The sequence below is a fragment of the Dendrobates tinctorius genome, unplaced genomic scaffold (assembly GCF_039654945.1).
Source record: "Dendrobates tinctorius isolate UK_male_01 unplaced genomic scaffold, ASM3965494v1 ptg000011l, whole genome shotgun sequence".
Classification (NCBI taxonomy): Eukaryota; Metazoa; Chordata; class Amphibia; order Anura; family Dendrobatidae; genus Dendrobates; species Dendrobates tinctorius.
The window spans coordinates 143,454-431,811 of record NW_027361679.1 but is presented as its reverse complement, the minus strand read 5'-3'; the positions used below and the strand labels follow the sequence as shown (position 1 = coordinate 431,811).

General features: G+C 43.2%; 1 protein-coding gene across 2 annotated transcripts; it reads left to right on the top strand.

Moving 5' to 3' along the window:
- The first annotated feature begins 51,692 nt into the window (after positions 1-51,692).
- NFKB1 (nuclear factor kappa B subunit 1) lies at positions 51,693-267,600 on the top strand. Of its 2 annotated transcripts, XM_073589235.1 has the most exons (24): positions 51,693-51,868; positions 119,595-119,633; positions 131,022-131,100; positions 138,082-138,122; positions 145,582-145,680; positions 159,985-160,133; positions 164,546-164,700; positions 165,979-166,137; positions 175,008-175,112; positions 176,230-176,321; positions 176,503-176,641; positions 176,889-177,032; positions 183,641-183,721; positions 189,235-189,414; positions 190,846-190,987; positions 191,087-191,201; positions 201,457-201,658; positions 202,477-202,646; positions 228,438-228,540; positions 229,032-229,156; positions 230,358-230,424; positions 253,241-253,413; positions 264,527-264,671; positions 265,299-267,600. In XM_073589235.1, exons 2-24 carry the CDS (start codon positions 119,601-119,603, stop codon positions 265,475-265,477), a joined length of 2,877 nt encoding a protein of 958 aa, XP_073445336.1. In that variant the 5' UTR covers positions 51,693-51,868; positions 119,595-119,600; the 3' UTR covers positions 265,478-267,600. The 2 variants fall into 2 exon arrangements, with proteins under 2 accessions (XP_073445336.1, XP_073445344.1); XM_073589243.1 differs by lacking the exons at positions 51,693-51,868; positions 119,595-119,633 and adding an exon at positions 148,378-148,486.
- The last annotated feature ends 20,758 nt before the right edge of the window (positions 267,601-288,358 follow it).

The following is a 288,358-nucleotide window of genomic DNA, read 5'->3' as shown; positions in this document are numbered from 1 at the left end:
TCTAAGGACACCAGGGACAAAATTGTAGACCTGCACAATGCTGGGATGAGCTGCAGGACAATAGGCAAGCAGCTTGGTGAAAAGTCAACAACTGGTGGCACAATTATTAGAAAATGAAAGAAACACAGGATTGCTGTCAATGTTCCTTGGTCTGAGGCTCCATGTAAGATCTCGCCTCGTGGGGTAAGGATGAATTTGATAAAGATCAGGAATCAGCACAAAACTACACAGGAGGACCTGGTCAATGACCTGAAGAGAGCTGGGACCACAGTCTCAAACATTACTATTAGTAACACACTACATCATCATGGATTAAAATCCTGCAGGGCACCCAAGGTCCCCTTGCTCATGCCAGCACATGTCCAGACTCGTTTGAAGTTCGCCAATGACCATCTGAATAATCCAGAGGAGGCATGGGAGAAAGTCATGTGGTCAGATGAGACCAAAATATAACTTTTTAGTATCAACTCCACTCGCCATGTTGGGAGGAAGAAGTACAACCCTAAGAAGTCTGTCCCAACCGTATAGTGGGGTAAACTTTATACTTTGGGGGAATTTTTCTGCAAAGGGAACAGAACAACTGCACCGTATTGAAGGGCGGGTGGATGGAGTCATGTATCGCAATAACCTCCCTCAGTAAGATCATTGAAGATGGGTCTTTTCTGGGTCTTCCAGCATGACAATGACCCAAAACACACAGCCAGGGTAACTAAAGAGTGGCTCCGTAAGAAGCATTTCAAGGTCCCGGAGTGACCTAATCAGTCTCCAGACCAGAACCCAATAGAAAATCTTTGGAGGGAGCGGAAACTCAATGTTGCCCAGTAACAGCGATGAAACCTGAAAGATCTGGAGAAGATCTGTATGGGGGAGTGAGTCAAAATTCCTGCTGCAGTGTGTGTAAACTTGGTCAAGAACTGCAGGAAATGTCTGACCTCTGTAATTGCAAACAAAAGTATCTGTACCAAATATTAATTTTAGATTTTTCTATTGTATCAAATATTTATTTCATACAATAAATTGCTAAATAATTATGGAAAAATCATACAATGTGTTTGTCTGGATTTACACAGTTGACGTGTACCTACAATAAAAAATGCAAACCTCTCCATTCTTTGTAGGTGGGAAAACTTGCAAAATCTGCAGTGTATCAAATACTTATTTTCCCCACTGTGTATGCTGCTGTCTGTCCTTTGTTGTCGAAGGTGACCATAACTTCTGGGTTTAGAGGAAGATCAGTGGCTGTGGGTCTGGAGGTGACTGATGAGGCCAATCCTGGCACTGAATGCTCGCCTACATACGTGACATAAGTACCTAGATGTGGTCAGGAGAGTACTGTATATACCGCTTGTGTCTTGCTCACAGCTCTCTTCCTTTTTGCCTCAAAGATTCTCCTATCTTCAGCTGCACATGCTCCTGAGGTGATCCTGCCTCGCCAAGCTTAATGGTCCAGGGCAAGCTTTTCCCATTCATTGTTGACTCACAGGTTTTTGAAATACACTTTAATGTAGTCTTTATGATGTTTCTTCTGCCCCCTGACTGCTCTCTTTTCCTGGCACAGTTCTCCATACAGCAGTTGCTTAGGCAATCGGCTGTCTGGCATCCTAACCACACTTGGGCTTTCAGCAGGAGACTTGTGAACACTGCAGAGCCTAGATTGTTCCAAGATTGCCATGTTGGGGACATGGTCTTGCCACCTGATGTGGAGAAATCTGTGGAGACAGCTCAGGTAAAAGTGATTGAGCTATTTGGCATGCCGGCTGTAGAAAGTCCAGGACTCACTGGCATAGATAAGTGTGGTAAGGACCACCGATTGATAAACCTTCAGCTTAGTGATAAGTCTGAGTCTCCTTTGTTCCCAGATGTTCTTACAAAGTCTCCAGAAGGCGGTGCTGGTTTTGGCAATTCTGTTGTTGACTTCAGCGTCTATGATCACTACACGGGAGAGTGTGCTGCCCAGGTAGATGAAGTTGTCAACTGCTTTGAAGTTTTGCTCATTCACCGTAATGCATTGCTGCTGGTATGGTTTTTCTGGAGCAGCGTGGTACATAACTTTGGTCTTTTTAGTATTGATAATGAGACCAAAGATGTCGAAAGCTTGTGAAAAATGGTTCATTTCATATTGGATCTGCTGCTCTGTGCTGCCATTGAGTACTCAGTCATCAGCAAACAAGAAGTCACGGATAGCAGTCATGCATCTTCCGGTGTCTGGGGTTGAATAGCTTGCTGTCAGTCCTGTACCTGACATGAATTCCATCTTCGCAGTTGCTAAAGGCACCTCTGATTTAACATGGCAGAAAATAGCATACTGAACAGGGTCAGGGCAAGTACACAGGCTTGTTTTGTGCCATTTGTAACTGAGAAGGCCTCCGATTCATCTCCATCATAGATCATACCATGATGTTGCTGCTGGATAATTGTGATGAACTTGATCAAGCAGATAAACTTTGCTATGATTTACAACAGGCCGTCTCTGCTGAGTGTGTAGAAAGTCTTGGTCAAGATGACAAAGGTTATGAAATGTTGGTTTGTTGCTCCTGGCACTTTTCCTTGAATTGACTTGCTACAAAAACCATATCTACCTTACCATGTTCAGCATGGAAGCCATATTGGCTTTCGGGTAGTAGACCTTGCTCAAGGTGGTGGAGGCGATTGCCTTTTTACTTTTAAAAGTGGATTATGCTGGCATCTTTCATCTGAGCAAAAACTGTCTGTAACCATTGAGTAAGTTGTCACAAGATATAAAGAGGTTCCAGCTGAATTAAAAAATATATATTTTTTATTCAATACTTAAGATAGGAACTTATTAAACAGACAGGGTAATAGGCTTCCGAAAACAGAGACACAGTCAATATATCCAGAAACCTATATTAATCATACAAACATATGTAGACAAAACACCAAAGGCACCATTGTAAAGTGCAAATGCAATAATAATCAAGGAACAATTAACCTGTCTATTGATTGTTTGTGCATTTGTCCTACATAGGTAACAAATCCAAGGTAACAAGCGTCAGACTCCAAAAATTAAAGGATTTATTACTAAACTCTAGGTGCCATCAAGGGAATGCCGAATACTGTGTCTCGCTACCCCAACGCCGTTTCACCTCACCGTTTCCGGGAGCGGACGTTGTTGCGGAACCTGCTCCTTTTTCCACATGAACTGGAATAGTTTACTCATCATATGTATCAGGATAGGGCCTCCTGCTTTGTCTAACTCGGCAGGTATAGCATCCTTTACTGGCACTTGGTCTAAAGAGAGTTGTTTTACTACCTTCCTGAGTTCATCTTCACTGGGAAGAATATTGAGGTCCTTGTTGATTTCTACCTGGAGCAGACAAGCAATGGTCTAATTGTTGTTGACTGTGTTTGACAGTCTGCCATAAAGGTCACTGGCAAATTCCTCTGCGTTTCTGCTTTGCAGCTTGGAGACATTCAGGAATCTGAGGAGACAGTAGTATTCTGCCCTTGGGGTCTCCTCAACTGCAGAATGCGAAGCCTGCACTTAGACACAATGAGGCAGTGGATGGTCCAGCAGGCAGCTTCACTCATGGCTCTCGTTACTCTACAGTCCATCTTATTCCTTTTCATGGCAATGGCATAATCAATAAGATGCCAGTACTCTGAGAGTGGGTGCATCCATGATGCCTTTTTGTGAGTAGGTAGGTGGAACAGAGTGTTGGTGATGACAAGGTCATGTGTGGCACACGTCTTAAAGAGCAGAAGGCCATTGCTGTTACACTTGCTAATCCTGTGTCTCCCAATAACTCCTTCCCAGTTTTGATAGTCTGCTCCCACTCTGGCATGAAAGTCTCCAAGTATAATGAGTTTGTCTGACAGAGGGATTGCTGATAAAAGTGCGTCAAGTTCATCATAGAACATATCCTTAATGTCACTTGGATTAGTTATGGTGGGAGTATAAGCACTAATCAATGTAGCAGGCTTTTTGTTTGTAAGTGGGAGCTGAAGTGTAATCAGGCGATTGTTGATGCCCTCTGGAAGCTGAGTAAGTTTATGTACAAGGTGAGATTTGGTAGCAAATCCCATGCCTGCTTCATGTCGTTCAGTGCTGCCTTGACCACTCCAGAAAAGCGCGTATCCACTATTCCTCTCTGTTAAACGCATTTTGCTGAGAGCTGCTATTTCCACGTTGTAGCGAGCGAGCTCCTTAGCAACCAGTGCCATTCTTCTCTCCGGTCTGCCTGCCTTGATATTGACTAGCAGAGTTCTCACATTCCATGTGCCAACGCTGAGTGCCATAATTTTATTTTTTGTGTGTCGACTACTATGTGAAATACATTCCAGCTGCGGTAGGCTGGCCAGGTCAGACTATGTTCGAGGCACCTTTTCTAGCCCCTTCCTCAACAGACAACCCATTGCCAACATCGTTGGGACAGTGTCAATGTAAAAGACCAGTCTGATATTTTTGTATCTTACATTATTATACTTACAAACATAAATATTTATATGTTCACACATTGTATATAACTTGGAGAACTATAGCACTTAAGAAAGGGTTGAACAAGTACTGGGTACTGGACAACCCCTTTAACCTCTTTCCGACTTCGGGCATAATAGTATGCCGATGTCGGACTCCTTCCCTTTGATGTGGGCTCTGTCAGTGAGCCCACATCTTTCCTGGGACATGTCAGCTGTTTTGAACAGCTGATGTGTGCCCGCAATAGCTGCGGCTGGAATCGCAATCCACCCGAGGCTATTAACCAGTTAAATGCCGCTGTGAAAGGCTGACAGCGGCATTTAACAAGCAGTTCCGGCAATTGCACTGGAAATATGCACACCGGTGACCCGCATCACGTGATTGCGGGTCAACGATGTGTTGGCATGATGACCGGACGTCTCCTGGAGACCTCTATGGTTGTTAGTGCCAGATTGCTGTGAGCGCCACTCAGTGGTCGGCGCTCATAGCAAGTGAGCAATTCTACTACATAGAGGTGATCTGACCATCGCCTCTATGTAGCAGAGTCGATCGGGTTGTGGCAGCTTCTAGTCTCCCATGGAGACTATTGATGCATGCCAAAAGTAAAAAGAAAATGTTTTCAAAATTACAAAAAAAAATTTTAAAGATAAAACTTCAAATCACCCCCCACTTTGACCCCATTCAAAGTAATACAATAAAAATAAAATCAAACATACACATATTTGGTATCGCCGCATTTAGAATTGCCCGATCTATCAATAAAAAAAGGATTAACCTGATTACTAAACGGCGTAGTGAGAAAAAAGTCAAAACGCTAGAATTACGGTTTTTTTGGTCGCCTCAACATTGCATTAAAATGCAATAACGGACGATCAAAAGATTGTATCTGCAGCAAAATGGTATCATTAAAAATGTCAGCTTGGAGCGCAAAAAATATGCCCTCACTCAACCCAAGATCACGAAAAATGGAGACACTACAGGTAGCGGAAAATGGCGCAATTTTTGCAATTTTTTTTTTTTACAAAATTTGAAAAAATTTTTCACCATTTAGATAAAAAAGAACCGAAACATGTTGGGTGACTATGAATTCGTAATGACCTGGAGAATCATAAAGGCAGGTCAGTTTTAGCATTTAGTGAACCTAGTAAAAAAGCCAAACAAAAAACAAGTGTGGGATTGCACTTTTTTTTGCAATTTTACCACACTTGGAATTTTTTTCCCGCTTTTTAGTACACGACATGGTAAAACCAATGATGTCGATCAAAAGTACAACTCGTCCCGCAAAAAACAATCCCTCACATATTGACGGACAAATAAAAAAGTGATGGCTCTGGGAAGGAGGGGAGTGAAAAACGAAAACTCTAAACCGAAAAAAAGCTCCAGGGGTAAGGGGTTAAGGTTTTTATCAAAGAAAGCAGTGGGACAAATAATTTTGGCATTTGTATCAGGGGGTCTATTTACTTATGGGTTTTCTCTGTATGAGTCTGTTCCTTTTCTATGTGTTCACACAGGTTGGAATATTTCTCATATATTTGGGTTCTATCTAATATATTCTATAAAAATAGCATTTTTATTATTGCAAGTTGGTTCCTGTCATGCTGATCACAGAAGTGTTTACCCCTCCTCAACACAGCCAACACCTCTGCAAAGACTGCAATGAATTACACAGTAATGCACTTTATGATCTGATGATCTGAGATAATCAAATACGACACATTACAATCCCCCACATTCCATTTCAAGTTTGTAACCTACACTGCTTGTAATCCATCAGCTGTCATATACACATAATGCATCAACTAGCTGTATTATGAGTGTAGGACTTTACCATTTCATACACTTAAAAGTTATGACAGCAGAGGTGCCACAGGTGAAACACTGAAATAGAATGATGGACATTTTTTTAACCAGCTGTGTGGGAAGAAGAGTACAACGCCATCAAGTAAACTCTTCAAATATGAACACGTGCGTCCAAGTCTCTCCTACATAAAGTACTGGTAAATTGTTAAAAGCATAGACTATTCATTCTAGTAATATAGGGCATTTAAAACAGACATTACATACCATTATATTTATAATTAAAAACTTTATTAAGCAAATTATTTTCCAATTTTACTAATATTAGGCTACAACTTTTCACATTCGCATTGATGGCTCCATTTTATAACTTAAAAGTGTTCTCGTGATAAACTGATCACTAGGTGAATGAATTGAGTCTAAACGAATCTAACTCATTTTGAATTTTTAGGAATTTGCTGAACCCAGCAAATTTGGATTTGCACTAATTGCCTAAAATGATCGCAGTCATTTCACACATTGCAGAAGTTTGCCTTAGGCCGGGATCACACTTGCGAGTGCAGCGCGAGTCTCTCGCCTAAATATCCGGCACTGCCGCCGGCACTCCGGACCGGAGTGTGCGGCTGCATGTCTTTCTATGCAGCTGAACGCACCGGTCCCAACCACCGACGGCAGTGCCGGGTATTGAAGCGAGATACTCACGTGAGTTTCTTGCATTGCACTCGCAAGTGTGACCCCGGCCTTAGCCAGAGAAAGCTCACATGAGCAACTAGGCAAAGTCAATAAGGAGAGACTATCATTGCCTGTATAAAAGCAAATGCAGGGAAAACAGCAGCCATTTTGTGATGAATCTGGATAGTGAGAAGATTTTTCACCTAATAGCAAAAGAAGTAGGAAATGAAAGCCATAAGACACTGAATACACATCACAGACAGTGTGTGCGACAGCACAGCAGTGAAGGACAGTTGCAATCAATTTACCATACTCATAGCCATATACAGTAGCATTTTAAAGTTTAGGAACTCCTGATCAAAATTACTGATATTGTGAACAGTTAAGCAAGATGAAATGATCTCTAAAAGGCCAAACGTTACAGATGACAAATTTCCTTAGCATTTTAGGCAAATATATATATATATATTTTGCGTGGGTTTCCTCCGGGTACTCCGGTTTTCTCCCACACTCCAAAGACATACTGATAGGGAATTTAGATTGTAAGCCCCATCGGGGACAGTGATGAAAATGTGTGCAAACTGTAAAGCGCTGCGGAATATGTTAGCGCTATATAAAAATAAAGATTATTTTTATTATACATATATATACATATATATATACAGTATATATAGTCATCTTTTACATTTTAAAAATTACAAAAAGGAAAATGGTCTGATGCAAAATAGGCACCCTACATAGTTAATACCTAGTAGCACCGCCTTTTGCCAGTATCACAGCTTGTAAACTCTTTCTGTAGCCAGACAAGGGTTTTTCAACTCTTGTTTGAGAGATTTTCATCCATTCTTCCTGGGAAAATTCTTCCAGCTCTGTGAGATTCCTGGGTCATCTTGCATGCACTGCTACTTTGAGGTCTAGCCACAGATTTTCAATGGTATTCACATGAGGGGCTGTGAGGGCCATTGTAAAATTTCAGCTTGCGCCTTTTGAGGCAGTCTATTGTGGATTATGCCATGTGTGTAGGATCATTATCCATTTGTAGAGCCATCCTCTTTTCAACTTAAGCTTTTTTATAGATGTTGTTATGTTTGCATCAATAATTTGTTGAAATTTAATTGAATTTATTCTTTCCTCTACCTATGAAATGTTCCCTGTGCCAATGCAACCCCAAAGCATGATTCATCAACCTCCATACTTAATGGTTGTCGAGACGTTTTTTCCTGAAATTCTGTGCCCTTTTTCCTCCACACATAACTTTGATCATTGTGGCCAAAGAGTTCTATTTTAACCTTATCGGTCCACAGGACTTGTTTACAAAATGCATCAGGCTTTTTAGATGTTATCTTGCATACTTCTGATGCTGAATTTTACGGTGAGGATGCAGGAGAGGTTTTCTTCTGATTACTCTTCCATGAAGGCCACATTTGTGCAGGTGTCTCTGAACAGTAGAACAATGTACCACAACTCCAGAGTCTGCTAAATCTTTCTGAAGGTCTTTTGCAGTCAAGCTGTGTTTCTGATTAGCTTCTCTAGCAATCTAACGAGGAGCTCTCACTGAAATTTTGCTTGGTATACCAGACCTTACCTTGACCTCCAATGTTCCTTTTAACATGTCATTTCTTAATTACATTTCAAACTGAGGAAAAGGCATCTTGAAAACGATTTGTTATCTTCTTATAGCCTTCTCCTGCTTTGTGGGGCTAAACCATTTTCATTTCAGAGTGCTAGGCAGCTGCTTAGAAGTACCCATGACAGTGAACAAGCTATAACCCTAACAGGCTAATTAAGGTCTGAAACCTTGGTCAAAGTTATATGACCACACAAATCTCCAAGAGTCTGCAAACTTTTGCAGAGATGAATTTTCCTTTTTGTAATATTTAAAATGTAAAAAGTGACAATATATTTTCTTTTGCCTAAAATACAAAGGAAATGTGTCATCTTTGACTTTAGACCTTTTAGAGGCTTCAACTTGCTTAACTGTTCACAATAACAGTAATTTTGATCAGGAGTGTCCAAACTTTTACATGCCGCTATATGTTGAGGTTACTTTAATAGTAATAAGTTTGTTTTTGCATTGAAGTACTTAAAATGAGTTGGATACAGTCCTATGAGACCTTAGAGTGTTACACACGTCTTCTCAGGACAAATACAGTATTAGCGATTCGCCATGAATCACATTTTTCACAATATTCAGCAATGCTTGTGAGAACCCAAGAAAAAATCCAGTTATCAAGTTGTGATAACACAAGAAGTGAAGAATTAGGCAGTTCATATTAAAATCAAGGGGAAATTCATACATTTGAATTAACATATTTCAAAAGGGGAAATTTCTCTTTAAAAGTAAAGCTCATTGATTAAATATGATAAAACATGCTTGTGTATTGTGCCACCTGGTGTTCTTCCCCTCTCAGATCATCCACCTAATGAGTCCACACCATTATGTCAATCCCATATCATCTTGTGCAACCTTAGCAGCGTAATTGCTGTCATTGTTCAGCCTAACTAATAACTATACTTCCCCAATATTTTTCCCATCCAGAAAATCTTTTTCTACTAAGAATGTATCACTTGAGAATTATTATAACACACAAAATGAAAGGAAAGTGAAACTGTGTTCTAGAAAAAGCTGACAAGACTACACAAAGTAGTAACACGAAAGAGAATTTTATTTACTTTTGATCTTCTTATTGATCTGCTACAAACAGAAATTATCTAATTGTGAGGCCAAAACAGAAAAACTGTGAACTATAACAATTATATTACACATACTGTACTTGTATTATTTTGTAAGCAGCCCGATATTATGAACAAAAATGAAAGAAAAATTTGAAGGGTTTTTATTGCCAGATACTGGCTGCCTCTGGAATTGCAAAATGGGGACTTTATTATGATAGAGATTTCGCTTAACTAAAAGTCACAGTGACCGATTCATTCCACAGCAACCTCCAATACAGTTTTTGCTAAGACTGAATAGGTTATATTAGAAAAATATTTTACGGTCAATGCCAAAATTAGCTATACCAATTAACTCATTTTCCCTAAATGTATGAACCTATAGGACATATGGACAACATCACGGCCATTCCCTGCTCAGAAAGCCACTGCAAACAGTAGCTCTTGCATATGTACCAAACCATGTCAGTTTGACAATTGTGTGAGAGATATACAGCTATTGGTAGCTTCGTTACATAGTAAGACGAATGTCCAGGGGTTCGGGTTCTGAAATGTGTCCATTAGTTTACCAGAACTGCTTGCTTCAGAGAACGGGTTGTTTGTGTTAGGCTACTTTTCTCAAGGGAGCAAAAGAAAAGGGAAAGAAAAGACATCTTTAACATGAACCTGTTCTGTGAAAATGCTATTAACCTACAGTACAGATATGGGCATAGTCAGGTTAATAGCGTTCTGAATCTGCCTAGCGTCTGTAACTCTGAGCCATGAGCCATCAGTCAATGCTGAGGGTGCAGTTACAGTCGCTACTCACGAGGCACTGAGCGGTGACTGAAGCTGCGCCGGCCCACCCCTATGACTGAAAGACGGAGGCTGGCGGGAAGAATAAAGTCAATTTGCTCTCAGTGGGACAGCTTTAGAATGCTATTAACCTGCAGATTAACCCGTATCTGCAGATTGATAGCGATTTTTTATATGACAGGTTTCCTTTCAAGATTAACTGTTATTTTTTTTTATTACAAGTTACAGCAGTCTTTCTGAATTGCTTTAGATCATATGGGGCCTGAAATCACTTAAAACACCACGCTTCTGTACGGACCACGGGCACAGCTGGGCACGGTTTCTATAAAGTCTATGCAGCTCATACTGAGCACTTGTACGCAGTGCTTAGAGCAATCGGTGAGGGTCTCAGGATTCAGATCTAAAGAACTTGTGAAGGACTACTGTGATTTGAAAGAAGTCATTTTTTTTGCAACTTAAAGGGATTCTCTGAAAAATAAACAATATACATTTAAATATTAAATACCTTTATTTAGCAAAAAGGTACAAGATTTCAGGACTGACTGTGTGAAGCACGAGACAGAGGTCACATCAGAGCAGTGTCCTATCAGACATAGTAAAAGCACATTTCTCTGTTCAGTCAACCTGACAGGACACTGGGTGGAGCCGGACTAACGGAGAAGATAGACGCCTCTTTAGCTGACTGAGAAAGAACATCCATCTCAGTCAGCCTGACAGGACACTGGGGGAAGCCGGACTAACGGAGAAGATAGACGCTTCTTTAGCTGACTGAGAATGAACATCCATCTCAGTCAACCTGACAGTTTTAGTGCATCTGTCTCATAGTGCTTCACACAGTCCCTCCTACTACAGGTCCTTGCAGTTGCCATATTTAAAGTCTTGACAGAGTGCAGAAGATGAAGAATATATTTTTGCTACTAAAGGTAGTTACAAAAATGTTTAATATTTAAATGTATATTATTTATTTTTATTGGCGGTGGTCAGCGCACGGCTCCGCTGCGTTAGGGCGGTAGGACCCACAACGAGGTTTGTCGCGACGTGGCAGTGGGCTTCATACAGTCTGATCAGTATGTTAATCGAAGAACCTCATGTTCAGTTATACAATTTTGCCGAGAGGCATTAGATCATTGTGTGATTTTTGAAGGTGCTGTCCTCTCTCTTTTTTCAGCATATTATTTATTTTATTATATTTCTTGGCGAACCCTTTTAAACTGCTTGGAATCCATCAAACATATGACAGTGAAAACATCTGTGAAATCAGAGAAAGCCCAGGTGTTCATCATTATTCAGGATTGTTATTATAGACTGTAATCTTTATAAAGTGTAATTGAGATCTCTGGAGAACTTGCAGCAGAATGTCTGCTTCCTTCTCGCTTCTCCATCCTCCCTTCTCCATAAAACTTTATGAGCACCAACTGTCATCTTCTATCTCATTAATAAGAGAGTCTGCATTTACTGAACGCAGATTTTACCTGTGAATTGAGAATAAAAGATCAGTCTAGAAGGAGAAAGAAGTGGATTTTTCTGTTAAAGATATACAGTATAACAAAGTTTCTTACCCTTATGTGAACTATTAATTTATAGGGGAAAAAAATGAAATGATGGTTACTCTGTAAAAAAATAATTTCCAAATATTTATGAACCTTTATTGGAAAGCCGAATAATTTTTCTGATATGTAACTTAGAATAACTAAGAAGGAGAAACTGTTATCACTGTATGAATTCTTTGGTAAATCTCCATTATTTAGACTACTTTCTATTTTACTTGCACTTTCATTTATTGTTAATTTCTGCTCTGTTTATGAGCATGCAGTTTCTAATTTTATCATTGTTGATTTTCACTGCTCTGAACTAATCAGCAAAGAATAACAACATTATATCTCTGTGCATAGACATTCTACATCATTTCTATATTCCTCATGGGAAAGTAGCAGCATTTTATCCACTTTGTGAACGAGATTCTGTCAGTTTTGGAGGCTTTAACAATAACTGCTAAACTACACTAGACATTACCATTAGTTCTTAAAGTGGTTTTCTAGCTAAAACAACTGTAGTGAAATCTGTTTAATGTAGTGAGTTTTACATTTATAAAATTTCACATATTTGAAAAATGCCTCAATTTTCAGCTGCATGTTCTGATTCTGGGAGGTCTCGTTACTTTTCTAGGCCATCACAGGGCAGGTTTTCCTGTATTGGTGCACTACCGGGGGCTGTGTGTGTAGGGGGATGACTTGCTGATGATTTTTATAGCTAAGCCAGCCCCCTTCTCGATCTCGGCCATGTATATGTAGGAATGTTGGAGGTTATGTTCTACTCCTTGACACTCCAAATGATTAAATGTGGTTAGGTTTATTTTATATTTATGTATGTTGTCTGAGAGTAAAACCCTCTGAGTCTAGCCTATAGAGGGTTAACTGTAACGGCCAGCCCAGATTGGGTGGGGCTAGAGTTAGTGCCAAGTTCAGTAAGTGTCAAATTCAGATAGAGGAAGTGTGGTGAAGAGGCAGAGTGGTCATAGGCAATAGGCTGCTAGGGACAACGTGAGCCTGTTACACGGGGCAGTGGATTACCATAGAACCCTTCCATGCGAAGCTGTCTGTCAGCCTGGGGACCTCGAAATTGACGTCGGGGCCCTTGGGCGCACTAAGCCTGTGGAGCTGCAGGGAAAGATGGACTCAAACTCTCAGAGGTGGGAGGTTAGGCACTCCGGGTGCACTGCTTGTGGTGGAGAAGAATTCCTAGTGCTAGAGGAGTTAGCAAGAGATATGCTCTACCCATGCCAAGAATTGAGGCTGAAGATAGATAAAAGATATGGAGGGTCTGGAGGTTGGAGATATATTAGAAGCTACTAGGGCACAAAGGAATGTTATTCCATATGACAGCTATACTGACATGGCTTTACTATTATTGGAAAGGGATTATATTACCCTGTACGTTCAATCCAGAATGTCTTCCACGAATTCTTATCAATGTACAAAATGTGGCTTCCGTAATACTGATATTTTTCACCATATGTGGGGGTGTACTAAAATTCAAAAGTTATGACAGGATGTTCACTCTGAATTGCAACATTTAAGTGGGATTGAATTCCCTCTTACTCCACAATGGGCATTTTTTAATATCTTGGAGGAGACTCAAAAAGCATTACCTAGGCACATCAAGGCTATGTTGGTGATTTGGGCCTCAGCGGTAAGGAAAAGTATATTACATCAATGGTTAAACTCAAATGTTCCGTCGAAAGCTTTGATATTAACAAAAATTCATTTTCTGTTTAAAATGGACTGGTTGGAGACTTTGACAAGAAAAGTGAATGGAGAAATTCTTTACTAGATGGTCATTCTTTATTCCTTCTACTTGACACAAAGACTAAGAATAGACTTAAGAAGCAATTCGAAGGCACCAATTGGTACTTACTACAAAGCATTGGAGGACACGCACCAATTTAAGCAAACTCTTCAAATGATATCACTCGCAGGGAGGGGAAGGCTATTGGGAAAGGGTGGGATTACTGTTCAATGTCATGAGCATTCTATAACTGAATATGTCATTTTCTTTCATGTTGAATTTAATAAAAACTGTTTTTAAAAAAAAAAAAAAAAAAAGAATTGAGGCTGAAGTTATGTCCGATACCTGTGGGAAAGACTGAAATCCATTGGGCTTTATCCTATATGCATGACCATAAGTTGCCAAGTAAAAGTTTGACTATTTTTACAAATTCGGTGTCCCCTGGATAGCTTGCTGCGAAGGTTCAGGAAGATTTGAGCCTGGAGCCATTGAAGGCCTATGAGCCATATATAATTGTCATGCACCCCATACACAGCAGCACACTGAAACAGGGACACGTTTTGTCTGTAGGGTGCCAGAGCGAGCGGGAGCATCAGCTTGCCCACGACTGCCTTGCCCAGGCACCTTACATTCTGACACAAAAGGCTGCTCAGTGCACTAACTATTGAAATGAGCAGTCATCCTATATCCTTGCCACACAACACTTGTTGTAATATGTTGACCCCACGAAGGTTTTTTTCCATTGGATACAAACAGGAATCACAAACTACCAGAACCTGGGACCAGCTGAAGATATGGGGGGACATGACATATATCTGTAAATGGCATAACTTGCTAAATTAAAGGGGTTGTCCTCTACTCAGACAACCCCCTCACAATTTCTATATTCCTCCTTATAAAATGATAGCCTACACTCACTGGCAAGTCTCCCAGGGCTCACATGATGTTGTTATGCCACATGAGACCTGCAGCCAATCAACTTTCACTTCCTTCAGACGAAACTGACACCTGTCAGAAGTGGGAACTGCTGCTCTCTGACTTCCTCCAAATCTCAGTTATATCCAAAGAACGTGAGAATGAATCGCGACCACTGATCAGATGCAAGGCCTGCTGATCGGATGCAATCTTTGCTGGAATGGCGCCGACCCCGGAGGTGAGTATAGGCTGTTGTTATTTTGTAAGGGTGAATATAGCAATTAGGCTGTGTGCCCACGTAAGCATTTTTTTCACATTTTTGAAGTGTTTGTCCCGGTCAAAAGGCTTCAAAAACGCATACAAGAAGCATCCCATTCATTTTAAATGAATTCCGCACTTTTTGTGCACATTGATGAGTTTTTTCCGCAAAAAATAAAGCTTTGCGGTAAAAAACGCAGCATGCTCATTAATTTTGTGGAAAAGCCCGCGTTTTTAGCGATTTTCTATGAGTCAGAAGACGCGCGGAAAAAAAATGCATCAAAAATGCACGTTTTTTTGCGCAAAAAAATCGTGGGAAAACGCGCAAACAACGCACGGAAATAAAATGCGCGCTTTCTGGGAAGGAGTCCGGTTTTGAAGCAGAAATTTTCTGCATACATGGGCACATAGCCTTAAGGTTGTGGACAATCCCTTTAAGCATTCAGCCCCAAAAAATGAAGCCGCATTTAGTCTTGTCAAAAATTATGTTGACTGCCTTGGCTTAGCTGTAAGAAAAAAGTTCATCTAGCGTTTTATTGCTAGGATCTAATCTGCTATATGCCTAATTACAACGAGCAACAATGATTTTGCCACTAAGAGAAAAACACATGATTTATACTAAATTGAACGTGCTGATTCCAAATATGAACTCTAAATTTGCCTAATATGTCGAGATTTTAAGTTATACTATGAAAAAAACAGGCAGCATGCCAAAAATTAGAGAGAAAAAAGGGACTTTATTAGCCCATCTGGTGTGGCAACAATTCGGCTGTAAACAGCCTTTCTCAATCTTGGCATAACATAACAAAATTTCCTGACATGTTACAATTCTGACTTCGGATTCGAAATAAGCATTCTCGATTTACAGTAGTATAGGACACAGTTTTTGCCCAGTGGCAGATGAAATGTTTTGTTGTTGTGCTGTGTTATTAGGGCACAGTACTACAATATATTATTATTATTATTATTATTATGCATTTATATAGCGCCATTTATTCCATGGCGCTTTGCATGTGAAAAGGGGAAATATAGACAAGTATAATAAACATGTGTAAGACAAGGGACACACAAGTACATAAGGAGAGGGGACCATGCCTGCGAGGGCTCACAGTCTACAGGGATGGGTGAGGATACAGTAGGAGAGGGTAGAGCAGGTCGTGCGGTGGTTTAGTAGACCGAGGATCATTGCAGGCTGTAGGCTTGTTGGATATATATATATATATACATATATATATTTAATGAGTGATTTTATGTTTTATCTGGTAATGCAAGCCTGAAAAGACTTATATTACGGCAATATTCTGTAAACCTATTAGTCAGACCTAGGGTGGGAGGAAATGGAGTGTGGTTGACTGTCAAGCTGAAGAGATGGTTGTTGTTGTTTTTTTAAGTGCAGCCTATGGTGACCAGCCAAGCGTAAATCACATTTTCTACACCTGGTTGAAACATGAAATTCAGCCCTGATATTTGACAGCACATAAGCCCATGTTGCTTCCCAAAGTCTCCAATACAAATATGGCTCTGACTGATGTTGGAGGAAATAAAAAAAATTGCTGTAATTTAAAGGGAATCTGACACCAGGTTGTTGTTATCTCATCTGAGAGCAGCATGATGTAGGGGCAGAGATTCTTACGACATACTACTTGCTTTACTGCAGTTATTTTTTATAAAGTCACTGTTTTATTTGCTGCAGGCCTACCAGTTCTCTGAATGCTGAGCCCTGTATAACCCTGCCCACAGCTCTGATTGACAGTGTTCTGTGTACACTGTGTATAGGCAGAAAACCGCTAATCAGTGGTGGGGGTGGAGTTATACAGAGGTCATGAACATGGAAGACTACTTCTCTGCAGGTTTACTAGTCCACTAGTGATAAACTCAATCTGATTAAATATTGATTATATCAAAAGTACAGTAAGCAGCCCAGTAAGTGAAATATCAGTAAAATCATGGTCTACAGTATGTCTTTATATTATGCTCTCAGATCAGGTGGCAAACATCTAGAGACATATACCCTTAAAAAGTAATACCATAATGCAACATGATGCAAAAAAAAATAATGACTATTCATCCAAATTATAATAAAGTCATAAGTAACCAAATATCACTTGAAGAAGCATAATCACTATACTGTTCCTGAACAAGCTACAGTACATGAAGGCCAAAATTACCAATAATATAAGATACCACCACACCATGACCACATACTACCACCACATGGTGAGAGAATAATACCACCATACTCAGCATTAGCAAAACCCATTATACTAAAACAACTATTACCAACATACAGTGACATATTGTTAGATGCAAGTTTTACACTACTGCTCTACATACCACATATGTGTATACAGTACAGATCAATCCAGATTCATGGGGGACCCTGTCTCCAGCCATAGTCCTTCAGTTTCCCTTTTCTTCTCTATTTGGCCAATGACTACTTCTATCCTTGTCTCATGATTATCCTCCTCTACAACACTTTATAAACCTCATAGAGCTATAACCATTCTTAACAACCCTAAATAGTAATAATACCCCCTTTATGCCCTACAGTAAGGGTATGTGCACACGCTGCGGATTCTGCTGCATTTCCGCAGCGTTTTTGGCCGCTGCGGACCCGCAGCAGTTTTAGCTGCGGTGTACAGTACCATTCAAATGAATGGTAAAAAAAAAACGCTGTGTAGACGTAGCAGAAAAATCCGCGCGGATTTGCTGCGGTTTTGAAACTGCAGAAAGAAGTGACATGTCAATTCTTTCTGCGGAATCCGAAGCGGGTTCCTATCTCCACCATTGTGGAGATGGTGAATCCACAGGACCAAACCGCAGTCAAAACCGCAGATATCTGCGGTTTTTGCAAAATCCAGCGTCTGCACACACCCTAATAATACCTATTCTGTGCCCCCACATGGTAATAATGCATCCATGATGCCTCCATATAGTAATAATGCCCCTCTGTGCCTGCACATGGTAATAATGCATCCATGATGCCTACATATAGTAATAATGCCCCTCTGTGCCTGCACATGGTAATAATGCATCCATGATGCCTCCATATAGTAATAATGCCCCTCTGTGCCTGCACATGGTAATAATGCATCCATGATGCCTACATATAGTAATAATGCCCCTCTGTGCCTGCACATGGTAATAATGCATCCATGATGCCTACATATAGTAATAACGCCTCTCTGTGTTTCCACATAGTAATAATGTTTCCATGATGCCTCCATATATAGTGAGGGCAGCACGGTGGCTCAGTGGTTAGCCACCGGGTTCGAATCCCACCAAGGACAACATCTGCAAGGAGTTTGTATGTTCTCCCCGTGTTTGCGTGGGTTTCCTCCGGGCACTCCGGTTTCCGGGACAGTGATGAAAATGTGTGCAAACTGTAAAGCGCTGCGGAATATGTTAGCGCTATATAAAAATAAAGATTATTATTATTTATTATATAGTAATAATGCCCCTCTATGCCTCCACATAATAATAATAATAATGCATCCATGATGCCTCCATATAGTAAAAATTCCCCTCTGAGCCTCCACATAGTAATAATGCATCCTTGATGCCTCCATAGAGTAATAATATCCCTCTGTGCCTCCACATAATAATAATGCATCCATGATGCCTCCATATAGTAATAATGCCCCTCTGTGCCTCCACATAGTAATTATAGTAATAATGCCCCTTTGTGCCTCCACATAGTAGTAATGCATCCATGATGCCTCCATATAGTAATAATGCCCCTCTGTGTCTCCACATAGTAATAATGCATCCATGATGCCTCCATATAGTAATAATGCCCCTCTGTGTCTCCACATGGTAATAATGCATCCACTATACCTCCATATAGTAATAATGCCCCTCTGTGCCTCCACATAGTAATAATGCATTCATGATGCCTCCATATAGTAATAATGTCCCTCTGTGCCTCCACATAGTAATAATGCATCCATGATGCCTCCATATAGTAATAATGCCCCTCTGTGTCTCCACATGGTAATAATGCATCCACTATACCTCCATATAGTAATAATGCCCCTCTGTGCCTCCACATAGTAATAATGCATTCATGATGCCTCCATATAGTAATAATGTCCCTCTGTGCCTCCACATAGTAATAATGCATCCATGATGCCTCCATATAGTAATAATGCCCCTCTGTGCCTCCACATAGTAATAATAATGCATCCATGATGCCTCCATATAGTAATAATGCCCCTCTGAGCCTCCACATAGTAATAACGCATCCTTGATGCCTCCATAGAGTAATAATGTCCCTCTGTGCCTCCACATGGTAATTATGCATCCATGATGCCTCCATATAGTAATAATGCCCCTTTGTGCCTCCACATAATAGTAATGCATCCATGATGCCTCCATATAGTAATAATGCCCCTCTGTGTCTCCACATGGTAATAATGCATCCATGATGCCTCCATAAAGTAATAATGCCCCTCTGTGCCTCCACATGGTAATTAAGCATCCATGATGCATCCATATAGTAATAATGCCCCTTTGTGCCTCCACATAATAGTAATGCATCCATGATGCCTCCATAAAGTAATAATGCCCCTATGTGCCTCCACATAGTAATAATGCATCCATGATGCCTCCATAAAGTAATAATGCCCCTCTGTGACTCCACATAGTAATAATGCATCCATGATGCCTCCATAAAGTAATAATGCCCCTCTGTGACTCCACATAGTAATAATGCATCCATGATGCCTCCATATAGTAATAATGCCCCTCTGTGCATCCACATAATAATAATGCATCCACTATGCTTCTATATAGGAATAATGCCCCTCTGTGTCTTCAGATGGTAGTAATGCATCCACTATGCTTCCATATAGTAGTTATGCCCCTCTGTGTCTCCACATGGTAATAATGCATCCACTATGCTTCCATATAGTAATTATGCCCCATAGTAATGTCCATAGCTATGCCTCCACATAGCAATTATACCCCCACTATGAATCCACATAGTAATAATGCCCCTACATAGTAACAGAGCCCCGTTGTGCCTTGACATTGTAATAATGCCCCCACTATGTCTCAGCACAATATTATTATTCCCACTGTTTCTCCATATAGAAATAATGCCATAACTCTACCTCTGCCTTAACAGTGCCCTATTGTTCCTCCACATGAACTGTTCCAATATTTCTGTTTCTCCCTCTCCCATAATGACAACTCTGCTTCACGTCACTTTTCTTATCTATTGCATTATTTCTGTGCTGTTTTGTGTATAAATATGTGATTCTTCAGATCTTGTATTAGTCTATGCCTGATGAAGAGACCTGTGTAGTCTCGAAAGCTTGCAATGTGTTACCATCTTTTCAGTTAGCCATTAAAAGGTATCAACCACTGAGGACTCTCAATTTTAAATATTTTTCAGTGCTTTACAGACATTTTGACGGCTGTCCCAAGTGGGGCTCACAATCTAAGCTCAATATCAATATGTCTTTGAAGTGTGGGAAGAAACCAGAGAACCCCCCCACTCAAACACCGGGAGAACATACAAATTCCTTGGAGATGTTGTCCTTGGTGGGATATGAACCCGGGATACAAGTGCTGCAAAACAACAGTCCTATCCACTGAGCCAGCACGCTGCCCTAGGTACAGTTGAAACCAGGAGTTTACATACACTATATAATAAGACACATATGCATGTTTTTCTCAATATCTGACATGAAATCAGAATAAACCTTTCCTGTTTTAGGTCAGTTAGGATTACTATAATCTATAATAATAAATGCCCTAAGCAACTTCCGAACTTCCGTCCAGTTGTAACCGGTGACGTCACCGCACACCTCTTTCCATGTTAACCCTCAACACACACACTCCACTCACCTTTCACCATCTCCACTCACGTCCACTCACTCTTTCACTCCACATACAACCCTTTCTCTCACTCCGTCTCTCATACTCACGCCATCATCGCCGCTGATCCACGATCCCCGACATCTTCTTCCGCCGGCGCCATCCTGGATCCAGACGTCCTCCACGCCGGCGAGATTTCGCGAGATTTCGCCGATGCCATTTTGGATCCCGACGTCGTCCACGCCGGCGACATGTTCTTGCGGCGACGCCATTTTGGATCGGCGAAATCCCACGATAATCAAGATGGCGTCGCCGCAAGAACATGTCGCCGGCGAGGACGACGTCGGGATCCAAAATGGCGTCGGCGAAAACTCGCGAGATTTCGCCGACGCCATTTTGGATCCCGACGTCGTAAACGCCGGCGACATGTTCTTCCAGCAACGCCATCTTGACTATCGCGGGATTTCACGATACTCAAGATGGCGTCGCCGCAAGAACATGTCGCCGGCGTGGACAACGTCTGGATCCAGGATGGCGCCGGCGGAAGAAGATGTCGGGGATCGTGGAGCAGCGGCGATGACAGCGTGAGTATGAGAGACGGAGTGAGAGAAGGGGTCGTATGTGGAGTGAAAGAGTGAGTGGAGATGGTGAAAGGTGAGAGGAGTGTGTGTGTTGAGGGTTAACATGGCAAGAGGTGTGATGCTATCGCATCCTCCCGATGCGATAGCATCGGGCCATAATCTAGTTATTAATATTTGCCAAATGGCAGAATAATGAGAGAATGTTTAAGGAATTTTTATTACTTACTGCAAAGTCAAAAGTTTACATACAGTAATATTACTATGCTTTTAAACAATTCTGGACTGCCCATATGATGTTGTGTGTTTGGAAGCTTCTGATTCAGTTTTTTTGGCAACATCTGAGATAATTAGAGACACACCCTGCTTCTTTGTGTAGCATCATGGCATGAGAAAGTCTAAAGAAATCAGCCAAGATATCAGTAAGGGAATTGCTGACATCTGGCTCATCCTTGGGTACAATTTCAAGATACCTGAAGGTGCCTCGTTCATCTGTACAAACAATTATACGCAAGTACAAACTAGATGTGAATGTCCAGCCATCATATCGCTCAGTAAGGATAAGGGTTCTGTGTCCCAGAGATGAACATGCTTTGGCCCAACATGTGCGCATCAATCCAAGGACAAAAGCAAAAGACCTTGTGAAGATGATGGCGGAAGCTTGTAAGATTGTGTCAATATCCACAGTGAAACAAGTACGGTATCAACATGGGCTGAAAGGCCACTCTACCAGGAAGAAGCCATTACTCCAAAAGAAATGTAAAAGACCCAGACTAATGTTTGGAAATGCACACAGGAACAAACAAACACCTTCATTTTTGAAGACATGTCCTGTGGTCTGATGAAACTAAAATTCAACTTTGTGGCATAATGACTATTGTTACGTTTGGAGGAAAAAGGGAGAAGCTGAGAAGCCTAAGAACACCATCCCAACTGTGAGTCACGGGGGTGGAAGCATCATGTTGTGGGGTTGTTTTGCTGCAGGAGGGACTGGTGCACTTCACAGAATAGATGGCATCATCAGAATAGAAATTTATGTAGCAATACTGAAGCAACATCTCAAGACATCAGCCAGGAAGTTAAAGCTTGAGCGGAAATGGGTCTTCCAAATGGGCAATGACCCAAAGCATGACATGTGACACATGACATTTACCATGGCTTGTGACACATTTTATACACTGGACTATTGTTTAGGAACAGCAAAAATGATATCTATACCAGACTGTCCAGAGGAATAACTGTTGTGGTAGCATTTGGATTTAGGTCTATAGTTATGCCACTGTCAGGAAAGGAGGTTAAATATGGTGTGAACATCGTATTCAGCTTCCTTCAGACAAAGGAGGCCATAAAGTCATCATTGGAGCCTGAGAAGGTAAGTAAACCAGATATTAACCCCTCTTTTACTTTCAAGCACCACATGTTACCATAAAGTTGATATTATATTAATAATTACATCTAATATGGAAATATTGGAATGAAATCATACAATACTTTACAATAGGACTAGGGTACATTTCAAGCTATGTTAAAAAGGTCCTAGATGACTGTGATCTTATGGATGGGTCAGTGGCAGAGTAGCCCAACATATATTGTAAAAATACTGTAGCATGTATCAGCCTACAGTTTAAAAACAACTGGTGTGGAATGTATGGCTGACTGTCACATGCATGGCCAAACAGTACATTGGTATTATCCTTTGGCAGGAGAAGTGAGTGTGTAGGCAGACTTGTATCAGTCATGCCCTCCCTGTGTCTGAGGCATGTTTGCTCTGAATTCCAAACCATATATGAAGTGCCAGCTAAACTTAAAAGGGGCGATCTCAAGTTTGAAAGGTACTTCCTATTCATGATAGGGGACAACTTTCTGTTCGCTGCTTGGACCCCTTTAACCCCTTCCTGACATCCGACGTGCTATCCCGTCCATGGGACCCGGGCCCCTATGCCCATGGACGGGATAGTACGTCTACCGCGATCAGCGGCGCCCACGTGGTGAGCGCCGCTGATCACGGCCGGGTGTCAGCTGATTATCACAGCTGACACCCGGCACAATGTGTCAGGGGCGGTCACGGACCGCCCCCGACACGTTAACCCCTTGCACACCGCGATCAAACATGATCGCGGTGTACCGGGGGTTAAAGGGAAGCATCGGCAGGGAGGGGGCTCCCTCCGTGCTTCCCTGAGCCCCCCACGGCAGCGCAATGTGCAGCGCTGCTGCCGGGGGCTCCTTTCCTGCAGGCCCCCGAATCCAAGATGGCGACGGGGGCCTTCGGGGGCCTGCAGGAAGCTGGCTTCCTCAGTGCCTGCAAAGCGCAGGCATGAGGAAGCCTTCTGCACTGCCTGTGACAGATCGCTGATCTGTCACAGTGATCTGTGATGTGACACATCAGCGATCTGTCACAGAACAGTGATGTCCCACCTGGGACTATTTAATAAAGTAAAAAAAAAATAAAAATAAAGTGTTAAAATAATTTAAAAAAAATCGCCAAATAAATTACAAAAAAAAAAAAATATTCCCCCAAATAAATCCATTTTTTGAAAATAAAAAAAAACAAAAACTATAAAAGTACACATATTAGGTATCGCCGCGTTTGTAACGACCCGCCCTATAAAACTGTCCCATTAGTTAACCCCTTTAGCGAACCCCTTAAAAAATAAAAAAAAAACGAAGCAAAAAATAATGATTTATTATCATACCGCCAAACAAAAAGTGTAATAACGCGCGATCAAAAAGACGCATATAAATATCCATGGTACCGCTGAAAACATCATCTTGTCCCGCAAAAAACGAGCCGCCACACAGCATCATCAGCGAAAAAATAAAAAAGTTATAGCTCGCAGAATAAAGCGATGCAAAAATAATTATTTTTTATATAAAATAGTTTTCATTGCATAAAACCGACAAAACATAAAAAAAAGACCTAAATGAGGTATCGCTGTAACCGTACTGACCCGAAGAATAAAACCGCTTTATCAATTTTACCGCACGCAGAACGGTGTAAACGCACCCCCCCCAAAAGAAATTCATGAAACACTGATTTTTGTTCATTCTGCGTCCCAAAAATCGGAATAAAAAGCGATCAAAAAATGTCATGTGCCCGAAAATGGTACCAATAAAAACGTCAACTCGTCCCGCAAAAAATAAGACCTCACATGACTCGGTGGATCAAAATACGGAAAAATTATAGCTCTCAATATGTGGTGATGCAAAAACTATTTTTACAATAAAAAGCGTCTTTTAGCGTGCGACAGCCGCCAAACATAAAAACCGCCATAAATAGTAAATCAAACCCCCCGTTATCACCCCCTTAGTTAGGGAAAAATAATAAAATTAAAAAAATGTATTTATTTCCATTTTTCCATTACGGTTAGGGTTAGGGCTAGGGTTAGGGCTAGGGTTAGGGCTAGGGTTAGGGCTGAGATTAGGGTTAGGGGTGTGTTGGGGTTCGGGTTGGAGTTAGAATTGGGGGTTTCCACTGTTTGGGCACATCAGGGGCTCTCCAAATGCAACATGGCGTCTGATTTCAATTCCAGCCAATTCTGAGTTGAAAAAGTCAAATGGTGCTCCTTCCCTTCCAAGCTCTGACATGCTCCCAAACAGTGTTTTACCCCCACATATAGGGTATCAGCCTACTCAGGACAAATTGCAAAACAATTTTTGGGGTCCAATTTCTCCTGTTACCCTTAGGAAAATAAAAAATTGGGGGCAAAAATATCATTTTTGTGGAAAAAAATGATTTTTTTATTTTCACGTCCGAGAGTTATAAAATTATGTGAAGCACTTGGGGGTTCAAAGTGCTCACCACACATCTAGATAAGTTCCGTGGGGGGTCTAGTGTCCAAAATGGGGTCACTTGTGGGGAGTTTCAATAGTTTAGGTACATCAGGGGCTCTCCAAACGCACATGACACCCGCAGACCATTCCATCAAAGTCTGCATTCCAAAACGTCACTACTTCCCTTCCGAGCCCCGATGTGTGTCCATACAGTAGTTTTCTCCCACAAATGGGGCGTCAGCGTACTCAGGACAAATTGGACAACAACTTTTGGGGTTCAATTTCTCCTGTTACCCTTGGGAAAATAAAAAAATCGGGGACTAATTGATTATGTTTGTGGAAAAAATACGATTTTTTTATTTTCATGCCCGGGCATTATAAACTTCTGTGAAGCCCTTGGGTGTTCAAAGTGCTCACCTCACATCTATATAAGTTCCTTAGGGGGTCTAGTTTTCAAAATGGGGTCATTTGTGGGGGGTTTCCACTGTTTAGGTACATTAGGGGCTCTCCAAAGGCAACATGACACCCGCAGACCATTCCATCAAAGTCTGCATTCCAAAACGTCACTACTTCCCTTCCGAGCCCCGACGTGTGTCCATACAGTAGTTTTCTCCCACATATGGGGCATCAGCGTACTCAGGACAAATTGGACAACAACTTTTGGGGTTCAATTTCTCCTGTTACCCTTGGGAAAATAAAAAAATTGGGGACTAATTGATCATGTTTGTGGAAAAAATACGATTTTTTTATTTTCATGCCCGGGCATTATAAACTTCTGTGAAGCCCTTGGGGGTTCAAAGTGCTCACCTCACATCTAGATAAATTCCTTAGGGGGTCTAGTTTTCAAAATGGGGTCATTTGTGGGGGGTTTCCACTGTTTAGGTACATTAGGGGCTCGCCAAAGGCAACATGACACCCCAGACCATTCCATCAAAGTCTGCATTCCAAAACGTCACTACTTCCCTTCCGAGCCCCAACGTGTGCCCATACAGTAGTTTTCTCCCACATATGGGGTATCAGCATACTCAGGACAAATTGGACAACAACTTTTGGGGTCCAATTTCTCCTGGTACCCTTGGGAAAATAAAAAAATGGTGACTAAAAGATCATGTTTGTGGAAAACGTTATAAACTTCTGTGAAGCACTGGGGGGTTCAAAGTTCTCACCACACATCTAGATAAGTTCCTTGGGGGGTCTAGTTTACAAAATGATGTCATTTGTGGGGGGTTTCCACTGTTTAGGTACATCAGGGGTTTTCCAATCGCGACATGGTGTCCGATCTCAATTCCAGCCAAAAACGTCAAATGGCGCTGCTTCCCTTCCAAGCTCTGCCATGCGCCCAAATAGTGGTTTACCCCCACATGTGGGGTATCAGCGTACTCAGGACAAATTGCACAATAACTTTTAGGGTCCTGTTACCCTTGGAAAAATAAGAATTGAGGGTGAAAAGATCATTTTTGTGGAAAAAATATGATTTTTTAATTGTACGGCTTTATGTTATAAACTTCTGTGAAGCCCTTGGGGGTTCAAAGTTCTCACCACACATCTAGATAAGTTCCTTAGGGGGTCTAGTTTCCAAAATGGTGTCATTTGTGGGGGTTTCCACTGTTTTGGTACATCAGGGGTTTTCCAATCGCGACATGATGTCCGATCTCAATTCCAGCCAAAACCGTCAAATGGCGCTGCTTCCCTTCCGAGCTCTGCCATGCGCCCAAATAGTGGTTTACCCCCACATGTGGGGTATCAGTGTACTCAGGACAAATTGCACAATAACTTTTAGGGTCCTGTTACCCTTGGGAAAATAATAATTGGGGTGAAAAGATAATTTTTGTGGAAAAAATATGATTTTTTAATTGTACTGCTGTACGTTATAAACTTCTGTAAAGCCCTTGAGGGTTCAAAGTTCTCACCACATATCTACATAAGTTCCTTGGGGGGTCTAGTTTCCAAAATGGGGTCACTTGTAGGGGGTTTCCACTGTTTAGGTACATCAGGGACTCTCCAAACGTGACATGGCGTCCGATCTGAATTCCAGACAATTTTGCATTGAAAAAGTCAAACGGCGCTCCTTCCATTCTGAGCTCTGCCATGCGCCGAAACAGTCGTTCCCCCCCACATATCAAGTATCAGCGTACTAAGGACAAATTGCACAATAACTTTTGCAGTCCAATTTCTCCTGTTACCCTTGGTAAAATAAAAAAAATTGAACCTGAAGTACTTTTTTTGTGAAAAAAAGTTAGATGTTCATTTTTTTTTAAATATTCAAAAAAATTCCTGTGACGCACCTAAAGGTTTAATAAACTTCTTGAATGTGGTTTTGAGCACCTTAAGGGGTGCAGTTTTTAGAATGGTGTCACTTTTGGGTATTTTCTATCATATAGACCCCTCAAAGTGGCTTCAAATGTGATGTGGTCCGTAAAAATAAAATGGTGTTGTAAAAATGAGAAATCGCTGGTCAACTTTTAACCCTTATAACTTCCTAACAAAAAAAAATTTTGGTTCCAAAATTGTGCTGATGTAAAGTAAACATGTGGGAAATGTTAGTTATCAAGGTTTTTGGGTGCCATATCTCTGTGATTTAAGGGCATAAAAATTCAAAGTTGGAAAATTGCGAAATTTTCAACATTTTCGCCAAATTTCCATTTTTCTCACAAATAAACGCAAGTTATTTGAATGAAATTGTACCACTAACATGAAGTACAATATGTCACGAGAAAACAATGTCAGAATCACCAGGATCCATGGAAGCGTTCCAGAGTTATGACCTCATAAAGGTACAGTGGTCAGAATTGTAAAAATTGGCCCGGTCATGAACGTGCAAACCACCCTTGGGGGTGAAGGGGTTAAGGAGTGAGAGGCACATGATCAATCTCTGTTTAATTTACATGCTGCTCTTTAGAGATCCAGCTCTAAGGATAATGGGGGTCCTAGCGATAGGGTCTCCAGCAATCAGATAGGGAATAACTTCCAACCCTTTAAAGGGAGTCTGTCACATCAAAAACACTATTTAAACTAACTACATTGTCAATTTGGAGACTTAGCATCCCAAAATGTAATACCTTTTTTCGGGTAATAAACTGCTTTGATGTGTATAAAAAGCAGTTAGTTTGATATGCAAATGAGGGTGTTGGGTGCACCCTTGCCAAGACTACAAGCGTTTAATGCATTATTCTGCCCCTCAATTATTATGGCTGACCGCCTCCCCCTACGTAGATTAATGGCGCTCACTCTGGCCAAGTGTGTGAGCACACAATGTTACTGCAGCTCAAGCACAGCACACTCTCACCTTTGCTGCATCCACTCCCTACACTGGAGCACCAGTTAGTGTAATGAGTGGCTACAGCAGAGATGAGTACATTGGTCACTCACTTCCGCAGTATCACTGTGTGCCCAAATGCTGACGCTTTCTTTTCAGGTGGCGCTCACTCCAAGTGAGTGATGTCAATCTACTGTACATAGAGAAAGGAGTGGAGCATGGTAATTGAGGGGAAAACATTGTGGCCATGCCAAAGGTACATCGGTAGCATCATAGCAATAATGATCGGTAAGTAGTCATCTTTTTTCCTTCTATAACTCACCACCATCTCCTTGGTTTTCTTTACATTTAGTTCTAGACAGTTAGTCTGGCCCCAATCCACAAAGTCAGAAACCACCCTTCTACATTCCTTCTCACCTCGGTCCCCCACAATGCCCCCTACAATCACTGAGTCATCTGAGAATTTTTGGAGGTGACAGAAATCGGATTTATACTGAAAGTCAGCTGTATGCAATGTGAAGAGGAAGGGCGACAGCACTGTAACCTGAGGAGCTCCCACACTGCTCCCTACACTGGCAGATACCACCTCCCCCATGCTTACAAACTGCGGCCTGTCCGTCAGGTAGTCGCTTATCCAGTTCACCATCCCCTCATCCACTGCCATATCAGTCAACTTATTTCGTAATAAGAGTGGCTGTAAGGTGTTTAAAGGACTAGAGAAGTCAAAGAACATGGCGCGCACTGCAGTTCCATCATTGTCTAAGAATGAATGTATTGTATGTAGCAGAGACACTACAGCATCATCCACCTCCAATCTCTGCTGGTACGCACACTGCAGGGGGTCAGTGTAGGCCCTCACCCTCGGGCACAAGTAGGTAAGTACTATTCTCTCCAACAACTTCATAGCATGCAATGTTAAGGCCACTGGACGATAGTGTAGGGAAGTTGGAAAGGTGATCTTGGGAACCGGCACCAGGCAGGTGGTCTTCCACAGCACTGGTATTCTCTGAGATTGTAGGCTCCTGTTAAACAGGAGCTAAAAGACATTACACAGTTGGTTTGCACACACTTTTAGGACACGTGGACTGAGGCCATCAGGCCCAGCTGCTTTGCCAATGACTAGTTTACAAAACTGTTTCCTCACATCACTTGGGGAGACAGTGAAAGCAGACAGTTCATCACCCAAAGTCAATGCTGTCGATCGTTCCTCGGCTCTATGCCTCATTCCTGATGACGCAGCACATGTGTTGGTAAATCTGTTGAAAAACTTGTTCATTTCAATAGCCATGGGCAAATCCTCTTCCCGAGGCTCCGGCCTAGCTTTAAACCCAGTTAACTGCTTCATGCTCGACCACACCTCCTTGGAATTGTTGTGTGACAGTTTATTTTCTAATTTAATTCGGAACGCCTCCCGGGCATTCTTAATTTTCCCCTTTAAGTCACTTTGTATCAATTTCAGTTTCTTAGTATCCTTCATTTTAAATGCCATTTTTTTCTCATGTAGTATTTCAATTCTTTTGTAATCCAAGGTTTGTTATTTGCATAACATTGAATCTTTTTAACTGGTACTACAGTATCAGTACAAAAATTTATGTAATCAGTTACTCTCCCAACAATATAATTTACATCATCATGCTCTCCTCTGTCGCATATCACCTCCCAGTCTGTGAGGTCAAATCAGTCTTGCAGAGCTTCCTCAGCTGCAGGAGACCACTTCCTGATTAGTTTTATTGTAGCTGGTTGTTTGCTGACTACAGGTTGATAAGATGGAGACAATAGTATGAGATTGTGGTCAGATTTCCCCAGATTTCATCGTCTGCATTACCCCCAATGCAGACGATGAATAGGCGTCTTTAACATTTGCATAGAGGAGATCCAATATACTGCTGTCCCTTGTTGCACATTTAACATATTGATAGAACTTTGGAAGAGCCTTTGAGATCATGACTCTGCTAAAATCCCCAGAGATTAATGTTAACGAGTTTGGGTGCTTTGTCTGAAGGCGAGCCAGCACCCCCAACAGCACTTCCCTAGCAGCCTCTTGGCTAGCAGATGGAGGTATATACATGACTATTGCAATGCAAATGGAGAATTCTCTAGGTAGGTAGTAAGGCCTAAGGCCAACTGCTACGAGTTCAATGTTTTGACAGCAGTGACATTCCTTAACAGTTATGTGCCGCTGATTACACCATCTATTATTAATGTATAGTATAACCCCCCCACCCTTCTTCTTACCACATTTGGCTTTGTTTCTATCAGCCCGAACCATTTGAAACCCTGGAATTGAGACACTTGAATCAGGAATGTCCCCATGTAACCAGGTTTCTGTAAAGCACATAAGACTGCATTCCTTGAACTCTGTCTGGGTTTTACACAGAGCTAGCAGTTCATCCGTCTTATTTCCAAGTGAGCGCACATTGCCCATGATGATTGATGGTACTGGTGGTTTAAACCTTCTTCTCCTGGACTTCAACTTTTTTCCTGCTCTGCAGCCTCTAAAAGGTCTCCACACTTCACGAGGAACCTGTGGTATGGCCACAGCTGGGGAAGGCTTCAACCTGCTCAGCTCAAGAAGTCGATCTCTTGAATACACAACACGTTTATTGACGGGCTTAGGGACTGCCAGCAGATCAGTGACCCTGTCCTTTGCTCCAGTCCTCACCGTGACTGATTGTGTACAGTGTCCACTTCTGTACACAGATGGCTGCTTCAGTAACCACCAAGGTAGAAGCTGTGTGTATTGCAGAACTATACCTGACAGAGGCTGTATTAGATTCATGTCCAATGGAACTAATAACTGCGCATCACATGTATCCATTTAAGAGTTGAATGTACCTGTGGGTGATGTATGTAGTAGTGGCAGATCCGGGTGCTGATCCAGAGCTGCATGTCCAAGGGCACCTTCCCACAATGTTCCGTCATGCAGGAACAGTGCGAAGAGTGTAAAATGTCTGCAGTGCGATCAACTGGGTGTAAAACATCCATAAAACTAAGGTTAAAGTTAGGGGTCCATCAAAGTTCCTAGGGTCTAAAATATTCTCAGTGCGATCAACGGGGTGTAAAACATCCATCAATCCAAGGTTAAAGTTAGGGGTCCATCAAAGTTCCCAAGGTCCAAAAGTCCAAAGAAAGTCCAAAAGAAAGTCCAACAGAAACAAACAAACCGAGTGGCTGCTGCTGCAATGGGCTGCCAGTAGCACAGCGCCAGTATTATCTCCTCTATCCCTCCATCTTGCAGAAAGCAGACAGGCACGTCCACTCTCTCCGGAGTCTAGAGGAGAAAAAAAATATTCTGGACAAGCTCTTTCCCAGATTTATGCAAATAAATTGACAGTATAAATGAGAAGTTCTGCAACGTTCAAATAAATGCTTTGGCATCGAATCATTAAAACTGGCATACAACACGCTAGTCTTAATGAATGGAGTTCTTGAAGGAACATACACCTAATGATGTCCCTCAAAGCCCTCCTGAAGAATATGATGTACCCACAAACCCCCCCCTGGAACAGAATTATGTCCCAACACAAGCTCCCCTGAATAGTATGATGTCCCCACACATGCCCCTTAGAGAAGCATAGTATAATGTTGCCACAATGTATGGCGAATTAAAATAAATAAAGCTAGTCACCCCATTCCCCTACTGCTCTGGCCTGCATTGTGCAGTGACGCACAGTTGTCACGTTATCACTCCTGCTGCGCATCAGATGCACAAGCTCAATGATCGAAAAGAGAGCTGATACCGATGAAAGTGAGACGCTGGGCAGGGGGCGGCCACCTGGTGCGGGACACTACTTTATCCAGCATTTTGGCTGTCCTGGTTTGTCAGCTGCACTGGTACAGCCAAAGGGCCACGTGCGGCCTGTGGGCTGCACTTTGCACAAGTCTGGAATAATTCAATTAAAGTCACACATCACTTAATAATTTAAGTGCACCTTACAAGTGCCATGCTGCCTCTACCAGGAATGTATTCCAGTCTATGACCGGAGTAAATTTCTTGTGAAATTAACACCACTTTTGGCGTATGTTTTCATGCATCAAAACGTGCAGGCTTAATCACATCCTGTCCCATGTATTTGGTTGAGCTAGTGAGGACACCAAAAGTCACAACATTTTTTGCTCAACTCTGGCAACATTTGAAGGTGTACTGTGCCAGAAAACTGGCAAAAACACCTTCAGAAATTGAGGACTTTTTTTTTCATTCTTCACTATAACTTAAAGGGAACCTGACAGCTAATATATGCTGCCTGAACCACAGGTATCAGACAGTGGATGTGTAGTGACACCAGGCCGGACTGGGGGGGTGGTCCCTCTTTATACCGCGCAAAGAAGTCACAGACACCAGATGGAGGCAGATTTCGGGTACAACAGGTCCAAGTTTATTTTCAGTCGTCCGTCTGACGGCCCAGCAATACACAGCAATTCCTTCACGGCCCTCCATTTCCAGGCCCCGGTACACACACACCGTGCTTTCACTTGAGACGTAGATACACACACCATCCCTTTTTCAGCTTAGTGACGTTCCTGCCAGTTTGGTCACTGTGGCCGCCTTAGGCCTGTACACCCACAGCAATTTTACTGGTCAGCTGTCGTCAAATTTGGTATGCCTTCCCCCGGGACCTCGTCTGTACTGCAGTACTTCGTGTCAGGACCACCCCCCTGACTTCTTTCCTCCTCAGTCCCCTGGTTTAGCTCTCCTCGCAACACCCAATTTGTCACAGACTTCTCTCCTCGCAACACCCAATTTGTCACAGACTTCTCTCCTCGCAACACCCAATTTGTCACAGACTTCTCGTCTCTTGAGCTCCTCCCGGGGACTGGAACTTTCTGGAACCCTCCTGTCAAATTTATAACTTTCCCGATTCCCTGTAACTCCGCCCCCCATGACCAATGGTTTCTAAAGCCCTAAGCTGCTGTCAAATCCTGAACTCACACTCCCCCCTGCCATCTTGTGGTCATCCAGGGTACTGCACTTCGTCTACACTGTTCAGCTGTTTCCCTTCTATCATAACTGACAAGTCCGTCCATCCGTCAGGTCACCTTCTCTACACTCTCCCTTCCTTTGCCTATTGTCGTCCCCGACAATCATAATCCCTGCCTTCATTGTTCTGAAGCTTCCCCTACTATCTGTTGTCGGCCTTTCAAATTGGGCCAGGTACACCCGGATTTTCTCTACAGCATGTACCTTCCCCTACTCTATCCTTCTGTCACCTTCCACTATCCGGTATGCCCTGACCAAGGCCTCACACCTACCAGATCATAGTCAGCACCCGTCTTCTTTCTTCTGGGGTGTCCGTGGTGTCAGGGACCTGATTTTGGACTGCTGTCTGCTTCCATACCTTCCATCTCTTTGCCTTTCTCTCAGTAACAAGTCATGGTTGGCGTCCTGGTCACACAGACCCTCTTATCTCATAGTCCCTTTGGACACACAGACCCCCGTACCCGTACCTGTTGAAATTTTCCTATGCATATTATACATTAAACCAACTTTATAATAGCACAAGTACCCCCTTTTTTTCATTTACTGTTTCTTTTTAGCCAACACACAAAAAAAACATAACAGGTTTACGCCCCCTTCCTTGGACATTGACACTCCCCTTATTTCTGTATCTGCATCCTCGCTATGTCAGGCAAAACATTTTAACTCTCATATAGGAGTAAGAGAAAAAAACAACAACACACAAGAAAATCATTTTCCTTTAACCAGGACGCAAACTGTCCCCCTGATCTGCATAACGATGCAGCGGTTTCCCGACAGTCCAAACCATCTTCTGGTGGCTGGTAGCAAGGGGCCCCACAGCTGTGAAGCTCCCAGGATACAGGGAGTGTCCTTAGAGTCCTCTCTATGGGGGTTCATGTTCCTCGGGTTCAGCGAGCACGGCTACCGTATAGTAGCCTCGGGGACAATACTCTTTATAGTAGGATACCAAGTCCCCCTCTTGTACGGCCCGGCCATGACGTATAGAGGTCACATTAACCCCTTTCCTACAATGGACGTACTATTCCGTCCATGTGACCTGGGACCTAAGTCTCAAGGACGTAATAGTACGTCTAGTGAGATCAGCTGCGCTCACGTGGCGAGTGCCGCTGATTGCGGCCGGGTGTCAGCTGATTATCACAGCTGACACCCAGCACAATGTGTCAGGGGCGGTCACGGACCGCCCCCCGACACGTTAACCCCTTGCACACCGTGGTCAAACACGATCGCGGTGTATCGGGGGTTAAAGGGAAGCATCGGCAGGGAGGGGGCTCCCTCCGTGCTTCCCTGAGCCCCCCTCAGCAGCGCAATGTGCAGCGCTGCTGCGGAGGGCTCCATCCCTGCAGGTCCCCGAATCCAAGATGGCGACGGGGACCTTCGAGGGCCTGCAAGGAGCTGACTTCCTCAGTGCCTGCAAAGCGCAGGCATGAGGAAGTCTGCATCTATGCCTATGACAGATCGCTAATCTGTCACAGTGATCTGTGATGTGACAGGTCAGCGATCTGTCACAGGACAGTGATATCCCCTGGGACAACCTAATAAAGTTAAAAAAAATAAAAAAAAGTGTAAAAATAATTTTAAAAAAATCGCTAAATAAATTAAAAAAAAAAATATTCCCTAATGAATTCATTTTTTGGAAATAAAAATAAAAAAACAATAAAAGTGGACATATTTGGTATCGCCGCGTCCGTAACGACCCGCCCTATAAAACTGTCCCATTAGTTAACCCCTTTAGCAAACCCCTTAAAAAATAAAAATAAAAAACGAAGCAAAAAATAATGATTTATTATCATACTTCCGAAAAAAAGTGCAACAATGCACGATCAAAAAGACGCATATAAATATCCATGGTACCGCTGAAAACGTCATCTTGTCCCGCAAAATGAGCCGCCACACAGCATCATCAGCAAAAAAATAAAAAAGTTATAGCTCGCAGAATAAAGCAATGCAAAAATAATTATTTTTTATATAAAATTGTTTTCATTGCATAAAAGCGCTAAAACATAAAAAAAGACATAAATGAGGTATCGCTGTAACCGTACTGACCCGAAGAATAAAACCGCTTTATCAATTTTACTGCACAAAGAACGGTGTAAGCGCAGCCCCCAAAAGAAATTCATGAAATGCTGGTTTTTGTTCATTCTGCGTCCCAAAAATCGGAATAAAAAGTGATCAAAAGATGTCACGTGCCCGAAAATGATACAAATAAAAACGTCAACTCGTCCCGCAAAAAATAAGACCTCACATGACTCGGTGGGTCAAAATATGGAAAAATTATAGCTCTCAATATGTGGTGATGCAAAAACTATTTTTACAATAAAAAGCGTCTTTTAGCGTGTGACAGCTGCCAAATTTAAAAACCGCCATAAATAGTAAATCAAACCCCCCGTTATCACCCCCTTAGTTAGGGAAAAATAATAAAATTAAAAAAATGTATTTATTTCCATTTTCCCATTAGGGTTAGGGTTAGGGCTAGGGCTAGGGTTAGGGCTAGGGTTAGGGCTAGTGCTAGGGTTAGGCTTAGGGCTAGGGTTAGGGCTAGGGTTAGGGCTGAGATTAGGGTTAGGGGTGTGTTGGGGTTAGGGTTGGAGTTAGAATTGGGGTTTTTCCACTGTTTGGGCACATCAGGTGCTCTCCAAACGCAACATGGCATCTGATCTCAATTCCAGCCAATTCTGCGTTGAAAAAGTCAAATGGTGCTCCTTCCCTTCCAAGCTCTGCCATGCGCCCAAACAGTGTTTTACCTCCACATATGGGGTATCAGCATACTCAGGACAAATTGCAAAACAACTTTTGGGGTCCAATTTCTCCTGTTGCCCTTAGGAAAATAAAAAATTGGGGGCAAAAATATTATTTTTGTGGAAAAAAATATGATTTTTTTATTTTAACGCCCGGGCGTTATAAACTTCTGTGAAGCACTTGGGGGTTCAAAGTGCTCACCACACATCTAGATAAGTTCCGTGGGGGGTCTAGTTTCCAAAATGGGGTCACTTGTGGGGAGTTTGAATAGTTTAGGCACATCAGAGGCTCTCCAAACGCTCATGACACCCGCAGACCATTCCATCAAAGTCTGCATTCCAAAACGTCACAACTTCCCTTCCGAGCCCCGATGTGTGCCCATACAGTAGTTTTCTCCTACATATGAAGTATCAACATACTCAGGACAAATTGGACAACATCTTTTGGGATCCAATTTCTCCTGGTACCCTTGGGAAAATAAAAAAATTGGGGACTAAATGATCATGTTTGTGGAAAAAATACGTTTTTTTTATTTTCACTCCCGGGCATTATAAACTTCTGTGAAGCACTGGGGGGTTCAAAGTGCTCACCACACATCTAGATAAGTTCCTTGGGGGGGTCTAGTTTCCAAAATGGTGTCATTTGTGGGAGGTTTCCGCTGTTTTGGTACATCAGGGGCTTTCCAAACGCGACATGGTGTCCGATCTCAATTCCAGCCAAAAATGTCAAATGGCGCTGCTTCCCTTCCGAGTTCTGCCATGCGCCCAAATGGTCGTTTACAACCAAATATGAGGCATCAGCGTACTCAGGACAAATTACACAATAACTTTTAGGGTCCTGTTACCCTTGGAAAAATAAGAAATGAGAGTGAAAAGATCATTTTTGTGGAAAAAATATGATTTTTTAATTGTACGGCTGTACGTTATAAACTTTTGTGAAGCCCTTGGGGGTTCAATGTTCTCACCACACATCTAGATAAGTTCATTGGGGGGGTCTGGTTTCCAAAATGGGGTCACTTGTGGAGGGAGTTTCCACTGTTTAGGTACATCAGGGGCTCTCCAAACATGACATGGCGTCCGATCTGAATTCCAGCCAATTTTGCATTGAAAAAGTCAAACGGCGCTACTTCCCTTCTGAGCTTTGCCATGCACCGAAACAGTGGTTTCCCCCCAGATATCAGGTATCAGCATACTCAGGACAAATTGCACAATAACTTTTGCAGTCCAATTTCTCCTGTTACCCTTGGTAAAATAAAAAAAATTGAACCTGAAGTATTTTTTTTGTGAAAAAAATTAAATGTTCATTTTTTTTAAATATTTAAAAAATTCCTGTGAAGCACCTGAAGGGTTAATAATCTTCTTGAATGTGGTTTTCAGAACCTTAAGGGGTACAGTTTTTAGAATGGTGTCACTTTTGGGTATTTTCTATCATATAGACCCCTCAAAGTGGCTTCAAATGTGATGTATTCCATAAAAATAAAATGGTGTTGCAAAAATGAGAAATCGCTGGTCAACTTTTAACCCTTATAACTTCCTAACAAAAAAAAATTTTGGTTCCAAAATTGTGCTGATGTAAAGTAAATATGTGGGAAATGTTACTTATTAAGTTTTTTCTGTGCCGTATCTCTGTGATTTAAGAGCATAAAAATTCAAAGTTGGAAAATTGCAAAATTTTCAAAATTTTCGCTAAATTTCTGTTTTTTTCACAAAGAAACACAAGTTATTTGGATGAAATTTTACCAATAACATGAAGTACAATATGTCACGACAAAACAGTGTCAGAATCACCGAGATCCATGGAAGCGTTTCAGAGTTATTGCCTCATACAGGGACAGTGGTCAGAATTGTAAAAATTGGCCCGGAAGTTAACGTGCAAACCACCCTTGGTAGTGAAGGGGTTAATATACACTTTCTGGCCGGTAGTGAGGTCTCGAATGAACCCGTACCCTTTTGGTAAGTTAGTATACATGAGCCGTCCCAAGGATCGTGTAGCCGCCATACCAGCCTCTCCCCTCTCATGGACCAGGTTCCACACTTCCTTGTTATGAATAAGTCACCGGAGGAGGAAAAAGCAAAAATGCAAGCTAAGTCCAGAAAACCGGAGAGGTAGGTAGCTAGCGGATTGCAGACCCCTGATCCTATTCACAACAACTGACAGTAGCCGTGGAGCGTTCCTACGGTGGTCCTAGATGCCTCTTCACAGCCAGAGAACTAAATAAGCCTAAAGAAAGAAAGGGGAAATCTAAACTGCCCCAGAGCAGACCCCAAAGCAATAGACAGCCCCCAACATGTATTGTCGGTGAAAACAGATGAAAACACAGACAGAAAGACAGGCAGAGCAAATGATGGGGCCCAACTAACTAGATAGGAAAGGACAGAAAAGATGCTGGCTGCAATGCGCAAAAACCCTACCAAAAATGTCCCAACACGTCTGATAGGAAAAACGGCCCTGAAGTCACTAGACTTCAAAATCCCTATATCAGCACTCCGATATATTCTGAAGACAGAGCAAAAGAGATTTAACCGATCAGGGACAAAAATGGAAATTCAGCAGAGCTCCAGCCGGGGCTGGCAGAACACAAAACTAAGCAAATCAGACAAAATCTCATGGTACAATAACAGAGCAAAACTTAGCTTTAGAAGACAGAAACTGAACTGGAGGCCAGAGCTCAGAGCAGAGAAATCACCAGCAACCCTACAGCGCGTCGGCTGCCTTATATCCACTCAGAGATTCCGGATGTCCAATCGCAATCCACCTGTTCAGGTGACAGGTTTCTCCCATCCAAATCAGTTTCACCACCTCCTTTCACCAGCAGAGGGAGTTCATCGGACATCAAAGGTGAACGAGAAAATGAGCTCACAACACTTCCTGCTCCCTGGCCTTCTTCTTTTTGATGACCTCCGCGACCCAAACAGAGGGTCCAGCGTGGGCCCCGGAGACCGGTGGGCGGGACATAGCTGGGGTTGAAAGCGGGGCAGAGGCGGCCGTAGATGTCAACGGCCCAGCAGCCGCTGGTGACGGGCTGCGGGTAGGGGCAGCCGTAGTCTCCGATGAATAAGCCGCAGAGCTCCACAAGTAGGCCGCGGCCGACTCCGGTGATGACGCGGAAGTGACCGCAGGACAGGCCGCACCCGGAGTTGCAGACGGGGCCGGAGTAGCAGCCGGTTTCATGGACGAGGCCGCTGCTGGCAGGGGGAACGTAGCAGCGTCGGCCGCGGGCAGGCTCTGCACCGGCGACATCGGGCGTGGCGTCGCTGGGTGAGGTGGCTCAGGGACGGGAGTGGGGGCATCACTCAGCTCGGCGTAGGCCGTAGAGCCCTCCACAGCCAGGCTCTCAGGTACACGGGAGGCCACGCGCTGCGGCCGAGTGGTGGAGGCCGTGTGCGGAGCCGCGTGCGGTGCCGGGGGAACTCTCACCTTCCCCGGCGCCGCGGCCTCCGGCACATCATCCCGCGGCTCCTCCCGAAGCCTCCGTTCTTCACTCCGCTGTCCGGCGGGGCTAGCCTCCAGGTTCAGGGGTTCCGCGGGGAGGCTCTCCGGTGTGGTCTTTGGCGGTCGCTCCCACGGGGCCCGCATTCGCTCCTCTTCTCTGCCAGAGGTCGGGATGGTTGTCCGTGACTCCCAGGTGCAGGTCTCCCAGTGAGACTCGATCTCCCGACGCCATCGCCACTCTAGGCGTCCAAGGCCTTTACAACTACAGCGTCGCATCCCGTCCAGTGGGCAACAGTCAAATGGCGCCAAACAGCCGCAACCTGCCTTTTCTTCCGAGCCACTCCCTCTGTCGGGTGGGGCAAGGGCCGGTTTCTCCACCCAGCTGTCAGGGTCCAGTATGTGGGAGCGGCGGCCTCCTGGCACACTTCTCTTCCCCCCAGGGGTACGTTGGAGGGGGCCCCAGGCCGTCCGGAACAATTGCAAACACCCGGGCCTCTCCCCTCTCCCTGAGCATCACCGCCATCTTGGGCAGGACCTGGTGCCGCCCTGGATCCTCTGTCAGCAGCACAGATCCACAACAGCATCCCCAATTTGTAATCCACAGGTCAGCAATTTGTAATCCACAGATGTTGATATTCCACAACATAACAGTCCAAGTCCTTCTCGGCTCTACAGATGCAGGCCTGCCGCGGAAGGTATCGTATTAGCGGCGGCGATCCTGACGACTACGCCAAATGTAGTGACACCAGGCCGGACTGGGGGGTGGTCCCTCTTTATACCGCGCAAAGACGTCACAGACACCAGATGGAGGCAGATTTCGGGTACAACAGGTCCAAGTTTATTTTCAGCCATCCGTCTGACGGCCCAGCAATACACCGCAATTCCTTCACGGCCCTTCGTTTCCAGGCCCTGGTACACACACACCGTGCTTTCACTTGAGATGTAGATACACACACCGTCCCTTTTTCAGCTTAGTGACGTTCCTGCCAGTTTGGTCACTGTGGCCGCCTTAGGCCTGTACACCAACAGCAATTTTACTGGTCAGCTGTTGTCATCAAATTCGGTATGCTTTCCCCCAGGACCTCGCCTGTACTGCGGTACTTCGTGTCAGGACCACCCCCCTGACTTCTTTCCTCCTCAGTCCCCTGGTTTAGCTCTCCTCACAACACCCAATTTGTCACAGACTTCTCGTCTCTTGAGCTCCTCCCGGGGACTGGAACTTTCTGGAACCCTCCTGTCAAATTTATAACTTTCCCGGTTCCCTGTAACTCCGCACCCCATGACCGACGGTTTCTAAAGCCCTAAGCTGCTATCAAATCCTGAACTCACACTCCCCCCTGCCATCTTGTGGTCATCCAGGGTACTGCACTTCGTCTACACTGTTCAGCTGTTTCCCTTCTATCATAACTGACAAGTCCGTCCATCCGTCAGGTCACTTTCCCTACACTTGCACGATTTCAGCCAGGCATTTTTGAAATATATACTTTAAGCATCCGGGGACCGAGACGCCTGGAGTGAAGAGACACCCCAGGGCAGCAGGTAGGGAGGAGCTATTGGGGTTCGGATCTGCCTTTCCAACTAGTCTCCCGTGTGTTTCAGTCCCAAGGCAGCTCTTAAAGGGAACCTGTCACCCCCCCAGGCGTTTTTAAGTAAAAGAGCCACCTTTTGCAGCACTAATGTTGCATTCTGTCAAGGTGGCTTTTTTATTTAGCGTCCCTTCCACCGCAGATATCAGCATTTTTAAAATTGATCAGACATACCTGAAGTTTGACCGGGGGCAGGTCTTTCCCCCTCAGATACAGACGCCTCACATCCATCAGTCATGTCCTCCTTCAGTCTTTGCCCCGCCTCCTCAGCATTCATTTCAAATTCTGGCACCTGCGCTGTACTATATTTTCTTGGGCATGCGCAGTTAGTGCTGCTCGTGCTCTGACATCACATCCTGTCCTTCCTATCGCGCCTGCGTGGACGCACGGCCAGAGATCCCGCCCCGCAGTCTCTTCTGATTTATTCACACTGCAGGGTGGGATCTCTGGCCGCGCGTCCACGCAGGTGCCACAGGAAGGACATGATGTGATGTCAGAGCACGGGCAGCGCTAACTGCGCATGACCAAGAAAATATAGTACAGTGCAGGCGCCAGAATTTGAAATAAACTAAATAAAAGAGCTACCTGGACAGAATGCAGCATTAGTGCTGCACAAGGTGGCTCTTTTACTTAAAAACGCCTGGGGGGGTGACAGATTCCCTTTAAAGTATATTTCTCTCTGAAACTATGCAGCATTTCAGAGTCAAACAAATCTGGCTGAAATCATGCAGTCATTGCCTGAGACATGCTGCCCATGGATTGGTCAGCATTTATTAGCTGTCAGGTTCACTTTAAACATTGTAGACTGTCAGAAATTTGTATAACTTCTGCTGAACTAATTAGCTCCCAGAGTATTGTCTGGGCAGGATACAATTGTATTCTGAGAGCAGGGCTAGGTACAATATGTAGTGGTTTGGTGCTTCTGAGTGACAGCAAACATTCTATACATTTTTACGCATACAGTGATCAAGATTTATTTACATAAAACCATAAAGATCAAAGAGACAAATTCAAATTGAACAACTTCTAAGTTTTATATCAGGAGTTGCTCAGAAACGTATATGAGAATAATTAGGCTACATTTCCACAATCAGGTAGTAGCAGCGCTTTAGACGCATCGTATTTTCGCTGCGTCCAAAGACAGCGTTCTAATCACGCAGGTAAATCCGTATGTGTTCACTGAACCATGTGGATTTACGGCATCCAATACATTCTATTGTAGAAATTTCTGTTGCGGGGACTTGTGTCCACATGTGTTCAGTGAACCAGGCGGATTTACTGCATTCAATGCATCCTGAAAGGCGTGCCGCGGGTGATCTGGCGATTAGGCTGGCAGGGAGAATAAAGATAATTTTCTCCCCGCTGCATTCAGCTGTGTGCAGGTGACGGGCAGCATCACAATGCTGTTAACCTGCAAATTAACCGTGTTATTTATGGTGACACGTTCCCTTAAATGTTACTTTTTGTAAGTTACAAAGTTCTATAGTCTTATAAGATACTTTCTGTAACAGCTCTTTAAAGGGAATCTGTCACCTTATTTTTGGTCTATAAGCTGCAGCCACCGCCATCAGAGGCTTATCTAAAGCATTCTGTAATGCTGTAGATAAGCCCCCGATGTAACCTGAAAGATAAGAAAAACTAGTTAAATTATACTCACCCCGGGGTCTGGTCCGATAGGTGTCGTAGTCCGCTCCGGCTCCTCCCATCTTCCACCGATGACGTCCTCCTCCTTACTTCTGCCGCGGCTCCTGTGCAGGCGTACTTACTCTGCCCTGTTGAGGGCAGAGCAGAGTACTGCAGTGAGCAGGCGTCGGGAAAGGTCAGAGAGGTCCGGCGCCTGCGCACTGCAGTACTTTACTCTGCCCTCAACAGGGCAGATAAAGAACGCCTGCACAGGAGCCGCGGCAAAAGTAAGAAGGAGGACGTCGCTAGAAGATGGCATGCGCCGGACCGGACCGCGACACCCACTGCACCGGACTGCGCCCCCTGGTGAGTATAATCTAACTCACTTTTCTTATCTTTCAGGTTACATCCGGGGGCTTATCTGCAGCATTACAGAATGCTCTAGATAAGCCCCTGATGCCGGTGGCCGCATCTTATAGACCAAAAATGAGGTGACATATTCCCTTAAGGCTATGTACCCACGTATGCAGAAAATTCCTGACTGAAAACCGGACTCCTTCCCAGAAAACGCAATTTTTGTGCCTTTTTTGTGCGCTTTTTTCCGGAGGGTCCCCAGTCTCATAGAAAATAGTTAGAAATGCAGATTTTTCCACGACATTTTAATGAGCATGCAGCGTCTTTTACCGCGATGCGTTTTTTTCGTGGAAAAAATGCATTAATATGCACAAAAAGTGCAGAATTCATTAAAATGAATGGGATGCTTCATGTAAGCTTTTTTAAAGTGTTTTTGACGGTAAAAACGCTTAAAAACGCGAAAAAAACGCTTACGTGGGTACACAGCCTTAAGGTTTTCAAGATTTCTGCTTGCTGTTATAGGAACCTCCACTGTTTACTTGCAGTGGAGAAATATCTGTCCTGCATCAGTAAGTCCATCACTCGACCAGTCCCAAGCCCAGGGTTGCCACCAGGAATTTCAGGGCCCACTTCTTCACCACATCCTCACCAATCACACATACGGCCATGGTCACGTTGCGTTTTTGCTGCATTTTATTCTGCAGGCAAAATTTGCTGTCTTGACAGTAAAGAAGCAGTTTAAAAAATAAAGTTTTGCTGCGTTTTCGCTGCTCTTTTTAATGCTTTTTCGTTGAACTTTTTTTGCTCAATTTTTATTGTCTCTTTTGTATGCTGATAAAGTTTAGTGCACCCAAAAAAAAACATGATGCAACTTCCTTAGGTTTTTGCATCAAAAACTGATACCTGCATTTTTTGCTGCGGTTTTGCATTACTCATTGCTTTCCATGGGTGAAAATACAATGAAAAACGCTGAAAGAAGTGACATGCTGCACTTTGCAAAAACACAGCAGTTTTCCAATTCAGTCAGGGAAAAACACCAACGTCTGTGCATAAGATTTCTGAAATCTCATAGCTTTTGCTGGTATTATAAAATGCAGCTTAAAATTTCCATTAAAAAATGCAGCAAAAAAAGTGTAGCAAAAGCACGAGTGAACATAGCCTAACAGTTCCCATTGAACACCATACCACATACCTAGCCATCAGCTTTTTTTTTTTCGCCAAAGACTTTTTGGCAGCACCCTACTCTATCCTATTAAACATTTCTTTAAATGCCCAATACTATGTTTAGATATATTTTTTATTTATTTTTCTTTAAGGTTATTATGTCACATACATTATTTTAAATGACCAATAATACTACATACAAAGGACAAATACCATCATACAATGGTGGACCACATATTACCACCTCATCGTGACCGAATAATATCACATACAAGGGAGAAATACCGCCAACCTTGACCAGGACCACATATTACCACCACATAGTGACCAAATAATACCACATACAAGGAACAAATACTTCCACACCATGACCAGACCACATATTACCATAAGTGGCATTATACACAGGAGCTCTGTACATAGGAGCTCTGTGTATAGTGTCAGTGTACAGGTAATACAGTGGCATTATACATAGGAGCTCTGTATATAGTGTCAGTGTACAGGTAATATAGTGATCACCAGTGACATTATGCACAGGAGCTCTTATGTCACACAAAATAATTAATACAGTCATGGCCAAAAGTATTGACACCCCTGCAATTCTGTCAGATAATATTCAGTTTCTTCCTGAAAATGATTGCAAACACAAATTCTTTGGTATTATTATCTTCATTTAATTTGTCTTAAATGAAAAAACACAAAAGAGAATGAAGCAAAAAGCAAAACATTGATCATTTCACACAAAACTCCAAAAATGGGCCGGACAAAAGTATTGGCACCCTCAGCCTAATACTTGGTTGCACAACCTTTAGCCAAAATAACTGCGACCAACCGCTTCCGGTAACCATCAATGAGTTTCTTACAATGCTCTGCTGGAATTTTAGACCATTCTTCTTTGGCAAACTACTCCAGGTCCCTGATATTTGAAGGGTGCCTTCTCCAAACTGCCATTTTTATATCTCTCCACAGGTGTTCTATGGGATTCAGGTCTGGACTCATTGCTGGCCACCTTAGAAGTCTCCAGTGCTTTCTCTCAAACCATTTTCTAGTGCTTTTTGAAGTGTGTTTTGGGTTATTATCCTGCTGGAAGACCCATGACCTCTGAGGTAGACCCAGCTTTCTCACACTGGGCCTTATGCTGCAAAATTTGTTGGTAGTCTTCTGACTTCATAATGCCATGCACACGGTCAAGCAGTCCAGTGCCAGAGGCAGCAAAGCAACCCCAAAACATCAGGGAACCTCCGCCATGTTTGACTGTAGGGACCGTGTACTTTTCTTTGAATGCCTCTTTTTTCTCCTGTAAACTCTATGTTGATGCTTTTGCCCTAAAAGCTCTACTTTTGTCTCATCTGACCAGAGAACATTCTTCCAAAATGTTTTAGGCTTTTTCAGGTAAGTTTTGGCAAACTCCAGCCTGGCTTTTTTATGTCTCGGGGTAAGAAGTGGAGTCTTCCTGGGTCTCCTACCATACAGTCCCTTTTCATTCAGATGCCGACGGATAGTACGGGTTGACACCGTTGTACCCTCGGACTGCAGGGCAGCTTGAACTTGTTTGGATGTTAGTGGAGGTTCTTTATCCAACATCCGCACAATCTTGCGTTGAAATCTCTTGTCAATTTTTCTTTTCCGGCCACATCTAGGGAGGTTAGCCACAGTGCCATGGGCTTTAAACTTCTTGATGACACTGCGCATGGTAGACACAGGAACATTCAGGTCTTTGGAGATGGACTTGTAGCCTTGAGATTGCTCATGCTTCCTCACAATTTGGTTTCTCAAGTCCTCAGACAGTTCTTTGGTCTTCTTTCTTTTCTCCGTGCTCAATGTGGTACACACAAGGACACAGGACAGAGGTTGAGTCAACTTTAATCCATGTCAACTGGCTGCAAATGTGATTTAGTTATTGCCAACACCTGTTAGGTGCCACAGGTAAGTTATAGGTGCTGTTAATTACACAAATTAGAGAAGCATCACATGATTTTTCGAACAGTGCCAATACTTTTGTCCACCCTCTTTGTTATGTTTGGTGTAGAATTATATCCAATTTGGCTTTAGGACAATTCTTTTTGTGTTTTTTCATTTAAGACAAATTAAATGAAGATAATAATACCAAAGAATTTGTGTTTGCAATCATTTTCAGGAAGAAACTGAGTATTATCTGACAGAATTGCAGGGGTGTCAATACTTTTGGCCATGACTGTACATTTCCCACATGTCTACTTTACATCAACACAATTTTTGAAACAAATTTTTTTTTTCGTTAGGAAATTAGAAAAGTTAAAAGTTGACATTCGAGTTCTCATTTTTCTAACAAAATTTACAAAAACATTTTTTAGGGAAGACATCACATTTTCAGTGACTTTGAGGGGCATATATGAAAGAAAATACCCCAAGTTGACATCATTTTAAAAACTGCACCCTTGTAGTTGCTCAAAACCACATTCAAGAAGGTTATTAACCTTTCAGGTCCTACACAGGAATTTTTGCAAAGTGTAAGGAAAAAATTAACATTTAATTTTTTTTTTTCACAAAATGTCTTTATTTTCCCAATGGTAACATAAGAAAATGGACCACAAAAATTGTTGAGTAATCTCTTCTGAGCACGCTGATATCCCATATGTGAGGGAAAATTACTGTTTGGGAGCATGGCAGGGCTCGGAAGGGAAACAGCGCCATTTGACTTTTTGAACGCAAAATTTGCTGGAATCATTGGCGGACACCATGTCCCATTTGGAGAGTCCCTGATGTGCCTAAACAGTTGAAACCCCCCACAAGTGACCCCATTTTGGAAACTAGACCTCTCAAGGAATGTATCTAGATGTGTGGTGAGCACCTTGAACCCCCAGGTGCTTCACAGAAGTTTATAACGTTTTTGATTTTCACAAGGGTAACAGGAGAAATTGCACCATAAAATTTGTTGTGTAATTTCTCCTGAGTATGCCGATACCCCATATGTGGGGGAAAACTACTGTTTGGGCGCACGGCAGGGCTCAGAAAGGAAGGAGTGACGTTTTGGAATGCAGACTTTAATGGAATGGTCTGCGGATGTCATGTTGCGTTTGGAGAGCCCCTGATGTGCCTAAAAAGTGACCTGATTTAGGAACAGAACTGCAGAAACCTTGTATATGTGACCTCATTTTACATACTATTGCCCCCAATGAATTCATTTAAGGGCGCAGTGATCATTTTGACACCACATGTGCCTCACAGACTTTTATACCATTGGGTGGTGAAGAAACTAAAATGTTGTTTTTAATTTTTCTAAGGGCTAATAGGAAAAATTCGACCTCAGTCTGTTGTAAAAATTTCTCCAGAGTGCGCCAGTACTCTACATGTAAGGCCGGGATCACACTATTGTGTGTGATGCGAGAAACTTTCATGAGTCTCTCGCATCAACACCGGCACTGCCGCCGGTACTCAGGACAGGAGCTGCGGCTGCATGTATTTCTATGCAGTCGCAGCTCCAGTTCTGAGAGCACTTGAACACTTGTTACAGCACTTGAGCACTGCAGACAATCAGCGGCTCCAAATGGGCTCTAATGCTCACAGCTCCCTAGGATGTCCGAATTTCATCTGAGGGAATTGAGAACACTGCAACCCTTTAGTAACCACTGATTGGCTGCAGTATTCATGCCTGTGTTGGAGAGCAGTGTCTCTTTTTGTTTTGTTTTAACCGGGGGAATACGGTATTTAAGGAGATGTCTAAGTAGTGGACTGTTATGATTGGGTCACTGAGCAGGAAAGCAAGACCAAGCTAAGCCACAGAAAACCAGAGAGGTTGGTAACTAAGCGGATTGCAGACCCCTGATCCTATCCACACAACTAGCAGTAGCCGTGGAGCATACCTACGATGATTCTAGACACCTCGACACAGCTGGAGAACTAAATAAGCCTAAAGCAAGAAAGAGGAAATCTAAACTTCCCCAGAGCAGACCCCAAAGGAATAGATAGCCCCCAAACATATATTGTCGGTGAGACAAGATCAAAACACAAACGCAGGTAGGAAAATAGGCTGAGCGTTGGGGCCCAAACTAAACAGACAGGACAGGAAAGGAAAGACACTGTCTGCAATCATGCAAAAAACCCTGCAAAAAATGCCCAACATGTCTGATAGAAAAAAATACTGAAGTCACTAGACTTCGCCCACTATATCAGCACTCCGGTATATTCTGAAAGCAGAGCAAAGAGAGGCCAATCTAATAAGGGACAAAAACAAACTGGCACAAACAGTAATATAAGGATGGAAATTCAGCACAGCCCCAGCCGGGGCTGGCTGGCCACACAAAACTGAAATAGACAAAACCAAATCAAATGTGAACAATAGTAAAAGAACACTTAGCTTGAGCATGCAGGGACTGAGCTGGAAACTAAGACCTCAGAAGGCAGGAAAAAATCACCAGCAGGGATAGAGGGAGTCGGCTGTCTTAAATCCAGTCAGAAACTCCCAATGTCCAATCATCCTCCTCATTATTAGGTGCCAGGCCTCTGTTAATTAGATCAGCTCCATTATCTCCTGTAACCACCAGAGGGAGCCCGGAAAGAGAATTCGCGACCCCTCTGTCAATATAACCATCTCCACTACCTTCACTAGTAATTAGTAAGTAAGAGGTAGGCCAGAAAGTGAATTCACAACAGTGGACATCCCCTTTAAGGCCTCTTTCACACTTCAGTTTTTTGCATCAGTCAAGATCCGCCAAAAGGATGGATGGCGGATCCGTTTTAGTACTGATGACAACGGATGGCACCCGTCCGTATTTTTGACGGATCCGACAAATGAAGAATTTTAAAGGAATCGCAGCCTGGAAAAGGAGAGAGAGAGAGAGAATGTTTTTTTTTTTTGTCCGGCACCCAGAAAGAATTTCGGGTTAAATGAGTGTCTGGAGGATGCGCCACCGAAAAAAACGTTGCAAGCTCCGTTTTGAAATCTTTGAGGCTGGTGACGGACAGGAACTTTTGGCGGATCCGCAAAAAAAAACGGATGCAACGGACGGCAATCTGTCACAATCCGCCAATAATGGAAGTCAATTGGGAAAAAAACGGATCCTGAAAAGAAAATTGCGGATCCGTTTTTTTCAAAACCTGGCGGATTGTGACTGATTGTAAAAAACTGAAATGTGAAAGAGGCCTAAACTGTGTTTGCTTTTCTATCTATGACTATATCTATCTATCTATGACTATTCTATCTATGACTAAGGGTATTATCCACATTCAAAACACGTTAGAAGATGTGTTTGTTTATGTACCATGTCTTGTCATGCTTTTATGAAGAAGAAATAAAGCCATATTGGAGTCAGTGTTGGATTACCTACTTACTGTACAATGACCAGTTGAATCTTGTTGTGCTGGATGAGCTGTAGAATATACTATCATTTACTTGTATGTTTAGCTGTTATACATCACAGTTTGTATACATGAGGATGTGGGATCCTATACTCATAGCAGTTTACTATGCATTTTACTCTCTTATACAGAGCCATCATATTCCACAGTGCTATACAGACATTATTATCTCTGTCCCCATTAGGGTTTACAATCTAAAATTCCCAATCAATATGTCTTCAGAAACCTACGCAGGAGGAACATACACACTGTATGCAGATGTTGACTTTGGTGGGATCAAAGCCCAGGACCCTGATTCGGTAAAGAAAGAGAACTAACCACTGAGTTATCGCGTTGCCTATTTAGCATTTTACCAGGGCAGTTATTGCATTAGAAGATTTTTCATTGATATATTGGTCATCTATCCAGATAGGATAGGATAGGTATGAGAACTCATCAAGTCTCCTGTGTGAATGCAGCAGTGAACATGTGCAACAACCGCTCCATTCACCTTCTATGGGAAAAATTCTAAATAGGGTTTAAACATATTTAAAATATTCACCTCTTTCACGTCAGTAGGTGTGTAAAGTGCTCTGTTAAGTTAGAGATGTCATGCCTTATTGGCATGGGATGTTTTGGGTTAAGTTAGACATGGCATAATAGAATATACTGCATTTTTTGAGGGAATTATGTTTTCTTGGTGAGAATCATATACCAAGAACTGTTATTACCTACTTCTGTACTGCCCATAGAATATATAAATGTCCGGGCGGTTGGCATTACACTTTGCAATGCATAGCAGAGCACCTGGATGACATAGGGCAGGAGTTGGGAGCCAGCTGTCAGACACAGCCAGACTCCCCATAGATAAGGCAGAGATGGTTTGCTACTGTCTCTGCCTTCCCAATGGTATACACAGCGCTGAACAAGCCCTCTGTAAACAATAATAGAAAGCTCTGACAACGCTTCCTCATCCGGACGCAAGGGTCCTCGCTGGGCGGAGGGAGAGAGCAGGACCTGCTGGTCTTGGGAAATCCAGTAAGCTCTGCTATGCAGCCTGGAAGCTGAACTTCTCCTGTAACTCAGGCTAATATACCAGTCCCAACTACAGGGGAAATCTGAGGGAAAAAAAGCATTTAAATGCCCCTCTAAAGGTCTTTTATGACTTATAGGGGGTGGTGGGCTCAATATGTGATATAAAAAAAAAAATATTAGGAAAAAAAAAGTTGCTGATCCTAGCCCTGTCCCATAAAAAAAGAAAAAAGTTGCGTCCAGTATATAAAAATAATTTTCATGGAAGTAGGAACAAATTTTAAAATATACTTTAATGGTCCATTGTCATTAAACACTTAAAAAGTGAGAAACAGACACTTTTTTTTCAGTTTGCCACCGATAACAGCCCCCAAAAAAGTATGAAAACAAGATAAAAATGACGCTCAATGTGTCATGGAGAAAAAGATTCATGAATTATTTTAATTAAATAAAAAAGTCAAGTCTTTATATCGCACTCATGAAAACACCAGAAATGTGCCTGGGGTGAATGGCCCGGTACCGGTGACACCCTTCACGGCCTTAGGGTGCTGTCGCATTGCGATTTAGGACACGCACGGTGGCCCCGTCGTGGAATACGTCCGAACCCCTCTCCTCGGAAAACGGGATTTGGGCTTACGTGCCGACGGGGCTATAGACGACAATGGTGCCATCATTTCCGAGTGAGCACACCTTCCCTCAGACGTAGTAGACTGGGTGTCTGCCTCTAGTAAAGGACAGGGCGCACGTTCCCTCCGCCGACACCATTATAGTCTATGACTCCGCCGACACATGCCCAAATCCCATTTTGCGATGGGGTGGTTTGGGCCATATTCCCTGATGGGCCCACCAAACGTGTACCAGACGCAACGTGAACGCACCATTACACGAGGCGTGGTCCTAGAGCTACACAGGCTGGATGGAGGGCAGCTTTATCATTGTATGGCTGACCTAAACCCTCAGGAAAGGATGAGGGCACAGGTCATTGTTATATCTGCTCAGAAGATGCTGATAACTTGTATCAGTGCCGCCATGACAGACATTTAGCCAAACCACACGCTGTAAAATCCCCACGACGTGCTGTCATTCCTCTGAGCGCGACATTTTATTACCAGGCCTCCTCTCACTACACTGACAGACACTAATGGGAATTTCCAGTCAGGAAGTGAGAACAAGAGCGACTTCTTGAGCGCAGAGAAGCTCCACACCTCCAGCCTGGGAGGAGGAGGAACCATAGTGAGGAGCCGAGCTCTGTGACTAACACCCGCCCCGAGCACCGACAAAACAAGGAAACTGAAAGGAGCTCGGCCAGCAGAAGAAGAAGCCTGCGGGCTCCGGGCAGCGGCGAGGAGCTCCATCACTGCTGGACCCTGATGTCACCGCAGCAGACAGGTAACACAGGGGGCACCTGGTGTGGGACTGCAAAGCCCAGCATGTCCACTGCACACTTCTCACACACTGGGCAGATGGAGCAGAAGAGAGACTATGGTGCCACAGGTGAATGCAGCCTATACACAGCCCCTATAGGGTCAGGGCGAGGGTCCCGCACTCCTTGGCACAGCCTGGCGTGGCACATTTTGTGGCCAGTCACAGTGTCACATCCCCATGTGTCTAGAAAGTGTGTGGCTCCTGCCTGAGACGTGTTGTCATCCGTCACCTCCAGCCCATCTGGCCATCGTTCTGTGGATTTCCCACCGGACAGATGTTTCTGACTGACAGATGCTCAAAGCGTTATTCACATCTGCGTTGTGCCAGACCTGTCCACAGCGGAGCCCAATTCGGCCCCTGGGACCCCACTGACCAGTAACGGGGTCCGTTAGCGGCAGGAACAGATGGGGCGGATGGCCTTACGCTGATGTGGACATAGCACGTAGACTTGTTCGCATTAGTAGCCGGATACAAAATGCTAAATATTTATCAAATCGATAGCTTCCCTTTATTATGCCAAATCCCAGAATATGCTGATGGACCCCATTGACTTCCATTGGCATCGTTGTTGCATATTCTAGAAATCCTACATTTGGGTCATGAAAGAAGTGGATGATTTAGCCGCATTTTTCAGGTTGGATTTTTACAGTGAAGTATTTTTCAGCATGAGGTAAAATGTGAGAATGTCTTCACACTTCGCTTTATGGTTTGCGGCAATTCAGTAGCATTTTATCAAAACGCAGCGTGCTTAAAGTGTGAGCTTTCTTCCCATAGGCTGCTTATTAGAACCCCAAAAATGTGTGACCAAAATTACACGAATTAAAAAAAAAACTGTAAAAAAAAATCATAAAATCCCCACATGTCAAACATCTGATTTCCTGCCTGCGTTTTAAGGTTCCGCCGTGTACCTTATTGTTACTGCTGGGAATAGCTTTGTTGTAAAACGTCACTTGGGGTCTTGTAAAAAAAAAAAAAGCCACTGACCAAAAAATGCCCCAACAGTGAAGAAAAAGGCACAAATAAATTGGGGGGAATTTATTAAAGGCTCTTACCTTAGTTTTTTATGTTGAAAAGTCCCCAAATGTGTCGCACATTGCTTAAGCGCAAAGGTTTGCAATTTTTGGGGTTCTTACTCCACTTTGTGGGAATATTGGACATGGTTAGCTGTGAAAAGAGGTCTAAGTCCGCGTTCACACTGTCAGTTTTTTACTTCGTTATTTGTAAGCCAAAACCATGAGTGATAAATGCAGAAGTGGTGACGTGTTTCTAGGGTATGTGTCCACGACCAGGAACTGCTGCAGGTTGGTCTCTCTCACGTTTCTATTCCCTACAGCTGCTGTGACGGACCCATCAAAAAAACATCCGTCGCATCAGTTTTTCACAATCTGCGCAGGATCCGTTTTTTCAACACTTTGACGGATTGCGACTGATTCTAAAAAACTTATGTGTGAAAGAGGCCCAATAGATTTCAGAACTCTCACTCTCTTTGATGGTACTGTAAAGTGTATTTTACCCTTGAAGAATGCATGGAAAAAGTGCAGCGTGTGAATAAGCGCTTAGAGATAAAAACACAGATGACTACATGACAATTTCTTGTTTCAATCAGTTTTGATCGGTTAAGAAACAAAATCAGTCTTCCAATCGATTCTGTCACCAGATTTCACAATATACAGCAAACTGTATATGCAATATTATATAGATCGCTTAAACCTGATAAGACTGGTGTGCTTACTTTGAAAATCCATGTCAGAATAGCTGTATAATCCTATTTGAAAATTAGCCTTCCTTATATTAAAGGGGTCTTCTGGGCATCTATAATTGATGACCTGTCTTTAGGCTAGGTTATCAATACTAGATTGGTGGGGTCCGATACCTGGCACCACCACTGCTCAGTTCTTGTTAGCTCTTGTGGCGGCCAAATATAAACATTGAATTGTTCTGACTAGCGTCCGCTGCCTAGAGCTCACAGGAAAAGGTGATATCCAGTTCTCACCAAAACTAATAGCAGGTGGGGGATACTAGGTGTCGGAAACCCACCAAATGGATATTGATGACCTTTTATTAGGTCATCAGTGTTTCATTTCATATTTCATGAAACCCTTACGTAATGACCATTTGGACTAACATGCTAAATTCAGACCTATCCAGCTATTTTGATATGGATCATCAAAATAAGTACACCTGCCTCATGTTCAAGAGATCAATGTAATAATGTATGCAGTTTGTATTGTAACATCTAGTGACAGATCCTCTTTAAGGCCAAATTTAGACATCTGTGAAATACAGTCCGTGTTCTGACCATGATGTACGGACTGGCCACAGGCCTCCCAACCTGAACGCAATTGCCCCATAGGCATATATGAAGCTGCTGAGTTCATGTCGGGAGACCCGTGGCCAGTCCATACATCACGGTTTGTACAAGGACCTGTTTCACGGATGTCTAAATTTGGCCTAAAGCTTCATTCCGACATCCGTGTGTTCTCATTCAAGAGAAATGGACCAATTTTTTTTTCTCAGCTGTCATCTTAGTTGCTTGAGTTTTTATTTCCTCCTTCGCTTTTTTTTACTGCTTGAACTTTTATGTCCACTAACTTAGAGTATATCAGTTAAAAACAGATGAAACTCTGAAGTACAATGTCCTCAATGTGTTATCCCTTTTAAATGGTTCTTCATAGTCTTTGTAGTGGCTGAGTCTGATCCTCAAAGCGGATGAAAATAGGACTTAGGCCACTTTCAGTATTTTATGCCAGTATTTGGTCAGTATTTTATCTCTATTTGTAAGCCAAAATCAAACCAGGAGAGGAACAATCAGAGGAAAAGTATAATAGAAACACGTCACCACTTCTGCATTTATCACCTACTCCTGGTTTTGGCTTACAGATAAAGATGTAAAATACTGACCAAATACTGAACACGTGAACGAAGCCATAGTTTGAGTCTCATGAACCAGACACAAAGAGCTATTTTGAAAACTGATGTATGGATCAGTAAAACTCTATGGGTCAGTGTACTGTCCAAGAAAAAAACCTGGAGAGCACAAGGAAGAGGCACACACATGGGTGAATATAGCCTTAAGCTGGGGTCAGACTAGGGTATGGCATCCGATGCGAGAGCATCGGATGTGATATGCTAATGACCCTCGGCTCCTGCTCTGCTGCGAGCCGGAGCCGAGTGTCATGTGACTGTGCTCCGAGCATCTCACACAGAGAGGATCAGAGCACAGCTATGGAGGAGGTGGAGAAATTAATTTCTCCATCTCCTCCATTGCCGGGGTCAGCTTATATCGCACAGCACTCGGTTGATATCCGAGTGATGTGAGTTGTCTCACTCGCACCCATAGGCTTATATGGGTGCGAGTGAGCCAAGACTCGGCCGAGTGTGGATTTCACTTGCATGTTGAAAACGGCCAAGAAAAAAACACTGATGGGAGTTGCCTCTTGGATGAATATTGGTCCGAGTGCTATGCGATGTTTTATCACGTAACACTCGTCCGTATTCAGTGCTAGTGTGACCCCGGCCTTAGGTGGAGTCACACTCAGCAGATTTTGTAGAAATTCCAGAAAACTTGGACAATTTCTTTCTCATTTGTCAATCGTATGCAATCCACCCTTTTTGTATGTATTACTGTACCCTTGTGGCTAATTGCATTAAGTGTATATGTTAATATATAAATGTGACAGGATATTTACCTTTCAAATGGTGTATCATGTGTGTGTGGGGCGAAGTAATCAGCGAAAAAGCAGTGCATGTTTACAAATGTGTTGGTAGTATGCTTTGGGGTACTGTGGTGCCACCCTCAGGTAATTTTTCCTTACTGCAGGTTTATGAAAATTAAAGTTTAAACTGTATTTTGTGATCAAATTGTGGATGTGTGGTTTGTTTGGCTATTTTCTTGCTGAAGGGGGCAAGTTTACCTTTCAAATGGTGTATCATTTGTGTGTATGGGTGCAGTATGAATGGGGATACAAAGGAATCAGCGAAAAACAGTGTTAGAAATAATAGAATAGATTCCACTACAGTTAGGATTTGTTCACACAAAATGATTTTAGGGTCTATTTACACACCATGGGCTAATTGGGCCATTTTTCAAGGTTTCACAAAATCTGGCAAAACTGTGATTAGACCACCATGTGTGAGTAAGCATTCTATTCTACAGTGAAACAGAGAAATCTTATGGTCAATGGCCCATTGAGTTAACGAGTATTTTTTGTTGTGATGATGGTAATATTCACTTGCATGGTTTCCGTTATTTTCAGTGGATCCATTTAAAGGGAGATTTCCATCTAACAAATGATTACCTCTCCAGTATGGGGGAGTATGGGGCTTATACCTTAGTTGTACCCACTGCTTCGACCCCACTGATTGACAGAATTGGGGACTTTTGTCCTCTGTTCTTCCCTGGCTACAAAACCACAACTGCAGTAGGTGTTGAATGGGGTGGCACATATGTGACTTTTAAATCTATGGCTCTAAGAAGAATGAGGGCTGAGTACCACTTGGCTATCTTTGCATTTTCAGTTCCAGGTACGGGAACACAAGGAAGGAGTGTCCTGTTCGAGTTCTTGGTTTCAAGAAATGAGTGCATATAGCAGATAAATGGATTTAATGTTTTCTTTTCCAGCTTACTACTGCCTTTAAAGGAATTGCCACATGTGCTTTAAGAGGTAAAATTGCAAAGTGGTTGTAAAAGGATGCAACTGTACAATTTACAACTTGCCAATCTCCTCCTTTGGAAAGCAATGATTTTTAGTTTTGTTTTCTGCTTATCGCCTAGATCACCAGCCATCACTGCAGTCCAACAGTCGTGGCCAAACATGCACAGTGCTTACACGCCTTTTCCGATAAGGCTTTTAGGTGCTTTTATGAAGCTGGTGAGATCAATGGAGAACATTGCCAGTTTTAGTGCCCCTACGCTCCTCCGCTATTGCATCACAGACCACATAGTTTCGAACAGCGCAACAATGCCGCTTGTTTGAATTGTCAATCATGCCAAGTATATCACCTCCCAAGCAAGTAGAAACCCAGGAGGCTGGGAATCGGTGGTCTCCTGTAGAAGATTAGACAATTCTTATTCCCACATCTCTACATACAGTACATGGTGGTGATCAGGGCTTTTTTTTTGTAAAAAAATATTTGCCGGTACGCAATATGTGCCCCCGACCTCCTCTGTGCAGCCCCCGACCTCCTCTGTGCAGCCCCCGTCCTCCTCTGTGCAGTCCCCGATCTCCTCTGTGCAGTCCCCGACCTCCTTTGTGCAGCCCCCGTCCTCCTCTGTGCAGTCCCCGATCTCCTCTGTGCAGTCCCCGATCTCCTCTGTGCAGCCCCCGTCCTCCTCTGTGCAGCCCCCGTCCTCCTCCTTCATACTCACCCTGCTGTGCCGTCGCTGAACATCCCTGAATCCTCCGTTGTCCAGCGCAGACAGCTTCTTCCTGCCTTCAGCGGTCACATGGTACCTCTCATTAAGCTCATGAATATGCTTCCACGCCCATGGGCATCCATATTCATGAGCTTAATGAGCGGTACCATGTGACCACTGAAGGCAGGAAGAAGCTGTCAGCGCTGGGACAAGGAGGATGCAGGGGACGATCAGGGAGGCACGGGAGGGGTGAGTATGACTTCCCAGCCACCGGCTCCTGCCGCCGCTCCCCCTCCCCCGCTGAAGCACGTTCAGATTTCCGGTGCGCCGTACCGTCGCATACCGGCGCCAAAAAAGCACTGGTGGTGATCATTCCTGCTATTAAAGCAGGAGGAGAGCAGTAAGAGACAGTTGTCCTTCAGTTCCATCAGAGTTTTTAAATCATCATTATTAAAAATTCTCATAATTGAAAAATTAGTTTATATGTATATCAAAATCAAATGTAGAAAATCTACAACCAGTCTTACAAAACAAAGGTGGCAAACAACTACTAGAAGAAAAAATATGACTGATGGAATTCAAAAAATGAATGTTGTCAAAAATAGGCTCAGTTCCCAAAACTACTGTCCATTTGCCCTTCATGGATGTCATAGAGCGGGTTAAGCTTTGTTTTTGCTTCAGGAAACACTTTTTTAGATAGAGTTTTTGGAGGCGTTTTCCTTTTGCTGAAGCAGTTTGGAAGAGTTTTGGAATGTTTTTTCTTTACTTGAATGTCCTTTTGTAGCCTTTTGATTTGGTTTTGCCAAGTTTTGAGAGGTTTTCGTCATGATCCTCTACGAAGAAGTGAAATGCACTTGTATTGACTTACAGCAAGGGGCTAATTAGATGAACAGTATTAAGGTATTAACCCACAAGTTGTAGTGCCTGCTGGACGGCACCACAAGTCTCAGAAATCACTTAACAGAACTGCTCTTGGGTTGACCTGCATTGTCCACAGTGAAATTGTGGCAGCGCCTAGTGACAGATGCAGGGACAGTAAGCGGGAGCCGGTCGGAGGTAAGTATCACACATAGCGATATCGCTAGCAATATCGCTATAACGTCACAAAACCGGTGACGTTTTAGCGATATTGCTAGCGATATCGCTATGTGTAAAACCCCCTTTATTCAGTCCGCAAGTATCTTGATGAAACATTTCCTAATAAATGGATTAGCCGAAGAGGCCCACTTGATTGGCCGGCACGTTTACCAGACTTGACCCCAATGGATTTTTTCTTTTGGGGAGTACTCAAGGACAAAGTTTATATTCGAAAACCAATAAGTGTCAGTGATTTGAAAAATTACATAAGAGATGCATTTCAAGATATTAATATCCAAAGAGACTTGAGCAAAAATGTTTGTCGAAGCGTAAGAGGCAGACTTCAAAGCTGTGCAAATTGTGATGGAAAACAGTTTGAGCACCTGCGTTGATAAAATTTAAGGGCTTTAGTATTATTGTTCAGAATAAAATTTAATTGTCAATGCTATGCTTGTGTTAGTAAGTATCATGTTATATATAAATCAAAATAAATGTTATTATTTTCTGTCCACCTACTTTTGGACCACCCTGTGTGTGTGTGTATATATGTATATATTACATAGTCTCCTTTATTATGTATATTGCTGTCCCTTACTATACAGTGCCCTTTCTTGTTATGTACAATACTGTCCCTTACATATTTGATTATATAGAGCCCTGTTTTTTATTACATACCGTCCTGTCTTGTTAGATGTATATTGCAATGATGGCTGATGGAGCATGGGAAAGCTTCTTTGCTAATGGAGGAGCTGATGGACTGGTCGTCTGGTCACCGGCTCCTCCATCAGCATTTTATATCTAAAAAGAGAGGGGACTATGTAATAAAAGAGGGCGCTGTGAATAACAAAATTAACATGAATACACTATGTAAGAGACATCACTGTACATAACAGCAGAGGAAGGTATATAATAAGGGACGGCATGATATATAACTTGAGAGGATGGTACGTAATAAGGGACGGTGTTATACATAATAAAATAGGAAACTATGTAACTAAGGATGGTGTTATACAGAATTAGTGAGTACACTATATAGTAAGGGACTGTGTCATACATAATAAGTATGTACACTATATACTAAGGGACTGTGTTAGACATAATAAATTAAACGAAAAAAGTGGTTTGATACCGTGTTAGCCAGTAGAAAAAAATATATAAAGTGTTCTCAGTGAGAGAAACAAAATAGAAATCTTGTGGGTATGATACCTTTTAATGGCTAGCAAATAATAGTGAATGTTGTTACAAAGCAAGCTTTCGGGACTGCTTATGTCCCTTCATCAGGCTGATATGACAAAATATTTGAAGAAACCTTATTTATATACAGTTTAAAGCACAACATTTCAATAAACAAACAATGAGCTTGGGGAGAGAATCCTTAATTAGGTAAGATTAGATAGGTAGTGTGAAAAGTTAGATCAAAGGGCTACTTGGAGGAGATAGCTCAGATATGGTAAAGGATCATAAAACCTTCTGACAAATTGAGTCCTGTGTGAATAGAATCAAAGATTGTAATGAATTTGTGCTCCCACACTCTCCAATGTGTCTGTGATTTAAAATTGCCTTTTAAAATGACAACTTTCATATTGCCTATGTTGTGTCCTGGGTGACAGAAATGTTTAGCCACAGGTAAATGGGTTTTTTGTCTGTAATTGTATGACGATGAGACCTCATCCTTGCTCTTAGTCTCTGTCCTGTTTCTCCAACATAGAGGCCACCCACAGGACATATATTGCATAGAATTAAATACACCACATTGGAAGAGGAACATGTGAATGTCCCTGGGATCTTATAGTCCTGCTGTGTGTTGGGAATTTGGATTTTGTCTTTGGTCTCTATATGAATGCAGGTTTTGCATCTTCTCCCATTGCAAGGATATGTTCCTCTTGGTGAATCTGAGGGCATTGAACTTCGGATTCACCCTCAGATTCACCAAGAGGAACATATCCTTGCAATGGGAGAAGATGCAAAACCTGCATTCATATAGAGACCAAAGACAAAATCCAAATTCCCAACACACAGCAGGACTATAAGATCCCAGGGACATTCACATGTTCCTCTTCCAATGTGGTGTATTTAATTATATGTCCTGTGGGTGGCCTCTATGTTAGAGAAACAGGACAGAGACTGAAAGCAAGGATGAGGTCTCATCGTCATACAATTACAGACAAAAAAAACCATTTACCTTTGGCTAAACATTTCCGTCACCCAGGACACAACATAGGCAATATGAAAGTTGTCATTTTAAAAGGCAATTTTAAATCACAGACACATTGGAGAGAGTGGGAGCACAAATTAATTACAATCTTTGATTCTATTCACACAGGACTCAATTTGTCAGAAGGTTTTATGATCCATTACCATATCTGAGCTATCTCCTCCAAGTAGCCCTTTGATCTCACAGAACTTTTCACACTACCTATCTAATCTTACCTAATTTAGGATTCTTTCGCCAAGCTCATTGTTTGTTTATTGAAATGTTGTGCTTTAAACTGTATATAAATAAGGTTTCTTCAAATATTTTGTCATATCAGCCTGATGAAGGGACCTAAGCAGTCCCGAAAGCTTGCTTTGTAACAACATTCACTATTATTTGTTAGCCATTAAAAGGTATCATACCCACAAGATTCCTATTTTGTTTCTCTCACTGAGAGCACTTTACATAATAAATGAGTACACTATATACTAAGGGACTGTGTTAGACATAATAAGCGATAATAATGTCTTCCTCCACCTCCGCCTGTTCCTAAGTCCATTATAAGTCCCCCTTCCTCCCATCCCAATCCCCCACACCCATCATTGTCCTCCTCCCCCCGCATCCCATTATTGTCCTCCACCCCACCCCATCATTGCCCATTCCACCACCTCCATCATTTCCTCCTCCCCCACCACCCCCATTATTACCCTTTCCACCACCACCATCATTGTCCTTTCTACCACCATCATTGCATTCTCCTCCACCATCATTGCTTTCTCCCATACCACCCCATCATTGCCAGCTCCATCACGCCCATCATTGTCCTCTCCACCACTTCCAATATTGCCTTCTCCTCCACCACCTCCATCATTGCCTTCTTCCCCACCACTCCCATCATTGTCTTTTCCACTACCACCATTATTGCCTTCTCCCCCACCTCCATCATTGCCTTCTCCCCCATCCCCATCATTGCCCTTTCCACCACCTCCATCATTTCCTCCTCCCCATCATCCCCATCATTGTCCATTCCACCACCCTCATCATTTCCTCCTCCCCACCACCCTCATTATTGCCCTTTCCACCACCACCATCATTTTTCTTTCCACCACCACCATCATTGCATTCTCCCCCACCACCCCAATCGTTGTCCTTTCCACCACCACATCATTGCATTCTCTCCCACCACCACCATCATTGTTCTTTCCACCACCTCCATCATTGCGTTTTCCGCCACCACCCCATCATTGCCCTTTCTACCACCTCCATCATTGCTTTCTCCCTTACCACCCCATCATTGCCCTCTCCATCACTCCTATCATTGCCTTCTCCCCCACCACCATCATTGCCTATTCCACTAAGTCCATCATTTCCTCCCCCACCATCCCCATCCTTGCCATTCCACCATGTCCATCATTTTCTCCTCCCCCACCATCCCCATCATTGCCCTCTCCATCACCCCATCATTACCTTCTCCCCATTACCCCCATCATTGCCCTCTCCTCTACCTATGCACACAGCACCTTTCACCTCTCTGCATATTCCCCCGCAGCGCTACGCATGCACACAGACACCACCACTCATCACTGCAGTGCACACGCACACAACACATACATACAACAAAACACACACACACAGCACCTTTCAACTCTCCGCACGCTCTCCCACAGTTGAAGCATCACTGTTTCGGCAGCTTCCTCTCTCTGGCACAGCCGCGCTGAATGATGATGTCATCCAACCACGCTGTGTCAGAGACATGAAGCGTGGGCAGGAAGTAGGACGGATCCCTGCAGCTCTGCTCCATTACCATTTTCTCTTGTACAAGGAGAGACCTTTCCCCTTAGACCCCTTTCCAGAGCCTCTCACCTAGCCAAATCAATTCTCATACTTTGCACTGACGAGGGCCAATAGCCCGAAACACCGTGTCTGCAAATTGAGATTCTGATTTGACTTTAATCTTAAGTCATATTGCAAGACTCGTTAAAGGGTCGATTATCACTTGTAGGATCGCTACTTCCAACAGGTGGCGCTATAGAGTTCAAGTCCTCTGTCTCTCTCTGAAGAGGCAATTTGCATTTTAAATTTCCCAGAGGAGCATTGCATGGCGAATAAGCCTCCTTACCTTGACAAGCCAGAGCTGGTATGTCACCCTCCACAAGGAGAAACCTTACCCCAGCGGAGCTGCAGGGATCACTCTCGGCCCGCCGCACATGAGGGCAATCTGGCCAAGGGCCAACCTGGAGCCTCGGGGCCGGATAAACAGGCCAGATTGCCCTCATTATTAGCCACCCTGCAAGGGCCCACTTCCGGGCCCCGGTGCAGCCGCACAGGCTGCACATGCGGCTTGTCCGCCCATAGGTGGTGGACACTAAGTGCGCAGTCAGACAGACATATTACTCATGCGAGGATCGCATTACAGTCATCGGACTGGCCGTTGACTGACCTGAGTGTGAAAGCATGTATTTCTATGGAGTGGTCACGCTTAGGTCAGGAGAGCAGACAGCCAGTCCGAGGTGATGCGATCCTTGCACGAGTAATACAGTCGTCTGTCTGGCCCTTAAAATGCAGTCTACTACGTCTTGGTGTCCGCCTGCAGTAGACGTAGAGGCCAGAAAATAATGCACGACAGAGCACACATTTACTCCGTCGACACCATTTTATTCAATGGCCTTTCGGTTCATACGCCTGAATCCTGTTTTGCCGGTGTTTCGGATGTAAGCCCCGACTGGACCATCGAATGTAGGACAAAGCGCAGTGTGAAAGTTCCCTTATTGGTCATTGTAATCCTGCCTTTGATAATAAGGAGTCTGCTGAACAGTTTCCTTAAAAGAACAGGAAGTATAAACCTAAAAAGCCCCAGTCACCAGTGTGCAAATTGCAAGATTACCTTTTTTTTAATAATTAAACAATATGTTTAAACAATAGGTCATTTTCTGGTCCTAACTTCTCTTTAATGTAAGCCATAATGCCATAGTTTGTTGCTGTAATGGCACAAGCATAAGATTATACATGTGTATCCTTGCTCTAATGACTAGGATCAAATATCAACAATCTCAGCTGGTTTACTCTGTAAGTGCCCGGGTCGTTGCTCCCTTTGTCACTCTATTGACACCTCTGAAATTCAATCTCATAGTCATAGAGGAACTAAAAAAGATTTGTTAAAAGAGGAACAATATTGTTTATTAAACTAGAATGAAAAAAAAACCATACGCCACATTACATTTTTCTTTTACAGTTGTGCTCAAAAGTTTACATACCCAGGCAGAATTTTAGCATTCTTGGCCTTTTTTCCAGAGAATATGAATGAAACTTTTTCTCCACTCATAGTAAGTGGTTAGGTGAAGCCATTTATTGTTAAACTACTGTGTTTTCTCTTTTTAAATTATGATGACAACCCAAAACATTCAAATGACCCTGATCAAAAGTTCACATACCCTGGTGATTTTGGCCTGATAACATGCACAGAAGTTGACAAAAATAGGCTTGAATGGCTACTAAAGGTAACATCCTCACTTGTGACCTGTTTGCTTGTAATCAGTGTGTGTGCATAAAAGCTGAGTGAGTTTCTGGGATCCAGACAGACTCTTGCATCTTTCATCCAGCCAGTGACGTTTCTGGATTGTGAATCATGGTGAAAGTGAAAGAATTGTCAACTGATCTACAGGAAAAGGTAGTTGAACTGTATAAAACAGGAAAGGGATACAAAAAGATATCTAAGGAATTGATAATGCCAGTCAGCTGCGTTCAAACTGTGATTAACAAATGGAAAATCAGGGGCTCTCTAAAAACAAAAACACGGTCAGGTAGACCCAACAAAAATTTCATCCACAACTTGTTCGGGATGCAAAGAAAGACACACAAATAACATCAGCTAAAATACTGGACTCTCTGAAAACTAGCGGTGTGACTGTTTCAAGATGCACAATAAGGAGGCACTTGAAGAAAAATGGGTTGCATGGTGAAGTCACCAGAAGACAGCCATTACTGTGCAAACGCCACAAAGTATCTTGCCTTCAATACGCAAAACAGCATAAAGAAGTCTCAAAACTTCTGAAACAAGGTAATTTGGAGTGATGAGACAAAAATTGAACTTTTTGGCCACAACCATAAACGTGTGAGATACAAAGGCACAGAAAACTTGGTCAAAGTTGAAGGAAAGATGAATGCAGCATGTTATCAGCAAATACTGGAGGCAAATTTGCAATCATCAGTCTGTTAGCTGCGCATGGGTCGTACTTGGATGTTTCAGCATGACAGCGATCCAATACACAAAGCCAAGTTGACCTGTCATTGGCTACAGCAGAACAAAGTGAAGGTTCTGGAGTGGCCATCTCAGTCTCCTAACCTCAATATCATTGAGCCACTCTGGGGAGCACAGTTCATGCTGGACAGCCCAGGAATTTACAGGAACTAGAGGTTTTTTGCCAAGAAGAGTGGGCAGCTTTACTATCTAAGAAAATGAAGAACCGCATCCACAACTACCACAAATGACTTCAAGCTGTCACTGATGTTAGAGGGGGCAATAGATTGTATTAAAAAATGGGGTATGTAAACTTTTGATCAGGGTCATTTGAATGTTTTGGGTTGTCATTATGATTTAAAAAGAGAAAACACAGTAGTTTGACAATAAATGGCTTCACCTAACCACTAACCATGAGTGGAGAAAAAGTTTTGGTGTTATCATTCATATTATCTGAAAAAAGGCCAAGAAAGCAAAAATTCTGCCGGGGTATGTAAACTTTTAAGCACAACTATAGGCCATGTTCACTTGTCCATTTGTCATCAGTTAGTAACAGATGGAGTGCTAAACCCCCCCCAAATAAAACAGATACCTTACATTGCAGCAAAGATGTATGCAAAATGTAAACCATAGTTTCTGTTTTTGAATAAATCCGTTTTGATTGATTTGCAACAGATTTTATAATATTTCCGCTCCCATTTAATAAAGTTTGTTTGCAGTTTTTTATAATCACAAAGTATATCTAAAGATAAAATTAAATACTGTATATGTAAACAGATGCTTAGCACTGTCAGTAATTGGTCCCTCTTGAAAACAATGAAAAACAATGTTAGAATTGCATTTTTTTTGTTAATTCTGCCTCTCAAAATATAAAACAGTGTTAATAATGTTGTAGGTACCCCAGTGTGGTGACAATGGATATTAAAACGTCCTACAAAAAAACTAGCACGTTAATGGAAAAATAAGAAAAAAGAATATATGTGAAATGTGAAATATAAACGCCTTTATTTCTATAACTCCTTTCCGACAAGTGATTTACATGTTGGATGACAACATATTGTGCAGGCTCGAGAGCTGAGCTTGCACTGTTACCGGCAGATGCTGGCCATATAATACAGCCACTATTTTGTTGTACTGAAGTTGTGTTAGCAGCCAGAGGCATGCTGAAGGTTCCCATGGCTTCTTGTGAAGCCCAACTGTTTGGGTGGCATAGTGGGAAGTAATTCTGACTATTTACTGCAATACAGGTTCAGGTCCTATCACGCAAGTATATTGGGGCAGGGAGATGCCACCAGACAGCAGCTTCATGGACTAGTTACCTGAGGCACATGGTCTCTGAACATCTTTTAAACATATTAAACCAAAAACAGATCAATTCTGTAATATGAATATTTTGTGGAAAATGTATCCACCATGATTGTAACCATGAAGAGAGATCAAACTAAAAAAGAATAAGGAAACATTAATATTATCAAACATTACATCTATTGAGACCACAGATCACCCAATATTGATGTAACAAGGCTGATCTCTAGCATAGAGTACTGTATATTATGAAGCAAAAAAAGATTTTTTTTATTAACCTTAGAAACTAATATACGGTAAATATATAGAATATTAGGGGCCATATGTTACCATGGTCAAGTCATAATAATAAATGAGATTTTTTTTTTTCTTTCATAGGTACACATAACACATATGGCTAGGCAATAATGAAAAAGAGTTTTAATTATGTAATTATGTAACTCCATAAATCTTAAAGCCCAAATAGTATATAGTTGCTATCAGTGTGTCACTTTAAATCTGTAGCTAGGTGCTTATCTACATGCAGAAATCCTGCTAAGTAAATGCTAAGATTTTTTTGAATGTAACCAGAACAATTAGTATACAGCTCTGGCAAAAATTAGAGACCACTGCAACATTTTCAGTTTGTCTGATTTTTCTCTTTATAGGCATATTTTTGAGTAAAATGTTAATTGCTCTTTTATTCTATAAACTACTGACAACATGTCTTCGTATTTCCAAGCACTAAATTTTGTATTTGTTTTCAGAAAATGAGAAATGTTCAAAATAACAAAAAATGCAGTGCTTGCAAGCCTCAAATAATGCTAAGAAAACAAGTTTATAATCATTTAGAAATAACAATACTAAGGTTTTAACTCAGGAAGAGTTCAGAAATCAATATTTTATGGAATAACCATGATTTTTAATCACAGCTTTCATGCGTCTTGGCATGCTTTCCACCAGTCTTTCACACTGGTTTTAGGTGACCTTATGCCACTCCTGGTACAAAAATTTCAGCCATTCTTCTTTGTTTGATGGCTTGTGACAATCCATCTTCCTCTTGATTACATTCCAGAGGTTTTCAATGGGGTTCAGGTCTGGAGATTGGGATGGCCATGACAGGGATTTGATGTGGTGGTCCTTCATCCACACATTGATTGACCTAGCTGTGTGGCACGGCGCATTGTCCTGCTGTAAAAAAACAGTTCTCAAAGTTGGGGAACATTGCCTGAGCAGAAGGAATCAACTGTTTTTCCAGGATAACCTTGTATGCGGCTTGATTCATACTTCCTTTGCAAAGATTAAACTGCCCAATTCCAACCTTACTGAAGCATCCCCAGATCATCACTGATCCTCCACCAAATTTCACAGTGGTGCAAGACACTGTGGCTTGTACGCCTCTCCAGGTCTCCGTCTAACCATTATACGACCAGGTGTTGGGCAAAGCTGAAAATTAGACTCATCAGAGAAGATTACCTTACTCCAGTCCTCTATCGTCCAATCCTTATGGTCTTTGGCAAACTTCAGCCTGGCTCTCTTTCGCTTCTCATTGATGAAAGGCTTTTTCTAGCTTTACATGACTTGAGACCTGCCTCTAGGAGCCTGTTACGAACTGTTCTTGCCATGTACTTCACCCCAGCTGCCATTTGCCATACCTTTTGTAGGTCACTTGATGTCATCCTGCGGTTGCTGAGTGACATTCGAATAAGATGACAGTCATCCCAGTCAGTGGAGAATCGTTTTAGCCCTCTGCCGGTCTGTAGCTTTGTTGTCCCCAATATCTGCTGCTTGACCTTGTTGTAATGGACTGCCGTCTTAGAAATTTTAAACATGGAGGCAACATGACGCTTACTGTATTTCTCTGCTAGTAAAGCCAGAATTGAGCCCTTCTTTTCCTCACTCAAGACTTTTCAACTCCTTTGGCATGGTAAAAGTTATTTTTTCCTTCCTATTACTTTTGGGATGTTGCTAGCACTTGTTTTGCCATCCAGCTTGTCCTATTGCAAGAGGATTGTGAACACCGCTGCTCTGAGGGAGAATTGATGGAAGAGTCTGATGGTGTGGAAAAGAAGGGAATGAGAGTGATGGAACTGGGGGAATGACCTGGAAAGTGCATTGTGGGGACAGGAGTAAGCCGACTCCACCACCATGTCTGTTTGCAGGTCTCGAGGAATGGGAAAAATGTAAGCCGCCGTTATCACGGCGATCTCCACTCTGTTCCTGTCTGATATGTTACTTTGTGTAGGGGATTATCAGTATGTTTTGGTTGTGCTGGGTTTATGCTGTATCATCTGTGTTCACTTTCCTTGATTAATCTTCTACTTAAGCATGTTAGCTCCTTCACCCAGTGTCAATCGTACACTTGCTGCTGCCTGTGTAAGTCTGACCCCTCTGTGCTCTGCGCCTGACCCAGCCTGACTTGATTCCCTTCCTGGACTTGACTCTTTGCTTGTGGTCCCGACTTCTCTTTTGCCTGCTCCCTGTAAACTACAGTATATTTGCCTTTCTGGTTTTCCTGACCCCAGCTAGTGAATTGGATTTTGTCTCTGACTACCCCTTGTTGTACTGCGCAATTTCCTGGACCTCACCTCAGATTGTTTGACCTCCCTTTACTTATCCAGTAAGTAGTATTATATTAATATCTGTTATTGTAGTTTTTCTCTCCATTTTGGGACTTATTTACTATAGTGACTCACGTCACATTACGATTGACCGTTAATTTTTTTATTTTTTCCACCTATGGATCCATTATGTACTCCCTGTGATCAGGTGGCAAATGTGTCTCAGTTAGTCCAAGATCTGGCCTTGAAGCAACACAAACTGGCATCCTCACATGCTCAGTTACAGGGTTAGATTTCTGGTACTCTTATTGCCCCTCAGAATCTCTCTCCTCAGACCGCTGTTATGACTTCTGAACCATCTGACGTATCTTCAAGCCCCCCTGAACCTGTTATGGCACTCCCTGACAATTTTTTGGGAGAAAAAGATCAGTTCTGATTTTTTAAAGAGAGTTGTAAATCATTGTTTGCCTTGCGCCCCCGATCATCAGGGAATGAGTCACAGTGGGTGGGAATTATAATGTCATCAGACCTGGGGTTTCTCCCTTCCTTTTTTTGCTCATGAACGTCTTTCGGTGGATGCCTTTTTTGACGCTTTAGGACAGATCTATGACGAAACTGATAGGGTCAAGGTGGCAGAGACAAGGATCATGAACCTGACACAGGGGAACCGCACAGCAGAAGACTTTTGTACTGAATTTCGTCAGTGGTTTTCTGAGGTCATGTGGAATGACGTAGCTCTCAAATGTCAGTTCCTCTGGGGTCTTTCGGAGTTTCTTAAGGACGCTCTGGCTCTACAAGCTCCACCTGGTTGTTTGGTGGAGTCCATGACTCAGGCTATCCGCATGGATTGGCAGATGCGGGAGAGATGCGAGGTGCAACAAGAGGTTCATTTGGTCCTACTGGTCCGGTTCGTTCACCTGAGGTGGAACCTGTGGAGGTTGGTGCTGCAAACTCAAGGATTAAGGAGAGGAGATGCCGTTGGGAACTTGGACTTCGTCTCTATTGTGGCCAAGCTGGACATTTAAAGGATTGCTTGGCACGACCTGCAGTAAAAAAGCCGTCGGGAAACGCCTAAGTCTGGGTGATTGTCGAGGAGTCACTCAGACACATACAGGTACCTTTTTACTCCTCCGATAAAGTGTTGTTGAATGCTGAACTTCTTTTTCAAGATCAGTGTCTGTTCACATTTGCCTTTATTGACTGTGGTTCTGCTGCTAATTTCATTGATGCGGTACTTGTTTTGAAGTTAAGATTAGGGACAGTTAAGCTAGAAAGCCCTATTCAAGTTGAGGCCATTGATAGAACACCGTTACTCAGAAATCTGGTTCAGTTAGTTACAGTGGAGTTCACACTCAAGGTGGAGTCTCTTCATATGGAATTAATCTCCAGTTATGTTTTGGACAATTTGCCTGCTGGAATTGTGTTGGGTATTCTTTGGTTGCGTATGCACAGTCCGATTATTGACTGGAATCGGAAACATTTTGTCAAATGGAGTCCTTATTGTATTGAAAAATGTCTGAAACCTGTGCATGTTTTCTCCTTTAGTCTGGAGGGTCTTCCGGAATGCCTGAAAGACTTTGGAGTTTTTTTTCGGAAAAGAGTCTGAGATATTACCTCCTCGCCGCCCCTAAAACTGTGCTAATAATCTCATTCCTAATACCAAATTACCCAAGTCTCGTTTGTACAACTTGTCTGGTCCTGAGCGGTCAGCTATGAAAGTTTATATTAGCAAAAGTTTACGAAAAGGTCATATTCCCCCTTCCTCTTCGCCGGTAACTACCGTATTCTTTTTTGTTAAAAAGAGATGGAGGTCTCCATCCCTGCCTCAATTTTCGAAAATTAAACAAAATAACGGTTAAAAATACTTCTCCACTTCCACTTCCCTGATCTATATAATGACACCAGCAGGTCAAACACATATACATGGTATTTTGCTAGTACATCTACCATAAATTTATTGCGGATTTAGCTACCTATCACCAACAACACATAACTATACCAAAAAAAGGTGAACACAAGGCCAAAGTCACATATAAAGAATACAATTTTATTAAAGCATCTAGTAAAAACCAATCGACAGGTATATATGGGAAAGATGTAGAAAAACGCACACGTAATGGTGGTACATAAGCACATGCAAAGGGACGTGCACATCCAGATTAATATATATTAACAATATATACAATAATCACACAATTGTAATTTAACCCAAGTGGGGAAGAAAAAACCACTATAGTATATAATATATTATCAAAGGGAAAATAATGGACACACAAGTGCACAGCTGGGATATATACCACAATCATTTCCCTTAGCCATTTCCATAAAAATCCCACCCTGCTAGCTGCAAGTGACCTCCATGTTATTAATCACTACCCCAAGGTAACAAATAAATGAGGAGTTAAATTACCAGCCAGTCGCAGCAGCAGCAGGGACAGTGGTTAACCCGGGTGAGCATGTCAGCCCCGACGCGCGTTTCGATCCTCCTTCATCATGCCCCGTGATGAAGGAGGATCGAAACGCGCGTCGGGGCTGACGTGCTCACCCGGGATAACCACTGTCCCTGCTGCTGCTGCGACTGGCTGGTAATTTAACTTCTCATTTATTTGTTACCTTGGGGTAGTGATTAATAACATGGAGGTCACTTGCAGCTAGCAGGGTGGGATTTTTATGGAAATGGCTAAGGGAAATGATTGTGGTATATATCCCAGCTGTGCACTTGTGTGTCCATTATTTTCCCTTTGATAATATATTATATACTATAGTGGTTTTTTCTTCCCCACTTGGGTTAAATCACAATTGTGTGATTATTGTATATATTGTTAATATATATTAATCTGGATGTGCACGTCCCTTTGCATGTGCTTATGTACCACCATTACGTGTGCGTTTTTCTACATCTTTCCCATATATACCTGTCGATTGGTTTTTACTAGATGCTTTAATAAAATTGTATTCTTTATATGTGACTTTGGCCTTGTGTTCACCTTTTTTTGGTATAGTTACCTGATCTATATAATCAGCTTTCCAGGGCCAAATGGTTTTCCAAACTGGATCTCAGAGGGGTATATAATCTGATATGGATTCATGAGGGTGATGAGTGGAAGACAGCATTTTTAATGTCTGAAGGTCTCTTTGAAAATTTTGGCATGCCTATTATTTAATATAGTGACTTGCGTCACAGCCGTCAAATATGGGGGGACCCCACGCCGTTTTTTTAAAATTATTTATTTAAATAATTTAAATAGCATGGGGAGCCCCCTAATCTTAATAACCAGCCTTGCTAATGCTGACAGCTGAGGGTTGCTGCCCCCAGCTGTCTGCTTTGCCTGGCTGGTTATAGAAGATACAAGGGAACCCACGCTGTATTTTTAATTTATTTATAGCGCAGTTGGTGAGTAATAAATACTCCCATCAGCCGCCGCCTGCTCTCACTGGTATTAGCGGCAGCAGGTGTAGGCTGATCACCGGCAGAGCAGGGGAGCATGGTGAGAGCCTTCTTCAGCACCTGGCGCAGGGGAACAGCGCTAACTGTACCGCTGCTTCTCAGGTGCTGGTGAGTGTGGTACTGATGCAGCACACAGTTGCCACACATGTTCTTCAAGTATTACACACATGGACACTGATAACTCCGGTACCGTTTTTTCCAGTACCGGAAATATCAGGACTGGCCTTACACAGCAGGCATGTGCTAGGCATGATTGCACTCAGCTCATGAGTCAGCTCAATACACCCATACTCGATATGAGCTGTAATTGTATGGCACATGTCAGGAAAGTGTTAAATTAGGCCTTGGCCTTAAGGGTCTAACAGTGTGTGTTATTTTTATTAAAATGAACAGATTGTTAGTACACATCTGAATTTTGAATGCTTGACTTGCAAAATCTTCTGGAAATTGATTACTGAAATGGGAGATCACTGCAGTTACATTCTCTGCCTCTACACAATGTATCAAGCTACACCAGTTCTGATGACTGATGAGGATGCCGGGAGCCATTGGTATTACCAGTCTATTTTAATGATGGGTCAGCGATTGTCCAAGACTTGCATATTGATAACTGACCTGTTTTAGGATATATCAGATGGCTTTAGTTCCATACACAGACCTGGTTCAGCACTCTGTGTTGTGGCAGTTCTCCAGAGAGGCAGCTCCAGCGCAGTTCCCATTGAAGTGATCACAAATCACAAGAATTGAGGTTCTGTCTGTGCTATCTGTAGGCTCCATAAAAAGCGAAACTGGAGGACGTAGGACTTTTAGTCTTGTGATTGGTAGGGTGCCAGAAGTAGAGTCTCTAGCCGTTGCGTACGTATTCCCTGTCCTGAGGATGGATTTGTGATTCCAGGATTTTTTTGTTAAATGGGGAGGCAGGCTGAGACTCTGTCAAAGAGTATTAATACTGGTGTTGGTAGCCCACTTTTGAGATCATGGTAATGTGGGGAACCCTTACAAAAAAGATTTATGGGGTTTAACAAAGGTTGGAGTGATGAGGTATATATAGTGATAAATAATAAATTTTTACACAGTGCTTAATTTAAAGACCTGGCCATAATGGTGTTGTTCTACTGTTTAAATAGATACCTTTGGTGAAGAATTTTGCTTTATGGTTTTTGTTTAATGATCTTTGAAGTTTTCCTCTAACGTGATTTCAGTGCACAGGGATGGGACTGGACGTAGGGTCTTCTAAACATGCCCCGGCTGCTTTGCCTGCTTCTGTATTTCAAATGGCAGGTCTCTGATTTTTCAGTTTGAAACAGATGAAGTCATTGAGCCGAGATCTCAATCTGCACAAAAATTTCAAACAGGAGGCAGTCAGAGGGACCGGGGCAGGAGGAAAAGACACTACCTACAGTCCTGCCCTTGTCCACCGAAATCTCATTAGAGGAAAATGTCAAACACTGTTTAAGCAAAAATCATACTTCTTCACCAAAGGTATCAATTTAGTTAGTATAACAACACCATTATATTAACATTATGATCATCTCTTTCTGTTGCTAAATTGTGCCGATAGGTTCTCTTTAAACGTTTTTAACCCCTTTACAACCTATGACATATAGGTACATCATAGGTAGCCTCCCTCTCTTTGGTGCGGGTTTCGGTGCTGAGTCCGCACTTATTCCAGCACATGAAAGCTCATCTTATTAGCTATCATGTGCCCCTAACAGCCGCGGGTGGAATCGCGATCCACCCGCATTTGTTAACATTAAATGCTGCTGTCAATCTCTGACAGCTGCATTTAACTCGCACAAACCGTATGCAAGTGATTAGCTCCGCACATTGGCATCTCTGTCACATGATCGCGGGGCGCTGGTGGGTTGGCATGACAACCCAGGGTCTGCAGAAGACCCCTGTGGTTGTCATTGCCAAACTGCTATGAGCACCGCCCTGTGGCCAGCGATCATAGCAGATGAGCATTTTTGCTGCACACAGCAGCCCTGCTACGTGTAGCATAAGTGATCAGAAGATCACAGCTTCAAGTCTTCTAAGGATACTATTGAAGCAAGTAAAAAACAATATTTTTAAAATTATAAATAAATATAAAAAAAAAATTATTGAAGCAAGTAAAAAACAATATTTTTAAAAATATAAATAAATATAAAAAAACAAATATAAAAGTTCAAATCACCCCCCCTTTGCCCATTCAAAATAAAACAATAAAAAGTACACATATTTGGTATTGCTGCATTCAGAAATGTCTGATCTATCAAAATATTAAAAGAATTAATCTGATCGGTAAATGGCGGAACGAGAAAAAAAAATCAAAACTCCAGAATTACAGCTGTTTGGTCACCACAACATTGCAATAAAATGCAATATCAGGCAATCAAAACATTTTATCTACCCCTAAATGGTATCAATAAAAATGTTATCTCGACACGCAAAAAAAAAAGCCCTTATCCAGCCCCAGATCACGAAAAATGGAGATGGTACGGGTTTTGGAAAATGTTGCCATTTGTTTTTTTATTTGTTTTAGTTTTACAAACTTTGGATTTTTCTATTGTCACTTTAATAAAAAAGGAACCTATACATGTTTGGTATCTACTATCTCGTAATGACTTGGAGAATCATAATGGCAGGTGAGTTTTAGAATTTAGTGAACATGGTAAAAAAAAAACAATTGTGGAATTGTACTTTTTTTGCAATTTCACTGCACTTTTCCCATTTTCCTGTACACTAACTTGGTAAAATCAATGGTGTTGTTCAAAAGTACAACTCATACTGCAAAAAACAAGCTCTCACACGGCCGTATTGTCGTAAAAATATAAAAAGTTATGGCTTTGGAAAGAATGGGAAGAAAAACAAAAACCCTTTAGGTGCTAAAGGGGTTAAACACAAACAGGATCAAAAAACCCATACTACGTAATCAATAGATAATAACTTTGATAAAGTTCCAAAAGCAAAGTATAAACCTATAAATAACTCATCAGTCAAAAATATAGAAAATACCCCAAAAATTTCTTTATCCTCAATAAATATAATTTTATTAATTATAGAGAAGCAAAAACAGAAGGAAATCGATTAAAAACACTGAAAAAACAGACAGTGTGTTTACTCTTTTTGTGTTTTCTATATTTTTTACTTTGATGATCGCTTTAAAGGGAATCTGTCACCCCATTTTTCGACAAAAAACAAAAGTACAAAAAACGAAAAAGTCATCCAGTTTTAAGAAGTTAAAGGGGTGTCTTTTTAAAAATAATGAAATGAAGATGATGCTTGAACAAAAAACAAACTACTGTCATCTACTTGAACTTTCCAATCCTCCATAATGCTGCCCATGTTCCCCTGTGCTCTCATGGATATTTCTTCTAGTTCAAATGTAAAGTGGCCACTGCCCATTTGAAAACGTTTTTGCGTTCCAATGCACAACTTTTATTCTAATCGAAGTTTTCATATGGACTCTGCCCTGTGAATCATGGTTAATTTTTGAAAAGTAACATTATGTTATGGTTTTGTAACGAAGCTTCTGCAATTATCCAATTGCAGTTGTTACTTTAAGCTAGGCAAGAAATGTTACAAAGAGCAAAAATCCAGAATCTTCCACACAAATGAAATGTGAGAAATATGTTGTTCTGTATACTCTTACTGCTTATTACCGCTTATGTTTTGGCTTTCCTGATGAAATGGAACCTGTCAGCAGGATTGTACTGAGTAACCTACAGACAGTGCCAGTTCGGCGCTGTTATACTAATTAACATGACACCTTGGTTGATTAAATCTGTCTTGTGGTTGTTGTTTAATCTTTATTTGCAGTTTTCAGTTAATGAGATTTTCATGCTCCCGGGGGAGGAGGGTCTATATGTAGTGCTCATCTTACATATTCATCTGTATGGCTTATGATCCCTCAGTGACCTGCCCCCTATTTTACATACTGCCCCCTATTTTACATACTGTATTTGTTATGATTTTAAAAAAAAAATTACATTCATCATGTAGCATGATCGAATTTATAATATCCATATTTTAATTTTATTTAGTCATATAAATTTCTTTAGAAAAAAAAATGTCTTCCTCAAAATAGCGCCGCTTGCGCCTGCACAATAGCATAATTCGGAACTCGATAGATACTACTGTGCAGGTGCCTTCGGCACCATATTGGTGGAGACAATTTTTTTTCCTTAGCAAAATGTCTCCGGCAGTGGTGCCTGCACAGTAACATCTATCGCGTTCCAAATTATGCTACTGATCAGGTGGATTTTGACTACCCTCACCTGTGGCACGCACAGAGAGGAAGTAATGATAACCTTAGGAATCCAACAGTCCATTGATGTACGAAGCCAGGTGACTTGATTGTCCCAACCTGTATTCTCTAAATGTCTGAGGGTTCAGTGTAGGTCAATGAAGCAGCTCTGTATTTCTTCAGTTGGAGCCATGATGCCATGATTGATGTAATCTAGAGTCTCTCTAAACACAGGCAGATCCTCCATTTTTATAGTTCACAACTTCTCATTCAGGCATTCCTCCACAGGCTTGGGGGAAGGTGGAAGGAGGTCATCCCTCACAGCTGAAGTGTTCAAATAGCATGCATAGATTGTCCTTCATATTTGCAGCAATGGGTCATCAACATATTAATAAACATTGTTCAATTATCATGTGCATTTGTTTCCAAATGATAGTAGAACATAGTAGAACAATACTAGGACTGCAATACTAGGACAGATACAGTAGGTAATCAGCAGTCATTCAACAAATGGCAGCCATTGAGCTTTAATTCAATTGACAATAAGTCAGCATTCTTTCTCACATTAACATAAGTCATGTCCCTGGGCCTACTGAAATAATGCGTCTGGATAATTAGGAATAAATGCAGCAGTTTTCCATGCGGTGTATAGTACCATGTAAACCTATGGAAAACAAAAGCCGCTGTGCACATGCTGCGGAAAATTCCACGCAGAAACGCAGCGGTTTATTTTCCGCAGCATGTCAATTCTTTGTGCGCAATCCGCAGCGTTTTTACACCTATTCCATTATAGGAATCCGCAGGTGTAAAAACGCAGGCAAAATCCGCACAAAATCTGCACAAAATCCGCAGAAAACCCGCAGGGAATCCGCAGGTAAAACGCAGGTCATTTTACCTGTGGATTCTGCAGAAAAATCCGCAGAGGAATTCGCAGCGTGTGCACATACCCTTAAGGCTCATTCACACTTCAGTTTTTTATCTATGGGTGGTTTTACATTTATACCGATGATAGTTTATGGGGCTATTCACATATCCGTGATTTTTTGTAGACCTAGTGGTCCCTGCAAAACGGCAGACACATATCTAATATCGATTTGAGTATTGGAAACTCAGCAATGCAAGTCAATGGGTTTGTGAAAAAATCTGATAGCTCTCAGATACCATCCAAGGGTTTTCCGTTTTTTCATGGACTGTTTGATAGGAGAAGGTGGAGAAACTTTTTTCTTTCTCTACATGAGAAAAATCTATGAAAATTAGACCAAATTTGGATAAAACTCTGATGACTATATGATGAAATCAATGTCTGAATGAGACGTAACAGACAAAATGTTAGGCCATTTCTCTGGGAACCCTATACATGAGCGAGAACTTAGAGATGCTCTGTAAAAGTTCACTTTTTGGCAAACTTGAACCATTAAAGAGCCAGTCAAATTTTTTTAATTAAATGTATGTATAATGTGCATATATTGTAGTGTGAACGTATTAATGCACTCACCTACCACTGCTCTCTCCAGTATCCAGCGCCGTTCTTCTTCGCTTTTCAGTGACTTCACCGCAATTCCGACTATCCTGGCTCACTCTGTGCTCTATACCAGAGCCGGAAATTACTTTTGAGATAGATGCACACGTTGAGTAAAATTTCTGCACCATTTCTGCATCTCTTGGCAGGAAAAATGCAGCTGAAAAAACACACGTTTTTTTCCCTGCGATTTTGCCTGATTTGATTGAAGTCAGTGGTAAAAAACGCTGAACAAAAACGCACAGAGAATTGACACGCTGCAGATTATTTTCTGCACCAAATCTGCACGTTAAAAATAAGCAACGTGTGCATGACACTTCAGATTTCTCAATCACTTTGCTAGCATCAGGATTGCTTAAGGTTTATCTAGAAAATCTGCAAAGGAAAAGCACACCAAATCTGCAACATTTGCACACACCCTTACAATGGAAGCCTATGGAGCCTTGTTCTGATGCCCAATAGGCTTACATTGTAAAAGTAATTCTGGGAAAGCAGTTATGTCACGGTGTAGTGGAGCACAGTGATGCTCAATATTGGAGATAGTAGGGGTAGATGAGTCTATTAATACACTCACACTAATTTATATGTACATATACACACATTTTATAAAAAAAAAATAAGGACAGAAGTGCTTACTGTCATGTAATACTAGCCCACCTTAAAACTTATCTTATTTGAAACATTGTCTTGCAAATTTTCATTGCAGATTTCCCCATTTCCAAAGCAAAGAGTAAAATTTATAGTAAGTAAACTGAAAAATCTGCTGAATTATCTATAAGTAATTTAATCTGCAAAGTTTCCCTCTAAGGCTAGTTTCACAATAGCGTTCGGAGGTGCAGCGCAGGGCCGCCGCTAAGCTCTGCCCCCGGCCACGCCTCCTCCGGTCAGCTCCTCCTCTGATCGCATGACGCTGCATGCAATCAGCGTACCCTATATTTAGCGTTGGGTACGCTGAGCGTGCGCTGGTCTGATTTTTCCGGCGCTTGCGCCCTTTTGGGGCTGTGCTGAGCGCACAAAAATGCAACACAGTGCGCAGCGCCAAAAGGGCACAAACGCCGGCAAAATCAGACCAGCGTACCCAACGCTAAATATAGGGTACGCTGATCGCATGCAGCATCATGCGATCAGAGGAGGAGCTGACCGGAGGAGGCGCGGCCGGGGGTGGAGCTTAGCGACGGCCCTGCGCTGCGCCTCCGAACGCTAGTGTGAAACTAGCCTTACTGCTATTTGAGCCCATAGTGGCATAGCCTGGTGCAGAGGAGACAGTCTGATTATGTACTCTGTTCCTTACATGATGGCTGGCACAGCCGTGGATGCCGGAGGGCACCAGACAACTTTCAACCTGTTGTCAGTTATAACCAGACTGGATTGTGGAATTGCTCAATAAATAGATAGATAGATAAAAATGGAACAGCACAGCAAAGCGCCCCAGAAATTAATCCATATACTTGCCAGACATCTTAGACGAAAAAATGGGATGCAGCACTCCAAACGTTTCTAAAGTACGGCTGGGTTCACACGTAGCGGAACTCTCGCGGAAATTACCGTGAGAATTCCGGAATTCCATTCCGCGGGAAAATCACATTTTAAATTCCCGCGATTTTCCCGTGGAAAAACTAGCATTTTGCAAGCGTAATTAGCTTGCAGAATTGCTAGCGTTTTCCAAGCGATCTGTAGCAGTGTGACCAACTTTTTACTATTGAGGCCTCCTATGCGGCATCAATAGTAAAAGATAGAATGTAAATAATAATAATAAAAAAAATATTGTTTTTCTTACCTTCCGACGTCCCGCACAGCCTTCCCGCCTCTCTCCACGCTCCCGGTCCCAGTAAGCCTTTGCGACAATTACCGCAATGACGTCCTTTCTCGCGGGATCGCGATGTCTCGCGGTCATTCACGATGACGTTGCGCGAATGACCACGAGACTTCGCGATCCCGTGAGAACGGACGTCATCGCTCGCAAAAGCTTACTGGGATCGGGAGCGTGGAGAGAGACGGGAAGGCTGTGCGGGACGTCGGAAGGTGAGAATAACAATATTTTTTATTTTAAATTCTATTTTTTACAGGGATATGGTACCCAAAGCCCGGAGGACAGTTTCCTCTCCTCCGGACCGTGGGTAATATCCACAAATGTTCTGCTTACTTTTCGCATGGTGTGCACAGCCACATGCGGAAAGTAAGCAGAACAATGCATTCCTATGGGTGCGGGATCGCCGCGATTCCGCGAAATTAATGAGCATGCTGCGTTTTTTACCGCGAAGCAATTCCGCCGTGGTAAAAACCGCAGCATTAGCACAGCATTGCGGAATCCCATAGGAATGCATGGGATGCTTATTTTTTGCGTTTTTGCGGCAAAATTGTGCAGTAAAAACCGCCGCGAAAAAAACGCCACATGTGAACTCAGCCTAAAGGTGGACTTTATTCGGTCCACTTGGCATGGCGATGTTTCGCTTTCCAAAAGTCTTTCTCAAGTAGTGAAAAAACGTGTACATAGGTATATATAGAGACAGATTAACAAGATACAATTACGTTAGTACAATTATCATATATAATACATTATAACAAAATATTTCCATATTTTCATATAATATGCGCCATTAGTACATCAATATAAAAGTGCCTGTGCTATAAAGTGCCATGTGGCAATAAAATATACATTACATAGTGCATATTGCGCATTGAGATCATCAAGTGATATCATGTGTATTGTATTAATAACGGATAACTCACCCAGGTGTGCATTGCTGTAATCAATGAACAGTTTGCTTACCCGCCATTCTCGGCGTCTCTAAGGAATTACTACGCATGTACTGCGCGTCATCTCTCAGTCACTAGCCGCACAGCATTAATATGACGGGATTTTACCCACGCATGCGCACTCGAGAAGGTCGGAAGAGTATCTGCGCCATATTGAATGTGGCACAGTTAGAAAACTTTTACTGCGCCAATGTGGCATCCCGCAGTTACGTCATGCATAGTTACAGCGTTGTCAGTGTAACATCCAGCAGCATTATGGTAATAAAAGTGTAACCATTGATGAAGAGATCATTCCTCATATATTTACTGTAAAGGTGCATCTCACAAAATTAGAATATCAAAAAGTGAATTTATCTCAGTTCTTCAATACAAAAAGTGAAACTCATATATTAGATAGAATCATTACAGACAGAGTGATCTATTTCAAGTGTTTATTTCTGTTAATGTTGATGATTATGGCTTACAGCCAATGAAAACCCAAACGCCATTTTCTCTGTATATTAGATTATAACGCCAGCTTGAAAAATGATTTTAAAATCACAAATGTTGGTCTACTGAAATGTATGTTCAGTAAATGCACTCAATACTTGGTTGGGCTCCTTTTGCGTCAATTTCTGCATCAATGCGGCGTGGCATGGAGGCGATCAGCCTGTGTCACTGCTGAGGTGTTATGGAAGCCCAGGTTGCTTTGATAGCAGCCTTCAGCTCGTCTGCATTGTTGGGTCTGGTGTCTCATCTTCCTTTTTACAATACCCCATACATTCTCTATGGTGTTAAGGTCAGGTGAGTTTGCTGGCGAATCAAGCACAGTGATTCTGTTGCTTTTAAACCAGGTATCGGTACTTTTGTCAGTGTGGACAAGTGCCGAGTTCTGCTGGAGAAGGAAATTTCCATCTCCAAAAATCTTGTCGGTAGAGGGAAGCATGAAGTGCTCTAAAATTTCATGGTAGATGGCTGCGCTGACTTTGGTCTTGATAAAACACAGTGGACCTACGGATGACATGGCTCCCAAAGCCATCACTGATTGTGGAAACTTCACATTAGACCATAAGCAGCTTGGATTGTCTGTCTCCTCCAGACTCTGGGACCTTGATTTCCAATGTCTAGCCCCGAGAAAATATTGAGTGCATTTACTGAACATGCATTTCAGTAGGCCAACATTTAGGATTTTAAAATCATTTTTTCAAGTTGCTGTTATAAAGTATTCTAATTTACTGAGATAATGACTTTTGGGTTTTCATTGGCTGTAAGCCATAATCATGAACATTAACAGAAATAAACACGTGAAATAGATCACTCTGTAATGACTCTGTATAATATATGAGTTTCTCTTTTCGTATTGAAGGACTGAAATAAATTCACTTTTTGTTGATATTCTAATTTTGTGAGATGCTCTTGTACTTTATGTTTTTTCTTGCGCACAGCGCTATTAAGCTATTATTCATTAATGCAGATAGATTATATTACGGCAGTATGGAAATTGGGTACTGGCAATTCACCCTCACCCTGGTGTCCTGAACAGACCTAATACAGGGGCTTACTTTAGAACACAGAAGTAATAAAAATAAATGCTGTTTATTGGCTGACACGCTGCAGTGACAAAAAAGACATTTTTTTTTTTATATATTTTTATAGTCCCTCCACAGAGGAGAGGGGGGGGTAAGTGCAGTAAAAGTTTTCTAACTGTGCCACATTCAGTATGGCACTGATACTCTTCTGACTTCTTGAGTGCACATGTGCGAGTAAAATCCCGTCGCATTGATGCTGCTATTGGCTGTGCGGCTAGTGACTGAGAGTTGACGCGCAGTACATGCGCAGTAACTCCTTAGAGACACCGAGAATGGCGTGTAAGGCCCCTTTCACACATCAGTTTTTTGCCATCATTCACAATCCGTCGTTTTTTGAAAAAAAATGGATCCGGCGACTGATGCCGCTGGATCCGTTTTTTTCTCATGGACTTGCATTAGCGACGGATGGCCTCATGTTTTGTCCATCGTTCGCCGAATCCGTCGAAAAAATTTTGTCCGGTGGTCGGACACGACGCACAAAGCAATGTTTTTTGTGTCCGTCGAAAAATCAGACAGCGACGGATACGTCGCTGTCTGTCGTTTGCTAGCATGAAAGCCTATGGGTGCAGGATCCGTCGTCATCCGTCAAATGACGAAAAGTATAATAGAAACACGTCACCACTTCTGGATTTATCACCCACTCCTGATTTTGGCTTACAAATGTCAAATACTGACAAAATACTGAACGTGTGAGCGTGGCTTTACAATACCAGAAAAGTGGATGGTGCACGCTTTTCCCTTAGACTTACATTAAATGTGGAAAATCTACAGGTAAAAAGCTTACATTCGTTTTTAGTGAGTTTCTGCGGCACTTAAAATTCATGCAATCCGCACATGACTATATCAATAAAGTTTTGTCAAAGCCAAATACCAGGAAGTATCAAAAACAAAGTAGCTTTATTTAAAACATGACACCAAAAAGACAAAGCAGCAGCGTAAAAATGCATGTAAAAAACGCAAGTAACCTAATTTGTTTATTAGGCCGGGGTCACACTGGCGAGGAATACGGACGAGTGAGAGGCGTTAAAAGCACACATTACACACGGACAAATTATTCTCTATGGGTTTGCTCCCAACAGCCGTATATTTCTCGGGCGTATTCTACGGTCCGTGCCAATCGCAGCATGCGTGGGCTTCCCATTGCCCTATAGTGGTGGCGAGTGGGTTAATCTAACAAAGGGTTAATGTCACCATTCGATTGGAAGGTGACATTAACCCTTTGTTAGATTAACCCATTCGCCACCGCTACAGGACAATGGGAAGCCCACGCATTTTTTAACAACGAATTAACCCCTTAAAATAACAACTACAACTCCCAAATTTTGCACACAAACCCTCATCTAATTATTAGTCATGGACATATAAAAAAACATGAAATGAAATGCTTTACTGAATGTAAACCATGTGTCATTTCATGTCGGGTTGGGGAATGATTTCATAGAAGCCGGCAATTTAATCAGCGGCTATTCTGCTATGAAGAACTCTGTGAAATATAAATATATATATATATGTTTGTCACAATGACATGTATGCATATATATATATATATATATATATACATGTATTCTATGTGTCTATATCTATTCTTTCGTTTGTGTTATAAAACCTGTCATAGGGCTCCATTATATGTCCATTTTGCAAGGCTGCGAGAAAATCTCAGCATGCGGATTCAATACGGATGCCATACGGATTACATACGGATGCTCACATGCACAAAATACGCGACCGCACCTTGCTTACGGATGACCTACGGAGCACTATTTAGAGGTCATTCATCTGTATTACGCCTGTAAACTACGGACCGTATTTTGCGCTGGTTAGTGAGACCCCGGCCTTAGGTAGAGAAATGATGCAGAAAATCCTCACCAAATGCAGGAGACTGCCTGGTGTGCTGCACACTGTCCCTCCACGGATGGGCAGCACGGCAGCAAGCAATGGAAGAGCACCAGACAGAATACAACACACAGTCAGATTATGTGGATGGCACCCTGGTCGCATCAATTACCGTGGGTCTGAATAGGAGCGCTGAGTCTTTCTGGTTTGGCGAACCAGCTGTGATTTCTACAAACATTTCCCCCAATCGGAGAAGACTGGCTGGATCTCATGCCAGTTTCACGTTTAGCTTGTTTGCTGTAAAGGAAAACATTTATAAATCAGAGCTTTGACCATGAAATCAGAGAAGACAGAGTGAACATTGACTGCTTTGTAACAAGTAGATATGTAATTTATCTGAAATTCCCCTGGAACTTTTCAGCATGTCATAACATGTCATCATAAGTACTACTTCCTGTTACCGTATTTGTGAGAAGTCCGGTATACTTGATAATTGACTCTTAAAACAAGCTTCTCTACATATGCTGCCTATGTACTGTATGCAACAGATCACTCTCAGGCTGGGATCTCACACATTGCTGTATTATGTCGCAAAGCAAAACTTTTTATTTGAAATTGTTGTGGTATTGTGATTAGGTTATTGGCCACTTTTTACAGGTGAAACATATTTTACATGTGTTATCTGTAAGAATGATACTCTCAATACCTGCAAAAACCACAGCAATTTTCAGTAAAACATTGTGTGCCACAGGATGTCAACCCAGCAGGTTGTGGAGTGTGACAAGCCAGGTCTTGCATGCCAGTATGAGGGACTTAAACGCCTTGGATGCTTCTCTGGAAAATTATACAGCTCTTGCAAAAATTAAGAGACCACTTTCAAATGTTCAGTTTGTCTGATTTTTCTCTTCATTTTTGAGTAAAATATAAATTGTTCTTTTAGTCAATAAACTTCTGACAACAACATGTCTCCGAATTTCCAAGCAATACATTTTGTATTTTTTTTCTGACAAAGAAAAATGGTCAAAATTAAAAACACCCCAGTGCTTTCAAACCTCAAATAATGCAAAGAAAACAAGTTAATAATCATTTAGAAACAACAATACTAATATGTTTTAACTCAGGAAGAGTTCAGAAATCAATATTTTGTGCAATAACCATGATTTTTAATCACAGCTTTCATGCGTCTTGGCATACTTGCCACCAGTCTTTCACACTGCTTCTGGCGCAAGAATGTAAGCAGTTCTTCTTTGTTTGATGGCTTGTGACTATCCATCATACTCTTGATTACATTCCAGATTTTTTCAATGGGGTTCACGTCTGGAGATTGGGCTGCCCATGACACGGTTTTGATGTGATGGTCTCTTAATTTTTGCCAGAGCTGTATATGCTCTGGTCTTTGAAATCCTAATTCCTTAGAAAATATTTATTTCCTGTGGTGAAGATAAAAAATGAAGCAATTTGTCCTCACTATTGGTTAAAGGGAATCTGTCAGTAGGATCAACTCTTCTCCTAAGCCGCCATCTATATGTGTATGTAGGTCATAGGAGGCTGAATAAAATGATACCTTGATATCTGCAATCCAATCTTTTATCCCAGATATCTATGGGCCGGGCACAGTTCTCACTGAGAATCTGCATCCAGAGCTTATGTTAAATCACACAGGTCATACTTTAGCCCGCGGGCCAAATCTGGCCCACAGAGTGTTTATACGGTATTTGGCCCTCGATGCTGGCCCCCAATTAAACTGTATGGAGGACTATATGGGTCCATTTTCCTGTATGAAGGACTACATGGGGACCATTATTCTATATGGAGAACTATGTGGGCCCATTAAACTGTATGGAGGACTATGCGGGCCCACTATACTGTATGGAGGACTATGTGGGGCCCATTATACTGTATGGAGGACTATGTGGGGCCCATTATACTGTATGGAGGACTATATGGGGCCCATTATACTAAATAGAGGACTATGTGGGGCCTATTATACTGTATGGAGTACTATGTGGGGCCCATTATACTGTATGGAGGACTATGTGGGGCCCATTATACTGTATGGAGGACTATATGGGGCCCATTATACTAAATAGAGGACTATGTGGGGCCTATTATACTGTATGGAGTACTATGTGGGGCCCATTATACTGTATATAGGACTCTGTGGTGCCCATTATACTATGTGGAGGCCTGTGTGGGGATCACAGTTGGGGCATCAAACTGTGTTGAGGTCACCATACTTTGTTGGGGGTACAGTAGGGTCATCATACTATGCGTGTGGAGATATTCACTATGGGGGGTATCATACTGTGTTTGGAGGACACTTGTTGGCATCATATGTTATCTATATTAATTCAAGGTTTTTTATCCTTTGTTATTACATATTTAAATTAGGCCATTTGGGCCATATGTTTTTCACAGCTCTGACATACATATTACTGTATATTATTTCAGTATGCCCCATTTATGACTATGTGATAATTTTATTCTAAGATCTTTTACATAAAATGTACTTTGATCGTGGGACAAACCCTTTATGTTTGTTTAAACTTGCTCAATTGTAGACTTTTTTTTTTTTTTAGAAATATCAAGGTTGGCCCACGACTTTGTCCACTTTTTTTTATTCTGACCCTCTGTGTATTTGAGTTTGACATCCTTTTGTTAAATGAAAGGGGATGTTACCAGTGTGAAACATGTAATGACTGACAGTCAGCTCTGCTGATCTACATGTCTCATACTGGTAACTCTCCCTTTTATTTAAAATAAGCTCTGGATCGCAGATATCAAGGTATTATTTTCCATTTCCCTTTTAAAGAGGTACTTCTATGATATTTTTTTCATGTAACTGTGTGTATGTAGTGTACCTTACCTTCAGTATGTTAATGTACTCACCTACCGCAGCATTCTCTGGGATTCAGCACCGTTTCGCTCCTCTTCTGAGGACGTCACCGCTCTTCAGACTATCTGGATCACTCTACACTGTAACAGAGTCTATAGTATACTATATGCTTGAGCCGGAAGTCTCTTTTACAATGTAAGCCTATGGAGCCTTATTCTGACTGCCATAGATTGTAAAAGTCACTTCTGGATGACACAGAGCGTAGTGTGAGTTTGAAGAGCGGTGATGTCACTCAGAAGAGGACCTGAAGACAACTGCCTATCGGAGAGAATGGGGGTAGGTGATTATATTAATACACTGACACTACATTATATACCTACACACACATATACACAGATATAGTGGAAAAAAGTTCATAGGATACTGTACCTATAAAAAAGCAAACTGTATTGCTTACCCTTTCCTGGTTCAGTTCTGGCTCTGACACAGCCTTAGTCTCTGTTGGTGGGCTGCAGCACTGACATCATAGTAACAGCGCTGCAGCCAATCAGTGAGCTCTGCACATTTAGGCTGCAGCATGTAGAAGCTACTGAGCTCACTGAGTACAGCGCTGCCTTTCGACATTAGCGCTTGCAGCCTCTCAACAGGAACTATGGCAGCAAGAAGAGCTGGCGCTAGACACAGGGAGGGTAAGTACTATCTGTTTGGGTGTATACATTCGTTTGGTCACATTGTTTCTGTTAGTGGAAATTCCCTTTTAGGCCTGTTTCATATGTCCTAATATTTCTGGTACCGGAAAAACAGGTACCAGAGATATCAGTGTCCGTGTGTGTACTACGTGCGACACACGTGTGGCAACCGCATGCCACCCGTGTGCCGCATCAGGACCACACGGACTACCGTTGGGGAAGTAGCGCTACTATAAGTCGCTGTCTATAAGGCTGGTGCTGAAGCCGGCTGTCATCCATTCTCCCTTGCTCTGCCGTGATCAGCGCGAGCAGAGGAGAATGAATTAATGAAAAACTGACCTGCTGTGACCTCCGGACCATGAAAGAATGCAAGTGATGAGGTCACTGTGTCAGAGCTTGAACTGCCGTGACCACATCACTTGCATTCTTCCACGGTCTGAAGGTCACAGCAGGTCAGTTTTTCATTCATTCATTCATTCATTCATTCATTCTCCTCTGCTCCCCGGCAAAGCAGGAGAGAATGGATGACAGCCGCGGTCAGCACCTGCCGCTGGGGAACAGCGGCTTACAGTAGCACTACTTCCCCGGCAGCTGTCCGTGCACACGGAGGACAGTGTGCACTATTCTCCATGTGCACGTATGTGGCACGTTTTGCAGCCCATGTGTCATGTGACATGTCTGCGTGTTTTGCACATGGACAAATGGTCCGTGAAAACACGCTGACATGTACATAGACCCATTAATTTGAATGGGTCTACGTGTGTCAGTGTCTCTGGTACATGAGAAACTGTCACCACAAACCGGCCTTAATTATAGTCCGAAATGTATGGGAACCTTTAGTCTGCTCATGGAAATCCTGCAAAGAACAAAAAGGTTAATCTCTTGCTGATCTGCTTCAAGTTCGCTTGATAACAGACCCTGTGATCCAGGTTAACAGTCCTCAAAAGAAGGGAGGCCTGTGCTCTAGCAACTTGTCTGAGGAGAAGATTATGGCTGAGTTCCCCATTTCTTGTGTTTTTTGGTTGTGGCATTTTTTTTATGGTACGGTAAGTTTTCAGAATGAGTTTTTGACCCTGTGTATCTTCGCTGCACAAAAAAACACAGCATCTTACAGTTCCAGCAAAATGGATGTGATTTATAACAACCTCATGCTGTCTGGTTTTTTTATGCAGAGTAAACTGATCTCCGGTGCGTGTTTGAAATCAGCAACAAGTCAATTTCTCTTGTGAATACGTTTTATGTGCGGATTTCCCATAGAATTGCAAAACACACATACAGTATGCTTTTGTAGTGCACATGTAATACGCTAATGACTGCATCAATAAAGTTTCATTCAAGCCAGGAAGCATCAAAAACAAAGCATATTTATTATTTAACCCCTTAGTGACGGGACCAAATGTTTTAAAATCTCACCACTGTCACTTTATGTAGTAATAACTCTGGAACGCTTCAACAAATCCCAGTGATTTTGAGATTGTTTTTTCGTGGCACATTATACTTTATGGTAATGGTAAATTTAGGTTGATATGTTTTGTGTTTATTTACAAAAAAAATCCGAAATTTGAGAAAAATGTTAAATAATTAGCAACTTTCAAACTTTGAATAATTATCCCTTTGAGGCTGTGTGCACACGCTGCGGATTAGGTGCGGATTCATCCGCGCGGATTTTGTAAAATCCGCAGGTGAAACCGCAGGTCAAAAGACCTGCGGTTTTACCTGCGGATTGCTCTGCGGATTGGCCCTGCGGTTTTTCATCTCCTCAATGGAGGAGATGGCAAACCGCAGGGGAATCTGCAGAAAGAATTGACATGTCAATTCTTTCTGCGGATTGAAAACCGCAGATAATCCGCGCGGAAAATTCTGCACCGTCTGCATTGCGGTTTTTGATTCCCATAGGGAATCATGGTACTGTACACCGCAGCAAAATCTGCAGCGTGTGCACACACCCTAATCCAGATAGTCATACCTTAGAAAAATAATAATAACATTTCCCTCATGTGTGCTTTACATCAGCACCATTTGTAAAATGTTATTTTATTTTGTTTGCGTTTTAGGAGGTTTAAATATGTAGCTGTAATTTTTCATTTTTTCAAGGAAATGTACAAAATTTATTTTTTGAGGGACCTACCCAGGTTTGAAGTGACTTTGGGGGTGCTATATATTGGAAAAATACCAAAAGTGATGCCATTTTAAAAACAGCACCCCCTGACATATTGAAAACTGCTGTCAGGTAGTTTATTAACCCTTCAGGTGATTTTCAGAAATTAATGTAAAGTGGCGTGACAGAAAAGAAAAATTTTATTTTTGCCACCTAAATGTCGCTGACTTCTGAACAGGCCGCTATAGCCGGCAGACATCAGGACCCCAGAATCATGGTCTCAGGGTGCCGATGGGGAAAAAGAGGATGCCCCCACACTCTGTTAACCATTTATATGATGTAGACACTATTGACAGCAGCATCTAAGGGGTTAAACAGATATGGACGGCGCCAACACTGATCATGGCTCATAAAGCAAATAGGCAGCTATAGTGTACAGCCGACAGCTGCTGGATTGTCACCTGTATTGGGGATGCTAGTCTCATATCTCAGGTCAGTAAAAAGACATATTGGCGGTCACTAAAGCATTAAATAGCAAAAAAAGACAAAAACACGCAATAAAAATGCACATGTAAAAACGTACTAAAAATTCAGTGAAAAAACACAACAAACCTAATTTACCTAATAGCTGCAAAAATGCTGTAGAAAATCTACAACATCATCACATAATGTGTATTTGGTGAGTTTTTATGTTGCAGATTTTCTGCAACATTTCTGCACCTTTAAGCTAAATTAGGTCGTGTACGTTTTTTCATTTAATTTTTAGAGTTTTTGTATCACGTTTTTGACACTTGGTTTTTGTCTCTTTTTGGTATGTCATATTTTAAATAAAACTTCTTTGCTTTTGATACTTCCTAGTATTTGGCTTTGACAAAACTTTAGAGTGTATTCTCATGTCCAGGTTCCTATTCCAAATATATACTAGGTGTAATAATAATAATTTTGGCAAATACCTCTAAGCAGAAATGTAGTATAGTTCTTCTGATCTGCTATGTTGATTACACTACATGCAGGGCATTGTGATAGCTTAGGTAACCATGGTTACAGCCACACATATAGCTAGTTGGTTAGTTGCTAGTGGTTGTAACCATGGATATCTAAGCTACTGCAATGCCCTGCACATGGGGAATGTGACTTAACGAATCAGAAGAACTATACTGCAATTCTAATTGTTGGTATTTGTTAATATATATATATGGGAGATTTCAACTATCCAGACATTTGTTGGGAATCTCTCTCAGGCAAAACTAACAGGTCAAGGAAATTCTTATCCTCTCTTGCTGACAACTTTATCTTCCAAAAGGTAAGGGAGAAAACAAGGGGAACTGCTACCTTGGATCTAATCCTTATAAACAGGGAGGAAATGGTTGAGGAGGTAAAAGTGGCTGGGACCCTAGGAGGTAGCGACCATGCTATTTTAGAATTTTGGATAACTAGAGGCGGAAGACCTGTGAAGACTCAGACGTCAAGGTTAGATTTCAGAAAGGCAGATTTTAAGGGATTCAGAAAGAGAATTGGAGGGATCCAATGGCTGGATATCCTTAAAGACAAAAATGTCCAGGAAGGATGGGAAATCTTGAAAAATGAAATTCTCAAAGCACAGTTGTTAACAATTCCGAAAAGAGGGAAGAATAGGAAGCATTTAAAGAAACCAGGATGGATGAACACAGAACTTAAGCACATGCTAAAAAGGAAGAAAAAAATGTTTATAAAATGGAAAGAGAGAGGCATATCTAAAGAAGAATATAATGCTGTCTGCAGAACCTGCAGGGCACAAATCAGATTATCCAAAGCTGAAAATGAATTGAGGCTTGCAAGAGATGTCAAAAGCAATAATAAAGGATTTTGGGGATATGTCAAAAGTAAAAGAAAAGTCAAAGATGCTATAGGGTTTTTACAGGATGAAAATGATGAAATGGTAAGACAGGATGTTGAGAAGGCTGAACTTTTAAATTCCTATTTTGCATCTGTTTTCTCTCAGAAAGGAAATGTAACATCAACTGTTATTCACTGTCCTATTAAGGGAATAGAAGAATCCAGGATATCTATAAACAGAAAGATAGTGAGGAAACACTTAGCTAACCTAAATGAATTCAAGTCTCCAGGTCCAGATGAATTACACCCCAGAGTACTGAAGGAGATAGCAGAAGAAATTTTTGAACCCCTCTCCATAATCTTTGAAAATTCTTGGAGAACAGAAGTGCCAGAAGACTGGAGAAGAGCAAATGTTGTTCCTATCTTCAAAAAGGGGAAAAAGGTGGACCCAGGCAACTATAGGCCGGTGAGTCTGACTTCTATACCAGGAAAGATCTTTGAACAAATTATTAAACAACATGTATGTCAATACCTGGATAAGAATGAAGTGATTAAACAGAGTCAGCATGGGTTTGTAACTAATAAGTCATGTCAGACTAACTTAATTTCCTTCTATGACGGAATCACTGATTGGGTGGATCAGGGAAATGCTGTAGATATAGTATATCTTGACTTCAGCAAAGCATTTGACAAAGTCTCTCATACAATCCTTATTGAAAAAATGACTAAGTATGGAATGGACAAGGCAACTGTTAGGTGGATTCATAACTGGCTTAGTGATCGGACCCAAAGAGTGGTCGTAAATGGCTGCACATCCAGTTGGAAGAATGTCTCAAGTGGGGTACCACAGGGCTCTGTCCTGGGCCCTGTATTGTTCAACATCTTTATCAACGATTTAGATGAAGGAATTGAGGGTAAACTGATTAAATTTGCTGATGACACAAAGCTAGGAGGGATAGCTAATACTAGAGAAGAGAGAGAGAGGATTCAAAAAGATTTAAATAAACTGGAGAAGTGGGCAGCAACTAACAGAATGGTTTTTAACAGGGAGAAATGCAAAGTACTACATCTGGGCAATAAAAATGAAAAAAGCATATATAGAATGGGAGGAATAGGGCTAAGTGACAGCACATGTGAAAAAGACTTGGGTATACTAATAGATCACAAACTGAATATGAGTCAACAGTGTGATGCAGCAGCAAAAAAGGCAAATGCAATTCTAGGATGTATTAACAGAAGCATACAGTCTAGATCACGTGAAGTCATTATTTCCCTCTACTCCTCTTTGGTCAGACCTCATCTGGAATATTGTGTCCAGTTTTGGGCACCACATTTTAAAAAAGACATCAACAAACTGGAGCAAGTTCAGAAAAGAGCGACCAGAATGGTGACCGGTCTGCAAACCCTGTCTTATGAGGAAAGGTTGCAGGATTTGGGAATGTTTAGTTTGCAAAAGAGAAGACTGAGAGGAGACTTAATAGCTGTCTACAAATATCTCAAGGGCTGTCACATTGTAGAAGGATCAACTTTATTCTCATTTGCACAAGGAAAGACTAGAAGCAATGGGATGAAACTGAATGGGAGGAGACACAGATTAGATATTAGAAAAAACTTTTTGACAGTTAGAGTGATCAATGAGTGGAACAGGCTGCCACGAGAAGTGGTGAGTTCTCCTTCAATGGAAGTCTTCAAACAGAGGCTGGACAGACATCTGACTTGGATGATTTAGCGAATCCTGCTTTGAGCAGGGGGTTGGACCAGATGGCCCAGGAGGTCCCTTCCAACTCTACGATTCTATGATTCTATGATTCTATTATATTATTATTACACCTACTACATATTGGGATGGGATTTTGGAGATGGGCATACCCCTTTGATTTATAGAGGGCTAAATGTATTTTAGAGCTTTTTTGCTGCTAACAACAGGACACATTCCCATGATGTGTATTTGGTTAGGTTTTGATGTTGCAGATTTTTTTTATTGCATTTTAGTGTGTTTTTTAACCCCTTTCCTACAATGGACGTAATATTCCGTACATGTGTCCTGGGACCTAATTCCCATGGACGGAATATTACGTCTAATGCGATCAACTGCGCTCACGGGGGGAGCGCATCTGATCGCGGCCGGGTGTCAGCTGATTATCACAGCTGACACCCGGCACAATGTGTCGGGGCGGTCACGGACCGCCCCCGACATGTTAACCCCTGGTGCACCGCGATCAAACACAATTGCGGTGTACCGGGGGTTAAAGGAAGCATCTGCAGGGAGGGGGCTCCCTCCGTGCTTCCCTGAGCCCCCAACAGCAGCGCAATGTGCAGCACTGCTGCGAGGGGCTCCTTCCCTGCAGGTCCCCGGATCCAATATGGCGACGGGGACCTTTGTGGGCCTGCAGGGAGCTGGCTTCCTCATGCCTGCAAAGCGCAGGCAAGGAGGAAGCCTGTGTAGTGCCTGTGACAGATTGCTGATGTAATGTAATAAAGTAAAAAAAAAAATGTAAAAATAATTTAAAAAAAATTGCTAAATAAATAATAAAAAAAAAAAGTATTCCCTAATAAATTCATTTTTTGGAAATAAAAAAAAAACTAAACAATAAAAGTACACATATTTGGTATCGCCGCGTCCGTAACGACCCGCCCTATAAAACTGTCCCATTAGTTAACCCCTTTAGCGAACCCCTTAGAAAATAAAAATAAAAAACGAAGCAAAAAATAATGATTTAGCGCCGAACAAAAAGTGCAATAACGCGCCATCAAAAAGACGCATATAAATATCCATGGTACCGCTCAAAACGTCATCAGTGAAAAAATAAAAAAGTTATAGCTCGCAGAATAAAGCAATGCAAAAATAATTATTTTTTATATAAAATTGTTTTCATTGCATAAAAGCGCCAAAACATAAAACGACATAAATGAGGTATCGCTGTAACCGTACTGACCCGAAGAATAATACCGCTTTATCAATTTTACCGCACGTGGAACAGTGTAAACGCACCCCCCAAAAGAAATTCATGAAACGCTGGTTTTTGTTCTTTCTGCGTCCCAAAAATCGGAATAAAAAGCGATCAAAAGATGTCACGTGCCCGAAAATGATACCAATAAAAACGTCAACTCGTCCTGCAAAAAATAAGACCTCACATGACTCAGTGGGTCAAAATATGGAAAAATTGTAGCTCTCAATATGTGGTGATGCAAAAACTATTTTTACAATAAAAAGCGTCTTTTAGCATGTGACAGCTGCCAAATATAAAAACTACCATAAATAGTAAATCAAACCCCCCCCCCCCGTTATCAACCCCTTAGTTAGGGAAAAATAATAAAATTAAAAACATGTACAGTGCCTACAAGTAGTATTCAACCCCCTGCAGATTTAGCAGGTTTGATAAGATGCAAATAAGTTAGAGCCTTCAAACTTCACACAAGAGCAGGATTTATTAACAGATGCATAAATCTTACAAACCAAAAAGTTATGTTGCTCAGTTAAATTTTAATAAATTTTAAACATACAAGTGTGGGTCAATTATTATTCAACCCCTAGGTTTAATATTTTGTGGAATAACCCTTGTTTGCAATTACAGCTAATAATCGTCTTTTATAAGACCTGATCAGGCCGGCACAGGTCTCTGGAGTTATCTTGGCCCACTCCTCCATGCAGATCTTCTCCAAGTTATCTAGGTTCTTTGGGTGTCTCATGTGGACTTTAATCTTGAGCTCCTTCCACAAGTTTTCAATTGGGTTAAGGTCAGGAGACTGACTAGGCCACTCCAACACCTTGATTTTTTGCCTCTTGAACCAGGCCTTGGTTTTCTTGGCTGTGTGCTTTGGGTCGTTGTCTTGTTGAAAGATGAAATGACGACCCATCTTAAGATCCTTGATGGAGGAGCGGAGGTTCTTGGCCAAAATCTCCAGGTAGGCCGTGCTATCCATCTTCCCATGGATGCGGACCAGATGGCCAGGCCCCTTGGCTGAGAAACAGCCCCACAGCCTGATGCTGCCACCACCATGCTTGACTGTAGGGATGGTATTCTTGGGGTCGTATGCAGTGCCATCCAGTCTCCAAACGTCACGTGTGTGGTTGGCACCAAAGATCTCGATCTTGGTCTCATCAGACCAGAGAACCTTGAACCAGTCTGTCTCAGAGTCCTCCAAGTGATCATGAGCAAACTGTAGACGAGCCTTGACATGACGCTTTGAAAGTAAAGGTACCTTACGGGCTCGTCTGGAACGGAGACCATTGCGGTGGAGTACGTTACTTATGGTATTGACTGAAACCAATGTCCCCACTGCCATGAGATCTTCCCGGAGCTCCTTCCTTGTTATCCTTGGGTTAGCCTTGACTCTTCGGACAAGCCTGGCCTCGGCACGGGAGGAAACTTTCAAAGGCTGTCCAGGCCGTGGAAGGCTAACAGTAGTTCCATAAGCCTTCCACTTCCGGATGATGCTCCCAACAGTGGAGACAGGTAGGCCCAACTCCTTGGAAAGGGTTTTGTACCCCTTGCCAGCCTTGTGACCCTCCACGATCTTGTCTCTGATGGCCTTGGAATGCTCCTTTGTCTTTCCCATGTTGACCATGTATGAGTGCTGTTCACAAGTTTGGGGAGGGTCTTAAATAGTCAGAAAAGGCTGGAAAAAGAGATAATTAATCCAAACATGTGAAGCTCATTGTTCTTTGTGCCTGAAATACTTCTTAATACTTTAGGGGAACCAAACAGAATTCTGGTGGTTTGAGGGGTTGAATAATAAATGACCCTCTGAATAAACTTTTCACAATTTAAAAAAGAATTAAACAAAGAAATAACATTCTTTTTTGCTGCAGTGCATTTCACACTTCCAGGCTGATCTACAGTCCAAATGTCACAATGCCAAGTTAATTCCGAATGTGTAAACCTGCTAAATCTGCAGGGGGTTGAATACTACTTGTATGCACTGTATTTATTTCCATTTTCCCATTAGGGTTAGGGCTAGGGCTAGGGCTGAGATTAGGGTTAGGGGTGTGTTGGGGTTAGGGTTGGGGTTATAATTGGGGGGTTTCCACTGTTTGGGCACATCAGGTGCTCTCCAAACGCAACATGGCATCTGATCTCAATTCCAGCCAATTCTGCATTGAAAAAGTCAAATGGTGCTCCTTCCCTTCCAAGCTCTGCCATGCGCCCAAATAGTATTTTACCCCCACTAATGGGGTATCAGCCTACTCAGGACAAATTGCAAAACAACCTTTGGGGTCCATTTTCTCCTGTTACCCTTAGGAAAATAAATAATTGGGGGCAAAAATATCATTTTTGTGGAAAAAAAATGATTTTTTTTATTTTGACGCCCGGGCGTTATAAACTTCTGTGAAGCACTTGGGGATTCAAAGTGCTCACCACACATCTAGATAAGTTCCGTGGGGGTCAAGTTTCCAAAATGGGGTCACTTGTGGGGAGTTTGAATAGTTTAGGCACATCAGAGGCTCTCCAAACGCACATGACACCCGCAGACCATTCCATCAAAGTCTGCATTCCAAAACGTCACTACTTCCCTTCCGAGCCCCGACGTGTGCCCATACAGTAGTTTTCTCCCACATATGGGGTATCAGCTTACTCAGGACAAATTGGACAACAACTTATGGGGTCCAATTTCTCCTGGTACCCTTGGGAAAATAAAAAAATTAAGGACTAAAAGATCATGTTTGTGGAAAAAATACGATTTGTTTTATTTTCACGCCCGTCATTATAAACTTCTGTGAAGCACTGGGGGGTTCAAAGTGCTCACCACACATCTAGATAAGTTCTTTGGGGAGTCTAGTTTCCAAAATGGTGTCATTTGTGGGGGGTTTCCACTGTTTTGGTACATCAGGGGCTTTCCAAACGCGACATGTTGTCCGATCTCAATTCCAGCCAAAAACGTCAAATGGCGCTGCTTCCCTTCCGAGCTCTGCCATGTGCCCAAATAGTCGTTTACACCTACATATGGGGTATCAGCGTACTCAAGACAAATTGCACAATAACTTTTAGGGTCCTGTTACCCTTGGAAAAATAAGAATTGAGGGTGAAAAGATCATTTTTGTGGAAAAAAATATGATTTTTTAATTGTACTGCTGTACGTTATAAGCTTCTGTGAAGCCCTTGGGAGTTCACAGTTCTCACCACACATCTAGATAAGTTCATTGGGGGGGTCTAGTTTCCAAAATGGGGTCACTTGTGGGGGGTTTCCACTGTTTAGGTACATCAGGGGCTCTCCAAACGTGACATGGCGTCCGATCTGAATTCCAGCCAATTTTGCATTGAAAAAGTCAAACGGCGCTCCTTCCCTTCTGAGCTCTGCCATGCACGGAAACCGTGGTTCCCCCCACATATCAGGTATCAGCATACTCAGGACGAATTGACCAATAACTTTTGCATTCCAATTTCTCCTGTTACCCTTGTAAAATAAAAAAAATTGAACCTGAAGTATTTTTTTGTGAAAAAAAGTTAAATGTTCATTTTTTTTAAATATTTAAAAAATTCCTGTGAAGCACCTGAAGGGTTAATAAACTTCTTGAATGTGGTTTTGAGCACCATAAGGCTTAGTGCACACTTACCGGAACTCTCGCGGAAATTACAGCGAGAATTCCGGAATTCCAGTCCGCGGGAAAATCGCATTTTAAATTCCCGCGATTTTCCCGCGGAAAAACTAGCATTTTGCAAGCGTATTTAGCTTGCAAAATGCTAGCGTTTTCCAAGCGATCTGTAACATCGCTTGGAGAACTGATTGACAGGTTGGTCACACTCGTCAAACACAGTGTTTGACGAGTGTGACCAACTTTTTACTACGAATGACCGCGAGACTTCGCGATCCCGCGAGAAGGGACGCCATCGCGGGCATTTTCGCAAAGGACTACTGGGAACGAGAGCGTGAAGAGAAGCGGGAAGGCTGCGCGGGACGTCGGAGGGTGAGAATAACAATATTTTTTATTTTTAAATTCTATTTTTTACAGGGATATGGTACCCAAAGCCTTGAGGACAGTCTCCTCTCCTCCGGACCATGGGTACCATCCGCAAATGTTCTGCTTACTTTCCGCATGGTGTGCACAGCCACATGCGGGAAATAAGCGGAACAATGCATTCCTATGGGTGCGGGATCGCCGCAATTCCGCAAATTAATGAGCATGCTGCGGTTTTTACCGCGAAGCGATTCCGCCGCGGTAAAAACCGCAGCATTAGCACAGCATTGCGGAATCCCATAGGAATGCATGGGATGCTTAGTTTTCTTGGCAAAATCGCGCGGTTAAAACCGCCGTGGAAACACGAAAAAAACGCCACGTGTGAACTCAGCCTAAGTGGTGCAGTGTTTAGAATGGTGTCACTTTTGGGTATTTTCTATCATATAGACCCCTCAAAGTGGCTTCAAATGTGATGCGGTCCGTAAATATAAAATGGTGTTGCAAAAATGAGAAATCGCTGGTCAACTTTTAACCCTTATAACTTCCTAACAAAAAAAAATTTTTTTCCAAAATTGTGCTGATGTAAAGTAAACATGTGGGGAATGTTACTTATTAAGTTTTTTGTGTGCCATATCTCTGTGATTTAAGGGCATAAAAATTCAAAGAAAAACACAATTTGAGCTTGGTTTGAGTTGATATATATGCAGCATATAAATGCATGTTGACATTGGCCATAAAACATAAAACCTGCAAAAGACAAAGTGAGCAAAAACCCTGCTGTAACTAAACAAGTAAAAGCAAAAGTGCATCTAAATAATACAGAGTTTTTAGTAATACTGTTTTTGATCAAAAGTAGCATGAAAGCTGTCCCACCACGACACGGTAACTCTGTTCGGGATAGTCCTACACTGTCTAATATTAAAAGTTGGAAAATTGCGAAATTTTCGCCAAATTTCTGTTTTTTTCACAAATAAACACAAGTTATTTGAATGAAATTTTACCACTAACATGAAGTACAATATGTCACGAGAAAGCAGTGTCAGAATCACCGAGATCCATGGAAGTGTTTCAGAGTTATTACCTCATAAAGGGACAGTGGTCAAAATTGTAAAAATTGGCCCGGGAGTTAACGTGCAAACCACCCTTGGTAGTGAAGGGGTTAAAGCGTTTTTATAGTTCTTTGGTATGTAGTGATGAGCGAATGTGATGGAATAAAGTGTTATCCAAGCATCATTGGGTGCTAATTGAGTGTCTTCGGTGCGCTCGAAAAATATGTTCGAGTCCCCGCCACTGTAAGGCTATGTGCACACGCTGTCGATTCACCTGCGGGTTTTTCCACGCGGATCCACAAAGAGACCTGTGGTTTTCCTGCGGTTTTGCCCTGCGGTTTCATACCTCTACTATGTTAAAGGTGTGAAACCGCTGCGAAATCCGCACAAACAATTGACATGCTGCGGTTTGTAAACCGCAGCAAAACCGCGCGGAAAAAAATGCAGCGTGAGCACAGCGGATTTGAATTGCCATAGGCTAACATGGTACTGTACCATGTCTGCAGAACTGCTGCGCTTCCGCAGGGCCAAAACCGCTGCGGAAACGCAGCATAATCCGCATCGTGTGCACATAGCCTTAGGGTGGTTTCACATTTGTGTTTAAGGCCACAGCGTCGGCCTGTGCATGGCCGCCGCTAAGCTGTGCCTCCGCCAGTAGCTCCGCCTACGGGCGCATGGCGCTGCATGCGTCCTGCGCCCTTATCTTTAGCACTGTGGACGCAGGCCGTGCGCAGGTATGCGTTTGGCGGCGCATGCGTCCTTTTGACGCTGAGCCGAGCGCACCAAATTGCAACCTGTTGTGTTTGACGCTGGTCGGCGCAGCGTCAAAAGGACGCATGCGCCGCCAAACGCATACCTGCGCACGGCCTGCGTCACCAGTGCTAAAGATAGGGGACGCAGGATGCATGCAGCGTCATGCGCCCGTAGGCCGAGCTACTGGCGGAGGCACGGCAGGGGGCGGGGCTTAGTGGCGGCCGTGCGCAGGCTGACGCTGCGGCCTTAAACGCAAATGTGAAACCACCCTTAGACAGCTGCAACACGTGCAGGGATTGCCTCCATTTTGAGAGAGAATTTTTTTTTTCTGAATCAAAAGGACGCATGCGCCGCCAAACGCATACCTGCGCACGGCCTGCGTCAGCAGTGCTAAAGATAGGGGACGCAGGACGCATGCAGCGTCATGCGCCCGTAGGCGGAGCTACTGGCGGAGGCACGGCAGGGTGCGGGGCTTAGCGGAGGCCATGCGCAGGCCGACGCTGCGGCCTTAAACGCAAATGTGAAACCACCCTTAGACAGCTGCAACACGTGCAGGGATTGCCTCCATTTTGAGAGAGAATTTTTTTTTTCTGAATACTTGTATATCGCCAAATAAAATGATTACATGGATATTATAAAGTAGATGCGATCATGCTACAGCATCGCCGATGCCTGCCTGCTGAATGTGAATTCTTTTTAAACATGTTATATTCAGTATGTAAAATAGGGAGAGATCATTGACCTGACATAAGCCATCAGTATGAATATCTAAGCAGAGCCCTGTATGAAGACCCCCCACAGGCCGGCCCGAAGCACGAAAATCTCATTAACTGAAAACTACAAATAAAGATTAAACAACAACCACATTCTAATCAGTATAACGGCGCCAACCTGACACTGTCTGTAGGTTACTGTGCACAATCCTGCTGACAGGTTCCCTTTAACATGTTTTCTATAGCAGTAATACAGTTCCAGTTTCATATATTCAATGTTTACATACTATAGCGTTTCAGAGTGCATCTTTAATTTGTTAGTTATATTACATCCATTAATTACCCATCTTTTTTAAGATCTGTATTAAAAGTTGAAGTTTATTATTATAGAAAACAGGGTAAATTTCCATTGTAAATATTATAAATATGTTAAAATATTTTATTTTCATAAACCATGACTTAGGTCCACAAGATAAGCAATAAAATACTGGACCTGTAGGTGTCTTGGGGCGCATTCAGATGTCTGCATAAATCGCAATGCAACAGACTGGCCGTAGGTCTTCTGACCTGAGCGTGGCAGCATCACATATCTGTAGAAAGCTATCACACTCAGGTCGGGAGTTGTTTGCTGATGACACATATGTATCAGAGAGGCTAGGAGAACTTCTACATACCATATTCTAACTTACATGCTGCACTGCGACACATGCAGTGGCTGTGAGCTGACGTCGGAGATGCAGCCACAGGGGGCGGCGCATGACAATGGCGCACACTTCGATGTCAGCTGCCGGGCTGTACGGTGGATACAAAAGACACGTGGGAGCAGAGGAAAGGTGAGTAGAATGTTTTTGTTTTTAATTATGCATTAGGGGCAGAACGGGGACACATACACTAGGATTGGGGACTATGTAAACCAGGATGTGGACATATATACCAGGAAGTGGGCATATATACCAGGATGGAGACCATTTGGACCATACATACCAACTTTGTGATGTTGTAATTGGCAGTTTTCCGTGGGGGCAATTTTCCATGTGGGCAATTTTCCGTGTGGGCAATTTTCCGTGTGGGCAATTTTCTTGTGGGCTTTTTTCCTGTGGGCAATTTTCTTGTGGGCATTTTTCCTGTGGGGATTTTTCTGGTCACCATGCATTTTGCATTTGTGCCAAGTCCAGTTAGATCCAGAAATATTTGGACAGTGACCAAATCTTCCTGATTTGGGCTCTGCATGTCACTAGATTTGATTTACAATGAAACAACTGAGATGCAATTGAAGTGCAGCCTTTCAGATTTAATTAACTCCTTACCAACATACGATGTACTGGTACGTCATATACTGTCTCCCTAACTTTGCTGTGGACTCACACACTGAGCCCCACATCTTTCCTATCAGAAGATAGCTGAATTATTCAGCCATCATCTTCCTCTAATAGCCGCGGGTGGAGTGGAGATCTTGGTGTCTGTTATTGTCTTCAGTGCTGACTTAATTTCGACAGCGCTGTAGCCAATCAGTGAGCTCAGCGGCGTAGCATGGATAATGCTGTCAACTCGGGCAGAGCCGTTGAGGTCACTGATTGGCCGCAGCGTTGACTAATAAAACCAACTAATGTTTAGACAGTGCAAACTTAAGTTAGACAGTCTTTATAAGCCAAATTATAAAAGTGGTTCATGCTGTTGACATTTTTGGCTCTAGTCTTAATTGGTGTCAAAAAACTTGCATAATGAATTTATGTCAAAATGTCTTATTTTACAATCTGACATCATGTATAATATTTAAGATATTGGTGCCTTATTACTACTGGGCAGCTGTATGCTTCCCGTGTTTGTGTGGGTTTCTTCCGGGTTCTCCGGTTTCCTAACACACTCCAAAGAAATACTGATAGAGAATCTGGATTGTGAGTCCTAATGGGGACAGTGAAGATAATGTCTGAAAAGCGCTGTGGAATTAATGGTGGTATATAAGCAAAGCATCATAAATAATAATAAATACCGTTTACTTTCTCTGCCCAAAATTTGTGTAGCAGCATTAGGTACAGGTTGTCATGTCACCCAGCACTATTGATGGAGGAAACTAAAGATAGATTGTGGAAAGTTGTGCTGATGGTTCTCTTAGCAACACTTTGCTGGTAGGAGGAAGCAACGCAGTGATAATACGTCCACTCTGTCAGGGAAATAAACTTTCCTATTTGTTACAGTGTTTCTTCAGTAATAAAATGTTTGTGTTCACAGAGGTTAGCTGGGTATCAGGGCAGAATATAAGCATTGAAAGGCGAAGTACATAAAAAGTGAGAAACATCATCTACTCGGAATGTAGAGATGGAAATTTGGTGGCCAATGGACACAATACAGAGAACAAACAATATTAGACAAGATAGAAGGAAGCTGCCAAAAGTCACATAAAGATTACTAAGATATCTAACGTGTAAGGACAGCAAGTTGAGGCTTCTTCACCCACAAACGCGCATATTCTAACTTGAAATTGGCCAGGGACATTCTACCTGTTCGTATTTCATGTGATTTACTTTTTCTTTGTCTCAAGCAAGGTAAAGGGGTTCTGTACTAAAGGGCAACTCCGGCTTAAAGAGAATTTGTGACCAGGTTTTTGCTACCTCATCTGAGAGCAGCATAATGTAGGGCCAGAGACTTCGACTAATGTAGCATTTCAGCAGCTTCCTCTTCATCCGGATGTATATGATTTGTCCGAAGGTGGGGAGAGTGAAGCCAGCACTGTTTGGCCGCAAGGATTGCATGACATAATGTCACATGATGCCTGGGAGAGCCAGTGCCAACTCCACCGTTACTGCGCCGTCATCGGAGGGGAGTATGAGTGTTATTATTTTACAAGGGGAAGACATAGGGATTGAGAAAGGGTTGTCCGAGTAGTGGACAACTGCCTTAATTATATTTAATGCTTATTCTGCTCTAATATGTGCAACATTTTATTTGATTTATTTTTACTGTCTGTACATCCAGTTTATCATCTGTGTCACATTTGATATCATATTGTAGCATTTTCTGTTTTTGTACTAATGATGCTTAAATTGTATGAGTACTTCGGAAAAGTAATCTTCCTACACTCTTAATGTAAGTAGGTGTAGACTAAAAATATTAATAGGACTGTATTAAATGTAAATTGTCTTTTTCACAAAGGTAGAGTACCTCTCAGTGCTTATTTAAAAGTCCTTTTACACCAGGTTGAACAATCGTTGTTATGATTGTCTGGTTTTCATAAATTTAGCCTATTGTCAGCATTACATCAGCCTTCTTTGTGAACTGACAAAAGTGTATGGAAACTCCACTCTACTGAGTTTTTACGTTAAAAGGTACTTGTGAGGTCCCCACTGGCTACTGGAGTCGTATGGGAGCAGATTTCTAGGATCTGAGATATGTATTTTATAACACTGCAATATTTGAACGATATACTTTTTTTGTTCCACGTCACATATGCTAATGTGTCAGGACTAGTTTGGAAGGGAGTCTCTTCCCCTGGACTAGTCCTACCTCCCCCGGATCTTCTAGCCATACCACTATATGTAGCAGTGCTTAGAAAGAGTGGAGTTCAGAAAGAAAAAATGAGATAGTTATAATTTCATAGTGCTGTTTTAGACATGAATCTCCACCTAAGATTATTCCAGGAAAAGGCTACATTGCCACCATGATCAAGTGTCAGAAGCTTTTCTGCTATTTGAGAGCCAATTCGCAAACAGGTTGCATGTGGGTTACAATACGACTTATTAAAGCCCAAGGCTGAAATATCACTTGTGACTAAGACCAGGTTCACATAGCGTTAATGCAGTCCGTTCAACGCATGCGTTAAACGGACTGCGTTAACGATACTCTCATATATTCTGATCACGTTATTGATCGCATTAGCGCAGATGCTTCACCTGTGCTAGCAGTGACGGACCCACGAACGCTGCAGACCGAGACCGAGGGTCCGTCACAGAATGACGGCACATCGCTAATGCATGCCGCTTATCACATGCGTTAGCGATGCGCTCGGTAATGGGAGTGTATGGAAACGTTAATGGATGCGTTACATCACGTTAATGCCACGGTGTAACGAAATCCGTTAAAAGGAGCCAACCAAACTCTGTGTGAACCTGGCCTTACTGATAAAAAGTCAGTAATTTTTTTTATGTTGTGGTGCTACACTAAGATACCACGTAAAGTCCTTGACAATGAGATTGTGTTGCGACCCATAATTAAGGATTTTGGTCGCCAATTGCATGTGACTAAAATATTCAATGGTTTATTTGTAACGGTCAGGGGGATATCAATTCTGAACATGGTTTTGATTACCCAACAGTAAGTCTCAAGCAAGTTAGTCCTTGCCACATTCTGCATGTTGTTGTAATTACATATGAATAGGTGAGAGCAAACACGGAGGCCCGCACATTGGAGGTCTTTCTTTTACATTCGCTTTCAGAGTGTTGCCCGCACATTGGAGGTCTTTCTTTTACATTCGCTTTCAGAGTGTTGCCCGCACATTGGAGGTCTTTCTTTTACATTCGCTTTCAGAGTGTTGCCCGTACATTGGAGGTCTTTCTTTTACATTCGCTTTCAGAGTGTTGCCCGTACATTGGAGGTCTTTCTTTTACATTCGCTTTCAGAGTGTTGCCCGTACATTGGAGGTCTTTCTTTTACATTCGCTTTCAGAGTGTTGCCCGTACATTGGAGGTCTTTCTTTTACATTCGCTTTCAGAGTGTTGCCCGTACATTGGAGGTCTTTCTTTTACATTCGCTTTCAGAGTGTTGCCCGTACATTGGAGGTCTTTCTTTTACATTCGCTTTCAGAGTGTTTGAAGTAAATGCACACCTAGTAGTAACGCTTCTGTGGTCCATAGTCTAATAGTGAGAGAAGGGCTTTCTCACAACCATGGTAACACTGAGGCAGAGCGTAATAAGAGAGCGCTGCGCAGTCATTTCCAAACAGCGGTTTTCTGCGGTGTGTTTTATAGGGCTTTCACTTTTATTGAATACAAAAACAAATCTAAACAGAGCGGCAGGCATTTTCCTTCTACGGCGGCATTTGGTATTCTGGAATTTCAGTATTCGGTTTACTTCCTCTTGCTTTGTTTATGTACAAAGTGCAACAAAGGTTAGAGGAGCGATTACTCCGTCTTGCTGTGATTCAGTTTCACAACGTCATGCATTTTATATATCACTGATTTTTATTGTATGCATCTGCTGTTAGCTTTCATTTACGTCTTCGTAGGTAAAGCTGCAGTTCCCACACTATGGTGCTGTTGCTGTGGCTCACTCTAGTGACAGAGGCTGTCGCTGGGCAGCCACCGGACCTCATTCAGATATTAGTGCAGCATCTATTGCTGTACTACACTGTCGATACATTTGTATGTATATTTTAGGGGGCATGTACAAATTTGCCTTAAAAACTGCATTCAGTTTTGCCACCAGTTGTTAGAGTTTTGTGATGCTGTTTTTGACTGTGAGGTGTTACAGGTGAAATATGTAAAATAAGCGTGTTTCACCACTGCAGCCGCACGCTCCGCTCCTGAGTGCCGGCGGCAGTGGGTATTAGTATGCGAGACTCGGCCGTGTTTCTCACATGTGTGATCCCAGCCTAAGAGTAGGAAACATAGATTGCTGGCACCACTGGAATGGCACTTTAAAAAAATCAATGAAGAAAATGAAAATCCAGGTCAAAGAACTGGGAACAGATTTTATTCACACAAATGCTTGGTAGGGGACAAAACAAGACATTGGTAGTACAGCTCACATGGTATGCGACATCTACGCATTCCAGGTGATTTGACACCCTTAATCATGTTAACAGAATAGAGGAATAATTTTTAACCATGAGGTAAGTGCCTCAGTTTTTCTTTACTCTTATTTACATTTGCCTGTTTTGGGTTGAGCACCACATGTATCTATGGTATAACTGACTTAGTGTCACGACTGCGACCGCAGACGCGACCGAGCAGGCGCCACCACGTCGAGCGACCATGCCGACGTGGGGCGAGCGTCCCAGGTGGAGACGGAATATGGACCCACTGGACCACAGGGGGGACCCGGGCCTACCCTGACCAGGGAAGGGTAGCGACCGGGGTCTGTGACAGCTGAGCATGTGGACGAGGTGGCAGAATGACATGACACCTCACAACTTCAGATATAGACATAAAGTTTACTCAACAAAAACAAAGTACAAGCAGGAAACCTAGTTATGCCAGGCTCCCGATTCCGCACATCAGGGAAGGGTACACGTCTCAGGATAACAGACAAAGGCAGAAGGACATCACGGGTTGATGCAGTCCAGGGTTGTCTGGCACCTGCATACTAGGGCGGCCTCTCTCTCAGGGCTCAGACGTAGGCTCAGCAGGAGAACATCAGACACAGACCTCAGGCAGACTTCAAATGATGGCAGGGGTCATCATGGGTTGATGCAGTCCAGGGTCATCTGGCACGGGCATGTCAGGATGGCCTATCTCTCAGGCCTCAGTCATAGCACTGGGTCAGCAGGAGAACATCAGACACACCCAAATAATTGGGTCAACCATGTATCTATATATATTTAGTTAGGTGGGTTTATTAGGTTTCTTCATTTTCTTTATTTTTTCCACCTCCAGTATGTGGTTTTTAGTATTAGATCATGGTTTACTGTAGATACTAATTTGATGTTCACATCTGATAGTGGTCTGTTTTTTGCATTAATAACTTGTTAATTTATTATTTTTTTGTGTAATATAAATATATATTTTTGATTAATTAGTTATCTTTATATAAATGTTATATTTTATTATACATATATTATGTGCTATATATATATATATATATATATATATTTATATATTTTACCATTTGTGCATATTACATATTTATGACCACAATTTATTACCTGTTTGGTGATCCCCTTATATGATATTTAAATTTTTTTAATATTTTTAATTTGGTTATAGTCATTTTTTGTTGTACAGGCACTTTTTTGTGCTTAACTAATTTTTGCCATATACTTCAATAAAGGCATTTTATAGTATTGAGTGTTCCCTGCTCTATTTGTTATTTAGTTTTGTGCTCCAATTTCAAGTGTTCTTTTTGTTTTATGGTAAAACTGAATGGTCTGCCATTCAATTTTTGGATATATCTGTATATTTATATTTTTTAAAACCATATTGTGGTATTTATTACATTTTTTTGTGTTTTAATTTTGATAACCAGTTATGTCCAATTGTTACTAATTTCTGATACCAAGCATATATGTTGTATATTAGAAAGCACTGATGTCTACCTTACAGGTTTAAAGTGTTTAGTGTTTTATTGGATACCTCAGAGGAAATTATATCATGGAGCGGATCATTTCTAAAGTTTTTAAATATTTTTGAGATTGAGTGGTGCTAAAACACTCTTTTATCCTTAAAAAGTAACCATCGTGTTAGTTTTTATTTCACAAATCAATAATACACATGAAAGTCAGCAATTTTGTAATATATCTTATTAGGGAAATCTGCCTATTTTTCCTACTGGAATTGATCTTTCGTTCTCTGTTCACGGGTAAAATCTGTTTTCAGTGAAGACATATTTTCACATTGCAGAGATGGGAGATGCTGGAGGCAGAAATTCTGCTGCAAGTTCATGTGTTAGTAATGAGAAAATCTGTTTCCACTGAAAGCTGAAAGCAGATTATACCTGTTAATTGAGGATTTTGAGAATAAATGGTCAGTGCTTTTGGAGAAAGATGTAGATTTCTCCAATAAGATATATTACAAAGTTTCTTTCACTTGGGCTACTGATTTATGAAAAAACAAAAAACAATACGCCTGTTACTATAGAAAACAATAGTTGATTTATTGGGTTATTATGCTTTGGTATTTGTTGCTTCCCTTTAATAGTTGTAAATACTTATGTCCCCCCCCAAAAAAAAAAAAAATTGAGAAAAGTATTCAAGGTGTGATACCTTTTGTCACGGTCCTGTCAGCGCCGGTGTGCAGCCACCGCTGAGCAGGGACTCACCCACACTGCAGGGGGGCCTGGGGTCAGATACGGCCGGGAAGCTCAGGCAAACAGGACCTGGAGACGCTGAAGTTAGCAAGCAGTGAAGGATCTACGGTCATGTGACTGCAAGGGGCGGGGCTTAGCGTCCTGCTGCCCGAGATCGGCAGGACACAACTACAGGAATGCTCAGGTCAGACAAACGGGGGTCATACACAGAGATAGCAGTACAGTACCAGGGATGAGACAGAACGGATAGTTGGGGCCAGGCAGCGGTCAAAGCCAAACAGACATATAAGGTACCAAGCAGAATCCAACAAACAGTATCCAGAGAACAGACCGAGTCAAAACCAAAGTATCAGGCAAACAAGAACACAGCACAAACACACTCAGGGGTCAACACACTCTGTCAAGGGCGAAAGTATAACTGACGGGGATTGGAGCTTCCTGAGGCTATAAAAAGCTTTCCCAGAACCAAGGAGAGGCCACGATAATAAGCCCCAGGTGTGCAGGTAAGAGCCTGCACTGAGATCATAACATTTAACCCCAGAAGTGCAGGTCCACCAGCACTGGTTCCAGACATTAACCCCAAGCATGCGGGTCCAACCCGCACTGGGATCATGACACCTTTATTGGCTAACCAGAGAAATTATATTTGCAAGCTTTCAAGGCTCAGAAGGCCCCTTCATCAGGCAATTACTGAGAAGAGATGGCAACATTTATATATTTATATAGGAATTATACAAGGACACGAGAGATGCTATAGATAGGCCAAGGAATTCAAATTAAGGTTTTTGTTCTACATGTAGATGAGGTGAAAGTGTTCTATTAGGGGTACTTCACACTAAGCGAGATCACTAGGGAGATCGCTGACACCAGCGAGATCGCTTATGCGTCACCGATTTTGTGACGCAACAGCGATCTCGCTGTGTGTGGCACGCATCAGCGACCCCCCCCCCCCCCCGGGCCGTGCAGGAATGTCCTGGGCCATTTTTTGATCGTTGGTCTCCAGCTGGTCAGCACACGCGTGTGGCAGCGGGAGACCAACGATCAGCGAGCTCCCAGCATATATTTAACGACAGAGTATTCATGCACGTTTGTCATACTGTGTGTTTTTTCTGTGTCTCAGTTCTTTGTATCCTTGTAGCTCTGTGGATCTGTTCAATTACAAGTGGATGATATCCTTGTAGGAATGTTTTCCTAAGTGATAGCAGGTGTGGTTTTCTATCCTCGTTGTCTGAACAGATCCGAATGTACCTTAGAGCTTGACTGTAGATTATTGATTTTTTTGTTTGTCACGGATGAAAGCTATTCCATCTCAGGTATGACGGACGTCCTGTGGGTTTATGGTAAATAGTAGTCGTGTCTAGAAAACGAATTTGGGATTTTGAAAAGTTGAGGGTGAGCTTGATGGTTGGGTAGAACTTGTTGAAGTTTTTGTGGAAGGTAAGCAGTTCTTCGTTTGAGCCTTTCCAGATTATTAGTAGGTCATCATTGTAGCGGAAGTATGCTAGAGGTTTGATAGTGCAGGATGCCAAAAAGTCTTGTTCTAGTTTAGCCATAAACAGATTAGCATACTGTGGTGACATTTTGCTTCCCATGGTTCTGCCCATGGACTGTTGGTGTATATTGTTTCCAAAGGAACATCCTCCAATGTCGTGTACATGATACAATATACAAGGTGCAATGTAGGGACATACATAGGAGAAACTAAATAAAAACTTCAAACAAGGATGAATCTACATAGACATACAATAAAAAATGAGCTGGATACACCGGTAGGATTACACTTCTCTAGACCTGGACACAGTGTGGCAGATCTAAAAGTCCTAATATTGAAAGGTCATTTCAAGAGAAATAAGGGAGTTCAAATGTATACATATGTTTCAATCTCTAACAATTGGACTCAATTTGACACCAGGATTCATGACTCATTACATGGACACAGTTCACACCTCTGTAAGAAGGTCTCCTGATGTCTGACAGAACACTTCCAGCTCACACCTCTTCAATAAGATCTTCAGATGTCTAATAGAACACTTCCACCTCATCTACATCTACATGTATATAAAATCCATAATTTGATTTCCTTGGCCTATCTCTAGCAAGCATCTCTCATGTCCTTGTATAATTCCTATATAAATGTTGCCATCTCTTGTCAGTTGTTGCCTGATGAAGGGGCCTTTTGAGCCTTGAAAGCTTGCAAATATAATGTCTCTGGTTAGCCAATAAAGGTATCAGTCCTTGATTACTTTTCTCAATTTTTTGGGGGGGGACCTTCTGGGGTCATCACAACACAGAACCAGACCGGCAATCAGAGGGCAATAAAACCTTCACACTGCTTATCTATGAACTGCTCCAAAATGTATACTTTTCTCTCTCCCACAATGACTATTCCGCTTCACATCACTTGTCTTATCTATTGAGTTATTTCTGTGCTGTCTTGTGTATAAATATGTTATTCTTCAGATTTTGTATTAGTCTAGCCTGATGAAGAGACCTGCGTAGTCTTGAAAGCTTGCAATTTGTTACCATCTTTTCAGTTAGCCATTAAAAGGTATCAACCACTGAGGACTCTCAATTCTAAATATTCTTCTATCTACTGGCTAACAAGGTACAAAGATATATATCTTTCCTGTATCAAATGTTCCACTAAAATGTTTCTTTGACCCCAATTTTTCAATTTTAAAAAGGGATAATAGGAGAAAACGGGCCATACAATTTGTTAAGCAATTTGTCGTGAGGACGTAATACCCCATATGTGGTTAAAAGATACTTTTGAGGCAGAGTGCAAAGCTCAGAAGGGAAGGAGCACCATATTGGAGTTCAGATTTTACTGGAATGGTTTGAGGGTGCCTTGTCACATTTGCAGAGCCCCTGTGGTGCCAGAACAACAGAACCCTTTCATAACTGACCCCATTTTACAAACTACACTTTTCAGTGAATTAATTTAGAGGTGCAGTGAGCCTAGTGATACTACTGGTGCCTCACAGAATTTTATACCATTCGGCGGTGAAGAAAGACTAATTAAATTTTTACAATTAAATATTGTTTTATCCCCAAGTTTTTAATTTTTTTAAAGGATGACAGGAAAAAATGGATCCATAGTTTTTTTTTTTTACAATTTATCCTGAGTTCGTTAATACCCTACATGTAATTTGGAATTACTTTTCAGGCACAGTGGAATGCTCAGAAGGGAAGGAGCGCCATATTGTAGTCCTGATTTTTCTCTTTTGCAGGTGCCATTACCCACTGGAAGATCACCTAAGGTGCCAGAACAGGCAAACCCCCCATATTTGACCCAATTTTATAAAATGCACCTCTCAATTCATCTAAGGGTGCAGTGATCAAATTGACACAGAATTTTATACCATTGGGCAGTAAAAAAAATAATTACATTTTTACTACAAAAATGTTGTCTAGCCCCAGATTTTACATTTTCACTTGGGGAAATGGTGAAAAATGGCAACAAACTGTATCATACAATTCCTGCTGAATGTTGTAATACCCCATTATGTGGCAGTACAGTACTGCTTAACCACATGGCGATACTCTGGAGGGAAGGAACACTATGACTCTCAGAGAAAAAGTTATCGTAGAATAGTGGCAGAAGAGTAGAATACCCCAATCAAGTCACCCCATTTGGAATTAGCACCCCTCTGGGAATTTATCTACAAGTGTAGTGATGATTCTGACTCCATGAGTGTTTCCAGAAATAAGTAGTAATGGATATTGCTGAGTGAAAATTGCCATTGAAGTGCCCATACATTGAAGTGTTCATACATGGGCCCCGTATGTGAAGAATATTGGAGTTATTAATTCTATGTCAAGCATTTGTATCCTATTTGGTATGGGATTATAAAAAACACTTCAGTGTGCAGTTGTAACAGAACACCAAGCTGTAGCCAAGGGTTGGTCAAGAGTCAAAGGACTGTGAGTGACAGAACTCACACCATGACCAGCTCAGAGCAGAAAAAAGAGGCTTGCTGCCATGTGGAGACCATGCAGTCAAAATTGCTTTGTTATAGGGATTGGTTACTTCAAGCATTTAAACTGTCCCCAGTGCGTTGTTAGTGATGCAGTGTGCAACACTAACACATTTTTTTCATTAAAAACGGCGCTCTAATGATATCTAAAAAGCACTGTATTTAGTTATATGATACATGCTTGTTTAGTCATATGGGGTGTGCTTCATTTTCTGTTCAGTCACGGGCATCACCGCCCACTCAATTTGATCTCCTGGTTGCAATTACGTCACTGGAATACCGCGCTTGCACAGTGTGGTGCTTGGCGTCGCGCTTGCTCAGTGTCAAGCGGGCAGCTGCTTTTGAGCATTGTGTACTGTGGAGCCCCAATCAACACTGTGCAAGGCTCCAAACGCCACACTGTTCAAGCGCCTAGCTCAACGTTACACACTGCACAAGCAGTGCCGCTTGACACCGAGCAAGCATGGCTCCAAGCACCACACTGCGCAAGCGTGGGATTCCAGTGACGTCGGCGCAAACAGTGAAATCAAATTGAGTGGGCAGCGGCGCCCATGACTGAATGGAAAATGAAGCACACCCCTATGACTAAATGAGCAGGTACCATATAACTATATAAAGTGCTTTTTAGACATCATTAAAGTGCTATTTTTAATACATCACTAACAATGCACTGGGGACAGTTTAGATGCTTGAAATGACGTGCCAGGTTCCCTTTAAGTAAGGAAATGTGTATGTTTCCAAGATCTCTGGACTGGACTGAAGGCCTTCCAGGGTCTCGATGTATTTTAGAACCTAGGGGTATGGAGATAAATAGAACAGCTACTAGAAGCCAGGTAATAAATCTGTGTTTGGTCTTAACCTGTAACAGGAGCCCGGCCAGATCCGATGGCGCCAGAACCGCCGCCCTAGGACCGTCCAGAAGGTAGTTATGATCTTTCATAGGTTTTGGAGTTTTGCAGCTGCAGAGGCAAGGGGAGGGGATTTAGGTTCAGCCCAGAGGGTAAGAGGGGAGTGACCCAGAGGGATTAAATGCTTTTGTACACATATTGTGTGGGGGAGAAGTCCAGGAATAGAGGAGACCACAAGTCTCCCATGTGGCAACCCCTCCCCCCAAGACAGGCCTTTCATCTACTGATCTAATGGTAACTGACACATATATTCTGCTTTTGTCCTACCACTATTGTATTGTGTATATAGTGTATTGTCTAGTGTGCCCTTAAAGCGATTAAATATATAATTTAACATTGGGTCGCTCTTTTATCCTGATCCACACATCAGTTTCTTGGTTTAATCTTGCATGCTACCGGGGCTGGCTTCTGGCCCGGTATAATTCCTGTTAACGGACCAGGCTTATATTGTACAAGGAACTGGTGACAGTTCAATCGGGCTGATAGGATTCTGATTCACTGGGGTTAGTAAAAAGGGCCTCTTGGCCTGTCATGGTTGTGGGCGAGTGTGGTGCCACGTCAGTGACTGTGTGGGCCACCTCCTCTCACTTCCTGTGCCTTCCTGGGTCCGTTTGGACAGTGGGTGTCTGTATTAAACTGTGCCAAGCTGACCATACTTGTCACCAGGGGGTGCAGAATATCACGTTGGTACAAGTGGGGAGACCTTACCACGTGATCCTGCTGATGTAATATTGACGTTAGGCGGGGTGTAGAGGTGCAGATCCTTCACTGTTTCTAGAAACAAGCAGCAGTGGATGTTGCTGAGTGAAAATTGCCATTGTAGTACCTATAGTAGTGTCCATACATTATAATGCCCACACATTGTAATGCCCATGCTATGTGTCCAGTTCATTCTTCTGAAGACATGGACCCCGTAAATTACGCAGGCTCTCATAGCAACAGAAATGACAAACATGTGGACGCTAAATGTGGTTTAGACACACTGTCAGGCTCAGAAGTAATGGGGGCATTTGTATTTAGAAGCATAGAATTTGCTCGATTTCTTTTGGGGATGGGGCGAGGATACAAAGTGCTTTTCCAGAGCCTTTGTGCTACCTGTAACGTGGAAGCCCCCTATATTTCCAATGACAGATGATGGACCTGAGTGGGAATTTTTTTGTGAACTGAGTTGAAGCATTTATTGGGAATATTTTACATAACATTTTGGATTACATTTATCCTGTGTGTGAAAAAGAAGGGGTAGGGAGCACCACTAGGAGGCAAAAAAAAATATAATTTAGAAAGTACACAAGGGGTGCTGCACAATGCACAGGCAAGGACAATAATCAAAAAAGGAGAAAAGAGGACCCAGCATATAGAGCGCACACCTAAGCCAATAAGGTATGTGAACATATCAATTTTATTGAAAGACAAAAAACACGCAATAATGACACACAACTGCTCCCTCAAAATGGTTATAAAAGGGCCAGAAGGCACTAGGATTGAGATAATAATCCACTATAGGAATAGGGGGAGTGACACGCCAACACTCACTCCAAACGACCCCATGAGATCTAAGGAGCCCTATAGGTAGCCCTAATAAAGAGGGGGCAGGAGACCATCAAATATAAGGATGGAGAGAAGGTCTAGACTGAAAGAAAATACCAAGGGCTAGAGAATATAAATGCCACAGTGTATAAGAAATGGTAAAAGATGAGATCACCATAGAAAGCAGTCCAACATACAGCGTCGGGGGTCAGGTCATCAGGGAAGAAGTGGTCCCGGGATTGGGGAGGTGTACATTATTTCTCTGGGGACGCCCAGATTTGGGGTTGTTGGGTCATGTCCTATGCATTATCATGTACATTTTGGTAAATATCATGTATTTTTGAACAAGTGATGTCTGTTCATTAGGATGTATTGTCAGACTTGTCTGGGACATCTGGGGGTGTGCCTTGCCTTTGAAATGTTTTTATTGTGTGTTTTTGTCTTTTAATAAGATTGATATGTATTGTTCACATACCTTATTGGCTTGGGTGTGTGCTCTATATGCTGGGTCCTCTTTTCTCCTTTTTTTACATTTATCCTTTGTTCTCCGCTGAGCACTTACATAAGTGTTTCCATAAAAGTCTCCGAGTGATGTGATTCATATTAAATCCCTGAGGGATCCATTCACAATAATGAAGCAGCAGAGTTACTGTGGACTCCTACTGGCCTTTGTGTCCTTTTCGGAGGTGGACAAAACTATGGCCAACTGTGCTTTTATGCACGCTTCAAAAGACGGACACCACTGGATCATAGGCCAGACTGCGTCCTCAGTATATCCAGCTGCTTCATTATGGGACATTTTCAGCTGGGGGTTCCGTCTGAATCACGTATTTCACAGATTTACACGAAACCGCCATGTAAGCTCTCAGCGTAGAGCGCAGGATAAATGTGAGTTGAGCCTTACTGCGATTTTTGCAGGCAGAATGAACAAATCAACAGCAGGTCAAGAATTTGTTTTACCGTAATTATTTTTTTACACCATTCCTCATGATTAGATGACTTTATTATCCGGGTCAGTGCAATTACAGCATTACCAAATTTATGTAATTTTTTGTTTTTGGCTGCTGTCACACACTAAGAAAAAGCTTTTTTTGAGCATCGCCATATTTCAAGAGCTATAATTTTTCCATATTTCTGCCGATAGTCATGTGAGGGCTTGTTTTTTGCGGGACAAGTTGATGTTTTTATTGATACCATTTTTGGGCACCTGACTATTTTTGATTACTTTCTTTTTTTTTATACAGTGTTCACTGAAGAGGTTAACTAGTGGAACAGTTTTATAGGGCAGGTCGTTCTGGACATGTTGATACTGAATATGTGTATTTTTGTTTTTACATTAATTTGTATTTATTGGTAAAATATTTATTGTTTTGTATTTATTTTGTGCTACTTTTTTTTACTTTTTTTTATATAACTACTTTTTTACTTAGTCATTCTGTGGCACTTTTATTAGTCTGATCACTGGTATAATGCTTTGCAATGCACAAGAATTGTAATGCGTTATACCTGTCAGTGCTGCACTGACTGAAGCCTCATAGACCATGCTCTAAATATGATCTAACAGACTTTACATAGCTGGCTGACCCGAAGGTCGTCATGACAACGATCGGGCCCTTGCGATGACGTCGTGGGGGCACTGATCGGATGGGAGACCCCTCCCCTAGCCTCATAAATTTTCGATCTACAATGATTACCGCATTTAGGAGGTTAAACACCAAGGGGCGGTGTGGGCGCAGAACCTGGCAGTAGTACCCCATGTGCAGGGCATTGCAGTAGCTTAGGTATCCATAGTTACACCCACTGATATAGTGACAGTCAGTTAGCTAGTTGCTAGAATAATAACTAAACAACTCAAAATGTACAATAATACATTTCTGACATTGTAAAAAAAAAAAAAATCCGTGACCGATATTGCCAACCTTCTTTTCAATAGCAGTAATAAGCCTTCCATTGAGTCTGTCAGTTTTTTAATCTGTTGACGATAAACCACAGCTTCCCAGACACTTTTCAGGCTGTGTGCACACGATGCAGAATTCCTGCGGATCCGCAGCGGATTTTACCGCGTAGAAACGCTGCATATCCGCATTGTGATGTACAGTAACATGTAAGTCAATAGAAAAAAAACCGCTGTGCAGACGCTGCGGTTTTTTCCGCGTGGTTTTCTTGTGGTTCAAAATATGGACATGTCACTTCTTTTGTGCGGTTTTCCACCTGCTCCATTCTCCAAATCCGCAGGGGGAAATCCGCACGGGAAAACCGCAAGAAAACCGCAGGAAAAAGGGACGAAATCCGTAGGAAAAATGCAAGTCATTAGACCTGCGGATTTCTTCAATTCTGCGTGGAAAAATCCGCATTGCAAAAAAGTACGTGTGCACTTAGCCTCAGAGAAGTGACTATTTTCCTTCACTGTAAATCTCCCAATTAAAGTGAATCTGTCAGCAGGCTTTTGCTATGTAATCTGAAGACAGCATGAGGTAGGGGTTAAACACAGAATTCAGTAGTGCCTCTCTTATGAAGCTATGTCCTGTTGTTTACTTGCAATGATTGTTCTAGCACCAGTAGCTTATTATTGCTAGGACCTCAGTGGGAGCCCAAGACTGATTCTGCCCCCTCCTGTGATGCGCATCTCACTGTCTATGGAGAGACTGGTGGGGGCAGGGTTAGCTTTCTCAGCTCTGCTTCATTGCTAAATCTAAAAACTCTGATTGTGTCAGAACCGCTGTGCCAGGTACGGACTGGGGCTAAAATTCAGCACTAGCATTTGAAATCACTCAGGCCCATGCTGTCACCATCCTCAAGCACCTGATGGGATATATTACTAATATTACCCTGGATGGAGGAAAGCAAGATTTACTACAAGACCAATATTTCTAATGATACCACTGTTACAACTCTTAACAGTATGGGTGTCTTGAGAACACTGGTTCTGCCCTCCGGTTTTTCATCTCTACAATGGAGGAGATGGCAAACCACAGCGGAATCCGCAGAAAGAATTGACATGTCAATTCTTTCTGCGGTTTCGAAACCGCAGGAAAACTGCGCGGAAAAATCTGCACCGTCTGCACAGCGTTTTTTTATTCCCATAGGGAATAATGGTACTGTACACCGCAGCAAAAACTGCTGCGGGTCCGCAGCGGCCAAATCCGCTGCGGAACCACAGCAGAATCCGCAGCGTGTGCACACAGCCTAAAAGTCTAAACCAAATGCATTCTCAAAGCTAATGTAAAGAACAGAACTTTTACAGAACAGAACATGACTTTGTGAAATTGTACTGTTTGATTTACCTTATACTAGTTCCTGAAATGCATTTATTAGATTGTTAATTTGAGGAAGTTGTACCTCCATACAGCGCAGAAAAAGGCAGTATGAAAACAGTCAGTAAGCTGCTGTTCACAGATCTTTTGTTATTACTTTGAATTTATATTCTTGTGTATATAGTTATTATTACAGTAAATATATAATTCTTCTCTATGGCTATTACCTAGGGAGAGTCCTCTGTTTTTTTCATCCTTGAAGCCTAGGTATTTTTAAAAAGGAGATGTCTGAAATAGAGAATCCCTCTAAATTAAATTTCTCAAATAGTTTCCTGTAGTCTTGTTAGATAAAGCAGATGACTGCACCGAAGATCAAAACATTCAGTATCAAAGCAATATGTCAAAATGTTTTTCTCTTCAATGCTCTCTCCCCAGGTGTACCTTGTATGTGGTTAAGAAATACTCATTGTATGTTGCAGAATTTTCATATCCGGTTTTCAGGTGGTTTTCCTGAATTTTCTATGAACTCCGTAATTGTTTTCAGTATCGCATAAAACAGTTGAGATGCTTAATTGTTTATTAAAGGGAATCTATCACCAGGTTTTTGCTATCTAATCTGAGAGCACCGTGATGTAGTGGAAGAGAGCCTGATTATAGTGATGTGTCAGTTACTGGACTGTGTTTTGATATTTCAATACAATCAGTGTTTTATCAGCAAAACATTATCACTACAGGACAACTGGCCTTGTGAGTGCTAGTCCAATCACGCACCCAGCACTGAATACATTATACAATGTACACAGAAAGGTATGGTGTGGCTGGGGTTATACACAGCTCAACAACTGAGCTCTGCTGGAGAAAACTGTGACTTTATCATAAGTGCTTCACCCAGTACACTAAGTGATACATCGCTGTAATCAGGGTCTCTGTCCTTACCTTGTGCTGCTGTCAAATTATATACCAAAAGCCTGCTGATTGTTTCCCTTAAAATGCCTGCAGAAAAAAAACCTGTATTTACACATAAGGTAAAGAAAGTAAGACTTAATATGGAAATTGTACAAACATGTAAACTTGAAATATCAGAAATTTACTACTGTTTGCAATAAGCTTTTTTTTAATGATCTGAAGGATAACATTTACCATTTTGTTTTGCAGGCAGCTATGGCGAAAAACGTGTTTGACATGGCTGACCCGGTAAGTATTACGTCTGCGATCCTGATTTTTGGTGCTGTTTGCCATAAATCACATTGTAAGATATAAAAATCTATGTGTTGGTTGACATCAGAAATATAGTGGCAGCTGGAGCACTAGCATTGTATTCCGCAGTAATTTGCTTGTCCGTGCACTGCCTGTTCATCAGAACAAATTCTAACACCTTCTTCCATGTTTCTTCGACGAGCAATTTACCTCTAGTATAGTTTCCGTTTTTTTTCCTTGGTTGACACCATAGTTAGCATACACCGCTGCAAAATACACATCCAGGATAGCAGGTTTAGAAATAGGCCGGGGTCACACTGGCGAGGAATACGGCCGAGTGAGAGGCGCTAAAAGCATGCATTAGACACGGGCCAATGATTCTCTATGGGGTCACTCGCACCAGCCGTATATTTCTCGGGCGTATTCTACGGTCCGTGCCAATCGCAGCATGCTGCGATTGTCAGCGTACTACGGCCGTAGTACGCCAATGCAAGTCTATGGGTGCGCAAAAAATACGGATTACACACGGACCACACATGTGACTTGCGAGAAATACGCACCCGGTGTCTTTTAGCAAAGCCGGCAATTCAGTGCGCTATACAGTAAACTCACACTGACAGTTTTAATAAAGAAACGAATGAATAGATATATACACATAGAATACACATATAAAAATATATATATACTGTATATATATGCATTCTATGTGTCTATATCTATTGTTTGGTTTCTGTTAGAAACCCTGTCATAGGGCTCCATTATATGTCCATTTTGCAAGCCTGCGAGAAAATCTCGCCATACGGATTACATACGGATGCTTACATGCGCAAAATACGCGACCACACCTTGATTACGGATGACATACGGAGCAATGTTTAGGGGCCATTCATCCGTATTACGCATGTAAAATACTGACCGTATTTTGCGTCGGTTAGTGTGACCCCGGCCATACTGGCCCCGGAAGTTAATCGGAGTGTTCGATTTTCACATTGTTTTCTGGCATTCTTCTAAAACTGATACAGTAGCTTGTTCTTTAGATTTTATGCTGCACCTGGGGTCACACGTCTAATTTCCCAACAGAAATCACTAATAAATTGGCCATTGGTTGTATATAACCATTCCGCGTAGTTTTGAAGTGAAAATGGAAACAAGTGGGCTGACACTGTTATTGAACATCATATTAGCTTCCATTTCCTGCACATGCCTCAAGCAAGTGTGGTTCAGAGAGTCACCGCTAAACACTTTCCATTTGTCGAAGAAGAGTAGCATTGTCCTGAGTTTCTGTGTATGTTTGATGAATAGACTATTATTATTTATTATAGCACCATTTAATCCATGGCACTTTACATGTGATGGAGGGTATACATAATAAAACCAAGTACTGTAATCAGTAAACAATACAAGTAACTTACTGGTACAGAAGGAGAGAGGACCCTGCCCCCGAGGGCTCACAATCTACAAGGGATGGGTGAGGATACAGTAGGGTAGAGCTGGTCATGCAGTGGTTTGGTTGATCAGTGGTTGCTGCAGGTTGTAGGCTTGTCGGAAGAGGTAGGTCTTCAGGCTCTTTTTGAAGGTTTCCATGGTAGGCTAGAGTCTGATATGTTGTGGTAGAGAGTTCCAGAGTAGGGGTGATGCGTGGGAGAAATCTTGTGTGTATTTGTGGGAAGAGGCGATAAGAGGGGAGTACAGAAGGAGATCTTGTGAGGATCGGAGGTTTCGTGCAGGTAAGTACCGGGAGACGAGGTCACAGATGTATGGAGGACACACGTTGTAGATGGCTTTGTATGTCATGGTTAGGGTTTTGAACTGGAGTCTTTGGGTAATGGGGAGTCAGTGCAGGGATTGACAGAGGGGAGAGACCGGGGAGTAGCTGGGTGGACAGGTGGATTAGTAGGACAGCAGAGTGTAGATTAGATTGGAGTAGTCAAGGCGGGAGATGATGAGGGTATGGACTGGGGTTTTTGCAGATTCTTAGTTGAGGAATGTACGGATCCGAGAAATATTTTTGAGTTGAAGTTGTCAGAAAGTGGAAAGGGCTTGGATTTGTGGTTTGCAGGAGAGATCAGTGTCATGGATTACCCTGAGGCAGCGAGCTTGTGGGACTGGAGAGAGAGCAGCCTTTTACTTTAATCGATAGGTCCGTTGGGGGGATCGAGTGAGATTGGGGAAAGATGATGAATTCTGTTTTGTCCATTTTAAGTTTTAGAAATCTAACGAAAAAGAAGGATGAAATAGCAGACAGACATTGTGGAATTCTGATTAGTAGGGAGGTGATATCTGGTCCAGAGAGGTAGATCTGTGTGTCATCAGCATAGAGGTGATACTGAAAACCATGAGATTCTATGAGCTATAAAGTGATGAGTAATTCATTTCAATCAGAGGCGGCCATGGACAGGTCTAATCACATGGGCCTCCATCAACAGCCATTTTGAGAACATGAGCGCTGCGCAGTCTGTGAAAAAGCCTGGATTAATCCCTTACCGCCATTGGACGGGATAGTACATCCAATGGCAGTACCCCCGCTTTGATGTGGGCTCTGGCGAAGAGCCCGCATCAAAGCCGAGACATGTCAGCTGTTTTGAACAGCTGACATGTGCCCACAATAAGCGCGGGTGGAATCAAGATCCACCCACACCTATTAACTAGTTAAATGCTGCTGTGAAAATCTGACAGCGGCATTTAACAAGCGCTCCCGGCCATCCGGACAGAAATGCGTTCACCGCTGACCCCCCGTCACATGATCGGGGTTCATCGGTTAGTCGGCATAACAACCAGAGGTCTCTATGGTTGTTGATGCGGGATTGCTATGAGCGCCATCTTGTGGTCGGCGCTCATAGCAATGCTGTAATTCTGTTACATAGAGGCGATCTGAGCATCGCCTCTATGTAGCAGAGCCGATCAATTTGTGGCAGCTTCTATCCTCCCATGGAGGCTATTGAAGCATGACAAAACTTAAAGAAAAATAGTTTTAAAAATATAAAAAAAATATTAAATGTATAAGTATAAGTTTAAATCACCCCCTTTAGCCCCATTCAAAATAAAACAATAAAAAAAATCAAACATGCACATATTTTGTATCGCTGCATTCAGAATCACCCAGTCTATCAATAAAAAAAAGGATTAACCTGAACTGTGTAGCGAGAAAAAAATCAAAACACCAGAATTACGTTTTTTTGGTCGCCACGACATTGCATTAAAATGCAATAATGGGCGATCAAAAGAACGTTTCTGCACAAAAGTGGTATCATTAAAAACGTCAGCTCGGCGCGCAAAAAACAAGCCATCATCCAACCCGAGAGCACGAAAAATGAAGACGCTACGGGTCTCGGAAAATGGCGCAATTTTTTTTTTAAGCAACTTTGGAATTTTTTTTCAGCACTTAGATAAAAAAGAACCTAGACATATTTGGTGTCTATGAACTTGTAATGAGCTGGAGAATCATAATGGCAGGTCTGTTTTATCATTTAGTGAACCTAGCAAAAAAGACAAGCAAAAAACAAGAGTGGGATTGCACTTTTTTTGCAATTTCACCGCACTTGGAATTTTTATACCGTTTTCGAGTACACGACATGCTAAAACCAATGATGTTGTATGAGCCCATAGTGTACCTAAAACACATACTGTATAATGTCCACGTTTGGCATTTCTGAAGCGATGAGAGCTCTCCTAACTTATGGGTGCATGTCTCCAGAAGCACGGGCTGGGCATAATATACTGGTGACTGCAACGCTCTGGTCACTACAATGGCAGTTTGCATTTTTCACTCGGCAACATTCATTGCTGCTTGTTTCTGGAAAATACCCATGGAGTCAAAATAGTCACTACACCTGTAGATAAATTCCCAAAGGGGTATAAATTCTAAAATGGGGTTACTTGAGGGGAGGGATTCTGCTTTTCTAGCAAGTAGGGGCTCTGCTTATGGAGTCCTCAAACTGTTCTAGGAAAATCTGCGCTCCTGGAAGTAATTTGTGCTCCGTTCCTCCCGAGTCTCCCCGTATGGCTTAGTAGTACTGTACAGTCACATATATACAGTATATATATATATATATATATGTAGAAATTGTGGGATAAATTATGGTGCCATTGTGACCCACTTCTTGTGTGAAAATGTGAAATCTGGGGGTAAAACAAAATTCTGGTGGTAAAAATGTAGTTATCTTTCTTCACTGCCCAATGGTGTAAAATTCTGTGACACACCTGTGGTTTCAATATGATCGCTGCACCCCTACATTGATTTATTGAGAGGTGCAGTTTGTAAATTGGGGTCACTTATGGGGGTTCTGCTGTTCTAGCACCTCATAGGTTTTCCCTGTGGGTCATGGCACTTGCAAACAATAGCAGTAAAATCTGGCGCTCCTTGACTTCTGAGCTTTGCACTGTGCCTGAAAAATATTTCCCGATTACATGTAGGGTATTGCCACACTCATGAAAAAATGGACCTCAGTTGTAAAAAAATTTCCTATTAGCCCTTAGAAAAATTCAAAACTTGGGGCTAAAACAACATTTTAGTGGTAAAATTATAATTTATTCTTTCTTCACTGCTCAATGGTATAAAATTCTGTGAGGACATGTGGTGTCAATATGATCACTGCACCCCTAGATTAATTAATTGGGGAGTGTAGTTTGTAAAATGAGTTCACATATAGGGGGTTTCTGTTGTTCTGGCCAGGGCTGTGGAGTCGGAGTCGGTGCTCATTTTGGTGGAGTCGGAGTCGCTATAAAATGGACCAATTCCGACTCGTAAAATATATAATAAATTGGGTACAGTAGTTCAATAAAGAATGTGCTGAATATTTTGTAGGAATTTGGGAAAGTTATGAAATGTCCTATAAATGGCTGTTCTATTCCTGATCTAAGGCTGCATTCACACATAGCGTTTTTGCTGCATTTTTTGAGGATATGTTTTTCAGCTGCAAAAGCAGTTCAGCTTTTTAAAAAAACGCATCTCCTGAAAGGTTTTTGAGCTCATAGATAATGTTTTCAATAGCAAAAGCAGATTAGAAAAACGCCACACAAACAGACATGCTCCCTCAGCCCAAAAACAGATCCTCACAAAACAATGTGTCTGAATGTCATATCTTGAAACCCATTGACTTTGCTGGGATGCCCAGAGTCACTGCATTTTACTGCAAAAAACGGATCCGCAAAAACGCTGTGTGTGAATCATGGCCGTAACCAGGGGGGGCAGCTGCCCCCTCCAGAAGCAGGGGCACACACTTATCAAAACTCACTTGTATGCTGCAGTGCTCCTGTCCTGCACTGGCTCCAGACTGCAGGGGGCAATCTCCCCTTCTCTGTCCTGTCTTCTTTCGTCTTCACCAGATAGAGGAGGGGGAGGGGTGCCTGCCCTGCACAGGATCCGATTCCTGGGCCCCGAGCTGGAGAAAGTGAGAAAGTTGTGCACACGCTGCAGCTGGAAATAAGTGATAGTCTGCAAGAGGGGCATGCTGGAAATCTGATTGGAAAAGTGAGGAAATTGGTTATTGCCGCCAGAACCCCTAAAATTGATTCCATCTTGAAGAGACGTGCTGGGAAAGGGGCAATTGACGATGAAGCCACTCGGTGGGGCAGCACTTATGTAATGATTGAGCGATTGCTTGAACTAAAACCGTTTCTTAGGTCAGTTTCACACGTTAATGTCTCCGGTACGTGTAGTGACGTGTAGTTTTCTCACGTACCGGAGACACTGACACGCGTAGACACATTCCAATGAATGTGTCTATGCAGATGTCAGCGTGTTTTCACAGACCGCGTGTCTATGTGCAAAACACGCTGACATGTCCGCTTTTGTGCAACAGCATGGATCACACGGATGCTGTCCGTGTGCGATCCGTGTGCGTTTTTAAAAGTCAAAGGGTTAACATTGCAACTAATTTTTCAAATACACGGACACGGACACACGAACAGCACATGGAGAGCACACGAACAGCACACGGATGGTACACACGGACATACGGATAGCACACGGATGTCACACGGATGGCCTACGTATGCACGCGGACACGGATAGCTCCGTTACCGGTTTTTCTGGTACCTGAATTATTTGGACGTGTGAAACTGCCCTTATAGATATGGCGAACCCTCAGGTAACCCTAAATGAAGGTTTATGGACACAAGTGCTGAATTGAAGGAATTGCTTAATCACCCATTTACCGTGACTAAAAAATTACAAGCTGAGGATTTAACACCTGGCATTTTCATAAGGGATTGGAAGAACTTGCTATTTTGCCGGTCCCAAAGAGGAGGTTTAATCACAGAAAGCATTTCTGCTTCAATGAAACGGAGAGAGACAGCTATTGGAAAATAAAATTTTTCTGGCAGCTGTTTATGTGGACCTAAGTCATCGTATACTGCTTGATGATCCAACAGCTTACTAAAGGAAAAGAAGCTATGACTGAGGTAGCAGTTAGGATGAGTGGCCTACAGGAGGACTGCCAGGTGCAAGAGGACTTGGGTCCTGACAGTGCTACTGTTGCCATATCTTCATCCTCATCAGATGAGGAGTTTGACTTGGACAAGTATTTGGATGACATGGAGCAGGCAAAGCGTTGCCGCAAGAAAAAGATTTCACTCCGTCTCCTATAGCAAGCAGATTGACTATATTTTCAGCAAAATGTTTCACTTGCTCTCAAAGAAACAGAAAAATTCAACTGTTCATCAAAACTGACTGTGCATGAGGCAATTCCTTTATACCCGGAAATTGTTAGAGATGTTGCCCATGTGGTTACGGCTTTGCCTCCAACCCAAGTTAGTGTAGAGAGGTTTGTTGTGAGCTCATCTGTTCATTCACCTTTTGTGTCCGAGGATCTCCCTCTTCTGGTGAAGGAAGGTAGTGAGGCTGATTTGGATGAAAGAGACCAAACACCTGATCAGGTGGATTGTGACTGGGTAACGGGAACTTCAGACTGGATATAAGGCAGCCGATGCCCTTCTGAGTGGCTGGTGATTTCTCTGCTGGATTCTTGGAGACCAGTCTGATTCCTGCTTCCCAAAGATAAGTTTTTGCTCTGCTATTGAACTTATTAGTTTTGGTTTTCTGAGTTCAGCCATCCCTGGCTGGGGGTGTGCTGGATTCTTTTTCCTTGATCAGTGTTCTCTTTTGCTCTGCTTTCAGAATATTCTGAGTGCTGATATAGGGTTTGAAGTCTAGTGAATTCAGGGTCCTTTTTGCTTATCAGTTGTGTTGGTAATATTTTTAGCAGGGTTTTCTCAGCTTTTCTGTCCTGTCCTTTTTAGTTAGCTTGGGCCCCATCGTTTGCTCAACCTATCTTTCTATCTGTGTTAGTGTTTTCATCTTGCTTCACCGTCATTATATGTTGGGGGCTGCCTATTGCTTTGGGGTCTGCTCTGGGGCAGTCAGTTTTTCCCTTTTCTCTCTTTAGGCTTATGTAGATCTCCGGCTGTGACGAGGTGTCTAGGATCATCGTAGGAACACTCCACGGCTACTGCTAGTTGTGTGATAGGATTAGGGGTCTGCAATCTGCTAGTTTACAACTTCTCTGATTTTCTGGGCTGAGCTTGTGTTTTGTTTTTTCCTCCTCGGTGACTCAATCATAACAGAGATTGCTCTCTAGCCTTAAAATTATTAGGTCAGATTTGAAGTTATCTATGAAGGAGGATCTGATGGAGGCAATTCATACACTGCACAAATGTTATTTAGTATGTTTTTATTGAAAACTGTTTTTTGGCACTTACATAGTTTATTACATAGTGATATATATATACACATACATACAATATATACCGTATTTTTCCGACCATAAGACGCACTTTTTTCCCCAAAAATTTTTTGGGAATGTGGGGGGTGCGTCTTATGGCCGCAATATACTAACCTCCAATCATGGTTGGAGGCTGGTGCGGGTGCCGCAGGGCTCTGCGGTGCAGTGGTGGCAGCGGGCGGGGCTCTGCGGTGCGGTGGTGGCAGCGGGCTGGGCTCCGGTGCAGGGGCGGCGGCTCTGCCGGCATTTCCTTGCAGCCCGGAGGCCCCCGCACATCCGTTGCTGGCTGCCGCCATGTTGCGGTGGCCTCCGGGAACATGGACGCCGGGAAGATGGCCGCCGGTCTGGGGACAGCTCATGCACGGGTTCAGATCTCGTCCCGAGATCTCGGGAGACAAGATTCAAATCTTGGCAACGAGATCTCGTCCCCCGAGATCTCGGGACGAGATCTGAACCCGTGCATGCGCCGTCCCGGACCGGCGGCCATTTTCCCGGCGTCCATGTTCCCGGAGGCCACCGCAACATGGCGGCAGCCAGCAACGGATGTGCGGGGGCCTCCGGGCTGCGAGGAAATGCCGGCGGAGCCGCCGCCCCTGCACCGGAGCACAGCCCGCCGCCACCCTCACCTCGCAGAGCCCAGCTGCCCCAGCACAGCCCACTTGCCCCAGCCCAGTACAGCCCAGCTGCCCCAGCCCAGCACAGCCCACCTGCCCCAGTCCACTTGCCCCAGCACAGCCCACCTGCCCCAGCACAGCCCACCTGCCCCAGCCCAGCTGCCCCAGCACAGCCCACTTGTCCCAGCACAGCGCACCTGCCCCAGTACAGTTGCCCCAGCACAGCCCACCTACCCCAGCACAGCCCACCTGCCCCAGCCCAGCTGCCCCAGCACAGCCCACTTGCCACAGCACAGCTTACCTGCCCCAGGACAGCTGCCCCAGCACAGCACAGCCCACCTGCCCCAGTACAGCCCACTTGCCCCAGCACAGCCCACCTGCCCCAGGACAGCTGTCCCAGCCCAGCACAGCCCAGCTGCCCCAGCACAGCCCACCTGCCCCAGTACAGCCCAGCTGCCCCAGCACAGCCCACCTGCCCCAGCACAGAGCCACCACCACCGCACCAGCCTGGAGCACTGAATGACCTCTGTGACCACTCCTCCACCTGTGCCGGATCCCTTCCCAGGTAAGCTGAATTCGGGCTGTAAGACGGACCCCCATTTGACACATTATTATTTTTTTCCCTATTTTCCTTCTTAAAATTGGGGTGCGTCTTATGGTCCAGTGCGTCTTATAGTCCGAAAAATACGGGATATATGTAATCGATATTACATAGTGTATTGCATTTTTACAAGTTATTACAGTTTTTTGTGTTCTAAAGTTGTATTCCAATAAATATATATTATATTCTATCTAAATATCTTGATTATTGTATCTTAAAAATGATTTAATGTCTGATGTTCACATTGTACTACAATAAATTTTTCACTTAAATATGAGCAATATATGTGGGAGTCGGAGTCGGTGTAAGGGAAATTGAGGAGTCGGAGTCGCAGGTTTGGCTTACCCACTCCACAGCCCTGGTTCTGGCACTTCAGGGACTCTGCCAATGTGACATGGCATCCTCAAACCATTCCAGCAAAATCTGAACTTCAATATGCCACCTCTTCCCTTCTGAGCTTTGTACTGTGCCTCAAAAGTAGTATTCCCCCACATATGGGGTATTGACGTACTCAGGAGAAATTGCAAAGCAAATTTTATGGTGCAATTTCACCTGTTACCCTTTTGAAAATGCAAAATTTGGGGCTAAAAATAACATTTTTGTGGGGAAAATGTGATTTTCTTATTTTCACGGCTCAATGTTATAAACTTCTGTGAAGTACCTTGGGGTGCTACATACATTCCTTGAGGGGTCTAGTTTCCAAAATGGGGTCACTTGTGGGAGATTTCCACTGTTTAGGCATATCAGGGGGCTCTCCAAACAGGACATGAAGTCCACTAATGATTCCAGGAAATTTTACATTCAAAATGTCAAATTATCCTCCTTGGCTTCCGAGCACTGCCATGCACCCAAACAGTAGTTTTCTCCCTCATATAGTGTATCGGCGTAATCAGGAGAAATTGCAATAAAAATTGTATGGTGCAATTTCTCCTTTTACCCTTACGAAAATGTCAAACTTGGGGCTAAAATAAGTTTTGTGAGGAAAATATGATTTTATTATTTTCGTGGCTCTACTCTATAAATTTCTGTGAAGCATCTGGGGGTTCAAGGTGCTCACTATGCATCTAAATTCATTCCTTAAAGGGTCTAGTTTCCAAAATGAGGTCACTTGGGGGGGTTCCACTGTTTAGGCACATCAGGGGCTCTCTAAATGGGTCATGACGTCCAGGAAATTTTACATTCAAAAAGTCAATTGATGCTCCTTCCCTTCCGAGCTCTGCCATGCGCCCAAACAGTGGTTTTCTCCTTCATACTGGGTATCGGCATGCTCAGGAGATATTACACAAGAAATTTTGCGACATGCTCAGGAGAAATTACACAAGAAATTTTGGGGTCCTTTTTTTCCTGTTACCCTTGTCAAAATAAAAAAAATTGTATCTGAAGTCATTTTTACATGTGAAAAAGAGTTAAATGCTAATTGTTTTTTCCACCTTACATAAATTCCTGTGAAGCACCTAAAGAGTTAATAAACTTCTTCAATGTGGTTTTGAGCACCTTGAAGGGTGCAGTCTTTAGAATGGTGTCACTTTGAGGTATTTTCTGTGATATAGGCTCTTCAAAGTGACTTCAAATGTGATATGGTCCCCCAAAAAAAATGGTTTTGAAAATTTTGTTGGAAAAATGAAAAATCGCTGGTCAACTTTTAACCCTTATAACTTCCTATCAAAAAAAAATTTTGGGTTCCAAATTTGTGCTGATGTAAAAGTAGACATGTGGGAAATGTTATTTATTAACTATTTTGTGTGACATCTCTCTGTGATTTAAGGGTATAAAAATGAAAAGTTTGAAAATTGCGAAATTTTCCAAATTTTTGCCAGATTTCCATTTTTTTCATATAAAAATGCAAATCATATCGAAGAAATTTTACCACTATGATATACAATATGTCGCAAAAAAATAGCCTCAGAATCACTGGGATCCGTTGAAGTGTTCCAGAGTTCTTACCTCATAAAGTGACAGTGGTCAGAATTGTAAAAATTGGCCTGGTGATTAACGTGCAAACCATCTTCGAAGGTAAAGGGGTTAATGTCCCTGTTGTGCAAAATTTAAGCCACTTCTTGATGATCATCTTCACATTGTTCCATGGTATATCAAATTCCTTGAACATGACTGATAACTTTCAGTAGTGCTAAAGTGCCCTTTGCTATGTTGTAAGCCGTTTATGAACCAAGGCTTTTGCTGTGAAATGCAACTGAGAAAATGTTAGGAAAATCCCACTAGAACAGGTAAACTTTATATGGCGTTTGAGCCTATGAGCAAATGCCAAACGTACTGGATCTGTCAGCTCCTGACTCCCCTTGGCGATGAATATCATTCAAACAGAAACAATAACATTGCATTCTAATAATTGGTTAAAGTGCGCAGTTTTACACCTGAGCCTGCAAAATGAGTATAGAACTTGAATAAAATTGGCAACTGCTGTCTACTAAATATTCTTTTTATTTTGCAGATGCTAGATGCCTATTTCACAACATCCTCTGCCTACTTATACGATGAGCAAATCATACATGATACGCCGCACAGGAACGGTAAGCTAAGTCCAGGTGTAAGATGTTCGTTCATAGTATTTGGAAATCCCTATCAGTTGTATATTGCTGCATTGGGATCCCTACTGATCAAAGAGCAAGCTATCGTCCCAAATTCATTAGGATTTGTAAAAATGAAGGCATTGAGTTACAGCTGAGTCCGACCCTGTGTACTCAGTGTATTAAATATTCATTGAATAGCGATTTGCCACTTAAAGAGAATCTGTCACCAGTTTTATGCTACCCCATTTGAGAGCAGCAAGATGTAGGGGCAGAGGCTTTGATTCCAGTGATGTATCTCTTAGTGTACTGGGTGCAGCAGTTTTGATAAAATCACTGTTCCTAATTTTAAGTCTCTAACTTTATAATATATATATATATATATATATATATATATATATATACAGTGGGGCAAAAAAGTATTTAGTCAGTCAGCAATAGTGCAAGTTCCACCACTTAAAAAGATGAGAGGCGTCTGTAATTTACATCATAGGTAGACCTCAACTATGGGAGACAAACTGAGAAAAAAAAATCCAGAAAATCACATTGTCTGTTTTTTTTTCATTTTATTTGCATATTATGGTGGAAAATAAGTATTTGGTCAGAAACAAGCAATCAAGATTTCTGGCTCTCACAGACCTGTAACTTCTTCTTTAAGAGTCTCCTCTTTCCTCCACTCATTACCTGTAGTAATGGCACCTGTTTAAACTTGTTATCAGTATAAAAAGACACCTGTGCACACCCTCAAACAGTCTGACTTCAAACTCCACTATGGTGAAGACCAAAGAGCTGTCAAAGGACACCAGAAACAAAATTGCAGCCCTGCACCAGGCTGGGAAGACTGAATCTGCAATAGCCAACCAGCTTGGAGTGAAGAAATCAACTGTGGGAGCAATAATTAGAAAATGGAAGACATACAAGACCACTGATAATCTCCCTCGATCTGGTGCTCCACGCAAAATCCCACCCCGTGGGGTCAGAATGATCACAAGAATGGTGAGCAAAAATCCCAGAACCACGCGGGGGGACCTAGTGAATGAACTGCAGAGAGCTGGGACCAATGTAACAAGGCCTGCCATAAGTAACACACTACGCCACCATGGACTCAGATCCTGCAGTGCCAGACGTGTCCCACTGCTTAAGCCTGTACATGTCCGGGCCCGTCTGAAGTTTGCTAGAGAGCATTTGGATGATCCAGAGGAGTTTTGGGAGAATGTCCTATGGTCTGATGAAACCAAACTGGAACTGTTTGGTAGAAACACAACTTGTCGTGTTTGGAGGAAAAAGAATACTGAGTTGCATCCATCAAACACCATACCTACTGTAAAGCATGGTGGTGGAAATATCATGCTTTGGGGCTGTTTCTCTGCAAAGGGGCCAGGACGACTGATCCGGGTACATGAAAGAATGAATGGGGCCATGTATCGTGAGATTTTGAGTGCAAACCTCCTTCCATCAGCAAGGGCATTGAATATGAAACGTGGCTGGGTCTTTCAACATGACAATGATCCAAAGCACACCGCCAGGGCAACGAAGGAGTGGCTTCGTAAGAAGCATTTCAAGGTCCTGGAGTGGCCTAGCCAGTCTCCAGATCTCAACCCTATAGAAAACCTTTGGAGGGAGTTGAAAGTCCGTGTTGCCAAGCGAAAAGCCAAAAACATCACTGCTCTAGAGGAGATCTGCATGGAGGAATGGGCCAACATACCAACAACAGTGTGTGGCAACCTTGTGAAGACTTACAGAAAACGTTTGACCTCTGTCATTGCCAACAAAGGATATATCACAAAGTATTGAGATGAAATTTTGTTTCTGACCAAATACTTATTTTACACCATAATATGCAAATAAAATGAAAAAAAAACAGAATGTGATTTTCTGGATTTTTTTTTCTCAGTTTGTCTCCCATAGTTGAGGTCTACCTATGATGTAAATTACAGACGCCTCTCATCTTTTTAAGTGGTGGAACTTGCACTATTGCTGACTGACTAAATACTTTTTTGCCCCACTGTATATATTGGATTTCACATTCACAAAATACATGGCATTTAGTTTACTATTTAAGAAATACAATGAACTTAAATGGGTTGTCCATGCTTATAATATTGACAACCTTTCCCAGGATCAGTGTCAGGTGGGGCTCCCCCATGACTAGGTGATAAGGAGCTATGTTACAGTTCTCAGCGGAGGATGTAGGATTTCGTCTTCATGTTATCACCCGTCTTACCAATCAGAGATGATACGTGTTCTGTGTCAGATTTTGGGAGAGTTCTTTCAGCCAGATGCAAGTTTGTGACCTGTAGATCAATGGCTGATCTTTTTGGGCCGGATAGCAAAATTCCTTCTGTAGTGTTGCTATGTTTGACTCGAAGAGAAAAAGTTGTCAGTGATTATCCAAATTATAGAAAGTGACTTTTGTACGGCTGAATATTTTAGAATTTTTCTGTTTTTAGTTTGTTAAACACCTCGAGATTGTTAAGGATAACCCTAAGGCCTTATTCATACGTGTGTTTTTCACACACAAGTTCTAACTGTGTTTTGTGTGGATGGAAAACGTACCTATTATAGTCTAAGGTGCTGTTCACATGTCCGTGCTTTTTTTGTGGACTGAGTGGTCCGCACGAAAACATGAAGACATATCTGATTTTGATCAGTCATGGATTAGACTCACCACTGCAAGTCTATAGGTCAATGAAGCAGTTAGACACCCCTCGAATGCTGTCCTACTTGCATCCTAGTGCTGTCTGATTTTTGTGTTTTATAGAAGCATGAGACACCTTTCTTTTACGCAGAAAAAAAAGCTGCTGAAACTCTGCAAAAATTGACACACTGATCAAACACTGATAACAACGTTATAAAAAACGTTGTTGAAAATATATCAGTTTTTTGTACTCGAGAGAAATCACTGACATCTGAATAAGCCCTAAGGCTTTGTTCACACATTGAGTTTTTGCTGCGTTTTGTTATTCAAATTTTAAGCTGTGTTTTACAGTATCAGGAAAACCTATGAGATTGCAGAAATCTCATGCACCCACATTGGTTTTTTTTCTGACTGAATTGGAAAACTGCTGCGTTTTTGCAAACTGCAGCATGTCACTTCTTTCAGTGTTTTTTCAGCGTATTTTCACCCATAGAATGAGGAATGAGTAAGTGCAAAAACACCGCAAAATGCGGTAAAAAAATGCAGGTATCAGGTTTTGCTGCGTTTTTAGTGGGAAAAAAAAGCAGTTACAGCAGGATGTGAAGGCCATTTACTTTTGTGATTTTTTCCAAGTTGAAACCATAACTTATTTGTCTCCTCACCTGATAATGGCTATTGGATTAATTCAATTAGTGATGGGTGCAAAGTAAGCAACGGCCGACTAAGGTATGAAATTGAATAATACCTGACCAACTTTAAGGGCTCATACTCACATGCAAGAAACTCGGACAAGTCTCGCACGTCAATACCCAGCACTGCCGCCGGCACTTGGGTCGGAGCGTTCAGCTGCATAGAAATACATGCAGCTGAACGCTCCAATCTGAGTGCCGGCAGCAGTGCCGGGTATTGACGTGCGAGACTCGTCCGAGTTTCTTGCATGTGAGTATGAGCCCATAGGCTGAATAAAGTGTGAAAGTAAACAGTGTCCTGCAAACTTAATGCGCTGCCAATGTCTTAGGTAAACTATTTCCTACCAATTCAACTACCCCTGCTGTTATATTTGTAAGGCCTGTTTCACACTTCCGTTTGTCACCATCAGTCAAAATCCGCCGTTTTGCAAAAAAAACGGATCCGCCATTTTTCTTGGCGGATCTGTTTTTTTTCCCATTGAGTTGCATTACCGGCGGATACTCACTGGAGAGAAAATGGGATGGGTGACATCTCACTTGCGATTTTTTTTCTCATCCAAAATTGGACCGAGAAAAAAATCGCAGCATGCTGCGATTTGCTGCGATTTTCAGATGAGACTTGCCAATGCAAGTCAATGGATGCGATAAAAAAACGGACGAAAAGCAGACCATCTGTTTTTAACGGATACATTACCATTATGTGTCATAGAACACTGTAAATGGTCCTGTAAAAGACTGTAGAAAAATAGTTGCAGAGAAAAAAAAACTGATTGCATACGGATGAAAAACGGATGGAAAACGAATGGAGAGATTAAAAATTGCATACAAATCGCATGACAATTGCATATTTTTGGTCCATTTTTTTCCATCCAGAAAACGGACCTTTTTTGAATCGCAAATGGGTATGAGCCCTAATTGTATATTTTTTCACGAACTCATGTGACTGTTTTGTTGAGAATAGTCACTGTTTTTTCAGACAGAAAAATCTTTTTTCCATTAAATAATTTGATCAAGTTCACCTTTTTTTTTCAAAAAATGTTTTTATGGGTTCACATATGTCTTGCATTGGTGACATATGTTTATGCTTCTGTGGTGAAAACAAAGCTGAACTTTGGGATCCTGAAAAACGCAGCAAAACACACAGTAAAAACGCGCCAAATCTTCTTTTGTAAGCAGCTTTTTTACTGCCAAGAGAGCAGGTATTGCCTGCAGAAAAAAACGCAGAAAAAATGCAACATATGAACATAGCCTAATAGCTATAGTTCCCACTTGTTCATCAGCTTGAACAAGAAGTGCCTTCACCTGAACCTTTTCCATGCTTGTTAGCACTGTCCGGGTTAAAGTTCTCCATCAGTGGTAAGTTCAGTATAACCACTAAAGCCTATCAAAAAGTTTTAATAAAAACAAACTGCCATTGTGTTCCTCTCTTGTCTTCCGTTATATTTTTTACAAAACTGACATCAATCAGCTTACTCATTTTCCTCACTCAGCTAGCTTTTACCAGTTCTTCCATTTTTCCTGAGGTTGATGGGAAACGTAGTTCTTTACCCATGTAGATTTATTTAAAGTACAGAGCTATCAAGTTTACCCTTCACTGAATGTTTATGTCGGTATTTCTGCTGGGGGCCATTTGGATATTTATACCATCATTCAGTCCATGAAGAATTATCAATTCGAAATTTCTATTGCTATATTTGGTCAGACAGTTTATCAGGCAGTGAATGGGCGTTCCCGACGCACAAGACAAGGGCGCGAAAGCGACCATTCACCATCTTATTAAAGCGACATTATGAATAAGACCAAGGCCAGGTCGAAACGTTAATTTATGTTGCTTATTCCTGCACTTTTATGTCTGTGCTTGCATCTGAATTTCTGCACATGAGTAAACTACTTGCACATGTAAAGGAGTATGCAGAGAATTACTACCTACAGTTAGGTCCATATATATTTGGACAGAGACAACATTTTTCTAATTTTGGTTCTAGACATTACCACAATGAATTTTAAACAAAACAATTCAGATGCAGTTGAAGTTCAGACTTTCAGCTTTCATTTGAGAGTATCCACATTAAAATTGGATGAAGGGTTTAGGAGTTTCAACTCCTTAACATGTGCCACCCTGTTTTTGAAGGGACCAAAAGTAATTGGACAGATTAAATAATTGTAAATAAAATGTTCATTTCTAGTACTTGGTTGAAAACCCTTTGTTGGCAATAACTGCCTGAAGTCTTGAACTCATGGACATCACCAGACGCTGTGTTTCCTCCTTTTTGATGCTCTGCCAGGCCTTCACTGTGGTGGTTTTCAGTTGCTGTTTGTTTGTGGGCCTTTCTGTCTGAAGTTTAGTCTTTAACAAGTGAAATGCATGCTCAATTGGGTTGAGATCAGGTGACTGCTTGGCCATTCAAGAATATTCCACTTCTTTACTTTAATAAACTCCTGGGTTGCTTTGGCTTTATGTTTTGGGTCATTGTCCATCTGTAGTATGAAGCGACGACCAATCAGTTTGGCTGGATCTGAGCACAGTATGGCTCTGAATACCTCAGAATTCATTCGGCTGCTTCTGTCCTGTGTCACATCATCAATAAACACTAGTGACCCAGTGCCACTGGCAGCCATGCATGCCCAAGACATCACACTGCCTCTGCCATGTTTTACAGATGATGTGGTATGCTTTGGATCATGAGCTGTACCACGCCTTTGCCATACTTTTCTCTTTCCATCATTCTGGTAGAGGTTGATCTTGGTTTCATCTGTCCAAAGAATGTTCTTCCAGAACTGTGCTGGCTTTTTTAGATGTTTTTTTTTTTTTTAGCAAAGTCCAGTCTAGCCTTTTTTTATTCTTGATGCTTATGAGTGGCTTGCACCGTGCAGTGAACCCTCTGTATTTACTTTCATGCAGTCTTCTCTTTATGGTAGATTTGGATATTGATACGCCTACCTCCTGGAGAGTGTTGTTCACTTGGTTGGCTGTTGTGAAGAGGTTTCTCTTCACCATGGAGATTATTCTGCGATCATCCACCACTGTTGTCTTCCGTGGGCGCCTAGATCTTTTTGCATTGATGAGTTCACCAGTGCTTTCTTTCTTTCTCAGGATGTACCAAACTGTAGATTTTGCCACTCCTAATGTTGTAGCAATTTCTCAGATGGGTTTTTTCTGTGTTTGCAGCTTAAGGATGGCTTGTTTCACCTGCATTGAGAGCTCCTTTGACCGCATGTTTCCTTCACAGCAAAACCTTCCAAATGCAAGCACCACACCTCAAATAAACTCCAGGCCTTTTATCTGCTTAATTGAGAATGACATAACGAAGGGATTGCCCACACCTGTCCATAAAATAGCCTTGGAGTCAATTGTCCAATTACTTTTGGTCCCTTTAAAAACAGGGTGGCACATGTTAAGGAGCTGAAACTCCTAAACCCTTCATCCAATTTTAATGTGGATACCCTCAAATGAAAGCTGAAAGTCTGAACTTCAACTGCATCTGAATTGTTTTGTTTAAAATTCATTGTGGTAATGTCTAGAACCAAAATTAGAAAAATGTTGTCTCTGTCCAAATATATATGGACCTAACTGTATAGCTTACCGGGGTTGCACATCAAACAGACAAACCAAGGTGCTTGTGATTTTTCTAATTGTTTTTCTTTGTTTTCTTTAAGTTGATGGACCTTATCTCGAAATTATAGAGCAACCTAAGCAGGTAAATAAAGAACCATTATTCTCACACTTTATTTTATATATTTTTTACACTTTAGTGCTTTATTTACGGTTCTGTTAGCTACCACTTAACCCCTTCCCAACCAATGACGCCACATAGGCTTCATGAAAACCTGTGCCATTATGACTAGTGACGCCTATGTGGCGTCATGACTTTAAAGCCCCCCTGCGGGTCGGGTGACCAGGGTCACTGAAAGGTCACCCGACCCGCAGATAAAGGGGGCTTTGAACTTCACCCCCGGGGGCATGGCTTCGCCCCCACGTGGCCACGATCGCTCTGATTGGCTGTTAAATGTGAAACAGCCAATCAGAGCAATAGTAATATTTAATCAATGAAAATTGATGAAATATTACAATCCAGCCATGCTGCAGTAGCATCGGACATGGCTGGAGAAAGTTACCTGACCCCCCCACACACCGGCTGGCGGGGGCAATCGGCCCCCCGTCACTGAATGACAGCGGCGATGTGCCGCCATTGTCATCTTCTGCCCCCCCACCTTCCTTCTGCTCCCCCCCCGCAATCCGATGACCCCCCCCAACCACCCCCGGTGTTTACCAAGTGTCGCTGTCGCTCCCGGTGTCCCGCGGTCCCGGATCATGGGCGCCGCCATCTTGGAAAATGGCGGGTGCAGTGCGCCTGCCCGAATCTGTCGGCTTCAGATTCTATTCATTCGTTTTGATCACTCTCACAGTGATGAAAATGAAATAAAAAGTAAATAACCCCCCCCTCTATCACTCCCATAGGTAGGCACATATAATAAAATAAAGAAAATATTTTTATTTTTATTTTTCCATTAGGGTTAGGGCTAGGGTTAAGGCTAGGGTTAGGGTTGCAATTAGGGTTAGGGTTGCAATTAGGGTTAGGGTGGAATTAGGGTTAGGGTTGGAGTTAGGGTGGAATTAGGGTTAGGGTTGGAATTAGGGTTAAGATTAGGGTTAGGCTTGTGGTTAGGGTTATAGTTAGGGTTGGGATTAGGGTTAGGGGTGTGTTGGTGTTAGGGTTGTGGTTAGGGGTGTGTTGGGGTTAGAATTGAGGGGTTTCCACTGTTTAGGCACATCAGGGGGGCTCCAAACGCGACATGGTGCCACCATTAATTCCAGCCAATTTTGCGTTCAAAAAGTCAAACGGTGCTCCCTCCCTTCCAAGCCCCGACGTGTGCCCAAACAGTGGTTTATCCCAACATATGGGGTATCAGCGTACTCAGGACAAATTGCACAACAACTTTGGGAGTCTAGTTTCTCCTGTTACCCTTGGGAAAATAAAAAATTGGGAGCTAAAAAATTATTTTTGCGGAAAAAAAATGATTTTTTTATTTTCACGTCTGCGTTATAAACTTCTGTGAAGCACTTGGGGTTCTAAGTGCTCACCAGACATCAAGATAAGTTCCTTGGAAGGTCTAGTTTCCAAAATGGGGTCACTTGTGGGGGGTTTCTACTGTTTAGGCACATCAGGGGCTCTGCAAACGTAACGACGACCGCAGACCATTCCATCTAAGTCTGCATTTCAAAATGTCACTTCTTCCATTCCGAGCCCTGACGTGTGCCCAAGCAATGGTTCCCCCCACATATGGGGTACCAGTGTACTCAGGATAAATTTGACAACATCTTTTGGGGTCCAATTTCTCCTCTCACCCTTGTGAAAATAAAAAATTGCGAGCTAAAAAATCATTTTTTGAAGAAAAAAAATGATTTTTTATTTTCACAGCTTTGCGTTATAAACTTCTGTGAAGCACTTAGGAGTTCAAAGTGCTCACCACACATCTAGGTAAGTTCCTTGGGGGGTCTAGTTTCCAAAATGGGGTCACTTGTGGGGGGTTTCCACAGTTGAGTCACATCAGGGGCTCTGCAAAGGCAACATGACGCCCGCAGACCATTCAATCAAAGTCAGCATTTCAAAGTGTCACTACTTCGCTTCCGAGCCCCGACGTGTGCCCAAACAGTGGTCCCCCCCACATATGGGGTACCAGCGTACTCAGGACAAACTGGACAACAACTTTAGGGGTCCAATTTATCCTGTTACTCTTGTCAAAATAAAAAAATTGCGGACTAAAAAATAGTTTTTTGAGGAGAATTTTTTTTTTTTATTTTCACGTCTCTGCGTTATAAAATTCTGTGAAGCACCTGGGGGTTCAAAGTGCTCCCTATGCATCTAGATAAGTTCCTTAGGGGGTCTAGTTTCCAAAATGGGGTCATTTGTGGGGGAGATCCAAAGTTTAGGCACACAGGGGCTCTCCAAACATGACATGGTTTCCGCTAACGATTGGAGCTAATTTTCCTTTCAAAAAGTCAAATGGCGCTCCTTCCCTTCTGAGCCCTGCCGTGCGCCCAAACAGTGGTTCCTCCCCACATATGGGATACCATATGGGGTACCACTTTTGTGGTCCAATTTCTCATGTTAGCCATGTAAAAATAAAAAATAACGTGCTAAAAAAAATGATTTTTGAGGAAAAAAAATGATTTTTTTATTTTCACTGCTCTGCGTTATAAACTTTTGTGAAGCACTTGGAGGTTCAAAGTGCTCACTACACATCTAGATAAGTTCCTTAAGGGGTCTAGTTTCCAAAATGGTGTCACTTGTGGGGGGTTTTCACTGTTTAGGCACACAGGGGTCTCCAAACGCGACATGGTATCCGATAACGATTGGAGCTAATTTTCCATTCAAAAAGTTAAATGGCGCTCCTTCCCTTCCGGACCCTGCCATGCGCCCAAACAGTGGTTTATGACCACATATGAGGTATCGGTGTACTCAGGAGAAATTACCCCACAAATTTTAGGATCCATTTTATCCTGTTGCCCATGTGAAAATGAAAAAACTGAGGCTTAAAGAAAATTTTTGTGGAAAAAAAAGTACTTTTTTTTATGGATCAATTTGTGAAGGACTTGGGGGTTCAAAGTGATCACTGTGCATCTAGATAAGTTCCTTGGGGGGGTCTAGTTTCCCAAATGGGGTCACTTGTGGGGGGAGCTCCAATGTTTAGGCACACAGGGACTCTCCAAACGCGACATGGCAAGCCCTAAATATTCCAGCATATTTTCCATTCAAAAAGTCAAATGGTGCTCCTTCCCTTCCGAGCTCTGCCGTGCACCCAAACAGTGGTTTATGACCACATATGAGGTATCGGTGTACTCAGCAGAAATTGCCCAACAAATTTTAGGATTCATTTTATCCTGTTGCCCATGTGAAAATGAAAAAATTGATAAAATAAAATTTTTGTTGGAAAAATTAAAATGTTCATTTTTTTCCTTCCACGTTGCTTTAGTTCCTGTGAAGCACCTGAAGGGTTAATAATCTTCTTGAATGTAGTTTTTAGCACCTTGAGGGGTGCAGTTTTTAGAATGGTGTCACTTTTGAGTATTTTCTGCCATATAGACCACTAAAAGTGACTTCAAATGTGAGGTGGTCCCTAAAAAAAATGGTTTTGTAAAATTTTGTTGTAAAAATGAGAAAACACTGGTCAACTTTTAAGCCTTATAACTTCCTAACAAAAAAAATTTTTGTTTCCAAAATTGTGCTGATGTAAAGTAGACATGTGGGAAATGTTATTTAGTAACTATTTTGTGTCACATAATTCTCTGGTTTAACAGAATAAAAATTCAAAATTTGAAAATTGCAAAATTTTCGCCAAATTTCTGATTTTTCACAAATAAAAGCAAAAATTATCGTCCTAAATTTACCACTAACATGAAGCCCAATATGTCACAAAAAAAACAATCTTAGAATCGCTAGGATGCGTTGAAGCGTTTTAGAGTTATTACCTCATAAAAGGACACTGGTCAGAATTGCAAAAAATGGCCTGTCATTAAGGTCAAAATAGGCTTGGTCATGAAGGTGTTAATAGGTATAATGTATGGTAGTTATCATAGTGTTCGATTGGGTTATCATACTAATATAGCTTCTGAAGTTGTCAGGCCGGATGTGAAAAGTGGATCACAGCTGATTATTTGAGGTAAAACATTACTTAAAAACAGGCAGGGAAAAGAATTAGCTGTGATCCTGTGCTGTAATGTCTGTATACTCTTATGCTTCATCCCCTGCCCAGGAGATGTGGTATGATCAGACCATGTCCCTGCACAGTCAGAAACGCCCATTAGGACACGTTCACACGTTCAGTATTTGTCAGTATTTTAACTCAGTATTTGTAAGCCAAGAGTGGAACAATCAGAGGAAAAGTATAATAGAAACACGTCACCACTTCTGGGTTTATCACCCACTCCTTGTTTTGGCTTATAAATACTGAGGTAAAAAACTCAACAAATACTCAATTTGTGCACGTCACCTTACAGAGTACACAGCAGGGACACATTTATAAGATTATCTGGGCACAGGAACATTTTATTAACACATCCAATTGGGGAAATTATGTCTATTCCAATATCTATTAAGTTAAATGTACTTTGTTGGCGGGAAACCATTTTAAGTCCAAGCGCGTGTTATTAGATAGTTTTTCACTGGGGGCATGTAGTTTTGACTCCTTTATGACTCTGACTAATCATAAGCAGGCAGCAACATACAAGTGCAGAAGGATATTCTTCTAGATCCTAGGTAAAGCGAACACACAAAATCGTGAGACAACTTTGTTGTTAATATCAAGTGAAAAAGTTAATAATAATAATAATAATTTTTATTTATATAGCGCCAACATATTCCGCAGCACTTTACAATTAAGCGGGGACATGTACAGACAATAAATTCAATACAAGTTAAGACAATTCAAACAGTGACATTAGGAGTGAGGTCCCTGCTCGCAAGCTTACAATCTACAAGGAAATGGGGGGACACAGTAGGTGAGAAATGCTTGTTAATTCAGGTCTGGCAATTATAATAGGGATTTTCATATAAAGCTGCATGATCCGGTCATCAGCCCGTGTGTTTAAGTGCAATAGACAAGTATCAAGTGCAGTTATCATGTGCATGAAGGGTGTGGAGACAGATGAATAGTAGGGTGCAGATTCAGAATAATATTTGGAAGGAGGGAACAGGGCAAAGTTAGCTTGCTGAGTAGTTGATGTGGTAGGCTTGTTTGAAGAGATGGGTTTTCAAAGCGCGCTTGAATAGGTCAGGGCTAGGTATCAGTCTGATCGTCTGGGGAAGTGCATTCCAGAGAGCTGGAGCAGCACGAGAGAAGTCTTGGAGACGGAGGTGCGAGGTTCGGATTACGGGGGATGTCAGTCTTAGGTCATTTGTAGAACGGAGGGCACGTGTAGGGCGATAGACAGAGATGAGAGAGGAGATATAAGGCGGTGCAGAACAGTGGAGAGCTTTGTGGGTGAGAGAGATGAGTTTATACTGGACCCTGTAGCGAATATGTAGCCAGTGTAATGACTGGCACAAGATGGAGGCATCGGTGAAGCGGCTGGACAGAAATATGACCCTGGCTGCCGCATTCAAGATGGATTGGAGAGGAGAAAGTTTGGTAAGAGGGAGACCGATCAGAAGAGAGTTGCAGTAGTCCAGACGAGAATGAATAAGAGCGACAGTAAGAGTCTTAGCAGTTTCAAAGGTGAGAAAAGGTTGGATTCTGGAGATGTTTTTAAGATGCAGGTGACAAGAGCGACTGAGTGATCGGATGTACGGAGTAAAGGAAAGTTCAGTGTCGAATATGACCCCAAGACAGCGGGCATGCTGCTTGGGAGTTATGGTTGAACCCTCCAGGGTTATTTCGATGTTAGGTAGAGTGAGGTTAGTAGAGGGGAGAAACACAAGAAGTTCAGTTTTAGAGAGATTTAGTTTCAGATAGAGGGAGGACATGATGCTAGAGACAGCAGACAGACAATCCTTGGTATTTTGAATTAGGGTAGGGGTGATGTCAGGGGAAGAAGTGTATAATTGGGTGTCATCAGCGTAGAGATGATACTGGAACCCAAATCTGCTGATTGTTTGTCCAATAGGGGCAGTGTATAAAGAGAAGAGGAGGGGGCCTAGGACTGAGCCCTGCGGGACCCCGATAGTAAGGGGATGAGAAGAGGAAGAGGAGCCGGAAAAAGATACAGTGAAGGAGCGGTCAGAGAGGTAGGAGGAGAACCAGGAAAGGGCTGTGTCCTTGAGGCCTATAGAGCGGAGCATAGTGAGGAGGAGCTGGTGATCCACAGTGTCAAATGCGGCAGAGAGATCCAGGAGAATCAGCAGGGAGCAATGACCTTTCGATTTAGCTGTTATTAAATCATTAGAGACTTTAGTGAGGGCAGTTTCAGTAGAGTGTAAAGAGCGGAAACCAGATTGTAAGGGGTCGAGAAGAGAGTTATCCGAGAGATAGCGGATTAGACGGGAGTGGACCAGGCATTCCAGGAGTTTAGAGATGAAGGGAAGGTTAGAGACAGGTCTGTAGTTAGCAGTGCAGTTCTGGTCCAGGGATGGCTTTTTAAGTAAAGGGGTTATGATGGCATGTTTAAATGAGGAGGGAAATATACCTGAAGAAAGAGAGAGGTTAAATATTTTAGTCAGGTGAGTGGTGACCACTGGTGAGAGAGACTGCAGGAGCTGTGAAGGAATAGGGTCACTGTTGCAGGTTGTAGGCCGAGCAGAAGCGAGGAGCTTGGAAACTTCTTCTTCTGAAACAGGCTCAAAGATGTCTAGTGAGCTTGAGGTGCGGCAGGGAAGGGGATCCAGGCACTGAGGAGATAGGGCTGAGATATCCTGATGGATGTGGTTGATTTTTTCTAGGAAATAAGTGGCCAGATCCTCACCGCTGAGGTTGGTGATGGGGGCCTGTACTTTAGGTTTCAGGAGGGAGTTTAAGGTTTCAAAAAGTCGTCTTGGGTTGTTGGATAGTGAGGTGATAAGGGTGGTGAAGTAGGATTGTTTGGCCAGATGAAGGGCAGAGTTATAGGTTTTGAGCATGAACTTATAGTGGATGAAGTCTTCTGCTAAGAGAGATTTTCTCCACTGCCGCTCTGCACACCTCGAGCAGCGCTGAAGAAAGCGTGTTTGTGTTGTGTGCCAGGGCTGCCGTTGTCTGTGTCGGGTCTTTCTGCGTATAGAAGGTGCTGCTTCATCTAGGGCATTCTTAAGTTAGTGAATTTTTGGGCATTCTCATTCTGTACATGGTCTAAGTTTCACGCTTGTATCATGATCTCTTGATATCGGTTGATATCTGTTACTAGCACTCCGGCACACTAAGGGCTCATACTCACATGCGAGAAACTCAGACGAGTCTCGCACGTCAATACCCGGCACTGCCACCGGCACTCGGTAGCGGAGCATGAGGCTGCATAGAAATACATACAGCTGAACGCTCCGATCCGAGAGCTGGCGGCAGTGCCGGGTATTGACGTGTGAGACTCGTCCGAGTTTCTCGCATGTGAGTATGAGCCCTAACAGTCTAAAGTGGACCATAGTCACTGGTGTTGGAACATGCATTCGTAAAGCAGTCATTTTACATGTGAAGTGTAATAGGAAAAAAATATTATTTTTTATTGTATTTTCATTTATACTTTCTTTGCAGAGAGGTTTCCGCTTTCGATATGTTTGTGAGGGACCCTCTCATGGTGGACTTCCTGGAGCTTCTAGTGAGAAAAACAAAAAATCCTATCCACAAATTAAGGTTAGTTTTATGTTAATAGACTTGCATTGTTGATATCACGTGAATTGTACATAGTTATCTAGTTCAAGTTAGTAAGGCTGGCCAGACAAAAAAAAGTATACAGCAATTTTAACCTTTTGTTAGGATTTTACTATGTTTATCCAAAAACAAACGCGTTAAAACTTTTGCTAGAATATATACTTTCTGGCAATGTATTTTTTATTTCATCTGGGGCACTTTAGCATTTAAGAATGAGTTTTCCAGTAGTAGACAACCCCTGTTAAGGGAATGTATCATCAAAAAATGATCTATTTCCAAAATAGGGGTTTTAAGTTAAAATCATTAAAAATAAAAATCATTATTTCATATCATTAGCTAAATTTAAAAGACAACACAGAAATATTTGATTTTCAGACTGGTCTCTACAAACTAGACTAGAAGCTCACACTTTCTAATATTTGCAGCAGAGTTTTCAGCAGTCTCATTATCATCACAGACAGGGTTACTATGAAGAGTGACACCTCCATATACAGTAGATAGCTCAGGAACTACCATTCACAAAAAATGATGTTCTAGCTCATCTGCTCCCCTCTACCTTCACAATTACCTTTGCCCTTTATGAGAGCATGCTCAGATTAGAAGTTCAGAAGGTTTTTATACAAAATATTGGATCTTAGTCAATATGTTCTTGTTAATGTCCATGTTCATAACCAATAGTAGAAGTCTAAAGTGGCCAGTCTGAAAATTTCAAGGTATATATACTGTTGTGCTCAAACGTTTACATACCACGGTAGAATTTTTGTTTTCTTGGCCTTTTTTTCAGAGAATATAATATATATTAATGATAACAGCAAAACTTTTTCTCCACTCATGGTTAGTGGTTGGGTGAAGCCATTTCTTGTCAAACTACTGTGTTTTCTCTTTTTAACTCATAATAACAACCCAAAACATCCAAATGACCCTGATCAAAAGTTTACATACCCCATTTCTTAATACTGTGTTTTGCCCACTCTAACATCAATGACAGCTTGAAGTTTTTTGTGGTAGTTGTGGATGAGGTTCTTTATTTTCTTAGATGGTAAAGCTGCCCACTCTTCTTGGCAAAAAGCCGCCAGTTCCTGTAAATTCCTGGGCTGTCTAGCATGAACCGCGCGCTTGAGATCTCCCCAGAATGGCTCAATGATATTGAGGTCAAGCGATTGAGATGGCCACTCCAGAACTTTCTCTTTGTTCTGCTGTAGCCAATGACAGGTTGACTTGGCCTTGTGTTTTGGATCGTTGTCATGTTGGAACTTCCAAGTACATCCCATACACAGCTTCCGGGCTTATGATTGCAAATTTGCCTCCAGTATTTTCTGATAACGTGTTGCACTCATCTTTTCTTCAACCTTGACCAAGTTTCCTGTGCCTTTGTAGCTCACACATCCCCAAAATATCAGTGATCCACCTCCGTGCTTACAGTAGGAATGGTGTTCCTTTCATCATAGGCCTTGTTGGCCTCTCTCCAAATGCAACGTTTATGGTTGTGGCCAAAAAGTTCAATTTTGTTCTCATCACTCCAAATTACCTTGTTCCAGAAGTGAAGTTTTGAGGCTTGTCTCTGTGCTGTTTTGCATATTGTAGGTGAGATACTTTGTGGCATTTGCGCAGTAATGGCTTTCTTCTGGCGATTCGACCACGCAGCCCATTTTTCTTCAAATTCCTCCTTATGGTGTATTTCAGCTGATGTTATTTGTATGTTTTTCTTTGTGTCCTGAATAATTTTCCTGGCAGCTGTGGTCAAAATTTTTGTTGGTCTACCTGATCGTGTTTTTGTTTTTACAGAGACCCTGATTTTCCATTTGTTAATTACAGTTTGAATGCTTCTAACTGGCATTATCAATTACTCAGATATCTTTTTGTATCCCTTTCCTGTTTTATACAGTTCAACTACCTTTTCCTGTAAATCCGTTGACAATTCTTTTGCTTTCCCCGTGACTCACAATCCTGAAAAGTCAGTGGCTAGATGAAAGATGCAAGAGTCTGAGTCTGTCTGGATCCCAGAAACTCACTCAGCTTTTATGCACACACACTGATTACAAGCAAACAGGTCACAGGTGAGGATGTTACATTTAGTAGCCATTCAAACCCATTTGTGTCAACTTCTGTGCATGTCATCAGGCCAAAGTCACCAGGGCATGTAAACTTTTGATCATGGCCATTTGGATGTTTTGGGTTGTCATTATGATTTAAAAAGAGAAAACACAGTAGTTTGACAATAAATGGCTTCACCCAATCACTAACCATGAGTAGAGAAAAAGTTTTGGTGTTATCATTCATATTCTCTGAAAAAGGCCAAGAAAGCGAAAATTCTGCCAGGGTATGTAAACTTTTGAGCACAACTGTGTGTGTGTGTGTGTGTGTGTGTGTGTGTGTGTGTATATATATATATATATTACACCTTGAAATTTCTATATATCTACTATGGATATACAAGCATTGGATGCGTCCGCGTGCGTTGTTTTAACATGTTGCGTTCCCGGACGCATTCGCATACAACGCATGTCCCTGTGTACCCAATGTTAAAGATAGGTATGCAGGACGTGTGCAGAAGTAGGCGGATCGGAAGGGAAGAAGTGCGTAGCCCTACGCAGAGCACACAAACGCAAGTGTGAACTTAGCCTATCTGTTACAAGCTCTCATTGCAAGTCTATGAGAGCCTATTTCTTGCTCTCATAGACTTACATTGCGTAGAAACTTCCGGCTCGCCCAGCAAACACGGTCCGTCAGGTCACAACCTAGAGAAGACGACTGGAGTGGCACCGATTACAGACGAAGACGTTGGCTGGTGAGTGTAATACTAAGGGCAGGGAACTTAGGTTAGTGACACCAGTTCAGTGGTAAAATAAACAAAATGCTGGAGTGCTTTAAGGTGTGGAGAATTTGATAGGTTAATATCTTTGAAAAGAGTTATTTTTGTTGATTATTTATAAAAATTAATAATTAAAGTGATTGAATTGAATACATGACTGAATGGGTCATGAACAAAATGTTATGCATACCGATCTAAAGAGTGGCTAATCATTTATAAACATTTTTTTTATATTTTTTGTCCCTTTAATTCCCCTGATATCATGAGATCAATGGGAGTTCAAATGAAATAGAAAGTCTGTTTTTTCGTTTTAACCTGAGAGTGCTGAGCCAGGACATACATGTGAAAACTACACTACAGGGATGGTTTTTGTAGGGACTAAGTCCCCTATATGACTGCATAAATTGTTTAAATCAAGTTTTGGGGGTGACAGACACCTTGTAATAAATAATCACCACTAATAACCAATACTCAGTCAGTTCATTGACAGTTGATGAAATTCTTTTTCTCCCTTGGTTCCTTGATCACGTGATAAAATTTGAGCTGCTGCAATGTGTAACAGAGCAATCAGTAAAATATAAATACATAGCTTGTATAATATTCAAGTTCCTTCTATTTAGGGAAACTGAAACTTCCTCTTTAATGAACGGCTGAAATGTGGAAGCACAACATGTATATATTTTTATCTTAAACATGTGCCTTTCGAATTGTCATGTTCTAAAACATACAGATGTGGCCAAAAGTTTTGAGACTGACAAGTATTTCATTTTTTCCCCAAGTTTGCTGCTTTAATTTTTTTATTGGCAGTATTCATTAAAGAGTAACCATTGTTTCAATTTTAATTTCATAAATCAATTGCACATGTGAAAATAAGTAACTTTGAAATATATTTTATCAGAGATATCTGCTTTTTTTCCAACATGACTGATTATTTATACTCTGGTGCTTGTAATCATTGTCTTCTTCGGTTAGCCGTGGTTACCTTCAAGGAAACATCTGCAGTCATATTGCTTTACACCAAAAGGGATTTCAAGGCATGGACATTGCTGTTTGTAAGATATATTTTATTCATTTATATAGCGCAATTAATTCCACAGCGCTTTACAGACATTACTGGCACTCTCTCCAATGGGGCTCACAATCTAAATTCCCTATCAGTGTGTCTTTGGAGTGTGGGAGGAAACTGGAGTACCCAGAGGAAACCCACCAAACACAGGGAGAATATACAAACTCCTTGCAGATGTTGTCCTTGGGGGGATTTGAACCCAGAACCCCAGTACTGCAAGGCTGCAGTGCTAACCACTGAGCCACCATGCCGTCCAACATTGCCTTAAATCACCATTTATCAGATCAGCAAGATCCTCAAAGAGATTCAGTTATTGTGAAGAAGGTTTCAAAGCGCCAAAGAAAGTCCAGAAAGAGCTAGGACCGTCTCCTAAACCGGATTTAGCTACAAGATCAGCTTTACACCATCAGTTCAGGAATGGCGTCAGGCAGATGTCAGTTCATTTGTGTGCTTTGTGAGGCGAAGGCTTTAGGATGCAGTCTTGGTGTCAACAGGAGCAGCAATACATCTTCATTCCAAGGACAAAACCGTATAAAGGACAGATTGCTAATCTGCAGGAAGTACAGGGATTAGACTGCAAAGATATTTTGGTAACATCTGAAGGAATGATTATCGAGAGAAGAAAAGTTGACCACTACCATAAGTCTTGTTTCATGCCAGGAAAAAAGAATGACATTTAACCATACTCCAACAGCAACTTCTCTCAGTGATCCAGGAGCGATTTGGTAATGAGCAATGCAATTACCAGCATGATGGAGTACCGTGTCACAACAAACCTGAATATTTAAAGGGAACCTGTTACGTTCTTTTTTGCTATTAAACTGCTCCCTAATGTCTTGTTAATTATGCACTTTGTATCACTAATATGTTTACCTCAAGCAAAACGTCCCAAGATTTATTGCAGAAAGAATTTGAAAAAGGAATTTGACCAACTATGACTGAAAAGCAAGAGATCCTCACCCCTATGACTGAAACAGAAGGTATGTGGGGCAGTCATGGTGTAAAAAGTGATTTTGCGATGAATACTGGGAAGTTTTGCTTGAGATAAACATGTTAATGATGCAGTGTGCAAAAAGGGACGTGACCGGTTCCTTTAAAGAAAGTAAAAGTCTGTCTAGTCTGTCAAAAGTCACAGTCATCTCATCAGTCGATAAAATCTTTGAGAAGTCTGTCTCCAGATATTTCTTGGCCCATTCTTAACGTTTCGAGTTGCATGTCTGAATTAGGGTTGGCCGGGTTCCCTTGGCCATATTTCTGAGTTCTGAATACTTTGAGCTTCTGGGCACTTCAGAGAGGTTGCAGTTCTGGAATATGATAATACTGGAGGATGGGTTCCTCGTTGCTTCACGTTTGATTCCTCACAAAGCAATTATTGTCCATATTTTTTGTTTTCAACACGTTTTCTGCGATCATGTTGCTTATTTGCAACAAACCTTTTGATGGTGCTGTGATCATGCCCAAATATTTTAGCCTTTTCCAGCTGCATTCTGGAAAGACTTTAAACTATTTTTGTTTACCCATATTGCTAGAGGAAAGCAAGCTGCCTAATAATTATTCACACCTTGATAACTGATGTTGATAACCTTAGGCCTCACCCTCCATAGGGCATACTAAACATGAAGCAATCAAACACGAGTTTGCATGCTTAGTCTTTCTGTTTGAATGGTTCAGCATTGGCTGCATACATTTCAGTAGGCCAACATTTCGGATTTTAAAATCATTTTTCCAGCTGGTGTTAGGCTAGTTTCACACTTGCTTTTTTTTGCAGCGCGTTTTTCCCGCAAAAAAACGCATTGAAAAAACGCATACAAAAGCATACAACTGCTGCGTTTTTTTCAAGCATTTTTATGAGCATGCATGAAAAAAACGCAGCGTTTTTATGCGTTTGTATGCGTTTTTAGTGCGTTTTTACCGCGTTTGCGTTTTTTCCAAACAGGTGGCCCCTCACACTAACCCAAACCATGACTTTACTAACCCTAACCCTTAACCAAACCATACCCTGATCCTAACCCTAACCCTGACCCTGACCCTAACCCTAACCCTTAACCAAACCATACCCTGATCCTAACCCTGACCCTAACCCTAACCCTTAACCAAACCATACCCTGATCCTAACCCTGACCCTAACCCTTAACCAAACCATACCCTGATCCTAACCCTAACCCCCCTTAACTAACCCTAACTCTAACCCAAACCCCTAAATTCCATTGTCTAAACTAATGGTAAAAAAAAAAACGCATGTGCAAAAAAACGCATACATAAGCATGCCAATGTGCACATATGCTCACCATAGACTTATAATGGGTGTCTTGCTGTAAAAAAACGCATTGCGCGCGTATGCGTTTTTTTGAGGCAAGTCGGACGCCCAAAAAATGCAACAGGTTGCATTTTGTGCGCCCGAGCGCATACCGCAAAAAACCGCATGCGCGGAAAAACGTGTACAAACGCATGTGTATGCGCACATAAGCGCATCCCATGCAAAGTATAGGAAAAAAAAACGCATGCGCTATTTAGCGCTAAAATACCGCTAAAAAAAACGCAAGTGTGAAACCAGCCTTATAAAGTATTTACTGAGAAAATGACTTTTGGGTTTTCATTGGCTGTAAGCCATAATCATCAACATTAACAGAAATAAACACTTGAAATAGATCACACTGTTTGTAATGATTCTATATTATATATGAGTTTCACTTTTTGTACTGAAGAACTGAAATAATTGAACTTTTTGCTGATATTCTAATTTAGTGAGAAGTACTTGTATCATTGCATCAGAAACCATTTTGAAATATCTAAAAGGAAGATAAAACTTTTTTATTTCGTAGATAAAATGCAATGCCTGATCCTTAGTATAACTGACTTATCCACAGAAAGTGAATGTTGGAATGGAAAAATGGCCTAAGGCTATGTGCACACGTTGCATATTTGCTTGCAGAAAAACGCAGCAGAAAATACACATGTTTTCGAAACTTTTTTTATGCATTTTTGCATGGATTTTTGTAAATACAAGGATCTAAATAAAGATATATTATTAAAAAAAAAGAATTGTGATGTAATTTCCTTGTTCAACCTCTTCTTTTTCTTTCTCCATTTTGGAATTGAAGACCATAATGTCATTACATACTGTACCATGTTCAAATTTATAATATTTACACACACAAATATAAGTGAATATATGTATGCATATATATATATATATATATATATATATATGTAATACCAAGCCTGAGGTTTAGTAATGAATAGGTGTCAGCCAGATACAAACACACACAGTCACCAGCCTGTGTAGGAGCATTAGCATAATTAACCTACATATGCTGTAACAAAACAGCAACTGTCAGAGATCTGCATGAAACGTATTATCTGTTTATTTTTCAAAATTTTTTTTAGAAAATTGTGTGTGCTCCCACATAATTTTTATAACCAGCAGAGGGAAAGCCGATGACTGAGGGTGATGTTAATATTCTGGGAAGGAGCCAATAGCCATAAAGGTTCCCATTCTATTAATATCAGCTCACAGCTGTTTGCTTAGTCTTTACTGGCTAGTTTACAGGGGACATGAGGTCCCCCTATAAAATCGAACCAGCAAAGGCTAGGCAGACAGCTGCAGGTTGATATTTATAGCCTGGGAAGGGGCCATGGTTATTGGCACCCGCCCAGGCTAAAAACATCAGCTCTCAGCCGCCCCAGAAATGGCGAATCTTATAGATGCTGCAATTCTGGCACTTACCCTCACTCTTCCCACTTGCCCTGTAGCGGTGGCAAGTGGGGTTCATATTTGTGGGGTTGATGTCACCTTTGTATTGTCAGGTGACATCAAGTCCACTGGTTAGTAATGGAGAGGTGTCTATAAGACACCTATCCATTACTAACCCCATAGTGATATTTTATAAAAACACACCCAGAATAAAGTCCTTTGTTTGAAATAATCACAAAAACTCCTTTATTGAATCTAAATTTACCATACTTACTGAACGCCTAATCCTTGACGCCCTCGTCTCCTGCAAACAATCAAAAAATAATAAACCAACATATAATACTATCCTGTCCACCGTAGTCCACGTAATCCAGAGTGTCTCATGGTGATCTCACATGTGCAACAGTCATATCGGGAGATGTGACCGCTCTACCCAGCAGCCAGCGATAGACTGACAGGAGGTCATCGCTCCCGCAGTCTATCACTGCACTGCTGTGAGGTTTCACCGGAGCTGATTAGCTGATGAACTCTGGTGAACTCTCTCAGGGCAGCTCAGTGATACAGGAGCAATTACATCCTGTCAGTGTATTGCTAAAGGCCGGGTGAGATTGCTGTGGGACACTCGGTATTAAATGTACTATGGGGGAAAGGTGAGTATATGTTGGTTTATTATTTTTGATTGTTTGCAGGAGACACAGACATCAGGGATTAGGCATTCGGTGTGTATGTATTTTGTATGTGAATATGTATGTAATTATATAAATATTTAAATTTTTTTTAAATTGAACACAGGCGCCGAATGATGAGACTATTCTCCCATCATCGGCTCATGCTGTCTCTGTTAAATGTGACAGCAGACATAGCCGGATGTGAGTAGTAGTCCCATCAGACGACGCCTAAGTACAATCACTATGGGCTGTTTGTTGCATGGGTACGCACACACAGACAGACACACACACATATTCTCCGCGCACACACTCTTTCTCCTTCTGAAATAATTTCCTTCTTCTTAGTAACTTACTGAAAGAACATCTAGCACGCTGAAATTTGAGATTATTATTATATATGAATATATTCAGTTGTGTTCCTCGTATTCTTCTTGTTGGCCTACTGGATACCCTTTGCAGACTGTCATAAAAACTTGTAGGTCAACTGTAAGTCAAGTAACATACTTTTTTGGAAGCAGTTCTATTTAGGTGGTGTATATACAACCGGGTATTATTTGTGTTTAATACTTAAAGGGGTTATCCCATGACAAACATTGATGATATCTAGAATAAGTGATAAATGTATGAGCTCAAATTCCTCACCAATTACTAGACTGGCAATGTTTAGTTTCGTTCACAGCCTTATCAACTATCCTGGGGATCTGTAATAAATATATTTTGTAGGACCACATCCTAGAATATTACTAAAGAGATTTCCAGGTTTGTCACGATCATCTGCAGCCACTCTATGTGACTGCAAACTTGTAAATCATGGCAGTGCGTGCTGTCTCGATTCTCCATCACAGGGAGCGGGAGGTTGAGTGACCACAAGTATGCCTTATGCACACTTCCAGTCACATTCCAACTAGGCGTGTATGGCCTTCTCTTAATATAAGAAAATTGAGCGAGGCCATGCACGTCTAGTTAGAATGTGTCCGGAAGTATGCGTATTGCATACTTGTGGTCACATGATTTCCAGCACCATAGAATCCTGACATTGTGCATTGAGGATTCACAGGTCTGCAGACACAAAGAGTGACTGCAGACTTTCATGTCAAACCTGGACAACCTTAACATAGACTATCACTATTAGATCGGTAGTAGGCATCATTGCAATTTATAGTTCAATGCTGCAATGTACCGGTATACCAGGGCAAACCAGGTTTTTGTACATGTCTGAAAAAGATAAATACATCTAGGACTGAGGCCAGTGTCCACAGTGACTTGTAGGCCTCATTCAAGTGCATGTTTCTATTTGGCTCTGTAAAACTACAGTTTTTCAGGAATTCCGACAGAATCCCAAACATAGTGCTTGGCTGTGAGCGCTGTATTAATGTGAACTTAGCAAACAAAAACCTGCGCACAGTATACATATTATAGAAAGTGGCCCTGACCCAGAAGGACCACCTCTTCGCAAGCACTAGCCATGGAATTACTCACAGAATACCATATACACCAAAAAAATTAGAGTAAAAAAGATCCATGAAAGAAATACTAAAAGTAGAGTACTTTTATTAATCTCATAAATATGAGTCACCAATACATATTATTAAGAACAAGGTCACAATGATGCAAAGTTCCGTTAAAGGAGGGATACAGGTGCAGAAAAAACACATGCAGTAGCACAATACAACCAGGCAAGGATACAATAAAGTGACAGTGCTTCAATTTATAGCAAAATAGATAAAAACGCCTAGTGTGTGGCCATATCAAAGAAAGTACCTAATCCAGCTTAGTAGCACACATGTGAATAGAAAAAAGCCGACCACAACACAGGTCATGATACTTAAATAATCTTACCCATGGTTGTCGTGTGCACCGCATGTGTAGCCCCTACGCGCGTTTCGCGTAGGCTTTGTCGAGAGGCCATCATTGCAATTTATAGTTCAATGCTGCAATGTACCGGTATACCAGGGCAAACCAGGTTTTTGTACATGTCTGAAAAAGATAAATACTCCTAGGACTGAGGCCAGTGTCCACAGTGACTTGTAGGCTTCATTCAAGTGTAGAGAGAGACCCCACCCCTCTCTTGTGTGACGTGCACATAAGAGCTGTCTCAGACCACAAGCCCATACTAGGGAGCGGCCTGTCTGAATCCTGTTCATATTAGACACTGTTCACATGTTCAGGTTTTTAATACATTAGATAGGGACTGCTTCGATAGGGGTTACCTTGACGTGGTGGAGCAGCTTGGTGTACATTTTTTTGCGCAAAAAAACGTATCGACTAAATACCCTGTATTTGTTATCCAGCACTTGCTGATTACTGCCATTTTTTATTGCAGAGTACTTTTGCAAATCTGTCATACTGTGTTTTCTTGTTGTATTTCATTCAAGTGTATGTTTCTATTTGGCTCTGTAAAACTACATTTTTTTAGGAATTCCGACAGAATCCCAAACATAGTGCTTGGCTGTGAGCGCTGTATTAATGTGAACTTTAGCCTAAGACATTCAGGTTTTTTGTTTTGATTTTTGTTTTTCTCAAATTTATTATGCCAAGTGGTTGATTACCAATTTTTCCCTTTTAAAATGAGGATCAGGAAAAGATGGAGCAACAGATTTTGATCCACGAAGAGCCTACAGTGACTGACTTATAATTGTTACTTTTTATGTTAGAAATCTGTTTTTCCTAACATAACAAATAGATTCCTTGTCACACCAGAGCTTATTTATCTCTGAAGTAGTAAGTTTGTTGTACGTTGATTTGGGAAATTCCATGGACCGGTTAGTGTACTTTCCACTGTAGGGAAATAACAATACATTGGCTGCCTTCCAGATGTTCAGATATATTACCAAGCTACGGCATACATCTGTGATTGAGTTTTGTGGATATTTGTTTGATTTCTTTATTTGTGTAAGACATTATATAGTGGATATGCTGTTTATGTCCTGCTTGGAAATCCTGTGTAGTTCTGCAAATCTCATCATTTCAGAAATCACATATGATTAATTTGTTGATTTTGAGGGATGGATTATTGTTTGCTCTAAAAGGGTTACAATAAAATAAAATCCCCTAAAAATCCAACTCTTTCACTGTCACACTCCTCATTAAGTGGAATATGTCAGCTTCTTTTTTTATATGTAATCAGATAGCAGAATGATGTAGGGGCATAGACCACGATTCCAGCAATGTGTGACTTAATAGACTGTATTTTGCTTTTTCAATAAAATCAGTGTTTTATTAGCAGGAGATTATCTCTAGAGGACAAACTTCTTTGAGTTTTCTAGTACATCCACCCACCCACGATTAATTAGCAGCTCTTTGTCAATACACATTGCACATAGAGTCAGGGAAGTGACTAGGATCATACACATCTCAGCCTTTCGAGCTCCGCTAGATCTGCAGTTGAAAAAAAACAGATTCTATGACAACTGCTCCTGCATCCAATAAACTGACTGATATATCGCGGGAACCAGGGTTTCTGTCCCCACATCTTAATGCTATCAGACTGCTAACAGATTCACTTTAAAAGGAACTATGATTTTTACCCATGATGTTACAGCAAGGTTTCAGACATTTTCAAAGGGCACATGTACAAGCAATATCAGATATTAAAGAGTAAAAAAAAAAAAGTACGGTACTTGACAATTCAAACAAGAGACGTGATGGCCTTCTAGTTGTGCCACAAAAGGTGAAAAGTGCTTATATTTTTTGATCTAGTTGGCATCAGTCAGTCACTGGAGTGGGGTTGAAGGAAGTGACCAGGTTCTGTGTAGTGGATGGCAAATCTACCTTCTATCCAATGAAACATTTCCCTGCCTGCTTCTCTAACAGGGGCAATTTGCTGCCCAGGTTGTATGACAGCTGGGTAGGACAATCTGTCTGAGGCCGGGGTCTTACTAGCGTATCACATTTGATGCGAGAGCTTTGAATGCGATAGGCTACTGACAGTGCTCTGTGCTCTGATCCTCTCGCATGATCGAATCACAGCTCAACAGCGGAGGAGATAGAGAAATTACTTTCTCCATCTCCTCTGCTGCTGGCGTCGGCAAGAAACGCACTGCACTCGGGTGATATCCGAGTGCAGTGCGATGTTTCACACGCGCCCATAGACTTAAATGGGTGCTATGGGTGCATGCAATCCAAATTTGACATGCAATCACGGTATGCTGCGATTTTTTTTCGCGATCCAATTGGAGTAGGAAAAAAAACACTATTGAGAACAGAAGCAAAGGATTAAACTGGTACGAATGCAATATGATTTTTAATTATATCAATATGATGCTGAATCCTGAAATACCATTGAACTACAGAGATTTTTAGAAATAAAGATAACTGACAAAATAGTCTAGGGTCAGTCCGATAAGCAGCAGTTCTTTGTAATGTGAAAAGTTTTCTGTACTGATCTGGTTCCTGTGATACACAAGGAAAGGCTGGGGTCACACTTGCGAGTGTGATGCAAGAAACTCGCGTGAGTCTCTCATATCAATACCCAGCACTCGGACCGGAGTGTGCAGCTGCATAGAAATACATACAGTCGCACACTCCGGTACCGAGTGCCGGCAGCAGTGTTTCTCGCAAGTGTGACCCCTGCCAAAGCACCAGTTCCGACCACACAGTTGAACCAGTCAGAGGTCCAGCTTAAAGGGGTTATCTACCCTCCCGGACAATTTGTTTTTCAACTTAAATGCATGTAATTGAGGCTAAAAATCATTATTCCAATTGGATTTAATTAAAACCCAGCTACGACAGTTTTACGGGAAGTTTGTAACTATTTTTCTGAGCTCCTATCAGCTGATTTATGACCAAAAAACACATTGCAGTTTAATATGCAGCGAAATAAAGGGCCTGCAAAAGCCAAACAGTACAACATTTTTTCATAAAATCAAATACATGTTAAGAAAAAAAAAGGGTTGCCTAAAGTGGACCCTTTAAAGTGAACCTGTCTTCAGGATTTTGCTAAGTAAACTACAGACATTGTCAGGTTGGCGCTGTTACAGATTAAAATGATACCTTGGTTGAAGAAATCCATCTTGTGGTTCTTGTTTAATCTGTGATTGCAGTTTTGAGTTAATGAGATGCTCGTTCTGCGGACTGGTCTTTTTTCTCATGCTGTAGCCTGATCGTCATCAATCAGGCTTAAATGACATGTCGCTGAAAGTTAAGTGACCTGCCTCTTATTTTAAATACTGTGCTTGCGCAGTTAATATTGTGGTCTTAAAAAAAAAAAAAAAAAAAAAAAAAGAACTCCAGCAAAATGGCATCAGCACATGTGCAGTAGCAGATTGAGAGTATCACTTGCCAATAGATGCTACTGCGCATGCACCTCCAGCAAAATGGTGGTGGCGCACGCGCAGTAGCATCTATCAGCAAGAGCACAAATAAAAGAGCTGACATAGTCCCACCCTGGAGCACGGACATGTCATTAGCTGAAAAGTTCTAACACTGATTACACAAGAACCACAAGACAGATTTCTTCAACACAGGCTTCATTTTAGTCTGTATAACAGCGTCACCATGACAATGCCTGTAGTTTACTTAGCAAAATCTTGATGACTGATTCGCTTTAAAGCACTGAAATCATGGGTCCAGCCAAGTAAGTAAACCACATTTGTATTAATAAGGGACTCTTTTCCCACAATTACAGTTTGGGTTGAGTTGCTTAGCTGCCCCAAACACATCAGTGCTTTCAGATTCACCCGTGTTTCATTTACTGGAAAGCATCTAGTATAGATGAAGTCAGAATACACTAGAATTGACTGGAGATACATTGCTAGGAGCAACCAAAGCAGAAAGTCAATGCAAAAACATTTAATTGAGGGTACTACTAACATGTTTTACATGACATGTCAACACAAATTAGTGGTTGAATATCCCCTTTAAAAAAGACTCGGCGAGCTCTAGTTACTTGTGATTTTTCAGATGCTGTTTTTGTTGAAAGTTTATGAATATCACTAATACAAGAAAAAAAACCTTTTTTATTGCTTTAATGTTACTTAATGGATCCCTCCTTCTTGTTTTCACATTGTGGCCTATGAATTATGGAATTTCATATTTTTGTTGATAGATAAACAATTACGTTGGCCAAGCCAAAATCATTGTGCAGCTGGTGACCAATGGAAAAGACGTCCGGCTACATGCACACAGCTTAGTGGGAAAGCATTGTGAAGATGGAATCTGCTCTATAAGCGTGGGACCCAAAGACAACGTTGTTGGGTGCGTTTTTCTTTCTTTATTACAGGTGATTCTGGGCATATATGTAAAGTACAAGAAAGCAGGAAATAACGAGTAAACCTATGTGCTTGATTTCTTCAGATATTCCAAACCACAGCATTGTTTCACACTTGCATGACATTCATTTGCGGTTTTGGTGCTTTAACATCGCTCTTCCCACACTAGATGTAATACTGATCTTTACACACTCAGTCTTTCTGAAATCTTACAGCCTCTTTACATGTATCAACTTCTTAAACTACTGATGAATAATAAAAAGGGGTAATTATTAGATATCTCCATCAGAAGAATCATTGTATGCAGAATGCTGCAAACAAATGCCAAGCGCAATTATTTTCACGTCTGCTATTAATTTATGAAATGAAAATTAAAACGGTTACTTTTAACATTTGTATGTACAATTGATTAATCAGTTGTAATCCATAATAGACCAAAGTAATAATAATAGCCTGGAATGGCCAGATAAAAACAAGTTGTACAGGGAAGCTTTAAGATTAATCGTGGGATTTATTATACCAATACTACTGGCAGCACATTGTTAATCATTGGCATATTGACAAATCTATGATTCTGTAAAATGTAGTAATTGGGGTATCTGTACTGCCAAGACATAAATTGCCGATGCTTATTAGATAAGATATATAAAATGTGATAACCCAGTGCAAATTTACAGTGGTGCATTGTTAAACATAATATGTTAGATGCCGTTAATAAAGGAATACATGAGATTATTTCCAACAAAAAGCAGAGCAACTATACACATGAACAAAATGATTGGTACCTTTCTGTTAAACTGATAACTCCCTATGGTCACTGAAATGACAAGAGTAATTATCCATGTACTGAATATCAACTAATTGTTATTTTATTCGCTTCTACAGCTCCATTAATTCCACACACATTTTCTTCACTGTCCCCGCAGGGGCTCAAAAACTAAATTCCCGATCAGTATGGTTTTAGAGTGTGGATGGAATCCCTCGCAAACACAGGGAGGTCATACAAACTCCTTGCAGATGTTGTCATAGGTGACATTTGTACCTAGGACTCCAGTGCTGCAAAGCAACAGTGCAAACCACTGCAACACAGCGTGCGGACTTATGAAAATCAGACATTGCCTTTAAATTGTGCTTCAACGGAAACATTTAAGAAAACAAATAAATGAAAAAAGCTTTCAGAAAAACAATGGTACCCCTAGAAAACATTAAAAATAGTTTCACAATAACCAAGGAAAGTACTATAATTAGCATCACAGGTGTCTACAAACTTGTAATCAGTCTGCCTATTTAAAAGGTGAAAAGTAGTCACTATGCTGTTTGGTATCATGATGAGTACCATACTGAACATGCACCAAAGACGAGAGTTGTCTGAGGAGATTAGGAGGAAAATTCTAGACAAACATGTTAAAAGTGAAGTTTATAAGATAATTTCTAAAAAGCTTAATGTTCCCCTTACTACAGTTGCAGATATTATTCAGAAATGTAAGATCTATGGGACTGTAGCAAACTTCCCTGGACCTAGGCACAAGAGAAAAATTGATGACAAATGGAAGAAATAGATAACGCAAAAGGTAATCAAAGAGCCCAGAACAACTTCCAAAGAGATTTGAGGTGAACCCCAAGGTCAATTTATATCAGGCTGTGTTCACACGTTGCGTTTTTTTTTTGCGTTTTTCCCGCAGATTTACCTAAAAATCCGCTCATAAAACGCCTAAAAGAAGCCTCCCATTCATTTTAATGCATTTTGCACTTTTTGTGCATATTGATGCGTTTTTTACCGTGAAAAAAACGCTGTGCGGTAAAAAACGCAGCATGCTCATTAATTTTGCGGTAAATTCCGCATTTCTGGCTATTGTCTATGTGTCTGGGGACATTGAGAAGACATTTCATCACTTTACCAAATTATTACAAAGACATTGACAGCACATACTTAATTGAACTACTGTACCCAATTTATTTTATATTTTAGGAGTCGGAGTCTGTTTATTTTATACCGACTCCACGACTTCAATTCCACAGCCCTGTTTACAAATGAATGACTGAGGCAAGAGCGCATTTAAGAGATATTACAATAGGACATTTGTGCATAAGGTGCAAAAATTGGTATTGATATTAAGACCAAATCAAAACTTTAAAATCGTGGATTTCTTCTCATGAACATCCTCCAATGAGGTATATGTGATACAATGTGCAACATGTCCTGGAGGTACCTATATTGGGGAATCTAAGCAAAAACTACAAACGAGGATGAAAGTATACAGTTCATACTTACAATTATGGTAAGTATGAACTGGGAAAACATTTCACTGGACCTGGATAATGCATGACGGATTTAAAAGTCTTAATACTGAAAGTTCATTTTAAGGAAGCATCACCCCATCCACCCTATGTACAAATGTCCTATTGTAATCTCTCTTAAATGTTGTCCTCTTGTTTCAGTTATTCATTTGTAAACCAGCCTGAAGAAGGAGCCTCTGCACTCTGAAAGCTTGCAAACATAATTTTTCTGTCTTGCCAATAAAGGTATCACTCCTAGAACACTTTTGTAATTTTGCTCATAAAAGTATTTACATCGATCTTTGAAAAAAACAAAATTACATCTTTATGACACTTAAATCCAATTTGCATAATAATTTGGAACACGGTATGAATCCTGTTGAACATCTGTGGAAGGTGCTGCAACGTGCAATCTGGAGAAGGCACCTTTACACCTGAGACAGCTGGAGCAGTTTGCTCATGAGGAGTAAGACAAAATAGTCATGGACATGTGCAGAAGTGTCATTGAGAGTTACAGTAATTGTTTATTTGCAACCTCAAAAGATTGTGCAACAAAATATTAAAGTGAATCGGTCAGTAGGATCAACCCTCCTAAGCAGTCTATATGGGCTCACAGGTCATAGAAAGCTCAATAAAATGATACCTTGATACCTGCGATCCGATATCTTATTCCAGAGAAATCCACATTTTTCTTAGGTGTAAAAGACCTTTTCTAGACTATGGGCTCGACACAGATTTGAATGAGACTCTGCCTCCAAAGATTATTTTAAGTAGCTGGGGAGTTACCAGTGTGATATAATGGCCGCTCTCTGTTCCCCTGATCTCATTGCAGTGCTGTGTGTGATTATAACTGACAGGCTCCTCTCCGCTTCAGCTTCCATCTCACAGGCAGCCAGTGTTGCAATATTATTCCAATACAGCAGAGCTGTAGAGCTGCAGATGCTAATTTGTTTGTAAGGAGAAAAAGTTTAGTTCTACTGTTCTGTGTTAGTTATATGGTTTGCACTGGTAACAGCACCTTTCATTTAAAATAAGCTCCGGAGGCAGATTCTCATGTAGATCAGAGTCTGGCCCATTTCCCTGAACCGTTAATTTACATATAAGAAAAACGTGGATTTCGCTGGAATGTTTTAATCGGATCTCAGATATTAAAGTTTCATTTCTATCAGCCTCCTATGACCTACATGCCCATATAGATGACTTTTTAGTGAGTTGATCCTACTGACAGATTCCCTTTAAGTTTAAGGGTATCCTCATTTTTGTCCAGGCCAGTTCCATTAGTATGTTTTTTTAGTCTTTTGAAAAAAAACTCAGAAGCAAGGTCTGATTTTCATTAAGTGATATTCAGTAAATTTAAATTGAAAATTACTTTTGTCAGTATCAAGATCTTTCAGTGACCATTGTGGGTTTTTCTTACTCAGAAGGGTACCAGCAATTTTGTCCATGTGTGTACTTGTGGTTGTAGCTACTAAGGTCACCGTTGCGATTTGGGTCCCTTAGCTGGTTGGCCCCAAAGACTCCCAACCAGTTTACACTTGAAGGTGTGCATTTCTGCAGTGTGAAAATTTCCCTTGCTCAGGTAAACTCTTCCTGGAGCTCATTCTTTAGTGAACAGGCAGAGTGAAAGGCATTCTCTGCTCAAACGTAGAAGGGATCTTGTGACAAACTTCGCCATCCCACTCTCTACCCACTCATGTTTTTAATCTGTTCAGTTTTCCGCTACGGACTGGAAGGTAGAGTGAGAAAAAGAGCAGTCTGTGTAAAGAGGCGAGTCATCTGTGAGGAAGGGGCATAAGGAGACCCTTGATAAGCACCATCAAAATTACCAAGGCACAAAACGTCCAATATCTCTGGAACAAGTATAGCAGATTTTAAAAAAGCAAAAAACGGAATAATCGGGAGCAAAGAGAATGAAGAGCATAAACTTACCCATTTTTGACCTGATGATAGGATCTCTATACTACTACTACTAATAATAATAATAATAATAAAAATTCAAAAAAACTAAGTCATGCATTGAAAAGGCAGGTGCGAAACTTTGTTGTAAAGCACGTGAATGTGTAATATTTGTGCCAGTAGCATTGAAAATAATATTTTTTCCCTTGTTGATTGTTTTAACAGGTTTCCTAATTTAGGGATTCTTCATGTAACAAAGAAAAAAGTGATTGAGATACTTGAGATGCGCATGGTGGATGCTTTTAGGAAGGGTTATAATGCTGGTCTTTTAGTGAACTCTGAGTTAAATTATCCGTATTCAGCCGACAGGCCATTGACAGGTCAGTCACATATAACACAGAAAGGTTTATGTTTGTAAAATGCACGGCATCCATATGGAGTTTACATTGCAAATGTGCTCATTTTATATTGCGTCAGTGGTTGGCATAGAACTGTAGAAAGAGTAAGTTACCCTTATTTATCTTTCTAAGAAGTCTATTACGGTATATATTGAGGTTAGTATTGGATTATTAGGCAGCTATGAGTTTGCAAGTGTCACACGGTTTCTTTCAGTGAAGTGAACAAATCAAACATAGGTGAACTCTTAACATCCATCTGCAAGTTGTGTCTTAGATGGGGAATGACCATGAAAACCTAATTCTCTAGTACGGTATATCTTTAGAGTCTGTATTTTCAGCATTTATTTCTGGTTTGAATAAAGTAGAATCCACAAATACATTTATGGCTTAGGAAAGATTTAGATAAACCAGCCACGGTAATTAGACCAGTCAACTATACCCAATATATAGTGGCAGTAATTTAATTGCCAGTTTAGACAGGGCAACTATAGCTCTTTGTGCACAGAATGATCATTAATATAATTGTAGTGTGCACATATAATATTGTCATCAGCAGCACATATCCTGTTTACACAGGACATTGTCCAACTGAAAACAATGATTTTCACGCCGGCAAGCACGATCCAATCATCTGACAAATAAGTGTTTTGCTTGTCCATCCGTTGATTGTCAACATGTTTAAATAAGCCAATAATCATCAAGCCAGCTTTCTCATGAATACTTTCTAATGAATTATCAGCTTGTCTAAATCAGCCTTAAAGGGATTGTCCATGCTTTGGACAAACATCTACTGTCACTTTATGTGACTGCAAACTGCTGAATCATGACAGCGTGCAGGTGCTCACGCTGTCATGATTCCTGGATATTCCCTGTGCTACTTGGCAGTCACAGGACCCCATGTATGTGATTTTCAGACTTGGACACATACCAACTAGACTTGGCTGACTTCTTTCCATTCAAGTCTAGTAGGCATGTGACCACAGATCTGCAAATCACGTACATATAGACACGTGACCGTCCACTTGCACTAGCAATACCAAGGAATTGTGCACTGGATGTTGTCAGAGTGACAGCACACTTTAATCCCAAGCCTGGGCAACCCTCTTAAGGATTTATTTAGTAATAAATGTACATGTGTGTCCCCCGATAACAGATATACCTTTATTGAGAAAACTTCCCTTAACTTTAGTGCAGTTTCCCTTCCTTGGATGAACTGGACTTGTTATTATTGCTTACACACGTTCTGTGCTTTGTACGTAGAACGAGAAAGAGAGCTAATTCGACAAGCAGCCTATCAACAGTCCAGAGACATTGATCTTAGCGTGGTACGACTGATGTTCACTGCTTTCTTGCCAGATAGCAATGGAGGTTTCACTAGGCGACTTGAACCTGTCATGTCGGTTCCCATATTTGACAGTAGTAAGTAATTTTCCTATGTATATCATTATTTTGTTGTCATTATTTTGTTGGTATCCACATGTACAGCACCCCAAAATTAAAAATAAATAATAATATTGCACATTCTTAATATTTATTAATAGGCTTCACTCCATATACCTATAGCAGGTTATTAGCTTGTGTCAAAATTTTACAACATTACTTTTTATTTATATCTGGTTAAAGAGGTTGTATCAAGTTAATCTCGGAGGGTCCTACAACTCCAGCGATCCCAAGAGTGGGGCTCTGCCATGCACAGTTTACATGGAGTGGAGGTCAAACATGTGCACCACTACTACAGTCATGGTGGAACTGAACTGTCAGGGATAGTAGAGCTGTGTACTCCACTATCTCCAGCAGTCCCATAGATGATGGTGAGCATACTTGACCGCTGCTCCATTCCAAACATGGAATGTCAGAGCCCAGGTCTTCAATGGTAACAGTGAAAACAGCACTCCAAATCCTGGCTTTTGATTTATCAGTCAGGGTGAAGGCAAATGGTGGATAATGCCAGAAAAAAACACACGTAAGCAAAAATGTAAGATGAAGGAGGCAGTGTTCCAAGCTCGTTGCAAACACGTATTTTACTCCAACTTGTGACATTTCAGCTATAACATTAGCCTTTTTCAAGCAAACTGAGAAAGGGTAATGTAGCAAAATGTCGCATCTTAGACTAATACGCTTGTTTTCACCGAGCTGGGAGTGTTCCTTTTTTCTTAAAGCCCTGTTTTATGTGATCTGTTGGGGGTTTCAGGAGGGGTTCTCAATTGGTCAACAAGTTATTTCTTATCCTGGGAATAGGGAATAACATTCTTATCTGGGATAAACTCGTGAACCCTTTCTCAACATGCGTCATACAAGTGTGCCAGATGTCAAATGTGCGTGACTGCAGCAGACTCAGGAGCTGAGCCAGAACCATACACAGCAGGTGTTTAAGGGTAATAAATAGTTGGTCATTTAACGATACACAGCAGTACAAAGGTATGGTAAAAGTGATCAAACGGTGGGACAATAACATTATGGAAAAAATTGCTGAAAAGCATTTAAAAAATATATAACCAAAAAGTGAAAATTTCAAACCACTTCCCTTATTAAAAAATAAGAATCTTTGGTAGTCATACCTTATGGACTAGTAATTTTAGAATTTGAAAGATATATGACATAAATAACATATGATAAAATAATAGACTACGATGGCATAAACCAGTTATAAAAACTACTGTCTGCTGAGCCGTGTATCTAATACTATTCTGTGTGATACTGACTGCTTAACTGTGTATCTAATCCTATCCTGTGTGATACTGACTGCTGAGCCGTGTATCTAATCCTCTTCTGTGGGATACTGGGCTCCCCCTGCAGTCTGTGTCAGAGGGTGGTCTGTGTTGGCACGGTAATAAATTGTGTTATTTCCAGCTTTACAGAAGGACGATAACACCATAGAAATGATAAGAATAATAGGCCTCAGTTACCACAACTGTCTACAAAGAAAACTGTTGCTGATAGCAACCAATCACAGCTCATTTTTCATCTTGTAAACAGCTCTGGGACAGCGTGGCGAGTTTTGAGTGGCGACTTTTGTGTTTCGACTTTTATATGGCGAGGTTGGTGTATGTGTGGTGAAATGTATGCTGAGGGTGGTATATGTGTTGAAGCACGTGGTAGTGTGTGGCGTATTTTGTGTGTGTGTTCATATCCCCGTGTGTGGTGAGTATCCCATGTCAGGGCCCCACCTTAGCAACTGTACGGTATATACTCTTTGGCGCCATCGCTCTCATACTTTAAGTCCCCCTTGTTCACATCTGGCAGCTGTCAATTTGCTTCCATCACTTTTCCTTTCACTTTTTCCCCATTTTGTAGTTAGGGGCAAAATTGTTTGGTGAATTGGATCGCGCGGGGTTAAAATTTCGCCTCACAACATAGCCTATGACGCTCTCGGGGTCCAGACGTGTGACTGTGCAAAATTTTGTGGCTGTAGCTACGACGGTGCAGATGCCAATACATACATACACTTTTTCCCCATTATGTAGATAGGGGCAAAAGTCTTAGTTACTCACCGGTTAACGGTATTTTTCGGAGTCCATGACAGCACCACCTTAGAGAGGGGATCCGCCCTTTAGGAACAGGAAACCTACAGATACAAAAAGGGCGGCACCTCTCACACGCATCAGTTGGATTACAGAGCACAGAGGACCACCATGGTTAATAACATAACTTATCCATAATACTATACACAATTTAAATTACCCGTGTACGTATAAGAGGAAGAAGTGCACACCCAAATTAAACTAAAGGGAGGGAATATACGGGTGCTGTCATGGACTCCGAAAAATACCGTTAACCGGTGAGTAACTAAGACTTTATTCGGTCATCCATGACAGCACCACCTGAGAGAATTACAGAGAGTAATAACTACTTTAGGGAGGGACTACAGCCTGCAGCACCCTTATCCCAAAAGAGAGGTCTGTGGAAGCACCCAGGTCTAGCCTATAATGACTATAAAAGGTGTTCGGAGAGGACCAAGTAGCCGCCTTACATATCTGGTCGATGGGGACTTCTGATCTCTCGGCCCACGAGGTCGCCATGGCTCTGGTGGAATGTGCCCTCAGCTTCCCGGGTGGCGACCTGCCTTTTGAGGTGTATGCTAAGGCAATCGCTTCTCTAATCCACCTGGCTAGTGTATTCTTTGATACTCTATAACCTTTCCTAGGGCCTTGGTGGGAAATAAACAGGGCATCATCTTTCTTCCAAGGATCGGTAGCTGCCACATATTCTATAAGGCACCTCCTAACATCCAGGGTATGTAGTTTCTCTTCCTTCTTATTAGCCGGATTAGGGAGGAAGGATGGAAGGACTACTTCCTGAGTCCTATGAAAGTTAGAGACCACTTTAGGTAAATACGCTGGATCAGGTGTGAGTATTACCCTATCATTTTTAATCTGCATATAAGGAGGCCGCCTAGATAATGCCTGGATGTCGTTAACTCTGCGAGCTGATGTTAGAGCTACCAGGAAAGCTACTTTGAGGGACAGGATTTTTATGGAAGCTGATGAAATAGGTTTGAATGGAGCTTCCGTCATGGCCGTGAGGACTAGATTCAAGTCCCATGGCATGAATCTATCCTTCACTACCGGCCTGGATCTTCCTGCTGCTTTAATGAATCTACTGATCCAGTAATTACCTGCGATGTTGCAGCTAAAGAGGGCCCCTAAGGCTTCTACTTGTACTTTAAGGGTACTGGTGGAAAGCCCCATGTCCAGACCTTTCTGAAGAAATTCTAAGATCTGATTTATAGGTGTTGAACCCCCAGCGACTATTCCCGAGCTCTGAAGGAATTTCTTCCAAATTCTAACATAGATTTTGGTAGTAATGGCCTTTCTACTTTTAAGAAGGGTATTAATTAAGTCTGGGGAGAAGCCTTTATCTTTTAAGAGTGCCCGCTCAAACTCCACGCCGTCAGATGTAGGCCAGCCACCTGAGGATGGAAGACTGGGCCCTGGGATAGGAGATCCGGGATGTCCGGAAGAACCCAAGGATCCGACACGGACATGGTCCTGAGGCAAGAAAACCAAGCCCTCCTGGGCCAAAATGGGGCGATGACTATAACCCTTGCTCTGTCTTTCCTGATCTTTCTCAACACCAAGGGTAGTAGCGATAGGGGAGGGAAGGCGTATGCTAGCCTGAAGTCCCACTTTATCAGAAAGGCATCTACCGCCAGTGGGTTCTCTCTGGGATTTAGGGAGCAGAATAGTCTCAATTTTCTGTTTTCTTTGGTGGCGAAGAGGTCTACCTCTGGCTGTCCCCACCTTTGCACAATCAGGTGGAAGATCGAGATGTTTAGGGACCATTCTCCTTGCCTTAGCAGATTGCGGCTTAAGAAATCTGCCATAATGTTTTCTTTCCCTTTTATGTGTAGCGCTGTCAAAGATAGAAAATGCTGCTCTGCTAGTTGGAACAACCGTTCTGCCACAATCATCAGGGGTTTGGAACGAGTCCCGCCATGGTGGTTGATATAAGCCACGGTGACCTGATTGTCGGAGAGCACATGATGGCCCTGCAGATACATAAGTAGCTTCTTAGCTGCCTGTTCTACTGCTGTCAATTCTTTCAAATTAGATGACATATTTATCTGGTGCTGGTCCCATAGGCCCTGGACCACGACCTCACCCATATGAGCCCCCCAGCCGGAAGGGCTAGCATCCGTAATGACTATGCGGGATATGTCGAATTCCCAGGGAACTCCTCTGGATAAATTATCCTTGTCCAGCCACCACTCTAGGGACACCCTTGTGTTTCGGGACAAGGTTAGCTGGCCCTCTAAGTAACCCTCAAGGATTCTTTGATGCCTTAAGACCTCGCCCTGCAGTTTTCTTGTATGAAACTGTGCCCACTGGACTGCCGGGATACAGGACGAGAGGGAACCCAGAAGGGACATGGCTTTCCTGAGGGACATGGTGGGGTTATTGCAAGCGTTCAGGACCTGATAGTGTAAGCGAACAAGCTTCTCTGGAGGCAGACGGCATTCCTGTTTCTCAGAATCTAGAATCAGGCCTAAAAACTGCTGGATTTTCATCGGCTGTAACCGAGATTTTTTGATATTCAGCAGCCATCCTAACCGCTCCAGGGCAGACATTGCCCTCTGTAGCTGTTCCGTACAATGTTTTGCAGTTTTTCCTATAATCAGGAAGTCATCTAAGTAGGGTACTACCAGAATGTCAGATTCACGTAGATGGGCCATAACTTCCGCTACTACTTTGGTAAATACCCGGGGAGCGACTGCCACCCCAAAGGGATTGGAAATGTTCAACTGACCCATTTAACTGAACCGCCACTCTGAGGAAGCGCTGATGAGCTGCATGAATGGGTATATGGTAGTAAGCATCTTTTAAATCCAACACCACCATAAAGCAGTTTTGAAACAACAATTTTATTGTTGAATTAATTGTTTCCATTTTAAACGGGCGTATAACCAAGAATTCATTGAGGGACTTAAGATTAATTATAGTCCTAAAGGAACTGTCTGGCTTGTGGACCAGGAACAGAGGGGAGTAGAAACCTTTCCCCCTTTCTCCTTCCGGAACCACAGTTAGGACCTTCTTAAGGCAAAGATCTTGAACCTCTGCCTCCAGGGCAGCTTGTTCTGATGTGGAGGACCTGATTGGGGTGACCCTAAATCGATCATGGGGAACCCGGGTGAATTCCAGTTGTAGACCCGTAGCTATCACCCCCCGTATCCAATTACTATCCGAAATCATGGACCAGGCTGGGTAGAAGGCAGCTAGTCTCCCCCCTACCGGGGCCTCTAGTCATTGGGGCGGCTTTTTAGTGTCCCGTGCTGGACCTTCCTGGCGCCCCCCTCCTCCGAACATGAAACCTGTACCTCTCCTTCTTTTGTCATCCCATCTGCCCTGATCTCTGTACGACCTTCTACGGAAATATCCTTTCCTGGTAAAGGGGCGTCTATAAGAAGGATTCGGGAGGCTCGGAAACTTCTTTTTATCATCCCCGGCTTTCTCTAACAGTTCATCCAGGGCAGAGCCAAATAGATATTCCCCCTCGCAAGGAATGGAGCAGAGTCGTGACCTGGCCTAGATATCCCCTGGCCAGCATTTTAACCAGAGGGCCCTTCGAGCTGCGTTAGATAACCCTGCGGATCTAGCCGCCATCCTTGCAGAGTCTGCTGAGGCATCAGCCAGGAAAGCAGCGGCACTCTGGATGATTGGTAGGGTTTTCCGAATGGATGCTCTTGAGGCTCCGTCTCGCAGATGGGAATCCAGTTGATCTAGCCAGACCATCATGGATCTGGCTGTACAAGTGGCAGCTATCGCTGGTCTTAGGGCGCCTGCTGACATCTCCCATGTTCCCTTTAGAAAGGAATCCGCTTTTTTATCCAGCGGGTCTTTTAGAGAAGCCATGTCATCGAAAGGGATGGAAGATTTTTTGGAGGCTTTGGCTACTGCCGCGTCCAGCTTAGGGGCCTTATCCCATCTGTTCACCACTGGGTCATCAAATGGGTACCTTCGTTTGAAGGCCGGTGGCAAGGAGCCTCTTTTTTCGGGTTTTTTTCCACTCCCTATCTATTAAGCTCTGGACCTTATCATTTAAAGGGAAGGCCCTGCGCTTCCTGGGATCTAGACCTCCGAACATCACGTCTTGTGCCGAAAGTTCTGGTTTTGAGTCTGTTACTCCCATGGTGGACCTTATTGTTTTAACTAGTTTGTCCATCTGGTCTAACGGGAAACAGAAACGGCTCGAATCTTCATCCGAAGAAGACGAAGTGGAGGCCGGGGAATCCGAGGAGTCATTGTTCCTAGGAGCAACCGAGGACTCCGAACCTGAGAAGCTAACTTCTCTCCCCCTAGAAGAATCCCTTTTTGACAGGGCTTTCATTTCTGTCCTGATTATTTCTCTCAGGCTTGTGGTGAAATCCGGCGTTTCTTCCGCTACCTGTAAGGACGGGGGAGAATGTAAGGGCCTGTCAGTCTATCCCTGGCCCTCGTTCCCTTCCAACCCCTACCGTTTGTCGCACACATGGCTGACATAATCTTTTGGGGTGGCCGTCTGGCAAGGGGCAACTACAGAGGGCATATTCCCTGTGCTTCTGTTTTCCCGTAGCTTTCCTCCCCTGCGAAAAATACATAAGGGAACACTGCATCAGGGTACATTCACGAAGATCTCTTACCCATGCAGATGAGGCAGGTATCGGATCACGGAGGGAGGCAGGAGGGTCCTTTAGCCTGGAGGAACTTCCTCGGCTCTGTTCACTTGATCGTTTTTTCTTCTGCTGGCCACTCGCATGAGGCTTCGCCACGGCCTCCTTCTGTGGCCGCTCCTGTATCTCGTCCTGCTGCTCTATGGGGGCTTCTGTCGTATCCATCGTTGGGCCTTCAGAAGCACCCATGCAGCGTTGCCTCCTGCCTTTTAAGGCCTCCCTCCTGGGTCAGCAGGGTTCTGGCGCAGCACCTCCCCAGCATCCGCGACCCCCCCCGCATGCTCCGCCTCCCCCCCCCGCCACGGGTACAGCGCGTCCCCCCCGGACAGCCGCGCACCCGCGGCGCACAGTGGAAAGCCGGTCAGCACCCGACTTCCGGTTTCGGCGTCCCCGGCCCCGCCCCTTCCGCCGCGTCACTTCCGCCGTGCGTCAGAGACCGCGGTAGCGCGCGGAACGGAGCCGGCAGGGCGCCCCCGGCTCCGGTGTGCCCGCCGCCCCCACATGCGCCCGCCTGCGCCCGCCGACCGGGCGCGACCGCCGACCCGGACGCGGGAGGATGACCGGACCCCGGGGGGAGACTCAAGAGGGGCATACGTACCTGGTGCCCGCACTTTGGAGACGGCTGTCCACCGGGCCCTATGCTCCACCTGCTCCAACCACAGCCGTGGCGACCTACCCGGCCCCACCGTGGTGCTTCCAGGGACCCCGAACTGGACCGAGGTAGGAGATCCCCCCGCTACCTGAGTCGGTCAGCCGGCCTGGGAATCCCTCGTCGACTCCATGACGGACGATCTGTAGGGAGTCCTGTCCTCTAGGAACAGGAAACCAACTGATGCGTGGGAGAGGTGCCGCCCTTTTTGTATCTGTAGGTTTCCTGTTCCTAAAGGGCGGATCCCCTCTCTCAGGTGGTGCTGTCATGGACGACCGAATAAATTGTTTGGTGAAATGGAACACGTGGGGTTAAAAATTTCGCCTCACAACATAGCCTATGACGCTCTCGGGGTCCAGACATGTGACTGTGCAAAATTTTGTGGCTGTAGCTGTGACAGTGCGGATGCCAATCCTGGACAGACATAAATACATACATACATACACACACACCCACATTGAGCTTTATATATTAGAGATATATATACATACACACACACACACACACACACACACACACACACACACACACACACACACACACACACACACACACACACACACACACACACACACAGTACAGACCAAAAGTTTGGACACACCTTCTCATTCAAAGAGTTTTCTTTATTTTCATGACTATGAAAATTGTAGATTCACTCTGAAGGCATCAAAACTATGAATTAACACATGTGGAATTATATAATTAACAAAAAGTGTGAAACAACTGAAAATATGTCTTATATTCTAGGTTCTTCAAAGTAGCCACCTTTTGCTTTGATTACTGCTTTGCACACTCTTGGCATTCTCTTGATGAGTTTCAAGAGGTAGTCACCAGTCACTTCACTGTCCCCTCGTTTGGATATAACTGACATTTGGATGGAGTCACAGCTATAAAGGAGGGGACAGTAAAGTACCTTCTTATTGGCTGCAGGGCATCATTGAAGGTGAGTATAGGTGTTATTATTTTATAAAGGTCCCAGTAGTGTTCTACCCCTTTAAAACTATTGGAGCAAAGGGAGGAAAAGACTAAAGTGAAAAAATGTAAATCAACATAGACAGGAAGGGGCTAATTATTATATTAGTTATCATATCACTTTGGTCTATACATAAAAAAGCTCTGCCAATATATTTTGAAATATTTGACGAAAAAGGCCCTGCTATGTATAAGGGAAAAAGTCAAATACAAAGGATAGGATTCAGTAGTGGTTCACCAAGTATTAATGACAGATAACTGAAAATGATTGTTAGCAGTGGTATCTCTGATCTTCTAGCATTTCACAGAAGGTGTAGTGTGACAATAAGAAGTGTTAGTGCCCTAAACTTTGTCCTACCCCACTATTCCCCCTATGGTTTGGTTGGTTAAAAGTTTCTTTCTTTCCAGCTCAGACTTGCCGCAATACATTGAATGGGTTAAGGACAGACTCTTGCTTTTTCCTGTGTCTCGTCTGCCTTGCTTTAACTGCATTAATAAGTGTCCTTTTCTTGTGTTTGACAGAAGCCCCTAATGCATCTAATTTAAAAATTGTACGGATGGACCGAACCTCTGGCTGTGTAACGGGAGGTGAAGAGATTTATCTGCTGTGTGATAAAGTGCAAAAAGGTAAGCGCATGCGGACATTAACCTCCAGGACTGTCTGTAGATAGCACGTAACAATCCCAAATATGGAGAAGTTATTATGTTGCTTGTCTGGAATATGAGAGTGCTATTATGCAGCTCAACAAATCAGATGTGCATGTAATATTGCAGTGTTACATTCTGTGGCTACAGATAAGCGCTAAAGCGGAGCCATTCTCCTTTCTTATTGAAAGCCATGCCCGGCATGGACGGTATACCTGACTTGGAGACATTTTTCGTGACTCAAGCTTATATTCAGTCTACTCTCTGCTCACGTTAGAGGCTTTGGAAGGTGCATACATAGATCCATATACTAGGAGCGTTGTACTTTTCCCATTTGGAGCGGACATGGCATATTACACCAACCTAGTGCCAAATGTTGCCCAAAGTGTGTCATTCCTTGACCAAAGATTTTCAGTCCATTCCTACAGAGACATATGGTACTCATATTGTGCTAGTGGGTGCAAAATAACATCTAATTATTGACAACCATTATCCTTTGTAGGCTGAGACAATATTTATTTCATTATTTTACTCATTGACTGATTTAACAGAGCGGGCACAGAAATGACTGATGAAGCAAAGGAAGGGGACTGTGGAATTATTTAGCAGCAGGATACTAAGTAGCTGAATACTCTGGCCGCACCCTGCTGCCTGAGCTGGGTTTAAATGACCCAGGTTAATACAGTCATAGAATGTGGCAACCCAAATCACAGGAGCACAGGAGTAAAGACAGAACTGGCTGGCAGATCTCATGAAACTGGATCAGGTGGATGACACATACAGTGCTGATCAAGTGATACAGTGGCTCCTTAAGCTCTTCTTTCACTGGTTTTTGCTGGTCCTTTTTGTCCTAGAAGTGTACGGAGAAGAGACAGCACTTGGGTATCTCTATTGGAGTTATGGAAAGAGGCGCAAACAGCGTCCTATAACGCCTTAATTTGGTGTAAGCAGAGGGAAGATGTGTGTTCTGGGATTGATTTATTGGATGCAGGATCAATAAGAGAGTCTATGAGACTAGGTGCATGTAGGACAGGGAACATGATTGTTTGTACTTTAATTAAATATTATTCCTGTAATTTGTTCAAATTGCCTGCTGCAGATGATATTCAAATACGTTTCTATGAAGAAGATGAAAATGGTCACATCTGGGAAGGATTTGGTGATTTTTCACCCACAGATGTTCACAGACAGGTAAGCATTGAACTGTGCATAGGTACAAAGTGTGTATGGTCGCAGATAAGACGTAATCAATAAGGTAGCTTTTATGGTTGTCTTCTCAACATAATAGATGGTTAGTATAATAAATTATGTGTAATATACAGTACAAGTTGAATTAAACAGTATTGATGTTACATTTTATTTTTTTTTTTAGTTTGCCATCGTATTTAAAACTCCGAAGTACAAGGATGTCAATATTTTAAGGCCTGCCTCTGTATTTGTGCAGCTTCGGAGAAAATCTGATTATGAAACTAGTGAACCCAAACCATTTCTTTACTATCCAGAAATAAAAGGTAAGAAACAGATAATAATTGCATGTAACATCAAACCTTATTTCATTATGATCCAATATCAGTTACTCTTGATACCTTTTCATCTGCATGTCTTACTCGGGTGTAGTCAGTAAAGATATTGATAAATTAGTATGCAGTAGATACACATATGAGGGAAGGCTTTAGTGATTTTTTTTGTGTTCTTACCTTCTCTTATCATTAAATTTTCCATCTTCCACCATTGATTTATTGAACTTGTACTATATAGATAAAGAAGAAGTTCAACGAAAGCGCCTGAAACTCATGCCAAACTTCTCTGATGGCTTTGGTGGAAGCGGGGCAGGACCTGGAAGTGGAGGCGGTGGCGGCAGCATTTATGGAAGTGGAGCTGGAGGTTCGGGCACAGGAGGAGGTACAAAAATCTTAAAGCTTTCCTCCAGTTAGTATAGAAAAGCAAGAGTGCGGGACTTTGCATCAAAGTGGTCTGTGCTTAAAGGGTTATGCACATCTTCCTAGATGGATAATGTCAGATATTGCTTCTAAATGCAAGCAATTATGCAATTTGCAATTTATTAAAATTTGACTTTGTTTTTGAGATATTAACAGTCTAGTTTTGTTTACAGCTCATTGCTTAGGTGATTGACCACTGCTGCTGTTTAGCTTTTTAGCGCTGCGCTGTAGCTGGTGGGGCTTAGAAGGTATTAGTATCCTCTGGTGTTCCTGGTCACCTTAAAAACACTGCTATCAAGTTCAATAGAAAAGAGTTTGTAAGCACTGTGCACGTTCAACCATCTTGCAGCCGTGGTTGGTCTCCAAGGTAACAAACTGTAAACAAAAGAAAAGTGTTTATCTCACAAACTGCTGAAAATTGTAATAATCAGTAAATTGCCAAATTGCTGGCATTTATACAAGTACTATCCAAAAAGATCCATTTACGAAAATTTGAATAAGCCTTTAAACTAGACAGGAGACAGCGTGCTCTCCTTGACTCCTAGACTACTCTCTTCAGTATGGCACTGACTTCTACTCCATGCAAAATAGCCTAATACAATGGTTTAGAAAAAACTATTATAATGTAAAGTCATGCATTAAAATAACTTTCATTTTACACTGTAGTATTCACACTACATTCTCCTCTCCGCTTAGCACCCATCAGAGGTTTTGAGAAGAAGCCTCTTCTAGTCTACTATGCTATTTTGTCTGGCTAATAAGATGGGCACTGCCAGAAAGGAGGCGAAACTGAGCTGATGTATCAAAAATGGACAAAAATCAAACTGTCTTTGTTACTTATAGCAACCAATCACAGCACAGCTTACATTTTATCACAGCAGTTAATGAAATTAAACCTTCACTTTGATTGGTTGCTATGAGCAACAAAGCCGAATTTCCTTTCAGACACTTTTAATAACTGAGGCCCTAAGTTTTAAAATTTTAGATTCCGTTTGTCTCATACAAGTGAATAGCTACATCATATGCATAAATATGTGACTCTTCAGATTTTGTATTAGTCTAGCCTGAAGAAGAGACCTGAGTAGTCTCGAAAGCTTGCAATGTGTTACCATCTTTTCAGTTAGCCATTAAAAGGTATCAACCACTGAGGACTCTCAATTCTGAATATTTTTCTAGCTACATCAGGGGAATGTCTAAATACTGTTTTACTAATTGACTGGTATAAACATCTGTGTACAAAGTAGGGAATATCTGCACACTGACAACTTCTATGATTTTTGCAAATTACTAGCAATGCAAGAAAAGAGAATCATAGATTATACATTGTTGTCAGTTGGTTGTTAAGGATAGAAGTCCGATGACCTATATCTGAGGTCACCCACCTCCTCTACTGATCTGATCTTCAGAAATCCTAAAGTTATATTGTAGTCCTAGGCAAAACCTTTAAAGGAATTCTCCACTATTTGAACATCCCTTTCTCATTTTCTTATATTTGGCTCTGTTAAAATAAAGAAAGCTTGTACTCGCCTCCGGTGGCAGCACCGTTCCAACACTCACATGTGGTTGTTATGTCATGTGAGCCCTGCGCCCAGTCAGCGCTGATGTCACTGTCCCCACCTTCAGATGTGTAATTTGTATAGTTAACAGGAAGTGAGTGGCCAGCCGCAGCTCCCCCTATCTGTTAATTATGTATATGTCTGAAGGCGGGGACAGTGACAACAGCGCTGATTGGGCGCAGAGCTCAAATGACATAACAACCTCACTTGAGCCCAGGAGAGCGACTGCTGACACAGCTCGAACGGCGCCAGCAAGAGAGGTGAGTTTAAGTGTTTTTATTTTTTCGGGGCCAAACAGATTGAGAAGGGGTTATCCTAGTAGTGGACAACCCTTTAAGATTTAACCTTTTTAAAATGTCTTTGTACAAATTCCCAGTATAGTTTTACTTTAAATTGGTTTATTGTTGATAACTGATTTTGACTTTGAGTCCTATAGTAGCCGTTTATAATTTCCCTTTGATTTCTATCCCCCTGATAATTTACAGCTAGAAATGATCCTGCATATTGTCTCGGTTCACTTACTATATTGTAATTGTTTGGAAATGGAGACCTTTTTTACCTACTTAGATCCAAGGCTGGAGAGATCCCAGGATCTATGCGCTCTATTATTATTATAGCGCCATTTATTCCATGGCGCTTTACATGTGAGGAGGGGTATCTATATATATATATAAAGCTGAATGTATGTATGTGTGTATCACCATCCAATCACAAAGCATCTTTCATTTCACCAGAGCTGTTCAAAAGAAGCTGAGCTGTGATTGGTTGCTATGAGGAACAGTTTTCATTGCAACCAATCACTAAGCATCTCTCATTTCACCAGAGCTGGTTAAAAGAAGGTGAGCTGTGATTGGTTGCTATGAGCAAGTTTTCCCACTTGACAACACCTCTATCATCCCTGGGAACATAAGCTCCCAGCCATTGTCTGCCCCCCAAAAAGGAACAGAGAGCACATGACAGAAATTAATCCCCCCTCCCGTGCCCATATCCCCATCACACATCCTCCATCCTATAGGCACATCTTCCCTCTTAAAGGAATCATTAGTATGGAAGTCAGAGCAAATCCATCCAGCGCTTTGGTTTTGACCCCAGGCCTCTCTTAAAGGGATCCCCAGTATGGAAGTTAGGACCGTTCCACTCAGCTCTGTGGTTCTGACCCCAGGGTCTCTTAAAGGGATCATTGGTATGGAAGTTAGGGCAAATCCACTCTGCGCTTTGGTAATGACCCCAGGCTCTCTTAAAGGGATCTCCTGCATGGAAGTTAGGGCAAATCCCTCAGCGCTCTGATTCTCACCCCAGGCTTCTATTAAAGGAATCATTGGTATGGAAGTCAGGGCAAATCCACTCAGCGCTCTGGTTCTGACGCCAGGCCTCTCTTAAAGGGATCCCCAGTATGGAAGTTAGGACCGTTCCAGTCAGCTCTGTGGTTCTGACCCCAGGGTCTCTTAAAGGGATCATTGGTATGGAAGTTAGGGCAAATCCACTCTGCGCTTTGGTACTGACCCCAGGCTCTCTTAAAGGGATTTCCTGCATGGAAGTTAGGGCAAATCCCTCAGCGCTTTGATTCTGACCCCAGGGTTCTATTAAAGGGATCATTGGTATGGAAGTGAGGGCAAATCCACTCTGCGCTTTAGTACTGACCCCAGACCTCTTTTAAAGGGATCTCCGTTATGGAAGATAGGGCAAATCAACTCTGCGCTTTTTTTTTTTTACTGACCCCAGGCCTCTCTTAAAGGGATCTCCATTATGGAAGTTAGGGTAAATCCCTCAGCGCTCTGATTCTCACCCCAGGCTTCTATTAAAGGAATCATTGGTATGGAAGTCAGGGCAAATCCACTCAGCGCTCTGGTTCTGACGCCAGGCTGATGGGATGATGTGGGATATTAGGGGTAGTAGTCCGCTGGCTCTGGCTGACGGGATGATGTGGGATATTAGGGGTAGTAGTCCGGTGGCTCTGGCTGACAGGATGATGTGGGATATTAGGGGTAGTAGTCCGGTGGCTCTGACTGATGGGATGATGTGGGATATTAGGGGTAGTAGTCCGGTGGCTCTGACTCATGGGATGATGTGGGATATTAGGGGTAGTAGTCCGGTGGCTTTGGCTGACGGTATGATGTGGGATATTAGGGGTAGTAGCCCAGCAGCTGTGACGGGATGATGTGGGATTTAGTGGTAGTAGTCCGGTGGCTCTGGCTGACGGGATGATGTGGGATATTAGGGGTAGTAATCTGGTGGCTCTGGCTGACGGAATGATGTGGGATATTAGGGGTAGTAGTCGGTGGCTCTGGCTGATGGGATAATGTGGGATATTAGGGGTAGTAGACCGGTGGCTCTGGCTGACGGGACGATGTGGGATATTATAGTGAATGTGGCTATGCGGAGTGGGCGGAGCTATACACTCAGCTTGATATATATATATATATATAGAGATATATATATATATATATATATATATATATATATATATATATATATATAGATATCATTATAATTTGTTATAACTAACCGTAGTTAGTTACTATGCCCGGGCAGCGCCGGACTCTTCAGCTAATACATAATAAAAACAAGTACATTAATCTTAAGTTATACAAGTCACGACGGGTACAGGAAGAGAGAGGACCCTGACCGCGAGGGCTCACAATCTACTCTATATATTATATGTAGTTTCTAAGGCATGATGGTATGGTATACTATTATCTCATAAATCCAGTGAAACAAGCATACTTTGGGAAGTGAATGACTTACTGTTCAACTTACCTACTTCAGTCTTGTGAAAGCAGCCGCCATTTGTACTGCAGAACCGAACAATTCACATTAGGGTCACGCTCACACGTTCGGTATTTGGTATCAAATCAGTATTTGTAAGCTGAAACCAGGAGTGGTTGAAAAATGCAGAATTGGTGACGTGTTTCTATTATACTTTTCCTCTACTTTGTTCACTCCTGATTTTGGATTACAAATGCTGATGGAAAATACTGACCAAATACAGAATGTGCGAACATGGCCTAAAAGCAAATGCGCACTGATGACTTGCACTTTCCTCTATGTGGAAAGGCAATTTTTTTTTTTGCCCTTACTCCTCTTAAAAACCCTAACAAGAAAAGCATGAGTAAGACCATATATTAATGCAAACGCAAATAACTTTATTAGGAAATAGATAAAAACATTAAAAAATGCATTACAAGACTCCATACAAAGTGAGGAACCAGGAAAAAAGGCAGGGCAGCTGGAGACCCCTGGGAATGCATAATGGGGATGAGCATCTGTAAAAAATGTAATAGAAATAGATTGATGAAATATATATAAAGGAAAGGTGCAGTAATAGTCAATGAACCAGTGACAGGCAAAAATGTCAATATTAAAAGGTACAAGTGTGGTCCTGTCAGTAAAGGCATAGAAAAACATAAAAATGCGGACACTTGAAATACAAAGTAATGACTAGAGCCCTTCATAACATAGAGAGGCACCAAGGGATACAACATGGTCAAGTGCATGGTGCCAACCAAGGTGATAGGGACTCCTGGTGCCCGGCCAACCTGACGCGCGATTCACACAGCGTGCTTCATCAGGGGTCACTCTTGCAGAATAACATTCTCAATTTCAGTTGTCTTATTTAAATTAGTTACTTACATGCAGTCTTAGACTTTTCTTACTCCAAGACCTATATTCACCTTTGGCAGAGTCAGAATAATGGTGGAACTTAAATCTGAGCCTGTATAGTTACAAAGACCAAGTTCAGAGCGCCTTCCAGAAAAAGGGAGAGTAATAAAATATTGATATTTAGTAGGCCCAAATCCTAGATGAGACATTACAGAAATGAAGAAAGTGATCTGCTACAGACCATAGAGAATGGAGCAATCGATCTAACACAAATCAGTAAAGATATAAAGCCACGTAACCCTTCAGTTTCTTTCATGTTCCCACTTGCTCAATATTTTATGAAGAACTGCAATTTGTGTAGGATGAATTGTATGAAAAGTATTTCCTTATGGGAATTTCGCAGATAATCCTAAGCTTACAAAACAATGTGATTGACTTTACTCTGACAACATCAAAATTCTGCGCAGACCTGCTTGTAATAAGATCCTAAAAGCTAAACATTCAGTGTCCAGATTTCTAAAGAAAGCCAGCATTTCTGTGTGTAGAATTGCCTGCCATTATTAGCATCCTTATTATTTTAAAGGGGATTACAACAGCATAGCCATTATCATCCCAAACCACTGGTATTACAGCTCTGTGTTAGTACCAGACAACCCGTGGACAGGCTTGCCACTGTTCATTAAAGTAGGCATCAAGTTTGTTTTAAATCCTGCAAAACCCCTTTTAATATTTTGTGCAGGTAAGACTAGGTTCTTCAATGCGGTAAAGAATTCTGCTTCTTTGTCTTCTGTCTAAAGACCAAAAAAACAGAATTAAGTGCTTTAATAGATCTCTCATGTGATGAAAAACAAAAGGAACGAATGGACACTATAGGCTTCAGTTGGCTCCTTTCGGAATCCATCATGGTTCCCATAATTGTATCTCCTTAATAAGTACTTATACGTTGCCTTCTTCAGGAATAGAAAAAGGCAAACAGTTCACGTCACTTTAATTGGCTTGCAAATTTCGGCACATTTTCTATTTTTTTTGTTTTGCATATGTGCTGTATGTCAGACCATTCCTCTCTTCTGACAAACTACAAGCCTTTTCCATGAGGCGACGCACCTTTTATCAGACAAGAAAGTCTCTAAAGTTTGTAAAAAATTGTGCAAATCACAGAAGACAGTTTATTACACATTTTGGCACATTTAGCTTGATAAGTCTGCTTCTCTGTCCTTCATTACAATTTTCTGAATTGTCTGGGGAAAGTTCTGAGAAAGTTATTCTAAGAAAATGACTGGAAGCCTCCCTTAGGTAACAGATCACACTTTTGATGTACGGGATTTAAGTTTTTTTTGAGATGAGACAAAAGCAAAACTAATGTCTAAACTAATACAAGAAACGTTCTGAACACAGCCTTTTGTGTTACTTGCAGGTTACAGCTACCCCTCATTCAGCTATACGAATAGCTACGGAGGACTGAATTTTCATGGGGGCACAATGAACCGCAATACAGGTAATTTACAGCCTCGGTATCCAAGCCCTTTCATTTACAGCTGTAAGGGTTTAACTTATTGTTAGAAGAGACATGTCCTGTTTAATGATAGGGAATAAATAGCTCAAAGGGAATCTCTCACCAGTTGTTTGCTACCTATTCTGACAGCAGCATGATCTAGAGACAGTGACCTTTATTCCAGCAATGTATCCCTGGGCTGCTTGTTGTAGTTTTGATAAAATCACTGTTTTAGCAGCAGGAAAAACCTGCTGCCATAGAGTCATCCATATTCATGAGCACTATATGATTCTGCCACCAACACTGATTGACAGCTTTCTGCCTATGCACAGTGTACACAGAAAGCTGCCAATCAGTGTTGGGGGTGGGTTTATACAGGGTTCAGCATAAGGGAACTGGCAGAGCTTTAGCTAAAAAAAACAAGGATTTTATGAAAACTGCAGGAAGCAGCACAATACGCAGGGTTGTATTTGGCACTCCAGTTGCCTGAGGCACTTTAAGTGGTACACCCCCTACTGATCAGTCAAACTAAAGGCCCCTTTACATTTAGCGATGCACCAGCGATCCGACCACGATTCGACCCGGTCAGGATCGCTGGTGCATCACTAAATGGTCGCTAGTGAGCTGCCAAACAGGCAGATCTCACTAGCGATGTAGCGACGCAGCAGCGGTCGTTACTTACCTTTCATGCAGCGATGCTGATGTCCTCCCGCCCGCATCCACACGTCGCTCGTTGGCGCCAGCAGGAAGCGCCCGGCGAGAAATGGACCCGGCCAATCTCGCGCGATCAGCGACAGACAGCGGGGGAGCCGGTCGGAGGTAAGTATCACACATAGCGATATCGCTAGCAATATCGCTGCTGCGTCACAAAATCGGTGACGCTTTAGCGATATTGCTAGCGATATCATTATGTGTAAAACCCCCTTAAGGGTATGTGCACTCAGCCTTCTTTTCAGGCAGAGCCACTCTAACCCACCTGAACTGCTAAATATATGCTGAAAACAATGAACTCATACACTGCAAGACGACTCCCTGTTCATATGTCCATTTAGTTTTTTTAATCGTTTCAGGCTTCCTAAGACATGAAGTGACCAGTCGATTATATTGGCGGCTTCTGTTTGTAAGCCATATACTAGTTTTTTAAAAAATAAACAAAAACTATTGGCTAAATGAGGTCTGAAAAAAAACAAAAAAAAGCAAAAAAAAAAGTTAATTCAGAGCAAAATGACAGCTGTGTGTCCTGAAGTGTGTTCTGACTGAAAAACTAGGCATTGGCAGATGTCTAAAAAGTCGTGTGCACTAGGGTGACCGCAAAAAATCGATGTCGGAATTTTGTCCGTCTGGACCCCACAAAACGATTCCCCTTTCCAGATATTGAGATAGCCAAAATTTGAGCTCGATCAAACGACGTTAACCCGTGCCGCTCGTCGCTCAAAGTTTGAAAAAATCCAAATTGAGGTATTTTAAGATTTAGGTATTTTGCATAGTCTGTTAGACTATAAAGAATGTGACAACAACATTGCAGAAATAGCCCTGACCAAATTTTCGAACCATTTGTGGTATTTGAATGCAGAGTTGGTGGGATTATCGTTTTTTGATCCCACCATTACAGACAATGAAAAGTTGTTAATGGCTAATAAATTGCTTAGTAGCACAGATGAACCATCAGAGCATGCTAGGGTTGTAAAGCCAAAAGTTAGGAAAGAAAAATTAAAAGAGGTAGGAAGTAACCGACTTTAACGACCTTCTGACAAAAGATGAAGAACAAAAGCAATATGTCCTGCAAGTTGTAAGCAAATGCCGAGCATTATATTCTGACGTTTCAAAAACTACTTTAACAAAAGCTCTAGAATAGATTAGATAACTATGTAAAATCATCAACTCATGTAGGTTAGCGTGCTCTGATGGTTCATCTGTGCTACTGAGCAATTTATTAGCCATTAACAACTTTTCATTGTCTGTAATGGTGGGATCAAAAAACGATAATCCCACCAACTCTGCATTCAAATACCACAAATGGTTCGAAAATTTGGTCAGGGCTATTTCTGCAATGTTGTTGTCACATTCTTTATAGTCTAACAGACTATGCAAAATACCTAAATCTTAAAATACCTCAATTTGGATTTTTTCAAACTTTGAGCGACGAGCGGCACGGGTTAACGTCGTTTGATCGAGCTCAAATTTTGGCTCTCTCAATATCTGGAAAGGGGAATCGTTTTGTGGGGTCCAGACGGACAAGATTCCAACATTTTTTTCCCCCCCATATGAGATCCGGTCACCCTAGTGTGCACATATGCTGACAGTACCCATACCCTTCAGATATTAGTTAAGACTTCCATATACAGATTAAGTTTGGCCAAACCCACTGACATCAACAGGTTCCGCTGACTGTCCGATGTGTATGGGTGGCTCTGACTAATGATTGTCAGTGGACATGAAAAATCCAGCATGTCCGATTTCGGACTTTAGATCCTTTTCTTCTCTTAAGTGATAAGTTGCTGCCAGAGATGTCCTACAGCACCTCTCATAGAGACCACAGGACCTTGCGGCAGAGTGAGCAATCCTATATATAGGAGAGCCGCCGGCCGAGTGATGGGGCAGCTGTCCATAGTGTATGGGGGGCTTTAGTTAATTTCTTGTTCTGCTGACAGACATTTAGACAGCTGTATATTTAGTCCAGCACACTGACCTTATAACGTTTTCATATCAAGTCTGATAAATTAAAAGATTAAAACATCTGCATGAGTACATCACCAGAACCATCGCAGTACAGTAAATCACCAGAACCTCTATCAATATAGTAAGACATCACCAGAACCACAGTCAGTGCAGTAAAACATCACCAGAACTAGTCAGTGAAGTAGATCACCATAACCACTGTCAAGACAGTATCATATCACTACAACCACCGTCAGTGTAGTAAAATATCACCAGAACCTCTGCATATATATATATATATATATATATATATATATACACACACACACACACACCTTAACAATGGTAAGGAGATGCTTGAAGTTGTTGTTACTAGCCATCATCAGACTGCGGACTATATAGGAATCACAGTACTGCTTGGTCTAGGTAGGAGTTTTATTAAATATTTAAAGGGTATCTTAACTTTTGGAAGATATCTTACATGTGTTAGGTCAATTTATTCCTAGCTCAATTTGGAGAAGAGGTATCATGGGTTGCGTCTTGAGACCGCCGCCGATTGCTCAAAAGACTACTTAGAAATGCACAGCGCAGGAGACAGGACTATGACTTTTGTACTCATTGGATCCACTATGCGCTGTGTGCATGCTCTTCTGTCTCCTGAGCTGCAGTCGGGCCAGGGAGCTAATTGGAGCTCCACTGACCCCGGAAGTGTCGACATGCACAGAGGATCTTGAAGACAAGAATACAAAGAAATGCAGCACCCTCCCTCATATAGGACGGCGCCTGTTTCTTAAAGAGTCTAGAGCAGGGATGGAGATTTTAAAAAATATTTTTTTAAATCTTGACCCAGGCACCACCCCCTGCCGCCCTTGGCACCAGACCTCTAGTGCCTAGTGGCAAATACGGGGCTGCCAATAAATGGTACATTGCTGGAATCAAGGTTTATGTCCCTACATTATTATGCTGTTTTCAGATGGGGTAGCAACAATCTGGTGATAGATTTCCTTTAACATTTGCTGTAACATGTGCTTATATGTAAATGTGTTGTTTCCTGAGAGTAAATTGATCTGAAAATAGCTGTGGAAGGAGATCTCTGGTGTCCAAGTAGCAAATTGCTGCTTTCCAGTGGTGCCGGGCAATTATAGCGGTTCCCAGTAGACTTCTCTTTCATCGAGTAGAACTTCCTTTCAGGATAAAAGTAGAGGATAATAGTGGGAACTGCATCAGCGAATAAAAATTGGCAGAGTAGAGAGCTTTTTCTGAAATAGAAGTGTACGGAAATGTAGAGACTTTCTGCATCTCCTGTGCAATTCATTTCCTAGGAGAGTCAAGAGAACGGGTCCAAAGTCCTCTTCCTTTTAGTGTGCTATACCTACAAGTATCTTAACTAGGCGTTGTAATCACGGCTATTAAAAGCTACCGCTTGGCCTTCGACAGCAGGATTTGGCCATAAAATGTCTAATATCACTTTGTATCTAAGAAGTTACAGCTGTTTCCCAGCTCAAGATCCAAGTATCAAGACAGCCCTCAAGAATTGCATAATTGTACATATACATACAGTAAACCACTACTGTTTTAGATCTTCCCCTTGGCTATCGGTTTCTTGGGCGTAATTGGTTGTGAAAAAATAATCTCAAAACCTTCCAAGTATATCCAGTTTTCCACATAAGCCACTGATTGACCAGTTTAATTTTTTATCATTCTGTTTTTTTAATATTTTAATGTGAGATGTAATAGTAGTGATTTTTACTTGTTATAGAGGCTGTCCAGCTAGATAAGAAGCGGTTTATGTGTTTTATATGTGTTACAAATTTAAGTTGATTACAATTTTCTAATATCCTTCTGTTATTTTGTGCTGCTGTCATTATCATAGAACCCCCTGCTCAAAGCAGCATTCACCAAATCATCCCAGACAGATGTCTGTCCAGCCTCTGTTTGAAGACTTACATTGAAGCAGAACTCACCACCTCTTGTGGCAGCCTGTTCTGCTCATTCATGACCCTCACTGCTAAAAGTTTTTTACAATATCTAATCTGTGTCTCCTCCCATTCGGTTTCATTCCAATGCTGCTCGTGTTTCCATGTGCAAATGAGAATAAAGTTGATCCCTCTACACTGTAACAGCCCTTCAGATATTTGTAGACAGCTATTAAGTCTTCTCGCACTTTTGTTTTTTGTAAGCTAAACATTTCCAAATCTTCTAACTGTTCCTCATAGGACATTGTTTGCAGGCCGGTCCCCATTCTGTTCCTAGGTCACCATTCTGGACCGGGAAGCTGCAGTACTGCATGTGATACAGGATCAAGATTCCTCCCTCTTGCTCTGTCAGTGACACATATGAAGGGGGCTGGCTGTCAGGCTTAGTTTATTAGATAAGACAGTGCCCTCCTCTATCTCTACATCAGTAACTGAGATGGAGGTTGGCTTAGATAGTGAACTAAGCCTGACAACCAGTCCCCGTCATATGTATGAGCCGACAGAGGGAGGTTGCTTTTATGAAAATTGAGCTGCCAGGAACAGCGCCAGCACCAGGATATCAGTGCAGCTTCATAATAGAAGAATATTAGAAAATTGTATCAATTTCAGCTTTAAACCCATTGCAAGCATTTGTATGTAACTGGATAAACCCTTTAAGTGTCTAGAAGTGATGTGAGACTGGTAAATTGTAGGTTATGTGAAAGAATTTTGCTTCAGATTGAAATGTTCCGAGTTAATAACTCTTCTGCTGCGAGCAGTTGAGACTATAACATTGAATACAGAAGTCATTCATGCATGATGTCACTTTTAAGCGTTGCTAGATACTAATCATAAGGAAGTGTTAGGTATTATCTAACATGCAAATGATTTGTGTGCACCTAGCCTCACAGCCCCAGTGTGGAGGCGACCAGGAAGAAGGCGAGTCTGTGCTCTCCCAGCCAAAAGAGAGCGAAACTGGCAGCGAGCGCCTGGAGGCAGCACCGACACAAAGTGACTCACAAGCAGATCCTGCAAGAGAGGAAGTAGAGGCCTCTAAAGTACCTGGTACATGCAAACAAAGAGGTACACATGGCTTTTATCCATTACACTGATTTACTGTTAACTCTTTGTATCCAGGGTGCATGCGTCATATGAGTGACTGCACTGTATGAAGCATCCAATGTAGAGGAGTATGCCATCCCACCAGTGAATGCCATTCTTATAGGTCTCAGGGCTGCAATGTTTCCTCCTGATAATTTGCGTTGCGTCTTATGGGCCGAAAAATACAGTATAAGTGAAGAAGGAGCAGAAATACTATAGTACGGGTTCGTGTCCTCCTGAGCAGATGTCTGGTTCTTTTTCTTCTTTTTTCTTTCAGATTTTCTTTTTTTCCCCATGTTAAAATCATAAATTTGACTTTATTATTGGAAATGCAAATTTAATCAAAAAAAACTTTTAAAATACACATACTTTTGGAATATATCCTAGGTGAACTGTTAACCATGTGGTGTCATTGAACTTTGACACTGCATCATCTGACGTGTTGGCGCTCATTTTTTTGAAATCCAGTGTCCTTTCAAAACTATTTATGTCTGTGATACCTGTATGTACTCTGTGGTATTTCCTGATGAAGGGGGCATGTGACCCCTGAAACGCGTAAAATAAAACCACTGCAATCATACAGCACTCTCCTGGAATTTGTCTAAAGCGGCAGCGCGGAATATAACTACGAACTCCCTTTGGATTTATCATTCTTATAGAGTAAAATAGTTTGGAAATTGCATCAAATGACATATGCTACAATTATTTTTTTTCTGCCATCAGTCACCTTAGCGCTTACTGACTTCTCAAGTCATCTGAGCTTTGCAGGCAGACTATCATGGCAATTCAAAGAGGCGACCCAAGCCCGTCCTCAGGTATATTGCCTTGGAAAGCCCCCTAAAGCGTACAGCTTGCACACATGACAGTTCTGAGTGCCACCCATAAATACCACGGCTGGGTCACAGCCACATGGAGTCCACTGTGCAATTTACAATATAACCTGGACGTTTTCCTCCGAGGGGGTGGTTCTCTTGCTTTTTTATTGAAATTTTCTTTATTAGTATTTTTTTTAACTTGTTAATGTAGAATTGCATTTTCTGGCTCACAATGCCTATGTATGGGGCAATGTCGTTGCTGTTAAAGATTGTATGGATGTATTTTTATAAATAGCGGTATTTGATGTTAGTGCACTTACTCTGGTAGTGTCCTGTGTTAGGGTTAAATATGTTACTTGGATTACTTTAAAGGGGTTTTCCAGCCTCGCTCACTTTTGTATCAGTGTGGTGAGGAGGGGGCATGTGAGCAGTGCCGATGCCATCACATAGCCACCTACCTGCCAAGACTTTTCATTGGGGAAGGAGGGACACTTGCATGACCCCTGACCATCTGGCTCGGGCAGGGATGTGCAGACCAGCGATTTACCTCTGTAGAGGGGACACAGAGGGTGACACTCGCACTGTTCTTTTTCCTCAGGTTGTCAGTTTTTGGAAAAGGCTGTACAACTCGCAAAGCGCCATGCTGCTTCCTTGTTTGACTATGCAGTAACAGGAGATGTGAGAAATCTGCTGTCAGTACAGCGCCATCTAGCGTCAGTTCAAGATGAGAACGGAGACAAGTAAGAGAATGACAGCAACACAGCTTCTTCTAGAAATACCTCTTTGTATTGAAGGCTTTGGCTTTAAAGTGAATTATGTTTTTTCCTTTTTATCCCCAGTATTCTTCATCTGTCTATTATTCATCTTCAGTCTGCAATGGTAAAGATGTTCCTAGAAATAACTTCAGGAATTATATGTGAGGATATTACCAATGTGCGAAATGATCTGTACCAGGTATGTTATTAGTACAGTGCTGCTCTGAAGCTAGCTGTAATGCTGAATTCAGTCAGCTCCGGTGTCACTGAGCGGCAGAAGCATAGCTACCTATGCTCACAGCATCAGAGAGCAGGTTGGACCAGGAGCGTGTTGATGCCTCTGGTCCAAGCTATCAGTCAAGCAGGAGTGCACTGATCCCCAGAAAGCTGGAAGTAGGGAGATTGGGATTGGGACATGGTGCATGCCTTAAAGCCCCTTTCACATTGTGTTCTTGCCCACATTCAGTGGTCCCATCGGGGCCATTGACTATAGTGGTGCTGACCGAGTCAACATGTGCACTGTCATACATCATTTGTGGCATATGTGCCTACTTGAGGCAGACACTCAGACTGCGTTATGTACGTCAGAGCACACGTTGACTTGACTCAGTCAGCACCATTCTATTCAACAAGCAACATGGATTTCACAACAAAATAGCCCAAAAAATCCAGTATTCTCCAACCTCACTGTATTAAAGAGTTATATTATACACATACACAAAAATGTTCAAAAACACACTTGATTCCATTCCACATTGATGGATTCAATTCATTGCTGTTAAAAAACAGACTCAGGCCTATATGGGCACAATTGACAGTGTTCATGTACCCATATACTTCAGTAAAAGAACAAAAACTGTCACAGATTTTCAAATTAACCCCTTCACCCCCATGGGTGGTTTGCACATTCATGACCGGGCCAATTTTTACAATTCTGACTACTGTCCCTTTATGAGGTCATAACTCTGGAACGCTTCTATGGATCCCGGTGATTCGGACATTGTTTTCTCGTGACATATTGTACTTCATGATAGTGGTAAAATTTCATTCAAATAACTTGTGTTTATCTGTGAAAAAAATGGAAATTTGGCGAAAATTTTGAAAATTTCGCAATTTTCCAACTTTGAATTTTTATGCCCTTAAATCACAGAGATACGGCACACAAAAAACTTGATAAGTAACATTTCCCACATGTTTACTTTACATCAGCACAATTTTGGAACCAAAATTTTTTTTGTTAGGAAGTTATAAGGGTTAAAAATTGACCAGCGATTTCTCATTTTTGCAACACCATTTTATTTTTACGGACCACATTACATTTGAAGCCACTTTGAGGGGTCTATATGATAGAAAATACCCAAAAGTGACACCATTCTAAAAACTGCACCCCTTAAGGTGCTCAAAACCACATTCAAGAAGTTTATTAACCCTTTAGGTGCGTCACAGGAGCTTTTGGAATATTTAAAAAAAAAATTAATATCTAACTTTTTTTCACAAAAAAAATACTTCAGGTTCAATTTTTTTTATTTTACCAAGGGTAACAGGACAAATTGGACTGCAAAAGTTATTGTGCAATTTGTCCTGAGTACGCTGATACCTGATATGTTGGGGGAACCACTGTTTCGGCGCATGGCAGAGCTCAGAAGGGAAGGAGCGCCGTTTGACTTTGTCAATGCAAAATTGGCTGGAATTCAGATCGGACGCCATGTCACGTTTGGAGAGCCCCTGATGTACCTAAACAGTGGAAACCCTCCACAAGTGACCCCATTTTGGAAACTAGACCCCCCAAGGAACTTATCTAGATATGTGGTGAGAACTTGGAACCCACAAAGGCTTCACATAAGTTTATAACGTACAGCGGTACAATTAAAAAATCATATTTTTTCCACAAAAATGATCTTTTCACCCCCAATTTTTATTTTCCCAAGGGTAACAGGACCCTAAAAGTTATTGTGCCATTTGTCCTGAGTACGCTGATACCCCACATGTGGGGGTAAACCACTATTTGGGCGCATGGCAGAGCTCGGAAGGGAAGCAGCGCCATTTGACGTTTTTGGCTGGAATTGAGATCTGACACCATGTCGCGTTTGGAAAGCCCCTGATGTACCAAAACAGTGAAAACCCCCCACAAATGACACCATTTTGGAAACTAGACACCCGGGCGTGAAAATAAAAAATTCGTATTTTTTCCACAAACATGATCTTTTAGTCACCAATTTTTTTATTTTCCCAAGGGTACCAGGAGAAATTGGACCCCAAAAGTTGTTGTCCAATTTGTCCTGAGTACGCTGATACCCCATATGTGGGAGAAAACTACTGTATGGGCACATGTCGGGGCTCGGAAGGGAAGTAGTGACGTTTTGGAATGCAGACTTTGATGGAATGGTCTGCGGGTGTCATGTGCGTTTGGAGAGCCCCTAATCTACCTAAACTATTGAAACTCCCCACAAGTGACCCCATTTTGGACACTAGACCCCCCACGGAACTTACCTAGATGTGTGGTGAGCACTTTGAACCCCCAAGTGCTTCACAGAAGTTTATAACGCCCGGGCGTGAAAATAAAAAAAATCATTTTTTTCCACAAAAATGATATTTTTGCCCCCAATTTTTTATTTTCCTAACGGTAACAGGAGAAATTGGACCCCAAGAGATGTTTTGCAATTTGTCCTGAGTAGGCTGATACCCTACATGTGGGGTAAAACACTGTTTGGGCGCATGGCAGAGCTTGGAAGGGAAGGAGCCCCATTTGACTTTTTCAACTCAGAATTGGCTGGAATTGAGATCAGACGCCATGTTGCATTTGGAGAGCACCTGATGTGCCCAAACAGTGGAAACCCCCAATTCTAACTCTAACGCCAACACACCCCTAACCCTAATCTCAGCCCTAACCCTAGCCCTTACTAAGCCCTTACTAAGGGGGTGATAAAGGGGGGTTTGATTTACTATTTATGGCGGTATTTATTTTTGGCGGCTGTCGCACGCTAAAAGACGCTTTTTATTGTAAAAATAGTTTTTGCATCACCACATATTGAAAGCTATAATTTTTCCGTATTTTGACTCACTGAGTCATATGAGTCATATGAGGTCTTATTTTTTGCGGGACGAGTTGACGTTTTTATTGGTACCATTTTCGGGCACGTGACATTTTTTGATCGCTTTTTATTCCGATTTTTGGGACGCAGAATGAACAAAAACCAGCGTTTCATGAATATCTTTTGGGGGGGGTGCGTTTACACCGTTCCGCGTGCGGTAAAATTGATAAAGCGGTTTTATTCTTCGGGTCAGTACGGTTACAGCGATACCTCATTTAGGTCGTTTTTTTATGTTTTGTCGGTTTTATGCAATGAAAACTATTTTATATAAAAAATAATTATTTTTGTATCTCTTTATTCTGCAAGCTATAACTTTTTTATTTTTTCGCTGACGATGCTGTATCGCGGCTCGTTTTTTGCGGGACAAGATGACGTTTTCAGCGGTACCATGGCTATTTATATGCGTCTTTTTGATCGCGCGTTATTGCACTTTTTGTTTGGCGGTATGATAATAAATAATTATTTTTTGCTTCGTTTTTTATTTTTTAAGGGGTTCGCTAAAGGGGTTAACTAATGGGATAGTTTTATAGGGCAGGACGTTACGGATGCGGCGATGCCTAATATGTGTACTTTTATTGGTTTTTTTTATTTAAAAAAATGGATTTATTGGGGGAATATTTTTTTTTTTCTAATTTATTTGACGATTTTTTTAAATTATTTTAACACTTTTTTTTTTTTTTTTGTAACTTTATTACATAGTCCCAGGTGGGACATCATGTTTGATCGCGGTGTGCAAGGGGTTAACGTGTCGGGGGCGGTCCGTGACCGCCCCTGACACACAGTGCCGGGTGTCAGCTGTGATAATCAGCTGACACCCGGCCGCGATCAGCGGCGCTAACACCACGTGGGTGCCACTGATCGCGGTAGACGTACTATCCCGTCCATGGGCATAGGGGCCCGGGTCCCATGGACGGGATAGTACGTCTGATGTCAGGAAGGGGTTAAACTGACAGTGTGTGATAAATATATTATTAGTCCTGCAAATATCAGTATAGACAGCAATGATTTAAACAGACTGAGCTTACTTGAAGCTGAACTGACAATGGTCAGGTATATACAGTGGCTTGCGAATGTATTCACCCACTTTGACTTTTTACCCATTTTGTTACATTGCAACTTGTGTCTGAATATTTTTCTAATCAGATTTGTGGGTGATGCATCAGCACTAAATAGTCTATGTTGGTGAAGTGAGAAAAATGTAGGTATTAATTACATTTATGGGATCAAATAACTAAAAATTGGCATGTGCATATGTATTCACCCCTTTTGCGATGAAGCCACTAAAAATTTCTAGTGCAAGCAATTACCTCTATAAATTACATGCTTAGTGAAAGGAAGTCCAACTGTGTGCAAGCTAAGTGTTACATGGTCTGTCAATACATACACACCTTTTCTGGAAGGCCACAGAGGCTGCAACTAACTGAGAGGCACCACTAACCAAACAACACCATGAAGACCAATGAGATCTCCAAAAAAGTCACGGTTGGGTTATAAAAAAAATTTAAAAAATTATCCCAATCTCTGATGAACCACCGAAGCACCATCAAATCTATTGTCATCAAATGGAAAGAACATGGTACCCAAAAAAAATCTACCAAGAGAGGGCCATCCACAAACTCTCACCCCGGGCAAGGAGTGCATTAATTAGAGAGTCAGCACAGAGACCAAAGGTAACCCTGTAGGAGCTACAGAGTTCCCAAGCAGAGAATGGAATATCTGTCCATACAATCACAATGAGACATACACTTCATAGTTGGGGCTTTTATGGAAGAGTAGGCAGAAAAAGCCTTTAGTTACACACAAAAATTGTAAGGCTTGTATTGAGTTTGCCAAAAGATATGTATGAAGATATGTATGAAGGAAGGTGGTGTGGTGAGAGGAGACCAAAATTAAAATTTTTGGCCAACAAGGTAAACGCTATGTCTGGTGCCAAACAAACACAGCTCATCATCCCAAGAACACCATCCCCACAGTGAAACATGGTGGTGGTGGCATCATCATGTTGTGTAAATATTTTTTGGCAGCAGGAACAGGGAAACTGGTCCGAGTTGTGGGGAAGATGAATGGTGTGAAATACAGGGATATTCTTGAGCAAAACCTGTTTCAGTCTATCAGTGATTTGAGACTGGGACGTAGGTTCACATTCCAACAAGACAATGACCCAAAGCATACTACTAAAGCAATACTTAAGTGATTTAAGGGGAGAAGTGTAAATGTTTTGGAGTGGCCTAGTCAAAGCCCAGACTTTAATCAAATTGAGAATCTGTGGCCAGACTGAAGATTGCTGTTCACCTGAGGAAACCATCTAATTTGAAGGGGTTGGAGCAGTTTTCCCTTGAGGAATGGGCAGAAAATCTCAGTGATAAGATGTGGAAAGGTCATGGAGACTTACACAAAGCGGCTTGCAGGTGTATTTGCCACGAAAGTAGGTTTTACAAAGTGCTGACTTTAGGGGGGGATAGTTATACACACTGAAGTTTTCGGTTCGTTTTTCCAATTTGTCGTTTGCTTCACAATAAAAAGAAAACCAAATGTTCACAGTTGTAGTTATGTTCTTTACATGAAATGATGCAGACCCTCAAAAAACAGTGAATTTTCCAGGTTGTGAGGTAGCAAAACACGAATAATGCCAAGGGGGATGAATACTTTCTCAACCCACTTTATGCCCAACCTGTGCGGGGATAACTACATATACATAGAAAAGGACAGATAAAGAACAATCTCACGCATATGTCCTTTATTGCATGTCAGTCATGTATAAACCAGAATATTTTTTAACAGCAGTGCTTGGAGAAGACCCCATTGGTCCCTAGCAGTACTAAACTGGCCCTGCTCATCCCAAAAGCTCGCTCACAATAAGGGCAGTCCACATCTGATTATGTGGTAATTGGCCTAAACTTTCCCAGTGTGTCTCTGACGCATTTCAACCTATCAGGATTATTATTATCATCAGGATCATCAGGGGAGAAAACTGCACCTCATAGGTATACTAGAGCTCTGATACCAGTATCCTAATGATGGATCTGACAAGTAACCCCTTCCCGACCTGTGACACAGCATATGCATCATTAAAGTCATTGCAAATCCGACCCATGACGCATATGCTGTGTCATGACTTTAAAGCCCCCTGCGGGTCGGGTGACCGGGGTCAATGAAAGGTCACCCGACCTGCAGATACAGGCAGCCTTGTACTTCACCACAGGGGGGTGGCTTCGCCCCCACGTGGCTACGATCGCTCTGATTGGCTGTTAAAAGTGAAACAGCCAATCAGAGCGATAGTAATATTTCATCAATGAAAATTGATGAAATATTACAAACCAGCCATGGCCGATGCTGAAATCGCATCGGCCATGGCTGGAGACACGGATCCGACCCCCCCCCACCGAATGACAGCGCCGATCGGCTGCCGCCACCGACTGACGGCACCGATCGGCAGCCGCTGTCATAATCGGCCCCCCTCCCCTTCCCTCCGCTCCCCTCCAGCCTCCGATCACCCCCCTCCCCACTCGGTACCTTCCGAGTGCCGCTGTCGCTCCCGGTGTCCCGCGGTACCGGCGCCACCATCTTGTAAAATGGTGGGCGCATGCGCAGTGCGCCCGCTCAAATCTGCTGGTTGCAGACTCCATTCATTCATTTTGATCACTGTGAAACTCTCACAGTGATCAAAATAAAATAAAAAGTAAATAAATCCCCCCTTTATCACCCCCATAGGTAGGGACAAATAATAAAATAAAGAAAATATTTTTATTTTTTTTCCATTAGGGTTAGGATTAGAATTACGGTTAGGGTTAGAATTAGGGTTAGGGTGGAATTAGGGTTAGGGTTGGAATTAGGATTAGGGTTAAGGTTGGAATTAGGAAGAGCGTTGGAATGAGGGTTAGGGTTGGAATGAGGGTTAAGATTAGGGTTAGGGGTGTGTTGGGGTTAGGGTTGGGATTAGGGTTAGGGGTGTGTTGTGGTTAGGGTTAGGGTTGGAATTAGGGTTAGGGATGTGTTGGGGTTAGGGTTGAAGTTAGAATTGAGGGGTTTCCACTGTTTAGGCACATCAGGGGGGTCTCCAAACGCGACATGGCGCCACCATTGATTCCAGCCATGTGCCCAAACAGTGGTTAAACCCAACATATGGGGTATCGGCGTACTCAGTAAAAATTACACAACAACTTTTGGGGTCTAATTTCTCCTGTTACCCTTGGGAAAATAAAAAATCGGGGGCTAAAAAAATTATTTTTGCGGAGGAAAAAAATTATTTTTTTATTTTCACGTCTCTGCGTTATAAACTTATGTGAAGCACTTGGGGGTTCAAAGCGCTCACCAGACATCTAGATAAGTTCCTTGGAAGGTCTAGTTTCCAAAATGGGGTCACTTGTGGGGGGTTTCCACTGTTTAGGCACATCAGGGGCTCTGCAAACGTAATGACGACCGCAGACCATTCCATCAAAGTCTGCATTTCAAAACATCACTACTTCCATTCCGTGTCCTGACGTGTGCCCAAACAATAGTTCCCCCCACATATGGGGTACCAGCTTACTCATGACAAACTGGACAACAACTTTTGAGGTCCAATTTCTCCTGTTAACCTTGTGAAAATAAAAAATTGTGAGCTAAAAAATCATTTTTTGAGGAAAAAAAATGATTTTTTATTTTCACAGCTTTGCGTTATAAACTCCTGTGAAGCACTTGGGGGTTCAAGTTAGTCACCACACATCTAGATAAGTTCCTTGGAGGGGGATCTAGTTACCAAAATGGGGTCACTTGTGGTGGGTTTCCATAGTTTAGGTATATCAGGGGCTCTGCAAATGTTTCATGATGCCTGCAGACCATTCCATCAAAGTCAGCATTTCAAAATGTCACTACTTCCCTTCCAAGCCCCGACTTGTGCCCGAACAGTGGGTCCCCCCCACATATGGGGTACCAGCGTACTCTGGACAAACTGTACAACAACTTTTGGGGTCCAATTTCTCCTGTTACCCTTGTGAAAATAAAAAATAATTTTTTGAGAAAAAAAAATATTTTTTATTTTCACGGCTCTGCGTTATAAATGCTCACTATGCATCTTGATAAGTTCCTTGGGGGGTCTAGTTTCCAAAATGGGGTCATTTGTGGGAGAGCTCCAAAGTTTAGGCACACAGGGGCTCTCCAAACACGACATGGTGTCCGCTAACGACTGGAGCTAATTTTCATTTCAAAAAGTCAAATGGTGCTCCTTCCCTTCTGAGCCCTGCCGTGCGCCCAAACAGTGGTTCCCACATATGGGGTACCAGAGTACTCAGGACAAACTGGACAACAACTTTTGTGGTCCAATTTCTCCTGTTAGCCAAAACAAAAAATAGCGTGCTAAAAAATCATTTTTGAGGAAAAAAAATGATTTTTTTATATTCACTGCTCTGCGTTATAAACTTTTGTGAAGCACTTGGGGGTTCAAAGTGCTCACTACACATCTAGGTAAGTTCCTTAAGGGGTCTAGTTTCCAAAATGGTGTCACTTGTGGGGAGTTTTCACTGTTTAGGCACACAGGGGCTCTCCAAACGCGACATGGTGTCCGATAACGATTGGAGCTTATTTTCCATTCAAAAAGTCAAATGGCACTCCTTCCCTTTCGGACCCTGCCGTGCGCCCAAATAGTGGTTTATGACCACATATGAGGTATCAGTGTACTCAGGAGAAATTGCCTAACAAATTTAAGAATCCATTTTATCCTGTTGCCCATGTGAAAATGAAAGAACTGAGGCTAAAAGAAAATTTTTGTGAAAAAAAATTTCTTTTTTTTTTACGGATCAATTTGTGAAGCACCTGGGGGGTTCAAAGTGATCACTATGCATCTAGATAAGTTCTTTGAAGGGTCTAGTTTCCAAAATGGGGTCACTTGTGGGGAAGCTCCAGTGTTTAGGCACACAGCGACTCTCCAAACGTGACATGGCAACCGCTAAATATTCCAGCATATTTTCCATTCAAAAAGTCAAATGGTGCTCCTTCCCTTCTGAGCCCTGCCGTGCTCCCAAACAGTGGTTTATGACCACATATGAGGTATCGGTGTACTTAGGAGAAATTGCCCAACAAATTTTAGGATCCATTTTATCCTGTTGCCCATGTGAAAATGAAAAAACTGATGTTAAAAGAAAATTTTTGTTGGAAAAATTAAAATGTCCATTTTTTCCTTCCCCGTTGCTTTAGTTCCTGTGAAGCACCTGAAGGGTTAATAATCTTCTTGAATATAGTTTTGAGTAGCTTGAGGGGTGCAGTTTTTAGAATGGTGTCACTTTTGGGTAGTTTCTGCCATATAGACCCCTCAAAGTGACTTCAAATGTGAGGTGGTCCCTAAAAAAAATGGTTTTGTAAATTTTGTTGTAAAAATGAGAAATCACTGGTCAACTTTTAACCCTTATAACTTCCTAACAAAAAAAAATTGTTTCCAAAATTGTGCTGATGTAAAGTAGACATGTGGGAAATGTTATTTAGTAACTATTTTGTGTCACATAACTCTCTGGTTTAACAGAATAAAAATTCAAAACTTGAAAATTGTGTCATTTTCAAAATTTTTGCCAAATTTCTGATTTTTTTTTACAAATAAACGCAAAAATTGTCGACCTAAATTTACCACTATCATGAATCCCAATATGTCACCAAAAAACCTTCTTAGAATCGCTAGGATCCGTTGAAGCGTTCCAGAGTTATTACCTCATAAAGGGACAGTGGTCACAATTGCAAAAAATGGCCAGGTCATTAAGGTCAAAATAGGCTGGGTCATGAAGGGGTTAATAAACTGGTATATGGTGGTATACGTTTGCTCTGCCGGCACCATTATAGTCAATGACCCCATCTGTGCATACACCCGAATCCCGTTTTGTGGGGGATTTGGACACAAACCCCGATGGGACCTCTGAACGTGGGCAAGAACATTTTCATGATCTTTATTCTCATTTGTCCATGCAAACACGAGACGCAATGGAATGAACTGAATGGGAGGAGACACACATTAGATATTGGAAAAAACTTTTTGACAGTTAGGATGATCAATGAGTGGAACAAGCTGCCTCAAGAGATGGTGAGTTCTCCTTCAATGGAAGTCTTGAAACAGAGGCTGAACAGAAAAGCTGTCCGAGATGGTTTAGCTAATCCTGCATTGAGCAGGGGGTTGATGATATCTGGATAATGGAAAAGTACCATTTTGGCTAATTGAAAACATGGAGCTTTTACTGTAGTTCTAAATGGACAGTAAGACAAAAGTCCTCTTTCAAGCGTTGCTTATTCCTATATGTCCTAATGTAAAAAACCTAATATATTGGCAATAGTTGGAATTATAATTACTCAAGGCAGCCACCCTTAAAATCAGAAAATTTTTCATACTTTTTTGAAAATTTACAGACTCCTTTACATTTGGCTGTCATTACGCATCAAGCGCACATCGTTCAAGATATCCTGAAAGCTGGAGGAGATCCGTTAATGTTAGACCGCAAGGGAAATTCTGTTCTGCATCTTGCATGTAAAGAAGGAGATGCAGAGACCCTAAGTATTCTCCTCAAACATGCAAAGATAACGGAGATCATCAATCTTGCAAACAATGAGGGTGAGTACTGTTATCCATAAATAAGGAAATGTTACACTAAGCCCCTTGTGGATGATCTAATATGTGTGGGCTGACTTTCTCCTAACTGCAGATGTTGGGAGAATAAAGGACAGGTAAACATGAATTATAACTTATCTAATTCTTTATTCTCACTGTAGATAAGCTAACAATGAAATATTTCCTTCTCCCCTTTTATGAAGCCAAGTTGCGTGTTTATGGAGGAGTCATAAAAATAAACTATCAGCCAAACATGCATTCATCTGGCAATTATTTAGAGAGAATTGGTCACCAGGTTTATGCCATCTGAGAGCAGTATAAGGTAGTGCCAGAGACCCCGATTCCAACGATGTGTCACTTACTTGGCTGCTTGCTGTAGTTTCAATATAATCACTGTTTTATCAGCAGGTGATCACCGGAAGACTAGTAAACCTGCTGCCATGCAGTCCTCCATATTCATAAATTCTATATAACCCCACCCACTGATTGGCGTCTTTATGCCTCTGCACAGTGCACACAGAAAGCTGCCAATCAGTGGTGTGGGTGGGGCTATATAGAGAGCAACATTCAGAGAATTGGTAGATCTACAGTAGATAAAATAGTGATTTTATCAAAACTGCAGCAAGCACCCCAGGAAGTGATACATCACTGAAATGAGAGACTCTATATCATACTGCTCTCAGTGGGGTAGCAAAAACCCCGACAGATTCCCTTTAATAGATTGACGCTAAAATAGTATGCTTTGCATATTTAGAATAACCTTGTGTAAAATCTTTTTCTAAACATTTCTAGAACTATAAGAATTCTGTGTTTGAATGCAGGATTGAATGCAATTCATGAAGCAGTAATCACGAACAGCATGCCCTGCCTTAGACTGCTGATATCAGCAATGGCCGATGTAAATGCACAGGAGCAAAAGTCCGGAAGAAGCCCTCTCCACCTGGCTGTGGAACAAGACAACATTGTCCTGGCGGGCTGTCTTCTCCTTGAGGTGAGTGTTATATACAGTATAATATACAATTGTTAGGTTGGGTGTTAAAGGCACGCAATATTGAAGATTCATGTCATTCTAATGCATTATCAAGCCACACAATGCATGTGAAAGTGGACCTGAGTGTAAAGTTTCTCTATTATTGAAGGATAAAAGTACCATAAATCTGTCAGTCAGCTCTGGTATGCATGAATAAGATATGAAGAAGAAAAAAATGGACTTGTCACCAGTCAGAATTGTTTTTTAGTCTTGTCCAGTCACCAAAAAAGTAGAATCTGTCAAAATAATTTTTTTATGAAAAGGGGTGCGCACAATTAAAATTTTTTCTTAGTGATCTTTTGTAGTTGTTAAAAAAAATAATAAAATGTCCTATTTTTCTTTAAATCCCACCCTCCATAATATCCAATAGCTGTCAAAAATTAATAAAAATGTTATAAAATGAAGCTTGGGAAAAGAAAAAGCCAAAAATTAACTGAATATCCCAATCATTTTTGACCCAGTCCTGGTTTTGACTCACAAATCCTTATGTGAAATACTGACCAAACACTGAACATGGCCTTGACCCCTTAACGACCACCGAAACGTATTAAAACGGCAGCCGCTACGAGGCCTTATTCCTTTATCGCCATTATGGCAATCGGGAATAAGCCTATAGCATACCCACCCCCCACCCCCCCCACCCCGAGCCCGAAAATTTCCGAGGTCTCTGAATAATGGTGATCACACACATTAAAATCATTTCTCTCTCTGATATGATATACACACGTGGTCAAAATTGTTGGTACCCCTCATTTATTGACAGAAAAACACACAATGGTGACAGAAATAACTTGAATCTGACAAAAGTAATAAGAAATCAAAAATCTATGAAAATGAACAAATGAAAGTCAGACATTGCTTTTTGACCATGCTTCCACATGAATTAAAAAAAAAAAAAACAAACTGATGGAATAGGCCTGGACAGAAATGATGGTACCCCTGAAATTAATGTGACAAAAGGAACATGTTAAATCAAGGTGTGTCCACTAATTAGCATCACAGGTGTCTTCAGTCTTGGAATCAGTGAGTGGGCCTGTATAGCAGGCTACAGATACTCACTGTGCTGTTTCTTGACATGATGTGTATCACACTCAACATGGACCAGAGGAAGCAAAGGAAAGAGTTGTCTCAGGAGATTAGAAAGAAAATTATAGACAAACATGTTAAAGGTAAAAGTTATAAGACCATCTCCAAGCAGCTTGATGTTCCTGTGACTACAGTTGCACATATTAAGCAAAAATGTAAGTTCCATGGGACTGTAGCCAACCTCCCTGGACGTGGCCGCAGGAGGAAAATTGATGACAAATCAAAGTGACGGATAATACGAATGGTTAAAAAAGAGCCCAGAAAAACTTCTAAACAGATTAAAGGTGAATTTCAAGCTCAAGGAACATCAGCGTCAGATAGCACCATCCGTCGTTGTATTAGCGAAAGTGGACTTCATGAGAGACGACCAAGGAAGACACCATTGTTGAAAAAAATAATAAAAAGGTCAGACTGGAATTTGTCAGCTGCATGTTGACAAGCCACAAAGCTTCTTGGAGAATATCCTATGTACAGATGAAGCACAAAATGGAACTTTTTGGCAAGGCACATCAGCTCTAAGTTCACAGATGAAAAAATGAAACATATCAAGAAAAGAACACTGTCCCTACTGTGAAACATGGAGGAGGCTATATTATGTTCTGGGGCTGCTTTGCTGCATCTGACACAGGGTTTCTAGAATCTGTGCAGGGTACAATGAAATCTCAAGACTATCAAGGGATCCTAGAGAGAAATCAGGTCATGGGTCTTGCAACAGGATAATGACCCAAAACACACAGCTAAAAACACCCAAGAAAGGCTAAGAGGAAAACAATGGATTATTCTGAAGTGGCCTTTTATGAGCCCTGACCGAAATCCTATTGAGCATCTTTGGAAAGAGCTGAAACACGCCATCTGGAAAAGGCAACCATCAAACACGAGACAACTGGAGCAGCTTGCTCTTCAGGAGTCGGTCAAAATACTTGTCGGGAGGTGCAGAAGTCTCATTGACAGTTACAGGAATAGTTTGATTGCAGTGATTGCCTCAAAAGGTTGTGCAACAAAATAGTAAGTTAAGGGTACCATCATTTCTGTCTAGGCCTATTACATGAGTTTTATTTTTATTTTTTTTAATTCTGTGGAAGCACGATTGAAAAGTAATGTCTGACTTTCAAATTTGTTCATTTTGATGGATTTGATTTATTATTACTTTTGTCAGATTCAAATGATTTCTGTCACCATTGTGGGTTTTTCTGTCATTAAACGAGGGGTACCAACAATTTTGACCATGTGTAACAGGTCAGAGAAGAGAAATGATGTCCCCAAGCCCACCCTCCCCGGTACCTCCGCCGTCCCTCAGTCTCCTGTTGTGAGTTCATTTTCCCCTTCACCATTGAGGTCTGATGAACTCCCTCTTCTGGTGAAGGAAGGTAGTGAGGCTGATTACAAAGCACCTGAGCAGAATGATGATGACTGGGTGACTAGAATTGCTGACTGGATATAAGGCAGCCGACGCCCTTCTGCCTTGCGGGTGATTACTCTGAGGGATTCTTGGAGACCAGTCTGATTCCTGCTCCTCAAAAGCTAAGTTTTCTGCTCTACTTTTGCATTTGTGTTTTGGTTTTGTTTTGCCTTGTTCTGGATTTCTGCCTTTCCCTGCTGGGTGAGCTGAATTCCTTTTTGCTCTGTCTTCAGAAAATACCTGAGCACTGATATAGTCTTTTTGAAGCCTAGCGTCTTCAGGGCTTTTTTCCCTATCAGTCTGTTGGCTCTTGTTTTTGAGAGGGTTTTGGCGGATTGCAGACAGCAGCTTTTCTATTCTGTCCTTTTTAGTTAGCTTGGGCCCCATCATTTGCTCAACCTATCTTTCTATCTGTGTGAGTGTTTTTTCATCTTGCTTCACCGTCATTATATGTTGGGGGCTGCCTATTGCTTTGGGGTCTGCTCTGGGGCAGTTTAGATTTCCCTTTCTGTCTTTAGGCTATGTAGTTCTTCGGCTGTTATCGAGGGGTCTAGGGCACCGTAGGAACCCCCCACGGCTACTGCTAGTTATTGTTGTTAGGTTCAGGGGTCTGCAATCCGATAACTGCCAACTTCTCTGGTTTTCTGGACTTAGCTAGTATTTCTGTTTTTGCCTCCTACGGTGACTTATTTCATAACAGTCTCCTCATCCTGAAAAAAATTAGCGGGCACAAATGTAATTTTTGTTTCTTTCATTCTTTCCCGTTAGGCTTGGTTTTATCAAAATTTTTTTAAAAAAATTACAATAATATGACCACTGTTGAGCGCAAGTGTTCACTACTTGCATTGGGTGCTCAGATATGCACAGTTTATTGCGGTTGCACAAGTGACATGCTTGAGTCTCCGCCCCCCATGTTTCGCCTGTCATACATGGCTAATCCCGCCATGTTTTTTTGGCTAACAGATGTGATATATGCGAGGCGGTGCCTCGAGCATGTGACTCGAGCACCCGCGATGCATGGTGCATACCTGAGCACCCGATGCAAACTCGAGTAGGAAGCACTTGCACTCCACAAAAATGATGACATATTCAATATGATGACCTAATGTTATCAAATTCTGTGTTGTACCTGTGGGTTCAAAATCCTCACTATACTCCTGGATAAAATCCTAGAGGGGTGTAGTTTCCAAAATGAGGTCAGTTGTGGTAGGGGTTCATAAGTGCTCTGCAACTGTGACATGTCGCCTGCAATATATTTCAGACAACGTGTGTTTCAAAATTAAAATATTGCTCCTTCCGTTTTGAGCCCTGCTGTTTGTCCAAACAGAACTTTTTGACTATATATGAGGTGTCGCCACTCTCATAAAGTGGGTAACAAACTGGGGGGTGCACTTTGTGTTATCTCTTGCAAAAGTGATATATTTGGGGCTGAAGCAAGATTTTAGATGTAAAATTTTAATTTTCCATTCCACTTTGCACTAATTCATGTGTATCAACTGAAGGGTTAAAAAATTTTCAGACAACAGTTTTAAAGTATATGAGGTGTGTGGTTTTTAATATGGTATCATTTTTGAGGAGTTTACAATATATAGACCTCTCAAGCTCCTTCCCTTCTGAGTTTTGCACTGAGCCTCAAAAGTAGTTCCCGATTATATGTAGGGCTTTGGCATACAACAAGAAATTGCTCAAACTGAGTGGTCCTTTTTTCATGTTATTCCTTCTAAAAAATTGGGGCTAAAACAACATTTTAGAGGCGAAAATGTAATTATTCTTTCTTCACTATCCAATGGTATAAAATGGATGGATGCAGGGGCCACTATGAAGGACACACAGGTATTTTGGAGCCCCTGCATGCATTGGTGTCTTTTTAACCCCTTCCTGACATCCGACGTACTATCCCGTCCATGGGACCCGGGCCCCTATGCCCATGGACGGGATAGTACGTCTACCGCGATCAGCGGCGCCCACGTGGTGAGCGCCGCTGATCGCGGCCAGGTGTCAGCTGTGATAATCAGCTGACACCTGGCCGCGATCAGCGGCGCTCACCACGTGGGCGCCGCTGATCGCGGTAGACGTACTATCCCGTCCATGGGCATAGGGGCCCGGGTCCCATGGACGGGATAGTACGTCGGATGTCACGGACCGCCCCCGACACGTTAACCCCTTGCACACCGCGATCAAACACGATCGCGGTGTACCGGGGGTTAAAGGGAAGCATCGGCAGGGAGGGGGCTCCCTCCGTGCTTCCCTGAGCCCCCCACGGCAGCGCAATGTGCAGCGCTGCTGTGGGGGCTCCTTTCCTGCAGGCCCCCGAATCCAAGATGGCGACGGGGGCCTTCGGGGGCCTGCAGGAAGCTGGCTTCCTCAGTGCCTGCTTAGCGCAGGCATGAGGAAGCCTTCTGCACTGCCTGTGACAGATCGCTGATCTGTCACAGTGATCTGTGATGTGACAGATCAGCGATCTGTCACAGGACAGTGATGTCCCACCTGGGACTATTTAATAAAGTTAAAAAAAAAAATAAAAAGTGTTAAAATAAATAAAAAAAAAATCGCCAAATAAATTAGAAAAAAAAAAATATAGTAACGCTCGATCAAAAAGACGCATATAAATATCCATGCTACCGCTGAAAACGTCATCTTGTCCCGCAAAAAACGAGCCGCCATACAGCGTCATCAGCGAAAAAATGAAAAAGTTATAGCTCGCAGAATAAAGCGATGCAAAAATAATTATTTTTTATATAAAATAGTTTTCATTGCATAAAACCGACAAAACATAAAAAAACGACCTAAATGAGGTATCGCTGTAACCGTACTGACCCGAAGAATAAAAGTGCTTTATCAATTTTACCGCACGCGGAACGGTGTAAACGCACCCCCCCAAAAGAAATTCATGAAACGCTGGTTTTTGTTCATTCTGCGTCCCAAAAATCGGAATAAAAAGCGATCAAAAAATGTCACGTGCCCGAAAATGGTACCAATAAAAACGTCAACTCGTCCCGCAAAAAATAAGACCTCACATGACTCGGTGGGTCAAAGTACGGAAAAATTATAGCTTTCAATATGTGGTGATGCAAAAACTATTTTTACAATAAAAAGCGTCTTTTAGCGTGCGACAGCTGCCAAATATAAAAATCGCCATAAATAGTAAATCAAACCCCCCGTTATCACCCCCTTAGTTAGGGAAAAATAATAAAATTAAAAAAATATATTTATTTCCATTTTTCCATTAGGGCTAGGGTTAGGGTAGGGCTAGGGTTAGGGTTAGGGCTAGGGCTGAGATTAGGGTTAGGGGTGTGTTGGAGTTCGGGTTGGAGTTAGAATTGGGGGTTTCCACTGTTTGGGCACATCAGGGACTCTCCAAATGCAACATGGCGTCTGATCTCAATTCCAGCCAATTCTGAGTTGAAAAAGTCAAATGGTGCTCCTTCCCTTCCAAGCTCTGCCATGCGCCCAAACAGTGTTTTACCCCCACATGTAGGGTATCAGCCTACTCAGGTCAAATTGCAAAACAATTTTTGGGGTACAATTTCTCCTGTTACCCTTAGGAAAATAAAAAATTGGGGGCAAAAATATCATTTATGTGGAAAAAAATGATTTTATTTTCACGTCCGAGCGTTATAAACTTCTGTGAAGCACTTGGGGGTTCAAAGTGCTCACCACACATCTAGATAAGTTCCTTAGGAGGTCTAGTTTTCAAAATGGGGTCATTTGTGGGGGGTTTCCACTGTTTAGGTACATTAGGGGCTCTCCAAAGGCAACATGACACCCGCAGACCATTCCATCAATGTCTGCATTCCAAAACATCACTACTTCCCTTCCGAGCCCCAACGTGTGCCCATACAGTAGTTTTCTCCCACATATGGGGTATCAGCATACTCAGGACAAATTGGACAACAACTTTTGGGGTCCAATTTCTCCTGGTACCCTTGGGAAAATAAAAAAATGGTGACTAAAAGATCATGTTTGTGGAAAAAACACAAATTTTTTATTTTCACGCCCGGGCGTTATAAACTTCTGTGAAGCACTGGGAGGGTTCAAAGTGCTCACCACACATCTAGATAAGTTCCTTGGGGGGTCTAGTTTACAAAATGGTGTCATTTGTGGGGGGTTTCCACTGTTTAGGTACATCAGGGGTTTTCCAATCGCGACATGGTGTCCGATCTCAATTCCAGCCAAAAACGTCAAATGGCGCTGCTTCCTTTCCGAGCTCTGCCATGCGCCCAAATAGTGGTTTACCCCCACATGTGGGGTATCAGCGTACTCAGGACAAATTGCACAATAACTTTTAGGGTCCTGTTACCCTTGGAAAAATAAGAATTGAGGGTGAAAAGATCATTTTTGTGGAAAAAATATGATTTTTTAATTGTACGGCTTTATGTTATAAACTTCTGTGAAGCCCTTGAGGGTTCAAAGTTCTCACCACACATCTAGATAAGTTCCTTAGGGGGTCTAGTTTCCAAAATGGTGTCATTTGTGGGGGGTTTCCACTGTTTTGGTACATCAGGGGTTTTCCAATCGCGACATGATGTCCGATCTCAGTTCCAGCCAAAAACGTCAAATGGCGCTGCTTCCCTTCCGAGCTCTGCCATGCGCCCAAATAGTGGTTTACCCCCACATGTGGGGTATCAGCGTACTCAGGACAAATTGCACTATAACTTTTAGGGTCCTGTTACCCTTGGGAAAATAAAAATTGGGGTGAAAAGATCATTTTTGTGGAAAAAATATGATTTTTTAATTGTACCGCTGTACGTTAAAAACTTCTGTAAAGCCCTTGTGGGTTCAAAGTTCTCACCACATATCTTGATAAGTTCCTTGGGGGGTCTAGTTTCCAAAATGGGGTCACTTGTAGGGGGTTTCCACTGTTTAGGTACATCAGGGACTCTCCAAATGTGACATGGCGTCCGATCTGAATTCCAGCCAATTTTGCATTGAAAAAGTCAAACGGCGCTCCTTCCATTCTGAGCTCTGCCATGCGCCGTAACAGTCGTTCCCCCCCACATATGAGGTATCAGCGTACTCAGGACAAATTGCACAATAACTTTTGCTGTCCAATTACTCCTGTTACCCTTCGTAAAATTAAAAAAATTGAACCTGAAGTATTTTTTTTGTGAAAAAAGTTAGATGTTCATTTTTTTTTTAAATATTCAAAAAAATTCCTGTGACGCACCTAAAGGGTTAATAAATTTCTTGAATGTGGTTTTGAGCACCTTAAGGGGTGCAGTTTTTAGAATGGTGTCACTTTTGGGTATTTTCTATCATATGTGATGTGGTCCTAAAAATAAAATGGTGTTGTAAAAATGAGAAATCGCTGGTTAACTTTTAACCCTTATAACTTCCTAACAAAAAAAAATTTTGGTTCCAAAATTGTGCTGATGTAAAGTAAACATGTGGGAAATGTTACTTATCAAGTTTTTTGTCTGCCGTATCTCTGTGATTTAAGGGCATAAAAATTCAAAGTTGGAAAATTGCGAAATTTTCAAAATTTTCGCCAAATTTCCGTTTTTCTCACAAATAAACGCAAGTTATTTGAATGAAATTTTACCACTAACATGAAGTACAATATGTCACGAGAAAACAGTGTCAGAATCACCGGGATCCATGGAAGCGTTCCAGAGTTATGACCTCATAAAGGTACAGTGGTCAGAATTGTAAAAATTGGCCCGGTCATGAACGTGCAAACCACCCTTGGGGGTGAAGGGGTTAAAGGTATTAGGGAATGTGCACACGCTTCAGATTGGTCTGCGGATTTTTGCACGCAGATTTTGCAAAATTTGCAGGTAAATCCACAGGTCAAAAGACCTGCGGTTTATCTGCGGATTAGCCTGCGGTTTATCATCTCTACAATGGAGGAGATGGCAAACCGCAGCGGAATCCGCAGAAAATAACGACATGTCAATTCTTTCTGCAGATTGGAAATCGCAGCAAAAACCGCGCGGAATATTCCGCATGTCTGCACTGTGGTTTCCATTTTCCATAGGATATAAAGGTACTGTACAACGCAGCTAATTCTGCTGCGGATCCGCAGGGCCAAAACCGCTGCGGGTCCGGAGCAGAATCTGCAGCGTGTGCACATACCCTTACACTATTCAATTGTCTTCCTATAATTTGTGATCTCTGTTCATTCCTATATGGCTTTTCTGGCACCATACTACTTTGCTATAGTTACATTGGTTACCATTTAATCTTTTGCCTATGTTTGGTGACATGATGTTTACATCTATATGACACCATATCACTGGGTTAGAATCGCAGGTTTACTTTTAATGACATATCATTATGGTGCTTGAATCTCTAGGTTCAAGCAGCATATTGTAATCCGATTTCTTGTATTCATAGTGCTTTTGAAAAAAACACTATATTGTAATCCGAACGCTGCTAACTTATTCTTCTTATTCAGTTGATTTCCGCAATGAATGCGGCCCGAACCGCTACACGCACAGACTCCGTTGAGGTGTCATTTCGAAGCCAGCGTCCATGAGAGGTGTGCTAAGTATTTTTCGTGTCAATCGGATTTGTAGTTTTTGCGCAATTTGCGTTTGAAATTTTTTTTCCCGTCATTGGAATGCACAGTCTCAATGCTTTTCAATGGGAAAATGTTGCCACAGACAAAACATGCCCTGAGGCGATTGAAATGGCAGTTAAGCTCATTGATATGCGCAGGCAGACCCAGTTAGGCTGTGTGCACACGCTGCGGATTCCGCTGCGTTTCCGCAGCGGTTTTGGCCGCTGCGGACACGCAGCAGTTTTAGCTGCGGTGTACAGTACCATTCATTTGAATGGGAAAACAAAAAACGCTGTGCCGACGCTGCGGAAAAAACCGCGCGGATTTGCTGCGGTTTTGAATCCGCAGAAAGAATTGCATGTCAATTCTTTCTGCGGAAACCGCTGCGGGTTCCTATCTCCACCATTGTGGAGATAGTGAATCCGCAGGACCAAACCGCAGGCAAAACCGCAGATAATCCGCAGGTCTTTGGACCTGCGGATTATCTGCGGTTTTTGCAAAATCCGTGCGGATTAATCCGCAGCGGAATCCGCAGCGTGTGAACGTGGCCTTACTATGCCAACGCCTACGAACTTCACATGACCCCAGCAGGACACAGTTTCTAGCAGATAATATCAGCTCTTAAAGCGAAACCCACAGCACAAATGCAAATCTAGCTTCATCACATGACGCATGCCCCTGAGAGAGAATGTGCGCCAAAGTGGATTTAGAAGCCCAGTGGGCAATACTAGCTCTTAAAGGGCTGACGCACCAAAGTGATACTTAAAGGGCCCGGCGCGCCAAAGTGATTCTTAAAGGACCGGCGTATCGAAATGAGTCTTAAAGGGCCGGCGCGCCAAATCGAAAGCCGAGTGACCCCAGGCTCCAAATCGGAGGCTGAGCCACCCCGGCCTCCAAATCGGAGGCTGATCAACGCTGGCCTACAAATCGGAGGCTGAGCCACCCTGGCCTCCAAATCGGACTCAGAGTGGCCCCGCCCACCAAATCGGACCCTGAGGGGCCCCGCCCACCAAATCGGACCCTGAGGGCCCCGCCCACCAAATTGGACCCAGAGTGGCCCCGCCCACCAAATTGGACCCAGAGTGGCCCCGCCCACCAAATTGGACCCTGAGGGGACCCACCCACAAAATCAGACCCTGAGGGATCCCGGCCACCAATTCAAGCCCTGAGGAGCCCAGGCCACCGAATCGGATCCTGAGGGGCCCCACCCACCAAATCAGACCGAGGCAAAAGTGGCCCCTGAGAGGCACCCACAGTTAAAACGGATCCTGAGTTGAAAGTCTTGCAGGGGCAGCAGGCAAGTCTCTCTTAAAGGGGCAGCCCGGGCACCATTTCAAAGCACTATCTGTACTTCCTTCAGGAAATACACATCTAGTTCTACTTCTCCACGTTTTCTGCAATTAATGCTGCCCGAACCGCTCGGCGCGGAGACCCCGTTCAGGCGGTGTTTCTAAGCCCTCGGTGGGGACAGGTATGCTATGTATTTTTGGAGTCGATCCGATTTGTAGTTTTTTAAAAAAAATCACATTTTAAGCAAAAATTTTCCCATAGGAATTAATGGAGACCTTTCCATGACCCCTAACTGACATGGATTGAAGCCACAGCGTAGGTGCAGTGACCTTACAAAGATGGCAGCTATGCAAATGCAGCTTCCACACATGACCCGTATTAGCTAATAGGAGCTGACAGATCGCTGATTCAAGGTCTTAAAGACGCAGCGCCCCAATGGCTTCTGAAAAGCCCCTCCCAGTGATGGCTAACCTTGGCACTCCAGCTTTTGTTAAACTAAAACTCCCAGCATGCCCTTGCAACCTGCAGCAGTTGAGGTGGCATGCTGGGAGTTTTAGTTCTCCAACAGCTGGAGTGCCAAAGTTCGCCATCACTGCAGTCTGACACCAAAGTGGCTTTAGAAGCCCAGTGTGCCAAAGTGGCCCCTGAGGGGTCTGGAGCGCCAAAGTGGCCCCCGAGGCAAAGTGGCAGCATGTGTCAACATGGCTAAAGTGGATACCAAGTGGCCAAAGTGGCTAGCAAGTGGCCAAAGTGGCTACTGAGGTGCCGAATGTGCCAAAGTGGCTACCAAGTGGCCAAAGTGGCTACCGAGGTGCCGAATGTGCCAAAGTGGCTACCAAGTGGCCGAAGTGGCTACCGAGGTGCCGAATGTGCCAAAGTGGCTACCAAGTGGCTACAGAGGTGCCGAATGTGCCAAAGTGGCTACCAAGTTCCTACAGAGGTGCCGAATGTGCCAAAGTGGCTACCAAGTGGCCAAAGTGGCTACCGAGGTGCCGAATGTGCGAAAGTGGCTACCAAGTGGCCAAAGTGGCTACCGAGGTGCCGAATGTGCGAAAATGGCTACCAAGTGGCCAAAGTGGCTACCGAGGTGCCGAATGTGCCAAGGTGGCTACCAAGTGGCCAAAGTGGTACCGAGGTGCCGAATGTGCCAAAGTGGCTACCAAGTGGCTACAGAGGTGCCGAATGTGCCAAAGTGGCTACCAAGTGGCTACCGAGGTGCCGAATGTACTAAAGTGGCTACCAAGTGGCCAAAGTGGCTACCAAGTGGCTACTGAGGTGCCGAATGTACTAAAGTGGCTACCAAGTGGCCAAAGTGGCTACTGAGGTGCCAAATGTACTGAAGTGGCTACCAAGTGGCCAAAGTGGCTACCAAGTGGCAACGGAGGTGCTGAATGTGCCAAAGTGGCTACCAAGTGGCCAAAGTGGCTACCAAGGTGCTGAATATGCCAAAGTGGCTACCAAGTGGCCAAAGTGGTACTGAGGTGCCAAATGTGCCAAAGTGGCTACCAAGTGGCCAAAGTGGCTACCGAGGTGCCGAATGTGCCAAAGTGGCTACCAAGTGGCTACCGAGGTGCCAAATGTGCCAAAGTGGCTACCAAGTGGCACCGAGGTGCCAAATGTGCCAAAGTGGCTACCAAGTGGCCCAAGTGGCTACAGAGGTGCCGAATGTGCCAGAATGGCTACCAAGTGGCCAAAGTGGCTACCAAGGTGCCGAATGTGCGAAAGTGGCTACCAAGTGGCCAAAGTGGCTACTGAGGTGCCAAATGTGCTAAAGTGGCTACCAAGTGGCTAAAGTGGCTACCAAGTGGCCAAAGTGGCTACCGAGGTGCCGAATGTGCCAAAGTGGCTACCAAGTGGCCAAAGTGGCAACGGAGGTGCCGAATGTGCTAAAGTGGCTACCAAGTGGCCAAAGTGGCTACAAAGGTGCTGAATATGCCAAAGTGGCTACCAAGTGGCACCTAGGTGCCAAATGTGCCAAAGTGGCTACCATGTGGCCAAAGTAGCTACCGAGGGGCTGTGTGTACCAAAGTGGCTACCGAGGATTCCTGCATGCCAAAATGGCTACCAAGGGGCCAAAGTGGCTAACAAGGGGCCCCGCACATCAAAGTGGCTACCAAGTGGCCAAAATGCGTTCATTTCATCATTGTGGGTCCCAGTGTCCCCTTGAAGCAAATGGTGATATCACACAAGTCCTTTAGCCTGCACCCAATATTATATGATGGTGACATCACTACATCACCCCCACTGGCTTCATATGCAACCCATCCCAGGTTGTGCCATCGCTATACTGATCGCGGCCGGCGACAGTGATGTCCCACCTGGGACTATTTAATAAAGTTAAAAAAAAAAATAAAAAAGTGTTAAGATAAATTTAAAAAAAATCGCCAATTAAATTAGAAAAAAAAAAAATATAGTAATGCGCGATCAAAAAGACGCATATAAATATCCATGCTACCGCTGAAAACGTCATCTTGTCCCGCAAAAAACGAGCCGCCATACAGCGTCATCAGCGAAAAAATGAAAAAGTTATAGCTCGCAGAATAAAGCGATGCAAAAATAATTATTTTTTATATAAAATAGTTTTCATTGCATAAAACCGACAAAACATAAAAAAACAACCTAAATGAGATATCGCTGTAACCGTACTGACCCGCACGCGGAACGGTGTAAACGCACCCCCCCAAAAAAAATTCATGAAACGCTGGTTTTTGTTCATTCTGCGTCCCAAAAATCGGAATAAAAAGCGATCAAAAAATGTCACGTGCCCGAAAATGGTACCAATAAAAACGTCAACTAGGCCCGCAAAAAATAAGACCTCACATGACTCGGTGGGTCAAAATACGGAAAAATTATAGCTCTCAATATGTGGTGATGCAAAAACTATTTTTACAATAAAAAGCGTCTTTTAGCGTGCGACAGCTGCCAAATATAAAAACCGCCATAAATAGTAAATCAAACCCCCCGTTGTCACCCCCTTAGTTAGGGAAAAATAATAAAATTAAAAAAATATATTTATTTCCATTTTTCCATTAGGGTTAGGGTAGGGCTAGGGTTAGGGCTAGGGCTGAGATTAGGGTTAGGGGTGTGTTGGAGTTCGGGTTGGAGTTAGAATTGGGGGGTTTCCACTGTTTGGGCACATCAGGGGCTCTCCAAATGCAACATGGCGTCTGATCTCAATTCCAGCCAATTCTGCGTTGAAAATGTCAAATGGTGCTCCTTCCATTCCAAGCTCTGCCATGCGCCCAAACAGTGTTTTACCCCCACATGTAGGGTATCAGCCTACTCAGGTCAAATTGCAAAACAATTTTTGGGGTCCAATTTCTCCTGTTACCCTTAGGAAAATAAAAAATTGGGGGCAAAAATATCATTTGTGTGGAAAAAAATGATTTTATTTTCATGTCCGAGCGTTATAAACTTCTGTGAAGCACTTGGGGGTTCAAAGTGCTCACCACACATCTAGATAAGTTCCTTAGGGGGTCTAGTTTTCAAAATGGGGTCATTTGTGGAGAGTTTTCACTGTTTAGGTACATTAGGGGCTCTCCAAAGGCAACATGACACCCGCAGACCATTCCATCAATGTCTGCATTCCAAAACGTCACTACTTCCCTTCCGAGCCCCAACGTGTGCCCATACAGTAGTTTTCTCCCACATATGGGGTATCAGCATACTCAGGACAAATTGGACAACAACTTTTGGGGTCCAATTTCTCCTGGTACCCTTGGGAAGATAAAAAAATGGTGACTAAAAGATCATGTTTGTGGAAAAAATACAAATTTTTTATTTTCACGCCCGGGCGTTATAAACTTCTGTGAAGCACTGTGGGGGTTCAAAGTGCTCACCACACATCTAGATAAGTTCCTTGGGGGGTCTAGTTTACAAAATGGTGTCATTTGTGGGGGGTTTCCACTGTTTAGGTACATCAGGGGTTTTCCAATCGCGACATGGTGTCCGATCTCAATTCCAGCCAAAAACGTCAAATGGCGCTGCTTCCTTTCCGAGCTCTGCCATGCGCCCAAATAGTGGTTTACCCCCACATGTGGGGTGTCAGCATACTCAGGACAAATTGCACAATAACTTTTAGGGTCCTGTTACCCTTGGAAAAATAAGAATTGAGGGTGAAAAGATCATTTTTGTGGAAAAAATATGATTTTTTAATTGTACGGCTTTATGTTATAAACTTCTGTGAAGCCCTTGAGGGTTCAAAGTTCTCACCACACATCTAGATAAGTTCCTTAGGGGGTCTAGTTTCCAAAATGGTGTCATTTGTGGGGGGTTTCCACTGTTTTGGTACATCAGGGGTTTTCCAATCGCGACATGATGTCCGATCTCAGTTCCAGCCAAAAACGTCAAATGGCGCTGCTTCCCTTCCGAGCTCTGCCATGCGCCCAAATAGTGGTTTACCCCCACATGTGGGGTATCAGCGTACTCAGGACAAATTGCACTATAACTTTTAGGGTCCTGTTACCCTTGGGAAAATAAAAATTGGGGTGAAAAGATCATTTTTGTGGAAAAAATATGATTTTTTAATTGTACCGCTGTACGTTATAAACTTCTGTAAAGCCCTTGCGGGTTCAAAGTTCTCACCACATATCTAGATAAGTTCCTTGGGGGGTCTAGTTTCCAAAATGGGGTCACTTGTAGGGGGTTTCCACTGTTTAGGTACATCAGGGACTCTCCAAATGTGACATGGCGTCCGATCTGAATTCCAGCCAATTTTGCATTGAAAAAGTCAAACTGCGCTCCTTCCATTCTGAGCTCTGCCATGCGCCGTAACAGTCGTTCCCCCCCACATATGAGGTATCAGCGTACTCAGGACAAATTGCACAATAACTTTTGCAGTCCAATTTCTCCTGTTACCCTTGGTAAAATTAATAAAATTGAAGTTGGAAAATTGCGAAATTTTCAAAATTTTCGCCAAATTTCCGTTTTTCTCACAAATAAACGCAAGTTATTTGAATGAAATTTTACCACTAACATGAAGTACAATATGTCACGAGAAAACAGTGTCAGAATCACCGGGATCCATGGAAGCGTTCCAGAGTTATGACCTCATAAAGGTACAGTGGTCAGAATTGTAAAAATTGGCCCGGTCATGAACGTGCAAACCACCCTTGGGGGTGAAGGGGTTAAAGGTATTAGGGAATGTGCACACGCTTCAGATTGGTCTGCGGATTTTTGCACGCAGATTTTGCAAAATTTGCAGGTAAATCCACAGGTCAAAAGACCTGCGGTTTATCTGCGGATTAGCCTGCGGTTTATCATCTCTACAATGGAGGAGATGGCAAACCGCAGCGGAATCCGCAGAAAATAACGACATGTCAATTCTTTCTGCAGATTGGAAATCGCAGCAAAAACCGCGCGGAATATTCCGCATGTCTGCACTGTGGTTTCCATTTTCCATAGGATATAAAGGTACTGTACAACGCAGCTAATTCTGCTGCGGATCCGCAGGGCCAAAACCGCTGCGGGTCCGGAGCAGAATCTGCAGCGTGTGCACATACCCTTACACTATTCAATTGTCTTCCTATAATTTGTGATCTCTGTTCATTCCTATATGGCTTTTCTGGCACCATACTACTTTGCTATAGTTACATTGGTTACCATTTAATCTTTTGCCTATGTTTGGTGACATGATGTTTACATCTATATGACACCATATCACTGGGTTAGAATCGCAGGTTTACTTTTAATGACATATCATTATGGTGCTTGAATCTCTAGGTTCAAGCAGCATATTGTAATCCGATTTCTTATATTCATAGTGCTTTTGAAAAAAACACTATATTGTAATCCGAACGCTGCTAACTTATTCTTCTTATTCAGTTGATTTCCGCAATTAATGCGGCCCGAACCGCTAAACGCACAGACTCCGTTGAGGTGTCGTTTCGAAGCCAGCGTCCATGAGAGGTGTGCTAAGTATTTTTCGTGTCAATCGGATTTGTAGTTTTTGCGCAATTTGCGTTTGAAAATTTTTTTCCCGTCATTGGAATGCACAGTCTCAATGCTTTTCAATGGGAAAATGTTGCCACAGACAAAACATGCCCTGAGGCGATTGAAATGGCAGTTAAGCTCATTGATATGCGCAGGCAGACCCAGTTACTATGCCAACGCCTACGAACTTCACATGACCCCAGCAGGACACAGTTTCTAGCAGATAATATCAGCTCTTAAAGCGAAACCCACAGCACAAATGCAAATCTAGCTTCATCACATGACGCATGCCCCTGAGAGAGAATGTGCGCCAAAGTGGATTTAGAAGCCCAGTGGGCAATACTAGCTCTTAAAGGGCTGACGCACCAAAGTGATACTTAAAGGGCCCGGCGCGCCAAAGTGATTCTTAAAGGACCGGCGTATCGAAATGAGTCTTAAAGGGCCGGCGCGCCAAATCGAAAGCCGAGTGACCCCAGGCTCCAAATCGGAGGCTGAGCCACCCCGGCCTCCAAATCGGAGGCTGATCAACCCTGGCCTACAAATCGGAGGCTGAGCCACCCTGGCCTCCAAATCGGACCCAGAGTGGCCCCGCCCACCAAATCGGACCCAGAGTGGCCCCGCCCACCAAATTGGACCCAGAGTGGCCCCGCCCACCAAATTGGACCCAGAGTGGCCCCGCCCACCAAATTGGACCCAGAGTGGCCCCGCCCACCAAATTGGACCCAGAGTGGCCCCGCCCACCAAATTGGACCCAGAGTGGCTCCGCCCACAAAATCAGACCCTGAGGGGCCCCATCCACAAAATCTGACCCTGAGGGGCCCCACCCACAAAATCAGACCCTGAGGGATCCCGGCCACCAATTCAAGCCCTGAGGAGTCCAGGCCACCGAATCGGATCCTGAGGGGCCCCACCCACCAAATCAGACCGAGGCCAAAGTGGCCCCTGAGAGGCACCCACAGTTAAAACGGATCCTGAGTTGAAAGTCTTGCAGGGGCAGCAGGCAAGTCTCTCTTAAAGGGGCAGCCCGGGCACCATTTCAAAGCACTATCTGTACTTCCTTCAGGAAATACACATCTAGTTCTACTTCTCCGCGTTTTCTGCAATTAATGCTGCCCGAACCGCTCAGCGCGGAGACCCCGTTCAGGCGGTGTTTCTAAGCCCTCGGTGGGGACAGGTATGCTATGTATTTTTGGAGTCGATCCGATTTGTAGTTTTTTTTAAAAATCACATTTTAAGCAAAAATTTTCCCATAGGAATTAATGGAGACCTTTCCATGACCCCTAACTGACATGGATTGTAGCCACAGCGTAGGTGCAGTGACCTTACAAAGATGGCAGCTATGCAAATGCAGCTTCCACACATGACCCGTATTAGCTAATAGGAGCTGACAGATCGCTGATTCAAGGTCTTAAAGATGCAGCGCCCCAATGGCTTCTGAAAAGCCCCTCCCAGTGATGGCTAACCTTGGCACTCCAGCTTTTGTTAAACTACAACTCCCAGCATGCCCTTGCAACCTGCAGCAGTTGAGGTGGCATGCTGGGAGTTTTAGTTCTCCAACAGCTGGAGTGCCAAAGTTCGCCATCACTGCAGTCTGACACCAAAGTGGCTTTAGAAGCCCAGTGTGCCAAAGTGGCCCCTGAGGGGTCCAGAGCGCCAAAGTGGCCCCTGAGGCAAAGTGGCAGCATGTATCAACATGGCTAAAGTGGCTACCAAGTGGCCAAAGTGGCTAGCAAGTGGCCAAAGTGGCTACTGAGGTGCCGAATGTGCCAAAGTGGCTACCAAGTGGCCAAAGTGGCTATCGAGGTGCCGAATGTGCCAAAGTGGCTACCAAGTGGCCGAAGTGGCTACCGAGGTGCCGAATGTGCCAAAGTGGCTACCAAGTGGCCAAAGTGGCTACCGAGGTGCCGAATGTGCCAAAGTGGCTACCAAGTGGCTACCGAGGTGCCGAATGTGCCAAATTGGCTACCAAGTGGCTACAGAGGTGCCGAATGTGCCAAAGTGGCTACCAAGTTCCTACAGAGGTGCCGAATGTGCCAAAGTGGCTACCAAGTGGCCAAAGTGGCTACCGAGGTGCCGAATGTGCTAAAGTGGCTACCAAGTGGCCAAAGTGGCTACCGAGGTGCCGAATGTGCGAAAGTGGCTACAAAGTGGCTACCGAGGTGCCGAATGTGCCAAGGTGGCTACCAAGTGGCCAAAGTGGTACCGAGGTGCCAAATGTGCCAAAGTGGCTACCAAGTGGCCAAAGTGGCTACCGAGGTGCCGAATGTGCCAAAGTGGCTACCAAGTGGCTACAGAGGTGCCGAATGTGCCAAAGTGGCTACCAAGTGGCTACCGAGGTGCCGAATGTACTAAAGTGGCTACCAAGTGGCCAAAGTGGCTACCAAGTGGCTACTGAGGTGCCGAATGTACTAAAGTGGCTACCAAGTGGCCAAAGTGGCTACTGAGGTGCCAAATGTACTGAAGTGGCTACCAAGTGGCCAAAGTGGCAACAGAGGTGCTGTATGTGCCAAAGTGGCTACCAAGTGGCCAAAGTGGCTACCAAGGTGCTGAATATGCCAAAGTGGCTACCAAGTGGCCAAAGTGGTACTGAGGTGCCAAATGTGCCAAAGTGGCTACCAAGTGGCCAAAGTGGCTACAGAGGTGCCGAATGTGCCAAAGTGGCTACCAAGTGGCCAAAGTGGCTACCGAGGTGCCGAATGTGCCAAAGTGGCTACCAAGTGGCACCGAGGTGCCAAATGTGCCAAAGTGGCTACCAAGTGGCCAAAGTGGCTACCAAGGTGCCGAATGTGTCAAAGTGGCTACTAAGTGGCCAAAGTGGCTACTGAGGTGCCAAATGTGCCAAAGTAGCTACCAAGTGGCCACCAAGTGGCTAGAGAGGTGCCGAATGTGTCAGAATGGCTACCAAGTGGCCAAAGTGGCTACCAAGGTGCCGAATGTGCGAAAGTGGCTACCAAGTGGCCAAAGTGGCTACCAAGTGGCCAAAGTGGCTACCGAGGTGCCGAATGTGCCAAAGTGGCTACCAAGTGGCCAAAGTGGCTACAAAGTTGCTGACTATGCCAAAGTGGCTACCAAGTGGCACCTAGGTGCCAAATGTGCCAAAGTGGCTACCATGTGGCCAAAGTGGCTACCGAGGGGCTGTGTGTACCAAAGTGGCTACCGAGGATTCCTGCATGCCAAAATGGCTACCAAGGGGCCAAAGTGGCTAACAAGGGGCCCCGCACATCAACGTGGCTACCAAGTGGCCAAAATGCGTTCATTTCATCATTGTGGGTCCCAGTGTCCCCTTGAAGCAAATGGTGGTGATATCACACAAGTCCTTTAGCCTGCACCCAATATTATATGATGGTGACATCACTACATCACCCCCACTGGCTTCATATGCAACCCATCCCAGGTTGTGCCATCGCTATACACAGCATTCATATTCTAACTTTACTTTCTTACAGTCGACACCTGATACACTGCTGTAAAGCTGGCAGCGCTGTTCAAGCACCATGTATTTCCTTCAGGAAATGCTCATCTAGTTAATACATGTCATATTGTCAGTTACTGTGTGATATAAAAGATAAGTAACAGCCCCTTGCCTGTGTGTCCCATGCACACTTGCTTCACATGTATGAATGTTTCATGTTTTCCCTGCCTGTACATTATATTGCCTAATAAAGAATTGATAAATTATATTTTATTACTTTGGATCGTCATTCCCCCCCCCCTTCTCCTCTGGATTATTCAGATGGTCATTATGAACTTCAAATGGGCTTGGGCATGTGCTGGCGTGAGCTGTGGGACCTTGCATGCCCTGTAGGATGTTAATGTATGACACCTAGGATTTCACTGTGATTGAGCGCCTTTGTCGGCTGCCGCAGTGTTTTCTTTGACTGGCCTCCCTGAGGTCAGTGATTGTTTCGTGATGTTGGTCTACTAGGCATTGCTCCCACCTAGCCAGAATCCTACTCCACACTGATGAGGGGCAACACCCTGAAACAGCTGTCTTTGGATAGATACCTGGCCTTGTTATTTCCCTTGTCATATCTGTAAATTCGTAAAGAGCTGGATATTGACTTAAAAGGCCACTTAATATGGTGGTAATGGTGGTTTCCGAAAGGAGCCACCCCTTGACTGGATCCTTCCCTGGAGGAAGATCTGGCTAGTCCCGTGTTTGAGACTCTTAAATGAGGCTCCACGGACTTTATTTGCATATTCGTATCTCCCAGGGAGCAATGCACCTAGGATTTCACTGTGATTGAACGCCTTTGCCGGCTGCTGCAGTGTTTTCTTTGACTGGTCTCCCTGAGGTCAATGATTGTTTTGTGACCGTAGTGTGTTAGTAACGGTTTGAGACTATTCCCAGCTCTCTTCAGGTCATTGACCAGGTCCTCCTGTGTAGTTCAGAGCTGATTCCTGACCTTTCTCAGAATCATTTTTCTCCTACGAGGCGAGATTTTGCATGGAGCCCCAGACCGAGGAAAATTGACATTTCTCTTGCATTTCTTCCATTTTCTGTTAATTGCGCCAACAGTTGTTGACTTCTTACCACGTTGCTTGCCTATTCTTCAGTAGCCCATCTCAACTTTGTTAAAGTCTAAAATTTCGTGCCTGGTGTCCTTATACAGATCTTTGGTGTTGGCCATGGTGGAGAGGTTGGAGTGTGATTGATTGAGAGTGCAACAGGTGTCTTTTATACAGGTAACAAGTTCAAAAAGATGCAATTAATTCATCTAATGAGTGCAGAGTAGGAGAGGTTCTTAACTCCTTTCTGCCAAATGACGTACTATCCCGTCCATGTAACCTGGGACGTAATTCCCATGGATGGGATAGTACGTCATACGCGATCAGCGGCGCTCATGGGGAGAGTGCCGCTGATCGCGGCCGGGTGTCAGCTGATTATCGCAGCTGACACCCGGCAATATGTGCCAGGGGCAGTCACGGACCGCCCCTGGCACATTAACCCCTGGCACACTGTGATCAAACATGATCGCAGTGTACCGGGGGATTAGGGAAGAATTGCGCAGGGAGGGGGCTCCCTGTGTGCTTCCCCTGAGACCTTCAGAGCAGCACGATGTGCTGCGCTGCTCCGAGGGTCTCCTCCCTGCAGGCCCCCGGATCCAATATGGCCGTGGGGGCCTTCGGGGTCCTGCAGGGAGGCGGCTTCCTCAGTGCCTGCAGAGAGCAGGAGCTGAGAAAGCCTGCTGCAGTGCCTGTCAGATCCCACACTGGGACAATATAATAAAAAAAAAAAAAAACAAGTGTAAAAATAGTTATTAAATTCCTAAATAAATAAAAAATTCCCTAATAAATTTTTTTTTGCAAATAAAAAAACAATAAAAATACACATATTTAGTATTGCCTCATCCGTAATGACCCGCCCTATAAAACGGTCCCACTAGTTAACCTCTTTAGTGAACCCCTTAAAAAAAATTTAAAAAAGGCAAAAAACAATGCTTTAGCATCATACTGCAAAACAAAAAGTGCAATAACACGCGATCAAAAATCTATAAATAAACATGGTATCGCCAAAACGTCATCTTGTCCCGCAAAAAACGAGCCACCATACAGCGTCATCAGCGAAAAAAGAAAAAAGTTAAAGCTCGCAGAATGAAGCGATGCAAAAATAATTATTTTTTATATAAAATTATTTTTATTGTATAAAAGCGCCAAAACATAAAAAAATTATATAAATGAGGGATCGCTGTAATCGTACTGACCCGAAGAAGAAAACCGCTTTATCAATCTTACCGGACACGGAACGGTGTTAACGCACCCCTCCCCACAAAAGAAATGCTGGTTTTTGTTCATTCTGCGGCTCAAAAATCGGAATAAAAAGCGATCGAAAAATGTCACGGGGCCGAAAATGGTACCAATAAAAACGTCAACTCGTCAACTCGACTCTGTGGGTCATAATATGGAAAAAATTATAGCTCTCAAATTGTGGTGATGCGAAAACTATTTTTTGCAATAAAAACCATCTTTTAGTGTGTGACAGCTGCCAAACATAAAAACCCGCCATAAATAGTAAATCAAACCCCCCTTTATAACTCCCTTAGTTAGGGAAAAATAATAAAATTAGGAAAAAAGGATTTATTTCTATTTTCCCATTAGGGTTAGGGTTAGGGCTGAGATTAGGGTTAGGGGTGTGTTGGGGTTAGGGTTGGAGTTAGAATTGGGGGGGTTTCCACTGTTTAGGCACATCAGGGGCTCTCCAAATTCAACATGGCGTCTGATCTCAATTCCAGCCAGTTCTGCGTTGAAAAAGTCAAACGGTGCTCCTTCCCTTCCAAGCTCTGCCATGCGCCCAAACAGTGGTTTACTCCCGCATATGGGGAATCAGCCTACTCAGGACAAATTGCACAACAACTTTTGGGGTCCAATTTCTCCTGTTACCCTTGGGAAAATAAAAAATTGAAGGCAAAAATATCATTTTTGTTGAAAAAAAATTATGATTTTTTTATTTTCACGCCCGGGTGTTAAAAACTTCTGTGAAGCACTTAAGGGTTCAAAGTGCTCACCACACATCTAGATAAGTTCCTTTGGGGTCTAATTTCCAAAATGGGGTCACTTGTGGGGGGTTTCCACAGTTTAGACACGTCAGGGGCTCTCCAAAGGCAACATGATACCCGCAGACCATTCCATCAAAGTCTGCATTCCAAAACGTCACTACTTCCCTTCCGAGCCCAGACATGTGCCCATACAGTAGTTTTCTCCCACATATGGGATATCAGCGTACTTAGGACAAATTGGACAACAACTTTTGAGGTCCAATTTCTCCTGTTACCCTTGGGAAAATAAAAAAATTGGGGACTGAAAGATCATGTTTGCGGAAAAAATATGATTTTTTTATTTTCACGCCCGGGTGTTATAAACTTCTGTGAAGCACTTGGGGTTCAAAGTGCTCAGCACACATCTGGATAAGTTCCTTGGGGGTCTAGTTTCCAAAATGTTGTCATTTGTTGGGGGTTTACACTTTTTAAGCACATCAGGAGCTCTCCAAATGCGACATGGCGTCCGATCTCAATTCCAGCCAAAAAAGTCAAATGGCGCTGCTTCCCTTCCCATCTCTGCCATGCGCCCAAATAGTGGTTTACCACCACATATAGGGTATCAGCGTACTCAGGACAAATTGCACAATAACTTTTGGTGTCCTGTTACCAAAAACTGGGAAAATAAAAACTGGTAGTGAAAAAATCATTTTTGTGGAAAAAATATGATTTTTTGAATTTTATGGCTGTACGTTATAAACTAATGTGAAGCCGTTGGGGGTTCAAAGTTCTCACCACGCATCTAGAAACGTTCCTTGGGGGGTCTAGTTTCCAAAATGGTGTCTTTTGTGGGGGTGGTTTCCACTGTTTAGGCACATCAGGGGCTTTCCAAACGCGACATGGCGTCCGATCTCAATTCCAGACAAAAAAGTCAAATGGCGCTGCTTCCCTTCCGAGCTTTTTCATGTGCCCAAATAGTCGTTTACCCCCACATATGGGGTATCAGCATCTTATGGGGGCATAATCTATGGAGCATCTTATGGGGCATAACCTATGGAGCATTTTATAGGGCCATAACCTTTATGGAGCAGCATATGGAGCATATTATTCTATGGAGCATCTTATGGGGCCATTATTAACCTTTGTGCAGCATTATATGGGGTGTATTTTGTATGGAGCTTATGGGGCCATCATGAACTGTATGGAGCATTATATGGGGCTCCTGATTCAATATGGATATTCAAAAACATTTACCCTTCTGATGTCTCAATAAAATTTACTTTTATTGGTATCTATTTTTATTTTTGAAATTTACCAGTAGCTGCTGCATTTACCACCCTAGTTTTATGTCATGGTCACGTGTGTCTGGACGCAGCGAGTACCGCAAGGCGAACCCATATGACACACGTGACCCTGGATACACCGCCTCCAGTTTGGCGAGTTTAAATAGGACGTGCAGCTGGATACACCGCCTCCAACTGGCGAATTTAGATATTACACGTATATATAAAGTAGTCTGGAAACCCCGCCTCCAGTAAGGTGAATTTAAATAATAAAGGGGAACCTGGGTAACATTAACAATGGTGGGCCCTGCAATAGGGAATAGGGAAGTGGAGACCTCCTGTACTCCCCTGAGCCAGTGTCCCTGCACTCCTAACGTTCCCTATGCCGATTCCGCACCGGGCAACGCACAGGAACCTAAACCCTCACTAGGGAATAGGTCGGTGCGGAAACTAATCCCACCACTGCACTAAACACACATGAGGGAAAATGACAATACAGGGAAAACACCACATAGCTTTGCTCTGTTGCGTACGCTCCTAGCAACAGAGCCCACCACCTGTGTGCATCTTCTCCTCCACCCAGATCCATCACCATAACTGGATCCTTCACCATAGTGCAGTCTTGGAGCAGAGTCCACCACCAGTTGCAGCTGTCCAGTAACAGGGTCCCAAAGATGAGTCCAGCTCTCAGCAACCAAGTCCCGCATGCTGAGTGCAACTCTCTCCATAGTCATCACTCCACCACGCCATGCCAGCCCTTCTTGCAGACCACCTAGCTGCCACTCGTCCCCTCTGGCTGGGCTGCGCAAGACTCATGTTCAGCTCCTTCATCACCCAGGCTTCCTTCCCAAATGACGAACTCATAATATCACCAACACTCATCAAACCCACATGAACTCTTTTAAAAAAGCCTCACACCTGATTTATAATTACGTGCACTAAACCAAAGAAACTAAAGTGCACTACCACTCACTACCACCGGGGCAACTTAGAATGAACGACACCACATGTAATAATTCTAATGGCCACCGGGGGGGCAATCATCACTTTGGCACCTAGCCAAAGGAAAAAAAGTTCACTTATCCATTTAATCTGTCAGATCCACGCTGGATCATGACAGTTTATACTTGAGTCAATAAGTTTTCCCAGTTTTTTGTGGCAAAATTAGGGGAGTTGGCTTATACTCAGGTCGGCTTATACACAAGTATATACTGTAATATACGAGCACTAGAAGATACTGGGATAACACCTGAGCATGCTCAAATAAGATGCTATTCAAGCACATTTGCTCATCACTATTTTTTTATTTATTACTTTGTGTGGTATAACTATCTGAATTAAGGGCATGAAAATGCAAAGTTTGAAAATTGCTTAGTTTTCAATTTTTTTCGTGGAATTTTTCAATATTTTCTTAAATATATGCAAATAATATTGACCAAAACGTTACCACTAACATGAAGTACAATGTCATGAAAAAACAAATCTCAGAATCGCTGGAATACGTTGAAGTGTTCCAGAGCTGTAACCTCAGAAAGTGACACTGATCAAATTTAAAAAATGAGGCTCAGTCATTATGGTCAAAATTAGCTCTGTCTCTAAGGGGTTAAAGGGAGCAATGTTGATTATCATGTGTGCATGGCAGTTTGTAGGGTTTTAGTTTCCTCAACCAATATTTGTGCTGATGGATCAGTGCCTTAGAGGAGTAGATGAATTAGCCAGTTATAAACGACTAGAATTAGAAGCCTCGTAATGACTTATAGTATTTTATATTCAATATTTTAACAGGGAGATGCTTGTGTGGATAGTACAACGTATGATGGAAATACCCCTCTCCACATAGCAGCTGGGAAAGGCTCCACCAAACTGACTGCGCTCCTGAAAGCAGCAGGTACGTCCAGTTGGATTATTTTTTTATTTTTTTTTTTTAAGTCCAATTGTTCTATCGTGGTTTTCTGTGTACTGTCAGAGTTCTGTGCCCAACAGGCCGTAGTGCTGAAGCTACAGCAGAACCGTCACTATAGAGAAGCCCCCTTTTTTGGCACAGAATATTGATCTAAAAGTAAATCAACCAAGAGGTGATGTAAAGTTTGACAAAAATGTCTAAATACGTACCAAAGGTATCATCATGAGCCACTTAGATGAATGTATCAAATTATTTTTTTTAGATTTTCTATATTAACAAGGATCAGTCAGGCTATTGCATGTTTTGTGGCTTTTTGTTTTTTTTCCCAAAAACTTTTATAGGACGTCAGAAAATTTCCATATACATGTAATTAAAAAAGTGTATAATTTATGATTTCCAAGCAAAGGGAAAAAAGCTGATAAAGTATAAAGAGAACAAAATGTTCATTATCATGGTGCTTAAATATTACTTTCCAGGTGCTGATTCTTTCATTGAAAATTTTGAACCCCTTTACGTTCCTGGTAACACAGAGGATGACAATGACGTCGATGAAGGAATTGTCCCTGGTACAAAGCCACTAGACATGGCCACTAGTGATGAGGTAAGCAACTAGTGTCTTTACAAGTATTAAATATTCTGTATCCTAGCCGCCATAACTATTTATTTTACTCACAAGTATAGCACCATTCATTTCCACAGCACTTTACCGATAAAACCAAAAACAAAACACAACAAATATCCTGGAATAAAAAAGTAAAAAAAATATATTGCAAAAATATAGATGTCATTAATCCTGTCCCCATTGGGGCTCACAATCTAAAGATATTAGGCTGGAGTCACACTAACCTGCGCAAAATACGGTCAGTATTTTACATGCGTAATACGGATGACAGACCCCTAAATAGAGCTCCGTATGTCATCCGTAATCAAGGTGTGGTCGCGTATTTTGCGCATGTCAGCATCCGTATGTAATCCGTATGGCATCCGTATGGTGAGATTTTCTCGCAGGCTTGCAAAATGGACATATAATGGAGCCCTATGACAGTTTTAATAAAGAAATGAAAGAATAGATATAGACACATAGAATGCATATATATATATATATATATATATATATATATATATGTATTCTATGTGTCTATATCTATTCTTTCTTTCTTTATTAAACCTGTCAGTGTGAGTTTACTGTATAGCGCACTGAATTGCCGGCTTTGCTAAAAGACACCTGGTGCATATTTCTCGCAAGTCACATGTGTGGTCCGTGTGTAATCCGTATTTTTTGCGCACCCATAGACTTGCATTGGCGTATTACGGCCGTAGTACGCTGACAATCGCAGCATGCTGCGATTGGCACGGACCGTAGAATACGGATGAGAAATATACGGCTGTTGGGAGCAAACCCATAGAGAATCATTGGTCCGTGTCTAATGTGTGCTTTTAGCGCCTCTCACTCTCTCGTTTTCCTCGCCAGTGTGACTCCGGCCTTAGACAAATGTCGGTTCACGTTTATCAGAGAGCAGTCCATGACTGTAATGATGTTCAATCACATCACAGGTGACTAGAGCCAAAAACAGCCATGTAGCCATATAAACACAACAAGAAATAACTGGAAGTCGAGACAGATACTAAATCAGCACATAAACCGCACCTGCACAGGGGAGTATAGTAAAGAAGAACTGATAAGAAATCCATCTTCCATCAAACCTAACAGTGACTTTCAGTGCATTAGACACGATTGCCTTCAGTTTGGAGTTCACAAATCTAACTAAAAATTTACATTTTTAATTATATTCATCTCACAGGTGTTTGAAATACTCAGTGGAAAACCATACATGTCACCAGTATCTTCTGAAGACATCTATTTACAAGGTATGTATCCAGGGGTGGATTAAGGGTAGCCAGGGCCCCGGGCTGTTCAGACTCTGTGGGCCCCCCGGTCATGTGACGGGGTCGGGAAGTCACTAGTTGTCATGACGCATACGGTGCGCCAAGGGGCGGGAAGGGGTTAAATACTGAGGTAAAAAAAACTCTGCAAATACGCAACGTGTGCACGAGGCCTCACAAATACTGAGGTAAAAAACACCCCAAATACTCAGCGTGTCCATGAGGCCTTACAAATACTGAGTGAAAAACTCACCAAATACTCGGCGGGTGCACGAGGCCTTATAAATACTGAGGTAAAAACTCACCAAATACTCAGCATGTGCACGAGGCCTTATAAATACTGAGGTAAAAACTCACCAAATACTCAGCGTGTGCACAAGGCCTTACAAATACTGGAAGGCTTCCACCCAACATCTAGTCCTGACTCACCTGTACCTAACATCGAAACCAGCTAATAGTCTGCAATCACCTGCTGACCTGGGCCCATGACTTGTCAACCTGTCAGACAACTTACTTCACATGAGTCACACAGAGGCTTCTGCTTCATGAACTTCCCCAGATAGAAGAAGCAGCCTCCGATGTGCAGCCTGTGGCCTGATACACAGGAAGAGACGCTCCTCATCACAGGCTGTGCCCAACATGTCAGCAGAGGGGTTAACGCTACAGACAAGTTGCCGTCTCCTCACACACTGGACACGACGCTGCATCTGGCGACGAACAAGCGCACATTGCGCAATGTTAGTCATGTCCCAGATGTTCAGCATGGGACCAAGGGGGACCAAAAAAGACCCCAGGATTGGAACAGGAGCATGGGAAAGTGGACGGCGGTCGGAGGTGCAGCGTTTATATGCGGACAGCACACACATGCACAATCCTCAGGTTGTATAACTTTCAACTGGTCAAAACATTTCTCTCAGTAGGCCAAGAAAGAAATGTGGCAGGAATAAAGTACACCTCATAGTAACTTATGTGTGAGGCAGAGGTGACAAGACCCGCCATCTCGTGCCCACCTTACTAGAGGTGCCCACTGCCCACATATAACAAAGTTGATGGAAACAGATGACTTCCACTATGATGATTGGTTACCGGCCGCCCAACCACACCCATTTCACAACTAGTCACACCCATGTCCACGCCCCAACCACGCCCATTTAACACTGCTGATCACACTGACTGGTACTGAGGGCACAGTGGCTGGTACTGTGGGCACACTGACTGGTACTGAGGAAAAGAAAGAACAGAGAGAGAGAGAAATGTTGTGAGTTCATTTTTCCCTTCACTATTGAGGTCTGATGAACTCCCTCCTCTGGTGAAGGAAGGTAGTGAGGCTGATTATCAGACACCTGGGCAGCTAGATGATGACTGGGTGGCTGGAATTGAGGACTGGATATAAGGCTGCCGACGCCCTTCTTCCTGGCTGGTGATTTTCCTGCTGGATTCTTGGAGACCAGTCTGATTCCTGCATCTCAAAGCTAAGTTTTTCTGCTCTGCTTTGTACTCTTCTGTTTTGTTTTTTTGTTTTGCCTTGTTTTTTGGCAGTTCTGCCATCCCCGGCCGGGGGTGAGCTGAATTCCATTTTTGTCTCTGATCTGTTGATCTTTTGCTCTGTCTTCAGAATATACCTGAGTGCTGATATAGTCTTCTGAAGCCTAGCGACTTCAGGGCCTGTTTTTCCTATCAGTCGGTTGGCTCATTTTGATAGGGTTTTTGCGGATGGCAGACAGCAGCTTTCCTATCCTGTCCTATGTAGTTAGCTTGGGTCCCATCATTTGCTCAACCTATCTTTCTATCTGTGTTAGTGTTTTCATCTTGCTTCACCGTCATATGTTGGGGGCTGCCTATTGCTTTGGGGTCTGCTCTGGGGCAGTTTAGTTTTTCCCCTTTCTGTCTTTAGGCTATCTAGTTCTCCGGCTGTGATCGAGGGGTCTAGGGCACCGTAGGAACCCCCCCACGGCTACTGCTAGTTGTTGTGGATAGGTCCAGGGGTCTGCAATCCGATAGCTGCCAACCTCTCTGGTTTTTCTGGACTTAGCTGGTATTTTGTTTTTTCCTCCTTCGGTGACTCATCATAACAGAGAAAAAAGAGAGACAAAGAAAGGAGAGAGAAAGAATAGAGAGAAAGAAAGAAAAACAGAGAGAAAGGAAGAAATAACAGAGAGAAGGAAAGAGGGGAGATAAAAAAAAGAAAGAGGGGAAAGAAAGAACAGAGAGGGAGAGTGAAAGAAAGAGGGGAAAGAAGGAACAAAGAGATAAGGAAAGAAATAGAAAGAAAGAGGTGAAAGAAAGAACAAAGAGAAAGAAAGAAAGGGGAAAGAAAGAAAGAACAGAGAGGGAGAGAGAAAGATAGAGGGGAAAGAAAGAACAGAAAGTGAAAGAAAGAATGAACAGAGAGAGAAAGAAAGACAAGGAAAGAGGGGAAAGAAAGAAAGATCCTATAAAGATACTATACTAGTCCAGCTCACATTGTAGTGTCCACCTGAGCCTCCTGGTGCAGGACATATCATGATCCACTCACATGGCCGACATCCCCGAGTCCAAGGCAATCCCGCTGTCCACGCTGTCGGAGGAGGACATGGTGATGATCTGAAGCATTCCCTGAAGTGCCTCCATGGTTCCGTCACAATCTCCTCTGGTCAGCTTCCAGCACGTCACTTCCGATGGAATGTCACATGCGAGTTTTCAAGTACTCCTCGGGGCTCCGCCATATACTCCTGTGTCCGCGGGAAAAGTAAGCTCCCGGTCGGGGCAGACTCTCAAAATTTGGGATGGTTGGGAGGTATGAATGCTCCCCATCATACACCTTGTACACGCATGGCTCCGCACACCTCATACACACACGGTTCCGCTTTGTATGCCTCGTACACACGGCTTCCCTCCGTACACCTTGCACACACACAGCTCCACTCTGTAAACCTCGTACACATGCGACTCTGCTCCATACACACGAAGCCATGCTCTGTACACACATGGCTCTGCTCCGTAAACCTTGTACAAATGCGGCTTTGCTCCATACACCTTGTACACGCGCGGCTCCACGCCGTACACCTCTTACATGCGCGGCTCCGTACACACACGGCTCAGCTTTGTACACACAGAGCTCCATTCCGTACACACGCGGCTCCGCTCCGTAAGCACACGACTCAGCTCTGTACACTTTGTACACACAGGGCTCCACTCCGTACACCTCGCACACGCGCAGCTCCGCTCCGTACACCTCGCACACGCGCAGCTCCGCTCCGTACACCTCGCACACGCGCAGCTCCGCTCCGTACACCTCGCACACGCGCAGCTCCGCTCCGTACATATCGCACACGCGCAGCTCCGCTCCGTACACCTCGCACACGCGCAGCTCTGCTCCGTACACCTAGCATATTCGCGGCTCTGCTCTGTACACCTCGTACACATGCAGCTTCGCTCCGTACACCTCGCACATTCACGGCTCTGCTCCGTACACCTCGAACACGCTCGGCTCTGCTCTGTACACCTTGCACACATACACAGCTACATCCACCCTGTAAACCCCTTCTGACCCCACACAATTCCCTCATCCAGCACCATGACAAGGAGCACAGCAGAGTCCCGCATACAATACATTGAGGGCTGTGTGCACAGGACCTGTGATGAGGTCACAGGAGGGGAGGAGTCAGGTGTCACATGATCAGGGGCCTCCGACTGAAGCCCGTGATCATGTAACCCTTGACTCCTCCCCTCCTGTGACCTCACTACAGGTCCTGTGTGCAGAGCAGGGATTTATCAGTGAGGGGCTGGCGCTGTGGTGACCGGTGGGTCTGGGAGGGGGAGGAAGGGGTCGGTACATGGGGGGGCATGGCGCTATGGTGGCGGATTATAATGGGGCAATTTTCCTTGGGGGGGCCCCCCACACCACTGGGCCCTGGTCTACCGCCCAGATTGACCTCATTATAATCCGCCACTGTATGTATCTATAAGGGTTCATGTAGTCATCCATGCACATATGTCAGAGCACGGACTGGAAGAGACTCTGCTAACCCAAGTGTAAGGAGAAGACCCGGACCAGGCCTACCTATTCCGTGACGGATCTGGAACTGTCAGGGCTGTCACCCAGGTTTCACAGGGGAAAGCTTAAGGCCCCGGACCGACCTCTTCACCTAGGAGTAGGGGGCGTGGCTAGGTTAAAAGGACCACAGCGAGCAGGAAATCAGTTAGTTGCCATGGGAACGTGCAGCGCGCAGGAGGGCAGCGTCAGGGCTTCTGCGGAAAAGCCAACTGCCAGAGCAGGCCTAAACCAGCAGAAAAGCTACTACCAGAGACTGCCAACAACGACGTACCTGGTCCCCGCTGACATCGCTGACCGTGAGTGACAGGACGCCCAGTCAGGACATAAGCGCATGCACGCACAGACGGGAGAATTGGGACACCCGCTGTGAGGGGTTTCCCTTTGTAAATCACTAGTATCTGCAAGTTTCCCTTTGTACCTGAATCGAGTCGCTCGTTGTCCCTGTATGCTGACAGGGGGATAGACTGCTCTCCCCGGCTCGTCGTTTCCTGACACACCGATCATACACCGATCGTTTCCTTAAGCACATTCATACCCTGGGGATGAATGTGCTTAAGGAGTTCAGAAGTTTGCTTATCAACAAGTCCTCAGACCTGTTTTTCAGATAATGGAGCCCCTGAACACCTCAAAGGAAAATATTTCAACAGTTGATTCGGACGGCTCAGGCGCAAGAAGTCTCCTGCAATGGAAAAGTGCTGGGCAGAGTGGTCATTCTGGCTGTGAACTGTCTTGAAATACCTCCGGGGCAGACCGTGCTCTCCGTCCCTGTCCGGGCCGCACCCCTCTGGAAGGAGTGGAAGTACAACTAGAATCAGCTGCTATAGAGAACCTACCACCCGGACTCCTAATTGCCCGAACATTGGGTACCGTACCAGACGGGAAGGTGTCCGTGAGATGTGTAAATTTGAGAGAGGACACACGGACACTTATCTCCAGGTGTGAAATAGCACAAATAGTCGACATGCCGGAGGAGCTGATACCATCACAGACCGTACAGTCGACTGCAAAAAAAAAGGAGACCCTTGGACTGTAGCAGTAGAATTTCATTCAATGTCGGCACCCCTACGGCAAAGAAAAGAGCAAAGAATCTTAGAACAAATGCGGACTGAACTAACAGAGCTCACACCACAGCAAATACAGCAGGTGGAAGATGTACTCGGACGCTATCAAGACGTATTTGCTCGTCATGAGGACGATTTTGGCTGTACCACTGCAATCTCTCACGAGATCCCAACGGGTAATGCTACGCCCACAAGAGAACATTACCATCAAATTCCTCCACAGCTGTACCAGGAGGTGAAAGGAATGCTCTCACAGATGTTACAGAATGGTATCATCCGGGAAAGTCAAAGCCAATGGGCTGCTCCTATTGTCCAAGTACGAAAAAAAGATGGCACTGAGATTTTTTGTAGACTATCACAAGTTAAATGCCTGCACAGTGCGGGATTCGTACCCGCTACCCCGGATTGAAGAGTCTTTATCCGCCCTGGGACAAGCGAGATACTTCTCTACCGTAGATCTGGCCAGTGGTTATTGGCAAGTTCCGATGTCCAAACACGACCGAGCGAAAATGGCATTCATACTACCTATGGGCCCGTTTGAGTTTAATAGAATGCCGTTCGGGCTGGCCAACGCTCCTAAAACTTTTCAGCGACTGATGGAGAGGCGCTTGGGTGACCTGAATTTCAAAGCCACTTTGATCTATCTAGATGATATAAGTGTCTATGCCGCCACGTTCGAAGAACACCTGCAGTGTTTGGAGCAAGTACTGAGCCGGCTCCAGAGACATGGACTGAAGGTAAAACCGTCTAAGTGCCAATTGTTCCACACCCAAATCGAATACCTAGGACATGTGGTCTCTGCGGAAGGAGTAAGTCCATCCCATGAAAAGATTGCAGCAGTGCAAGATTGGCCCACCCCGAAGACTGTCAAGGATGTCCGTGCTTTTCTGGGAATAACCGGGTACTATCGACGGTTCGTGAAAGACTTCACTCCAATTATGAATCCATTATTAGAGCTGCTGAGAAGTTCCGTCTGCAGACAAAAACCGGGAAATTCAGTGGGGAGAATGGCAGGAGAAAGCATTTCAAGCTTTGAAAGTGGCTTTAACAGAAGCACCCATCCTGGCCTACGCTGATTTCTCTCGGCCCTTCATTCTACATACTGATGGAAGCTTGCATGGTCTAGGAGCTGTGTTGTCGCAGATTCAGGATGGGAAGGAGCGAGTGATTGCTTAAACGAGTCGTTCTCTTCATGAATCCAGACAACTACAGTTTGTTCAAGTTGGAGTTGCTGGCGTTAGTGTGGGCAATGATGGAGAAGTTCGCAGAATACCTGTTGGGGTCTGAAGTTCTGATGCGCACCGACAACAACCCACTGGCCCACCTGGAAAACGCCAAGTTAGGGGCCCTGGAACAACGGTGGGTGGCAAGAATGGCTAAATACTGGTATAAGATTGCCTACAGAAGGGGAGATGAAAACACGCTGATGCGTTGTCCAGTGTGACACATGAGAAGCCTGGTCCTAGCCGAGACAAAGAACTTGAGGCTGAAGAGGTTTCTGGGTTCCAGAGTCCTGCCAGGACGTTGGCAGCCACGCAGGAACCGGTACAAGTGGAGCCCCAGGAAAATGTATTGGGACAGCCTAGGGGACAGCCTTGGTATGAGTGGGTGCAGATTCAACAGGAAGATGGAGAGCTTGCACAAGTTTGACAGTGGGTGGCCTGCAATCATCTGCCTAGCAAGAATGAGAGTGAGGTCCTGTCTTCTGGGGCCCTACAAATTATTCGACAATGGGAGATTACACCTAAAGAATTCCACGGAATTCCAGGAAAATTCAACTACAGCGAGCCCTATCCATCAATTGGCAGGTGGTGGTTCCTGAGGCCCTGCTGCATAAAGTGGCCATGGAGGCACACGAAAAAGGAGCACATTTTGGCCAAGAGAAGACCTATCAATGGCTGCAGAAATTAGTTTATCATCAATACTGAAGACGAAGGTAGAAGTGTGTCAACATTGTAGAAGCTGTGAATTGTCCAATCCCCCGGAAAAGAGGTCCCCAACGCAAACTATTGTGACCTCGGCCCCACTGGAGGTCTTGATGATCGACTATTTGACAATTGGGCCGACCAATCAAGGGTATGAACACTGCTTGGTAATGGTGGATCATTTCACCAAATTTGCCATTGTGACTCCTACCCGAGACCAAACTGCGGAGTCCGCGGCTTATGCCATCCGTAAAAACTTTATCCAGGTGTACGGCTGTCCGAAGAGGATACACTCAGACCAGGGGGCCTGTTTTTTAGGACGAATGATGGATGTACCAAATTGGGAAGTTTCGAACGACGCCCTATCATCCACAGGGTAATGGAGCGTGTGAACGATTCAACTGGACTCTCATTCAGATATTGAGAACGCTGGAGAAAGATCGTAACATATGCTGGCCTGAATTCATAGCAGAACTGGTGTGGGTATACAACAACCGTGTACATCGCACCACAGGGTACACCCCTTACACCCTGCTCTTCGGCAGACCAGGTAAAGAGATCACAGAGCTGGAGCTGGACTCAGATGAGGATTACCCATAGATGGGGGTGTCTGGGTACGAGAACATCACCATCAGCTGCAAACACTACATTGCCTGGTACAGACCCGGTTTCAAGAGTTGGAGCATTCTGAGAAAACTCCTCTATGAGGGACAGCTCTACAGGCTGGAGACCAGGTGTTGGTACGAGAGAAGCGCCCTCGAGATAAACTTGACTATCGATGGGGAAAAAACACTGTACTGGGTAAAGTGGCGAGACAGGTCTGAAGGACCTGTCTACGATGTCCAGTCTGAGGGGGAAGATGCCCCACTTGCACAGTACACCGAAACATGGTCCGCCTATTCATGTTCAGGAATCCTGCTTTAGAAGAAAAACCCAGTGTTGCCGAGAGCCCTCCCTTAGTTCATAACAATTGTGAAGAAGAATGTTCGAGGCTACCGATAGTGAGGCCGGAAGGAGAACTAATATCTGAGACCCCTGGAACTTCTGAAATTCCTGAAATCGCTGCTTCACCAGAACTGGACGCGTCCCAGCCCCCGTCAGTTTTGCCTGATTCAACTACTCAACTGGATTCGACGGAAACTCCTAGTTTACGACGTTCTGAACTTTTGACAGCAGGAAAACCCCCTAACCAGTATGGTCAGGATCATTTTGTTTAGTGACAAATCGTTCAAGGAATGGGAAAATGTCAACGCTTAATGCAGTAATTCTCGCCCGTGGAATGGTGAGCACAAAGAGTGGAGGAATGTAAGGAGAAGACCCGGACCAGGCCTACCTACTCCGTGACGGATCCGGAACTGTCGGGGCTGTCACCCAGGTTTCACGGGGGAAAGCTTAAGGCTCCTGACCAACCTCTGGACCTAGGAGTAGGGGGTGTGGCTAGGTTAAAAGGGCCACAGCACGTGGGAAATCACTTAGTTGCCTCGGGAGCGTGCAGCACGCAGGAGGGCAGTGTCAGGGCTTCTGCGGAAAAGCCATCTGCCAGAGCAGGCCTAAACCAGCAGAGGCTAAAAGCTGCTAACAGAGACTTCCGACAACGACATACAGTGCCTACAAGTAGTATTCAACCCCCTGCAGATTTAGCAGGTTACACATTCGGAATTAACTTGGCATTGTGACATTTGGACTGTAGATCAGCCTGGAAGTGTGAAATGCACTGAAGCAAAAAAAGAATGTTATTTCTTTGTTTAATTTTTTTTTAAATTGTGAAAAGTTTATTCAGAGGGTCATTTATTATTCAACCCCTCAAACCACCAGAATTCTGTTTGGTTCCCCTAAAGTATTAAGAAGTATTTCAGGCACAAAGAACAATGAGCTTCACATGTTTGGATTAATTATCTCTTTTTCCAGCCTTTTCTGACTATTTAAGACCCTCCCCAAACTTGTGAACAGCACTCATACATGGTCAACATGGGAAAGACAAATGAGCATTCCAAGGCCATCAGAGACAAGATCGTGGAGGGTCACAAGGCTGGCAAGAGGTACAAAACCCTTTCCAAGGAGTTGGGCCTACCTGTCTCCACTGTTGGGAGCATCATCCGGAAGTGGAAGGCTTATGGAACTACTGTTAGCCTTCCACGGCCTGGACAGCCTTTGAAAGTTTCCTCCCGTGCCGAGGCCAGGCTTGTCCGAAGAGTCAAGGCTAACCCAAGGACAACAAGGAAGGAGCTCCGGGAAGATCTCATGGCAGTGGGGACATTGGTTTCAGTCAATACCATAAGTAACGTACTCCACCGCAATGGTCTCCGTTCCAGACGAGCCCGTAAGGTACCTTTACTTTCAAAGCGTCATGTCAAGGCTCATCTACAGTTTGCTCATGATCACTTGGAGGACTCTGAGACAGACTGGTTCAAGGTTCTCTGGTCTGATGAAACCAAGATCGAGATCTTTGGTGCCAACCACACACGTGACGTTTGGAGACTGGATGGCACTGCATACGACCCCAAGAATACCATCCCTACAGTCAAGCATGGTGGTGGCAGCATCATGCTGTGGGCCTGTTTCTCAGCCAAGGGGCCTGGCCATCTGATCCGCATCCATGGGAAGATGGATAGCACGGCCTACCTGGAGATTTTGGCCAAGAACCTCCGCTCCTCCATCAAGGATCTTAAGATGGGTCGTCATTTCATCTTCCAACAAGACAACGACCCAAAGCACACAGCCAAGAAAACTAAGGCCTGGTTCAAGAGGCAAAAAATCAAGGTGTTGGAGTGGCCTAGTCAGTCTCCTGACCTTAACCCAATTGAAAACTTGTGGAAGGAGCTCAAGATTAAAGTCCACATGAGACACCCAAAGAACCTAGATAACTTGGAGAAGATCTGCATGGAGGAGTGGGCCAAGATAACTCCAGAGACCTGTGCCGGCCTGATCAGGTCTTATAAAAGACGATTATTAGCTGTAATTGCAAACAAGGGTTATTCCACAAAATATTAAACCTAGGGGTTGAATAATAATTGACCCACACTTGTATGTTTAAAATTTATTAGAATTTAACTGCGCAACATAAGTTTTTGGTTTGTAAGATTTATGCATCTGTTAATAAATCCTGCTCTTGTGTGAAGTTTGAAGGCTCTAACTTATTTGCATCTTATCAAACCTGCTAAATCTGCAGAGGGTTGAATACTACTTGTAGGCACTGTACCTGGTCCCTGCTGACATCACTAACCGTGAGTGACAGGACGCCCAGTCAGGACATAAAAGCGCCCACGCACTGACAGTAGAATAGGGACACCCACTGTGAGGGGTTTCCCATTGTACCCGAATCGAGTCGCTCATTGTTACTGTACGCTGACAGGGGGATAGACTGTGCTCTGCCCGGCTCGTCGTTTCCTGACACACCGATCAGACCACGGGGAATCACCGTCGCCGCCAGGAGCTAAGACGTCATCTTTTCCAGGACTCTTCTGGACCACGACGAATCACCGCCGCCAGGATCCAGGGCGCCATCTTTTCCAGGACCATACTGGACTCCTTATGCGCCACGGCTTTGGCGCCAACGTCCACATCCTGAACTAACCGCATTCTGAAGTCGTTGGACTGATAAGTTTGCTATTCTTGAACTTCCTACCCTATTATTCACAACTGTTTTCCCTGAGTTACGTATCCTGTGCTCCTTTATACTGTTTTCCCTGTTTTCTCCCTGTGAGGAGTATACCTGTTAAATTAAACCCCACGTTAACCCTTGCTCTGCCTCTGACCCGTTACAGCATCTTGGAACCTGCTCACACAAGTGTGACAGCTTCATATATTTCCGTAATGTTGTCTCACTCGTGTCGGGAGAGCGCCGGACAGTCCTTATGTTGCGGTCCGAAATTGGACCAATTTGCACAGACGTCTACATGAGCCATAACGCTGATGTGCCATAGAACACTATAATGCATAGGTCAATGACCACTATTCATTTATAAATCAAGCGAGAGTAATCCCTGGCTTGCAGACTCACTCACTGGATCACTACTGTTGTTACGGTTCTAAGTAGGAACCAGAGAGTGGACCCTCTGGGTCGTGGCTCCAGAGCCCCCGAGGGCGAGCGGCCCAGGTGATGACCACCCCCTATACAGGGAGTGTTAGGGGCAGGCCCAAGGGGGGTGAGACCACGACAGCCGGAACCAAAGGGACGACCCAGGGAGTGTACAGAGGGAAAGGCCAAAGGATACTGACTAGAGTAGACCCGGAGCAGGAGGGAACAGAACGTAGGGAACCAGGACCGATCAGGATGGAGCCAGAGCAGGAACGCTGGAAGAAAGAAGGAAGGAAGGTTAGGGGGGACTGACCTAGGGGTACAGATGGAACCCTAGCTAAGGGGCTACCGATGACAGCAGCAGGGAAGGACCAGGCGAGGGTCAGGCACGGAGGCAGCAGAGGAAACTGAGCGGGGGTCCAGACGGGGCTATGGAGCGGAGAGCAGAGCGCAGACTAGGAGAGAGGGGGGACCTGAGAGTCGGGGCGACGCTGCGCAGGAACGCTAAGAGCCACAGAGAAAGACAAACAGGCGTCTTACCATTCAAGACGCCAGACAGAAATACCCGGTGGGAGCCGCCATGTTGGGGCGGAGCCACCGGGTCACGTGCTCCCAGGATGCCCCGCGGTCAGAAACGAGCGAGTGCGCATGTGCGTGCCTCTGACGCGCCGTGACCCTGCAAAGCCAGACAGGGCACGGCGCGAGGATGAAGGAGAGATGCACCGGGAGGAGGGGGACCCCAGGTGAGCATCGGGGCGCGTAATAACTGTATAACAATACAGCCGGTTTACAATAGTTACAATTAGTAGTTAAGCATGTATGTGGTCCCGCTTTAAATTCCACGAACAGTTTAATGGAATTTCATCCCACCATCAACTTATCACTCAACTACTCCAGCACTGAGTAACTTTTTAGACACCATCATTAAGCTAAAGAACAATGAAATAGAAATATCCCTGTATCAGAAGCCAAATCGACCTTCCAACATACCTTAAATGGGACAGTTTCCATCCAAAACACATAAAGAACTCTATTATCTACAGCCAAGCCATCAGATACAATCGTATATGTTCCAACCCCATGGATAGAGATGAACATCTTGGTCGCCTCAAAAAGACCTTTTTGAATCAGGGCTACCATCCAAGAACAATTCAAAACCAAATTACAAGAGCAACCAGAATGTCAAGGAATCACCTGCTACATTACAAAGCTAAAGAAGAAAATAACTGGGTGCCTCCAGTAGTCACCTACAATTCAAATCTGGAAGTGCTAAGGGAAGCTGCACAGAAATTACAACCTTTACTACAAAAAGATGCCCAATTAAAATCCATTTTTCCTAACCCCCCCCCCCACTACTGTGTTTTAGGCAGCCCCCCAAATCTAAGAAGTATCATTGTCAGAAGCTCCCTGTCCTCTCCAACAGCTGCAGGAACCATTCCTTGCAACCAGAATAAAATGTAGAACCTATCCATTTATAATGACCACGGACAAGATAAAGATCTCCAATTCAAATCAGGACTACAAGATCCCAGGTACTTTCAGCTGCATCACATCTAATGTGATGTACTTAATTATTTGTACTAAATGTCCAACTGGGGGTCTGTATGTGGGGGAGACAGGGCAAAAGATTAGAACAAGGATGAATGCTCATCGCCACACAATAAGAGAAAAAAAGAATGGATCTACCTGTGGCAAAACATTTTTGTACGCCTGATTACAGCACCATGGACATGAAATTACTGGTATTGAAAGGTAACTAGGTAACTTCAAATCTCAGAGAGAGGGAAGAGTCTGGGAGTACAAACTCATGATGACCTTTGAAACACTCAGTGCAGGAATGAATGTGTCGCATGGATTTATGTCTTTTTACATCAATTAAGGAACTTTCTCCTAAGACCTTGTGGGGGCATCACAACACAGAACCAGACCCCAATCAGAGGACAATAAAACTTTCACTCCTTATCTGAACTGGTCCAATATTTATGGCCATAACTGTCTATCACTCCTCCATAATGATAGTTCTGCTTCACGTCACTTGTCTTATCTATTGCATTTTTCCTGTGCTGTGTTGTGCATAAATATGTGATTTTGTATTAGTCAATGCCTTATGAAGAGACCTGAGTAGTCTTGAAAGCTTGCAATTTGTTACCATCTTTTCAGTTAGCCATTAAAAGGTATCAACCACTGAGGACTCTCAATTCTGAATATTTTTCTGCCCTAAAATATAATTTGCTTCCACTGAGGCTTTACCATGATCATTTGTCTGATCTTCTAGACTTACTTATTTCATACATGTTTTTCATTTATATGACACTAGCTGAAGAGCCCGGCGCTGCCAGGGCATAGTAACTAACTACAGTTAGTTATAACAAATTATAATGAATATATATATATATATACACTCACTGGCCACTTTATTAGGTACACCATGCTAGTAAGGGGTTGGACCCCCTTTTGCCTTCAGAACTGCCTCAATTCTTTGTGGCAGAGATTCAACAAGGTGCTGGAAGCATTCCTCAGAGATTTTGGACCATATTGACATGATGGCATCACACAGTTGGCGCAGATTTGTCGTCTGCACATCCCTGATGCGAGTCTCCCGTTCCACCACATCCCAAAGATGCTCTATTGGATTGAGATCTGGTGACTGAGGAGGCCATTTGAGTACAGTAAACTCATTGTCATGTTCAAGAAACCAATCTGAGATGATTCGAGCTTTATGACATGGCGCATTATCCTGCTGAAAGTAGCCATCAGATGTTGGGTACATTGTGGTCATAAAGGGATGGACATGGTCAGCAACAATACTCAGGTAGGCTGTGGCATTGCAACGATGCTCAATTGGTACCAAGGGGCCCAAAGAGTGCCCAGAAAAAATTCCCCACACCATGACACCACCACCACCAGCCTGAACCGTTGATACAAGGCAGGATGGATCCATGCTTTCATGTTGTTTACGCCAAATTCTGACCCTACCATCCGAATGTCGCAGCAGAAATCGAGACTCATCAGACCAGGCAACGTTTTTCCAATCTTCTACTGTCCAATTTCGATGAGCTTGTGCAAATTGTAGCCTCAGTTTCCTGTTCTTAGCTGAGAGGAGTGGTACCCAGTGTGGTCTTCTGCTGCTGTAGCCCATCTGCCTCAAAGTTCGACGCACTGTGCGTTCAGAGATGCTCTTCTGCCTACCTTGGTTGTAACGGGTGGCAATTTGAGTCACTGTTGCCTTTCTATCAGCTCGAACCAGTCTGCCCATTCTCCTCTGACCTCTGGCATCAACATGGCATTTCCGGCCACAGAACTGCCGCTCACTGGATTTTTTTTCTTTTTCGGACCATTCTCTGTAAACCCTAGAGATGGTTGTGCGTGAAAATCCCAGTAGATCAGCAGTTTCTGAAATTCTCAGACCAGCCCTTCTGGCACCAACAATCATGCCACGTTCAAAGGCACTCAAATCACCTTTCTTCCCCATACTGATGCTCGGTTTGAACTGCAGGAGATTGTCTTGACCATGTCTACATGCCTAAATGCACTGAGTTGCCGCCATGTGATTGGCTGATTAGAAATTAAGTCTTAACACACAGTTGGACAGGTGTACCTAATAAAGTGGCCAGTGAGTGTATATATATATATATTATATATATATATATATATATATATATATATATATATATATCGAAACAAAATCACTGACCTCAGGGAGATCAGTCAAAGAAAACACTGCGGCAGCCAGCAAAGGCGCTCAATCACAGTGAAATCCTAGGTGCATTGCTCCCTGGGAAATACGAATATGCAAATAAAGTCCGCGGAGCCTCATTTAAGAGTCTCAAACATGGGACTAGCCAGATCTTCCTCCAGGGAAGGACCCAGCCAAGGGATGGCTCCTTTCGGAAACCACCATTACCACCATATTAAGTGGCCCTTTAAGTCAATATCCAGCTCTTTACGAGTTTACAGATATGACAAGGGAAATACCAAAGCCAGGTGGCCATCCACAGACAGCTGTTTCGGGGTGTTGCCCCTCATCAGTGTGGAGTAGGATTCTAGCTAGGTGGTAGCAATGCCTAGTAGACAACATCACGAAACAATCACTGACCTCAGGGAGACCAGTCAAAGAAAACACTGCGGCAGCCGGCAAAGGCGCTCAATCACAGTGAAATCCTAGGTGCATTGCTCCCTGGGAAATACGAATATGCAAATAAAGTCCGTGGAGCCTCATTTAAGAGTCTCAAACACGGGACTAGCCAGATCTTCCTCCAGGGAAGGACGCAGCCAAGGGATGGCTCCTTTCGGAAACCACCATTACCACCATATTAAGTGGCCCTTTAAGTCAGTATCCAGCTCTTTACGAGTTTACATATATGACAAGGGTTGCCCTGGCTTACGGGATGATGTGGGATATTACGGGTAGTAGTCCGGTGGCTCTGGCTGATGGGATGATGTGGGATATTAGGGGTAGTAGTCCGGTGGTTCTGGCTGATGGGATGGTGTGGGATATTATAGTGAATGTGGCTATGCGGAGTGAGCGGGGCTCTATATATATATATATATATATATATATATATATATATATATATATATATATATATATATATATATATATATATAGAGCCCCGCTCACTCCGCATAGCCACATTCACTATAATATCCCACACCATCCCATCAGCCAGAACCACCGGACTACTACCCCTAATATCCCACATCATCCCATCAGCCAGAGCCACCGGACTACTACCCGTAATATCCCACATCATCCCGTAAGCCAGGGCAACCGGACAACTACCACTAATATCCCACATCATCCCGTCACAGATGCCGGACTACTCCCCCTAATATCCCACATCATCCCATCAGCCAGAGCCACCGGACTACTACCACTAATATCCCACATCATCCCGTCAGCCAGAGCCACCGGACTACTACCACTAATATCCCACATCATCCAGTCAGCCAGAGCCTCCGGACTACTACCCTTAATATCTGTAAAGGTGTGGGAATACGATGGAAACCAGGAAGTGGACCCTCTGGGTCACTGCTCCAGAGCCCCCGAGGGCGAGCGGGCCAGGTGGAACCACCCCCTATACAGGGAGTGTTAGGGGCAGGCCCACGAGGGATGGAACCGAAACAGCCAGAGCCAAAGGGGCGACCAGGGCTAGGTAACAGAGAGACAGAGGTGAGGAATACAGGATGCAGATGCGCAGAGGACTTCAGGAACCACGGAGCAAGGGAGGCAAGCGGGACCGAGGGACCGGAGACTAACGGAGGCTGCAGGAGAGAGAGAGATAAACACAATACGGACGGGGCTATGAAAACACAGGAGTGGCAAGTCAGATAGCTGGGGGTGACGGGCCTGAGAGAGGTACACAGGGACAAGACCGAGACATAGGGCATGGCAGGAGGTGCATAAACACGGAGGCTACCAGGGGCGGCTCAGAGAGACAAAAGAGAAAACACAGAAGATACCGGGGCCTGAGGACAGGGTGAGCGCTAACGCAGAGACAGCGTCACCGCAGGAGATAATCAGGCGTCTTACCTGGCTTAACGCTGTGCAGAAATACCCGGTGGGCGCCGCCATGTTGGGGGCGGAGCCACCGCGTCACAGCTCCCAGAGGTCCGAGCGCCGGGGAAGGTGTAAGGCGCAGGCACGCAAGGCCGACGCCGAGGGCCCCTGTTGTCGGGAGCGGTGACGCATCGTGGAGCAGGAGTGCGCCGGGAGGCACGCAGAAGAGCAGCGGGGCCACGCAGGTAAGTATCAGAAGCAGCAGGGAGCGTGACAATATCCCACATCATCCCGTCAGCCAAAGCTACCGGACTACTACCACTAATATCCCACATCATTCCATCAGCCAGAGCCACTGGACTACTACCCCTAATATCCCACATCATCCCATCAGCCTGGGGTCAGAACCAGAGCTCTGAGTGGAACGGTCCTAACTTCCATACCAGGGATCCCTTTAAGAGAGGCCTGGGGTCAGAACCAGAGCGCTGAGTGGATTTGTCCTGACTTCCATGCCAATGATCCCTTTAATAGAAGCCTGGGGTGAGAATCAGAGCGCTGAGGGATTTACCCTAACTTCCATACCGGAGATCCCTTTAAGAGAGGCCTGGAGTCAGTACCAAAGCACAGAGTGGATTTGCCGTGACTTGCATACCAATGATCCCTTTAATAGAATCCTGGCGTCAGAATCAGAGCGTTGCGGGATTTGCCCTAACTTCCATACAGGAGATCCCTTTAAGAGAGCCTGGGGTGAGAACCAAAGCGCTGGATGCATTTGCCCTGACTTCCATACCGGAGATCCCTTTAAGAAAGGCCTGAGGTCAGTACCAAAGCGCAGAGTGGATTTGCCCTAACTTCCATACCAATGATCCCTTTTAAGAGACCCTGGGGTCAAAACCACAGAGCTGAGTGGAACGGTCCTAACTTCCATACCAGGGATCCCTTTAAGAGGCCTGGGGTCAGAACCAAAGCGCTGGATGGATTTGCCCTGACTTCCATACCAAAGATCCCTTTAAGAAAGGCCTGGGGTCAGTACCAAAGCGCAGAGTGGATTTGCCCTAACTTCCATACCAATGATCCCTTTAACCCCTTCACTACCAAGGGTGGTTTGCACGTTAACTCCCGGGCCAATTTTTACAATTCTGACCACTGTACCTTTATGAGGTCATAACTCTGGAACGCTTTCATGGATCCCGGTGATTCTGACATTGTTTTCTCGTGACATATTGTACTTCATGTTAGTGGTAAAATTGCATTCAAATAACTTGCGTTTATTTGTGAAAAAAATGGAAATTTGGCGAAAACTTTGAAAATTTTGCAATTTTCCAACTTTGAATTTTTATGCCCTTAAATCACAGCGATACGGCACACAAAAAACTTAATACATAACATTTCCCACATGTTTACTTTACATCAGCACAATTTTGGAACCAAAATTTTTTTTTGTTAGGAAGTTATAAGGGTTAAAAATTGACCAGCGATTTCTCATTTTTGCAACACCATTTTATTTTTAGGGACCACTTCACATTTGAAGCCACTTTGAGAGGTCTATATGATAGAAAAAAACCAAAAGTGACACCATTCTAAAAACTGCACCCCTTAAGGTGCTTAAAACCACATTCAAGAAGTTTATTAACCCTTTAGGTGCGTCACAGGAATTTTTTGAATATTAAAAAAAAAATGAACATTTAACTTTTTTTCACAAAAAAAATACTTCAGGTTCAATTTTCTTTATTTTACCAAGGGTAACAGGAGAAATTGGACTGCAAAAGTTATTGTGCAATTTGTCCTGAGTACGCTGATACCTGATTTGTGGGGGGGAACCACTGTTTCGGCGCATGGCAGACCTCAGTAGGGAAGGAGCGCCGTTTGACTTTTTCAATGCAAAATTGGCTGGAATTCAGATCGGACGCCATGTCGCGTTTGGAGAGCCCCTGATGTACCTAAACAGTGGAAAACCCCCAAGTGACCCCATTTTGGAAACTAGACCCCCCAAGGAACTTATCTAGATATGTGGTGAGAACTTTGAACCCACAAGGGCTTCACAGAAGTTTATAACGTACAGCGGTACAATTAAAAAATCATATATTTTCCACAAAAATGATCTTTTCACCCCCAATTTTTATTTTTCCAAGGGTAACAGGACCCTAAAAGTTATTGTGCAATTTGTCCTGAGTACGCTGATACCCCATATGTGGGTGTAAATGACTATTTGGGCGCATAGCAGAGCTCGGAAGGGAAGCAGCGCCATTTGACGTTTTTGGCTGGAATTGAGATCGGACACCATGTCGCGTTAGGAAAACCCCTGATGTACCAAAACAGTGGAAACCCCCCACAAATGACACCATTTTGGAATCTAGACCCCCAAGGAACTTATCTAGATGTGTGGTGAGAACTTTGAACCCCCAAGGGCTTCACAGAAGTTTATAACGTACAGCAGTACAATTAAAAAATCATATTTTTTCCACAAAAATGATCTTTTCACCCTCAATTCTTATTTTTCCAAAAGTAACAGGACCCTAAAAGATATTGTGCAATTTATCCTGAGTACGCTGATACCCCATATGTGAGTGTAAATGACTATTTGGGCGCATAGCAGAGCTCGGAAGGGAAGCAGCGCCATTTGACGTTTTTGGCTGGAATTGAGATCGGACACCATGTCGCGTTAGGAAAGCCCCTGATGTACCAAAACAGTAGAAACCCCCCACAAATGACACCATTTTGGAAACTAGACCCCCCCAAGGAACTTATCTAGATGTGTGGTGAGCACTTTGAACCCCCCAGTGCTTCACTGAAGTTTATAACGTCCGGGCGTGAAAATAAAAAAATCGTATTTTTTCCACAAACATGATATTTTAGTCCCCATTTTTTTATTTTCCCAAGGGTAACAGGAGAAATTGGACCCCAAAAGTTGTTGTCCAATTTGTCCTGAGTACGCTGATACCTCATATGTGGGAGAAAACTACTGTATGGGCACACGTCGGGGCTCGGAAGGGAAGTAGTGACGTTTTGGAATGCAGACTTTGATGGATTGGTCTGCGGGTGTCATGTGCGTTTGGAGAGCCCCTGATGTACCTAAACTATTGAAACTCCCCACAAGTGACCCCATTTTGGAAACTAGACCCCCCACGGAGCTTATCTAGATGTGTGGAGAGCACTTTGAACCCCCAAGTGCTTCACAGAAGTTTATAACGCCTGGGCATGAAAATAAAAAAAACATTTTTTTCCGCAAAATTATATTTTTGCCCCCATTTTTTTATTTTCCTAAGGGTAACAGGAGAAATTGGACCCCAAAAGTTGTTTTCTAATTTGTCCTGAGTAGGCCGATACCCTACATGTGAGGGTAAAACACTGTTTGGGCACATGGCAGAGCTTGGAAGGGAAGGAGCACCATTTGACTTTTTCAACGCAGAATTGGCTGGAATTGAGATCAGACGCCATGTTGCCTTTGGAGAGCACCTGATGTGCCCAAACAGTGGAAACCCCCAATTATAACTCCAACCCTAACCTCAACACACCCCCTAACCCTAATCTGAGCCCTAACCCTAGCCCTAACCCTAGCCCTAACCCTAACCCTACCCTAACCCTAGCGGGAAAATGGAAATAAATACATTTTCTTTTAGTTTTATTATTTTTCCCTAACTAAGGGGGTGATAACGGGGGGTTTGATTTACGATTTATGGCGGTTTTTATGTTTGGCGGCTGTCGCACGCTAAAAGACGCTTTTTATTGTAAAAATAGTTTTTGCATCACCACATATTGTGAGCTATAATTTTTCCGTATTTTGACCCACCGAGTCATGTGAGGTCTTATTTTTTGCGGGACGAGTTGACGTTTTTATTGGTACCATTTTCGGGCACGTGACATTTTTTGATCGCTTTTTATTCCGATTTTTGGGACGCAGAATGAACAAAAACCAGCGTTTCATGAATTTCTTTTGGGGGGTGCGTTTACACCGTTCCGCGTGCGGTAAAATTGATAACGCGTTTTTATTCTTCGGGTCAGTACGGTTACAGCAATACCTCATTTAGGTCTTTTTTTATGTTTTGTCGGTTTTTTGCAATGAAAACAATTTTATATAAAAAATAATTATTTTTGTATCGCTTTATTCTGCGAGCTATAACTTTTTTATTTTTTTGCGGATGATGCTGTATGGCAGCTCGTTTTTTTGCGGGACAAGATGACGTTTTCAGCGGTACCATGCATATTTATATGCGTCTTTTTGATCGCGCGTTATTGCACTTTTTGTTCGGTGGTATGATAATAAATCATTATTTTTTGCTTCGTTTTTTATTTTTATTTTTTAAGGGGTTCGCTACAGGGGTTAACTAATGGGACAGTTTTATAGGGCAGGTCATTACGGACGCGGCGATACCAAATATGTGTACTTTTATTGTTTTTGGTTTTTTTTATTTTGAAAAAATGGATTTATTGGGGAATATTTTTTTTTTTTTTACTAATTTATTTAGCGATTTTTTTTTTAACACTTTTTTTTTTTTTCTTTTTTTACTTTATTACCTTGTCCCAGGTGGGACATCACTGTCCTGTGACAGATCGCTGATCTGTCACATCACAGATCACTGTGACAGATCAGCGATCTGTCACAGGCACTGCTGCAGACTTCCTCATGCCTGCGCTTTGCAGGCAGTGAGGAAGTCAGCTCCCTGTAGGCCCCCGTCGCCATCTTGGATCCGGGGGCCTGTAGGGAAAGAGCCCCCCGCAGCAGCGCTGCACATTGCGCTGCCGTGGGGGGCTCAGGGAAGCACGGAGGGAGCCCCCTCCCTGCCGATGCTTCCCTTTAACCCCCGGTACACCGCGATCGCGTTTGATCGCGGTGTGCAAGGGGTTAACGTGTCGGGGGTTGATAATTAGCTGACACTCGGCCGCGATCAGCGGCGCTCACCACGTGGGCGCCGCTGATCGCGATGACGTAATATTCCGTCCATGGTAATTAGGTCCATGGTCACATGGACGGAATATTACGTCAATTGTAGGTAAGGGGTTAAGAGACCCTGGGGTCAGAACCACAGAGCTGAGTGGAACAGCCCTAACTTCCACACCAGGGATCCCTTTAAGTGAGGCCTGGGGTCAAAACCAAAGCCCTGGATGGATTTGCTCTGACTTCCATACCAATGATCCCTTTAAGAGGGAAGATATACCTTTGGGATGGAGGATGTGTGATGGGGATATGGGCAGGGAGGGGGGATTCATTTCTGTCATGTGATCTCTGCTCCTTTCAGGGGGGCAGACAATGGCTGGGAGCTTATGTTCCCGAAGATGCTAGATTTCTCCCACCATGTCAGTGTCTGCTGAGGTGTTGTCAAGTGGGAAAACTTGCTCATAGCAACCAATCACAGCTCAGCTACTTTTAACTAGCTCTGGTGAAATGAGAGATGCTTAGTGATTGGTTGCAAGGAAAACTGTTGGTCGTAGCAATCAATCACAGCTCAGCTTCTTTTGAACAGCTCTGGTAAATTGAAATATGCTTCGTGATTGGTTGGTGATACACACATACATACATACATTCAGTTATATATATATATATATATATATATATATATATATATATATATATATATATATATATATATATATATACACACACACACGGTATATATATAGATATATGTAAACTTCTGCCAGATTCTTGTTATTATTATCTGTGATGCAATAGGCAGATGCCTTCTTACAATTAGATCATGGCAGAGATTCCTATAGGTGCCTGTTAGACAATACTCGCTGCTAGTATGTCTCAAGTACAAGTTTGGTCTCTTTATTCAGATTACATCCAAAAGCCCATGCCCACCTCGAGCCAGAGAATGCAGACTAAACTACAGTTGAAAGGGAATATTATAAATACATTTTAAGAATACAGAGATTCTGCCAGAGTTGAAGAATATTAGAAATGTATGGCATTTGATGGTGTTGTTCAATGCTTTTTGTTATAAATATTAAGCATTATTTCCCATGCACACAGGACAATTACGAATTGATAGTTCTGTGCACACAGGCAGTCGTTTATCTCATCAGAATAGTTCCTGTTTATAAGTTAGCTTAATCATTTCACCTGACCTTTATTGCTCATTTGTCAGGTGGTTGTCAGCCAGTTTACCCTGTCCGATTGCTGAGAAATGAGCATTCCTGAGGACACTTGTTTAAAATTTGCCAATGTAAATCCAGCATAATACAATATTTTATGACGAGTTTTAAAAACCAGACAACCCCTTTAAGCCAAAATAATCTTAATTAATCTTAATTTTCTAGGAGACATGAACAGCCTCGGTGATGACTCAAAGCAGACACTTTACTCATTGTTACAAAGTGAAGATGCAGACAAGAACTGGTCCACGTTGGCACAACACCTTGGCTTGGGAATTTTAAACAATGCTTTTAGGTTAAGTCCCTTACCTTCTAAAACGTTACTGGACAATTTTGAGGTAAGCATGACTTGTCCGTGTTCAAGGGTAATTAATAGAAGATGACCAATTTTGAAAAACTGTATCTGGATACAGAGTGTCTTTGCATCATGTGTCACCCAATCAAAGTTCACATTTAATTTATCCACCACAATATACAAAGAGTAAACTGACCGGCTTCTATGGCCAGTTATTCATGAGCAAATTGTCATGAGGTCTACTTTGATGTAAAATGAGTGTTGATATATAAAATGAAAAGAGCATTATGTCCTTAAGATAAGGAAGAGTTTGGTCTCTGTAATACAATATTGGGAATGACTGCTCTGAGGTCTTCTGTACATTTTGTACATTGCTCTTTATGTGAGGAAATATAAATGATAGTACTAGTACATTTATACAGCATCAACATGGTCTATGGCACTTTACAATCACATTGATTTTGAAGAGTTCTTTATTGTCCTTTAACGTTTTCTAACAACTTAGGGCCCTGTTCACCAAAGCTTTCACGCCAGAATTCTGTTGTAAAAACTTTGAAAAGTTTCAAAATTTAGGCGCAACCCAGACTTGTGCCTAAATTTTGCAACTTTTGGCATCTTCACGCCAGTTTCTTCTCGTTCTGTCAAAATGGGCTGAGCTAGGGTGGGACAGGGGCACGGAGACCTCCGCTCGTCAAATTAATGATGAACTCGAGTTTGGGTTGGAGTAGAATTTGTGGCGAGGCGCACACAGAGTGTACGCTGCTCGTTCTACGTTCCAGATTTATCAATAGGTGTATGCGTCTTCATGAATCAGGAGCATTTGACTCCATCCTTCTTCAAGGCCAGTCTTGATGAATCAAGCCTTTAGATTCTACTTTTTGGTAATCTTTTAAGTCAAATTTATTGTGCAGATCAATCCCTAGAGCCCCATTATTTAGTCATCTTACAGTTACATAATACAGTTTGCATAGTAACCCAATAAACATCTTAATATGCTCCAAAAATTAAACCATTGACACAAATTGGCATACTATTATTCTGTAAGTGTGCTCTTCTGACCTTAACAGGATGTATTTGTGCATGCAGTGGATGGCAAGAGCACAGACGTTGTGTGCCCAACTCATTCACAGCAGGTGCTGGCTGACAACCTGCTACAACAGATGGGATAAAAGATTGTTAGATCCAGAAATATTTGGACGGCAACACAAGTATTGGCCTTTTAGCTGTTTACCAAAACTTATTCAAGATGCAGTTATCCAAATCAATATGGGCTGAAAGTGCAGACTCTCAGCTTTAATTTGAGGGTGTTCACATTCTATTTGGAGTAAGGATTTAGGAATTTACAACTCTAATATGTAGCTGCCTGTCTTCAAGGGACCAAATGTAATTGGACAGTTTTTAATGGGCTGCGTGTGCTATTCCCCCCGTGAATCCATCAATAGGGTTGATCGAATAGCTTCAGATAAGTGCTTATCCGAATAGTTATAGCGGTTACCGAATAACTGCATGGGTAACCTGGATAACTGGAGCGCTTCCGATAATCAGTGATTTAGTGCCGCAGCTGCGTGAGTCGTCGCTGTGTGACAGTCAAAACACATGCATAGAGAGCCCAACAAACAGGTTCTCCATGCATGTGCTGTGACTCACACAGCCACGACACATGCAGCTGTGGCGTTGAACCACTGATTATCGGCAGCGCTCCAGTTATCCAGGTTATCGATGCAGCTATTCGGTAACTGCTATAACTATAAGCACTTATCCGAAGCTATTCAATCAACCATAATCATCAATTAAGCAGGTAAAAAGTCTGTAACTGAATCCAAAAGTAACATTTGCAAGCTGTTGCTGTGAACCTACAACATGCGGTCATAGGAGCTCTCAGTTGAAGAGACACAGGCCTTAATTAGGCTGAAAAAAAAAAATCTATCAGATAGCAGAAATGTTAGAAGTGGCTAAATAAAAAAGCACGGGTGAGTTTGGGAAGTCAAAAAGGCCAGGACGTCCACAGAAGACCAGAGCGGTGGATGATCACAGCATCCTTTCTATGGTGAAGAAAAACCACTTCGCAACATCACCCCAAGTGAAGAACACTATCCAGGAAGTAGCAGCATCTTAAGTATAACCATAAAGGGAAGACTTCATGATAGCAAATAATAGAATTAGTTTTACCGGTAATTCGGTGTGTAGGAACCTTCCACGACAGCAGCATCGGAGGATGTCTCCCCGCCCTAATGGGGGACAGGAAACACAAAGAGGTTAAATACCCCTCCCCTTCCTATAACCACCAGTGTTTTTTCTGGACACACTAACATGCATAGTTACCACCAAAGTGTAGGAATCATCTCACCATGAATCATTTATTGTGGCTACTGCTCCCAGGTCTATTGTGACCGCTGCTCTGTGGCTATACTTAGCCCACATGCTATAGTTTGGAATGTATTCATCTCTATATGCTCATTTGTGGGATTGATCATATCTACACTATTATTGTGAACCTTTTTTATAGCGGTCTTTATTATATATATGACTTGCAATCTTCTGGTTCCTACTCCTGAAGCAGCCTGGCAGTTCAGCAGCTAGTACCATTACATATTATGATTACTCTGATGGATTTTTCGCATTAGCCTTAGCTTAAGCAAGCATTGTTTTTTGCATTGCATATTTGCTCATTGGGTCTCCAGCATGATTTTTTGTATTGTATTATATTATGCGACATGTCTGCACATTGGCAGGTACCCGGTTCTGGGTCCTTGTTTTTAATTGTGTTTTATTATTCACTTTTCTATTGTGTGTACCAATAAAGCCTTGTTTTCACTACTTTGTTTATTAATTGGTGTAGTGTGCATGTTATGGTAGTGCTTTCTGTTCTCTTTTTAGCATATATTTTTACTACCAATTTGCACCTCCCTCCATTTGCTACATCAATAGTGCGCCCTTTTTCTTATATATACATTGCTTGGTCTGTAGTTGTTTGTGCAGGATGGGTTGAGAGCGGGTTTCTTTAGTAATCGAGTAACGATGGCGTGTTTGAAGGAGGATGGGAAAATGCCCGAGGAGAGGGAGAGATTAAAGATTTCAGTTAGGCGAGTTGTGACGACTGGAGAGAGAGACTGGAGGAGATGTGAGGGAATGGGGTTGGTAGTGCATGTGGTCGGACAAGAGGAAGAGCGGCGTCTGGAGACTTCTTCTGTGATGGGATCAAATGTGGAAAGTGAGCCAGGGGAGATGCAGGAAGGGTTGGGAGTCACTGCACTTGGTGGTTGGGAGCAGATTTCCTGATGGATATTATCTATTTTTTCTGTAAAGTGGGAGGCCAGGTCATCAGCACAAATGTCTGTGATAGGGGCTTGTGCTTTCGGCCTGAGGAGGGAGTGAAAGGTGTCAAAAAGTTTCTTGGGGTTGTGGCTCGTGAGGAGATCAGGGTGGTGATGTAGGTCTGTTTGGCGAGGTGAAGGGCAGCGTTATAGGTTCTTAACATAAATTTGAAGTGGATGAAATCTTCTGGTGTGTGTGTTTTTCTCCATGGGCGTTCAGCACTCCTATAGCATCGCTGGAGAAGTTGAGTATTGGAAGGATTTAGGCAGAATGAGGGTATCACAATATCCTGGCCTCTATGGAAGTCCAAGATTACTTTAGGCATAAAGGAAGGATCTAACTGGAGAATAATGCTATCTGCAGTAACTGTTAAGTAGGGCACCTGTATTGATAGTGCCTGCAGCTCTCCTACACGTCTAGCGAAAATACATCTTGCTACTAGAAAAACAGTTTTAAAGGTAAGGTTTTTCAAACTCATGGATGACAGGGGTTCAAATGGATCTTTGGTTAAACTGTTAAGGCCCAGATTTAAATCCCAAGGGGGAACTCAGCTATGAAGCCTAGGTCGAATCCTGGCTGCTGAAGTCATAAAGCTCTTTATCCAGCGATTGCAAGCTAAGTTCTGATCAAAAAAGGAACTAAGAACTGACACCTTTACACTCAGGGTACTAGGTGTAAGACCTAGATCCAGCCCCTTCTGAAGAAAATTCAGAATTTGCGCTATGTTAGGATGGAAGGGATCAGGAGTATTCAGGGAACACCAGGATGAGAATTTCTTCCAAACTTTGCCATAAATGGCATTGGTCACTGGCTTTCTACTCCTCTGAAGAGTTTGTATTACTTCATCTGAAAGGCCCTTAGCTTTTAAGATTCTGGCTTCAGTAGCCAGGACGCAAGGTTCAATCTGTGAAGGTCCGGGTGTAACGGGACCTTGGAGAAGGAGGTTGACTTTCTGGGATAGAAGTAGCGGACCATCCAGAGCCATATCCATCAAGGTGCTACACCAACTTCTTCCCGGCCACATGGGAGCCATTAGAATCGTAGTGAGTTGAGCTAACCGAATCTTTTGTAGCATCCTCGCTAGAATTGGGATCAGCGGGAAGGCATAGGCCAGGTTGAACCTCCAAGGATGAGAAAAGGCATCTGTTCCCCGTGCTCCGTCTGCGGGACTGAAGGAAAAGAACGTCTTTATCTTCGCATTCCGGCCATTGGCAAATAGATCTACATCCAGAATCCCCCATCTTGATACAAGGGATAGAAAGACTGCTTGGTCCAGGCACCACTCTCCCAGATTGACGTCCTTTCTGCTGAGAAATTTCACCTGGACATTGTTGGACATTTTTAGTTGTACTGCCGTGATGAACAGACGATGTCTTTCTGCCCAGGAAAAAATCCTTGCAGCGGTTCATTTCCAACTGGCGTATTTTGTGCCTCCCTAGTGTGGGAGGTAGGCCACTGTGGTCATATTGTCTGAATAGACACGCACATGATGACCTTGAAGGAGAGCGGATGCGGCTTTCAATGCCACTTCTACTGCCGTCAGATCCCTCAGGTTTGAGGAGCTGGATCTGATGCCTGGGACCCACAACACCTGGAAGTGAGTGTTCTCTACCACAGCACCCCAGCCTCTCTGACTGGCGTCTGAAGTGAGTATCTTCAGGGGCAGCTGATCCCAGCTGACTCCCCGACAGAGGTTTTGGTAGTTTAGCCACCGTGACAGAGAATACTTCACATGACTGGGAAGGGGTACTCTCCTGGTCAGTGTATTTTGATGCCTTTTCCAAGACAAAAGAACATGAGTCTGAAGGACTCGTGTATGGGCTTGAGCCCAGGAGACTGCCTGCATGCATGATGTCAGTGATCTCAGGATAGACATTGAGTTCCTCAGGGTAGGAGCCCTCTGGTCTCTGAACTTGGAGATCCTCTGGAAAAGATTGAGCTGAGGATCTCTGGGCAGGAAAGATGTTCTCTTCCCTGAATCCAAAAGATTTCCCAGGAATTTCTTCCTTGATGAAGGACAAAATTTGAAATCCAGCCCAGGGACTTTAGGATTCTAGGGGTTTTGCCACATATAGAGTCAGACGAGGGATTGATGGTGCAACAACGAGAATGTCATCTAGTTATGGAATGATGCAAACCCCCTGGCGACGAATGAAGATTACTGATCCGCCATGATCTTGGTAAACACCCATGATGCTGATGAAATGCTGATTGGGAGGACATTAAACTGGTAATGGTTGACCCAGTGACCATGGGAAACTGCAAAACTGAGGAACGTCCGGTGATCTGGGTGGATTGGTACATGATAATAGGCATCCTTCAGATCTATTGTAGCCATTACCCAATCCTGTCCAGTGAGCGGGATTTGCTGATTTGATCGACTCCATCTTGAATTGTCTGTATGTGATCTCTTGGTTCAGAGTTTTCAAATTGATGATAACTCTGTGCTTCCCCGAGGGTTTCTCTATTAAGAATCGGCGAGAATAGTGACCTCTGCCTATCTCCTGTAGAGGTACTCGAGAGTACACGTTTGATTGAAGCCGACCTTGAAGATCTAATAGTAAGGACTCTTGAAGGTGTAGAGACTGCAGTGAGGTAATTCTCAGGCATGGAGGGGGAAAACTCTTGAATACTAGTTTTAACCCATCCTGAGTGGTACGGAGGACTGTGTACAGTTTTGGGCACTGGTGCTCAGGAAGGATATAATGGAACTAGAGCGAGTACAAAGGAGGGCAACAAAATTAATAAAGGGGATGGGGGAACTACAATACCCAGAGAGATTAGCAAAATTAAGATTATTTAGTCTAGAAAAAAGACGACTGAGGGGTGATCTAATAACCATGTATAAGTATATAAGGCGACCATACAAATATCTCTCCGAGTATCTGTTTATACCAAGGATGGTGACGGTCACAAGGGGGCATTCTGTGAGTCTGGAGGAGAAAAGGTCTTTCCACCAACATAGAAGAGGATTCTTTACTGTTAGGGCAGTGAGAATCTGGAATTCCCTGCCTGAGGAGGTGGTGATGGCGAACTCAGTCGAAGGGTTCAAGAGAGGCCTGGATGTCTTCCTGGAGCGTAACAATATTGTATCTTACAGTTATTGTTAGGTTCTTTAGAAGGACGTAGATCTTGGGATTTATTCTAACAGAATTTTATAGCCTGAACTGGATGGACTAATTTCTTTTTTCAGCCTTACTAACTATGTTACCCACTGGTTTGTGGAGATGGATTGCCACTGAGTGAGGAAGCCCGAGAGTCGACCCCCGACAGGAGAGCAGTCATTGTTTGTCAGGGATTTGCTGGTGGTGGGGGACAAGGATCTTTTTGCCCTTACCACCTTTGGGATAACGCCAACACCCTGATTTGCCTTTCCCCATTGAATTCCCTCTGGGAAGACTGATCTCGGGAGGGACGAAAAAACGTTTCCTACGGTTTTTCTGCTCAGGGAGTGATTTCTTTTTTTCCATAGCCTTTTCTAAAATCTCGTTGAGAGCTGGACCAAAAACATAGTGTCCCTGAAATGGAATGATGCAAAGGTTAGCTTTGGAGGTGACGTCGCCACTCCATGATTTCAGCCACAGGGCTCTCCTAGCTGAGTTGGAGAGGACTGCGGATTTCGCTGCTACTCGGACGGATTCAACAGAAGCATCAGCAAGGAACCCTGTTGCTTTCTGAAGGAGGGGAAGAGTCAAGTATGTCCTCCCTAGAAGTCCCCTGAGTAACGTGGTCTTCCAACGTACGTAGCTAGCGAAATAGATATCTGACAACACAGGTGGAAGCCACGTTTGTTTTTAGCAGATTGGTGGAGGTGTCCCAGGATTTCCTTAGCAAACTCTCGATTTTACGATCCATTGGATCTTTGAGCTGAGACAAGTCCTCGAAAGGAAGAGCCGTCTTTTTGGCTACTCTGGACACCTGCACATCTACCTTGGGGATATCCCATAAAAAGCAATCTCCGTCTATGGGGAAGCGATTTTTTAAGTCTGACAGAACACTAATCCCTTTCTCAGGGAGGTCTCATTCATGAAGGATAAGACTTTGTATGGGAAACCTTTTGTTTTTTAGGTTTCAGCCCCCCAAACATCTTGTCCTGCCCTGAGTATCTCACTTCCTCCTCCTCAACCCCCATGGTGCTCCTCACCATACTAATCATTTCCTCCATATCCTCAGAGGAAACATAATAATTTTTATTATTGGACTTGGGGTTGGAAGTGGAACCCTCATTCTCCCAAATATCCTCCAAACCAGAGGTACGGACTTCACTCGAGTCTAAATCAGATTCCACAGGTGCCATCTTCCTTTTCTTAGAAGGAGGGGGTTGTGGTACTGGGGCCTGGGAAAAGGCAGACAAAGGATTGAACCTCTTGTTTGATAAGGGTTTTGATGCTGTCCAACAGAGAGGGCTGTTCTGCATGCAACATGTCTCCGTGCAGGGCTGGCAAAGCTTCTGCTTATAAGCTGAGGGAAGCTTGGAGGCACATACACCACACTTGTGGCTGGGCACCTTATCCTTTTTAGGGGCAAAGACCTTGTCTCCCTAAAGAGGGAGAGAAATGTATACTTAGTCACTCATGAGGCTATAACCCAGACTGCAAGGGACCTTCATCCACTACTTACAGTAGGAGGAAGGACGCTGGGCTCTGCAGAAGCAGAAAGGGAATATTTGTCGCCGTCCATTTGGTCAGTCCGCTAGCTGTCACAGAGGGACACAGACAATGGGCCTTACCTGAAGGCATCCTCCGACCACGTCTCAGCGTTTGTATTCTGTGCTCCTCCTCCCCCAGGCCGACAGGGGGGAACCCCCGAAGGGAACGCTCCAATCATGACAGCCACTCTGGAATCCCCACACAGGCCAGCAGCGCGTGCATTCCAGCATGGAACGCACCCAGGAAGTAAACAGGAAGTTCGGGCCGATGTCAATTCTGGTGCACGCAGATTCCGCAATCAGCCGACATGGAGAGAGGAATACGCCGGGGAGCTGCAGGAGGACCCCAGACGCACATCACCGCCACACTTTACCTCCCGAAGAGGTGCAGGAGAGACAGGAGACGGGTCCAGAATCACATGGAAACGAGAGTAGCCCATAGAGAAGGAGAGCGGAGTCCCCGACCTCAGTTGCCTGGCATGAAGTAGGTAGGCTTAAGGTGCTCCTGATTGCCGGCCACGGCAGCGCCATCCAGGAACCTCTTCATGCCCCATAGGGGACAGGAAAAACACTGGTGGTTATAGGAAGGGGAGGGGTATTTAACCTCTTTGTGTTTCCTATCCCCCATTAGGGTGGGGAGACATGCTGCTTTCGTGGAAGGTGACTGGAGAAACAGAGGGTTTACCACAAGATACAAACGGTTAATCATCCTTAAAAATAGAAAGGCCAGATTAGACTTTGCAAAAAAAAAAAAAAGAAAACATCTAAAGAAGCCAGCACAGTTCTGGAAAAGCATTCTTTGGACAGATGAAACTAAGATCAACTTGTATCAGAATGATGGGAAGAAGAAAGTATGGAGAAGGTTTAGAATGGCTCATGGTCCAAAGCACACCACATTTCCCTGTAAAACATGGTAGAGGCAGTGTGATGGCATGGGCAGCCATGGCTTCCAATGGCACTGTGTCACTAGTGTTTATTGATGGGTGATGTGACTGAAGCCAGAAGCAGCCAGATGAATTCTGAAGTATACAGGGCTATACTTTCTGCTCAGATTCAGCCAAATACAGCAAGATTGATTGGACGGCGCTTCACAGTATGGATGGACAATGACCCCAAATAACCCAGGAGTTTTTAAGGCAAGAAGTGAAATATATTGCAATGGCTGAGTCAATCACCAGATTTCAACCCCATCGAGCATGCATTTCAAATGCTTAAGACAAAACTTAATGGAAAGGAAATGTGGCAACCTCAGTGAGTGTAGGTGGCCGAATAGGATCCCAATCCCTATATGTCAAGTAGTGGAAAAAATCTGGCACTTTGAAGTTGGTATGATAAAATAACGTGATTTTAGTTACAGTGGTCCTTGTTGACAATGTGTATAATATGTGACATTTCTGTAATCTTGGCCCTTTTTCAAATATACCATGTGGATACAACAAACAAAACAAATGACAATGTTCAAGTGAAAATCATCTAAAACAAGCGGATACAGAAGTCAAGTTTTATATAAAAACAATGGTACAAATGGGTTTTGTAGTATCTGAGTTTTACAACATAACCCACAAATAATACAGAGTAGAAGATTGGCAAATCCCTAGTATATGATGTATCCCTAGAATATGGTGTAAAGCCTGCGATGTCTAAATAGCACAAAAACATAAATCACATAATCTAAGATACTACAATATCCATCTGTACGATTGTTCTTATATAAAACATGACTAGTTTTAGATGATTTTCACTTGAACATTATGTCATTTGTCATTCTTTTTCTTTGTAAGTCATGAAGGTATAATCCAGCTCAGGAAGGTCCGTTAAACCTAATTTTTTTGAAAAAAATATCTTTGATAAAATTGGTTACATGTCATAAAAAAAATCACAACCCCCATGTGGGAATATAACGTGGGCAGACGCATTTCGAACAACAGTTGATAACATGGGGGTTGTGATTTTTTATGACATGTAACCAATTTTATGAAAGATATTTTTTCAATAAAAAATTAAGTTTTTAACGGACTTTCCTGACCTGGATTATACCTTCATGACTTACGTTTTTCCTGCTACACTGCAGTTTCCGTGCTTTGATTCCGGGACTGACTGATGGGTGAGCAGACTTTTTTCTATACTTTCTTTTTCTTTGTATATTATATTGTTCATGGTGTATTTTATTTTTTGTTTTATCCACGGTGTATTTTTTAAAAAGGTCTTAGACGACCGAAATGTCACTTATTATTATACACATTGTCAACAAGGACCACTATCAATAAATTCACATTATTTCATCATACCAACTTCAGAGTGCTGGATTTTTTCTACTATAAGACAAAACTTAAGGCAGAGAGATCCACAAACAAGCAAGAACTGAAGTCAGCTGCAGTAAAGGCCTGACAAAAGAATCACAATGGGGGAAACCCAGCGTTTGTTGACATCCATGGCTTTCAGACTTGCCTGCAAAGAATTCTCTACAAAGTGTTAAAAATTAAGTTTATTTATGATCAAATTAATTTGTCCACTTATTTTTGAGCCCTAGAAAGGAGGGTTTCTAGAAAAATGGCTACCATTTCTAACCATTTCACAGGATATTTTTGTTCAACCCTTTTAATTAAACCTGTAAGGCTACACCTCAATTGCATCTCAGTTGTGTCATTTTTAAATCCAACATAGGGGCAAGCAGAGCTCAAATCCCGACAATTCAGTCACCTGTTTAAATATTTCTGGGCCTAATAATTCCAATCCTGATCATTCAACCTCTTAGATCAGCGTTTCTCAAAGTCCTGTCCTCACGGCTCCCCAACCCTGCAAGCTTTTACGATTCCCTCTGTATTGCACAGGTGAGGGAACTATTATCAAAGCATCAATAATTGCCATACTGAGGAAAACCTGGACACATGATCTACTCTGGGCTGTGAAGATTGGACTTTTTGAAACACTGTCTTAAATGCTCAACAGCTTTGTCATGACAAAAACAGCATGCGATTGTAATAGACAAAAGGGATATAGTAAGCCATAGCAGCCTAGGCCCACCAAAGTCATACGGTGCTGCCTTGGCTGTATAGCTGACTGCCTGTCAGTATGTTTAGTACAGAAAAGGCATGATGTGGACTCAAGCTCTAAAATAAGTTAAGTCCTAAAAAAGTTAAGGGACAGCAGCTAGTTTCTGTTTTCCAAATTAACGTTTGCTACCACACTACAGGTTTCCGGAGGAACAGTAGCGGAGCTTCTGACTGCCTTGAAAACAATGTCATTCACAGAAGCTGTTGATATCATCGAGAAGTCATGGCCAAGCATTAAACATATACCGCAATCCTCTGACTCGCTCTCTGAAGCACCAGAAAAAGGTGAGCATGTCCTTGTATTCTAAACCGGACAGTGGGATCCAGCCCAAGGTGAAAGACCTCTGAAGCTGTAAACAGGCATTGACTGGAGTAGGGACTTAGTCAGGGACACATCCTAATAGTGGTTTATTCTGTGGGTCAGTGCAATTACAACGATGCCCAATTTATATAGTGTTTTGTTTTACTTATTAAACAAGAAATATAGATATAAGTGAGAGCTACTAGGTTAGTGAATTTGCTGAAGATCACAGCATGACCTTGCTACATTGCAACTTATGAAGGTGTGAAGCTAGAAAGGTTAAATACATTGCCTGAGCCAAGATATTGAGGAGGTGGGGCTCGCTCTTATGCGGCTCCGCTTTACATAGAACCTGGACTGCTTAGCTAGTCAAGGAAAAGGTACATTTTGCTGCTCACCAAGTAAAAAGTAGTACTCAAAGGGTTCAGTAGCACGCCATTTTTCTAGTAGGCCTCTCCAGGTGAATGACCCTGGGGAAGCCATTCCACATCCTGCTAAGCTACATTGCTAATTTTAGAGCAAATGGGTCTCTGGTCTGTAATTTACATAAGAAAAAACATGTAAACCTGCTTTTAAAACACTGAATTTCTTTTTAATTCTCTTTACCGTAGATCCCGAGATTGCAGCATCAGATGAATACAAACAGCAGTACCACGAGAGTATGTGTGACAGCGGGGTGGAAACGTCCTTTAGAAAGTTGAACATTTCACATTGTGAATATGAGAAAGTAGGGCCCGGACTCTCAGATCTCCAGTCTGAACAGGATGCGCCTCTCATCTGCAATAATTAAATTGTGCTAAATAAGAAAGGACTATGCTTTCTGAGCATGAATGTTTTACACTGGAAGCGGCTTGCAGCTTGGAGCCTGTGTATAGACTTCTTAGGCTGGAGTCACATTAAACATATGAAAAATCGGTCCGAATCCCTCTGTCGAGTCACACGAGTGTAATGCGAGTACAGTCCGATTCTTCACACCTAGCAATTGCTATCTGACTGCAATGCGATTTTAACATCAGCTTTTACATACAGCAATTCTCTGTGTCATTTACACATCATTTTCAAAGGAAATATTCATCAAAACATATATATGGTATACATTATATATACATACACACACACGCATACATACACAGGTGCTTCTCGCAAAATTAGAACATCATCAAAAAGTTAATTTATTTCAGTTCTTCAATACAAAAAGTGACTCTCATATTATATCATTTTTTGTATTGAAGAACTAAAATAAATTTATTTTTTGATATTCTCATTTTGTGAGAAGCACGTGTGTGTGTGTGTGTGTGTATATATGTATACACATATATATATGATCTGGCGATTCATCTGCCGTGTACTGTAACCAGCAGAGGAAAAGCTGATGGCTGGGGGTCGATATTTATAGCCTGGGAAGGGGATAATACCCATGGAGCTTACCAGGCTATTAATATCAGTTCACAACTGTTTACTTAGCCTTAACTGGCTATTAAAATGGGCAACCCTAAAAAAAAATTACGTAGAGATCTCCTATAATTAATAACCAGCAAAGGCTATGCAGACAGCTGCGAGCTGATATTAATAGCCTAGGAAGGGGCCATGGACTATGGCTCCCCCAGGCTAAAAACATCAGCTCTCAGCCGCCCCAGAAAAGATGCATGTCTAAGATGCGCCAATTCTGTCATTTAGCCTTTCTTTTCCTACTTGCCCTGTAGCAGTGGCAAATGGGGTGATAGTTGGGGGGGTTGATGTCACCTTTATATTGTCAGGTGACATCAAGCCCCGAGGTTAGTAACGGAGAGGCGTCAATAAGACGCCCCCCCCCATTACTAACCACATAGTCACATTGTAAGAAAACACAAACACGCAAAAAAGTACCTTAATTAAAAGAATGACACACTCCTTTAGTAATCTTAATTAAACCATACTTACGACCTCGCCAATTCACCCGATGCCCTCGTCATCTGCAAAAGAGTTAAAAAAAACAAAAAAAAAAAAAACAATATTCCTCACCTTTCGCAGAGATGCTTTTAATCCTTTTGTCCCTCCACGGGTCTAGCTCTGCTACATCTAGATGGCAGGCAGCCTACCATCCAGCAGAGAAACTGAGCACCGTGTGCTCAGTGTCTCCCTCTGAACTCGTATTCCCTGTCTGAGGACACCGCGAGTGTGAGAAAGTTCTGCTTGTGATGCCGTCAGAAGGGTCATGCGAGTTCACAGCCAAGGAACTCACCACTTACGTGACATCAGTAACGTGTGTGTCAGTGACATCTATGTATGTATTCTATCTGTATATATCATAACCTGTAAGGCTGTGATTTTACTGTACGTGGCAGATGAATTGCCGGCTTTTCAAAGGACATCGATGCATAAAAATCGGACAGCACTCCCATGGTCCGATTGCTGTGCTATTTTATTTTTCTCATACCCATAGGCTTGCATTGGCGAGTCTTGGTGACAATCGCAGCATGCTGTGATTTTACATGCAGACTGAATATGCCAGTGAAAATAAACTGTGATGTGAGCTGCCCCATAGATTAACACTTTGCGATGTTTTCTTGCATAGCACTCGCCCATATTCTACGGTAGTGTGACGCCGGCCTAACTTATAGCACTTACAAGTGTGTAACCAAAGATAATGAATGTCGCTGGCTTATGTTATAAGGCAGGAACTTGGAAGTTTGCACATTTTTGAGGTTTGTTGCACATAATATAATAATTCTGGATTTTCTGCCATTTTCTCCAGTTATTTGCCAGTAGATCGGTTTGCAACCTAATTATTTACTTATTGCTGTGGAAAACATACCAAGGCTGATACCTTGTAACCATTTTTTATGTCTTTCTTTTAATTACCTAATATTATATATTTTCAGAAGGTTTTATATTGTGCATTTTATAATAAAATAAAAAATTCCTGCAGCGTCATCTCTTCTCGATTTATAAATAGGGGAGAGAAGAGACCAAACAAATGATGGTGTGCACACCTAACACAAAATAATCATAAAATCAGGTAAATTTTATTATAGATTTTCAACACACAAGAAATTGGGTTAAAATCACTTACAAACATATGACAACATGAGAGATAAATCACACCCCTGCACAAAGAATAACCATGTGGGACAAGTAATTAACCCCTTCCTGCCATCCGACGTACTATCCCGTCCACGGTACCCGGGCCCGTATGACCGGGGACGGGATAGTACGTCGGGCCCTTTAATGCGATACCGCGACTAAAGTCGCGGTGATCGCATTAAAATTCCGACGCCATCTCACCTTAGAAAAGATGGCGTCGGCATCCCGGGCTGCGATCCCGCCCCCCCGGCATCCAGAGCGCTGTGATTGGCTGTTCAATTCTGAACAGCCAATCGCAGCGTTTCTCATTGTTTCAGCCAATCAGCTTGGATCGCGCCAATCGCAGTGCACAGCGGCGCTATATCACCGCTGTGCCCTGCCAGTACCGGCCAGGATCGGTGCTATATTAGCACCGATCATGCTGGAGCCTGATGCAGGGCCTGCAGGAGTTGGCTGGTGCGATCGATTAGATCGGCGATCGCGCCAACCACATGGCACAGCTGCGGTCACCATGTGACCGCTCTGTGCCCTGCTGGTGACCTGGGCATGACCTGCCTAGTAATCGGAGCTGTGAGATCCGATTCTAGGCAGTTGCCATGGTCACCAGGCAGATCAGGGATTGGTGGGATCGATGTAATCATTCGATCCCACCAATGACAGGTCACAGCAGCGATGTGACTGCTCTGTGACCTGCCCCCTGACCTGCCTCTGACCTGTCTGACCTGTCTGCAGGGGTCCTCACTCTAGCTGAGGATTCCGGCAGAGAGGTCGGACGCAGCAAGAGCTCCTGTGCTGGGTATTGTGGTGCCACAGCTTGTAGCATCACAATCCCTGCAGAAGAAAGAAGAAGAAGAAAGAAAACTACAATTGTAAGTGTTAATTGATCCCTGATCCCCTGCCCAATCTATCTTCACCCCCCCAATCTATCTTCATCCCCCCCATCCCCCCTCTTAGAGTTTGCCGTTTTCCTTTTTTTTTTTTTCCACCCCCCCCTTGCGCCACCCCGTGCGCACATCCAGCAGACTAGTTTTGATAAGTTACACTTATCAGCTAGGGCCTGCTGTTTTATACTTTTTTCCACAGCTTTTTCTTTACAGAAAGTTTACACCAATCACTCCCCCCCCCCTCACGTACACATACAGTTTTCAATAAAGTGTACACCCAAGCACCATATTTACACAAAAATGTCATCAAATTCATCCCAACAGCGCTATTCAGTGGAGGAGGCATATGCTTTACTTGCCTTCGAAACTGATAGCGATTTGGATGACGATCCGACTTTTCTTTATTTTTCGGATTCTTCATCCTCTTCTTCCTCTTCCCCCTCCTCATCTTCCTCCTCGGGTCCTGCGGAACCGCCACGCAGACGCTCCAGGACAGAAGATGAGGCAGCGCCCACCATGCCAGCAGCTGACCCAGTGCTCCCCGTATGGACCTCGCCCCCCGAAAATTACGAGCCACTGATTCCTGATTTTGTGGCAGAATCAGGAATCAAGTTTGACACCACCGGCCTCACAGAAATTGACTTTTTCAAAGTCTTTTTCTCTGAGGATTTTGTTAACCTCATGGTGGAGCAAACTAATTTGTACGCTCGTCAATTTTTGGAGCAAAACCCGCGTTCAACATTTTCAAACTGGTCTCCTGTAGACGCAGTTGAAATGACGCAGTTTTGGGGCCTGGTCCTCCATATGGGGATACTGAAGAAGCCGGAAATTCGGCAATATTGGAGTGTTGATATTTTATACAACACTCCAGTGTTCCGAATGGTCATGGCCCGGACGCGTTTTGAGGCCATCCACAAGTTTCTGCATTATACTGATAATGCAGCGTGTCCCGCACAAGATGACCCCAACTTTGACCGTCTGTTCAAAGTTCGGCCGGTCATCGAACACTTCAACAAAAAGTTTGCTGAAGTGTACGTGCCCCAAAGGGACATCTGCGTGGATGAGTCCTTGGTTCACTTCAAGGGAAGGCTGCGATTCCGTCAATACCTGCCCAGTAAGAGGGCCAGGTACGGAATCAAACTCTATAAGTTGTGTGAGAGTACCTCAGGGTACACCCACAAGTTTAGAGTTTACAAAGGGAAGGACACCCGGATTGAACCCCCTGAGTGTCCTCCTTTCCTGGGAGTGAGTGGGAAAATTGTGTGGGATTTGGTGCACCCACTGCTGGATAAAGGTTATCACCTCTACACTGATAACTTTTATACCAGCATCCCACTCTACAAATCCCTCTCTGAGCGACGTACCGCAGCCTGCAGTACTGTCCACAAAAATCAGAGAGGCCTCCCCAAGACGCTACTTGGGCAGATGCTCCGAAAAGGTGAGAGCAGAGCCCAATGTAGCGACCACCTGCTGGTGGTCAAGTACAAGGACAAGAGAGATGTCCATCTCTTGACCACCATACACGGTGATGGCAGTACCCTCTGCACTGTACGGGGTACCTCTACACAGGTCCTCAAACCGACATGTGTAGTGGGGTACAACAAAAAAATGGGGGGGAGTTGATCTCTCAGATCAACTCCTCCAACCGTACAATGCATTGAGGAAGGCCAAGGTGTGGTACAAAAAGCTGGCCGTGCACATCGTCCAAATGGCAATGCTCAACGCATTCCTGCTGTCACAATGTGCATGCCCCAGCGATACGGCGTACCTTCATTTCCAGGAGGTAGTGGTTAAGGCCATGATGTTTGGCGCTCAGGAAGGAGCGGGCCCCAGTACTTCAGGAACTGAAGGTGCTCGTATTGTCCCAGGTCAGCATTTTCCGGGGGTGGTCCCGCCAACCCCAAGAAAAGGTAAGCCGCAAAAAAGGTGTCGAGTGTGTTACAAAAAAGGAATACGCAGAGACACCACTTACCAGTGCGACACCTGCCCCGAAAAACCTGGCCTGTGCATGAAGGATTGCTTCAAATTGTACCACACCTCCATGCACTACTAATTTACATTAGATTAGTTGGGGGCACATCTAGATTTGTTCATTGGGGGTCTAGTATCCAAAATGATGTCATATGTGGGTTTTTTTCCTGTTTAGGCACATCAGGGACTCTGCAAATGGAACATGACGCCAGCAGACCATCAAAGTCTGCATTCCAAAACAACACTACTTCCCTTTCGAGCCCCAACGTGTGCCTAAACAGTTTTTTCCCACATGTGGGGTACCAGAGTACCCAGGACAAATTGGACAACGACTTTTGGGTTCCAATTTCTCCTGTTACTCTTGGGAAAATTAAAAATTGGGGACTAAATGATCATTTATGTGGGAACAAAACAGGATTTTATATTTTCACGCCTGGGCATTATAATCTTTAGTGAAACACTTGGGGGTTCAAAGTGCTCACCACACATCTAGATAAGTTCCTTAGGGGGGTCTAGTTTCCAAAATGGGGTCACTTATGGGGGGTTTCTACTGTTTAGGAACATCAAGGGCTCTGCAAATGGAACATGACGCCCGCAGACCATTCCATCAAAGTCTGCTTTCCAAAACGTCATTACTTCCCTTTCGAGCCCTGACGTGTGCCCAAACAGTAGTTTTCTCCCACATGTGGGGTATCAGGGTACTCAGGACAAATTGGACAACAACTTTTGGGGTCCAATTTCTCCTGTTACTCTTGGGAAAATTAAAAATTGGGGACTAAATGATCATTTATGTGGGAACAAAACAGGATTTTATATTTTCATGCCCGGGTGTTATAAACTTCTGTGAAGCCCTTGGGGGTTCAAAGTGCTCACCACTAGAGTTGAGCGACTTTGGTCGGATCGGGTTTCGTGAAACCCGAATGAAACAAAATAAGTTTCAGATGAAACTCGTCCGACTAGAGCAAAACAAAGTCGGAGTTTCGTCCGAAACCCGACCCCAATGCAAGTCAATGGGAAATAAAAGTCGGACGAAACTCCGACTTTGTTTTGCTCTAGTCGGACGAGTTTCATCTGAAACTTATTTTGTTTCATTCGGGTTTCACGAAACCCGATCCGACCAAAGTCGCTCAACTCTACTCACCACACATCTAGATAAGTTCCTTAGGGGGTCTAGTTTCCAAAATGGGGTCACTTGTGGGGGGTTTCCACTGTTTAGGCACATCAGACGCTTGTCAAACGTGACATGGCGTCCAATCTCAATTCCAGCCAATTTTAGGTTGAAAAAGTCAAACGGGGCTCCTTCCCTTCTGAGCCCTGCCATGTGCCTAAACAGTGGTTCTCCCCCACATATTGGGTATCAGCGTACTCAGGACAAATTTGACAACAACCTTTGGGGTCCAATTTCTCCTGTTACCCTTGGGAAAACAAAATATTGGGGACTAAATGATCATGTTTGTGGAAAAAATATGATTTTTTATTTTCACGCCCGGGTGTTATAAACTTCTGTGAAGCCCTTGGGGGTTCAAAGTGGTCACCACACATCTAGATAAGTTCCTTAGGGGGTCTAGTTTCCAAAATGGGGTCACTTGTGGGGGGTTTCCACTGTTTAGGCACATCAGACGCTCGTCAAACGCGACATGGCGTCCGATCTCAATTCCAGCCAATTTTAGGTTGAAAAAGTCAAACGGGGCTCCTTCCCTTCTGAGCCCTGCCATGTGCCCAAACAGTGGTTCCCCCCCACATATTGGGTATCAGCGTACTCAGGACAAATTTGACAACAACCTTTGGGGTCCAATTTCTCCTGTTACCCTTGGGAAAACAAAATATTGGGGACTAAATGATCATGTTTGTGGAAAAAATATGATTTTTTATTTTCACGCCCGGGTGTTATAAACTTCTGTGAAGCCCTTGGGGGTTCAAAGTGGTCACCACACATCTAGATAAGTTCCTTAGGGGGTCTAGTTTCCAAAATGGGGTCACTTGTGGGGGGTTTCCACTGTTTAGGCACATCAGACACTCGTCAAACGCGACATGGCGTCCGATCTCAATTCCAGCCAATTTTAGGTTGAAAAAGTCAAACGGGGCTCCTTCCCTTCTGAGCCCTGCCTTGTGCCCAAACAGTGGTTCCCCCCCATATATTGGGTATCAGCGTACTCAGGACAAATTTGACAACAACTTTTGGGGTCCAATTTCTCCTGTTACCGTTGGGAAAATAAAAAAATTGTTGCTAAAATATTATTTTTGTGACTAAAAAGTTAAATGTTCATTTTTTCCTTCCACGTTGCTTCTGCTCCTGTGAAGCACCTGAAGGGTTAATAATCTTCTTGAATGTAGTTTTGAGTAGCTTCAGGGGTGCAGTTTTTAGAATGGTGTCACTTTTGGGTATTTTCTGCCATATAGACCCCTCAAAGTGACTTCAAATGTGAGGTGGTCCCTAATTGTGCTGATGTAAAGTAGACATGTGGGAAATGTTATTTAGTAACTATTTTGTGTCACATATTTCTCTGTTTTAAGGGCATACAAATTCAAAGTTTGAAAATTGCAAAATTTTCAAAATTTTTGCCATATTTCTGTTTTTTTCAAAAATAAACGCAAGTTATAGCAAAATTTTTTACCACTAAAGTGAAGTACAATATGTCACGAGAAAATCTCAGAATCGCCTAGATCCGTTGAAGCGTTCCAGAGTTATAACCTCATAAAGGGACAGTGGTCAGAATTGTAAAAATTGGCCCGGTCATGAACGTGCAAACCACCCTTGGGGGTGAAGGGGTTAAATAGAGCTCCACAAATCAATAGGTCAGGCACAAAAAATAGAATTAGACTTACCAGTAATTCGGTTTCTATAAATCTTCCACGACAGCATAGGAGGTTGTCTCCACGCCCTAATGGGGGACAGGAAGTACGAGAGGTTAAAAGGTCCCTCCTACCTCCCTCTCACCACTGACTTATAACTGATTACCATAGCACCGGTTACCTTAAGATTCTCAGAATTTGTCCAAGGATGCAGGGAGGAAAATAGTGGTGTCGTGGAAGGTTTCTAGAAACCGAATTGCCGGTAAGTCTAATTCTATTTACTCTAGCAACCTTCCACGACAGCATAGGAGGCATAACAACCTATACTGCACTAGGGGGGGGGGGACAATGGCCTGAAGAACCTTCCGGCCAAAGACTAGATCCCTGTTGGACACAAGGTCCAACCTGTGGTGTTTAGTAAAAGTATGTAAGGAGGACCAGGTTGCTGCCTTACAAATCTGCTCTGAAGATGCGCATGCCCTCTCAGCCCATGAGGTAGAGGAAGATCGTGTTGAATGCGCTTTGATCCCCATAGGGGTGTGATGATGTTCTGCACCAGGTATGCTTCGGAGATGGCTTTCCAATTGGCAATGGTGTTTTTTTTCTACCTTTTTTCCCTTGTTTGGACCAGAGGTATGGATAAATAGGTTGTGGTCAATTCTATAGGATTTGGTACACTCTAAGTAGTAGAGAATTATGCGCCTCACGTCCAGCGTATGAAACACCCTTTCCTTAGAGTTTGCTGGGTTTTGACAAAACGAGGGAAGCATTATTTCCTGCGATCTATGGAAATCAGACACAACCTTTGGTAGGAACGATGGATCAAGGGAGAGAACTATGGAATCATCTCTAACTGTTAAGTAGGGTTACCTGATTGAGAGAGCTTGGAGCTCTCCTATTCGCCTTGCTGAGGTTATTGCTATAAGGAAGGCCACCTTACAGGAGAGGAGCTGAGGAGTACAGGATGGCAAGGGCTCAAAGGGAGATTGAGTGAGTCCCGTAAGTACCACATTCAAGTCCCATGGTGGAATGGCGACTAGCCTTTTTGGATGTAGCCTAGTGGCTGATGTGATGAATCTTTTTATCCACCTGTGGTTGGCCAAGTCACAGTCGAACATGGAGCTTAATGCTGATACCTGAACTTTAAGCGTGCTGGGTTTTAGACCTAGCTCAAGCCCCCTCTGTAGGAAATCCAGGATACGGGAAATGTTAGGGTTTTCTGGGTCAGGCAAATCTGGCATACACCATGAGGAAAACTTTTTCCATATTTTGTTATAAATAGCAATGGTGACCGGTTTCTGAGATTTCTGGAGGGTTTTAATTACTGCCTCTGATAGCCCCCTGGCCCTCAGGATCTGGGTCTTAGTAACCAGGCCACTAACTTCATTCCCCGGAGGTTTGGGTGATGTAGAGGACCCTGCAAGAGAAGGTCGTCTTCCAGGGGTAGGTGGAAAGGCCCGTCTATCTGTAGCTCCATAATTAGAGAATACCAGCTCCTCTTTGGCCATAATGGGGCTACTAGAATGGTTTGGGTCCGATCCTCCCGGATTTTCCTCAGGGTTGCGGCAAGGATTGGAACTGGCGGGAAGGCATACGCCAGACGAAACCTCCACTTGTGGGCGAAGGCATCTACCCCCAGGGATCTGTCTCTTGGGTTCAGGGAAAAGTAGTTTCTCACTCGGGCATTTTCACTTGAGGCCAATAGATCCACCTCTGGAAGACCCCACCTGTTGACCAGCCTCTGAAAAATTATTTCGTTTAGGCTCCACTCTCCAGGCTGGATGCTTTTTCTGCTCAAGAAATCTGCTTGAAGATTGGAGGTACCCTTTAGGTGGACTGCCGTTAGAGAACGGAGGTATCTTTAGGCCCAGCAAAATATTCGGCCTGAAAGGCCCTCTAGGCTGCTGGATCTCGTGCCACCTTGGTGTCTGAGATGGCCCACTGTTATGTTGTCCGAGTAGACTCTGATATGATGGCCCTGGACAAGGTGTCTTGCTGCCAGAAAAGCTTCCTCCACGGCCTTCAGCTCCCTGAAGTTTGAGGATTTTGCACTCACTTTCTGACTCCACAACCTCTGGAATGGTTGTCGGGACACTACGGCTCCCCAGCCTTTTTTTGCTGGCGTCTGACGTTACCGTGACCAGGGGGATCTGGGACCAGTTGATTCCCTTGCACAGATTCTTGCGGTCCATCCACCATACTAGTGAAGCTTTCACCTTTCCTGGGGTCTGGACTCTTTTGTTCAGGCAGGTATGATCTCCGTTCCAGTTTCCTAAGATGTGGGACTGGAGTATGCTGGAGTGGGCCTGCACCCAAGGCACTGACTGGATGCAGGAGGTCATTGACCCTAGTATGGACATGGCTGACCTGAGGGTTGGGGACCTTTGTTCCCTGAAACTCGAGATCCTTGATATTATGGACCTCTGATGTTCCTCTGGGAGGAAGGTCATTTGTTTTCTTGAATCTAGGAGGATTCCTAGGAATTTTATCTCCTGGGAGGGTTGGATCTGTGAATTTTTTATATTCGGGATCCACCCCAGTGATTGAAGAATACTCAGGGTTTGAGTCACCTAGCTTTCCAGGATCTGATAGGAGGCTCCTATTATCAGTAGGTCGTCCAGGTAGGGCACAATGCTTATGCCCTGGCCTCTGATGTGGGACACAGCTTCTGCCATAATCTTGGAAAATACTCGAGGGGCAGAGGATATCCCAAAGGGAAGCACGTTGCACTGATAGTGCCTGACTTCTGTACCCTGACGGATCGCAAACCTCAGATACTTCCTGTGAGAAGGATGTATAGGGATGTGAAAATAGGCATCCTTCAAGCCTATGGTTGCCATAAAGTAAGACGGCCCTATCAGAGGAATGGCGGTCTTCACCGACTCCATCTTGAATCTGTGATATGTGATGTGTCGGTTGAGGCCCTTCAGATTTATTATTATTCTTGCCTCTCCTGTGGGTTTTTTAACTAGGAACAGTTCCTCTACAGGGACCTGAGCGATAGCGTTCGATTGTAGCAGGAGCTGGATGCCGGATTTTAGTGCTGGAGTCTCCCGAGGTGGTAGGGAGGTAACTCTTATACCCCGCGGGGGGGAGGATTCGAGTTCTAGCAGTAGGCCCGCCCTGATCACGCTGAGGACCCAGGGGCTTTTGGAAATCATCTGCCAAGAGTGAATGAACCTCGAAAGCCTTCCACCCACCAGGGTCGAGTCATTATTTTTCTTGTGGCTGTTGCTTCTTCTGCTGGGGGACCAGGATGTTCCTGCCTTTCCCCTTAGCATAACTCCATCTTCCCATCTTTCCTTTGCCTCTCGGCTGGGATGGCTGATTCTGGGGGGCTCGAAAAAGCCGCTTTTTTGTGGTCCTCTGCTCAGGAAGCACCTTCGTATCTGTGGCCTTTTTAAGAATTTCATCTAAGGCCGGGCCAAAGACATGTTCACCCTTGAAGGGTAAAGAGCAGAGTTTAACCTTGGAGGTCACGTCCCCGCTCTACGTTTTAAGCCAAAGGGCCCGTCTTGCAGAATTGGACTGTACCATGGCCCTGGCAGAAGTGCGGATCATCTCCATTGATGCATCAGTCAAGAAGTCTGTAGCTCTCTGTAGTATGGGAAGGGAGTTAAGGAGGTCACCTCTTGAGGTTCCCTGAGAAATATGACTCTCTAGTTCCTCTATCCATTGGAAGAGAGACCTAAAGACACATGTGGACGCTATTCCTGATTTTAGGGAGAAGGCAGAAGTTTCCCAGGCCTTTCTGCCTTACAGTCCATTGGGTCTCTAAGCTGGGACACGTCATCAAATGGAAGGACCGTTTTTTTCACCACCCTTGCCACCTGGATATCAACCTTCGGGATGTCCCATTTAAACTCCTTTCCTTCCAGGGGGAATCTATGCCTGAGTTCCGACGGGGCTGAGTAGCGCTTCTCTGGATACTCCCATTCCTGAGAGATCATGTCTACTATGCTCTTATGAACTGGGAAATACCAGTTGTCACGGGGTCCTTCTCTGGTATCACACAATCAACAGAGCAAGCGAAGAGTGAACAATTCCAAGACCTTTATTCAGGCAAAAATACGAAAAGGTCCATATTCAGTCCACCACACAAAGGATAAGATAGTCCAGAATAAGAATGCAGTCCAGTAACAGGATAAAATGTCCAGGGAAACGAGATGCCAAAAGTCTAGCACCAGCGGATAAAATGGGTCCTTCTCTCTGAAATGCAGTCTTTACACGATCCTGTCCACACGAACTGACTTGCCCAGCTCCTGTTCTCCCCCGACCCCCTTCCTTGTCCAGGGAAAGTCAAACAAGTTGGGGGTGGTTTCCAGGCCTCCCAGAGGAGAACAAAGGGCCTTAGGGATTAATGCACTACAGGGGGGTCATCAAGAGACAGATACAGTGAGGCTGTAGACTTACAATGTAATAAGAAAAAACACTATGCAAATAACTGAAATAGAAAAATAGGAATATACAAAAAATGACATCCACATAGCATATCACACCATCACAACCTCTCCCCCCCCCATAATAAGTGAGCACGCCATGAGGTCTACACAGACCTCTGGCCTGCTCACTTTAGTCCACATTGCTCAGTCATTTATAGTTCCCTGTACAGTGGCAGGGGTAGGTCGGCCTGGGGAGCCAATGGTTCTTCTTGACGAGACAGTCCATCGGCGTTCTGGTGTTGGCTTCCCCGCTTGTATTGGATGGAGAAGCTGTAGGGTTGTAAGGACAAGCTCCACCGCAGCAATCTTCCATTGTCCCCTGATACGCGATTCAGCCATGTGAGGGGGTTGTGGTCTGTAACAATTGTAAAGTCTCTGCCATACAAGTATGGCTGCAATTTTTTTAGTGCCCATACGATGGCAAGGCACTCCTTTTCTATAGTGGCATAGGCAACTTCCCGATCCAGTAGTTTTCCGACTGGCAAAAGCAACAGGATGTTCTTCTCCGGCGTCGTTCACTTAGCTAAGTACTGCCCCAATCCCAAAGGTGGATGCATCTGTCTGCACGAGGAACCTGCATTTGTAATCCGGGGCAGCCAAGACAGGAGCAGTGACGAGGGCAGTCTTTAACGCTGAAAAGGCATCCTCACATGCCGTCGTCCACGTCACATTTCTAAGCATGTTCTTGCGGGTCAGGTCGGTTAGGGGCTTGGCCAAGGTGCTGAAGTTAGAACCAAATTTGCGATAGTAACCAGCAGTTCCTAAAAATGCAAGTACCTGCTTTTTAGTCTGGGGTCTACACCAGTTGCTAATGGCTTCCACCTTGGCAGGCTCAGGCCTTAGTGTCCCACCCCCTACTCTATGCCCGAGGTACTGCACCTCAGCCATCCCTATTTGGCACTTATCAGGGCGAATGGTCAGTCCTGCAGTAAGGATACAGTCCAGCACTATGCCCAAGTGTTTAAGATGTTCCTCCCAGGTTGTGCTAAAAATGGCAGTGTCATCTAAGTAAGCACAGGCAAAGTCCTGACATTGTTGTAACAGTCGATCCACCAGTCTCTGGAAAGTAGCGGGGGCAGTTTTCATCCCAAAGGGCATTCCCAGGAACTCATAACGCCCAAATAGAGTAATGAAGGCTGAGCGCTCCCGAGCGTCCTCCGTTAGGGGTATCTGCCAGTACCCCTTGCTCAAGTCTAACGTGGTCACAAATTGGGCACTGGCCAGACGATCCAATAGATCATCAATCCTGGGCATGGGATATGCATCACTCTTGGTGGCATCATTTAGTAGTCTGTAATCAACGCAGAATCGTGTTGTACCATCCTTCTTGCGGACCAGGACGACAGGAGAGGCCCAAGAACTGTGAAATGGCTGAATAACTCCCAGTTGTTTCATCTCCTCCAGTTCGTTCTTTATAATGCCTTGAACAGCCTCTGGAACCCGGTAGGCAGCCTGTTGGATGGGGCGTTGTCCGGGGGTTTCCACATGGTGGCTGGTGAGAGTAGTCTTCCCCGGCTTTGAGGAGAAAGCAGCAGCCCTTGGCCTTAGTACGGCGACAATATCGTCCTTTTGTATATCCGATAAATGGGAGCCCAGGGGCACTTGTTCCAGTGATCCTCCCGCTTGGGCAACCTGGAGATCTGGGAGATACTCGTCGTCGGCGGTATCACTAGGGGGGTGGCAGACAGAACAGGCAGAGATCGGTCATGGTAGTCTTTCAGCATGTTAATGTGGACGGTTTTCTGTTGTCGACCGCTAGAGTCCAGGGCAATAACATAGTGTCATTAATTTTCTTGACAACCTGATAAGGGCCTTCCCACACTGCTTGAAGCTTGTTGGCAGGGGAAGCAGTAATCATGAGCACTTGCTGTCCTTCCATAAATTCCCGGTTCCTGGCATTACGGTAATACCAGGTTTTTTGTCTGGACTGGGCCATTCGCTGATGTTCTTTAGCGAAGGTAACTAGCTGGGCGAGACGGTCTCTGAGCTCTAGAACATAGGGAATGATGGGCATTCCGGTATCTGAGATGTCTCCCTCCAAATGTTCTTTCAGAAGAGTGAGAGGCCCACGGACCTTCCGGCTAAACAGTAGTTCGAAGGGAGAGAACCCTGTGGACTCTTGGAGAACCTCCCGATAGGCGAAGAGGAGATGTGGCAGGTACTTTTCCCAGTCTTTTTCAATGTCAACAAAAGCCCTCAGCATATTTGATAGGGTTCCATTAAATCGTTCACATAGTCCGTTAGTCTGCGGGTGGTATGGGGTGGTGCAAATGGCTCGAACACCACAGGTATGCCATAGGGACTGGACCAGATCTGACATGAACTGAGTGCCTTGATCCGACAATATTTCACAAGGAAACCTTGCCCGGGTAAAGATGGTAACAAGGGCCTCGGCTACCTTTACTGCTGTAATACTGGACAGGGCCACAGCTTCAGGATACCTAGTGGCATAGTCCACCACGGTCAGGATATATTTTTTCCCCGACCTGCTGGGGTGGGCCAGAGGACCTATGATGTCGACGGCTACACGTTGAAATGGTTCCTCAATTATGGGCAGGGATTGCAGGGGTACCTTATGTCGAGCTCCTGGATGCCGCATTCGCTGGCACACATCGCAGGTGCGGCAATAATGGGCTACCGACTGCGAGACGCCCAGCCAGTAAAGACTGGGTGAGTCTCTTTTCAGTCCTTTTTCTCCCTTGATGCCCAGCCAAGGGGATGTCATGGGCCAGTTGAAGTAGCTGTGCCCTGTACTTCTGAGGGACAATGAGTTGCCTGGTCGTTGCGTCAGGGTTGCCCTGGTCACTGCCCTTTGTTACATGATAATACAGTCCGTTTTCTCGAGGACTTCCGGTTCCGGCGCCCGCATGTGAGGAGCAAGGCTTCCAGCGCTCCCCAACCCCCTGCTAAAAGGCAGCATCTACACCGCAAACTTGACCCCCGGATTACCGGGAACGGGAGGGGAAGAAGCCCCGGTCCTGCTGCACCGCTGCATGGACAGATACGTCCTCAGGAACAGCGGTAAAGAGGCAGCTCAAAACCGAGGGGGAGAGACACGCGCGCCTTCCAAGATGGCGCCGGCGCCGACCTCAGCGGCGGCAACAGCTGCTGTAAAGCAGACGGTGAGGAGAGGGGAGCAGGGAGGAAGGAGAGACGGCAGGGCTGCGACACAAAAGTCTGGGGAATCCGCGATAGGGAAGCCCAGGGAGACCCAGGGCGCCCCTAAGCCATATACTCTTCCTGACGCGATTTGTGCCCCTGCAACCCCCACTGCTATGGAGGACTGCGGTGCTTATGAGGAGCGGGACCCCCCTGGACCGCACATACCTGAGATGGACTATAAGAAGCTGGCAGGGGAGGTGGCAGGACATTTACTGCCTGAAATTACGTCAAAGCTGAGGGAATACATAGGAACGGCCTTGCATGACATGCAGAAGCATCTAGATGAAACCGCTGAGAAGGTGTCCGCAGTGGAGACACGTGTATCTACACTGGAAGACAATGTATATGATGATCAGACAACAATATCTAGATTATCTAAGGAAAACCTGATTTTGAGAGATAAAATTGATGATCTGGAAAACAGATCCAGACGGAGCAATATCCGGATTATAGGAATCTCTGAAAAATTCCCCATAAAGGACTTAAGAAATCTGTGCGAAAATATGATCCCCGAGGCTTTGGGGTTAGGGGCGGGGGAAGATAATTGAGCGGGTACATCGCATTGGCCCCCAAAAGAACCCGTCCGAAATGGGTAACCAGATGAGACCTAGACAAATCATTACCAAGTACCTGAACTTTTCGGACAAAAATGATGTCATTCAGTCCTATAAAAGACTTAGACGACCCCTTGAAATCAGGGGGGAAAAAGTGCTCTTATTTGAAGACTTTTCTGCTGAAGTGACCAGGCAACGCAGAGCTTTCAGTGTGATATGCACAGAACTACACAAAAACAATGTGCGGTTCCAATTGAGATACCCGGCAACCCTCTACATTAGACATCAAGATGGCTCTTCACATTCATTCTACAATCCCAAAGAAGCAGAGAAGTTTCTCAAGACCTTGAGAGTCGAGCACACAGAGGATGCAAGATCGCAGGGAAGCGCAAACAGTCCCAGAGAGCATCTAAAGAACTGGCCGACATACACGGAGGACAGAAGCCCGAATCTAGTATCGGATTCACCGAAGGCCCAGAGAACGTCCAAACAATCCGGGAAGGTTTGAAGAATGGTGTTTGGGTCGCTACTGAGGACAGATTGGGGTTTGACGTATAGTTGTTTTCTTCTCTTTCTGGGGTCTGATCACCTCTCGGACCGCCCGAGGGATTTGTATTCTATATGTCTGTTTATAACTGATCACGCAATAATGGGAGAGGGGAAAGGGGGGAGGGGAGCAAGGGAAGGAAAAGGTGCGGGGAAGAAGTGAAGTCAAAAATGATATGCCAATCTGGACAAGGATCCTGGAGATGTTCTCCAGGCTCCTTAGGGGATAAAGGGGCAGGGAAAAGGTTAATTTTGGTTCAATTTGTTTGTGGGGGATATAACTGTATTTTTGATTTTGAAATTGGCTCACATGGACAGAGAAGTTTTGCTCGTATCCCAGTGTTGGGTGTTACTAAGTCAACTACAGTTGGCCCACTTAAAAAAAAAGAAGAAAAAAAAAAAAAAATATAATAAATAAGAATTTATGAGGATAGTTACCTGGAATGTAAGGGGCCTGAAGTCCCCACAGAAGCGGTTAATGATTCTCAGACATCTTAAACGTATTAAGCCAGATATAGCCCTATTACAAGAGACACATTTGGAATTGTCAGACTTTAAGAGGATGGAAAAATTGTGGGTGGGCAAAACATACGGGTCACCAGCTATTAATAATAAGGCAGGAGTACTACTGTTGATAGATAAAAATTTCCAACACCAGGTGGTGAACACTAAAACGGACTATGAGGGGAGGCTTCACTCGATTACCATAACGGCATCAGGCAGCACATACAAAATAATGAACGTGTATGCCCCCAATGAAAATAATAAAGCATACTATCATTTTCTAGAACAGGAGATACTGAAAGATCCCACACATGACCTGATAATCGGGGGGGATTTCAACTCGGTGGTAAATGTCTCAGAAGATAGAAAAAACGAATCACAGGGGACACCGGGGCTGAGAGGCCAAGATAAAGTAATTTCCCCAATGCTAAAAAACACGGGCCTGACTGACACTTGGAGATATCTGCACCCGCAGGATAGGGAATTCACTTTCTATTCACCTGCCAGAGACGCGTGGTCGAGGATAGATCATTTCTTGGTCTCCCCGTCTGTCCTTGGCAGGGTGTTGTCGTCTACAATACATGATCTGGTGATATCGGATCATGCGCCTGTGACAATAGAACTGGCAGATACGTTCCCTAGAGGAACAGACTATTTATGGAGATTTCCTAGATATCTACATGACAACGAAGATTTCGAATTAAAACTGAAGGAGTGGTGGGGAGAGATAAGAGAGGACAATAGGTCACACGAGACTAACTCACCCCTACTATGGGAAACAATTAAAGTAGTCATGAGGGGAAAAATAATTTCATACACGTCAGCTTTAAAAAGGAAAACACAGGAAAAGTACACAGAACTCACGAACAGGCTCAGACAGACTTATACCCTGTTTCAAAGTCACCCCAACAAAATAAATAAGGATAACTGGTTAATGGAGCAAAGAGAATTTAATACTTGGATGGCTAAGAGGGAACAATTATTTAAATCATCTCACGAGGCCAAATTCCATAGATTTGGAAATAAAGCAGGAAAACTGATGGCCTCTATGGTCAGGAATAGATTCTTTGCACAAGGCCCTTTTCATCTAAAAGACCAAAATGGTAACATACAAAATAAACCAAAAGAAATAGCCAATATTCTGGGAAAATACTATAAGAACCTTTATATGGATAAGACGGATCGGAGATTTCCGACGACCACATTACTCGATCGTCCAGATATCCCGAAGTTGTCAGATGAACAAAAACAACTCTTAAATACACCCATCACACAAGAAGAAATTAAACAGACAATTAGGAACTTGGGGAATGGGAAAGCCCCGGGCCCTGATGGCTATTCGGGAGAATTTTTTAAGATTTTACAGGATGAAGCATCCCCTGTTTTAGCAAAAATTTTTAACGGAATACTAGAAGGGAAGCCCATGACGAGGTCCAGCAAATTAGCATATATCAAAGTTTTACCAAAACCAGGAAAGGATCCCCTGTCGCCGGGATCTTATCGTCCCATTTCCTTAATAAACGTAGATAATAAAATTATGTCTAAAATTCTGGCTGATAGACTGGCAGAAATATTACCAAACCTAATATCGGAATCACAGGCGGGTTTTGTTAAGGGTAGGTCGGCAACGAGTAACTTGAGAAAAGTCATGTTGGTCTTGGACAGGGTAAACCTTAATCCCACTCCAAGTGAAAAACCAGCATTACTAACAATTGATGCTGAGAAAGCATTTGATAATGTCAGGTGGGAATGGCTTTTCAGGGTGTTGGCAAGAATGGGTTTTGATGGATCCTTCCTGTCCTACATCACAGAGTTATATTCAGGGCCGGAGGCCCAGATCTACACTCCGGGTTTCCTCTCGGACAGGTTCCCATTGTCCAGGGGGACAAGGCAGGGGTGTCCTTTGTCGCCTCTGCTATTCAATATAGCTCTGGAACCTTTGGTGAGAGAGTTGTCTGACCCGCAGCGGTTTCCTGGCATTCAGATCGGTGGGGAGGCAGTGCGTGCTACTTTTTTTGCCGATGATATTTTGCTTTTCCTTAGAGATCCCTTTGCGCAGGTGGAATCGGCTATAGAAACGATAAATACATATGGGGACTATGCGGGCTTTAAAATTAACAAGATTAAATCCGAACTGCTTCCCCTGGGAAGGTGGGACGAGACGAATAGACAGTCCGTTTTCTCGAGTGAAGCCATCCCCATTATCTCCCATGTGCCCAGTTTCTGCCTTTCGCCTAAGGGCTGCTAAGGTAGTGTCACCCTCTATTTCTCTCCTAAACTCCTCTCTGTCCCAAGACTCTCCCAATGTAGTAGCAGCGAAAGTATTGCTTACCGACTCTTATGCGGTTCGTGGTGGTTGCTCCCCGGTGGGGTCCGGATGACGTAGTGCTTGAAGGGCCTGTAGTCGGGTGACTGCTCCCACAAATTGGCACTGTAACTCCCCAATGTCGTTCCCAAGGAGGATATCTGCAGGAAGTCCTCCCATAACTCCAATCCAACACAGTTTTTCGCCACAACCATAATCCAAACGCACAGAAGCTCGCTGTATATATTTGCGGGCACCCCCCGCCAGGACAATGGGAATTCCCGGACCCTGGTAAATTGCCTCAGGTCGAACCACACGGGGGTCAGCGATAGTCAAGAATGCCCCCGTGTCTCTAAATCCTGACACTTTGTATCCATCAATAAAGACATCCTGCAGGTGGCGTTGCCGTTGCTCTGAGTAGCTAAAGGACAGAGGCCGGAGTCCGTACACTCCAGGAGGGGTATCTATGGTGCCGTGGTCGGTGGTCCACTCTGGTGGGGGTGGTGGTAGCTCTTCCTCAGGTGTGGTGGAGTGTACAAGATGCACTGGACGAGGTGGGGCTGCATGGGGCTCCCTCCGAATCCTGGAGGGACAGCCAGACTGCAAATGTCCAGGTTACCCACACCCATAACACCTCCTCTCTGTGATACCCCCAGGTCATGGTCGGAACTGTTGGGGCCTAGGATTGTGAGGCATGATTGTCATCGGCTTGCGACTAGGTGGAAGGGCAGATATAATTGGAGGGGGACGGGGCGCGGGAGCAGGCCGTGGTTCATTGTCCAGAAGCCTCCTCCATTGCGGCCGGATAGTAAGGGCTTCATCGGCCAGGGCTGCAGCTCTATCTACGGTACACGGCGTGCGCTCCCGGACCCATTCCCATTCCTCTGCAGGGCACTTGGGAAGAAATTGTTCTATAAGGAACGCCTGTATAACATCTTCCACAGTAAAGGCGTTTTCTGCTTCCAGCCATCTCTGACTTGCCTCAGACATCTTATGTGCATACATCCTAAACGATCCCCCCGTGGTGCATGGGAGGTCTCGGAACTTGGCCCTATATGAGTCTTGGGTGATAGCATGGTAATCCAGGATAGTCCGCTTTACAATGTTATAATCCCGGTTCCGCAGTGCATCAGTGGTTCGGTAAGCCTCCGCCATGCTTCCGTTCAGGAACCCCACTAACAAACGCATCCAGCTAGAGTGGGGCACCTCCATCACAGCACACTGCTGCTCAAAGTCTTTGAAGAACCCCTCCACATCTCCAGAAGCCTCATCAAATGGCTTAAACTCTGTCCGGGTGATCCGTACAGGCTCCCGGATTGTTGGGGTTACACTCCACATTGCGTTACTCCCTTTTTCAAGCTCCATTGCTTCCTGTCTCCGCTGTGCCCGGCGGGCAGCCTCCTCCTTGTACTCCTGAGAGACGCCGGGGCCCAGAACCGCCATCTCTTCTTCGTACCACACCAACCACTGGCTTTTCTGGAAGGGGATCCCTGTCTGCAGTGCTCGTCCTTCAGACATCTGGGAGGAGGTGGCCGGGCTATCGCCCACCAGTAGATCGATTAAGGCCTCTTTAGTCAGTCCCTGGTAGTTCAGGCCCAGGTCTCTGGCTCTCTCCTGTAAACTGCATACAGACCTATTTCTGTACTCACTCTGTGGGTGGTTCTCCATTGGGTTACGCTCTGTTGATCCCACCGCTGCCACCAGTTGTCACGGGGTCCTTCTCTGGTATGACACAATCAACAGAGCAAGCGAAGAGTGAACAATTCCAAGACCTTTATTCAGGCAAAAATATGAAAAGGTCCATATTCAGTCCACCACACAAAGGATAAGATAGTCCAGAATAAGAATGCAGTCCTGTAACAAGATAAAATGTCCAGGGAAACGAGATTCCAAAAGTCTAGCACCAGAGGATAAAATGGGTCCTTCTCTCTGAAATGCAGTCTTTACACTATCCTGTCCACACCGGAACTGACTGTCCAGCTACTGTTCTCCCCCCACCCCCTTCCTTGTCCAGGGGTAGTCAAACCAGTTGGGGCTGTTTCCAGGCCTCCCAGAGGAGAACAAAGGGCCTTAGGGATTAATGCACTACAGGGGGTCATCAAGAGACAGATACAGTGAGGCTGTAGACTTACAATGTAATAAGAAAAACACTATGAAAATAACTGGAATTGTTAAAAATAGGAATATACAAAAAATGATATCCACATAACATCACACCATCACAGTCTGGGTCCCTCAAATCCTCCAAACATGCGGTCCTGTGCTGACTGAGTAACGGGTTCGTCCTCTAGGCCCATGGTGGCCCGCACTGCACTGATCAGCTACTTCACATATTCCGTGGAAAGGAGGTATCTCCTAGTTTCGGCTGATTTGGAAGTTCCCGGTTGTTCCCAATTCTCGGAGCCAGAATTGTATGATCTCTCTGATTCGGATTCCGAGTCCTCTAATTATATTTTTTGAGGATGGTGAGCCTACAATCGGAGGAGGAGGAGGTGGCGGAGGGGGGGGGGGGACAGGGCGGCTAAAGAAGCCTGAACCTGATGAGTGACCAGGCTGCGGATCTCATCAATGACGGGTGCTCAGCCCTGACCACCCTGTCAGTGCAAGCTTGGCATAATTTCTTCACCCAATTTGAGGGAAGTTTTGTACTGCATATGGCACATTTGGCTGACTTGCTGGTGGTATTGGTGCTTTTGTGGGCAGACTTTTCTCCCTATAAAAAAGGGGGAGAAGCATTTTGAGGACCTCCTTCCCAGGACCGCACCACTAGGACCCACCCCAGGTAACACTCACTGTGGCTGGGGCAGCACTGGGCTCTGCAGACGCAGGGCAGGAAGAAACATTCATGCTGACAGGGTATTTTGTCTTACCTGTCGGCGTCTTCCGGCGGGTTAATAAGGGGTTAACCCCACCCTCAGCGCAGTTTTTCGTTTTTTCCCCTCCTCCTCCCTGGGTCCTGGAGCAGGGACAGCAGGTGCTGGCGAGCTCCACGCGCCGGCAGCTGAGTGGGGGCCACCATGATAGGAAGACGTCACTTCCGGGTCACCGCGTGGCAGGAGAAGACGACCGGAGAGCTGCGGGAGGCCTCCGGTCGGGGATCACTGGCCCGCTTTACTCCCCCTGGGGGAGCATGGGTGGGCCAGGAAAGGTCCCAAATTCCAAGAAGATGGAAGCAGTCTGGAGGAGGGGAGGCAGCGCCGCCGACCACCACTGCCCGGCTTAAAGACACCAGGTATGCTGCAGCAGCCGGCCACACAGCATACTGAACCTCTCCATGCCCCATGGGGGGACAGGAAAGACTGGTGAGAGTGAGGTGTGAGGGACCTTTTAACCTCTCGTACTTCCTGTCCCCCATTAAGGCGTGGAGACAACCTCCTATACTGTCGTGGAAGGTTGCTAGAGAAAGCATAAATAAACCCCAGTATACAGGTATATGCACGGATCAGA

Bases quoted from the DNA above. Each gene is read 5' to 3' on its own strand.
- NFKB1 (XM_073589235.1), top strand. From the start codon at position 119,601: ATGGCGAAAAACGTGTTTGACATGGCTGACCCG. The intron at 183,722-189,234 runs GTAATTTACAGC...GTGTGCACCTAG, and splicing joins CACAATGAACCGCAATACAG to CCTCACAGCCCCAGTGTGGA. The intron at 201,659-202,476 runs GTGAGTACTGTT...GTTTGAATGCAG, and splicing joins CAATCTTGCAAACAATGAGG to GATTGAATGCAATTCATGAA.